We start from the raw sequence: 288,358 nt of genomic DNA on the forward strand, positions 1-288,358 counted from the left end.
ATCGTGATGCAATCTAGTTTGACATAGAAAAACTAGAACTATACACAATATTCCAAATGTGGTTGCCAAGTTTCAGCTTATATTTATATCAAGGCACTATGATAATTCCCATTACATTTTCATTGTCTTTCCCAAACAGCTCGAAGAGGAAATTTATCTTTTTCAGCATTGCCACATGTTGGGTTGAAGTTTGCACAAGCACAAGATTCTGCCCCTGTAAATCATTTAATCATTACCAGTTGTGACCTATCAGGGCACACATGATGCTACAATGTGTTTATTTCTTGCTCCAACATGCACCATTTCTATTTTTATGCTTACTTACATTCAACCTCTTTTGCAATTTTATTGCCCATTGACCCAGGTTAGAATGACCATTTCAGACCTCTGCAATCCCTTTCAGTTTTTACTGTCCTATGCAATTTGAGATCATCCACAAATGTAGCTACCACATTGTTCACCCCTGACTCCAGATCTTTTATGAATGCATAATCAGCCCTTTCCTACTAATTGATTAGAAAGACTTGGCCCTAGGGCTGCTTGAGAAATTTGTTGTTTTCCAGTATGAACTAACTGCTCAGCACCTCTTGAGACAAAGTGCAGTTTGGAACACAAGCTGTCTCTTGGATTCGCCTGAATCCAAAAACAGTATTTTAGGAGTAAATACACCTTATGCATACTTATCTGGGACTAAGACCTATTGAACTTATACAGGCGTACTTCTGATCACAGAGGTGAAGGACTGCACTGTTTGAATGTGTAATCTAAGAGAGTAAAAGGGTTGGATGTAGGATCTGCCTTCCTCAAAAGCATGGAATAATTGATTACCTTCTGAGATCCCACACCTATGCAAGGGCCAACTGATCACAGCTCCTGGAGTTGCTGCCCCATTTATTTATTTATTTATTTATTTATTTATGCTCTCCCCAATAGCTGAGACTTTCTCAGTGGTTTGCAAATGTTAAAAACACACAAACAACAAAAGTCATCATAAAACAAGAAAAGCACAGCAACCGCATAGCAGTGGTACAGGATGAGATGCACTATTAAAACTAAAGTTAAGAAGTTAAAGTGTTAAATTGATGGGGGGAAAGTCTGTTTTTCCACCAGCTACTAAAAAGAATATGCAGTAGGCACAAGGAACACCTCTTTGGGGATCTCATTCCACAGCCAAGGTGCTACAACTGGAAGGCCTCACTCCCTTTGGAGGGGGCTTCTGAAGAAGAACCACTAAAGAGGACATCAGAATCTTGGTAGGTACATGTAAGATGAGACAATACTTCAGATACCCTGTCCCCAAGTGGTTTAGGGATTTTAATGCTAGTACTAACACTTTAAATCTGGCTCAGACTTCAAGCAGCCAACCTGCATTCTCATCCACCTCTCATTTTGTCTGCGGAAATTGTTGTTGTGAGTCGCAAAGTTGTGCCCAACCTATCACAACCCTATGGACAACATTCTTCCAGGCTTCCCTGTCCTCTGCCATCCCTCAGACTCCACCCAAACTCACATGCACTGACCCAGTGACTCCATCTAGCCACCTCATCCTCTGCTTTCCCCTTCTTCTTTTGCCATCAATCGTTCCCAGCATCAGGCTCTTCTCCAGGGAGTCCCTCCTTCTCATTAGGTGGCCAAAGTATTTGAGTTTCATCTTCAGTATCTGGTCTTCTAAAGAGCAGTCAGGGTTGATTTCCTTTAAGATTGACTGATTTGATCTGTTTGCAGTCCAAGGGACTCTAAGGAGTCTTCTCCAGCACCACAATTCAAAGGCTTCAGTTCTTTGGCACTCAGGCTTCCTTATGGTCTACATAAATCCCAGTGCTAAAAGGATGCACAGTAGATGCCACTGCAACAAAGGGATCTCTCTTTGTTGAGCAAGCGAGTTGCAGCAAGTCATACCAGTGATGATAAAAAGTACAAGAAGCTACTGGTAGCACTTGTGGCCATTATGTAGACTCAAGGGGAATTATCACTGAAAACCAGGAACTATCACTGACCCAGAGGGAGGGCACTGCTCATCAAAGTTCCTGCCACCCAAGGTTGTGGAATCCTGGCTCCTTCCCATACCCGAACCCACCCCTTTCAGCAGGAGATAATTCTTGCAGATCTCCTGAATTTTTGTGTAGTATTTCAGGGTTTTGGAGGGATTGCTGTGGGAAAGAAGAGATGGACAAGTTTACTTCAGGGAACACAGTTGATACAGCTAAGATATGTCATTTGCTAAAATATATGTTCAGAATGTGTATTTTGTGAGAAGATGAAGTCAAATTCCATGTTTACACCAGCATTTACATACATTTTTGTGCAGATAGTGTTTTAAATTGCATATGAATTCAGATATGAGACAGATCAGAATTATGAAGCCACACATGGAAAGCTGATTCAGACTGGGTGCAGTCCGATCCATATCTACTTAGGATGACATCCATAAAGACCCTCTTTTATATACATCAAACCTGGTGATTTTATTCTATGTTACTTCAAAACAGTGCCTGTTTTAGGAACTTCAAATCTTCAGCTAGTGAGAAATGTAGAATAAATAAAATATTTATATCACCTTTCCCCCAGTAATTTCAGAACAGTTTATGGGATAATAAATCCAAAGGAACAACCATTTATAACTATTAACATAAAAATAAACATACCACCAAAGGCATACACAGCAAGTAGAAACACATCACTGGGAGGAACGAAAGAGAACTATTGCAAAAGTTATTGGAACAGAAGGATCTTAAACTGTTCCTGGTAAGCCAGAATGAATAGCCCATGGAAATACATTCCGTTCTTAAAAAGGTTCTCCTTCTTGTGATAATTAACTTGGCTGCTTAGTAAGATGTCAAATGAAATAGAGCATCCTCAACTATTGAAGGTCACAGGGAGGTTCACTGGGGAACAGAAACTTCCTGAAATACCTGGTCCCAGGCCATTTGGGGCCCTCCAAGTGAAAGCCATCATCCTGGACTGGGTTTGGAAACACACTTGCAGTCTGCTGTTTCAACACTGGAATAATATGGGGCACACTGACCCATACTGAGTGCTGTCATTGAGCCACAGATGGCAGTAGTGAGGCCTCTGTTCATACCATCCAAAGGAACTCCTGACTAGGGATATGTGAGGAATCCATTTTGGGGTAGAAATCCATCAGATTCCCTGGGCTTGACTCCCTGGATTCTGGTCTGCTCTACTGTGGCAATGAGTCTGAGTTTCTGATGTTCTGGTGGTCTCCACCACTGGAATTAGACCCTGTGAGAATGTTGCACAAGCTTTGTCCCTCTTCCACATCATGTTCAGCAGCTTTTGGTAATGCTGCATATGACATGGAAGGTTTCTGGCTATAGAACGTGTATTCCACAAGTGGCCCCAGGCTTCCTTTTGGAAATCTGCCTTCTAAGACAGGACTGAGCATGAGACGAAGTCCATGAGCACTAGAGAGATGTACTAGAGGAAGTATTCTTAGCCTTTGAATTGTTCAGGTAAGACAATAACACATAAATGTATTTGGAATGTTAAAGGTATTGTTACTATTTGTTACATTTATAATTACCCTGCATTTTTATTCCTTCCTTCTTGTGAAGAACGAGGGTGGCTTATATAACCCTAATCCTCTTCCACCCCATTTTATCCTCACAGCAACATGTAAGTCACCCCAAAGCTTCATGGTCAAATGGGGACAAGAGCCTGGATCTCCCATGTCCTCAAGTCCAACAATGTAACCTTTAGGACAAGCTGGCTCTCTGGAGCTTTATGTGTTATTACAGCTACAGGGGATGAATCTAAATTTAGATTAGAGAATTTAAACCTAAACTTACAGTGTGCAGCATGCAATCATTCCTGTGGAAATAAGAGCATGATCTGAATCCAGTTGCATGTAACACTTCATAGAATGTCCTTGTAATTTAAAAAAAAATATTTATTACATTTGTAGAGCATTCAACTGTCAAAACTGTCTAGAGAGTTCACAAAGTTTGCAATCCTAACACACAACAGCATAAAACATAATATAACTCCTTCAAAAGTTTAAACCAGAATAAAGCCAAACTAAAAAAGCAGACTAAAAATTATCTTCAGGCAAAACAATGACACTTTAAAAGCGAAAGTCGAGGACTAAGTTGCCTGGGAAATTTTTAAAAAGCTCTTTGCCCAGGTTGTACCTTAGCACTTCCAGTGCAGATTGATAGTTATGACATCAAAACCAGTTGTTAATGTTCCTTCCTTCTGGTCTGAACTGTGTCAAGTTTATCTTACATCTTGTCTTCTGCAAAACTTCTGGTATGTCCATTTTGAATCCATCATTGCAAAACTGTGCAATAGCTCAGCACGCTGAGACTTTGTGTTTTAAAAATCTTGACACAGCGGAACTCCTGTTTTGCATGCTGCTTAGCAGCCAAAGATTGGTTGTTTCTGTCGGATCCTCATGGAAATAGCTGGAGTCAACTCAATAAAAATCTCTGCTGAGTGCAGCAGGATTCAGATCATGCTCTTATTTCCACAGGAATGATTGTGTTTTGCAGCCTTGTTCCTTAGGACCATTCAGAAACTGGGCAGCAAAAGGCTAGCACATGCCATTAAGATGGGAAAAATAACTTCTAATATGTTTACTATTTAAGGACACAGCCCTATACAGGTTTAAGCAAGAAAAAAAAATTCTGCAAGTCCCTGTGCTGCACCAGGCAGCAAAGCTGGTCTTTTTTTCCGTCTAAAATTCCATAGGATTGCATGTCAAGAGTCACTCTTCACAATTAAGTAAATCATATTACTGTACAAGTATCATTACCTACAGCACAATATAGCAGAATGGAACTAGGGACACTTTAACATGTTACACAGAAACTCCAAGGAACAGATTAATCTAACAATAACCAGCTACAGCACTTTTTGAAATCAGCCTATTCATTTGGAACAGCTGGCAAATTAGGATTGTTTCAAAAGGTGTTAGGGGACATCACTCTGTTGACAGTTTCAATATGGAATAAACTTTCATTTAAGTGGCTGGGGAGTTTGCAAAGTATTCAAGTTAGCTATGCACAATCTATCAAAGACAAAGCATTTTTCCTTCCCTGCTTCCACGCATTTCAAACAATCCCTAAATGCAGTTTTGGAATCAAATATGAATCCTTCTTAACTGCTTTGGTTTTTTAACCCATCCGCTACCCAAATCAACATCCCAGGAAGACAAATCCTTTCAAATTAGTACTGAAGATCTCCCAGAATTCACTATATTTAATACATCTTAATAAGCAAAATGCTTATACTGTAGCTAGTTAGGGACTAATTAAACTGGTATATATCATTACAGAGACAGTGAGTTATAGTGGTTAAATGTAGGACTAGGGCTAGGATTATGGAGATCCTGGTTCTCATTTACACTCTGTCTTAAAGTTCACTGAATGACTTAGGACCACTTGCACCCTAACCGACTGCATTGGGTTGTTGTGAAGATAAAATGGAGAAAGGTTAGATTAAGTACACCTCTTTTAAGGGAGATAAATGTAACAAACAAATGCACAATAAACCAAATAATACTTGGTTGTGTTCAGTTTATCTCCTGTGCTGACAAACACACCACAGATTGTATTGGGGTTATCCCGGAACGGACAGAAGGTTCATTGATGCAGAGAAGGTTCCATGAGCACAATGGAGAGGGGTGATTTTAACTGATCCCACATCCTTAACATAGCTCCCTAAATCTGCTGCAGAAACATGTTGCAGGAGGGCTCTTGGAGGAGGGCATAGTATCACCGAAAAAAGAGTTAAATAGAAAAGAGGAGAAGGTTGTGCATGATATTTGGACATGCTGTTTCATATATAATTTGGAAACAGTTATGATTTAAATAAATACAAGGCATCTCAGCACACTGGGGACTGAGTATGACTAAGTAACCTCTAATGCCAGCTCAGTTTGCTCACCAGGTACCGTAACCTCAAGGCCCCTTCTGTCCCTTTTCAGAAGTCCATATATTTAAACTGGGGACTGGACAATTCTCAAATAAAGAACACCTTCAAATCGAGGACTGCCCTCTGACAACCCTCCCAACGAATAGCCACTCTCTGTAAAGGAGCACACGAAGCATCTTAATACAAATACAAGGGATTTGTTCCAACAGCCCTCCGACTGCATCTTTAAGGGATTCTCATCTTAGCCCACAGAATTGTCTGCAAGCCCTTGGCTTAGAATGCACATTTCATTAATACATTTAAAATCTATGAATGCTTTAGGTCATTTAGCCAAGCATTTTCTGGGAGAAAAATATGACCGGGACTGGCAATGATGTTCCTTTAATTTTCAAATTGATGGGTATGAATAATAGTCAAGCTAGGGCTTGACCACTTCAGAATGTGGAGAGGCAGCATGTATTTAAATGATTCCTTGTATTAACATGTCTGCCCTTCATTTAGAAAAGTGAAAAGTAGCTTAACAAGGACATTCTTAGAAAAAGGATTGTTTTTACATGAAGGAACATCATGTAAAACCATTAAACATTTTTCCTTAGCCACAGTCTGCCATGGAATTGCCTCAAAATGGTTGTAGCATCTGAATGTTCCATAGTATTCAGTCCTGCTCTAATTTTTTGAATACTGATAAGTATGTTTGTTCCCCTTTGCCCTGTCAGATAAGGTGCCGCTCTGTTGACACGATGTTCAGTGAAGTGACTGGAAGAAGGCACAGGCAACTGCATGCATTGCGTTGCTCTAACCCTAACGTGGTCATTCAACTTACTCCAGAACTGTAATTATTCAGGCATCTAGATAAACATTTTGACAATTTTAATGAGCTGTCTCTGTACGCCTGCAGCTCATTAACTTATGCTGGAGTGCCAACAGAACCGCTTGTCTTTCATATATTTAAATAACCATCCAGTTATTCTATACCCACCCCCATTTTAAGCAGGAAACATGTTTACTAGAGAAACTAATATTTACAAGCCTCTCTCTCTCATTCTTTCTGTGTGCATGTGCATACACGCATATAAGTAGGAATGGACCAACATTTATAATGATTCTATTTTAAAAACAAACAAAACCACAAAAAGATATCTGTAATTTATTAGGAATTATGTTTTGTTTACATAACTGCCAACCTTTAGAGGGGAGTATCTGCTTTCAGGCACTCCATCTGTGTTCCCATAGAAAAGCTCTTAATTACTTATTCTCTGGCTGTCAGATCTCCAGTATCAGCACCGGTAAAAGTGGAGGTGGATAAGAGGGAAGCAAATCAAGTGCATGGGAGGACAATAAGGGAAGGCTTCGAATCTATGGGATAGAATGATGTCCCAGTTCTCAATTGTACCCCCAATAAGGAAGAAAGCTACATCTGCTCTGCAGCTGCAGTGGAGGAGGAGGAAGCAGGAGAGGCAGACCCTTTCTCTGTAGAACACCCTGCTCTAAGTTCCATCCTGCAGGAGTGAGCCAAGTGGATTTAGAATATTTCAGGAGCTCCTGTGCAGTAATGCACCAAATCTAAGGATGGACTGTTCCGTTAATCAGTAACTAGCCATATTTAATCATTAATCTACCTGGCAAAATACAATTAGTTTCTGAGATTCTATAAAAAGTTGAAGCAATGAGATGGATACAAAGCTACTCTTGAAATGAAGTGAAGATAACGAAAGATCTGCAGGTCTGAAGGTTAGTAAATGCTGTTAGTGGTTTAAATGGCATGAAAATGCACATGGGTAGATAAAATTCACTCTTAAAAAGCAGAGGAAAGAACACTGCAATTATTATTCAAATGCCTTAATTGACTCTAAATCCATTATCTTGGCTAATGAAAGCCTCTTAGGTAACATGGTAGGCCGTTCAATGAAGATATCAGTTCAATGTTTAGTTGTGGTTAAACTGGAAAATAGTATTAAGTGCACCTAAAATTGAGAAAGAGAATAATTAAATGCAATATCATAATCTTTCAATGTGAGAAAATATTGTAACTGATGTTGGATGTTGCACATGAAAACAATTGGAGTGTCCACTGATGGAGAAACTGAAAGCTGCATAGCAAGAAACCAGTATTCTTGGCCTCCTGCCTTCACCTGTTTGTCAGATTTTTCTCTAAATCTTACAAGAAGACTGCAGAGAAAATGGCAGTAGGCAAAAACTGCAGGAAGCATTCTTTGTTTTTATGGCTGCTTTTCTTGGATGGTAGAGATTTTAGTAGTTTCATGGCATCATTTCCATTTGTTTTAAAGTTATTTCTACTTCTAGAAGGCAAGGAGGGGAGAAGGGAAGGGAAGCTAAGGGGGGTGAAGCGAAAGAAAGAATCCTAGGAGAATAGGAGAAATACTGGAATAGCCGGTTAGTGCCTCACAGTATTCTGAAACAGAACTGAAGGGGTTTTCATGTTTAATTCTGTTTTAAAGAAGAAGGTGGGAACAAAAGATGGTCTTTCAGTTTTCTACTGCCTGGCTAAGTGAGGAGGTGAAACGGGCACTCAAGAATAATGACAAGAGGGAGTTTCATGCAACCTTCTCATCTCAACCTTCATTAAAAGTGCAAAGAACAAGTCCTCTTCCCAACCTAGCAAAGAAACACATGCTCCTTTTGATTTCTTCTAACATTTCTGTTGCTCTTTTCCTCTTCAAGAAGTTCCCTCTCCTCAAGGTCAGGTCATACTGACCATACTGTCCAGACACAAAGCTAATGTCCATTTATTTGTCTCAATGCCATTTTTTTCTGTCAGAATGGCTACAGAATGGAAAGACTGCATTTCCTGTTTGCAAATATCTCTGCATTATTTTGGGGGTATTCAATAGGATGATGTCTGTCAACAGATTCTCATTCAAAATGGCAGTGGGGAAACATTGCTGCCAATGTGAACACAGCATGGCTTAAGTCATTAGTCTTTCAAGACTGACAAAAAAAATTTTGTCTAATATGGAAAGTACCTATTGTTACCTGCGTATATTGCTCTGGTCCCACTACCATAACTACCATGTTGATGTTTATGCATAACACAGAAGACAGAGGAAACAGTTAGCTTCATATTCTTCCAGACCTAGTTTAAACTCTGGTTTGGATCCAACATAGATGTTTACAAGTGGCTTGGCAGAAGCAACATTTCTCATCCCTCCCTTCTCCTTGCAGCAGCCCCCAGTGGGCCTTGCAGCTCCTTGAAAATGCTACGTAAATTTTTGCAGATAGAACTCAGTGGAGCAAATTGTGGAGTGTGAGGAATAGGATCACCGAAAAAGGTGTGAAACACCTTCAGTAGATACACTCTTCCATTCATGCACCCAACATTTTGGACTCCTGTGTTTCCCAATTTTGAATATGAATTTGCATGCTGTGACAGTACTGTCTCACGTAAGTATTCCTTTTATACTAAACTCTATTGTAACTAATTTACTACTGTGATTATATTGTAGAGTTTACCACTGTGGTGGGTGGAACCCCTTGATTCTTGTTTGTGGCTATAGAACCATTGATAAAATCTCTGTAGAAGTGGACAAGTTCACCAATATAGAACATTCATTTGTAAGAAAAGCAAAAACAAAAAAATCACGAAAACCTGTACCTATGAGTTGATCAAAGAGCTTGAAAGGAAAATGATCAATTTTTCACTTACTAGAACACATAATATAATTACATTAGGTGAGAAATAACTTTGCTTTATATTTATCCTGTTGTTGTCTGTGCCAATATTTTTCTTTTTCTCAAGACATGTTTGGGTTCTAATGACCAGATGGGTATTCTTACTGAGCATAAGATTATTTAAAGTGGAAATATGAACTTAATAGAGAGCACATACATTATTCAAGGACATTGTGAATACTTTGTAGTTTATGTCAAAAATAAATACCCCTAGGATTTAACAGAGATAAACTCTGTGCTAATACCTAGCCTTTTCTTATCTTTCTGGTACTTCCTTCCTTGTATATCATGCTAGATTCTGCTTGCCTAAATAACAGAAATTGGTCAAGATAAAACACTCTTCCACCACAGTATTGCAGTAAGTAATAGGCTCCGCACTGATATTTTTATTTGTGCATATTATTTCAAGAATGTAATATGTGGGGTTCAGGAGGATATCCCCCTGCCTCCCTGTACCGCCTGAAATCTAACTACATGAACAATATGGCTATCTAGCTGAGACACTTTGAACAGAAGAGCAAGGAGGCCGGAATGCTGTTAGGATATGTGATATCCCGGCCAGTCTCTCCTGCCCTACTCTGAATGTCTTTATCTTTTCTCCAAGGTTACTCTTATGACCTCAGAGAAGCCACTGGCACAGTTTTTCCCACAGCAGCTCGAAAAGGAGAAAAGGGATGTGAGTGGGCATCTTCAGGTCCAAGGCTGCAAAACCAGGAATCTGAAGAATCTTATGCCTTCCTAGATGCTGTCTAGGAGGCCATACGACTGCTTTGCACAGGTCATGCTCCTTTGAATCTTGAGTCTTCTGGAGTTACCCACCACTATTGCACATACAAAGGATTCTCTGTGTGCATCTTTCTCAGACATATTCTAGCAATGGAAGTCTTTCCTTTAGTTGCACATCATCACTTTGACCTTCTTTTAAAAAAAATAAATAGCATCCTAATATGCTGAGAATAGTTTGAAAATGATAGTAGTACTATGAAGAGCATATGAGGTGCTACCCTAGAGCAACCCAAATAAGGGCTACAAATATAGGAGATCATTTCCAGTTCAGCATGGACTAACATGCACAAATGGTCTTATATTTCCTTTTGTTGACAACTAAAGTACTGCAGCAGCATTTTTGCTCCACATACTTTCACCCCGCATATTATAAGAGATAACTGCTTCCTATCATCCAATATGTAACCATCAAAGGCTAGTAGTACCCATGTCATGGATCTTGTTCTTAATAGTCTTTCCTGTCTTGATCCAAAATGTATGCGCCCTGTGCAGTGGTGACCTGCTGAGGTATCATTACTAGGATGTGGCAAAGCTGATATACAGCAAAGTCTTTAGCCAAGCTGCATTTTATTTTTATCTAGTGCAATGACCATTATAACTGCCCTAAGCAATGTGGAAAGTTCACTCATTTGGAGGTGGTTGGGTAAGGAAAATGTCCTTATCTAATTCAGAGGGAATGTATGAACTTAACATTTCTTTTCTGTTTGTTTATTTGTGTGTTAGAAAGGAATGGGTCCTTCCTTCCTTCCTTCCTTCCTTCCTTCCTTCCTTCCTTCCTTCCGCTCTTGATACAAGGGAAAAAAGCTGTTTCGTTCTGAGATCAATGGTAAGAAAGAGGAGCAAAATTAGAAAAGATAATATACATGTTAAATCCAGTTATTTGTGCTCCAGTGAAATCCAGGGGATTAATGTAATGAGCTCGGTGTGGGACTGCCTTTAAGGATGCTTTGAAACCTCAGCTGGTACAGGGCACAGCTGCCTGGATATTGGTGTGGGATGGGTGGCTGGTTTATATGACATCAATACTGGGGGAGTTGCACAGGTTGCCTGTCTGTTTCCAATCCAGGTTTAATGCTGAAAGTTTTGAAGGTTACTTAAACAGCTCCTGTCTGCTGTGCTAGCCTGCCTGCATTCTGAAGTCACCAGCAGAGGTTCATAGAATCATAGAATAGAAGAGTTGGAAGGGGCCATGAAGGCTATTGAGTCCAACCTCCTGCTGTTGCAGGAAGCCAAGTTACACCATCCCACTCAGATGTCTGTCCAGGTTTCTCTCCCTTGTCTGCAATCTATGACAGTGAGTACAAGGGAAAGAGCCTTTTTGGTAGTGTCCCCAGCATATATCTGGAATGAACTTCTACCACATTTACTGAGTCCTCCTTAGTAGGTATTCCAGAAAGCTCTAAAGATCTATCTATTTCCACTAGGTTTTTGCTAATTTCTGGGCTGCTGACTTTGCTTTATGGAAATTTTGTTTCAGGTGATGGGGACACACACATTGCAAGCTGTTCCATAGTAGGGTATGTAATATTTAGTAACAATATATATTACTGGATTATGTTTTATAAAACACTAATGCCATGATAAGCCTCATCTGTATTCACCAAGATTCCTTGGTCAAAGCATGAGGGATGTTGCAGAGATCTGCAACGGAGTCAAAAGAGTTTAAATTTCTAAGAACCTAACACATGGATTTTGCAGTGATCTGACTTCTAGAGTTCTGTGGATTCTGTGGACTTGTTATTTTTTTTAATCCATAGTTTCATAGAATAATATAATCTTAGAATAGCAGGGTTGGAAGGGGCCAGAGGGCCATCAGGTCCAACCTCCTGCTCAGTGCTGGACTCAAGTTAAACATCCCTTTTAGATGATTGTCCAGTTGCATTAACATTAGTTGTGGAAAAAAATGTGGGGAAAATATGCAAAAATGTGCATTTTCCCATATGCTAAAGAGTGCAAATATATAGCTTGAGGGAAAATGTGTATGTTGGGGGAATTTACTCCCCCCCCCCCGAGCACAAATTTCCACAAACAAATGCATACATACAAAATCTAATTTTACCAGGGTGCAGACAACAGAACAAAAGTCAGATGGCAATTGGCAAAATATTGACAGAAAGGATTTTACAATGTCTAGATACCATGTGAGTTTCTGATGCAGATATTTGTTTTCATACTCAGACAACTTATTCAAAACTGCTGTGGCTGAAGAACAATGAAAACACTGACAAACAAGCAAATGAAAGCTTGTTAAAGTGCAATATCTCCATTTTTGTTTTGTTTTGCTTTGTTACTTGTGCTTTTCTTAATCACCTTAAGAATCCCCTTCAAAATAATAATCCCAAATGAACTTTCTTCCATTCTACTGTCATTACACCTGAAATGTAAATGGATGCATATTTTAGAATGGTAGTTAAAGGAGCTTCTAAATCACTGGCAGATTAATGGCAGTGGATTGAATGATAGTTTTACAACTAAGCTTTCATTTGTGTTTGTTACTCAGGAAGTATATATCATGAAGCTTACAGAATTCAAAAGCACAGCACCTGGCAACTGGCAGACCAAAACATTTCTTGTGTCATTCATGAATGAGTGCTGAAGCCACTTCATTCTTCAAATGATATCTAACGAGCTTTTTAATATGTCTTCTCAGAGTGTCAGTGCTCCACATCAAACATGGCAAACTGGAGTTCAAGGCAAGGAATGAAATTGGATTGCTTTTAGCTTTGCCAGCACAGAGGCAATGACTACCATCTGTGAGATGTTCCTACAAGTCACAGTGTGAAACTAAATTTAGCATCACCAGCTGGATTTTCTGCTTAGGGCATAATAGCCTTAAAATCATAATCTTTTTTTTTTAATAGGGGAAATGATCCTGTAACAGCAAGGAGCTGTTCTCTGTTGGGCTGTCGCACTGATGAAAATACTTGGCTTCAGGTGAAAACTGAGCAGCACGATATGCATTTTCATTAGTCACATCATCTGACAAAGAGTATTAACTACAATGACCCCAGAATCTGGTATCCCATCAAAGTTTTGCAGTATCTTTGTGTCTTAGTGCCATAATATGGAGCATATATGGCTGGCCTCAGCGTTAGGCAAAGTGAAGCCAGAGTACCTCAGGCGGCAGATGATCAGAGGTGGCTGCAAAGTGATGGAATAAAGCACTATGTAGAAAACTGTGGATGTGCCAGAATGATTTATGGAAATGGTGGAATGAGATAAAAAAGAAAGAATTACAAAAGGGAAAAGGGAAGTGCTAGCAGGTTTGATGCACGTGGTTTGTGCCTGCAAGCTTCCTTGCCTCTGATTGCCCACCATGGCTTACTTTCCCTCTGTGATGATGCAAACCCACACAATGCCTCATTACTGCCTCTGTAATCTCTGAACAGGTAAAGAGAAGAATTTAGGGGAATACTGTTTTCGCACAGGTTGCTCATCAGCCTGCACGAAGCTCTCCAAGGCTGAGGAGTTCACATCAGCATCACCAGAGAGCTAGGCAAGCATGTGATGAGAAGGTGTTAATGACTGAGAAGGTCATTAGTTCACAGATTATCAGCTGAAGCCAAAACAAGGTCCCAGCAAAGTGGGCAAGATCCCAGAAGAGGGAGTCTTACTTATAGCCAGGCTCTCCTTTGCTTTTCAAATAAGGCTCTCTAATCAGATGGATTGTAGCAGCATTTGGGAGAGCAGCAGCTACAGGTTGCACTAATTGTCCATGCAAACAAAACTGTGCTCAAGGTGCTGAAGCAAAGAAGTTCACCCTTTATGGACTGAGAAATGCCCGGTGTTCAAACCAGATTCCAAAAAGCAAGGGGAACTTGAGAGCATATTGTGAAAATACATTGACTGCTGGATTTCACTGAAGGTTTTCAGATGATCACTAAGTGCCTGATAGATTATAGTAAAGCCTTTGTGTGGATCTCAAGAAACTCTGATGATTCTGGAAGAAATGGTTGTTTCAGAAATCCATTGTCCTGATGAGCTTTCTGTATCATCAACAAAAAGCTACTATAAGGGCAGAATACAAAGAAACAATATAAACAATCATTTCCTTTAGTCAAAGGCACCATACAAGGATCTGTTCAATCTATATGCAGGACATATAAGTAAAACTGTATTAGGGTCAGAAGAAGGAGTGAAAAAAGCAGAAAATACAAAAATACTTTAAGATATGCAGAACAAACTGTATTATTGACAAAAAGCACTATTGGTTGAAATAACACCTGATGAAATTGTGAAAAGAGAGTGAAAAGAAGAACTGCAGCTGAATATTACAAAAATAAGAAGTACATGACTTCAGTGTCAACCATGAAGAAATTGAAATTGTTTCAAAGATTTTGAAACTTTGGCATAATCATCAAGTCAAATGGGGACTGTAGCAAGAAATTAGAAAGGAAAAAAAAACTCCTGAGTCTTTGAAAAGCAGCAATGGAGGAACCAGTAAAGACCATCAAGTGTTTCACTGGAGAACAAGGTCAGGATCATCCATGGTATTTTATTCCTGATTACTATGTATGGGTGTGAAAACTGGAAAGTGAAGAAAGCTGACAGGAAGAATATTGGTGGATTCAAAATATGGTCCTGGAGGAAAGCCTTGCGAATATCCCAGACCAACAGAAAGTCAAACAAGTAGATCCTAGATGAATCCAGGCAGAACTTTCCCTGGAATCAATACTGAGTCAAATGGGGCTGTTGTACTTCAGGCACATCATGAGAAAGCAAGTCTCACTGCAGAAGACAATCATGCAAGGAAAACTTAAAGGCAGATGAAGAAGAGGAAGATCAACTAGGAGATAGTTCAGTCCCATAAAGGAAGTCACAGGCTTGAGCTTACAAGAGCTTAAGCAGGTCTATCAAGATAGAGCAGTTGCAGGGCCTTCATTCATAGGGTTGCACAAGTCAGAGATGAGTCGACAGCACACAACAACACCACCAACAACAAGCCATAGTTAGCTAAGTTCATGACATTTGATAACCAACATTTCAGCAACCACCTGTGGTTCCATGACAACCACACTTAACCATGCTCTGCCTTCATGGATTATCTTGTCTGAAGCCAGTGTCATGCTCTCTGTCTTTCTCCTGTATTCACACACATCTTGATTTTCCTTCATTATTATCTCAATGTATAGAAGAAGAAACTTCATAGATTTCTATCAGTGCACTACACATTTGAGAAGAGAATATGACATGTAACATTTAGCTTCAAGATATCCTGATTGTGGGGATGAGCTTTTCTTTTCAATCCCAAAGACAATTTGGTCTCTTTTTTAAAAATGAGGGGTGATGTCCTATTTGAACACACTCTGTTTTCATGTACATGATGTAAGGACATCATTTAACATTCTAGTTCAGCTTTTTCCTTTGAGACCTTTTCCAAAGGTACGAGATGACGTTTAAAAGGGTCAGTTTTGAAAAGTTTCCTTCCCCTGCCATTAAAATGGCAAAGACACATTCAAGCAAATCAGCTTTGTATGCACGTAACTTCAGAGAGAAGAATGAGAAGTATGGTAATATATTCAAAAAATGGATGTATTCTTGACACCTAAATGATCTAAGCTGCAAAGTGATTTAAATTGCCACTTTTCACTTGGAACCTTTTTCAGAAAGGAGTTGGCGGGACAAAAACACTCAAAAGGAAAACTTCAGCCATTCAGCTTCACCTCACATTATGAATAAAAATAGTCTCCCCATTGGTGGTGGATGCTGTGGGGCAGGGAAAGAAACACTTTCAATGGCATCAGTCTTTCAACAAAAAAATCTTAATATGAAGAAAATCTTTTCTTTGACTGGTAAGGGAGCAGAGATGGTGCTAGTGGAAATACAGAGCTGGTTCCCACAGGGACTGCAAGGATGCAAAACTCAGCCAAGGTTAAACACTTTTAAGCCTACTTTTTGTTCAGTGGCAGCATTTGTTTCATTGTGTGCCCCCCCCCCCTCCAGTGGCAGTGTGTTTCTCAGAGTTTTGGTTTGCTAGTATAAATACAACAGCTTTGCTACATGGAACTGCTTTCGCAAGGTCACTGCAGCACATGAAGACTGAAGAGGGGCAGCTTTGTCCAGCTCAGAAGCTGCTCGTGTGAATTGACTTCAGTCGTTAAGTAACTAAAACCAATATAAATAAGATAGGCGATCATATTCTAGGCAGGGCATGGATTTTCGTCTGTCAAATACTAGACACCCCCACGCCCAGTAGTAACGTGCTAGTAACATATAATGACATCTGTTTCCCATTGTCGTCATATAATGTTCTATGGGATCCTTAACTATGTTGGCATGAGTTGCTTTCAGTGCACCCAAGTGTATGCCTTTCTGCCACACTGCTGTTCTTCATTCAGCTCAGCTTGCAAATCAAATGCCTTGACAATATTTCTGTCTCATCTATCACCCTTCCCAGTCAGGTGGCATGCGTCCAGCCAAGCCAAGCCAAGCCAAGCCAAATCCACAAAACAGAGAGCTGATGTAATGCAGTTGGAGCAGGAGAAAGGGGAAGAAAAAGAACCAATGAGTGAGGGATGTTGAGTGGACAGAGGCTTGATTTTATCTCTGTATAAACCTTGTTCATGTGAGCAAACCCCCATTCTGTGTTATTGAAGCTTTGTAATGGACACTCTTGTTCTTACACTCTTGTTTTAGTGCTTAAACTGTACACTCTTGTTCTGCAGAAATAGCAGCCATGGGTCCTAATCCAGAAAGTGCTCCTAAATTGCCTCAACACCCCATGCAGTCCCCAGATGATAGTTCTCTCTTTCCTGACTACTCCTTGCATACAGACTGCTGCAACATGTAGTTGCCCCCTGCTTATAGTGAGTCGTCAATCCTTCACTCCGCAAGCATACAAGTCCCCACCACCCTACTGGCACTGATCCTCTAAAGTGGCATGATCACGGAACAGCCACACAGTCACTGCAGAGTCAAGACCCAACATTTCTCGGTGAATCAGTCCTTTGAGTAGGTAGGGCTTGGCTCATTAAATAGGCACATTGCACCCATACTCAAGCCACAAGGAGCTTGTGTTGGATTCCAGTTTCTTGGAAAGTCTGTAAGATCTGGGGCTAAGATATTTGAAGGACTCCTTGATCAATGCATGGATTTTTTAGATGTTGTCTCCTAGACTATCTGTGCACCTTGTATTGCTATTATGTATAATTGATGCAGAAAGACACACACCTTTTCTCTCTTTAGGTTTTAATATATTAAATTCCATAGGTGTAGATTTGCAGGAACACCAGGAGAGTCTTGTGGTACCCTAGGTCAGGCACCTTCCACATGGCGCCTACAGGCACTTCCAGTGATCCCCATTAAAGCTCCCAACATGGTACCCAAAGGCACCTGCCAAACTTTCTTAAAAAAACAAAACCCTGTAATCTCACACACACACACACGCGCGCGCGCGCGCGCACACACACACACGTATATATCAATAGCAACAATTACCTATGGACTGCATGCAACTCTCCAGCAACTATACATAGGCTTCAAGAAAAATGGGCCAGCTATCCAAATCTGAATCCATTTGAAGTGGATATCTATATGCCACCTAGTCAATACTGAAAGTTTTATAATGTCCTCAATTCATTGCATTACGTGAGAGGAGTGTTTATCTTTCCAGTGTTGTAATGGCAGTCTTTTAGCTGCCAGAAAGGTGCAGAGAATCCTTTTATGCCAACCATTTCCATGGAGCAGGTGAATAATTTAAAAAGAAAGTAAATATTAATGTTCCCCTACAAAATTTGTGTACTAACTTCCTTCCCAAAAGAAGTGACTATTGAACCCTGCCAAAATATATATTTAGAACAAGCATTAGTTATATATAATAAATAAATAAAACCACATTAGAAATCTCATATTAAAGATATATTGAATTGCCCAATAAACATAAAAACTTTTTTTTCTTAATAAGATGCAGTCTGAAATCCATATTTCAGCTTCGGCTGATACATCAGCTGCGTCCCTTCCTGGGGAACGATTGCCTAGTGACAGTGACACACGTGCTGGTAACTTCCCAATTAGATTTCTGTAACGCGCTCTATGTGGGGCTACCCTTGAAGACGGTCCGGATACGTCAATTGGTGCAGAATAGAGCTGCCAGGTTGCTGACGGGGACTGGGCATTGTTCTCATATAACCCCAGTTCTCCATCAGCTTCACTGGCTCCCAATTGGAAGTCCGGGCCCAATTCAAGGTGTTGGTTATGACCCATAAAGCCCTAAATGGCTTGGGACCTGGATATCTAAAGGAACGCTTGCACCCATATATGCCCTCCCGCCCCTTGAGATCAGCAACACATGCCCTTCTCCGGGAACCCTCTGTGAATGATTTTAGGAGGGTGAGTACCCGGAGGAGGGCTTTCTCTGTGGTGGCGCCCCATCTATGGAATGCACTCCCCAGAGAGGTCCGCCTGGCGCCGTTGTTATTGTTTTTTGGCGCCAGGCTAAGACCTTTTTATTTAAAACTTATTTTAATTGTTAAATTATTGAATTAATTAGGATTTTAAAATTTTTAGCCAAGAATGCCCCGGGGTTTTTAAATGATTTTTTTAATTGTTATATTATTATTATTATTATTATTATTATTATTATTATTATTATTATTATAACATTTCTATGTATGTATTCTTTGTGAGCCATCCTGAGGCTTTGTTGCGATGGGGGTGGCATAGAAATGTTTTAAATAAATAAAAAAATAAATAAATGCGAAAGGGAGACACCACAGTGGTGATCCACTCATTTGGTTTTTTAAGGTGGTACTCTAAGGACTTTTGCAAATGTGCCCATGGGTCCAAAAAGGTTGGGGACTCCTGCCTTAGACTAATAAATTTAGTTTTGAATATGTTTGCATAGGCCACAGGTCACATTGTCAGATGCATGAAGTGTTGTTTTGATGTTGCTAGATTATAAGCAGTGCAAAAAGTGAGACCAGCTTTTCACTGAACAGTTTCTGGGTGATAGTGCAGACCTCATGATACATATTCGAGAGAGCTTGTTTGTTTATCCACTGAGAATGCCCACTATGGCCAAAAAAGACTTTGCAATTTGAAGTTTAAAAATGGCAGCTCCGACGCAAGCTTTCTCTCTGCAACCTAAGGTGAGGGTGCATCATCTTGCTATGCAGCCATGCTGCTGTGACCCTTTCCTCCAACAACTGCGATGTGGTCCTTCCTGGCTGTGGTGCTCTTGTCAGATCACACCCAAACTCTTGTGGGGTGATGCTGAGTTCTCGTGGAAGCGCGCCTAAACCCATGCAGAACCTGGCCAGTTTCTTGTGAGCCCCATGGCTCTTACAAGGGGAAATGGTGGGCATGCTGCAGGCCACCTTGGCTGCTGCGTGCCCAGGAAGCCTGGCCAGCTTTCTTGCTCTGGAAACTGTCATGACCAAAGCTCTTCAGATCACCCACTTGAGGCAGTGGTGGCTCTTCCTCAAAGGGAATGGGAACCACAAGCCACTCACCTACTTTAGTGCCTGATGCAAAGCAGCCCTGAAAAATAGGAAATCCTGGGTTCAGAGTCTGCAGGAGACTTCTCATCTAGCAGATTAATTTGTGTCAGCAGAATGAGGAAGGAAAAGATCTTCCCTGATCCCTCCCTTTCTTTGCACTCTCCTCTTTTCCCTCTGAAAATCTGCTCTGGGGCACTGGAATGTTCCTCAGAAAGGTCAGAGAGCTGGCACTAGAAGCTTCAGAGGAAGAGAAGTGGGAGGATTCAGTGGGAGGATTCAGAGTGGGATGCCACTCAAGAAAGCTAATTCCAATGCATCGTGTACCCTTCCTTCCAAAAACAATGCAAGAGAAGCTAGGAACCCAGCTCCATTTTTTAATTCTCTCTTCATTTTTTAATCTGAAAGCCAAACTGGTCCAGTGCTCCTGCTTTCCTTTCAGCTAATATTTAAATCTATCAATATTTATTGAAAGGAAAGGCAATAGAGAGGGAATAGGCTTCAGACGGAGAGAAGCCACTTTAGTTCACTATTCCACTCCCTGAGCACTAGTGTAAAAATGTAGCTTGCACTTTCCTATTGGTCTTCAACTCTGATTCTTTTGAATGCTTCTCTCTTTTATAATAGCTAAAATACTTTCCCAGGTCTTTTAAGAAATTAAATTAGAACAACCAAAAGTGAAACTATAAACATTCTTGAGTTATGCTTAAATTCTAGCTGAAGCAAAATCTAACACAAGTTTGGAGATTGCTCCTGAGACAAAATGCACAGGGAATAACAAAGGAAGCCAAAAGTGTTTGGAGAACAATACTGCCAATATTTCTCAAAACGGTATGGAGCTGCTGGAATTTACAACTTCCATTCATTTGTGGATCAGATTTGAATGTCCCTGCTTCGTTCCCATGCATTCCATTTCCAAAATATCTGGTATCCATCCTATGCATGCCTTCAACAGTGTAGTAACATTATTTCCAGAGAAAATTAGCATCTGTAATTCTTGCTTGGGGACAGAAACGGAGCGATTTGTTTCCTTACCAGCTATCATTACATCTCCATTCCAGAAAAAAATAGGACATGTTGAATCCCTTCTTGTCCCATAGCTCTTTAAGGCATGGAACTCAAGCCAGGAATAGGGTGACAATTTCTACCCACTTGACTTCTTTTACATTACATTGCTACAGCATTTTGGCTTATGCTTCTGGCTTTGAAACACTCCAGTGATTTAAATTAGGATAATAAACCTTGTGAAATGCCAGAGAACTTTGAGAAAAAACAAAACTAAACAAACAAAAAAGCAAAAAAAAAAAAAGGCATCTATTTCTAGTGAAGTGGAAAAATATACACCTCTTTCAGAAACACCCAAATTTTAAAGGAAAAACTAATTCCTTGGAACCCAATTCAACTTTCTTCTAAAATTATGCAGAAAAATGTTATATTTAGTACACATCAGAATTTCCACTACTTTGAAACTAGATGTTTGGCAGTTCTGTAGCATCTTCCTGTACACTATTCTGACATTAGTCATCAAGCACCCAGAAAGTAATTGTGTTTGATGATCTGTTAAACCTATAATATTTTATGAGCCCTTTGTCTGAAAGGCTTAAATTGCCTGTTCCAAAACTGAATCTCCTGAAAAACAGGTGAAAGGAAGCTATTTCTGAGCACTCTTCCCACCTGTCAAAGCAAAACCTCAGTTGAGCCATGCAACATAGCACTCACAATTTGTCTGGGGGTGGGAAATCACAATTTGGTAAAGTAACATGGGAAATGGGATCACCTGGATTTCATCCTAGTGAGGGGTACATTTCTGTGACCCTTGGAAGAACATCCCTAGGCCCATATAATGATGCAGATTTCTTTCTTCACAGTGGAATGGTAGGCCTGTGGATGGAGACGAGGATCTGCCTTCACAAGCCCCTGTTTTGCCAGGTGCAGAAACTTCTGCTGCACTTTCCTTTCGATGGTCCAATAGCAAAAATGGGTGCCAAGACATTGTGGAGCTCTCTGCAAGATGCCAGCCTGTAAGAGAGCTCCAGCCAGCTCCTACATCTGAGGACAGGGCTTAGAACCACTCCAGATCCCCGTCCTTGAATGTAGAAGCCCCAGACGATCACAGGTGAAGGTGGAAGACTGCACTCCCTGCCCCCTACCATCTGATCAATGCTATGTCCCTTCCTTTTTTCCAACACTTACAATCCTCCTCCTCCTCCTCCTCCTCCTCTTTCTAGTCTCTGTTTTCTCTGCTGCTTACAAAGCCAAATCCCTTATTTCTCACTTCATGCCTTGTTCTCCTAGCCTGCCTTTACCCAGTCCAAACCAGGGCTGACCCAAGATATTTTGCTACCTTTAACATCTGCTGCTTGAGGCTGCTGTCTCATTGTTGGTAAATCCCTGGTCGAACTATGTTGTAAACTGTCCCAAGACATCTAAGTATGGGACAGTATAGAAAAGCTTTAAATAACTTAAGTAAGTAAGTAAATAAATTAATAAATAACTGTTTGCCAGCTAGCATGAGAAGGGAACCAGATTGTGTCTCTGTCTCTTGGGCTCATCCGAGGATGGTTCCAGAGTTTGCCAGGGCAGAGATGAGGAAGTTTTGAATGAGCCAAATCCCTGCAGCATGCCTTTAGAAGAATGAGGAAGATATGCTATTCTTGGAGGTGGCATGCTTGTTTCCCCACCTGTTTTCCCCTATTCACATATATCCTTTGGAATTTAGGGATTCCTTGTCTATAGAATTTCCTTCCTTGGACCAGTAGAACGGCTAGGCTTGAGAGACCTGAAGAAGAGGCTAGATGAAGATACTGAGACATCTTCCCTGTCCATTCCCCACCCATTTCTGATGTGAAAATGAATATCCTTATTTAAGAAATATGAGTGCATGTGCTTTTTGTCTCTTTCAGAAGAAAAATACAACCTGTGCTGTGATGAATTTTTCCTTACTTGTTTTAGAACATTCTGCAAGAGCAAAAAAGGATATTAAGCACCAGACATTGTTCTCTCTTGTCTCTCTTGAAGACAGATGAAGAGATAGACAGGAAAGTGAGATTAAAGGCACCTTTCCACAGGTATATAGGACCCCGTTCAGTCTAGGGACCAGATTCTATTTCAGAAAAATTCCAGGGCCCACATTCCAGTGATGGTTGGACCAAATCCCACCCCCAATATCCGCATGTGTTAAGCAATGTCTGTAAGTGAATAAACCTTAGAGGAAGCATTTCAGCACTTTAGAACAGAATAGGAGGAGGGAAACCCCAAGTAACAGCTAGGAAACTGAAGGCCTGGGAAAATGAGGCAGGACTAGGGAAAGTGCCATGTCTGTCTGGGAACTGGTATTAGAACTGTGGGCAAGCCAGATTTGGCTCATGGGTCACATGGTTCGCAGCCTCTGATCCAGCCAATCCTGTCCCCAGTTTTAGGTAATGGTTCTATGATAGGTGGGCAGAATTTTGACTTACAGGATCAGCCTTCTTGTTTTTCCCGAGAATTGAGGTCCACCTTCCAGATACAGTCACAACATGGCAGCATGTGGGCAATTCTAGATCCAAGACGATGGCCTGGAGAAAAGCATGCCCCCAAATTAGCATATGCTGATCTATGTATATAGGCAAATATAAAACTAATTACTAGAAGAGGCAAGCCAATTAGTTTCCTATCCAAACTTAATCCTCTTCAGTAAATCACAGCTATATAAATTAAATTTGACTTAATGTATTTTTCAAATTATTATCCTACTCAGCAATCCAGCTCATCCATAAATCCATTATTCATGCTGCTCTTGCCCCTCTTCAAATACACTGCAGTCTACTCCTTTCTTCTCTGCCCCATCTTCATAGAAAAGTGTGAAGGAACCCCAGTGTTTATCTCACTGACACACAGCAAGCTCAACACACCCCTCTCCACTCATCTCCACATCAGTACAAACACTGAGGAGAAGAAGGCACCCAAGAGGCAGTGAAGGAAATTTCCATACATGCAACTGAACATAGAAGTAAGATGTCCTGACCACATACACACACACTGATCATACAACACTGCACAGACTGAAACATAGGCACAGAGAAAACTTAACTGTGACAACAGTATGAGAAAGAACTGCAAAATAATTAATGCCATAGATGCAGAGAAAGAGATAATTGATTCATGGACCTGGTAGAAAGGGAGTGGTGTAGGATGAAACACAAAAGAGCTTGAAGTGAAGAGCTTTAATATCTGAGTCTGTTGATCTACTTTACTCTTGTTGCAGGACTGAGATAGAAGCACTCCAGAAAGAGTTCTTATTTTTCTGTTTTTTGAACATAGTCTCTAGGTGGCACTGTACTATAGTGGACTAACATAATCACACAAGTAGGAAGCAGTGTGTGTTTGTGTGTGTATCTTTTAGAAATAATTCGGTGCTTTTCTTGCTCCACAAACAAAACACATAAGTGGAAAAGCACTCTTGAAAAAAAGAAGCAAATCTGGAGGGTCATGATAATGACTAAGAACATTAGGGCAACCTTGAGTAAGGAATGATGAGTGAACAATAAATGCCGTTTATAGAAAAGCTCATTGGCAGAAAGAAAGAAAAAGAAAGAGAGAGAGAGAGAGAGAGAGAGAGAGAGAGAGAGAGAGAGAGAGAGACAGACGGACGCAGTTCCCCAAATGCTCCATGGCATCAGTTCCTGCAGAAGCCATTCAGGCTCTCAGTTTCAGGCCATAAGTAAATGACCTCTCTGGAAAAGCAAAGTGAAAAGTGCTGGAGGATACGTTGAGGCAGAGCCTCTAGTATGGAAGGAAAATATCTATTTAGGTGCCCTTGGGATGCCATTTCATGTGGTGCTTATAACCTTTGGAAGTTTATGGGCATCCTATAGAGCCCTGATTAACATGGAGGCAGGATTGCCTTCATGCTCTCCACACCCTCAAAACATCCAGTCAGCTGTAATTGGCTCTCTGAATGTTTTCCTCATGGTTGTGAGGAGTAGAAGCACCACTTGGATTCACTGCAAAATGGCAGCACCTCACTCTTCTCTTTGTACCCCAGCACACCAATCCAGACCCTGCCCCAGAGATGGTTTTGCATTTTTGGAGGCTCAGCTTGCAGATGAAGAACTGTGCTAGCCGTGAGGGTGGAAGAAAGGCCTTCCGAAAACAGAGTCTCCACTGAGACCTTGGAAGGCTTTTTCAAGACTGCAGTGGGGGCTCCTCTCCACTTTCTATGGCTGTGCAAACAGTGTCTACGGGCTGACAGACTGCAAACTCAGTCCATTTTTCTACCCCCCTCCCCTACACACACTCCTCTACTTGCTATCAATGGCATGATAAAAGTTCTGGGACTTTCTTCTGTCTAAACATGGTTAGGATTGCCCTTAGAGATTTTTTAATAACAAGACCAAGCCCTTCACAGAAGCAAATCATTCTTCTGACCTTTGCTAGCAGGGAAGCAGTACGGAAGTTCTGTCTTCTTTTGATATCGAGGCAATTTCCGGCTGTTCACCAATATTTGACTGAAGGGTAGCTCTAGTTTATATCCATTTTCTTTAGCAAAGCCTTCCTCCACACATAGCTATAAATAATTCCAGACTCTTGCAATTAGTGTTTGTTACAGTGCCTGCACCAATGAAATTGCAATATTCATCACAACATGTACAAAGCCATCTTTGTTTTAGTACAAGGGACCATAAACTTTACGATGCAGAGCTCCTTTCATGTATCCTAATCTAATGGTTTTCAGGTTGGTGAACACCATATTTTACGAAACATTCTCGTGAGTCATTGCCCCAGTTCTTTCCAGTCCATCAACTGAAGGGTCCGGGTATCAGGTCTCTAACCGCTGCATGCATCAGAACTGCCTTCTTCTAAAATACTGGATTTGTTATATTCAGGTTATAACTGGCATTGCTTACATATTTCTTTTCTCTCTGTGAGCTGTACCATTAAGTATTCTATTTACTTTTAAGATAATGCTTGCTCAGAAAATGTCATGCCCAGTGTGCTGTTCTCTGACGTTAATTCTGTTGCTTGCAATTGTTTGCAATTAGCACAACACTATTTGTTTTCTTTGAAATCACACGATGAGTCTTTGATTACAGGTATGCAGGGATTCTTACATTCCTGAGCCATAGCTAGGCAGGGGAGGCTTCATTCCATTTTCAGTTCTGCAATTAGGCTTTGGATAAAAGCTCTCATTGATAGGTATCAATGGGAGCTTTTCCCTCCTAAAATTAGTTGCAGCCCCAGGGACAACTTTCTCAGGATTGTGGTGGGGGAGCGAAGTTTTAATGTGCTCCTGACACATCCTTCATCCACTATAAGATTGGGAAGCAGCCACTGCATCTGTGCTCAGATAAAGACAAACTGGCTGATCACAAGTCCCACAGGGAAGGACGACTTCCATGTGGCCGCCCGTAACCATCCAATTCCAAATGTTAAGGGCATTCACAGTTGCATATGGAAGAAGCACAGAGAAGAGGGTTATCTCAAAGCTCCCCTGACCCTTAAAGACATTTAGACAGCTGGTTTTGGCTATCTAACTAGTTCCCCTTTCCCTGAGGAGGACAGGCTGAGGTACCACCTGGATCTGGAAGAAGCTGACAGCATTTCACTCTTCCCCTTACTGCCTCCCCCACGAATACCACCCAGCACAGTTGACAGTTGTCAACGTTGGGGCCTCACTGAGCACAGAAACAGCTGCTGAATGGATGGAGCAGGTCCTTTGGAAGCTTGTCTAAAGTCTCAGTGGGATTCTGCCTTTTCCTATGACCAGCCAGACAGCACCTAACAGAATTAGGATTGCTATCTTGGTGTCATAGGTGGTTAGACACTAAGAACTTAAGGATTAATGTAGAATACAACATTAACTTGAAAACAAATAGATGTCAATTGTAAAGTAAGCACAGTATACTTAACTGGAAGTAATGATTACTAGAGTAAACTTTTTTGCAACACTACCTTGGGATGTTTGCATCATTTAATGTTGAATTACTGGTCTTAAAATTTCACTTTAATTATGTAGATCATTGATCTGTGAGGGCTCTGGAGATGATAGAGAAAAAAATTGAATGGGACAGCAGGTTTGACATGCTAATATTGATTTGTTCCAGAAGACAAGGAAAATAAACTGGAGGGGTGGGATGATATATAACTCAGGCTAAGTTCAAGTATTGTCCTTCTGCAATCCTGCAATGCAGAATGGGGGTTTAGCTTTAGTCCGCTTTAGCTCTTCAACATGCAAATGCTTTGGGACAGAAAAATTAGGCAGGGAACACAAGGGTATGTTATCTTTAAGAAGTGCAATGTCTACTTGCACCTCATCCCAAAGCAGGACACTGGTACACATAATACACATGTGTCCAAACAAATTTAGAAATGGAAATATAATGCATATTATATGTGGACCTACATGCCTGTCCATGTTGCTGTCCAGGTACTAACTGTTGAAGGCAACTTTAAGGTTCCTGTTCAATCATTTCATGATCCTTTAGGTCAGACAGCCAAGAACATCTTTAAGTCCAGATGTTCTTCAATGCAGAATACCTTGAAATAAATCACTGTCCTATATAAAGTAGGACATTTGGCCTCCATATTAAAAATCCTGATCAAACTCATACCTGGAAAGGGACAAGAAGGAAGAAATAAGTGGGAAGAGGACTGAAGAAAGTGGATAGGAGGGAATGTGAACCAAAACTTAATTCTAGCCAACCCATTCACTCCTTGAGAGAGAATCTGTTTTAAGCTGCATTTATTCCCAAAACAGAGGGAATCATGGGGAATTTAAGATACTATCTGTAAAACAGCAGAAGACTGGTAGGTTGCCTTGGGTGCCATATGGAAGTGTTGGGTTATGGGTAATGGCAGCTAATGGGTTTGTCACTAGCGTTCACAGTTTATGAATGGTTCCTTCATAAACCTTGTTCTTTCCAGACCTCTCAGTTAGCCAGTTCAAAATTTCCCCTGAATAACATTTAGAGCACCTAAACATTTGCAGAGATGTTTGCAAGTTTCTAAGTCTTCTTGTTTTATTTAAGAAAGTGTGTATCAGAGACCAGTCTCCTCCTTCCATTCCCATTTCCTTCCAAGTTGATCAGGACAAGTGTCTTTATTATGTTTAAGCTGCCAGTTAGGCTGGCTTTGTGATTTAAAAGAGGAGTATCACAGAAATCATTAACAGAACACCCACAAAGTTAGAATACTGGCCATTAGGGAAACACAATCTCACTCCGTCCTCCCAGCCAAAAGGAGCTAGCTGCACCCTCAGGGTGATTCCTGCTTCTTGTGGGCTAGATGGCAGCAATGTCAGATATGGCTCACTTGGTTGGCTCTTTTGAACTGATGCAGGACTGTGAGACTGATTGTGTTATATCTGCCTCTTCAATGGCATTTGAAGGAGATGTGGTTTGGGTCTCATAGCCATTTTATTGTTGGGTCTTCTCCCCTTGGCATTTCAGCTGAGTTCTGATTCTACTTCTTTCAGTTTGGATTTGGATTCTGAGGCAACAATCTTGTAAGTGGGACTAGTTCCTTTAAGTTGGGTTACTTACAGGGTCGGCCTAAGATACTTATTCAATCTTTCTTTGATGCTGACAAAAGGAACACATCTGCCACCGTACCCCAAGGCAGGAGGCAAGGTGACATCATGCAGAGAGTCTGTTTCCAAACACCTTGCTGCCATCTCCTAGCAACGGCCTAGCACCCTTGCTTACAGAGGGGCCCTGAGAATGCTAGCTCTTGTGCCTTAGTTCAGAGCCCTCCTGAGTGAGTTCTCTGGGACACATCTCTTAGAGCCAAGGCATGTGAAGCAAACTGGGCAGCTGGGCTTCTTGGAAACACTCAGCAGCCTTTTGGGATCAGTGAGAGCAGAGACTATTGGCTAGTGAGTACCTAAGAGGGCAACTCCTGATGTAGGGAGAATTCAATGGTTAGACATGGTCAGCCCCGGCACACATGGCTTTTCTAAAGCATGTGCAGGGGACATTCTGACTGGGATTGCAGCAGGAGTGAAGGGCTGAGACCCATATCTCCAGGCAACAATCTGATCCAGATCCCCACCACTACCAGCAGTGCTGGCTATTTGTGTTTGAAATGCATGCATGCCAGCACTAACTATGACTAATGTCACTACTAGTTTAGACCAAAAGACTTTCAGATTGGAAGAGGCACCCCTGAAGCCCTTATCAAACTCTCCACTGCAATGAGCCTTCTCTTTATACACCTGTGCTGAAATGTGGGCTTTTTATTCAGTGACACCACCCCCTCCACCTCTGTTCCAATCATTGGAGTGATATCGCTCCATCAGTAATCATTAAATGCCCACTGTGATAGAGGCTTAGGATCAAGAGATATATTGAATAAGGGGTGCACTTATGCCCACAAAATCCCCTTCCCCCACCCTACAGCACCAGACTACTCTTTGACATTTTTGGTACTTTTATTCTCCCGAACTCTCATACAGAGATACAAACACAATCTCATTTCACGTTCCCATTTCAACGTGCTGAAACAATGCATTCCAGTCAGAGCTTGTGTGACTTGAATCATTTAGCAGCCACTCTGAGGAGGAAGGATGAAGATAATTCAAACTGAGAGCTGTCAGAATGAACAGCCGAGTAAGTATGTGTATGGATTTCTTTTCTGCTTGCGAAACATGTGAGCATGCCCGGTTGAAAGTCCTGGATGTCAGTGAGAGCGCGCGACCTCTGAAAATATTCACAGGTGCCACACAGGTGCTCATGCTGCACTCGTTCCTGATTCCTCTTTTAATCTGTGCAAGTTTCTCAGCAGACTGAAGCCGCCCTGCTTTAGTTTATGAAAGAAATGCGTGCAAAGCAGGACGTTTGTGCAAAGCTGGAGATACTTGCGCAGATCTCCAGTTTGATTGCTGCACCATCTGTGCAAAGCAGGTAGCAATCGCAGAGGCAAATCGTGATCAAGGCTGAGGCAAGTGGTGAGCTGTTGTGTGGAAAATCCTAGCAGTCCCACCCATCCATTGCTCAGCCATCTGTACATTAGCACTGATCTCACCGCACTGGTGCAATGCAGAAGGACTTAGAACTGATCCTAGCCCAGAGACCATCTTTCTTGCACATACCTTTCCAAAGTCATAAGCCAACCTGATCATTTTTGTTCCCATCTGAGATGTTTGTTAGAGACTGAGGGCTGTCCACTTTCCCTCATTCTTGTTTCTGCATGCTTTCATTCACATTCACTGCTGCCTCATTTACACTGGAGGATTTGGCATTAACATTTAAAAAACAAGTAGGGCTTCTGTGTCTTTATTTCCAGATAATAATGCTTAGAAGTCAATTTTAATATTCCTGTACAATTAAAATGAAAATTGTGTCTACTTACATACAGCTATCTATATTTTTGTACAAAATTATTTGCTAGGCTTTGCAGAAAGCTTTTTTTAAAAGTCCCTTTTAATTTAAGCATTTGAGATGAGAATCATTTAAAAACAAAAAACTCCCAGATGCAACATTTTTCTTTTGTGCACAGTTCTTTGAACTGAGCCAGCAAGAACTTGAAAAGTATATGCAAGTGTATAATTATTATGCCAACCAAAGGGGAAAATAATAATAATATGTCAAAATACAAAATTACTACCCTAGATACCCACAAGATTTTATCTCTTACATGGGATGTACAAGAATACACATAAATTGTTTAAATACTTGAAGCTGCAAGCCAACTTTTAAGCAGTCAACTTTTGGGATTAACCCTATGATGGGCATGGTCGCTGCTGTTGAGGGGGCATGTCAGAGCATGAGGGCAGCTGCTGGATCAGTGATCATCCGGAAAAGGAAGTGGAGGCTGTAGTGCCTGCTGAATAACAGACTCCCTGCCTGAACTGACAGAGATCGTCTCCGATCTGGTGTTGAGGACCCCCAGGATGTTGGTGCTAGGGGACTTCAATCTCCATGCCGAGACTGGTCTTACCGGGGCGGCTCAGGACCATGGCCTCCATGGTGGCCATGGGGCTGTCTCAACATGTCACAGGCCCGACCCATGAATGTGGACACACTCTGGACCTGGTTTTCTCGACGGGGCAGGAAGAGGGGGATCTGAGGGTGAGGAATTTATGTCTGACACCCCTGTCATGGTCAGATCACTTCCTCATGAGGTTTGTGCCCGAGAGCAGCCTTTCCCTCTGTAAGGGTATGGACCCAATTGTGTGGGTCCGCCCCTGGAGGCTGATCGATCCAGACGGATTCCTGAAGGCCCTGGGGGAGTTTCTGGTTGAAAAGACCGGTGCCCCTGTCAATGCTCTGGTTGAACTATGGAATGGGGAAATGACCAGGGCTATTGACACGATCGCTCCCAAGCATCCTCTCCAGCTGGGCAGAGCCCACTCTTCCCCTTGGTATACACCTGACTTGTGGGTGATGAAGCGGGTTGGGAGACGGCTAGAGCACAGGTGGAGAAAATCACGGGATGAATCTGACTGAACACACTTAAGCCCATTATCAGGCCTATGCTGTGGTGGTGAGAGTGGCGAAAAAGAAATTCTTCTCCGTTTCCATTGCCTCCTCACAATGCCATCCGGAGGAGCTTTTTCGGGTGGTACAAGGGCTGGTTCATCCTGACCCTAAGAAAGATGCGGTACCACCCTCGAAGGCCCACTGTGATGACTTTGCCAACCATTTTAGGGAAAAAATCGCTCAGATTCGTCACGAGCTGGACTCCACTAGTGACCCAGAAGCTTTTGGGGAGATACCAATGTCGCCGTCTGGTCCAAAATTGATGGATGAGTTTCAGTTACTGCGGCCTGATGATGTGGACAAGGTGCTTGGACGAGTACATCACACCACTTGCCTATTGGACCCTTGCCCATCTTGGTTAATAAACAATGCCAAGCACGGGACTGGGACCTGGATCTTGGAAGTGGTTAACGCCTCTCTGAGGGATGGCTGGGTACCTGCCCCTTTTAAGGAGGTGGTAGTCTGACTAGTCCTGAAGAAGGTGTCCCTGGATCCAGAGATGGCCACTAATTATAGTCCAGTGGCCAACATCCCATTTTTGGGCAAGGTGTTGGAGCGGGTGGTGGTGGGACAACTTCAAGCACTCTTGGATAAAACTGATTATCTGCACCCATTTTAGTCCGGCTTCAGACCTGGGTACGGTACTGAATCTGCCTTGGTCACCCTGTACAATGACCTGTGCAGGGAGAAAGACAGGGGGAGTGTGTCCCTGTTGGTTCTCCTGGACATCTCAGTGGCTTTCGATACCATTGACCATGGTATAGGCCAGCAGGATTGGGGGTTGGAGGCCCTGCTTTGCAGGGGTTCCACTCCTATCTCAATGGCCAATTCCAGAAGGTGATGCTGGGAGACTATGGCACTGAGTCATGGCAGCTGTGCCATGGAATACTGCAGGGATCCATTTTGTCCCCTTTGCTATTTAACATCTACATGAAACCGCTGGGAGAGGTCATCAGGAGGTGTGGGCTGCAGAATCATGAGTACGCTGATGATGCCCAGCTCCACCTCTCGTTTTCTACCAATCCAGGTGAGGCAGTGGCTGTACTGAACTGGTGCCTGACTGAGGTAATGGGCTGGATGAGGGCCAATAAACTGAAGCTCAATCCAGACAAGACGGAGGTCTTGTTCGTAGGTGGATCGGGCTTCGGAGAAGGGGACCTTGACCTTGTCCTGAATGGGGTTGCACTCCCTCTTAGGGACAAGCTCCACAGCTTGGGAGTGCTCCTCGACCCAGAGCTTTCACTTGAAGCTCAGGTGACAGCGGTGGTGAGGAGCACTTTCTTTCAGCTTTGGCTGATCCATCAGCTGCATCCCTACCTGGAGAACAACTGCCTGGCAACAGTGACACACGTGTTGGTAACTTCCTGACTAGCAACACACGCGCTACACGTGGGGCTGCCCTTGAAGATGGTCCAGATACTTCAATTGGTTCAAAATAGAGCTGCCAGGCTGCTGACAGGGACTGGGCGTTATGTTCACATGACTCCAGTCCTCCGTCAGCTTCACTGGCTCCCCATTGAAGTCCGGGCCCAATTCAAGGTGTTGGTTATTACCTATAAAGCCCTTAATGGCTTGGGTCCTGGTTATTTATTGATTTTACATCTTTGGCCAGGATGTCTCCAATTATATTGTTTGTATATGGTTATTATGTTATTTATTGTTGTGAGCCGCCCCGAGGCTTTGGCGAATGGGGTGGCATAGAAACTTCCTAAATAAATAAATAAAAATAGCAGGGCCTCATGCAGGTGGCCGATGTCAATAGCCTTGAACCTGCACAAGTAGTAAGGTAAGCAGTGCCTCCATCCTCTTAAAAATAAATCAATAAATGCCTAAGTGTTGACTTCCTTCCAAGAAGAAAAAGGTAGGATACAAATGTAATATAATGTAATACTGATATTGATAATGCTTTCAGTTCGTCTTTGAAATGACATTTCATTTCAGGTTTTTTTTTTGCTTTGATTGTAGTGGAAAAAGATCTTTCAGTGATATATGTATGTATTAGATAGAAGGTTAGACAGATGTGGAGCATCTGATGGCAGATGTATTGCTAAGTTTTGGAGAGTGGGTCTGATCCTCCAATCAGCTGTACTTCAGAGAAGCTTTTGCATGAAGAAAGCCTGTCTATAGGCAAGTAGGTCTCCCTGGGAGCTGGAAACTGACCTGGAGGACTTCATTTCAGCTCCGAGGGAAACCAATGTGTGCAGAACAAATGCAAATATGTAATCTCCCTGATACCAGGGTTATAGAAAGCTATGCAGCTTCAAGGGTGAGACCGCTGGAGCATTGTCCCACTTGCCTGTAGTCAAAGAAAAACCATTTCATGCATATAATGTATGAAGGAACTCCCATTGCAATAAGTCTTATAGATTTAAGATCTATAAGATCTTAAGATCACTCCACAGTGATAGGGATGCATGAGAAAATCATTTCATTTCCTTTTTGGTGGAAAAATGTGAATTTCTTAAAAATGCACACAAATGTGCTTTGATCAATGGGAGAAGAATGAGTACCTTTCAAGGGTATGCACAACTGAGATGCACCTTTGGATAAAATACACAGAACACATGGATTTTCATGCAGAGAGAGAGAGAGAGAGAGACAGAGAGAGAGACAGCCCTAAATCTTTTGTAGTCATGAGTTGGACCAAGTTCTGTTGGACCAAGTTCTGTTGAAGATAGAATTTGGAATACTTTGGCAAGTTTCAGTTTTGCTGATTCGTACATCTCAATGTATGATGGGTGAGTTATGTTTCCAACCACAACTATCCCCACCCATGCCATTAAATGTAGAATGCTTTTGGGAAAAATAATTGTGCTCTGTGCGAGTTGATGGAATCAGGTCACTTCAATTATACGCCCATCCCAAATCGAGCTATCTGACTTGTTATCTCCAGTATGCTGGAGTCTTTCTCCCTAAAACTTCCAAGCAGTTCTCCACTGATCAGAATCTACATTTTCTCCAAACCTTTCTATGATCTTATTCTATGTCAGGGCTAGTGCTGAGACCAGCAGAAGCACTATTGAGGATCTATGGAAGCTACATTCCTTACTGTTCCTGAGGCCATGGGGTTCTCCATCATCACTGCCAACCAGTAACTTGCGGGCAGGAGACAAAGGTGACAAGAGATAGTGGGGCTCAACTTAAGTAGATGTCTTGTGGTAGGGATTGGAGATGAAACTATCCAATGTTATTTTTATGTATCTGATGCTATAATTGGGAATGTAGTTCATTCAGTTCTTGGAATGAACTCATAACTAAAATGTAAGTCATGATGCAAGGATTTTTTTAAAATTGCTGCCTGCCACTTGCATTGTCATAAAGGGAAGGGGCAGTAGCTGCAGGGAAGACTTAAAAAGTGGGGAAAGAATTTAGAAGTATACCCTAAACTTAACTGAATTTACACTCAATTTGGAATAGGCTTCAGGGATTTGAACTTGAGGAGTGTATCACTGGGCCCTGGACCCGATTATAAATTTTACTGCCAGTACTACACAGCATTTATACTATGGGTATGTTACCACATTAATTCTGAAAAGAGAATCCCGTGAACTATTTTTGGAAAGAAATGAAAGCAATTCTCCCAGAAGCATGGATGTGTTTGCGTGTCTAGCTGAAGGAATGTTGAAAGTACATAACTGGAGTTAAACACTCTGCCTTTATGGTCTTCCTTATAGCCTCATGGCCACATATGTCTTCCAAAGTTGGTATTAATGCAAAAGATGGTGTTTTGAATACATATACTTATGAATACTTCATAAAAATATAATTGTATGACATATAGTCCATATTACTCCATAGTTAAAGAGGACACTAAATGGGTAGTCCTATGGAGAAAGCCTATGGCCAGAAGAAGCACATCCTATAGGACCCCATGTGCATCCTATGCTGGACAAAAGCAGCACAGAGGTAGAAGTTGCCTTTGCAAAGCACTTGCATGGCCAGTTGGGGGCTTTATAATTGTGGTTCTTCAGAGCAGGAGGGAAGGAGGCTGAGGTACCCACAGGATACATCATATCTTGGTAGCACTGGTCTCCCTACTCCCTGCCCCACATGACCCCCAAAAGCCCTTCGTCAAGGCCATCCTTAAAACCCCAAAGAAGAGCTGGCACATTGTATGTGTGTGGCATCCAAAGGTGGTTCACCAGCTCTCATATCAGAGCCATCTTCTAAAGCTGCAGGTGAGAATCCAAAAATCCCTGTGGTGGTCCAAACACTGTCTAGTGGTGACGGGCTTGCCCTGCAAGGCTGCAGTCCCAGATGCACTTACCTGTGAATAAGTCCCACTGCATCCCACTTACAGCATTGTGCTGTAAGTCAAACCTAGCTTTTCTCTGCCTAAAGATAGGTCTGTCCCAAAGTATTCAGAGTGGGATTTAGTAATCATGGGAGCAATTCCATGTAGATGCACATGGATGCCTCTGAACCTGGAGACTTACAGGCATCTGATGCATGGAGCAAGGCATGGCAGCAGAAATCTCCGCCCTGCGTTGTGCTACTTTATTTAGATGGTTATTTTAGTCATTCGGATGAAGTTCAGGAGGGGGAGGTGCCTGGGCCACTGATAGGAATCAGTGGAAGCTATCAGCTCCAGGCTTCTGCCCTCCATGTCCCTGGAGCCCCATTTTTGTTCTCTCTGAGACCCCCAGGGAGGCAGCTGGACTGGTTCTTTCTATGCCAGCTGTGAAGGGGCAGGGCGATATCAAAAAGCCTCTAGACTGTGCCCTGATTGTGCTTAATTTAAGTCCTATTCACTTATAGACTTATGAATTGGTCTGAAAGAACTGAAGTATCTACTTTATCTGAATATATTAGATACCAAAATCTTTCAGATAAGTTGTCTGGATGAGAGAGATTGCCACTTACATAGAACTGTATTTGGAACAATATGAACATTAAACAGCACTTGACAATCAGACAGTTGAGACGACTGAGTGTTGAACCATGGCTGTCTTAATGCGTCTGGTGGAATTTCTGTGCATCAAGAATCACTGAGCTTAGTATGTGCAATAACGATACTTATGAAACAGGATTGGTTAATAAAATAAAAATTCTTAATAGCATTTCTTTACAAAACAGAGTGATTTATAATAAGCAAGTTACAGATCAGGGCAGAATAATATTTCAAAAAACTGGACTGTATTACAAAGCGTTTTCTTTTTCAAACATCCATTTCTCTTGGATTATTGCTAAAAGATACTAATCAATCTATTTTAGAAATTTCTAGTCTAATTTACAAACATCCATAAAATAGTGGAAAAATGCATGCTTTAGAAATCTGATACAGTTTCATGCCTCTGGACTAAAAAGATGAAGACGATTGCAAATGAATGCTCTAAAGATAGCTGGATGATATTTACAGAGGCTTTTCCTTGATTTTGGTCAACTCATCAGGGTTGTTTTCTTTTCTCTCTGCTGACTTTTTCATTTCTGGTTTGATCCATGGAGGACTGTGTGACTTCTGGTAATAGAAGGAGAAAAAACAATTACAATATTATATATGTGGCTTGCAACAAGGTCTTGCTGTGGATCTCCAGGCTTGGGCACCAAGGAAGTATATTTTCCTTCCTCTAAGCCAGAAAAAGAGTAGTGAACTCAGCACTGGTAAGAAACAGGCTCCCTTGCAAGGTAGACATTGGACTTTACACCTTGGAAGACTCTTGGGACCTGGGTACCAGCAAGGGAGATTTTCCTGTTCTTCTGTGAATCAGGAGAACAGCACAACACGTAGTTTACTGCTGCAAAGTCTCAGTCATGCAAATATGACTAAGAACTCACAAACTCTGTCTCTCCCTCTCTGACTAAAAAACAGTGATGCTGACTGGCTGTGATGATCACTGACTCAGCTGAAGCAATACTGAAACTCTGCCTCTTCTTCAAATAAGCAGGCTGGTGGAAGGAGGAAGAAATGGATTGTAACAATGGCTCTGTATTGCCCCACCTTGACCACAGAACAGGACAACTGCTAATGGTGGTAGAAAATAAGGAAGGCTTGTCTACTTTACAGCAACATGAGGCCAAGATCACAGAATCATAGCATCATGCAGTTAGAAGGGGCCTCCAACATTTCACTATGGCTTGTTTCTGTGCCTGAAACAAGAAACTGTCTTTCCATGGTTTTCATGGTGTTATCACAGAGTTCTGTGGAAGAAGTGGCCATGGCTGCAGGGGATGCTCCTGCCTCATTCATTGTTGCAAAAATATACATAGCAACTACTGAGCTATAGACAGCAGTGCTGTGATTGGATGCTCCTTTCTGCCTTGCTAGCATGTGGCTTTCAGGTACCACATGGCATGGTTTAGCCTTATGTGTGAATGTACCCACAGAGTCAGTCCAGAAGCCTACTATGGTCAATGGTACCAGCAGCTGAAGAAACATCAAGCAGAATAACATGCTTGCAACCTTCTTGTTTCTTTCCCGATAAAGGTCATCTACTGGGGTAAACAAGACCGATTAGTTCCTATAATCAGGTCAAAACCCAGAATGGAATGATTGAGATAATCACTGTGCTGCAAGAGTGCCTACAGTTGCTCTACCATCATCTTCTCAAGTATCTTCTCAAAGAAAGGGGTACTTGTGATTCATGGTAGTTATCAAAACCAGAGGATCCATAACAGGATTCTTCCAGCATGGTTGTAGTACTACCTCCTTAAGGACAACAGGAATCACCCCTTTTCAAAAAGATGCATTTCCCAGTCCCTGTAAACCCACACCTCCCACAAATCATAGCCTTTATTAGCTTTTATTAGCCAGGTGGAGCAAGAATGGGGACCACAAATGGTCAGTTGAAGTGCTACAAGCACTTCGTATAGGCAACATGTATTGAAATTGATCCTACAAAATCAGGTACATCATGGCATCAGATATCCTGCTGCATGAGCAACAGTGTCAAGTTTATTGCAGGGATGTGCAGTTTTGTCCTCTACATGTGATGCACAACAGTCACAGTGAGTTCTTGAGGGGATCAGGGCAAAGTTGCTGGGAAGTGTTAGCCCAACCTCACCCCAGACTACCCAAAAGAGGTCCACTGGACAGCTTTCAAAGATGCAGTGGGAACAGCAAAGTAAGCCTTTAGTACTATACCACCACTTACAGATCCATCAGAAAAAGAAAGCCATTGAGGAAATTGAAATTCGAAAATTTAGTAATCAGGTCAGAAAGTGTAAGAATGATGGGGGCGGTACCTGCAAAATGGGGTCTGTTTCCGTCACTTTTAGCTGAAGGGAGGTCGAATTGTTTTTGTTGCCTAAACAAGTCTTGCCAACCTGGAAAGAGAAAGATTAGTATTATACAATGGCTAAATTAAGAATTGCGTGTTACAGAAAAGGATTTCTAAAGCATGCCCACTCCATCTTTTCTGAAGTAAAGAACACAAGACATATCTCAGGAAGATACAACTGGATTCCAAAGCATGGGGCCATCATTTCCTGTAAAGTGGCCCTAACTTCTAACATATCATTATTTCAGAATTAGAATAATGGAAATTATCTGTTGCAAACGAAGAGGAAATATCTCGGAGAAAAGTGTACTTTTTATCTTTTTTTAAAAATGTATCTGTACAAATTACATTATACATTCTCTGAGACAAAGATCATTAACTGGTAACTGACTGTGAAAGCTCAAACTTCTGTTGGAACTGCAGGATGCTGGAGTGTTTTACAAATATTTTTCTGAAATAGGCTGAGCATCTTCCCATGGGAAGTGATTTGAATTTGAAATACACCTTTAAGGGTTTTTGAATGTTTACCTAGAATATATACAAATATCAATAATTAATGACAAATAAGCAGCAACTGCCAAAATGTTTTGTATCAGCAAATCTTGTGATTTGTCTTCAAAGATATGGGACTATTTCATATCCACATGTCACCTATTTAGCAATAAAAATACATTCCATATATTCTTTATATCAATATTCTAAACACTTCCCAAGGTATAATGACCAGATTACTTTTATCAAAATTTAAGCAGTGCAATTACAGCATATGTTTACAAGCTAAATTGTTAAGGCCACAAACTGATGCTGGCTGAGGAATGCTTGGAGTTGTAGGACTTGTTCTGTCCAAATATGTATAAAACTGTGACCAGTTAACTCATGGCCCTGCTACACGATGTGACATTAGTCACTTGCTTAAAAGGGGATCAGACCAAATCCATGAAAGATGACTCTATCAATGGCTGCTAGCCATGATTCCTATATGAAATATCTAACTTCAGAGTTCAGTATACTATTGGCTTGATTCATTCTTTCCGCATTAATACATGGATCCAAAAAGTTATCACTCTGTTTCTGTACTTCTCAGAATTTTGTAATGCAGTTCTTGATTCAGAATATGCTTCAGCATGGGTATCAATCTATGTACTTTATAATTCATACCAAATGATGTTTAAGGATAAAAATGCATACTTAGGATAAATATGCATACAAAATGCAAATTTTCTAAAGTAAAATGGGAGAGGCCATGCATAAACATAAAGTTCGCTGGACTCACTACTTCATCTGAAAGTAAATACAGCATTACCAAGCAAGGGAGTAGCCAGCTATCATATGCATCTGATGAGCCCAAGCCATGGAGGGGAAAATATAATTTGAAGGAAGGAAGGAAGGAAGGAAGGAAGGAAGGAAGGAAGGAAGGAAGAAAGGAAGAAAGGAAGGGGAAGTGGAAAGAATAAAAGACAAGGATAGTTGTGAGCCAAGCCATAGAATAGGCAGGCAAGTTTTGTTTTTAATGGTGTAAGATGTGATCAGTATTAGTGATGGACTCATAATTGAACCTGAAACTATAAATGAGAAAGGCTTCAGCCTCTATGATAAGCCAGCTGTCTCTTGTTCACAGCCAAGCTAGAAAATATGTAGTGTTCTCAAAGAGTTTAAAAAGTCTAATGTAACTTAGAGGAATTATCTTTGATTGGTTATCACAAAAATACCTTTTAAACAGTAAGATATTTTGTAGCTTTGTTTTTTAAACAGATCAATGTGGAAATAAAGGGAATGAAAATGTGAGGAAATGAACAGAAAACTACTATGAGGTATAAACAGAAAGGTCTGTCCACGTCTAGCCACTACCAGCTGATGAAATGAACAGCAACAGACCTGTTTTACTTTCATGTCCTTCTTGCTGGTTTATCTAAAGCATCAGCCTGGCAATTGCAGAAACAGGATGCTAGACTGGATGGACCATTGACCTGGACCAGTGGTGCTTTTCTTGTGTGCTCATACTGAAGTTTAGCAACTGGTGCCCCTTAGACCAAATGCTAAATCTTGCCCAGCTGGGCAGCTGCCAACTTACTATCCCAAAAGCAAAAGAGCATAGAACAAGACTCCTGTCTCCTTTAATCATTGGCATGAGTGATCTTAGGGAGAAGGAATTCCCTTTTTCCCGAAATGTTTTCAAGATGTCTGGTTATGACTTGCAGAATCGTGCCAGAGGTATGTTGATGGAGTCTCTCTGAGCTGCTGAAATACACAGCAATTTATTCACAGTGTGCTCATATAGCATGTCTGCTCAGTTCCATAACATTCAGGGAATCTTCCTCCTAGGTAAGTGTAACCTTATTTGATTTTTGTATTTGGAGGTAGCACAAAACAAAAACAGAACAAAAAAAAACACCCTGCACTTTGGTGCATAAGCTCTGCATTCCCTTGGATATCTGTCTTTTTATACTTTGCAGATGAGCCAATGGTAGTTTTAGGGATTATAATTTGTGTATTTACAAAATTAGTGTAAATACACTAATCTTAGTGTATTTCACAAGTCTTAGTGAAGATTAAAATGCATGGCAATGTGGCATACAAATTTGTTTATGCATACAGTGTAAGCCACAATATTTTACATAAATGGTTGGAAGTGAGTATGGTACCACATCAACATCCATCATGTGTTTATTTGGACATTGTTTCACCATGTGATTGTCCCCTTTGGGACTGGTTAGTGCAAAGAGATACTGTTGTAAATCTACTTCAGTTCTTAATTCACCGTTTCTTAATCTCTTACTGTAACATCACTAAATACAGACAACCTGTCAGACACAACAGCAGTTTTTATAGGTAACAACCAGGAGACGCTGAGGACTCCTCTGTTATCTCTGCAACCATCACAGCTTTTATTTTCATCTTTATATAATCTATTCACAGTGCTCCAGGTCGGTTAACTTATGTTGGGAATGGAGTTCAGCACAAAGGAGAGGTCTTATAAAGCTTCAATGGATGAGGGTTTCCACTGACACGAGAATCATAAGCCTCCCTTGTTAACAATGAAAACAGGGCCTACCAGGGTCAATCCGCAGAGAAGAATAAACCTAATGTCAAGCCACAGTCTACTGGTTTGTAAGAATGCGATATTTTTCTCAGTGGTGAAGTGAGATGCACAGGTGTTTGTGTATCAGCTGTGCAGTGAGCAATGCAGCTTCTCACAGAGCTACATATGGATGCATATTGATGATAAGCATTCTTTTCCTTTATGAAGACCCAACTTCTGTGAAGCAGGCTTTGCTTTCATCCCTGTGAACTGAACTGAACTCTCATCACTAGAGGACAAGTACATTACAATAATTTATTCAGTTTTCATATGAAAAAACTTACAGCAGCTTGTCCTTCCAGATATGTAATGACCTCTTTTGTACATCACAACAATCAGAGATGTTGGAAGATGTAGACCAAAATATGTGGATGTATGCAAGTTGACTCACATCTGAACTAAACCATGATTTATCATGTTGTCCAAGAAGGCCTGGTGAGGTTGTCCAGTCATTTCCATAATTCCATAATTTGGAGCGACTTGATCCCATGGCTAGATGTACTTTCAGAACATTCTAAATTAAGTCAATGTATCCCTTTGACATGGTTAAATAACAATATGGTAACAGCAGGTACATTCACATGTGGATACAATGCACAGCTGGAATACAATAGGGTAAGTCACCTTACATCTGTTGTAAAAGATTTGGCAGGCAATATGGTTTACAGTTCATGCAATATTGCTCTAAAATGTACTTTAAGTCAGGACCCATCATCCTGGTTGGATTCTAGTAATTTCCATCAGAAACTCATTTTCAAAATGCGGCCATGCAATGCACATAGTAGTACTTCCGTATTATAACCAAGGAATATGTACAACTCGAAATACATGTATGAATGGCTCAGTTTTTAACAAACTATCAAGAGTTAGGACCAGGGAAAGCAAAACTGCTGCTGTTTCTGTTAGAACTCTTATTTAATTTTAACACTTTTATTGCAACATCCTATTTCATGTGGATACGTAGGTGTATATTATAGTAATTCACAGAATGAGTAAGTTAAGTTTCTAACAGAGGAGAAACATGTTTAATTACTATTGTGTGGTCTTTCAAAATTGATTGAACAAAAAAGCAGTCTATAAATTGCCATGGCTCAACAAGAGATTTTAAAGACATTTTTCTGAAGTATTATTCATTTCTTTGGTGGGGTCAGCTATACCATTGGAAGCTTAAATGGAAGAAAGTATTAATAAATGTGTCTCTATATAATTAACCCAAGAGTGGAAGGAACAAGGAGTGCTTTTGCAAATCTAGGAAGGTCTATTTGACAAAACTATCAAATTGTTTTAATAAAAGGAAGTTTATTTATTTATTTATTTAAAACATTTTTATGCCGCCCCCATCGCAACAAAGCCTCGTTTTTACATGCTTATTGTACAGACGACATCCCCTCATCTATAATTATGCACTGCTACTTTATTTAGTATAAATTAATGGGCATGTTCAACTAATCTCGGCAGCCCATCATAGCTTATTTGCGCCACAGTGGGCTGTAGCACATGCTGGCAGTTGTGGGAACCCAGGTTCTTTTATCTTTGCTGGGCTGTGTACTTCCCACTGTGATTCAAAGGCATTGCCAGCATATTCATCTTTTCCCATCAATCATTTGCAAGAAACAGCATTTCTATCATTTCCTGCAACAAGTATACCTTTCAAAGAAAGGTTGCAGACCCATGGGCACAGCAGACTGTATTATTGGAGATATGATTAGGAGGATGATCAAGTGTCACAGTAAGAGCCCTCTTCCATGCACCGCAACATCCTGCTGCCATTGATGTTGATCCACACCAGTCCAAAGGCTTCTCACCACTTTTCCCCATGTGGCTTCCCCTCAGTTCAAAGAAAATCATTTTTGATTTGAGGCTGGGAAACAACAGCCCTGACTGCACCGAGATCGCAGGGCGGAGTGAGCAAGCAGCAAATCCTCTTCAGGATCACTATCTTGTCACTGGGAATAGCAGTGCTTCCTCCACACGTCAGCAATTATGGACCACATGGGGAGCGGCAGAAGGCCACTTGCAGGCTGAGCTGATCTAATAATAATAAAAAAACAAAGTAGACGGTGTGATTTCTTCTTAATAAGTATCTCCCCTCCCCTGCATCACAGCACTGGCTACGTGGAGATGAGAAAATGGTGATGTCACATCATGTATTGTTTATCTTTGTTGCTATAACACCGAGAAAGTAAGAGGAAACTGAGTGGAAGCAGCTCTATACTCTTCTAATATCAACCTTTATGAAACAGTGTTAGACCATATGAACACTTGGTGTGATCCAGCTTGTCTCCTCTTACGTTCTTTTGTAATTTTAGTCTGTTCAGGCCTTATATCTTTGATTGGGACATTGAGGGTTGAAGAAAAAATATAGGTTTAAAATTTAATTACAACACTTTTTGTGTAAGAACACTCTTCAGGATTTACAGGGTGAATTCGCTGTTTTCTAAAATAGACGTTTAATTTGGGCTTTCAATCTGTATAGTGTCATGAAGAAGAAGATGAAGAAAAAGAAAGAAATTTTTCAAGACAGTTTGCAGAAATAAGGTGAACATTCCAAGATAATGCTTTCACTTAATATGGGCTTGTAAGCCTGAGGAGCTCAGCAAACGTTGTAGGGTCAATGTCAAAAACAGGCCTATCTGTTTCATGTGGCTGTTCTTATTAGCTCTCCTTGGAGTGACAGACAAATAAAGCAGGTGAATGTAAGGGCACAGTGGGCAGGGGAGATGGATGAGGCTGTCTACCCGAAAGACTGTTGCATTACGCAAGGAGGACACAATTCAGTGGAGATGCAGTGGTAGGCATGAAAATACCTTTGGAGTGTGTCTTCTGGAGAAGGAGAAATATGGTCAAATAATGAGGGAAGAATTGCATGAGACTTCCACTCAGGGAGAGAGAAAAATATTAAGGCACTTAGTTAGGATAATTTAAAGTACAGCACAAGGCAATGTGAAAACAAGCCATTCTTTTCTACAGTGGCAAGCACAGCAGTTATAAGTCTGAGCTGTAGCACAAGATAGATTACAGTGACAAGACAAATGTACACAATATTGTCAGAAGGTTCTTCCCAAAACAAATATATTATTGGGTCCCCAAAGAAGCACAGTTTTTAAAAAAGGATAAAATACTTTTATAATTAGTAACAGCACTTTTCAGTTTTAACTTACATTGACAACATCACACTACAAATAAGACTATTAAATACACACATGCAGGGAGTGTGTCTTTAGTGTTTAGGGCGGGGGCTATTGAGTATGTGACATGGAGTGCCACATATATGACTATATGCCACTTGGCCAGAAGTCATATGTGTGTTCTTGGTGTAATGAGTTCCTGGCTCTCTGGGAACAAATTTGTTCGCCTGAATACAAGTTTGGGAAAAAGCAAGAGAGACAAAGAGGTTGGCGGGTGAGTCCTTCAGGAATCAAATAGCAGTATCACAATCCGGAGACAGTTCCTTTGCTGCCATGGAGAATGGCAGGGGCAGGGTTGTGGGAAGAAGAAAATACCTTAGACAATATCTCTTCCCTGGAAGATGAGCAAGTATCTTCTCATGTTGAGGATGTGTCTCCCAGAGACTTGTGGAAGTAGAAGGTTTGGTACTAGGTACATAGCCAGTTGGGTCTGTGATGGGTGTGAAGACCACATGGCAAACTGTCTGCCTGGTATAAAGCTTGCCAGTATCATATGTCATCCAGATAGCTTATAGATAGTGCTAGGGTGGAGTCAGTGGTCATGGTCCATGTTCTGAGGAAGTGTGATCATGCAATACTGGAAGCTAAAATTAGGTTGCTAGGTGGAAGGATGGAAACTAGGACCACTAAAGTGGCTTTTTTCTGAAATGCCATATTTCATGTTCCACAATATTTCCATATTTATATTTCAAATTCCATATTCTTATATTCTATAAGTAGGGCCACCTAAAGAGCAAAGCTAAAGCCTCAGTGGTGGTGCAGTTTGGGGGGATTCAGAGTAGTTCTGCTGCTCCACACTAAGAAAGGATGTATTGACAGTTTAGGGGCACCTGAGGTTTTTTCCCCTCTTCCTTCAGTTTTATGATTTGTTTAGGTTCATGGCTGAATGAACTACTGGGTTCACTACCTTCCTGTATAAGGGAGATTATGAAAAGTCACGCTTCCTTAAGGTAACTTAATTTAACTGTAGAATTTCAGAAGGAGCTTGAATATTTCTTTTAAAAATCACTTTTTGGTACCCTAAGCAAATGTTATTAGAAAAAGGCCACTGTGAGAATGTATTTTCCATTGTGGTTCTGCTTCTTTGAAACAGAGTAATTGGACTTCCAAATGTTTGACCAATTAGCTAATAAGTATTATTAAACTGAGTGCAGATAGCTAGATTTTTAAAAACTCTGATTTTAATTAACTGACTTTTAGAATATCTCTAACTGCTGCATTGCAAGTCCAAGGGCAGCCTAAAATGATAAGATTGCTTACGCTTTATGGGTTGAGATAATTGGTTGTTTATTTTCACAAAGTCATGTCCCTTCAAGTACTTTCACTATTCATATCTATAAGACTTCTTCTGAGAAAAACAAAATAATGAATACCGTATTCATCAGGGACAAATAATAGATTACATTAAACAGTGACTGCTTCCCACCTCCCATCTGTAATGTCCAGAAGCGTGTACCTTTACTGTGCCATTGCAGTCACTTCTCCTTTGTCCTTGTCCTCACAGGGGATGGGATAGATAAAGGAAAATGGAAGTGCTACCATTTGTAGTACAGTGAACAGTGTCTATTAGGATCTAAGGCAGCGGTCCTCAAACTTTTTCAATAGGGGGCCAGTTGAAAGGCTGCGGTGACCGTCGCAGGCCAGTGAGGTGGGGGTGCCTGGGGGCGCGGGCCGGTGAAGTGCCATCAGGCATGCGCTGGGAGATCTCCCAGGGAGTCCAAAACCATCTCAGAGTGAGCAAGCCACCGCCCGCCCATGCGGCGAGCACGTGCACAGGTGGCGAGTGGTGGTGCGGGCCAGCTGGATGGCCATGGCGGGCCGGATCTGTCCTGTGGGCTGTAGTTTGAGGACCCATGATCTAAGGCCACAATTCTAAGTTTGCCGGGCCATTTCACACATTCTGCAGTAGGTTGCCAATGAGGGAAACATGCACCATCAGATGAACTGATCCAGCTTGGAAGCAGATGGCCCTTTTTCCTCTTGTCCACTAACTTAACTGCATGCACAATGGGACCTCCATCACTTATTCTCTCGTAGCCTCTAGAACAGACTTGGTGATGGGAGGAATGTAGCAGGTTGAAGGTGGGTGTGGACATCTCTTTTCCATTATGTTGGAAGATGGACACAGCTAAATATGCCCTAGAGTGAATTCCAGATACACACACACACACACGAGCCATGGGTTTGCAAACATATGGTTGAAACACTGATACTTTGCATGCAGACTTTGTCATCTTGGGTGCGTACTTAGAGGATCTAAGTCTAATTAAGTGTCCCAGGTAAAATGGTCAAGGAGAATCATAATGCAGTTGTATTTATTTTTGTGAGGTGATAAAGTCCAGTCTTGAATAGCGACACAAGAAAAGCTTACATGGCAAGGTATTTATTTGATAATTGTGTTTATATCTGCGTAAAGTGGTATCTTTGTTTCCAAATTTTTAAAGGAATGCATATTTCTGATACTATTATTATTCTCTTTGTATAAACACCAGAAAGAGAAGGAATTTGGAGATAGTTTAATGACTGATTTTACAATCTGGGACAAACAGAAGCATGGCTTATGTCTTCAAACATTATTCTTTCTTGATCAGTTTAGCATGCTGTTTGATCAGAAAAAGTACCTAGGTGTGAAAACTCAAGTGATGAAATATGCAGCTTGATCAGTAAAGTATGTAAAAATTAAGTAGTTCCAGTAGGTAGTTCTGCCAGTGAATTATACACCAAAGCTAGAGAAGTACACAGCCAGGAGCATAAATTATGGAAGTGGGTGAGTCAAGTATGCATCTTTATTAAAAGGATTTAGTAGTGGAAAAATAAAATAGTAAAATTCAGCCACTGGATCTTCAAATAGCAACAATGGGACTACAAAAGCATTCAGCTGAACCAATGAAGCAAGATACTAGTTTAAAAAACAGTACAATGAAGATCAGTGTACACCTACACCATTTTTTATCAAGGTGGGTGGAAATGAAAGGCACCTGAACTATGAGAATTTTATGAGCTCATTAGTAGTATGAAAGAAAAGAAAAAGGAGAGGAGAGGAGAAGAGAAGAGAGTATCTTTGCACAAATACATTTTAGTCAATGGGAACATAATGCTTATATTTCAAAGATGCATAAACCTAAAGCATGCACACTCACACACACACACAATCTGATACGGACTTGAGCCAGAACAGGCTTTGAGAGGGAATTAGTGGAAGGCTGGAATTTCCTCCAAGATCTTGATGTTTTAAATTATCTGAGGTGTGTCTGGATGGAGGGGTTGAAGTGCCACTGACACATTGCTCTTCCATGGTAAGTTAGAAGCAGAACTCCAATGGACTTTTCAGACTATCAGAGTTGTGGGCTTTTAAAAAGTATTTATTTATACTTTATATTTCTGTACTGCCTATTAGCCAAAGCTCACTTTTCCCATCCTGCTGTGCTCCATCCACACTATTTTGCATAATATAGCTGTGTAGGACTGTACAGAGGAGAAAGGACCAGTTGTCCCCATCTGTTTTACCTTTTCTCCTTTCCCAACATCAAAATAAATAAATTCCTTTTGTTACAAGATGGTGTTTGAGTATTTCGGTGACATTTCAGGACACAAATGGTCCTCTGGTGGCACCGCCTTTTATTCCTCCCAAAAGGGAAGTGCCAATGGAGCACTTGCATAGTTTTGCAAAGTCCATCTGCAGGTCTCTGGAGAAAAAGATTAAGGAAGAGAAGGAGGCAGCAGTCACCTCCGGCACCTACTTCCTGGGAAATTATGGAAGCCTGCCAAGACTGCTCTTAACTCAAGGGACAACCCAGAAGAGCTGCCTCTTAAAGGTAGCTAGTTCTTCTTGTCTTCTTCAGAGTCAAGCAGTGAAATTTGGTGAGCTTCCAGAATTGCAAACACAAGAGGAGCCATGAAGCCCCTTCTCTTCATGAACATGCTAAGTTCACCTCCACTGCTTAATAATGACTGAGTCACTGCTGCCCTGCACTTTTCTCCTGCAGCATCCCTGATCACCTGGAATTATTGAAGAAGATACGAAGAGGGAGAGGAATGTGGGTAGAAAAGGTGACTTCACCTTCATAAGATGACACCTTGAATTTAAACACTAATAAGAAGTTGTTAAAAATGGTGTAGCCCAGGTTTACACACACTCTCACAGTCACACACACACATGACAAGAGAAACTCTCTAATTAGAAGATGAATTAAAATAGCAGCAGCTGAAAGAGGAAGGAATTAACCAGCAGCCATTTCTTTCCTAGCTGAAAAACAAGAATGAGTTCCTGCTACATGGAACAACACAAAAGGTTAGAAACATAGCAAAGAGCCCTCCAACCCCATCATCTTGCTCTTCTGTGCATTTGTTCAATTAGAAATGTACTAGATGCATTTTTCTTTGTCAGAAAATTAAATAAAAATAATATGGAATGTTGAAACACATAATTAAATTGACAGTTTCAGTGCCGGACTTGAGGAAAACTTGTTGCAAGAAGAAGCAATGTACAATGTTTCACCAATATTCATGTGTACTTCTGTGCATCAAAGAAATGTCTTGCTTCCCAGAACCAATCCTGATCTGACTGTACATAGGAAGGCATCACAATTCTTTTTGCATACCATTTTACCAACTTCTATACAGGAACATAATTAAAAATTGCATTTTTTCTAATACGACATCAGTGTGTGCAAGCATGCACACTGAGGCAAACTGTAAAATGATGGAATAGTTTGAGAAAATCCACTAGTTAAACTAGAAATCAGGAGAAGTGGGATTCAGTGTGGAGAAAACTAGTGGGCAACATCCTGTAATCATTTCTAATGGACATAGGTAATCTATATGAATTTTAAACCCTGGGAATTCACTCTCTTGGAAGAGATAATTCCCTGTGATTACTCTCTAGGGGCACAAGCCAATGAGCCACGAATGCTAATGTAATTACACTGCACTAAAGGACTACTACTGCAATGCCAATAGCATTCACTGGTACCATAGGTTTGCTGGGGAATTCTGTCATGAAAGCTCATGCTATTGGTCTGGTGCTAGAAGTGACTTAGGAGATGTATTTGCTGTATCATGGAGAAAATCATACAAATATTTGAATGCATGATTTTCCGTAAGTTCCCATTCAAGCATCCCTGGAAGTTATTCTTACTTCTACTGGGAATGAATCAATCCATGTATTTGAGGCTTTGTTTTGTTGCTCATTCCTGAGTTGCTCATTCATCTAACCAGAACATCCTACACTGGAGTACGGAGGAGAATAAATTGGTAAAGATAACTGATCGTTGGTTTGGTAGTGAGAAATTAGGTATGTTCGCATTGAGATACGAAACAATTTTCTCTCCATCTGTATTTATTTATTTAAAACTTCTCTATACCGTCCCATCACAGACATCTCAGGATGGTTCACAACAACATTTCTTACTGCCTTGGTATCAACTAAAGCAAACTTATTTTATTCTTGTTGGTGCTTTTAAAGAACTGTGGGACAATTAAAGTTGTGACAATAACGTTTACCCACTCTCGACCGCAATGCTAAGCTAAATGAAAAAAAGCAGAAGTCTGCAGAAAGGGCCTCTTGAAATTCTCCATCTTACTTGTGAAATTGGTGGAGGAGAAAATTTCATTAAATTTTGCCAGTGAAAGGACAGGTTCTCTGAAAATTCCACACACATAGGGTTCACTGCTGGCAAGAGCTATAGGTTCTTTCTTTTCTTCCTAAGGGCTCCTGTCTTTTTTCCTTTTCTTTTTTCCTTCCAACTGCAAGTGGAAACAGCACCCATGATTGTTAGAAGCCTGACCTCCATTTTATTCCATATTTAATTTTACTCTACTCTGTGGTGATCGGAAGGGTAGGCAGAACTCAACAAAATTGTGGAAGAAATTTGGAAAATTCTGCCAGGTGCCCTCTTATTTCTAGCAGTGAAAAAAACTGAAAAATCTCAGGATTTTTCTCAGAAAAAGTCAGAAAAATATTTGAGCCATTTTGGCTGAATTCTAGTTGTCATTCTTCAGGGTTCAGCATCTTCTCCAGAATCTTCCAGATGTTGAATTATTGAGTATACATACTGTTTCTAATCCAGTTGCATGGAGATGTTTATACAGCAAGACAGGATACTAATCCACACTGCCTTGGTTACCATATATGTAAGAGAAGCACAAGAATCAAACTCACGAGAAATTTCCTGAACTTCCTTTTGAATTTCTGTTCAAAAGCAATTTATTTTCAGCCAGATTGGGTGAGAATGGTAAAAATAAGGAAATACATTTTTGGCCCAGTACTAACAAATAGTGAGTGATGAAACTGTGTAGTTAAAAGCTGTGGTTGCTTAGGAATATGTATGTCATCTGGTCAGATGCTTAGTGCCCTTAACCACAAAATGATTAACATTTTCAAAGGAAATGTTTACTGCAGAGATACAATGTAAATGCTTTAAGGGTTGTTGACTTTTCTCTTTTGGAAAAAAAAATGTTTCCAAGTGAAAAGAACTAGAACTCTGACACAAATGGGAAAAGGTGAAAAATAAATATTTCTTTTTTTTTATAAAATTCTTGATTATGATACTTTGTAGCAATGTAGAAATCAGAGATTAATATGTTCTTGGCCATGATTTGATTATTTTTATGAGCCACATTATCACTGAATGAATTCTATTCAGATTAATAACAGGTTTGTCTGTCTGTAGTGACAGCAAGGGACTTTGATAAAAGTTGTCTTGCTTTTCATTATGGACCAGTTGCCTAGCACAGGTCAGGAATTAAAATGAGGTCAGGTATTAAAATGTCTAGTGGACTTTTGAAGACTTCTTATAAAGGTTGCTTTACTTTGCAATTCAGAATTATATTCTCACCCTCTTCACGTTTTTCATATAACCAGTGTGAATAAAACTACAAATGTAGTTTCAGATCCAACAGATTTACAGAGAATTTGGGGAATGCAATTCTTTCAGTCTCCATTTTCAGGCCATAAAATCTATGCCTGGAAGGGATCATGGATGTTGTAAAGAGGAATATAAGAAACACCTTAGGAAATGCTATTAAAAAATGAAAATGTGTTTGATGAGAAGGCCCGTGTTGGTGAGCATGCTGAGACACATCGTGAGAAGTTGGGATAAAGCTTGCAATGCCTCATGGGCAAAAAACCCATAGCATTGGCTTGGGGAAACCCCTTGCCCTTGAGCAGACTTTGCTATCAGAATTCTAAATTATATACTTGGTTGGAGCCAGATTAGTTGGATTAGTCATGTTTTGAAATTGTCCATTGAAATCAATGGGACTCATGTTAATCATGAGGAAGTGGTCCCATTGATTTTAATTCAGCTACTCTAAGCTTTAGTAACATTGCAATCGTATCAATGATTACTTAGAGATCAGTTGTACTGAGCCTATCACATTTACTCCTAGGTAACTGTGTTTAAGATTGCAGGCTAAGTCTGAATCCAGCCCATTATGCTTTCTATGTATAAAAAGCAAGAACTTCCCAATATGCAGTATACTTTATCTGTTAAATGTGTTTCATAGAGATAAATACTATATTCACAGATTTAAATCCTCCAGACATTTTTTTGGCATTGTGCAAACCTTAATTTCCCATTAACTAGAAACAAACTTTAAAAGTTGCTGTACTTAGCAAAACCGTATGCTCAATATTTAGATAGCAAATAAATTCAACATACATTCAGAGGCATAAAATATATACTGAAGCAAAGCTTGTTTCTGTACATAGTTTTCCATCCAGCAACCAATGTAATCAAACAATGAACCATAAATTTTCAATGGAGTACAATTTAATATAGTTTGGCCTCATTAATTACATATTGTTCCTTTCCCCTTTCTACGTAGTTTCTTATGGATCATTATCAGAAGCAGAAGCTTAATGAGAAATGCTAGCCCTTACAGTGTAGTAATTTATCTTCAGATCTAACTACATGGAACCTAATTCTATTATTCAATCTTGAATGTGGTACTTAGTTTCTGTTCCTTTCTTTGGAATGACATGAGAATTGGAGGAAAACACAGTTAAGGTTTTGTTTGTGTTAAAGTGGGAAAATGCAGTACAACTTATCAAGGTAATGAACTAGCTTGCTTCCATCACACTGACTGTCTTCCTGAATTGGAACACAGAATCATATTATTCTAGTCCATTTAGAGTTGTTTTATGGTGCCGAGCATATGCTACTGAGCATTAAAAATATATGCATTTCTAACCATTCAGTGTTTCTAGTTTTAAGTCAAATAAGCAACCTCCCAAATTGTCAAAAGGAAAAGCAAGCCAAACCAGTTTAAGTACTTCACCAGTATTGCAGGTCACTGGTTATTCCATCTCAGATTTCCCTCTAGACATTTGATGAAAGGTCCCACAAACAATTCCAAAAATCTATTTGCATGCCCCTCTTGTAGTGGCTTATTTGGACCTGGCACATTCAGACAAAGGAAGCAGACAGGTATTCCAAGGTAAGTCAGGATGTAATACACACTTGTCTGGTAAATTCATATGTGAATTGGCCAGAGTATTACAACTAATGAATGAATAAATCATGTCTTTTTCTCAAAAATTTTGCAAATACTATTAATTATTTTCTTAAGCAACGCCTGGGAGAACAGACGTTAACATCAAAAGGCAGCTGCTTTGCAGCACCTGAATTTAAAATTAACATACTCCTCTTATATAGTCCTATATGCCATATTCTGATTACTGTAACTAAATAAAAATGCATCTACTGGCTTTAAGGTTTTCATGCACTGTGCATTAAGTCTTGACTTCTGAAAGGTTTAAACTTACATCCTGCGAATTGCATTCCCAGGTGCTTTGATTATTATCCTCTTTTCTTGACAAAACATGAAGAGTCTCTTTGTCTGCAGTTGCTCTTTGCTTGAAGATAAGAAAGATCATGGGGAAAAATCTACTGTGTAGGTATGCATCAATCAGATATGTAAAAGCCCATTAACTTTCTTTCAAACAAGAGTTGTAAACAATTACTACCTTGAAATCAAAGATCTGTTTTAAAGCTCTGTAATGAAAACAATCAGGAATTCAACTATAAAAAGATCATGCATTGGATCCCCAGTTTCCCTCCAAGTGGAAGGAAGCTGGAGAAATGGCCATCTGGCCAAGAATATCCACTCCTGAGAGACTGCAGTGGGATAGGAGAAGCTCTGCAACTTGGACAGAGGCGCTAAAAGCACCTTCTCTGGTACCTAGGATGGGGCGGGGTGAAGTTAATCCAGTTCACATTTTAATGTTAACTCACCTAATTTTGCACTTCTGGACCACTCAGTTATCCACAGTTATCCACATAAGTTGAATTTGTCTAGATTTTGCAACAGCCTTCTCTCTCTCTCTCTCTCTCTCTCTCTCTCTCTCTCTCTCTCTCTCTCTTTAAAGCACACAAAATGCAGATTACTGGGCAAAGAACTTTCAAAGTGGCATTATATTATGGTGATTGCTTGGAAAAATGCAAAGGCTAGGAAAAATGCATATCAAAAATGTATCTATCCCCACATTGTGTGTGTGTGTGGGGAAAAAAACCCTTACACATTTTCATACAAACCTCAAAAAATGGAGGGAATATAAAAAGACGAGTTGAGAAATTCTCCAAAAAAAAAATAAAAATTGGAGGCTCCAGTCCAACGCATCGGCAGTTTCTATAGCTAGAATCTGATCAAAATTGAACTGGAAGCACTTAGGACTATTCTGCCTTAGGATGACATAATCAGTGTTAGAGCTATTAGAGCAGTGGGCTATTGGGTGGCACAGAAATTAAATAATCAGTGTACTCAGACAAAAGCAGGTGTACTTAAGTTACTCCCATCCAGCTGCTAGATTTGACTTTGGCAGCCTCTTTTTGATAACAGACTCCAACGTTTAAAAGCATCTTACACATTGGAGCATCAACTCAGTAGAGCCAAATGGAGAAACCATATTTGGCCAGCAGCCTCACTGATGTTCTAAACCCTTATCAGTTAGTTGTTCATGAGGAAGGCTATCTCAGCCACATCTTCACTTTTCAACCAATGCCAAAACTAGGAGTCTTTTCTAAGGACACTGTCATCTTTCCTGCCCCAGATCTTTACTATCCTTTGCACCATGTGAACCTTGAGATACTTTTCACATGGGGTCTCCAACTAATTTGGATTTGTGTCTCTTTGAACTTTATATTGTTAAGCACCTGCTATGAAAAGCATTGCTATACTTAGGACAGCCATGAATTCTTGTTTGCTATACATTTGGTCTCGTTTAACCAAGGAATACCAAATAGAAGTTTTAGCTATTGAAATTTCTACATGAGTGGGATTACTTGGGACTTGCTCTTGAACCTATTTCATCTTAGATTTGATAGCTTTATTCTATATAGTGTGAAGTTTCCAACATTTCAAGATTCAGTTAAATATCTGTGTGGATTATGCCAAGAATCTCCCAAGTTTCTTCTCTTACATTCTGAATTATAAAGATTGTAATGTATAAATTATTTAGATCTCTGACACAGTTATAATAGCTTCAAATTGTTCTGAAATTACATATGAAGCCTGTAGCTAATTGTAATTAGCTATATGATTTCATTAAAGACTAAATATTAAGTTTTTACTGTTGCATTTATGTTGCTTCTGTGTTTCCAGTGAGCAACTGGTTGGCCACTGTATGAGCAGAACGCCAGACTAAACAGATCTGGGACTGATCCAGGATGACTTCTATTATGTTCTTATACTAGAAGGACAGGGACCATGACACACAGGCAGAGATGAGCCAGATTTGAGACTGGATAAGTTAGAAAGCAGAAACTTAAATATCAGATTCATCCTTTGTGAGATACTAACCTACTGGCCAGTTCTCTTCTCCAGCATAGGGATGTTCCCTATTACATCCCATTCATTAAAAAAAGAAGGGACAGCAGTCTCTACTGACTTTTTAATTTCTTTTGTAACCCCCCTCCTTTTTGTGGTGTGAACTTCTCTCTCTCTCTCTCTCTCTCTCTCTCTCTCTCTCTCTCTCTCTCTCTGTGTGTGTGTGTGTGTCTGTGTCTGTGTCTGTGTCTGTGTCTGTGTCTGTGTGTTTAATTTCAGGATTGAACAAGTAGGGAGGGAAGATTAAGCATCTCCTTCCCAGAGCACCATGGTCCAGGCCTGTGATTACCTATCTTAGAATACAGAGACCTTTCATACTTATCTTCATAGTGATTAGAAAGTTTCATTTGGAACTGTCACTCTGTCCTCATGAAACTGGCTTAGAGAAAGAGAGAGATTGAGAGAAAGAATAAATAAGCCAGAGACATGAACCCTCCCCAGTAGTGCAGGAGAACAAAAGAGGACATATTGTCCAAACCACTCTGTTTTCTTTTCAAACTATGTTTACATCTTCTCTGTCGAGAGCAGGCTCCCCCCCCCCCCACCACCCCCGGCCCTCTTTTCTGCTCCAGCAGACTCAGGTGACACTTTAGAAGCATGGACTTTTCATTAAACCTTAACAGGTTAAAGAAGACTATCAATCAAAGTAGCCTTCTCCTTGGGATGTGGGAGAAGCATTTGCCCATGTAAACAGCTGAATCCAAACTGAAATTTTCCTTCCTTCCCAGATGATGGGAATACTGGGCACTTTATACTTGATCCTCTCATTTCTCCTGTCATCTCTTGAGTGGGTCAAAGAACTCCCCCCATATTGCCTCCCCTCCCACTCTGAAATATCTCCCTCCTTATCCAAGGTGGGCTGGTTTTCATGCTCTGCCTGAAAATCTTCACTAGGTAACCGTGAGATTGTTAAGCCATCTATGCACCATCTCCTCCTCAGAGTCTACTTGAACACACTGCAACGTTTTTGAGTTGGATCCCTTCCCTACATTTCCCAGGAGTAGCTTCATTTTAACAAATATGAAGAAAGATGTTGGCTCAGATCAAAAATTTCTTTCAGATGAGGGGTAAATTGGGGAATGAGACAGGCCTACCACTGTCACAGTTTCTCTTGTTAAAACTTTTCAACATTTAAATAACAAGTCTAGCCTTTTTGCTCCTGATGGGGCTGAAATGGTAGTTAGTCTTGCATTCCTAGTAGAGCAACAGATCATTTAATTACATAAAAGGAATATTGGGTGGAAACATACCTGCTGCAGAAGCAGCATTTTTAAAAAGAAAGAAAAAACCTAAAATACTGTATGATGTAATCCATTTCCAATGGGATGTTTGTGACCTATTAAATGTGTGCTATGCAAAAGTTCAATAGTTAACAAAACTCTTCATACACACATTCAGGGTAATAGCTGATCCACAGTAAGCATGAGAATATATAATACTTCCCTAACTAGTCTGTGATAAGTTGTAATGCATGAATTTTGCTGTGATAAGGGCAAGTATACAGTATTTAATTATACCCCCCACACACACATTTGTCATGCTTTTAATTATATGGACATTTTTCTAAAATGGTGTTAGTTCAGATTCTACTTAACACAGCAGGGATGGGTAACTGGAAAGTACAATGTGTAAATTACAGTTACACAGGCAAAAGGCCTGTTTGACAACATATCCTGATAAGCAACAGGGAGAGGAAGCATCTCTGGATTGGTTGTTTGCTCACTGACTATGTTAGTCCCGAAAGAGGATCAGGTACTCTGTGGCTTGCCATGGTTTTTTCTCATTCATTCATTCATTCATTCATTCATTTAAAACATTTATATGCCGTCCTTCACTATCGCGTCTCAGGACGGCTTACAAGATTAAAACCAATAGTCATAAAAACAATCAATAAAACAGTACAATAAAATTACTATAAACCAATACAGATAAATCAAAGCAAAAATGACTGTGAACCACTAAAAATGCTAATTTTTAAAATAACTATTAAATAAAAAGGTTTTGGCCTGGTGCCAAAAAGAGTATAAAGGTAGTTTTCCCACCTTCTTCTCCCAGCACACATCACTGGGGCCTTCTTTGCCAAACTCCTCATTTTGCAGGTTCTGCCTCTTGCTGGAAACTTTTCACCACTCCCACTCTGCTTACCATCTTTCCTACACCTCGAAATGAGTGAACTTCCTGCTTGAAAGCTCTTTCAGCTGCTACTTTATGCTCCCTGGCACCTATCCAATTTGCATAAATCAGCATCGCAGAAACTCAGCATCCTTCAACCCACCCCAAAACTCTTCCTCCTTCACCCAGCACCGTCCCACAGCTTTGTTTTGCTAGGCTTAAAATCTTCCGTGGCTGTTGTGAAAGTCTGCATGTCCACCGGTTAGGAGGTAATTGATGAAGACACTGACAAGATGATATACCGTCTTCAGTCTCAAGTCAGCATGTGAGGGAGGTCATTCATAAGGAATCTGAGATAACCAGTCTCAAGTGGGAAGTGACAAGCTGAGGGATGGGGAGAGTTGATGGAAGCAGTGGCAAAAGGACCCTTTACTTACTTTGGGGACAGCTGTGATTATCTCAGGAATGTGTGAAACATGTACAGAATAGTAGTAACAAAAGCAACTGAAGCAGTCATTTGGACCTGCGACTGGCATGAATACAGCAGAAGATGCTGAAGATGCTGAAGATGCTGCTGCTGCGAATAGGGAAAGGGCTAATGTGGAAAGAGTCATTCCCAACACACGAGAAATAGAGGAGGAGAGATATTGATCTGCTGGGCTACAAGAGCTTTACTATTAGGTCAAATTTAGGCAATTCTGCACTTACAAAGGAGAGCAAAGGCATGGTAAAAGGCAGTGTCCTTAGCAATATATTAATGGAAGCACAAGGGCATTGATAATACAGGAAGGAAGTGATGCAGCTCTAGCAAGTCTGATGCTTCACTGCTCTTGCTTGGTGGCTCCATAGGCCTCTTCAAATAGCCACTCACAAGCCACTCTGCCAGGCCCCAGCCACACAACAAGTGATGCTGAGAGTAAGGAGCCCTATGACTAGCCATGTGTTTCAGCATGACTTGGTGGATAACAGACCAGGCTGAAATTGAAGCTCTGGGTTCACATGATCCAACAAGCCATGCTAGACAGGCAATCCTGGCTCAGTATCTACTGTGGCTTATTGTGCCATGTAAACAAGGGCAATAGCTTTTGTATGTTTAAGACAGAGATCAAATAAGATGTTAAACAGTTAAACCAGGGGTCCTCAAACTTTTTCAACAGGGGGCCAGTTGAAAGGTGCAGGTGGTGGGTGTGGGCTGCCAAGGCGGTCCCGGTGGGGGGAGGGGGCCCAGGCCGGTGAGGGGGTGTGGGTGCGCACGCATGTGCATGGCAAGGCAGGGGGCATACGTGGGGTGAGACAGCAGCTTGCTTGCGCAGAGATAGTTTTCTCTGAGCATGAGCAAGCTGCTGCCTCACTCGCCGCAGTCCAAAACATCTGAGGCGGGCCAGATAAATGGGCATGGCAGGCCAGATCCAGCCCACGGGCCATAGTTTGAGGACCCATGAGTTAAACCATACACTATTGGGTTATTATTATTTATCTGGGTGATCGATTCAGTGGATATACATCTGTAGGACAAATGTTATGATCATGGCAGGGAGCTCCATGAAATCCCATCAGAATGTACAACAAGGATCTCTAGTAGACATCAGCCTCTTCGTTGAGTTCTCAGAACTGTAAGTAAAATCTGTTACTGATTGTTTCTTTCTGTGTTTAAATCTCAGGATATCACTGAAACATATTTGTCCCAATTATGAATTTAGCATAATTCTTTTTTACAAGGACATAATTGTTCAAAAAGTAAAAACAGACAGGTTTTTACTGTTGGAACAATAAAAGGTGTATCACCTTGATGGATTTTTAGTAAATAGGGCTGAATCCATACATGAATAATACATTTAAAACACATTTGTGAAATGCTCATATCTGTGAAAGAAGACCTTTGAGTTTCATAAAAAGGTCAGGTAGAGTTTACATTCAATCATGCAAAGTCATTCCGCTTCTCTGCAAGAGTGAGCATATCATAAGTCTGTCAAACATAGAGGAGAATATATGTTTCAATACCTTGAATTTCTTCAGGCATGGAAGCAATTCTGGACTCATGTAGATTCTATAGATCCACTATGAATCCCAAGTTTCCTTGGTTCTCAGGAGAAAATTAGGAAATCCAGCATGGAACATGGACTTTGAAGAGCAGGTGTAACAGAAGAAACATTTCAAAATGGGCCAATTTCAAAGCATCGCAAACCTATTAGCAGGTTGGCCTACTCAGATGCTTTTGCCTACATGTCCTATCACCCTTAACCATTGGGCATGCTGGAAATGCCTTAAATTGGGTGGTATCCCATTGCATCCACCCACTGGCAGAATGAAAGTTTTATGACAGGGTGAGAAAGTCCCAATCTGGAAGGAGAAGTCTTCTCATGCAAACTGGATGTCACCTTTTATAATTTCAAAGGGCTTTGTAAGGTTTTGGTGCTATGCTTTACTTTGCCTTTTAGAGGCTGCTGCCTTGAATCTTGAGTACTTACATCTCCATACAATAGTGAGATATATAATTGCTAATAATAAATATCTAATGACAATAAAAATCTAGTTAACCATCTATTTACTCACTCAAATAGCTGTGCATTTATTTATTTATTTGTTTATTAAGACATTTTTATGCCACCCCATTCGCCGAAGCCTCGGGGCGGCTTACAACATTAAGTTAAAATACAAATACATTACGTTAAAATACAAACATTAAGTTATAACCTTAAATTAAAATGTTTGTAAAGTGCAGACATAAAGTTAAAACACAAAAATAACAATATAAAATAAAATATATTCAGGGGTGGGATATTGTGGAAATTGCTTCTAGAACTTTATTCAATTTGTCTTAACATTTCCAAAGACTCCTGAAGGTTTTTCTATTTCAGGATTGTGACTGTGATATTTACAGACTTCTGAATTCAGCATTACTTTCACAAATTGCAGAGATTTACAGGTGAGACTTTTTCATGCTTGACCAAAAATCAAGTTTCAAATTTCAGGCACTTAAGAATTAAGTAAAGCTGTTTGCAGCCTATTTAGCTATGCAGGGACTTGCTGATAAAAGTAAAATCCATGTATGTTTGCACAGCTTTTCGTTAAAAACAGACACATCCAGCTTACTTGGAACAGAGAGTCAAGCCAAACTCATTATTTCCCTGAGCTGCTTTCCAGATTTTGTGCTGGAATAAATGATACATTCCTGTTCCAGTCTGTGACTCCTAATTTTTTCTCACTTGTGCCTATACATTTCTCCTTTCATTATAAACTACTTAGCATTTCTTTTTGTTGTATTATTATAATCTTTCTGGTCTTTCATTATCTCTTCACTACCTAATGCTGCTACAGTGCTCTCTTATCAGAATGCTTTGTATTAGTGACTTTTTGACATTAGCCAGCCATTTCACAGTTTTCTCACCAAAGTTAATTTTCAGCTTCTTGGATTGCTTCTTATTCACAACATCTTCCAAATCTTATGGCAATGCCTTTGTATACTTAAGAACTTATCCATTGGTGTATCATTATGAAGAGAGCAGGGATACTGCCTCTATCATTAAGAACAACAACAAAAAAATCTCAGAGATAAATGTTTGGTTCTCAGCAATCTACTTTGACTTCCTGAGTCATCTTTGAGCAGGAGCTTAACACTGGAATGCCACACTAATTTACTGCCCTTAGAGTCAGACATGACTCTATGGGGCAAACTTCCAGCTATACATAATAAGCTGTAACACTCTCTTTAGGTTGGATATCATGATAACCAAAATTTTATTCCTTCTAAATGGATGCTTCTAGTATCTTCATCATGGCCTGCTAGAGGATGACTTTGGAAGTGGGGAAGGGGATTACACAAAATGAAACTTTTCCACACCAACTCCTTGTAAGCCGTCCTGAGGCATTTTTTTTTTTTTTTTGCAAAGGGCGGGATATAAATGGTTTAAACAAACAAACAAACAAACAACTGTAGAGCTGGACTATAGTTTAATGTCCTGTTCAAGCTAACATTTTATATCTGTTTTCTTAGCTTTGCCCTGATTTACCAAAGTTAACACTTTCATGTGTAAGGTAGAAGAGCAAACTTCCTTCCTTCCTTCCTTCCTTCCTTCCTTCCTTCCTTCCTTCCTTCCTTCTATTATGCAAACAAACGTAGTGTGATACTGGTTCTCTGTGCAAACACTGGATTACACAAGGTCTGGTTTGCATGATCTTCCCCCTTTCTATTTAACCCAGATGTTTATGCAACTATAACCTGAATGTTTGTGCAATTGGTTGTTTCATTTGAATGGTGAAGGGAGAAAGCAAGTGCTTTGCTGAAGATCTGATTTTCCAACTGTGTTTTAAGCCACCCAGATTCAATAAATACTATATCACAAATAAGTTTTCTTCTGCATGATTATTTCTTCATCTCAGCTATTTAAAATAATCTGAGCAGCACAATATCTCATGGACTATATTGATTTAACAAAGGATGCATGGAGGGACTGTTAACTCAGAGGAAAAGTGCAATGGGAATCAGGTATGTGGGACAAATTAATAAAATAAGAATTGACATTTTTTTTGGTTTGGTTTGGTTCGGTTTGTTTTTTTTATAAACACTCCCCACCATTATACCAAGCAGTGATGCCAATGGGGAAAAATCAGTTGAACTGAAGATATGGCCTATTAATCCAATTACCATGGCAGACTTGAAATATATGACTTTACCCTGAGGCATTAATATTCACTTGGGTTTTATCTTATACTTAGATACAAATGCTACTAAATCAGGCAAGGATTTCCCCCTTTGCCTTGGAGGTATGGCAACTCAAACGTAAAACATTGTGACACTTCCATCACAATGCCCACTTTAATAACGTTCTCATCTTATGATTCCAATCTGGCCAGCTGAAGCCTGTTGACACCAGCCCAGTTAACTCCCGGTGTGGCCGTGATCATGACAGATGAGCAGCCAGGCAGATGGCATCTAATCGGCCAGGATGAGCCCCACACTTGGCAAGGTCCTGTGTGCAGTTGGATATAGATTTTCTCCCACTAACTTTTTATCTCTCTCTCAAAGCCTGCCTGGAAGTTCTGTTGTCTGATGTTTGAGACAGAGATATTTGAGCATTTTTCAGAAAGGGAGCATTTCTCACAGATAGCCGGAGCAGCTTGCAGGGATAAACTGGGAAAAACATTCTGGGCTTGAACTTAACATCACCCTTACATGATCTGCAGCACCTGATAGGAACAAAAGCATATGGCCCGTGGCTTCGAAAAGACCTGTAGAATTCTTTGGCTCTAACGTATTACACTGGGGGTTCCCATCAATAAAAATGCTTATGCTACAGGTTTACAACTTCAGTGGGTATCACAACCATCTAGGGGACCCTTGTTCAGAGTCAAGCCATTTCATCCACCAGCGCTTTCACAAGTCTCCCTAGACAATTTAAGCAGTCAGAAATCCTAGTCTGTGGAAAGGAAATCTTTTATTTCATCCCTTTCATTTGTTTGATTGATGATGACAACAATCCAAATCAGAGTGACTGAGCAGACCTGTTGTGTGATACTTATAAACCCTGTCCATGGTTACTCACAGATACAATGACAACAACAAAAGCCTTGCATCAGAAATGGCTTAACTCCATGTTCTAGCGTAAGTTTCACTCCACAGCACAGGCACAATCCGACCATGTTGGCATTTGACCACAGTTTTCCTGCCATTCAAAAATGCATTATTACAATCTGATTTTTAAAAGTCAACCCATGCTTTCTTTTCCATCTACTCATGTTAAAAAAAGGGGGTAAAAAGCAGCAGTGAAGCACGAAGGTGGTGGTGGGAACAGTGGAACAACTCAGTATGCTTCCAAACTGCAGAATATCAGTAGGAGGAGAATTATTGGCCTTGGTAGGGGAGAGATTTTTTTCTGTCTTTTGCCACTAGAATATTCAAGTCCTTAGTCTTTAAGCACTAAATGCTTTCAGCTGAGAAGTTTGGAAATTGACTAGAACTGAGTACCATCAGGTGAATAGAACTGATGGGATCATCAGGCACCTTGGGTAGAGAGAAAGCAGGAGCCAGTCATTGGCAAAGAGCTGTTGTAATCTTGGTCTCTTGCCTTCCTAAAGACAGTTCCATCTGGACTCAAACTATTTTATCTGTTGACATGAGTGGAGGTACCGCCTCACACCAAATCACATTCCAGAGAACCAAGAGATGCCAGGAGCTTGTTTCCTTCCATTCACAGAGCCAGAAAATAGGGCTTTACTGCTTTGACTGTCCCCACCAAATCAGCTTCGAAATTGGGAGGGGGGGTATTAGGTATTTACTTGAGGCAGTGAATGGGTTTGTACCCCACCCTAAGCTTCTCTGTGAATGAACCATCATGGGTTGGCGCATTGAACAACACAGAATATTCCTGACAAACATCAGACTTATCATGGCTTGTTCTCCCCTTCAAGTCCTTAATCCTTCTGCTGGCTCTCAAGAGATGTCTCGGGTACTTTTGCAGCAGAACGCCTCTTTCTGACAAAAGTCTGGGTCCCATTAAAGAGTGACTTCTGACTGGGACATATGGTTATATGTGTCCTAATCAAGCCCACCATGCCCTGTTAATCCCCCACCCCATTTTTCAGCAGACCCAGACTTTTGACAACAATCTTTCAAAACCATTTTCTCTAGAAAAGTGAATGCACTTTCCTGATCTCAGAGAGAAGTGTAAAATCCACATAATCCTGAGCACAGTCGGGTGGGGAGAATGTGCAATTCTGTACAAAGGGAGTATAAATCCTATCACACTTTTCATGTGTGATTGAGCCTGGGTTGTAGGTTGACTATTAGTTGCATATGGGGAAAAGGAAAGAGATCTCAAGGTTCCAAATAACAAGCTTTACTGTTTACTGAAGGAAAAATGTCCTCAGGGAAATGTTTACAGGTCTGAAAAGGTACGTGCACACAACACTAACAAGCCTTGGAAACAAAGCAGCTAGGCATTTATGCATTCCCTTAGAAAGTTCTTAAACTGTTCTGTATATACCACTGTCCTCATGCAGTGGATAATAAAAGAAAGGAAGGAATCAAAACACAGAATTACAATATTCAAGAATGGATTACATTAGCTAAAACTTCAGCTGGTCAGTCAAAGAATGTTTTTTTAATCTTTTATAATCTTTTTTTTTTTTTTTTGGTAGTAAGCACTGAAAATAAAGCAATGTCAACATCTGCCTGACTTCAATAGGCAGGGAGTTCCACAGAAAGGGAGCCACTGCACTAAAGGACCTACTCCACAAGCCCAAACAGACCACAGCTCCATATGGAACCAACCAAAGCTGTCCACGTAATGCTGAGTGGGGACTGGACAGACTGGTCAGTGAGAAGCCATTCAACTATCCCAGTCTCAAGTTGTGTAGAACTTTATAAAAGGAAGATGAAACCTTCAATCTGACTCAGTAGGAATTAAATTTTGAAGAGAGGCAGCTCTGGACAGCAGCTGAGCTGCTGCATTTTGCAGTAAGTACACCTTCTGGGCCAACATTATGACCAGTCCCACAAACAGTACATTGCAGCACCATCATACAAACATACAAAGTTGCCTTACCAGGCTATATAATCCTGTTTGCAAGTAATATATCTATATAACAAAGCAATGGTTCACTGTCTTGATCCACCTCTCCCAATCCATTATCCAGTTTCAGCAGCTCATATTCCTGTAGAAATATGGTTTGTTTCTTTCCTGTTCTCTCTCTCTCCCTCCCTGCTATGATCTGTTGATTCAGCTCTCTTATGCCAACCAACCAAGAGGTTAGTTTCTTGTAAATGTCTGCCAAGTTAGTTTTTGTTTCCTGAGTTACATCACCCAGGCTTTATATTCTAATTAAACTTTTGACCTCTTAACTACAGAGCTTTTGGTTGAAACTAATGAGAGAGGGAGAGAAAGAGAGAGGGAGAGAAGTTTGACCATTTCTATAAAAGGCAGAAGTCAAGTTCTGTTAACCCTGCAACCTAAAACAAAGCAAAACTATAGTATACTATATAATATAATACAGTTGTATTGCTATGAACATTTATTTCAATATATCTGTGGCACCATTTTTTACCCAGTGTCACCATTTGCAAAAAGCCAACAACAACAGCAGCAACACAAGCAGCATATGGCCTGGATGTTCAAACTCCAAATAAATAACAAGGGGCTTGTACTACTCTATACCGGCCCTGCCCCTTGTCTCCCATCATACATCCATAACCGATGCTTCCAGAACGAAAACATAACTTATATAGGAACTTGGATGTATCTATCAAGATATTGTACAGAAAGCACAGAACAGTCATTACTTATGAATAGTTCTTAAGAGTATTGCCAAATATGTCAAGACAAAAGTGTTCATATTTCAGTATCAGACTCCCTTCCCACCCAATTTTCCTGAGATAAAATGCAATCGGTTGTATAATTTTCATTCAGGGATGGATGATTGCTCACTTGTTTTCACTTGAAAGTTGAAATATTTTCATAGCATTTTCAACATATGTCATAGTAGTAGTATACTTTTTTGTGTAAGATGCCATATACCTTCCCCAAATGATAAGTTTCCTTCCATACAATCATTCATTGCATTACTTTTATATGCTACCTAATGGCAAAACTTGGTATGGAATGCACCAAGGCAGAGTTGTGGATCCTCCTGGAGGGCAAGCAGTTGTGCAGATTATTTCTTTAAGTCCTCCTTTAATTTCCATTTCCCACCTCCCACATCATCCTGGAGAGGCTCCATCCCAACAAGAAATCCTTTCCGTCACTGCATGGGGAAGAAACAATCAAAGAAAAAATCATACATCGTCTTTCTCCCCGTCTTCCCCTGTGAACATCCTGTGAGCTGATTTTTAGTCACAGAAACTTTAAATCCAACTCTTACATTTTTATTACTGTGAAATTTGTCTGTCTCCTTGTTTTAAAATATTCTCTGCCAGTAAACTAAAAGACATACCTTTGTCAGAACCTATTGGCAAAAACATGGAAAGGTATCCTTCCATTTTCAAAGGCTATGGTTTTCTGAACTGCATAACTCTTTCCTCCAGAATAATGGGGCAAACCAGTTGCCACCTAACAGTTTAAAGGAACTCTAGTGAGATCAATCTACTAAAGGAACAGGAATCTTTAAAGAGATACAACAAAGCATGCCATGGGATTTCTACTGCTGGGGAAAATACCATTCTTTTCTCAAAATTCTAAGACACCAGACTTACAGATAATTGACTACAAGAAGTGCTCACTTACAGGAGGGGGTGAATAGTCCATGATTCTTTAATTGACAGCCCCTGAGAAACTATGGTTTTCAGAAAATACATTTAAGATTGTTCTCTACTTTGTCATATAGATGGATAGATTTAGAATTTAGATTGTAAATGCCTTGATGTTAGGGACATGTGCCTTTTAGTTATGTTATTTTGTGAAGCGGCTAAATGAATAATAAATGAAAACAGTATTTCAGTCTTTAGAAAAAATACAGACAAAATAACGAGTTCATTAGTCTTTAAGGTGGCAGAAAACTCTCCCATGCTTAAAAGAAGAAATAAGCAGTTTGTGTACTGAAAATATCATTTTTATGTATTCTGAAGATAGGATTTTCATATTGTAAACTTAGGATGAATACCTCTGTTCATCTATTTGGAAAAGTCTCACAAGTAGAGTCTACTTTTGTATAGGAATGCATAAGATAGTGATTTCTCTCTCTCTCTCTCTCTCTCTCTCTCTCTCTCTCTCTCTCTCTCTAATTTAGTTAAATTCAAACCAATAAATATCATTCCAACAGCCAGTTTGCTTTGGATTAAAAACTACAGCATTTTCTTCTGTGAATTTTATCATGGTCTTGGCTCAAGCCTCCTGAATGTAGACTATGGCTGGGTGCTTGACTAAAAACCTAATTCCAATTAAGCGCTTTGCTAGTATGCATTGGAGGAAAAGTATGATTGATCTTGAAATGAAATTGATGTAAAACTCCAACTATGCTGGTAACACTGTTGCCATTTGTTCAACAAAACAAAACCTCCCCACTTCCCAGCTATTGGGCATTTACAAGATAAGCCTGAAGCCACTCAATTTGTTTAAGACCTGATCAGTTTAATGGAAGTGCTCCTTCACTCTTTTAGAAAATAGACTGCACTTTGATTTCATGAGTTCTTCCAGAGAAAAAAATACCCTGAAGATAGACGTGTTTCCTTGTTTGGTGCTAATTGAGTAGAGGGAGCCAAAGAGAGATGAATGGACAGATGGACAACTGAGAGATCGTATCAGTATGTAGCCCATTGTTCCCACAGTTATCCGATTTGTTCTAAGTCTTGAGCTCTGCCATGCCAGCCTCCTCACACTTCAATTTACATCTCACTTTAAAGTTCTGATGACTGTGAAACAGACTTATCGGTAGAACAGCCCCACAGAGTAACAGCTGCCGTGCCAGCTGGAGATCAAGCGCTATAGGTATTCCTACAGATGCTTTGAGATTTCTGGCAAGTCTCAAAAGGCTGTGTTGGCACTGCCCTCTTCACAGCCAGAGTTGCCACTGAATCGCTTGCTTTCCCATTCTAGAGGCATGCTACACGAGATCACTTCAACACTGATACCTTGTAAGCGTGTGGGTTTCATTTTTTATTTTAGAATCCTTATATTTATTTATTAATTTATTATGATCCTTATTAAGTTATGTCAGACCAATGAAAGAGTGGAATGGAACTCTCTGCAGTGGAGAAGTAGCATTGCTTAGTGATTGAAAGGATGTCACTTGCTAACTTCTTCTATGAAGTTCCTAGGCAAGTTGAGCCAAGCGGTATCAGGAAACCAACAATATTTTGAAAAATATGTTAATGCATTTTGAACCCTAATGGCCCTTTGTTAGAGAATGTCATAAGGACATTTTAAAATTGTATATGCTGGTTCTTCTGCACTTCCCTCACTCATGACATTGTTCCATGACATTCTGATAGGCACATTGGCAACAAGTGGACTAGATAGAAAAACCCTAAATCCCGTCAGACTAATTTAATCTCATGTTTGGACTGGGTAACCTCCCAAATGGACAGAGAAAACACTGTGGACATAATCTACCTAGACTTTAGCAAAGCTTTTGACACAGTGCCCCATGGCATTCTGATAGGCAAATTAGAAAAAGTGGACTAGATAGAAAAACTATTAGGTAGATCCAAAATCGTGTCTGCTAAATTGGACACAGACTGGACACATCAGTGGCACCTTCTCAAACTGGAGTAAGGTAACTGGTGGTGTGCTGCAGGGTTCAGTTCTGGGCTCAGTGCTCTTCCAAATTTTTTTTATTAATGATTTAGATGAGGAAGTGCAAGAAAAGATAATCAGATTACAGATAATACAAATCTGGGTGGAATAGTGAACACTCTAGAAGACAGAATGAAGATCCAGGGCAATCTTGATAAACTTGAATACTGGGCTGAAAGCAACAGAATAAGATTCAGTAGGTACAAATGCCAAGTCCTCCACCTAGGAAAAAGAAACCAAATGCACTGATAGAACTGAAAAAGAAAAGATCTAGGAATAGTTGTGGACAATAGGCTAAATATGAGCAAACAATGCAATGCAGCTGCAAAAAAGGGCCAAAATGCTATTTTGGAATACATTAATAGAAGTATTACATCCAAATCATGAGAAGTAGTAGTTCCCCTATGCTCCTCACTAGTCAGACCTCATCTGGAATATTGTGTCCAGTTCTGGGCATCAAGATTTGTGAAAGATGCAGAAAAAATAGAACGGGTCCAGAGGAAGGCAACAATAATGATCCAGGGTTTGGAGACACTGCCCTAAGAGGAGAGACTGAGAGAACTGGACATGTTCAGCCTTGACAAAAGAAAACTGAGCAGGGACATGATATCCTTCTATAAGTACCCCAAAGGCTGTCACAAAGATGAAGGTCAAGATCTCTTCTTGCTGATCCCAGAATGTAGGATACGGAATAATCAGTTCAATAATTAGTGATAACCAGATTCATGCTAGAAATCAGGAAAAGTTTTCTCACTGTCAAAGCAATATGATGGTGGAACCAGCTGCCTAGAGAGGTGGTGGGCTCTCCCACACTACAGACATCCAAAAAGAAACTGTGCAGCCTTCTGAGTGCAATGGTGGAACTTGGTGTCCTGCAACAGCAGGGGGTTGGACCCTTCCATCTCTGCTATTCTATGATTCTATAATGAAGGACCATTAGAGTGGCCCTGCAGCAGGTGTGTGTAAGCGGACAAACTCAAAGGCTTCTGAGCCTGCAATGGCAGGCAAGAGCTGCAGTGGTGCTAATGGTTGCTGCTGCATCTCATACCCAGTTTTCATCCAAGTGGCCATTTTTGGCCATGGGAGGTGGAAGGAGGCTGAGGTGCTGATAGGAACCATGTGCCCCACTTGGTTTCGGGCATGTGACACATAAAACAAGAGATGGGCAATATGGAAAGACAATGCAGGACATGTGTTTCTAATAGATCCATTCAATCCAAGCAAAGTTGTCCTTCTTTACAGAAACATGCAAAAGACCCCATATATTATTACAGCTATAGCGTGGCTTCTACAGAAGGGTTGTTTTCTATCATCCTGATTTCATAGTGGATATTTGTCTGCTGTGCATTTTCTAAAAGCATAAAGTATACTATTTGCATGGACTTATAATGAGCAGTGGTCTAGTTCAACTGTAATAATTTATTAGACCAATATGGCTTATGTTACCCTTCTGCCCTTCCTCCTGAATTCTTTTATGAACCATGATAGAAGATTTCCTACATTTATTAAACCACAGCTTCCCACTACATCCGAACCAAGAAACTGATGTTGAATCTCTGTTAATAAACAAGGATGAGAATCCTGGTTTAGAAATAATTCAAAAAACTACAACAAAAGCAGTGAAACAGGGGCATAGGAGAAAGGCTAGGATGGTGCATGTAGCCAGAAGGTTTGGTTCTCAGCTTCATAAATCATGGGTTATTAGACCAAGATCATTATATTTGAACCAGGCTGCTTAGTCTCATTTTTAAGGTGCATCTGAGATGTTTTTTGCCATGACATTTTATTGTTTTATTAGTTGTTCTGTTGTTTTTCTGAAGGTATTGAATTTGTAATTTAGTAATGGCATTTCAGTGAGTGTTTTATGAGGTATTTTAGAAGAAAACTGCCTTTCATTAAAAACAAAACATATACATGTGAAGATTTGGAACAAGAACATAAGAGCAGCCATGCTGGATCAGATTAAATGTCTAGTGAGCCTAGATTTCAAACCCACCCACCTCTGTGGAATTCTCAAGCAGAGGATGAGTACAGCGGTACCCTCCCTGCTTGCATTCTCCAGCAAATGGTACTGAGATGAGTACTGCTTCTGTGATCAGGCATACCCATGGCATGGAGGGTATGCCAGGTGAAGCAGAGGATGCATGTGATTGGCCCATCTGGGCAGCCGTTCTGGCAAACTGCTGCACGTTTCAGCATCCTTCACATGGTAGCCACAATATAGAGCAGCCCTGGGCTGCAAAATCTAGTGTATTCTCTGACTATCCTGAAGACAAACCAGGAATACCTGACACTGTCAGGAACATGATGCTGGATTAGGACTGTCCTTGTGTGTGCTTGCTCCAATTATGAAGTGATTTGTTTAGAACCAAGAGCACCTTGAGTTCCAAGCGCTTGCATAAATGAGAAGGAAAAATACAGTTAAATAAGGAGCAGAAGCTCATGAAGAATGAAATCAAAGATATAAATGCTGTCAAAACCTGAATGCCATGCAGCACTGCTGCATTATTTTACATGACAGAATCCACAATATTAACACATTACCTCCATCACAACTGGGCAAACAACCCAGCAGAGGGTCATTGAACAGAGTGAATTCTCCAAATAGCTCCCAATTACAGAAACACCTGTGCCCATAATTTTATGCTAATCCAATGCAAAATACAATGTTCAGCACAACAAATCTACATAATTTCTCATTTATTACCTGTAGGGTGTTAGCTCATTGTTTGCAGTTTTTGTGCACTCAGAGGACATGACTCCAAGGATAGTGGAAAGGACATGCTTTAAGCCCTTGTACCCACTGGTTTATTGATAGCCAATCCTTCTATATCTGCACTGGAAAATTTTACTGAAAAGCATAATGTTGACATAAAAGCAAGGATATGAACATTTATGAAAACAAATTCCCAAGCTTGATGGAGTACATCACTTGTAATAATATACAATGCTGCCTTTGAGCACAGTTATTGTGAAGTATTAACAGCTGTATTTTGCAAAGACAGTGACAATGGTAAAATAATTGCTTCATGGTATCTGTGGGAATTTTGACTCTAACAGGGTGGGTGTTTCCACACTTGCCCTCAGCTTCTGTCACTTCTTAGCTTTTTGGCTGGAGTCTAAGCAACGGCTTCACATGAAGGGGAGGAAGGAAAACAGAAGGAGAGCTGCTCTTTCAATTTTGCAACCATATTTGTATGCAAAACCCTTGGGTGGAAAGGAACAAGGTTAACAAGTTCGTTGATAACCTAAGAAGAAAATAAGTCTCATTAACTGGCACTTGCTTTGCTATGCATCTTGCTTTTATCCCTGTTGGATTTTGAAGGGGAGGCAAATGTTCTCCTGTCATGTAATTGTGTTTCTTTAAAGCCAATTTAGCTAATGATTCCAGCACTTTCCTAAGGACAGTGCCATCTGTGATGATACAATGCATAGAGAAGGGGAGGCTGATTGAGTCTGAAATATACTGGATTAATGAAGACTATAAACATTGGTTCTGCTTACAGGGCAGGCTCATGGTGTCACAGTGCAAACCCGAGTTCAAAAAGCTCTTGATTAGAAGAGCCCAAGAAGGTCAAAAGCTCACATGGGCATAAACCTGTGACTATCCTGGGAATCAATTTAGAATATCTTCCTAGCATGCCCTTACTAAAGAAGAGGCACACTTATATCCATGGTCAACGACAAGAATATCTTCCTTTCCAGCCATCTCAGATACCCCTTTTTTCAGAATTCCTCAGAAGTTCCAGAATGCTGCATTCATCACTATGTTACACTGGAGTCACCAGTAAATAAGTTAAGACACACTGCTTGGTAATAGCAGCAGCAGTTACATTTTTACTCTCGTCCTCCCTTTACATCCCTAGTTGTGTGGGGCTGCACAAAGTAGCTCCTGGTCTGCAGAATGCTCCAGTTCCTGCTTAGCATGCCCCCCAAACCACCTAGTCACCATCATCGGAAAAAAGCAGTAGCTTGACAGCCATCAAAGAAGAAAAAAGACAGACAGACAGACAGACAGACAGACAGACAGAGGCAGAGGGGAATTAAAACAGTGAGACAAGAAAATGCTTAACAAAGGCTTTGAAAAATGCCAATAAAATGGTAGACAAGTACTCCAACCTCTTCCACTGTTCCCAGTAACCCAGTTTTGTCATGGAATGTGCTCAGTGATTCTAACCTGCATCCCTTCCCCCCATATTTGCATATTTCTGCAGGGGACGTTTTAGGAATGGGGTGTCTGAGACAGGAACACTGGTCCCCCTGGACCAGTGTTCTCACCACAAGAGGTATTCCAAACCAGAGGAGGGGGAGTTGTGGGCGAATGAGCAATAGAGGAAATAAAAACAGAAGGGAAATGATTAGGAATGGAGGTTTCAATAAAATCAGACAAAAACAGGGGAGAATTGAGAGCATGAGATGAGAAGTAAGGGGTGTGGGCATGTGTGTGTTTGTGTCCCTGAAATCCCCCCTCCCTTTTTTTTACCATTCTCATTCAATGTGATCGAAAAGAAATGCCTTTGGAAAAGGAATCCAGTAGTGGAAAAAAATCAGAGAAATGTTCAATTTGGACACTAAGTTTCTCATATTTGCCTAATTTACGAAGTGGAGGAATGTGCACAAGTTTTCTGCTTTTGATTGTACACTCATCTCTTTCATAGACTGTAGTCTCCTTGACTTTCTTGGTTGCAATCAAATAGGGGAACACAGAACTTAAGAACTTCCTAAATTAAGGATAACATGGGCAAATTGTCTTCTTTACTCCATGCAGGAAAAGAGATGTCCATAGTTGTTTCAAAAGGAGGAGATCAATTTGGGAAATAATAGAAACCAGTCATACACATTGCAGAGTAGCTACAGAGTCATAGTCACAGGGATGAAAGGGGCCTAGTAGGCCATCAGGTCCAACCACCTGCTTAATGCAGGACTCAAGCGTTACCTGACCCATCCAGATTTCAACGCAGCCCGACTCTGCTTAGCTTCCAAGATTGGGCAGGATCAGGCACTTCAAGTATATGAAAGCTGCTAGGTTACATGGTTGTTTGTTAACCAACTGATGTTTTCAAGATGCAAGATTGCTACTGACTTATTACTAGGGATATGAGCATCAGCAAAACAATGTTAGAAACATAGAAACCTAGCAAGTCGGAAGGGGCCTCCCGGGCCATCTAGTCTGACCTCCGGCACTAGCCGGCTCCGCTCACGACATGGCAACCATGTGGACGTCCCGCCTATCCTTGAACATCCACACTGATGGGGCCTCAACGACCTCTCGTGGAAGCCCATTCCACACCCTCGGGGTCCTGACTGTCAGGAAGTGCTTCCTGGCATCCAAATTATTATTATTATTATTATTATTATTATTATTATTATTAAACATTTCTATGCCGCCCCTTGCCGAAACCTCGGGGCGGCTTACAACATGATAAAATACATTGAAATACAATAGTACATAATAAATTACTATTAAATATAAAAATACAAAAAATACATTGATTTACAAATACAAAATTAAAATTATCAGTATAAAATAAAAATATAGGAGGAGAAAGAGAAGGAAGAAGAAGTTGCCCAGGCCAGATCATATGTTTTAACAATTGAAATGATGTTTAAATAAAAAGGTTTTTACCTGGCGCCGAAAAACCAGTAACGACGGTGCCAGGCGGACCTCTTTGGGGAGTGAATTCCATAGGTTGGGCGCCACCGCAGAGAAAGCCCTCCTCCGGGTACTTACTCTCCTAATTTCTTTCATGGAGGGTTCCCGGAGAAGGGACTCTCCTGCAGATCTCAAAGGGCGGTCGGGCATATACGGACGTAAGCGCTCGTTCAGGTAGCCAGGACCGAAGCCGTTTAGGGCTTTGTAGGTCATAATCAACACCTTGAATTGGGCCCGGGCTTCAATGGGAAGCCAGTGAAGCTGAGCTTTGCTCCATTGGATCGTGTCCTGTCTTCCTCTGCAGGAGAGAACAGGTCTCTACCCATCTCCATGTGACATCCCCTCACATACCTGTATGTCGCCAACATATCCCCTCTAAGTCTTCTCTTCTCCAGGATGAAGAGACCCAGTTCCCTCAGACTCGCCTCATACGGCATCCCCTGCAAACCGGCCACCAACCTTTTGGGCCTACGCTGCACTGACTCCAACCTGGCTATATCCTTTCGGTAATGAGGGGTCCAAAAGTGAACACAATACTCCAATTGCAGGTGCACCAGAGTCATGTAGAGTGGTAGTAATACCTCTTTTGATCTAGAAGCCACACTTCTGGCTATGTAACCAAGGGTGGCGTTCGCCCTCTTGACCACCGCATCACACTGCTGACTCATGTTTAGCCTGCAGTCAACCGGTACCCCGAGGTCCCTTTCACAAGTGCTGCTCTTGAGCCACTTGTCACCTAATCTGTACTTATGACACCTATTCCTATGCTCCAAGTGCAAGACCTTGCACTTATCCACATTGAATGCCATCCTGTTGTCTCCTGCCCACTTCCATAGTCTGTCCAGATCCTTTTGGATCTGGAGTACCTGCTCCTCAGTTGTGGCCACTGCTCCAGTTTTAGCGTCGTTTGCGAATTTGATCAGCAGACTGTTCACCCCTTCTTCCATGTTGTTAATGAAAAGATTAAACAGGATCGGTCCCAGGACAGAGCCCTGGGGGACCTCGCTTGTTACTGGCCGCCATCCCGATGATTCCTTGCTAATGGTTACCTTCTGCTTTCGGTCAGTCAACCATGCCCTAATCCACCGGACAGTGCTTTGGTGTATCCCAAAACTCCTCAGTTTCTCCACCAGGATATCATGGGGCACTTTGTCAAAGGCCTTGCTGAAATCCAGGTATACCACATCCACTGCATCCCCTCCATCTAGCCATCTCGAAACCTTGTCATAGAATTCCACAAGGTTTGTCTGGCAGGACCTGTTTTTGCAGAAGCCGTGTTGTGTGGCTGTCAGCCTCCCTTCCCTATCTAGCATCACTAGATCTCTCTCTATTATGAGCCTTTCCATTGTTTTTCCTCCAATGGACGTAAGGCTAACCGGTCTATAATCCCCCATGTCCTTTCTACTACCCTTTTTGAAAATAGGGACCACTGATGCCACCCTCCAGTCCTCTGGAACTTCACCTGTTCTCCACAAGGTCTCAAAAATGGAGGCCAGCGGGCATGAGAGAACCCCTGCCAACTCTCTAAGTACTCGCGGGTGTAACCTGTCAGGGCCTGGCGCCTTTGTAATGTCCAATCCCCTGAGAAGCCCCTCGACTTCTAGGGGGGTGACTCTAATCTGTGCCCCTAAGTCCCCAGCCTCATCTAATCTCCCATGCGGATACCCCCATCCTGCTTTGGGGAGAACACAGAGGCAAAATAGTCATTTAGCATCTGTGCCTGTTCCCTCATATCAGTCACTGGATCTCCTTCCTCCTTATTTAGTGGTCCCACCACTTGTCTTCCCTTCCTCTTCCTATTTACATGCTGAAAGAAGCCCTTTTTGTTGCTCTTGATATTCTTGGCAAGTCTCAGCTCGTAATCAGCCTTAGCTTTGCGAAGAATCCTTCTGCAATGGGCTTCCTTCTTCCGGTATACCCTTTTGTCTATTTGCCCCAGTGCCCATTTCCTACGGAGGTTCCTCTTTCGTCTAATCCCTCTAACCACCTCCTTTCGCATCCATGGGGGCACTCTCCTCCACCTCCCCACCTTACTAACTAGAGGTATAGTCAAGGCTTGCGCCTCCAAAACCTCCCTTTTGAGTGCTATCCACCCCTCCTCAACTCGCTTACCTTCCAGTAACCTATCCCAGGAGACTTTCCCCAGTCTGGCCTTCAGTTGGCCGAAGTTGGCCCTCTTGAAGTCCCAGCTTCTAGTGCTCGACCTGCTGCACGTCCCCAGTCCCCTGATCTCAAAGCAAAGGATGGAGTGATCACTCGCATCCAGAGCTCCCCTGATCTGTACCTCATCTATCAGCTCCTCCCTATTGGTCAAGACCAAGTCAAGGATGTTTCCCCCCCTTATCGCCTCTTGGACCCTCTGTGTGAAAAACCCTCCCTCTACAGCTTCTAGGAAGCGACGTGACCTGGCTGTCACCGCCGAGTGAGTCTCCCAAGTAATAGCCAGAAGATTGAAATCTCCCATAATTACTGGGTCTCTCCCCAGAGATATCCTTAGAATCTGGTCTGTCAGGACATCATCAAGGGTCTCAAGTTGACCTGGAGGGCGATAACATATCCCCACTGTCAGGTCTCTTTCCCTGTCAAAACCTCTAAGTTTCACCCAGACTGCCTCTACCGAATCCCCATCTGTGCTGCATTCTATCTCACTGCATCCTATCCCTTCCCTGACGTATAAAGTCACGCCCCCACCTCTCTTTCCCTTCCTGTCCTTTCTAAAAAGGATAGGATACCCTTCTATGTTCACATTTCAGACTTGCCTTTCATCCCACCAAGTTTCTATGATTCCCACCAGATCATACCCTCCTATTCCCCCTATGTTCATCATGATATTGCACCTAGAAGCTTGTTCTGACTTACGGCTACAAAAGATTGTCAGCTCCTCACAGCACACTTTTCTTTAAAACATCATGGGTATTTCCCTCAATGTATGCATCAATTACACACGTTCTTGAAATGTACTTTTTTTCTACCATTGATGGAAGTGTGTGCATGCAAATTTGTTAAATTGCACTTTTAAAATTCAGTGACTCATATTGCAATCTTGGAAATGTACAAACCTCAACCTCAGATTGTGTTCAGGTCCACTTTGGGTCTGCAATGTGCAAATTAGCCTAATTTTGATCAACACTGAAATGAAGCAAATGGCCTACTTTTTACAACTGCTTTGTGAGTGATTTGATGAACCAATATTTTTAAGAGTGCACCTTTCTGACGGTGTCTTTAAAATTCACTGATTGCATTGAAAGTTCAATGTTTTTGGAACAATTGGTTTCTCATAAATGGAACACATTGATGCAAAACTAATTTTGCACAGTGCAAGTGCCAAACTCAAATAATTTACCATCCTCATATTATTCGGTCACGTAGTAATTCTACTAAGCACAGCTGTGTAATGAAATCCTATCTGTGAGAGACTTTGGTGGACAGCTACGAGCTCACTGGGACATGCATCTATGCACATATAAGATCTATGTAAAGGAAATGCACCGGCTGCTTATTAGCTACTGAGCTGTGTACAATATTATGTTGCTGTCGTATGAAGCCTTAAACAACTTGAGACCAAGATACCTAGTGGATGGCCTTCCCTGTTTATCAAAGGAGGCTCTGTAGTCATGCAGCACCTCAGTGATGGGCCTTCTCCATAGCAAGACATTTGCTCCATGTGCTGAAATGCAGAATATGGGACATGGTTCAAATGCCTCTGGAAAATTCAGTTTGTTCACCTGGGCTATCCCTGGCTTATAAGTAAATGAATTCTGTGCCTCACCTTTACATGTATCCTGCTGTGCTTTTGTAATTGCAATTAATTGTAATGGTAATTCTAATGTGCTTGCAATGTTTGTACACCTACGGCTTTGAACTGTTCAGGGATTGTATTGTGTTTAAGTGGTATATAAGTATAAAACAGTGTGTCAATTGAACCTTTGTGATTTGATTCCTAAGATTCAGTTGCAGTTGGCAAGCATTTTATATGACTTCAACATGTTTGTATCACTATCCATGTGAAAAAATCACTTAGTACAATGCTCACCAGTGTAGCAATATGCCTGCTCAACAGACACATGGTAAATAATCAGATTTTCGTAAAGCTGTCTAAAGGTTCAATCCTTTGTCTAGATGGCCATAGGAAAATTTGGAGGCCCAGTTCTGACCTTGGAAAAGCACTCCAAGGTTGGGGCTGGTGTTTGGAATTCAACACACCCTCTCCGTACCTTCACAGCTCTTCTTCCCATGCCAGCTGAAGCTCTTAATTGATAAGAACAGAGCTGGCATTTGGGGAGGTAAGGAATGAGGCTCTGCCAGGATACAAGGAATCCTGGCGGTGCTCCAGCTCCTCCTTCTTGGAAGCTGATGTAAAACACTTAGTAATTGGCTGTCTCTGTCTTTCACTGGGCAGGAGAAGTTTGAGGTCAACCCTTCCAGTCTCCATTGGATGACCATAATCTTTTGAGAGCAGAGGGTCACAGGCAGTCCCACTGGATAGCACCTTTGGTGCTGTGAACCCGTGCACTCTTCCCAGAATATAAATTCCAAAGAAATCAATGAGAATGCGTTTGATTAAATCATTTGAACCGTGCTATACCTCCCATAACTATGACTATCCTGAGTTTTACAAGACTTTAGTGAGAGAAACAACCTGATATGTGCTATCATTGAGACCACTTCTATATGTCATTCTTTCATAGACATGGCTGTCTGTGGAGTAAGTATCATAAAATGCCTGCTTAATGGCAAAAATGGCAAGAATTATTGCCATTACCTATAGTGCTATCCCAGCAGTTCTCTGAAACTGTAAAAATATAACTACATAAAAGGAAAGAAAAATATGGACAGCAGAGGAATTATCAATGGGATCTGTATAATATTTTTCATTCCGATTGTAAATCTGATCGGATTTGTTACCTAATGTATCAGCCAATCTGATGATGTATTATACAGTTAAAGAGTATCTTATTACCCTACAGACATTTCAGCCATTAAAGATTTGCCCTGTTTCCACGTTAATCTGACATTCAAGCTGTATAAATCGTATGTGTAATGAAATATATCCAAAGGAATGTCTAGATTTACTTTGACTGTAGCTGTTGTTAGCTTCAAAGAATGCAGGAGATATGGTGCTGCATATACACATCACAAGCCCTCATATCAATGATTTTATGAAGAACTTTTCAAAAAGAGTGATGTGTGCTACACTTCCAGAAATGATGCAGTACCAGTTCTGTTGGTGTCTGATGAGTTGGATGGAGATGAAATCAATGGGGGAAGCTCTGCAGGCAACTTTGCAGCAGTTTCACGATGGGAAATGTTGGGACTTAGAAGCCCTTAATCATCTTCAGATCTCAAAGGTTCTACAGAAAGACTTGGAGGCTGCAATTTCTATTTTATGAGGTACCTAGCTTGTTCTCTCCACCAGCCTTACACAGACAAGAGCATCCTGCAATTGATTAAATGTTGAATTCAAAGGTTTCTATGGGAACTATGGTTATGTGAGAAATCTTATGAAGGGGGGAATCTAGCAGATTTAGCTTGGCTCAGTCCCCTAGATTCCAGCCCATCTATCCAGCACTGGTCCAATGTGGTTAGCATGAGGTCTTCCACTTTTACAGTAGGTTGCAATTGGCTTTTAAAAGGCAAAGCCAAGCAGAACAAACATAGAAGAAGGGAAATGTGCATACAATGCAGCTGCATTTTGTGCTATTTGCACAACAGACACAATTTGGATGTTCAGCAATAAGTGCAAGGAAAGAAGTGAGGATGCCATCGTGTAAATGGTACAACAAAAACTGCATTGAAAATTGGCTCAGAGCCTGTGCAGAAAGAAGCACATCAGTCACAGCTCTTAAGTCATAACCTGGCCTTAGTGGTGGGAAAAAGGTACATGCAAGAGCAAGAGGGAAAGAGGCTGGAGCCATGGACCTGCTGATTCCTATTGGCTCACAGCTTCCTCCTCTTGCCGTCCCCAAGACTTTATCTAAAAGGCTGGAAATGACCATGGAGATAAAATACCCAGTGTGAGATGTAGCAGTGGTGAGTTTTACCATCCTGCATCATTTTATTTATTTATTTATTAAAACATTTTTAATAAATAATTTTGATAATTTAATTAAAATAATTTAATTTTGACCTTGGGATGAACATAAGATTCCATGTTGAGACACTTAGCTTTATCAAGGGCACAGGATTATGCCCTGGATGACAAATCTGTCAAGAGCATGGAGCTTAACAGTTGCCATTTTCCAATATTTTGGAGCTTGTGTTAACATGGAATCCCTTAACATAACACAAATTCAGCTCAAAGATTGTTTGTTAAGTCAATATAACAAATGCCCAACCACGAAGTAACAGTTTAAGGAAGAAGGATCACATTGATTTTAAAAAGTAGCATAAGCATCATTTCCCCATGCTTAGTAAATTATAACCTAGCCTTCTATTTCAGATCAAACAAAATCTCCTTTGATGTATCTGTGCTGCTAAAAAAATACAAAAAACCCCTTCACAACAACTCATTTTTCCATTAAAAGAAGGGCGGTGTGGGGGGGGGGGGGAGAGCTGCAAAGAATATAAAACAGCAACAGCTTTAATATGGTCACATTGTACTTTACGTGACAATACTAAAATTAGGATAAACTTCAGATGATAGATTTTCAGTGCTTCATTTCATTTTCACAAAAGGGAGGTATGTTTTCCCTTCAGGCTGAAATACTAAATGGGAAGATGCTAATAAGGTTCTATGGGGCTTAACTACTTAAATGTGCACCTTGTTTTTAAAAGCTTGCATTTGTCCATTCCCAAAGAAAGTCCTTTTCTACTTTCAAGCAAGCTGAAAAAAAAATGTTTTGTGAATAGCATAGTTTGCAGCCACATCAGATTTTGGGTTTTTTGTTTTGTTTTGTATTTCGGTTACTTACAAATTATGTAATTCTAGATGCACGTTCATAAGGATTGCTGAATGTGGGGAAAGATTCCCCGGCTGTGATCCTAACAAAAATCGCTCCCATATTGCAATGAATGATGGGGGAGGGGTGTTGATCCCCTCTCTTTCTATTGCTGATTGCAATGTTGGGTGGATTTTTGTTGGCAATATGGCTAGTAACTGAAGGCTATTCCTCCCTATCTATCATAGCCTTGTTGGAAATCTCCTGCTTGCACATCTTTGAGTGCAAGAAGGCTAAGATCATAGGATACAAGCCATGGTCTTTATACTAATGCGTTGCCAGTCTAGTGAAAGACAAAAAATCAAGAAATATCCATTATTTGTGACCTATACCTTTTATCATCTGTAATACCAAATATAGGATTTGGTGCAAACAACACTGCGCCAATGGTGCCACAACCTGGGTTGCCATGTTGGGTTGTTAATAGAAGCTGACTGAAGACATTGCTCCAGTTAAATTATGTAGATGAACACTATTGAGCTCATAATCTTCCCTCTACAGCACACCTGGTACCAAATGTATCATCTTTTCAGTGCCAGGTTAAGACAGCCCTCTTCTGTGAGGCCTTTAAAGACTTCCCTGCCAACCCACGGGCTTGAGGTTGGGTATCCATCTCAGGTGTTCTGCAAAGTCATTCTTTGCTATTGTCTGTCTTCTGCTGTTTTAAACTTTTCAATGGTTTTTTTCCTGATTTTATTATGTTTCATTGCATTTTTGTCAGTTTTTATGGATTGTTGTAAAGTGCCCAGAGAGCTTTGGCTGTGAGCTCATATAGACCTGAAATAAATAAATGCATAAATAAAAAAATTGTGTTGGGAGCAAATACAGCCCCAGAAAACAAACAAACAACAAACAAACCCACACACATACATAGTATGGCACAGATATGAGATATGTGGCAATGCGGCAAGGGAACATAAAAATACAACTCACATTACATTCTCAAGATTTGTCAGCCACCAGATATTATACTGAGAAATGACTGTAGAGGACTAAAACAAATATTGCAGGACAAAATTACTTCGTCTATGAAGAACCAGAACTTGCTGTAGCTGTGTCAGCTGATAAGACAGCTGTTGCATAATTTGCAACAAAAGAGCTCTTGAAAATGGATGTAAAATTCACTTCCCCAAACCCATTAACGACTAAGCCTACATTGCACTGATTCCAAAGTACCATGCATCTAGTTCTATGTTTCCAAGGGGGGCTTTCAGAATACGTTACTCCAACAACATTTGACTAAGCCACATGGCAAAACCATTTTTAAACTCAGAGGACTTCTAAAAATAAGGATAGTGGATCAGTCTATTTTCAGCCTCTGACACTTTCACATGTTTTCACCCATAAATCCATTCTGTTCTGTTTCCTTATTAATCTGCCCTTTTCTAAACAAAGAAAGAAGAGCTGTTTGATCATTTGCATTAAAAGATGAATTTCTAATGTATATTATTTCAAGTTAAACATTTTAAAATACATTTTGTTACATTTAAACTGCTGAGATTTGCAACACAGTATTTGGAGATATGCATAATATTGATGGATGCTTAAGTTCATGGCCACACATTATTCTGACGGGTGCAGATCAGTTCAGTTTGTACTAGAATTCTCTTAAGATTAAATTCCTTGAGCATCACTATTTAAGAACAGCTACTGCTATACAAAAGAAAAGTCTGCTCTACGAAGATGTTACAAGAATCGCCCAAAGTCTTTTGATACATCTAAAGATATTCTTGGATCTCAGTTTTTACTAAATAATGAAGAATAAGCAGGACCCACTCAAGACATTTTTCTGCTGCCGCCACCTCCATTTCTCATTAAGCAGCTGTCTAGACAGCAAGTGGATCTTACTTTGGTACAGGTAATGGGCAGCATCTTCCACTACACCTGAGACTGGCGGGGCAGCATCGGAGAGACTGCCTGGAACCTACAGCTTTTTACTCCAATGGAACAGAAAATCCAAGGCACCACCACTATCGCGCCTCCACACTACCCAGCATCTGCCACCTGTGTCCACTGCCTCCTTCTGGCTAAGGGTAGGGCTGGCTGTGGGAGTCAGGCATGGTTTCCTCTGCCTGTACTACTTCCCCAGAATTCAAGCTCATAATTGCTTCTATTGGATAAAAGTCATTTAACTGATTTATTAGGTACTCATAGCATTTTTTAGTATAAAGGCCTTTCTTTTTAATAAGTTGTGCATGTGTGTGTGCGCTTCTGCGTATTTACTGTCCATGAATAGCTGTGATATTTATATTTATCAATGTGTGCATCATGAAGGCCTTGCAAATTACTTCACAAGGGTGATGTTTTTGCTGACACTTCAGAATCTGACCTTTGTTCTTACCTCAGTGCATATTCAAACAAACAACTAGAATAAGTGGGTGAAAGACAAGTGGTCAGACATTAAAAACAGAATTAAAATAGAACAAGAAATAATCAGGCCTAATCATGATGGAATCCTGAGCAAATAAATAATAATTAAAATCTCAAACTTGCCGTTAAAATGGAAATTTTGCTTTTGCTGTATCTGTCAAAACCTAACTGCAGTAAAATGACAGTTTCTTCGAACAAAAAACAAACAAACAAAATAATTCATTTGTGAAGTTGTTTGGGTGGCTTCAGTCATTTTATGGATACCATGGAATAATTGCACAAACCTACTACCCCACTTCCAATGTAACCAAAATAATTTGAAAAGAGAGAATGCACAGCTTAAAGGTAGCAATACGTGAACTGCTTACCATAGTATGTTCATATCAGTAAGCAATGCTGGCTGTTGGCTCTCTTCCTCCTACTCCCAAATCCATGCAGAGCATCATGCACACCATTTCCTAAGGAAGAAGTTCCCCGCTTGGTTTCAGCTGCACAGCTCAGAGGAATGCGCTTCTTCATTCAGAAACTTTGAGTGCTACCACAATAAAGTGGTCAGTGGGAGTGTTTAGTTGAAGAAGAACTATGTGACATGGGTAAACTTAGCATTTCTATACTCCCACCTCCTGCTGCAGTTCCTTGGCTATCATTTATGGAGGGCAGGCAAATGCTGAATTGTGTGACACCATGTCACAAGTCTTCATTAACTAAATGCTGCTGGAGAGAGATGGGGGCAAGCATCTGATGCAGGTCAGTGGTGCTGTCAGAGCTTTAATTGGAATGTGTGCTTTGGACACAAGAGAAGGGTGTGCAGTCAGATACCATGTCTTCAAAAGAAAGTTAACAACTGGTATAGCCTTTGTGTTAAGTGCAAGAATCTTGGAATCTTATTTTCTTACCAAGCTGCTATCACAACATGGGCACTGGCTTTAGTAAAATGCACAGATCGCTTTCCAGTAGAGTCCAAGAAAAAGCACCTCCCCTCCCCACCCCTAATTCTCAGGAAATAAAACTAAGAAAATTAGAGAAACCTCATGCAATGATGTTTTCTTTTGGCAGCAACCATAATAATAATAATGTAATTAGCTACAGGCTAATAAGCATTTCTTTATGCGCGATGTTCCACGGAATGCATCTGTCACACGGAACACCACACTGTGCTCCACAAGCACTTACCATCAGCAAAGAAAATAATAAACATGAGAAGGCCAGGTAGGCAATCAAAGCAGAAGTAGTACTTGTAAGTGAGAGTGAGACAAGAGGCACAAAGAGAAATGGATCATAGAGAAAACTGCAACTGCCTGAAGGGATGAAGCAGGGTCACCATGAAAGGGAAGATGCAAGAATACAGAGATAATGAGGTCACAAGTCATGAGAATTTTAGACATGTTTCCTTAAGTGAAGAATGGAAACTACACATTTCATTATTTTTGTATCAGTTCTTCATATTACATGTAGATAAAATGAGGAAACGTTTTAGAATGTGTTTTAGGAAGCCTGAACAGATCTCTCTGCTAAGAGTTGGAAGCTGCTATCTCTTTTTTAGGGGAATCCCTGACGCCTTGGGCAAACAGCACACAAAATATGACCCATTTCACAGCTAAACTAGCTTTGCTTCCCTCTCTTCATTTCAAAGTTCGATGATGGCCTAGTTAAAGACTAGTTCTTAGGATGAGATAGCCACCGTGGTGTAGTGGATAGAGTGCTGGGTTGGAGATCTACTGTGCTCTAGTGGATAGAGTGTTGGATTTCAGGAGATCCAGTTCTAGCCCACTTGGCCATAAAGCTTGCTGGGTGATTTTGGATTAGTCAATGACTCTCAGTTTGGCCTGTCTCACAGGGACATTGTGAAGATAAAATGGACAGAATGAGGAAAAAAAATATGTAAGCCACCTGGGCTTCCTTGCAAGACAAATATATGCTCAATCAGTCAGTTATAGATGCACCAATGGAATATTCTTTCCATGAAGAATTATCAGTACCATCTGTTTCAGCCACCATATCAGCAACATAACCATCTGAATTTATACACCACTTTTCTATGAAAATGAGGATCGTTGAGCCCTTTGATGATTCCTTTGTATGTGGGCGTCATGCCACCATATGATTGCAGAAGTATTGTTTCCTAGTAAACATATACAGAGGATGATAGCTTTTTTAATGGACCCCACCTACCATTTTAAGAACAGCATACAAAAGATCATAAAGCCATTTGGGATGACAAATATTTGCTGCTAATTTTTGAAATGTGCTTAACTTCATGAACTCTTAACAGGATACCTCCTATTTAAGAACTAGTAAATAAAGGTGTGCCTGTGCGTGCATGCATGTGTGTATGTGCTTGTGTGCATGCATGCATGTGCATGATTTCCCTTTCCAATACATTTTCTTTCATTAGCCTTTCAAGGTTAGCTTTTCAAACACTGGACAATAAGACTTAATACATTAGCTCTCCACTGAAGGTCAGACAGGTCCACATTTCTGTTAAGGTTTTTGAAACAGGAAAATCAAAAATAAGTTCCACTGGGAGTTGCCAGAATTCTGGGTTATATCCACAGACCATTTCTTAAATCATTCAGGACAAAATAAATTGAATTCCTGAACTGTTGACGGCCAACTTTCTCTGCATTTTTATGGCCAATGATTCAGTACATTTCAGTTAAAAGAATGAGATGTAGAATCTGTGCTTGCATTGTAAAGGTCAATTTGCATGATTCATTGCAGACAATTAGTGCTCTTTTCTAGGGAGTGTTTTCTAAATGATATCCTTGCCAAGAAACCGATAAAAGAGGAACAATTTGCCACGAGTCACCTTTCCTACTGATATTTCTCTATATGCTAGAATTCAGCTTTATAACCCTGGATTAATAATACATGCATCATATAGAAACAGTGCATTTAATACTCATTATATAAAACATTAACAATTACTTTATCACATTTCATTTCTCATAGAATCTCCTGGCAATTACACCATGCCTTTAGCAGGATTTACACATAATTCCTGCTTTTAGCATTATATGAATCTAGTAGAAAAAATGTTTCAATAATCTTTGCACAGACATTCCAACAAGTCATATAGATCTAGATAATATGTCCAAAGGCTTGCCATTAGCTGTGATTTCATCAGTCTGAGATCATTTACTGAATATATGAATGAGAATGTAAAATGCAGCATGCTCTAGGCAAAATCAAGCATTGTAAAATCCCATTCATTTCCAAAGGAAATAGCTCACACATGCTTAATTGACCCGTGTTTTCTATGCTTAAGGGATGGAGACAAGTAAGGACATGGTTGTTAATTCTCTGGGTTGCTCATCAGTATTATCATAGAATAGCAGAATTGGAAGAGACTATTAGGCCATCAGGACCAGCCCCTTTCTATTGCAGGACACTGAGTTACTTCATCCCATTCAGATGACTGTCCAGATGCTTTTTGAGTGTCTCCAGTGAGGGAGAGCCCACAACTTTTCCAAGTAATATGTTCCATTGTCGTGCTGCTCTGACAGTGATGAAACTTTTCCTGGTGTCTAGTCTAAATCTGGTTTATTAAGAAGTTACTTAATAAAGGTTTGAAACGAGAAAAAATAAATTACAAACAACTGTTTGTCTCAGTGACTAAGCCAAATTTAGTTATGAAATCCCTTTTTGTAGTAGTGCTCAGAAAGCTTACCAAAATTGCGGAATATATTCTCTTGATATTTTTAACATGAATAAGAAGCTGGAGAGCATAGCAAAGCTGAAAACTTTTCTCCTAAGTTCACCTTCATAAACTTTTTTACAGATATTGCAGTCCTAATCAACTGCCTCCTTAGTGCCATTTCATTCTTTTCTTCCTGCTAATCATTACATAAGCATCATATCGTCAGTCAGACTCGTCTATATGACAAAGTCAGTAAGGACAAACAGAATGTTCTTCGAACTAACTATATTTGCCCCCAGTGATGTTCACACACTGCCACATTTGTTCTCCATTAGGAACACAGTCCTTACCAAAACAGTACCATCCAGATGCACTAGACTACATTCCTCATAATATTGAACTTGGGGATGATGAGAACTATAGTCCAACATATCTGGTCTGGCAAGTGCCAGGTTAGGGAAGACTGATATGACTGATCACAAATTTGGGATTGCAGAAGAGTCTTGATGCTAAATAGTACACACTAGGAACTATGAGAGCTTTCAAGTTATGTCTGCACAATTTTCCAGTTGACCAGGAGAGTCTACTGTGAGCAGGCCTGACCTAGCATAGGACTGCTTTAACTCTATTAAGACAGAAAATAAGATTCAGCCAGACTTCCAGTATGACTAATAAAAAGATTAAAGCAGTTAAGTCAGAGGGTCTTTTAAATATATGAAACTATCTGTGATATATCATGACATGATCTAAGGGAATTCAAATATACTGTTTTACTTGGTGTGTTGCTACAATCCGGTACATTTTAATGGATTCCAAAAATTATAATGCAGGATGTGGATCTAATGTGATATAGAAAAACTGTTAAAATTAGAAATAAAATCATGTTTCATATTAAAGTTTAATGGGCACTAGTGTTCCTGCATATAATGACAGTTTCCCCGAAATTCTTCACTATGGATTAAGGTAAAATCCTGCTTCTTGTTAAAGGATCTTTTCCAGATGTACATAAAAGGAGCTTGTCAATATTGCGGCATCATTCAAAATCAACATAGAATCAGGGTTTTTTTGTTTTGTTTTGTTTTTTTTAAGGAAAGAGTAATTACACTTTTCTTATGGTCTTTCTAAAGAGTAGTTAGACATTTCTTAATGGTCCTTCAAAAAGGAAAGCATCATATTGTATACTGCACACACCTAATTTAGAACTCAATAGGAATACGAGTGCACAGGCCTGAAAAGGTACAGAAAGGATCAGAACATGCAGTAATCAGAATAGCATTTAGACTCAAGTTAGGTAAATGCTTCTCTACATGGCTTTTACGTTTTTAACTCTGCAGATAAGGATTTCAAGAAGAAAACTGGTGACATTTAAATGCATGCTGCCAAGCGTTGTCAATGAGCTTGGCAAAGCTGACTATGTAGAAAACAGATGGTTTTAAGTAAAGGTCAATTATTCTCTTCTTGAATGATTTCTATACTAAAGCTGCATCTGCTGTCAGCCTTAGGAATTCATAGGCTGCAAGCCCAAGTCTTGCAGGAAGGGTGATTTCCTAGGTCACCACTGACCTAAGAAAAAGGTCTGTCTGGGGGCACAGGGTTATATTTCTGGAAGGCAAAATGTTGCATTCTCCATTCCATATTGCATCAGGGCATTTTTGTCTGTTTTTCGCGTAAGAGTGCAAGACTCCATGCTTGATTTCTTTTATCAATAGGAAACATTTGTTTTATTTTGTGGTAAGAGACAAGTTTCAAGGAATTCAGGATGTAACCATTTTCATGCACAATTGTTCAGTGTTATTAACACAGTATAATTTATCTTGCTAAGTGCAAAAGAAAAGCTCAAGCATATTCATTCCTGTGATATTTGCTTTAAACTGTACAAGTTCCATGGAACCATTCTGAGACCAGGCTTACACACTTAAACATCCAGAAACATGAGGCCATTTTGAACTCATAGTTGTGCCTCTGAGTGGGCCTGTTAATTTTAAGATTGCATGGAAGGAAATCCTATGGAAATCAGTTAATGGCTTTCACTTCCAAAATGACACATCTAAGGACAGTCTGTAAAGTCAGAACTTCACATCATCGCACCTGGCAGTAAACAGAAACAGCCAAAGCAACAGAAGAGAAGAAACTAAATAGCTCACACGCAGAACACACGATTCTTGCTGCATTAGGACCCTTCAGTGCCATCCAGTGACATTATTCTATGTAGAAAATCAATGCTGCATAAAGTTAAAATAATCCAGAGATGAGACAGTGATGAACAGGAAGAAAATCATGGGAAGCCACAAACATCGAAGAGGTAAGCATGGCAGAGAAAAGCTGGTGTTGCAATTACAGAGCTGCATCATGTGTTGCATTTCTTTGGTGCACATGTAAGAGTGTTTAAAGCCTTATATGGCATCATGCAGTCACAGGATGAGGGGCAAGTGGGGCTCTGCTTGCCAGTCCCACCCATTCATTGCATCTCTACCACTAGGCTCTCCTCTCCTCCATCGGTCGGAGTGGAAGGTGTGAAGGAAAACTACTTAAAAGCACTCCACAGGCTCTGGACCCCTGTGCAGTGAGGAATCTGAACGAAATGTGAGCACAACCGCACCTCCCATTCAGATCCTCCCCCTCCAATGCATGGAAGGTGGCCGCAGGAGCACAAGAAAGGGCAGGAGCCCGTGAGCACAGTGCCATTTTTATTATTTATTTATTCAGGAAGCTTCTATGCCACCCCATTCGCCAAAGCCTCGGGGCGGCTCACAACGATAAATAAATAATCATAATATAAAAACGATATAATTTGAGATGACCTGGCCAGAGATATAAAATAAATAAATAAATAATATTAACAATTAAAATGACGTTTAAATAAAAAGGATTTATTTTCCCCCTTGTTAGAACTGAGTAGCATCCCATTCTGTCCCACTGAACTTGACTCTGCACTGACTTTATAGTAAATGTTTTGTTTTTATTATGTATGTTAAAATATATATACGTACACACACATATATATAGTATGTCCCTATCCGTCTGCTGATCAAGAGGTGCTTCTTAAGGGGCCATCCCTTAGGCAGGTGAGAGAGATGGTGGCTAGAAGAACGGCCTTCTTGGTGGCTGTGCCCCACCTCTGGAATAAACTCCCTAAAGAGGTGTGCCTGGTGCCATCACTGTTACCATTTTGGTGTCATATCTCTTCTCTGGCTATTTTAATTGTTGATTCTAGTGATAACTTGATTTTAATTGATTCCTATCCTGGTTTATAGTTGCTTTTAGTTTAAATGGTTTTATTTAAAAATTTAATGTAATATTTTTGCCTTGTTTTACTATGTTTTGATATTTTGGATACGCTGCTATTGATTTTGTGTTATTGATCTTAGAATGTTACACTGTTTTAATTGTTGTAAGCCACATAGAGAGCCCAAGTATTAATATAAATTGAAATACTAAATAAATAAATATTGGCTGCTCTGAGAAACTTGAGTTGAACTGAACATGTGAAGTTCTGCTTAATTAAAAATGGGGAGGAAGTGGGGGAAAGGAAAGAAGGGTAAATAAAAAGGATAGCCAGTCTTAACCTACTCTGAACGTTCACTTTCTGTGAGATAAGGCACATGTTGATCTGGTATGGACAATCTCTGCAGCCCACTATGACTTCTTTAAGCAGAGATAAACACATTATGATATATGGGAGCAGACCTTTCTACAGTTCATTCAATGGCTGGTGGTCACCATGGCTTATGATATTTGACGACAGTGAAGAGGAGCTGTTGACATGATTCACAAGTCACCCACAACCCCAAAACAGCACATAGGTTATGGGTGGTTTATTCACAATGCCAACCACCCACCCTTGCTGCTTGCAGATGATACCTTAAACCGTGGCACCTACTTGGTACAGCTTAAGAAGTCAAAATGGCTCCTAGAAGCAAGACAACCCACAGGCTTTAGCCATAGTGGACTATGACAATCATATGAACAGGCGCAAGGTGTCTATGGGGCTAAAATTCATTTTAAAAGCCATGTCTGTTAAATGACATAGATATTAGGCATATAAAACAAGTCTATAGCAAATAGGATATTTCTGAGGTTTTGCTGGCAGAGTGTCATAGCAACAGCTTGAAATTATTGCTCAAGAGAAATATATCTTTTTGAAATGAGGAACTTTGACATGTTTTGATAAGAAAGGCCATGTGGAGGGTTTTTTATTTTTTGCATGTTAGGCAAGCTTTTGAGAAAAGAAATCATGTGATTAAATTTATATTGTCTTATATGCTCTTTAAGAAGAATGTTTTGTGAAAAAGGTCAAAACCTGAATTTAAATAGGGATATAATGATAAATGAAATTATCAGCTTTGGTTCCATTTTTAGAAAACAAAAATGATTTCCTTAAAAATAAGCTCTAATTTGAGACTCGTTCTTGGCTTCTTCTCAAAAAAGGAAATGGAGATTATCATCTCTGTCTTTTCTGTAAGAGGTAATGGGAACAGAATCTAGGCCACATTCCAACAGAAGATAGATCTGTTGGAAGACACAGATAACCATGGCCATACATGGACTGAACCTCTTCTTTTGTTTTCAGTAGATTCCGATTAGTGCTGTGCTGCTAACTACATTCATTTAAATAGTGTCTGTGCAGGGAAATACATCTACCGTATTTTTCGCTCTATAAGACACACTTTTTCCCCCTCAAAAGTAAGGGGAAATGTCTGTACATCTTATAGAGCGAATGTGTGTGTGCCCGACGCCCAGGATGCTGCCGGCCCGCCTGCACCACGTGGCACCACCTGGCCGGTACGCGCTCAGTGCGCCCTGCTCCACCGCCTCCTCCGGCGCAGGTGAGAGCTGTGCCGCTCAGGGGAAGGCGTGCAGAGGAGGAGGAGCCATGGGCTTTAACCCGCCAGCCGCATGGAGAGACGGACTGCTCACCCCCACCACCCGGGAACTGCTCACCCCCACCGCCTGGGAAGACCTGCCACCGCGCCGCCTGGAAGACCTTCACCGGCACGCTGCTGGCCCCACGTGGCACCACCTGGCCGGCACGCGCTCGGCGTGCCCTGCTCCACTCCCCTCCTCCGGCGCAGGTGAGAGCTGTTAATCACAGGTCGCTGTGTGTTTTCAAATGGCAACCCGTCTTTTAATGAAGTCCATGGGGAAGTGATGGGGAATGTGCCTGTGATTATCAGGAAGCTTTCCATGGATCAGTTCTGTTAGTTGATCAGATACATTTTTTTAGGATCAGTGGATATTTGAACAGCATTACCTTCGTGTATGAAGTTTATTCTTCAAAGGCTACTTAGTCCGCTGTGTGTTTGATTTACCGTACAATATCTCATCTTTTGTCAGAAGTTTTTTTCTATTATTTACTAGTAGGGCAGCGTGGACATTACTGGCTTTTTTTTAGATTTGTTACTGAATTGTCTGCAGCAGCTCTTGTATAACTGGTGTAGATTGTGGATTCCTTCAATAATTCCACTACTGACTAAGAAAGTGATGTCAGTGATTGTGAGCAACAGAGCTTCATAAATTCTGACTCTAGTGATGATGAGGTCTATGGGTTCAACGAAAACTAGAAGAGTACTCGAACTTTAAAGTCTCTCTTTTGTTAATGACAGTGATGATGGTTCTTAATGCCACTGTTGACTGCTGTTCACTTTACAAGGTTGAAATACGGTATTACTGTATTCTGTTATAGTTTATTAAATAGTTTAGTAAACCATTTGATTCAGAATATTTTTTTTCTTGTTTTCCTCCTCTAAAAACTAGGTGTGTCTTATGGTCAGGTACGTCTTATAGAGCGAAAAATACAGCACTTTCTGGATCTAAACCACAGGGAACTTCGCTTTATTTCAAAGATCTCAAGTTGATACATTGAATGATAAGGCTCATCAGATTGTTCCAGGCATCTCTCGTTCATATGAAGTTCTGCACTAAGATCAGATGTATGTATTGGGTTGATGTTTTTCTTGTATAACTTGTATTCACAAAAGGAATTGCCATGTTTGGAAAGTCTGGTGATGTTTTATTTTAAGGCTCTAAACTGCATGGCAGAGATCCCTGTAATACATGTGCTTATGCTTTGAAATGCATGGTAAGAGAGAGGGCCCATTTTTATTGTCTAAGGAAAAAATATACCATATATATTTGAGCAATACTTCAAAGAATTATGAAAAATTTTGGCCTGTATTAAAGCCTGGATACTGAAAGAATTCTGTAGAGTTTACACTACCCGCTTAACAAAGTAGACTGCTTGAGACTCTTTATCAAACAAGTTTTGCAACAGCAAACTTGCATTTTCTCAAAAAAAAAAAAAAATCACTTACTGGAATCTATTCCAGTAAGATAAACATAGTTTATCAGCTTTTTACTCATAATATCATTCTTCTTTCAGAAATCATTTGCTTGCAAGGTTAGATGTTTGTTATGGTTAACCACTCTATTGAGCTTTGGGTTTTGGTTTGGTTTGGTTTGGTTTTATGAAAAAGATTTGCCATGAGCTCTTTACTTTTGAACAAAGTATAACTACTTATACGAGCGTATATGACCCATTTTCCTAGTCACCCACCATTGGCTAGGGCCATTGTTGGCTGACTCGCCATTTTTGAATTAAACAGAAACTATTAGTAATGTGTAATGGTGGCAATATATATACAGCCTTAGAACCAGCTTCTAAGCCAGAAATAGTTTGTGGAGCTGCTTGCTGATTGAGAGTGCTTTGAGTTGAGCTTTCCACTTCTATAAAGAAAATGAGCAGCAAGCCTGCAATCTTTAAAGGCAACACTCTAGGCATATGACTGGGCAGTAAGAAATTGTGAGGTATGCAGGATTTTATGATGGTGGGAAAAGAAATAAGTTGGAGATAGTGTCCCTTCTTCCTGTGGCAATGAACCTCTTCTAGTTAAGCAAGCCTGATAAGATAGCTGTTACCTGTTGCCATAAATCTGTTCTCTTCTTATGCATATTTCTAAGGGAAACCCGCACTGATGCCTCCACAGGGTTACCCATAGTTAATTCAAGATGCTTTTCAACCTATAAATGATATGTTAATTCGACACTGAGAAAAGCTCATCATTTGTAAACTGGGTGAATCCTCTGAAGACAGGATACTTACAAGGCAAGACGGCCCTTGAAAGATAAGCTACTGCTTATCAGAAGTGACAGGATTTATGAGCCCTGTGCTTCTGATGGTCCCTGCCATATTTTGAAAAGCACTTAAAGAAAAACCAAAACAAAAAATGGAATAGCCTAAATAGAAGGAAGGATCAATCATGAAATCAGAGTTGGACTTAGCTATCTTTTAAGACAAAGTCAAGGGCTACATAGACCATCTGTGAACATTCAGTTCCAGTGGACCAAATCATGATTCCCCAGCAATGTATTTCACTGTAACAGATTATGCAATAACAGATTATGTACAGTTTTCCAGTAATGAGGTGTCCATCAGTGGAACAGCCAGATTATGATCCAGTATTTTCCTTGGATACATTCATGGCAAAAAGCAAGTATGCATAGTATCTCTGAAAGAGGTAATATTTCTTAGTGAAGGCTACTGGATATGCTTGTAGAGTATATTAAAATTTATCTGTTACTGATTGGTAACCCTGGAGAGAGAACTGACAAGGATCTGTTCCAGAAAGTTTGCCTAAGAAGACATTTGAAATGAATTGAGGATGCTCTCCTTAAGCAAGGCCTAATATGAGCCATTATCTTGGGATAACAAGCCCTTAATTCATTCAGTCTCTAATATTATTACTTGAGGAAATGAATCATTTTGGCTAGAAAGGATGAAATAAAAAGGTCAACAAACCCGAAAAAATGTGCTCACCTTAATGTTAGTAGTACATTCTCAAGGTGTGTACTACCAACGAATATATGGTAGTTAATATATGGTATTAAATATGTATGGTATTAATGCCCACTGACTCTGGCCATATCCACTGACAGCTGCATGTTCAGTGTTAGTGTTGTGGGAGGACTATGCAGGTACATATGTAGAATGGGGTACATATATGGTAAAGGGATCCTGCTTTGGCTAGCATTCCTGATCATGTGGATGAGTCCCATGAGTATAGCCCTCCTAGTCACTACTGGCAAGTATGTAGATATGGACAGTGCATTAATTACTATCTGGGGTGTTGACTAATAGCTTCAATCCAGTTCACTCAATGCAATGTGAACGGGTCCTTGCGCATATGTATGGTCAAATGTGGACAAAACAAGATGGTACACAGAGGTTTGTACATGTGTGCGCAAAGCACTCTGGAATTCCTGAATTGTCTAGGCAATAATCCAAACTATTATTTGGATCTAGCTGCTCACAATCAAGTTGAGAAAAATGTAGTGGATAAAACTATCCTAAAAGAGCCTTATAGAGCAGCACTGCAATTCCTTGGGCAATGCAGGATTGTTTTTATAAAAATGGCTGCTAGTCTGGCCTATAGAATGGTGCAGATATTGGGCCTAATCTTCTTACAAAGAAGCCAAAACTGTTGTGGCTTCTTTGTAGTCAAATAAGAAGTAGTCCCTTCTTATCTGAGTCAAATAGTTTTGACTCAGATAAGAAGTGATTAAAATCTACAGCTCACATGCCAAGTCCAGTGGACCTGGAGATAAGCTAGGCAGTTTCTGAGGATCAGACATTCCAAATACTGTGGGAAAGTGTGGTGAACATGCTGGTGTGGATGGGGTCTAACCCAGAATCATTAATTCCAGGGTGTGGGATCAAGTTAAGAGGGTTAACCAGTTGAGAAGTATCAGACCCTTCAAGTGACTTGCCCTTAAGCAAGATGATCCACCCTGAATGTGCAGGTTGCTAATTTAATTGGGAAAGGAATCAACTTCCTATGGTTAAAACATTTTTCTTCTAATGATCAATATTCTAATTTGCTTGTTTCTTTTAAAATTGAATTCTCCAATACCCTTCATTTGCAGGTTAAAGCTAGCCTAACTGGTCAACTATAACACAATGAAGACATCTAATTGGAAATTCTTTGTCCTGGTTGGCTTGGAAGGATGGGAAGAACAGCCACAATGATTGGATGCTCCTGTGTACTGTTGTGAAGGGGTGTGAAATGATGCTCAGTTCTCCGTAGTGCCACAATATAGGATATTTATTGTTTCAACAAACCTGACATTTTCATTACAAACAAGCCCTGCTGAAAGCAATAGAATATGATAGTATAGGCATGGCCAACTTATTTCACTGAGATCAACTGTACTTAATCAGAGTCCTCCCTTGGTTGCAGAATCAGTAAATCCGTTGACTGTACATGAATTATACTGACAGTATCTGTACATAGAATGAGGATTGATTATGTTTTGTAACAGTACATCAACTTTCACATGGACTATGCAGATGAGACCTATATGAGACCTTCAGTAGGAAGAAAAATAAGCTCTTTTCCAAGTTTTAAAAAAATAACTCCAGTGTCAGCAAAGGTAGGCTTAGTGTTACCTTCAAAATTCATCCTAATCTTTCAATGAATTTTAAATCCTTCTTAGTTCCAGTTTGATGGACTTTCAGGACAAACTTACATTTTTCTAAGAGAAGAAAAAAGATACCTTGGAATTTGTCACTTGAAATGGACCTTTTGAACCATTTCTAACCAGAGAAGTCTGTCTCTCAACTGGCCTTGGAGGAATTAGATTTGTAGTGGGAGGTTGATTGTGCAAAACTGAAGACAAGCAGAGTTGTACGGTCTCCTTCAGAGCTTTAAGCTGTGATTCCTGAGGGAGGAAATGTCAACAAATTTTAATGAAAGATTACATAGGGTGATACATTGAGTTATAGATAACTTTACATTAATGAAAAACTTACATGAGTTGCTGCTGCTCCACTAGCTGTTCCCCAGCTGTTAGAAAGACAATTAGAACAGCTAATACAAGCAACTCATTGCCTAAGGAAGTTGTATTGACTTCTGCAATGCCTTATAGATTGACTTCCATAACATCTTGTGCAAACAGAACTGAAATATTGGATTTGGCTTGTATAAAGATGAAAATGGGGTTTCCTCAAGATGTAGAAGCTTAGTGTTACTGCAATGACACCACTGGATGCAATTCTTTTCTCTGAACTTTCTACTTTCATGATTTGTTAAAACAACTTTTGCCAGCTAAAACAACAATATGAATGATTGGGTGCACAAATGACAATAGTAAATAGGTATGTGGCATGTCTCAAAGCACCATTTCTCAACAGTTTGGGGATTCCTGGCTTACTTAATTCCTCAGCTGTCCAGTGCTCATACACTGGGAAAAGGTACAGGACATCACTGGTTTGTCTACCTGTCCAGGATTTGGTGCCTGCCCTTTGACCATGACAGTTTCATATAAAACACAACCAATTGAGATACCCAATAACTTGGTGTGGTCCTAACAGCACTCTGTCCTACATTGGTGCTGGTATGACATACATCAAGCAGTGCAGCTGCCATGAAGTAGAAGCAGGGGTTTCACAAAAGGACATGCTTTGTCTTTCCATTTAGTGTTTCTAGGGATGGATGGATGTCAACCTCCATCTTTTCCTTCTTAACTATGGGTCATCTCAAGGTCTGATATACGAGCGTATCTATATATATGTCTATGTGTGTATGTGTGTGTTAAAATTGATAAGCTTGCTGTATACACTTCTCTGAATAAGTGCATTTTGTCTAGTATACACATTCAGACAAGCAATGTTCCCCATACAATGTACTTTTGAATGATACCAACGATGAATGATATTTTGAATAGATGACTTTTTCCATGCAGCTTTTGTTTGAAGAATGCCATTGAAAATTCAGAGAAGTGCAAACTGGAAAGGATAACTATGATTCCATTTGCACTGAGGTTCAAAAGTGGAAAATTCTGCTTTGCCTTTTTTTTTTTTGCTGTTGTAGCATTTTTTCCCACTGAACTGTCAGATGACTGTTGATGCTGACCCATCAGATTGCCTTGATCTGCTTTCTGTTCTTCCCTTGCATGTGATCTGTCTTCGACCAAAAAGTTATTTTTATTACATTTATCTGCTGCATCCAAATGTAAATTTTTCTAGGTGGCTTACAGGAAAAAACAACATTAAAGAGATTTAAATAAAAAATATAACTTTGAAAGAAACAGTTTAAGATACAATACAGCAAAGTTTACACTGAAAGGTTTGGACCACATGATTCAAAAGGCCAAGATGAACAAAAAAATCACCAAAAACAAAGCACAACCACCAAAACCTGAGCCAAACTAAAACCCCTGGATGCTCTCTGAGAAGGCTGTTACTGCTGTGCACTGTCCCTTTCTCTCTCTTCCTCTTCACGGGGGCACTGAGGTTAGGACCTTGAAAAGTAAGTTTTCAGTAGGTCCATATGGAAAAATGGTCTTTCAGGTGCAAAGACATTTGTGCCTTGAAAAGGTATGTCACTCACTTTCAACCAACCCTAGAAGGCAATTGGGAGGCAACACAGGTGATGGACAGGTATACTATGGTTAAGCTACCCAGTTCAAGTTAGTACAAAATGAATCCACTGGATTGGTAAATGCAGTTTTTGAACTGTTTTTAAAAGCAGCCCTATGAATGACACACTGCAATGGTCTACATTTTTTTCTTCACCTGGATACTATCACGATTGTGCTGTTTTCTGATAAGTCTCTGCATTGGCTTATCAGGCATCAGTGATAATAGTATAATAGTATCTTTCTGATACACACCTGTGTGGCATATGAACTAAATTAGTCATCCACCCATCCATTGATTGGCACCTTCCATATGGAAGCATGAACCATTATAGCAAGAAACTTCATTGGTGGCAGTTTGTTATGAGAGACTGCTGGTGTTGGAACATTTGCGATTATTGTGGTGTTGCCTCTGCTACTGGCTGAATATAGAATTGCACCTATATGTCATTGACATCAGCCAGAATAGCCACCCAGCCTTTACATTTTTCAAACAGGGTTGGGTATCATAGTGTCCTCCAGATGTTTGAGATGAAGACCCCCATAATTCCCTATCACTGGCCATGTTGGTTTGGATGCTGTCTAAACATCTGGAAAGCAGCAGAATATCCACCCTGTTTTAAAGTGCACCCCAAATTCTCAATCAATTTTTTGCATAGGACGCACTTCTTGGGGTGGGAAAATGATCTTTATTATTAATGCTAAGACTGAAATGTGACGCTGGATCACTCTTATGTCATCTGCATTCTGACATCTGAGGCTATAAAAGTCATAGCCATGCTGAGCATGATAAGATGAGTGGAAAGAGTGATGCCCTCCTTGATCATCCTCAGAACACAGATGCTGGTGTTCAAACTGTCACAGAGCTATGCCTTCACTCCCTTTCAGTGGGGATGCTTATTATGCATTCAATCAAAGATATGTCTACCTTTTTACAAGAAGATGATCCTCTGTTATCGTATCAGGCTGCACAATAGCTGCCTATTAATAGATCCAAAGATGTGCTCAAGAAGGTTCTTACTTTGTCAAGAGCTGCTTTTTCCAGTTCTTCTTTAGCAATTGCTAGTTTCTGTTCCAAGTCTGTAAGCTGCTGTGCCTGTGGGAAATTTAAAAACAAATTAGCTAGTATAAATTATAACCCCATTTTGCCCACTAAACTCATCAAACGTATCTGCAAGAAAAATAAAGATTTTACGTAGGAAGACTAAAAAAAAGATCATTTTTTAAAAGACCAAATTATTGTCAATGTTACAGATTTCTCCAAGCAATGTTATGGCTGTTGGGTGGAGAGAGCGTAGAGGTAGGTAGACCTAAGAAGGGAACAATTTTTATTACAGTATCTAAATCTAGCAGCTTTGCCTTGATGAACATTTTGCAATTGATTTAAAGAGAACTGAAAAATCCCCATTTTGCATTAAAATTTTAAAGTTACACTTTATTGCAGTGTTTCCATACCCTTGAAAATTTGGAAAACATGCTGTCATATGTTTATATGAAACTCAAGGTGAACAAAAATGAAAATAATTCTTTTATAGGAAAAAAAGAAAAAATGGAAAGGGAGTAATCATATTCATATTTAGATAAAACAGCTGTACAACTCCTTTGCTGGCTGAGGAATGCAGGAAGTTGTAGGATTTTTTTTTTTTTTTTGTCTCAGTATGCACAAGTTTGTACTCCAATTTATTTAAATCAGAAAAGCCACAGGAAACTTTTGTTTGCTCAGAACATTCCACACTTGCCACTTCTCTGTGAAAACTGTCACCCCGCTCCCTTAGCTGTTTGTTTGTTTCATTTTGTTTTTTGTCCACATGTTGGAACCTGTGGAGTGAAAGCAACTTGAGAAAAGGATTAGAAGCAGAGAATTCAGGAGCAGAGAAAGGAATTAACATCTCTCATGTGACTTCTCTGTTTTGAGTTGCTCCTTCCCAGAGATGCTTTTTACTTCTAAGATGCTGTGCAAACTATTGGAGAGAAATAATAAATACTCCATATATTTTTGTTCATCTTAGATTTTTCTAACTCATTCAAGGGAGAGGTGGTATATTTTAGGTATTCCTTGTCTTGACAACTTTGGTAACAAGTTCTGTTTCTCATAGATCTTGAAATACTTATCTACAAGGTGTGTGTGTGTGTGTGTGTAAGCGGGTGAGGGGGGGAGGGAGATTTTAAATGCTGCCTGGTCTCTGAGATGCCTGGATAATATTACATTTATTCAGGCAGGGGGACAACAGACAAGGAGTAAGTTTAGTCTCTCTTGGCATGGAGCTCCGGAGCTTCTGAAGGTACACTGAGAAGGACTCCTACTGCACTCATATCAGTGCCACCTGGCTTGATACAAGCATCCTGTTGGCATGCCAGAAATTCAAAATGGTGGGAGAGTGCAGGACTTGGAATACTTTGCCACATCCTAATAGCACTAACCAATCTGATATTGATTGAACATTAATTCTGTCCTTCACTGCACTGGAAGTACTTCCTACTAGGACAATGTGATACAACAAACAAAAGAATTATTAGCACGATTGACTTATTTGCAAATTTAAATAGCTTTGTGCTTATGCTGGGTATTTATATATGAGAAGGTGGGGTGAGGGAGGGAAGAGAAGGACATTGTACCAGATGGTTAGCTCTGCTATAAGAAATTTTATGAGGCATTGAACATTTTTAGCATATGAATTGCTCTGCAAGGTTTTAAGTCGTAAGTCATAAAGGACACTGTATTCAGGACTCTTGGCTAAACATTTCCAAACATGCAATTGCTAGAGCTTATTGCTAATTTTTCCCAAAGTTGCCACAATCCAGATGTCTGACATTCACATTTCCTTTACAGAACTATAGGAAAAAGACAGTTTCATTCTTTTAGTCATTACTGTGTAGGTTTGACAGGCTGGGAGGTGGCATGAAATTCAAGACACTGAAATGGCATACAGTGAATTAAGGAATTGTGTTGAATATAGAACTGCCAAAACAAATTAACAATAGCCATTCAAAACAAAATTAATATTAAAGTTAATTGGGATTCTTTCATTGGTGTGAAAAGTGAATTAAGAAGGGTATGTTGCTGTCTGCTGCAACCTGGTGCATCGAGATGCCCTGGCCTTCTTTCAGGCCCAGCCAGCTTGGGCATGGAATCCCAAAAATCAAGGAACATCTGTAGGACATCAGGACTAGGGGGGTGTAAAACAATTGTATGTTGAAGTGTAAACCAGGCAGAGACCAAAGTTTAGCCTCACTCACTGTCCTGAAACAAGCAAAATATGCCCACATAGACCACATCTTTGGGGTGATAGTTCTGCAATTTTTCCAACACTGTGAAGTGCCTTGTTGTGGGGTATAACAAAACAAAACAAGATTTACAAATGCTCATGGAAATTTGCAAGGAAAGCATAAAATCTAAAGGGAAACTAAAGCAAAACTGAACACACACACTACTATAAAAAGATAAATATTCAAAAATAATTAAAAATAATTAATTATGCTGTGCACCATGGAACAGCGTAGGTTTTTTTTCCAAAGGACAATAACAAGGAAGCCAAGCTAACATCTCTGGGGAGAAAGTTCTACAACCTAGGCATTGCAACACAGAAGCCCTTGTGTATATCTTCTAATATAGGTGTGCTCCTTTTAAAATTAAAACTAAGAAGCAGGGTCCATGTGGGAGGAAGAGTTTTCAAAGAGGATAATCCATAGAAGCTGAAGTTCAGAAAGCCTAAATTGAGGCCTGGCAATTTTATAGTGAGTCGTAACGGAAAGTCTAGAAATGTCTCTGTGCAATATTAGCTCCAGTGGACAATACAGGCTGAAGAAATGGGATGCTTATCTGAATAATATCATCCTCATCATCACTACCACCACCACCACAATTTTTATTATTGCTCACAACATATCCCATGCATAAATGCGAATAGGCAGTCACAGTTCACATGGCTATTATCCAGGATCACTAGGATCTTAACATAAGATATTTATTACTTATCTTGTGGGAGCAATACATTGTGATCCTAGGAACTCAGTAAATTCCTCGAGTCCCCTGACAGATTGTCTCCTTTTCCTGAAACTCTCTCAGCATAGGAAATAATAACAATTTCCTAGGCGGCTCAACTTGTTCCAATGTGCCATTAAGGTTTTACAACTGCACTATCTAAATCTAACTTCGTGTAATTTAAACTGAGTTTAATCCTCTCTATTTCTGTGAAATGAAGAAGTGCAGTCTGAACTAATGTATAACCACAAATGTTTTCTCATTGACCATCACTTCTGACTGTCAGTTGCAGTCTTTCTATGATACAAGTAACAAGTTTCATAGAACATTAACATTTTATTTATAGAAAGTACTGTAAATACATTTGTAGTTTAGACAATGTGGCCGGCTGGCTTGCTTTCTTTCAGTGCTGCCCTATGATCTATCACTGAATTCCATTTCATTTGTTGGCTATTAACCCAGCTGTTCTAATTTAATTTGAGTATATATATTTTAAGCAGCAATTTGGTTAACTGATTGACTCTAATGTCTGAATCTAACACACAAATCCTTTTTCATTCATAGTCTATTGAATCAAAAGGCTGGGAATATCAATCCTCCTGCCACTTAACTTGTATTACACCCTTGTAGTAGAAAGCTATTTGGTTGAACAGATTGGTCATTTGGAAGCAGATTATGCTGAAAGACACCCCCCCCCCCCGCCACCAGCTTTCTTGCATTTTTAATCATTTTATTATAGCAACACTTATTCCTGAATTCTTTCTCAAGGATGTTGAGTTATGAAAAATATGTTTATAGCTTATCATTTTGATGAATTATGATGCACAATGATGTGCACCCTAGTACAGTGAGCAAAGCTCAGATTTGGCCTGTGAGCCTGTTGATTCTAAAATCGACAATGGATTGTCTGACCTTAAGTCAGTCACTATTTAGATGGGGATCACCAGAGTTGCTGATCTGATAACTTTGCAAGAAACAAAATTGTGTAAAAGTGGTAATATTAAATACAGGGTTGGTTTTGGGATGACACCACAGCCAATCTGGTCTAACTGCATCATTCGTCAGCATTATCACAAGAATGAAATAAATACCACTGAAACTAAGCCTGTCAGCCTCTAAGATACAGCTGGGACTTAGCCAAGTACACATCCTAGAACTGGTGGTGCCTAAGAACTAGGATGTGCACCATAAACCTCTGCAATGGCAGACTGCTATGAAGTGTTGATTGGTGAGGTCAGATGTAAACAGGGGAAGTGGTCTTCTGTCCTTGCCTAATCCACAGAGCTGTATCACCTGCTACTGCACATCCACCAAAAGTGGTGTCCATTCTAAACATGAACTGACTATAGGTTGTCCCATCTGGATTTTGGAACAGCAGAACAGATATTTTGGGCCAATAGTTAGACAGAATGGAGGTAGACTTGTAAGACGACACTTCTGCTTTGATAAACCTAAGCAGAATGCTAGATAGTAATGAACTTCAGTGTATCGACCATGGTAGCAGAACCTCCTAATTCAGAGATGATGTGCTTCAAAGATCCAGATGCTGAAGGCAAACAACAGAAGAAAGCTGCCACCCTTTTGTCCTGTGTATGAGCTTTCTACAGTACTTTGGCTGGCTATGTTTGGATACAGAAAGTTGAACTACATGAATCTTGATATGATTGAATATATGGATCTTAAGCTGTTAGAACTTATACTTAAATTTATACTTACGGTTATCCAATAGCCGGGAAGGATCTTTATGTCTGAAATAGTAATACTGTGTGCTTTGAATTAAGTAATGTGTCTAACAGATCAAACCAATGAAGAATAAATTATCCATATGCATATGTGTGCTTGCACATGCACACAGATATATATTTTGATTTATATGAAGGAGGTGCTACACTTAAATGACCTTAAATGAAGTACAGCATCATCATGCTTCAGTCAGATGGCACTCAGATACTAACTATCCAGTTTGCCCATTTTCTTGTAGGTCTGTTAGATGTTATAGGAATGCATTCTTGCTGTTGATAACATCTCTCCCAGTTTTCTCCCATGCAACTAGTGTTGGGAACATATGATGTGACAGCATGGCGCATTTCTCTCTTTTTTAAAAAGATCTTACAGAGGGTTTCAGAATAAAAATAAAACTTAGAAAAAATCTTTTCAGCCTACCTGAAGAAAGATATGAGGGTTTCTGAGGAAGGGAAAACATTGTTTATCCATGTTGCAAGCCAAAGTTCCTCCTTTGACTAAACACCAGCCTCAGTTAATTTATCTTACATTCTTTATTATTTCCAGTACAAGTCACCCAGAAAGTCTCTGAGCATACACAGAGCAGTTTGTTGAACCCAATCTGGTGATTACTTCCAGGAATGCTCAACCCTTGGGGAGGGTCTCTCTGAAAGCGGGTGCGCCTCCGTTCCAAACGCTGTTCGTCTAACTGGGCCCTCACCTCTGCTGGCGCCTAGCCATAGAGTCCAGCTCAGAAGCTCCTCGCCCTCCGCGGCCCCTCCTGCTGGCTGTGAGCCCAAGCCATCCCCATTCACTCTGCCTTTGAGCGAATCTCCTCCCACTTCTCCCCCTGGTGCATCTGAGGACCTTGAGCAAAGCCATGCTGCTCAACCTCACTGAAATAGCCCTCATTCTCAAAATCATAATCAGCAATTGTGATGTGGTTGGAATCCGGTGGGAACATTTGCCAAAGCCTGCCACCCTGCTTGCTCTCAACATGCAAAATACATTAGGAAAAACAAATGTTTTTCTTCAGCCACTTCAGCCACTTCAGCTGTCTGTCTGTCTGCCTGTCTTTTCTTTCTTTCTTTCTTTCTTTCTTTCTTTCTTTCTTTCTTTCTTTCTTTCTTTCTTTCTTTTCTTTCCTTCCTTCCTTCCTTCCTTCCTTCCTTCCTTCCTTCTTTCCTTCCTTCCTTCTTTCCTTCCTTCCTTCCTTCCTTCCTTCCTTCCTTCCTTCCTTCCTTCCTTCCTTCTTTCTTTCTTTCTTTCTTTCTTTCTTTCTTTCTTTCTGGTATAGTGTTCAGAACTACATTGGTCCCTCTTGTCTATCATATTTTTGGACCCACAGAGATAACAAACTCACATGTCATCTAATCCACTCATCCAAATAATGTTTTGCAGTTCAAATGGAGTGACATGACTTTGCATTAGTGCCCATTTCACTACCACACATTCCTCTTCATTGGCCATTGATTGCACAAGTATGAAAACTCCTTTCCACATATATCTCCCTCTATCTTGCCCCCACAATTTTTCATTGGTAATCATTTCACAATGTATAATTCTAATCTTAGTGGTATTAACTTAATGCAAAATATCATTTAAGTTGCCCATAAGCTTATGTCAGAATTAATCTGTGAGTCTTTCGGTGCCACATCACGCATTGCTTTGTGTTGCGTTGCGTTGCTTTGCTGTAAAAGGCTGCCTCAGTTAGCATCTGGAAATCATTATAGAGTAAAGTAAGCTAGCTTTGTAGAACAGTCCTTACTTACAAGCAAGTCCCACTGTATTCAGTGGAGCATTTTGCAAGAGAAGCGTGGGCAGGAATTAGCCACAATTGCATTTATAAACATGTGAGATCTCAGCCTTAATTATTCTCTGTATTCACTATAGTGAAATATTATATAAATATAAGAAGGGTCACTTAATATTATTTCGTGTAGAATACATAAAATGAAACTGTGATTTTGTAAATAGTTACGTAAGTTCATGTCCCATTAACAGCATGTCAAACAGGAGGAAACTTTTTTCCGAAGACTGCAGTGGGCCATGTAAATGTGTGTGATTGCAGTCCAAGCCTCATAAATAGACCAAATTCTATGGTATTTATAGTATTTATCCATTCCATCCAGTTCTTTCCAAAAAAGAGAAATATCTTTAAACTAATAATACTAATCATTTTGTGATGAATGTTGCTTTGTCAGACTACTATGATATTAAAGAAAGTTCTAGACATGTATTCAAGGCAGAAAATTCTACTTTCAAAATGTATCCTGGAGAATACATTCCTTCTTTCATCCCACCAATACTCTTTTTTTCCTCTGAAGTTATTACATCACCCAGAAACTAATACAAATAATGGAGGTTCATGGCAGATTCAGTAAAATTTATTTAAACAATAAATTCCTGTTGTTTTTTATCATGACATTTTAGGTTCCACTAAGCTCACTCAAATTCAGTAAAATCATTTTTAATACCAGTTATATGAATGTGAGGATTTTTTATCCATTTATACATTTATAACAGCAATACAAGCAGCTTAAGGCTCCACTTTTGTCTGGAAGTGAGTTTCACTAAGCCTCATGGGATTTGCTCATGAGAAAATATACACAAGATGGATTGTAAGAATACAAGCTCAAAGCCCAATTTGGAATCCCAGACATAATTCCCTGGATAATTTATTACTTTAATTATAATTCATTAGGAATTAATTTTGTGAGTATAGTTCCTTTAATACAGTAAGTGCATTATAATGATTAACCATATGGAAGAGGCAGTGTGGTGTAGTGGTTAGCATGTTGAACTAACACTGGGGACACCCATTTAACCTCTGACCGGCTGCAATCTCTTGGCCTAACCTACCTCATGAGTTTGCTCTAAGGCTAAAATGAGATGATGACAAAGGGTCTGAAAGCCATTCCCCCCACCACCCAACAACCTCATAAGGTCTTTATGGTTGATTTTACTGCATTTGTGTTGGCTCTTAGATCTTATATACTGGTGTTTAATGGCTTGATTTTAATTATTGTTTTATTGTTGTTTGGGGGCTGTTGAATTTTTCTAAGCTCCCTGGGAGAAAGTATCCTTTTTAAAGATGAGTGAAAAACCATTTACATAAATAAAACAGGGAACTTATTGGGATGCATATATCTTTCTGGAGGTCTATCTTCCCCCTTTTAATGTAATGCATCTCTATTTTTTCATCTAAAATGTTCTTGGTCTGTATTAATAGAAATGGTAACTCAGAGAGCCACTTCAGCTGCATCTTAAAGCAAGAGTGGCTTGTAAGGTGCAATATCTTAAAACCTCACTCTTCTGCATCAGTCCTTGGCCTTTTTGGCTTGCCATTCACACCTTTGTGTCCCTGTACCTACTGGGTCATTCTCCTCCAATGAGAACAAGAGCCAAACATGATGTTCTGAAGACACAGACCATTCCCACTTAAATTCAGGGAATCTGTCCCTTTAAGAAACAAATACAGCCATCCATCCCAAGAGGTGGTTGTTCCACTGAGGATTTTCATCCCTAAAACAAACATATTTGGCTGAGCCATTTCTGCCAGAGCTGACTCCCTATGCTTGGGCACCCTCACATTTATTCATAAAATCCAAAGGATCAGCACACTTGCAACGATGGGCATTATATCAAGTATGTTCAGTTTAGCAAGGATCACTTTTAATTTTCCTGTTCCTTGGTCATGCTTTAATTTTCCCTTAGGCTCATCTATAACTGTGCTGCATAACATTTATTTCCATTTGAACTTTTAATTTATATTTATTTTCTTCAGCCATTTTCTAGTCACATCAACTTAATAAATGTAGGCTTTTACATCACAGCTGATGGGGTTTATTGCATGGAAAATACTAGCCCTATATGATCCAGAATGGTTTTGTTGGTCTTTAAAAGGACAAATTAAGAACAAGTTAACAGCCCCAGAAATTCAATATCTTCAGTGTTTAGTAGTATTTTGTTTTTGTTTTTTACTTTTTGAGTGAACTCGATCCACAAAATTTTCTCCAAAATGTTATAGTACTGTGGAATATGTAGATTCTTGCTCCTTCACCCTTTTCTTAGCCAAATGATGACCAGTTTTGATTTGTCTTATATTGCATCACAGCTGGGTATTCCCCTTTCCTTTCAAGCTCCATTTGGCCTAAAGCTTAGGACAGTTTAAAACTTCACTACTCACTCTGAAGATGTTCAGCATCTTAATTATCTCTGGTGCATCTCCTCAGGGTATCTTCAAGGTTCCGATCAGAGCAAAGGCAACACATAGCAAGTCATAAGTTTTTTTTGGAGACAACTGCAAGCCAGCTGTGTCTTTTTCAGTCATAGCAGTGGCTAGGTAATCAGCTTGAAGGACTCTCCTTGTTATGTTTGAGGAGCAGTTCAAAGTGGCTCCAAAACTGGGTCTGCTCAGACAAAATTTATCTGCCTATCCTTGTCATGCAGAATAACTCAAGGTAGGTATTAAGGGTACCATTAACTTCAAATGTAAGCCCAGATCTTTAAGGCTACCTCAGGGGCTTGAGAAAGTTCCTCAACTGGATTTTTTTCAGTTCATTAAAGATGTAATGACCTTCTTAATGCATTAGACCACATACAAAGATGCTACGGAACAATAAATAAGACTAGTTCTAATGTGCTAAAGATGAAAAGAGCTCCTGTTTTCCTAACAGGTTTGTACAAAAATCAAGGGGTTCCTCATGTAAGGATATGGTCCTTTGATTCATTGCAACCTTTATTCCTTGGTATGGATTAATGGTGGTCCTTGAAACCATTAACCTAGTTCCTGTATATGTTTCTAGTTACTGTACAAGTAATGATCAATCTATATGTGATATCAGTTATATGTCTCCTACCTCCTTTTTTTCAGAATGCCTCCCTTAATTTGCATTTCAGATTAGGAATTTACAGAATGTACACCTTCCTTACTTACCCTTATAAATGTAGTACAGTTACTTTTATATAGATTACACACAATTTAAAAAAGGGGGAAAAAGTAGCTTCCAAACTTTCTACAGAGAAACCTTGTTTCCCGTCCCATCTCTTCCCAGCAACACACTTTGTGAGGAATCCCTGTGCTATTCTTATACCCTCATCCACCCAGGGAACACTAGTCCTTAAGAAGTTCTGAGAACAGAATGAAGCTTCTAGCATATACAGAGAAAAGGCATTTTTCTCCTTTCTGCTGTCTGTCCTGGAGACCTTGGCATAAGTGAGGATGGGAATTAGTCAAGGACAACCCCAACCATGTTGCTGGCTGACTGATTTCCTCAGACAGGCTGTACAGAATCCACCTGAATTGGCAGGTGAATCAAAGCAACTTTGGTGAAAGGAAAGTGTCCTGCACCACACACAAAAAAGTTGCAGGACAGCTCATACTATAGACATATAGCTTTGTGTTTCGATATCTCACCACTACTTTGCAGCTTCCACCTGAGAGAACCATCTCACTTGGCCTAATGGTAGGGCTGACCCTGGGATTAAAATAGCACCTGGCTACATTAGAACTCTGGCTAACACCTGTATTCCTAGATAGAAATTCTTTACTTCAAACAGAGAAAGCTAAAATGAAATCAACCGCATAGCCAATGTGACCTATCAAGTTTGTACTGTCTTCCTCTGAATGCAAGAAAGTGAATTTTGGCTTCCTCAATTTTCACAGGGAGCTGCAACCAAGTGGGTGAAATATTTTCTCACCATGAAAAATCTGTAGTTCTCTTCATTTTCTTTCTGAGAGGCTATGTAGTATTTCACTATCTCACATATCTCTGACCTGGACCCTTCAAGCACAACAAGGAGCCAACAGCTAAGTGAGCTATTTTTGAGAAACCAAAAAGGAAAGCACCACTTGGGATAAAATTTGCATTGCCTGAAGATAGATACAGATTGAAATCTAGAAATGCTTCATACAATTTAAGTAGAAGTACACCTCTCACCATAGTGGGGAAGATGGTTGCCAGGTGCCTACCTGTGCAGCCTGCCCAGTTTGCTGTCCATGGGCTGTTGATGGGAAATGTCAAGGCCTAGCTCTTCCTGCTGATGCCAGAATTGGGCAGAACAATTCTCCCAGTATGGGATGCATTCAAAATAGAGCACACTCCTCTAGAAGCCCTTGTAACAAAGACTGACCAAAGAGATAGGGCTACCCTTACAACAGCATCATGTACACAAATCTGCGCTGCCTGATAGTTTCATCAATTAACTTCCAAGAAGACTTAGTGCACAGTGATGCTATAAGCAATGTAGAATTACAGTTTCTTTCCTCCCTTTTCCATAAATGTTTTATCTCTTCATATGTGTGAAGCTAGAACATCTGTTTATGTCACTTGTAGGCCAACAAAACTGAGCAGTGGCAAAAATTGGAATGAAAAGAAGTGGGATGGTTAGACCAAAATGATGTCCCCCCACAACAAACAACAAGATGGTTATAGGTCCCCTTGACAGGAAGTGAAAAGGCATCCTACTTCATTCAACCATTGAAGCTATCACAAGGTTTGACCCATCTTCAAATGCTTTGGGGACATGATAATCAAGGGAAAGGGAATCTTGAAACATGGTAATAACAAATCAGCCTGGTGCTTATACACACTGTTAAGTATTTCTGTTGCCAAGAAAGCACAGTGAGAGTGCTTAGGGAATAAATTGCCATATCACTTCTAAGAGTCCTTCAGATCCATATGCTAGCTCTTTCCAGGTCAACAATAAGATTAAAATTTCTGGGGCTTTCTGTGCAGAATCTAGACATACCGTTTGCTTTGATTTCTATTGCCTGTGAGAAAACACATCATCATGGTGCTTTGCGTCTGCTTTAGAGGAGAGCCAGTGCAGAAATAGAATGAGAAATGGAATGAGATATCAGTTCTTTATACAGCAATATTAGGATTCAGGTTCCTGAGCTACATCATGACTCATGTAGATTCAATTATGCTAAAATGAAGTTTCTTGACAAATATTGTCGTATACTCAGCCAGCTTCCCTCACTGCCCTCCAAATGGCTTTCCACATCTCTCTGTACCCAAACTAGAACTGCAACACAATGATGGAGAAATAAATTGAAGACGCACTGTGAAATGATGGGGGAGAGGGAGACAAATCACAATTGTAGTAAGCAAGTATAATGCCTTGGGCTTTTTTGTTTATAATGGAAAGGCAGAAAGCAAGTATTTATAGTTAATGAATTAATTAATTAAGCATAGTCTCCTCAGGCTGAAGCATTTGGATTAAGGGATGCACACTGTAGTTGAGATTGTAGCTTTACCAGAAAATCAGATAAATATTAGAATAAGAGCATGCTAGAAGAATTAGTAACTAAGAATTGATATTTTAATGCAATGAAAATACTTCTGGTGGTCTCCACAATAAATGCAAAGTAAGTTACATGTTCAAAACAAATACTGATTTTAGAAAGAAACTCTAAACTTCATTTAAAATATACACCATACAAACATTAGTACATGTTAATGTAAGCCAGTTAATATAAATTTGGAAATTAAAAAAAGGGGGGGAGTTAATGGACTGCATTCAAAACATCCTCTTCTAATCAGAATACGTTTGATGTTCATGGAAATTGTATACCTTACACCTGAATACTATGTAATAATTATGAAATTAACAGCACAATCCTTTGGCCACTAGGCAGAATCTAAAGGACCAAAGGATTTTTCAGAGATTATGAGGCTGGAAAAGTGCTCCATCTTCACAGTCTCTGAGCATGGAGTACCCTTCTGCTCTTCCTGTACCAAGTATGGAAAAAACTATCATACAATTTTCCTTAGATTTGTGTTGAAGGTTTTTCATGGACAACATTTGACAGAAGCTTTTGGAATCTGACCACCAGGAACTCCACATGTATTAAAACTTCAGTTCTTAGATGTGTATCAAAACCTAAGGGACGAAAGATCCTAAGCAGAGTTCCTTGTCCATGACAGCTAATACTTTACACAGAAGAAACCAAGACTAGCAATTTAGAAGAACTGAAGCATCCCTGGTCCCAGAGTTACCATAACTTGTAACAGAAAGTAAAAATAATCCTGTAATGAATTGATGCCAGAATTTATTTTGTGCCACATCTTTGTGAAACTCATCATCATACTCATCATCATCATCATCATCATCATCATCATCATCATCATCATCAAATACTTCCAGCTGCTTAATGCCAAAAGCTTAAATCACACACAGAGACACTATTAAGGGAAGGCATAACACATCCGAGATGGAAAAAGTGTGTTTCCTGTTGAAAATAATGTCATGTAATTAGATACTGACATCCACAGATGGATAAAGATCCTGAAGTTTGTGCATATTCAATTGATGCAATTCCAGATCCCACATGCTAAATGTGTGCAAAAGCCAGTTTTTGCATGTAGAACTCTTTAGTCAAAGTGGATTAGGAACACTGTGTATGTGCAACTATGCACAAAGCTATATCAAAGAAATATATTTTCCTGTGCTGTGAAGAACTTGGAATTAATGAAGCTCACTGTGCATAATGAGCATGCAAAGAAAACCCACAAGGAAAGAATCCCCAAAGTATTTGAAACTATTGCTCACCCCAGGCTACAGTAGCATCAAAACAGACTTTACTGCAGCCCATTAAGCATGCAGTAAAGCTTCTGGAGTCATTAATTTGCTTTTCAAGACAAGATCTGAAACAATAGTCTTTTTAAAAGCCTAACTCACAGCTGGTAAATGTATTGTACACAGCTGTTTGATGTGCTAAAATGTTACTAGCCTATTCACAATCTACCTGAAGAGAGTAAATTTATTTGATTTAGGAAGTAAGCTAACTCTGTATATTGAATAGCTACCTTATCTATTCCTTCCGACAAAAGCTTTGGTGCAACGTGAAAGCACCACAACTACTATTCTTAGTATTAATATTAGCACTATCTCACTATGAAGGGTACTTTCAGGGAAGATACCAGGTTGTATCCAGTTCATTTCCTGGCTCTTTGTTCTAGCAAGCTCTTCCACCTGCAGTGATGAAGACATTTTTAATATGTTTATCCCCTGCCCTGTTGCCCCCTGTGCCCCCAACATTTTCTTCGGAAGGTTGAGACAGCATGTGAGAGAGACTGGGGAATTGTGGAAATCATATCTCCCTCACCCAGCCATGATCTACTCAGATAATATGCCAAACTGCTGTGGCCTTCCTCTGAGCTCTAGTTCCAAGTGAAGCTTGGAGGATGGCTTTCTCCGTGGTGGAACAACCTCCTGACTGCCCACCTGCTTGGTGCCAAACATGCCATATTATGCCTAGACTTTGGAAGACTTATTTGCAAACCCAGGGGCTTATTATTTATTTATTTAAAGATTTTCTATCCCATCCTCTACAAATGTCTCAGGACAGCTTATGATAAATGAGTAGAATGAACAAACCCCACAGCATCTGACCATTAATATACTAAAACCCCACTTAAAATCAATTAACATTAAAATAGCAAGAAAATAAAAAGGGGTTTTCCTGATGCTGAAAAGAATATAATATCAGTGCCAGGCGAAACTCTCTGGGAAGCATATTCCAGAGTTGGGGTGCCACCACAGAGAAGGCCCCCCCTCCAGGTACTCTCCCTCCTAATCTTCAAGGAGGGCTCCTGGAGCAGGGCCTCTGCCTCAGATCTTAAGGGGAGGAGGCTACATAGGGAAGAAGGCACTACTTCAGGTATTCTGGACCCAAGCCATTTAGGGCTTTATAGGTCATCACCAGCACCTTAAATTGGGCCCAGACTGCAATTGGTAGCCAGTGAAACTGGTAGAGGACCAGCATTCTATGGGCCCTGTTAACATCCTGGCTGCTCTATTCTGAACCAATTGAAGTATCCCAACCATCTTCAAGGGCAGCCCCACGTATAGCATGTTACAGTTATCCAGCCAGGAAGTTACCAGAGCGTAGGTCATTGCTCTGAAGGGACTGAAGGGATTACCTACCTCAGGTGCTTTTTCAGAGTCATTTAGGTTGTTTATTTTATCTGTTTTAAACCTTTAATGGGTCTCTGATTTCATGATATTTAATGGAATTTCATTATCCTATTTTATGGATTGTTGTAAACTGCCCAGAGAGCTTTGGGTATGGGGCTGTATAGAAATGAGATAAACAAACAACAAGCAAACTTCCTCCACTGATGGAAATCCCTGCTGGGTCACTTTTTATCTTCAGCAGGATATTGGAGAAGCCATTATTTGGTTTAATCATTTGTTCATGTATATTTCGATCAGATAACTTGTTTATTTCACAGTGGATGTGCTGTGCCATAAAGAAATTGCTAAAAAATGTCTAAATAACACGGGCACAACAGTGTTCCACCTTGTCACCACTGCTCTGTGGTATGCATTCCCTATTTTATTGTTCAGGCCAGGAAGCAAAATGACACACCCCAGGCCTAGGCAGGGTTCTGCTATAGCTCTGCCACACAGCAAAGCTGGTCCACCCAGTAGCTAGGAAGCTCCAGCCGCCTCTTTGGCCAAGATGATGCTGGGGATGTACCCGTGGCCTCTGTGGCCGGGGTGTGACCATTCCCCCCTGACAGCGGCAAAGGACTAGGGGGAATTCATCACAGAGTGTTCCCCACCTCTGTTTTAGGGGATTTCTAGAAAGTATTAATTGAGGTTGCCCTTGGACATGCACAGTGTACAAGTTGGGCCCAGCAGTGACATCATTCCATATAGTCCAAAGTCGTGATCCTGCCTAATCTTGGAAGCTAAGCTGGGTCTGACCTGGTCAGAATCTGGATGGGAGACGAGTCTTGCACTGAGCAGGAGGTTGGACCTGATGGCCTTTTAGACCCCTTCCAACTGTATGAATCTATGGCTCTTCCAGCAGGAGGTGTCATCTTATTGACTCCAGTCTATCATGACCCATTGCTTTTCCTACCCCCAGTTCTCTTCTCATTATTTTCCCAGTAGCCTTCTGCATTACTTACAGGGCTCGCAAGTGCCTTAGACCCGGCTTCAGAGGAATCTACTCCAGTGAAATGCTTGGCTCCTCTAAAATAGAACAGTTTCAGTTTCATGTGCCATTACTGAAAAAGCTTCACCTACTAGAACTGATTCTTCTCCATACCTGTTAAGAGTAATGGAGTGTTGTGTCCCTTTCATATGAACACCAGTATATAATAAGGAACCACGGCACCTCGTTCCAGGTTATCAATAGGCACTGAGATAGACAATGAATCCTAAATGCAGCGATGATTTCATCTGACCCACAATTAAATTGAACAAAATCACAGGAATGGATAAAATGTGGCTGAGTATGGTGCTTAAAAACTCCATTGTGAGCAGCCTAAAATGTATGTTAGCATGCTTCACCATGGATTTCAAGAATTGTTTTGATTTCCCCTTTTTATTTTAAAGAAATTAGTATTTTGATCCCAGCTTGAAGAAAGAGGCATTTTTAATGACTGATTACTGGTTTCAATTTATGAAATTATGAGGCCATGGGTTATTTTTTTCTCCTACATAAATCATTCTCGGTGCAGAGTAGGTTTTGTAAAAGTACATTGATCATGACTTGGTGTGTTTATTTTCTTGTTTGTTTGCTCCCAAAAAGCAACTTCCAGTTTTGAAGTCCTTAGTGTACCCGTCCAGAATTAAATAGGCTCAGTAGTTATTTCTGCAAACAATATGCTAACAGCAGTTCAGCAATAAAAATATAATATCCTTCTGATCCTTGTCTCCAGGCTTACGTCTCCTGTTATTAAGATAACATATTGGATTTAGCTGGGAGTTTCTAGCTCTATTTCTCATCTTTAACAAAGTCACCACTGTGAAATTTCTATCACTAGGGGAAAAGATCCACTTTTTCGTCTCCATATCCAAAAGCTGCTATAAATTCCTTAAACAGTGTTCGTGCAGTGAGCTGACATAATAACCCCATTTCATTTTCATGAATTGTTCACAGACAGTATGAGTGGATGTGTGTGCAGTGAGAGATATTATTCTCTTTTTGGTGTATTGAAGATGATGCCCAACACTTCCTAGACAAAATTCATGTGTCACACACACATCCTGCAGACTAGACTAGAACCAGTGGCTTTTGCAGTATCAAAGACACATCTAGCATTATTTCTATTTTGAAATGTTTAAACAATGTACCAGACATGTTTAAGAATCATGTAAGTAACAAGCATAGGTAATATGCTTAATATTCACAATAGAGGGAACAGAGGAGAAACATGGGGAAGCAAAAATAACAAGGGTTGAATCCAAAGATAAATTAGAGTTATTTCTGATATTACTCTGGAAGCCACTGTCAAAGTCCCAAATGCTCTCCTCTAATTTATCTTAGCCATGCATTTTGAAGTCAGCACATAAGTCAGGAGTGGGCAGTCTTCAAATATTAATGGAAATTAATGATACTGATTGGAATTACACCTGCCATAATTCCAGAAAATTGATCATGCTGTCTGAGGATGATTGGAGCTGTAGTCTAAAGCATATTGAGGGCACCAAGATGCCCAACCTTGATAGAAAAGAGAAGTGAGCTTTGGCCCTTTTTATTCTAGATAAGAGAAGAATGAAAAGAGAAAGATGATAGCAACAAACATATCAAAAGATTAATTTCAGAGGGGCTGCAGTTTTGTGTTTGGATAGATAAAAAATGCTAAGATTTGAAAAGCAAAGCACCACATAAAAATAAAATGAAGAAAGTAATTTTGATTCATTGTAGTTTTGGTTAGAAATGAAGCATCTAGTCAGTTGACATGAAATTGTAGGAATGGTATATGGAAGACTAAAGCAGAGGCAGAAGTGCTGAATTCCTACTTTGGCTCAGTCTTCTCCCAAAAGAAGGTCTGTGTCCTCTCTAATAAAGGTCAAGTGCAATCTGGAGGGGAAGGATTGCAACTGGAGATTAATCGGCAAACAGCCAAGGAATAGCTCCAGGGCCTGATGAACTGCATCCTAGAATAATAAAGGAACTTGAAGAAAAATTCTCAGAATCACTGTCTGTTAACTTTGAAAATCATGGAGGGAGAAGTGCCAGATGATTGGAGAAGGGCTAATGTTGTCCCCACCTTCAAGAAGGGAAAAAAGGAATAACCTGGGAACTACAGACCAGTCAGCCTGACAGCAATTCCTGGGAAAATTCTGGAGCATGTTATAAAGCAGAAGATCTGCAAACACCTTGAAAACCATGCAAGGAGTACTAAAAGCCACCATGGATTTGTCAAGGCTAATACCTGTCAGATTAACCTCGTCTCTCATTCTCTCTTCTTTTGATTGGGCAACCTCCTTTGTGGACTGTAGGAGTAATGTGGACATAATGTATCTTGACTTTTGATAAAAGGGCCCTTTGATATCCTGATTAGTAAACTAGCTAAATGTGTTCAAGATGGACAGCTACTAGGTGGATTCACAGCTGGCTACAAAGCTGGCTTCTCAAACTAGGTAGAGGTAATTATTGGGTGCTACAACATTCTGTCCTGGGCCCAGTACTCTGCAACATTTTTCATTAATGATTTGGATGAGAAGGTACAGATTATGCTTATTAAATTTGCAGATGTGACAAAATTAGGTGGGATACCGGATACACCAGAAGACAAACAAAATTCAGGGTGATCTTAATGGGTTGGACCACTTGCCTGCAAACAAGAGAATGAATTTAATAGGGTCACATGCCAAGTTCTGTAGCTAGTAAAAAGAAACCAAATGCACAGTACAATATGAGGTATGCTTGGCTGAACAATACTACAAGCAAGAAGGATCTCAGAATTGCTGCAGGTCACAAGTTGTATATGAGTCAACAATGTGATATGACTGCAACAAAGCAGCTGTTACTTTGGGGCTGCATTCATTGAATACTACTTCCAAATCGTGTGAAGTACTAGTTCCCCTTTAATCAGAACCAGTTAGGCCTCATCTTGAATACAGAGTCTACTTCAGGCACCACAGTTTAAGAAAGATACAGACAAACTGGTAAAGTTTGGAGGGCAATAAAGATAATCAGGGAACTGAAACCAAAGTTCTATGAGGAAACACTGGAAGAGTTGGGTATGTTTAGCCTTGAAAAGACTGATAGTGCTCTTCAAATACTTGAAAGATGGTCACACAGAGATCCAGAATTTCCTCTTGTTAATCTCAGAGTGCAGGACATGGAATAATAGCCTCAAGTTATAGGAAGCTAGATTCTAGGAGAACATCAGGGAGAATTTTCAATACAACAATGGAACCAATTACCAAGTGAGGCCATAGGCTTTCCCACGCTTGGGAATTGGTGGCATTCAATATACAGCTGGACAGCCATGTGTTAAGGATTCCTGTTTAATGCAAGAATCCAACTCTACTATTCTTTGATTCAACCCCAATGGCAATGTACATTATGAACATCCATAGCCTCAATTTTGAGAATTAAAATTTGGAAACCTGAATTCATCTGACCTACAAATGAAACTGGTATGGGACCCAGTGGTATGCAACAGGTGCTGGATCTTATTGACTTCTATTTGGGGCAGTAACCATTGGGATACTTATACTGCTGCTGATTCTGTGCTGCCTCTTTGATTTCATTGCACAAGTTGTGGGGCCTGTTGACTTCCTTGTGCTAGCAGGATCAGCCTCATACACACTGAACATTTAACACTCCATAATTAGAAGTTCATTATGGTCAGTGACCAGATTGTCTTTAAAAATATTACAAAATGAGACCATAAGTTATAATATTCCAACTACTAAAAGACAAAATAACAGCAAACAAATGATATCAAATTGATTAAAATTGCCTATTACAATTTTTGATTAAAATTTTAAAACACTGCATACAATATCTTTGTGGATTTTGCAGGCAGCTATAAAGAACCTAGCACAGCAAACTGTGAGCTGGGTATTGGTGCCTATAAGAAGCTTCCTGGCAATCTCTTGAAAAGATGGGTAATAAACCTGGTGCTTATTTCTAGATAAAACCTGCAGTAAAAAATGTGTTCAATTATTTCAGGTACTTCAGTACCACAAGGGCAAACCCTCTTCCCCATTGTCATCTTCCAATATTTCCCCTCCAAGACTGCAGAGAGGAGTACTTGTCATCTTGCTAGAGAGATGGTCCTTTGAAGAGTAGGGGACTCCCCTAAGGAAAGAACACCAAAAGTGGAAAGACTAATTTCTAGAAGAGGACAAGCTGGCAGTACTCCCATATACACCAGTTGTTAGGTACACAGGAGGAAGGGCGTTATTGCCCTCATGTTTCCTTGTGGTATCTTGTAGTCACATGCTGGGTCATCATGTCCAGAGAATGCTGAACTAGAGGGACCATTGGTCTAATCCACCAGGCCTCTTCTTATGTTCTTAGATCTAGTGAAGGCACAGAGGCAATATAAGAGAAATGCTTCTGAGTGACCTGAACTGTGCTTACACAGAACAAGGCATTGGCAGATTAATGGTACTGTAAAATGCATTTCATGGGGCTCTCAATTTAAGAAAATAAAAGCACTTTATGTTTTACTAGTGGAAGACATCTCTTTGTGATATGTGTATCACTTTTACTCTCCTTTTACTAATGGGAAGGAAAATCTTGTCCTTTCTTCCACAGTCTTATTACATGACTCCTGGAAATCGGCTTTGGTACTGTACATAGTTAGTTACCTTTCTTAAGGAGAGAACAATCCAACAGGACAGACTCTTCCATGAATTTTACTCTGTGGAAGGATACAATGCAGAACTGCTGATAAAGATAACTGTGCTTTCAGGTTAAATTTAGATTGCCTGATTTTGTATAAACAAACCCTTTTGTTAAGGATCGACAGAACCTAGCAACAGTGATCCATACCTCTTGTTTGGATTATTGTAATGCACTCTACATGGGGCTGCCTCTGAAGATGGTCCAGAAACTTCAGTTGGTTCAAATTAGGTCAACAAGACAGCTGACAGGAACTGGCAGGTATGAACATATTATGCTAGTCCTCCGCCAGCTCCAGTGGCTACCAACTGGAGTCCTGGCCCATTTCAAATTGCTAATACCAATATTCAAAACCATAAATGGCTTGGGGCCACGGTATCTAAAGGAACACATTCTCCCACATGTGCCACTCAGACCCTGAGATCATCATCAGTGGTTCCTCTCAGAGAGCCCCCTCTTAAGGAAATGAAGAGGGTGGCAGCTAGGGGAAGGCACTTTTCATCTGTGGCATGGATTGTCGAATCAGCTCCCCAAAGAGGTACATCTGGCATTTACTCTCCAGTCTTTTTGGAGTCAGGCAAAAACATTTTTCTATTTGCCCAACATTTTAGTTGAATAATTTTAATTCTTTTAAAACCATTTTACTCTGTGTTTATGCTGTATTTATTGTTCTACTGCTGTACCTTTGGACTAACATATTGATTTTTAAAATTTGGTATTCTGTTTTACGTTGCTGGTTATTTTGTCTATGTAAACCACCCAGAGAGCAGTTTTGGGGGCTTATGGGTGGTATAAAAATAAATAAATAAAATAAGCAGCAAAGGGAAATAGGTGGTGCAATCCAATGGGGATGCCCATAGCTCTCCAAACTGGGAGGATTGTGGGTCTCCTGGGCAGAGTGGGAACAGCGCAGAGGCAAAAGTTGCTTCTGCATTCATCCTACTCTGCAAAGCACTTCAGAGAGAGACACCACCAGTACATGCTCTACACCCTGCTCTTCTCAGCTTCCTGTCCCTTGCAAGTCCATCAGAATCTCCTTGTTTGCAGTCATTGTTGTACCTTGGAAAAGCAACTAGTACAGCTTTTTCTGTATCTGCTGCAAATGGGAAAGGAACCAGCATGTGGAATTCCACATCCAAGGTCAGAGTTCTTTTCTGACACTAGTTCTGAGAATCTAAAGAATCATATGGACCTCTAGATACTGTCTAGGAACGACAAGATTGCTTTGCCCAAGCGCACTCCTATCCATGTCTACTTTGAATTAAGTCCTATTGAATTCAGTGGGTTTTATTACCAGGTAAGCCTGGTAATAAAGTCCAATTGAACTCAATTGAGTTTACCTCTGGATAGGCATGGATAGACTCAGCATTGTTTACTCAACGATGTTTATACTATATTCTAAATTCTAAAAGTTAATATGAGAAACTGAAAAACTATGGCATACCTTAATTACATTATTTCATATCTGTAGATCAAATCTCTAAATTTTGGGGCTTGTAGAGAACCAAGGGCAAAAGCAGACATTATGTTAAAGATGTCTGCACCTAGAAATATACAATAGGTTTCTTTATGTCCACAGATCATATGAACAAGTCCAATCTACAGTCCCAAATGCGAGGAGCAACAGTTTTTGTTTGCTTGTCAAAAAACTTTTAGAAGTTGTCAGTTCTCCTCCGGAGTGCCCTCCGATCCTCATGAATATTTTTGTGAGGAATACAGGAGGAGCTTCAGTGGCAGAGACTATTCATTTCCTAGGACATATCATTCTGTCAGCTAAATGGCACGGTGGTATTTTGGCAATCAGTTATTTTGTATTATTAGTACTATTAATTATTGTTATTCACAACAGCATTATTATTCACTGCAAGAGTATTTGAATAGTAATGCATAAACAAGTCAGCAATTTAAAAAATCAGTTAAATGAACACATCAAATATAAAATCAATAAACTGACCTAAGTTTTTCCTGAATAAAAAAACAGAATTACATTACAGTAAGGGAAATGCTACAAATTTTTAGAAAATCTCTGGGCAGCATCCAACAGAGCCATTCTGGAAACTCAAAAAGTGCTAGTGGAGATCTGCTGAATCTTTCCACTCTACAGGTGCTTGTCCGTTGCACTTGGGCAGCCTCTTGTGCAACCACTCAAACAATCGTTTGGTGCAAAAGTAATACATAACCTGTTGTTGAATCAATTACGTAAACATAACTGTACGCTTGCACAATCCCTTGGATGGACTATTCATTGTACAAGAATATTGTACGACCTGTTGTAGAATGGTTTGTACAAGCATTATGCACCATTACTTGCCTGTTTGCACGAATGAGGCTTTATCTGAATTCTTCTACACATTGTTTAGGACCTTAGCTAAAGCAACTGGAATGACATAGTTGGATGCTGCCCCATGACTGGAAGGCTCTGATACAACATGCTAGGCATGTGCTTCATAGATGAATCTCTGCAAGAGAAAGTGGAATTACACCAATCCATTATTCATTTAGTCCCCGTTCCCTCCTGAACTGCTGAGTTGTGCCCTTTCACCTTCCATGCATGGAATCCTAGTTGCCAGATCAAGCTGGATAATTGCATGTGGAGGTCCCATTTGTACTTGTGATTCCCTTATCTTGCTAGGGATATGCATTGGAAGCCCATTCTACATACGTATGAACTCTAACTAGGATAAAAGACAACTGTGATACCTTCTGGCAACAATGTAATTTTTCCAAATTACTCATTCTTCTTTCCTTTAGTTGTAGTTTCCAAAAATTTCAATGAATAATTTGCTCTTAGGTTACTAACTTTCCCATAGTATAAGGTGTCTCTGTGCGCAGGCAGTCTGCCTTTACATTTTTCAGTGAAACACTAAGCACACAGACCTAGAAGTATAAATCAGAAAAGCAGGTTAAAAAAAGAACAAAAATTTCCTTCAAAACATGTATTTAATAATGAACAATGAATTGTTCCCCCTTTATATAAATTGCAGTTAATACTTGGTAAGATGAAGGATTCCAAGACTAAATAGGATTTGCATTTGAAAGGATAATTACTGCAATTATTGCATGTTTCTTTAGCTAGCCTCTCTGTATAGTCAATGTTTGTATTATGTGCCTTTTGCTTTTTATTGCAATAAAAATTAATTCAAATTCCATTTTAATATGCAATTAGTTCTGGTATAATATATGCACAACATATTGGAAAAAACAGTCTGTCACTTGACAGAATTCAGAGGTATCCCTTGGAATAAACAATAATTTCTGGTTTGTTTAGTCACAAAGTCATGCCCGACCCATCACGACCCCATAGACAACATTCCTCCAGGCTCTAATTTCCTCCACCATCCTTCAGATACCACCTAAGCTCACACCCACTGCCCCAGTTACTCCATCTAGCCACCTCATCCTCTGCCATCCCCTTCTTCTTTTGCTGTCAATCGTTCCCAGCATCAGGGTATTTTCCAGTGAGTTGTTCCTTCTCATTAGGTGGCCAAAGTATTTGAGTTGCATCTTCAGTATCTGGCCTTCTAAAGAGCAGTCAGTGTTGATCTCCTCTAAGACTGACTGGTTTGATCTCTGCAGTCCAAGGAACTCTCAGGGGTCTACTCCTGCACCACAGTTCAAAGGCCTCAATTCTTCAGCACTCAGCCTTCCTTATGATCCAACTCTCACAGTCATACATTGCAACTGGTAAAACCATAGCTTTGACTATATGAACTTTGGTAGCAGGTTGATGTTTGTGCTTTTTAGTATGCTGTCTAGATTTGCCATAGCTTTCCTCCCAAGGAGCAAGCGTCTTTTAATTTCTTGGTTGCAGTCCCCATCTGTGGTTATCTTGGAGCCCAGGAAAATAAAACCTGTCACTACCTCCATGTCTTCCCCATCTATTTGCCAGGAAGTGATAGGACTGGATGCCATGCACAGGCAATATTCAAGGATGCCCATCGAGAGTGTTCAGAAATGTTAAATGGAGAGTCAGAAGGCCTGTGGAGGTGTCTGCCATGGATGCAGCACAAAATATGGCTCTGCCCAGATACCTCTTCCTTCTCAGTCACCCCATTACAACAAACTTCCCTATATACCAAGTGTAGCACTGATGCCCTCTTAAATATAGTTTGGTAAACTGGAGGGGCTGCCATGAAGAGAGATGGGGGGAGGGGGAGGGAGTAAGCTTTCCCAGCCCCATTGCACCTGCCTAAATCTTTAACCTACCTACAAGGGACAGGTCAGAAGGCAGTTGGAGTAAGCCTGCTGGCTGTATAAAGCCCACAGGCCGGAAGTGCGGAAGTGCGTGATGTCTGATTAGATAACAGCTTGAGGGGATGGGGTTTTAATATCTGGTCCCAATAGTTCCCTGGAATTAAAATCTCCTCTAATGAAATTAAGTTTGCCCTACGCAGTCAGGATCTTTTATTGTTACTAGCTAAGACAATAACTTGCACCGGAGCCTTGAGCAAGTCACTCTACCTATCTGTCACATTTGCTGATTTCACAGACTGTGCTTTCATAAGACACATACCAGTAATGAATACTAATGTTTATAAGATACTGTGAACACTATGAAAGGAACCAGAGGTACTAAGCATGGTCACATCTTTACACATTATTTAATATACCTTGAAAAGGTATTATTGCAGGAACAGGAAGCACAATGGCATATTGTTATGATTATTTCATTAAGATCAAGGCTTGTATCTGATACTATCCTTCTGCCAACGAAATAGCAAGTGTCAGCTGAATGGATTCTTCCTCCATCCTCATGCGCCAAAGGACCCTTTGAAACAAATATGAGGGTGCAGGAAGAGATGTGTTGTTGTGTGAGCTATACCCTTGTAATGCTGGATATACATATTTTCTTTTGTTTTCTTGCCTAAGAGAGGGGAAAGGTTGACATTCTGGTTTCTTGGTCTAGATCTAGTTAACTGCTTTCTAATGGAAGCCAGACTGCCAGTTCTCAATTTAATACAGAGGCTACTATAAGGTGAGGAAGAAGCTGGCATAAAATTTATCCTTCCATCTTGTTCTAACCATCCCTCATAAATTCTCCATCAGCCATGCTTTCTAAGTTTCTTTAATTGTAGATGTCACAAACTGAACTGTGTTCAGGCAAAGCTGCAGAGCAATGGGTCCTCCCCTCTCTCAATTTATAAAAAATGGATCATAAGCCAAATATTTGTCTCACGTGTCACTGAACATATGAAAATGGTTATACTAAACTAGTGGTTTCAAATATGGATGTTGAGAACAAGACTCCTCAGTATGGAGTTGTCTGAATTAGGGTTCGGCTTCTAACGAAGTTTGTCCTGCCAGTATTTCTTGTCAATTCTATCTTCAAACAAATAAACCCTTTTGAAGGGATGTAAGTAGAAGTAGGAGATAGGAGTCCTCTCCACTGCAGATAGGAGAGGACTTTTCAATTTCTTCTTAAGTGATGTGGATACTTCTGAGCCTCAGATCTTCATTGCTTGTATTTATATTTATGCTTCAAGGCAAAATTTCCTGTCAGGGTTAAATGGGAATTTTTATGGAGAAGTCTTAGAGGGCTTCCTGCTTCCATTTCTTTATCACAAAGCTAAATAGCTTTGTTGGAAGTAACAGTATGGATAGATGGGAGTGATCTCTTCTATGTTTGGTTGTCTGATTTGTTCTTCACCCCCTCAGAAAAAGCTCTACTTTGGTACAGCTGAGGACTGTGCTGTGCTAAGGTGAAGAAGGTGTTCTTCCCATGACAATTTTCTAAAGGTACTCTGGGAAATCCTGGAGATTTCTCAATGAAATCACTGGAAATGGCAGAGCACCTTCTGTGAAAGTCACCCTACCTAATATTACCAGCCTTCATGGGCAGGAGATCATTTATCTGTTGAAGGGTTCACACAGTTCATTCATGTCATTGACTGCAAGATTCATTCTAAATCCAGATTTTGTGATTTGGAAGACACCCTTATTTATCCCAGTCATGTATGAATGGAGCATGAACCTTAGAATATCTTCTATAGAATTCAGTAGCAACTGTAAGACAACTCGATGCAGAAAAAGATTCCTTAGAAGAGAAGATTTGGAAACCACTGTAGTTGAGAACTGTGTGCCAAGATTTTCACAACTGGTTCTTACAAACAGTAGATGCAATTGATATGCTAAGATTTGGAGTTTTCATTTGTATTAGAAATTATTTGCCTCTTTCTCTTTTAGTTCTGTGCCTATTGTTCCCAAGGCTGAACTGTTTGTGCCACACTGCTCCACTTTTTACATGTTCTTTATGATGATTGCCTTAAGATCTCTTTTTCTGCTTCCCAGTTCCAGCCCCCAATAATTTTTCTCACATTTCTTTGGATGCCAGATATGGTCTTCATTTCTAGTTTCCTGTAGAATATGCAGCTTATTAGAAGATGCTTAGTTAAAAAAAATGGTTCCCAGACTAATGATCACCTCTAAATGTAGCAGGAAGCAGATGATCGGTTAAAAAAAGAGCTTTGCCTGTCTCAAATTAATGATCAGCTCTAAATGTCTGTACTGATCATTCATCCTGAAGTGTATAGTTAATATATGTACTTTAAAAGCCTTTTGTTACCAGTAAAATGTATTTACGCATCATGACAATCTCCCACAGATTAACCTTATGCATTTTAAACTACAAGTACATCATGAGTTCAAACAAAGAGTTTAAATATACACAAATCCAGAAGATGAGCCCAGCTGCAGATTACATGCTCCATCACATATGTGAAACACACAATCAAGGATTTGAGAAGGTATTTATCCATCTTATAGATTCTAAACTTGAAACTGAGTGCCTGGCTAGATGTTCCCTTGATACATAGAATGTGGTTATGTATCTAGATTACAGGAAGTTGGGAAGAGGCAGCTGTTATCTGGGAATCAGTTTGTGGGAAGATTTTTCTTTCGTCAGCTCAACACAATCAAAACCAAAATTGGCCTCTGTGGTGCAGATGGAATGCTTAGAAAAAACTTCCCCCTGATATGAATGGGAAGCTTTTTCCTAGGCATTCCAACTGTACCAGGTAAGGGTACACCTAGAACTTTTTCCCAGGCACACTAGATTACCTCTTGGGATTATGAACTCAATGTGCTTGCAATTTGTAAAACTAAAACACTTCCTAGAGCCTTGCTTCTCCCTATTTCCAGCAGTATTAGCCTCACCAGCACTTCTTTGCCAAAAGTCATTATTATTACACACAAGTCTCTGAGCATACAAAAAGCAAAAAGCAGAGAGAACCCTCTCTGACATTCTTTACCCAAAATTTTATGAACCCTTCTGCATCTGTCTCTGGGGATGGACACTGTGAGCACGTCTTTGCTGCTCTTGCTGTGTCCCCAGTTGGGCTACCCTGAGACGGTGATGTCTAACAATCAGGTCTACCTCATCAGGGAGTAACGCATCCAAATTGCTGCCCATTTCCAAAAGTTTTCCCTCAAGATGCTGCAGCTCATCCCATTCCCATAGCTGAAAACACTGGTCCCCTCACCTGCCATTGGGTTAATCTCTCCTATAGCTGGACCCATTTCAACAACCATCTCAGTATCAGAGTCTGAGTAGTCAGTCCCACCAGGATAGGTAGCCTCCCATGCATTTATCTTATCGTCAAAATCTGAACTGTCAGCCCTGCCTAACCAGGTAGCCTCTCATGTGCATGCCTGTGATCTGACAGGACACATGTGCACAACAGCAACATAGCTATTTATTGTGCCTTTATCACTCGTAATATTGCATTTGTTTCATGTCCTAAAAAGTGCCCCAAAATATTATAAATAATGAATAAATAAACTGGATGATGAGGTGCAGCTACATGCTCTGCATTAAGTGTAATGTGTAGTTTGGCCTGAGTGTCTCAAGTGCACAATGGAATCAGTGAATATATGGCACAGACCACAGAATTCATCACTTTAAGGAATAAGTCAAGCCAAAGATCTTGTATGTGGCTCATATCAGGGGTGACCTTAGGACTTTAATTAACTTTAAGATTAATTTAGCCTGCCAATGGCCATGCCTACATTTCTTTCCCTTAACTAATGAGAGTTTGGTTCCAGCCTCAGTGCTATTTTTCTCCATTCTAACAGGATGGGATGTATTTCTTCAGGGTTAGTTATTGTTAAAAGAGCTTTAAGGTAAAATGCACTGGCATTTTGGTGTTTCAGCCTTCCTCTTTCTGGCATCGGTTCTGGCACTATGGCCTCTGTCCCCACATGCCCTGGAATGCAACTCCTGAGTAGAGATCTGTGACGAATCTATTTGGGGGGGGGGGGTGGAAAGCTGTAGAATTTCTCCAGTTTGTGGCCTCAATTGTGGTTCACTTCTTGTGTGCTGGCTCTACTTTGATGCAGCTTGAGCTGAGCAAAATTGCAGACTTCCATGTGCAACATAGATTGATGTGCATTAAAAATTGAATTTATGGAAACAATTGCTGGATAAAATGTATAATTTTAATGGGATTTATATGTTCCTGAACTATGTAGAATTTTAGTTCTCTTTTTGCGAAAACACAGAGAGTGTGTTTGTTTTGTGCCCATTTCTGTGTTGTGCCCATTTTTGCACAACACAGAACCTTACGAACAAACAAACCATAAGCTCTACAGGTGCTGCACTATGTAAATATGGTCATTCCCACTCAATGCTGTACCTGGAAAGCATGTCAGTTAGTGAAATTTGTGAAAATTCACAAACGAAATGGAATAGAAATGGTCTAAATAAATAAATAAATAAAAATATAATCAAGCCATGTGCTTCTGAGTGACATTTTGTTCCAAAACTGGAAAACATATGACTTGCACAAATTATGCATATCTCATTGGAACCATGGGTTTTCCCAGTACTGATTTCCAGAAAATCAATTGGTGGCCTTTTTTGGGTGTGGGTGAATATGGTCATTTTCTTGCAGGAGGTCTCAGAGAATCCTGCCAGAGTGTACACAGGTAGACATCTATGTTATGAACCTCAGCACTTTTATTGGTTAGAACATCCATGAAAAACCTCTCTGCGGAGGCAAACCTAGAACAGCGCTGCCGGGTAAAAGTGCACAAACCAACTACAAATTTCAAGAACATATACAGAGTGTTTTATAGGTTTCTAGTCACATACAAGGAACAGAGAGGCTGATATGGGAAGAATGGGCACACGCCAGAAGATAATTTATTCACGAACAGAACGATATGAGAAAACAGCAGATGGGACATGACATAAAATTACAGTAAATATCAGTGATGAATAGAGTATTGACATGGCTAATGGAGAAGTATGTGAGTCACAACCGATCCTGGGAGTGGGTTTTGACATGCAAGAGCACTAGTCAGGGCTGTTTTTTGCAGCCCAGCAAATAACAGGATAAAAGCCTCAATGCAGAGAAACGCTGGAGCTAACAATGTCACGTGTTTAACTTCGCAACTAAACGTAGCAGCCACCTCAGGCCAGCGGAGAGTCTCACTTTCTTAAAGAAACAGATGAATAATAAAGCCTCAGGGAAAAAGCATCCTGGCTGAGAGTTCTGGGCAAGAGGAGCAGGGACACTAAGGGATTGATTTTATATCACAAAGTCACATATAAGCAACTTTTCTCTATAAAGATTTATTTGGATTTTACCAACAGAGGAAATCCATTCAAAAACAAACAAACCCTTGACTTGTGCTGCTTCTGATGCATTGGCTTGGCAGTGGGCAGGAAACCTGGCAAGTTCAAGCAAGCTAGAAAGCTCTGCTTTTGGTACATTTCTATCCGGACAGCTCCTCCAAAAGTGCACTTGGGCCTTGGATTCTATTACCTAAAGTTCAGGAATGATTTGATCCATGTGGATTCACCCTAAAACAGACAGGCAGTGTCCCTCCACAAATCTACCTGCTTGCCTGTCTGTCTTTTACATGCTAACACACGCGCAGGCACACACACGCACACGCACACAAGTAGTATTTTCAGGGTCTCCTTGTGAGTGTTCTGATGCAGAGCAGTTGCCCAAGGCAGAGACCACTTTAATATATTTCTGTTGACAGAATACGAACACAGAGGCTTACAGATCAGATTAACACTGCCCTTTTCTGGAGTCTTTGGCTACAGCTGCTCACTAGCACACATTCTGCAGTGGATTTTCTACCTTATCTATGAAAGCACACCCAATGAGTATCCAGTTTGAACAATGTCAACTGCAAAGTATAATTTAGTTTGGATTTTTGCTTTGGTTTTACTGGCTAAAATGGCAAGAAACCAAAGAACCTCATCATTCTCATTCCCAGCTCTGAAGTTTTGTAAGCCACTCTCTTGTTTTTGTTCTTAAACTCATTGCCTGTGTAAACCACATGAAACAGAGCTCAATTTCATTATGATAGGGCAATTTACCTTGTATGGATTTTATGAAGAATATAATGTTCATGTTTTAAGATGGCAGCATGCTAGAAAATTGTCACACCTTAACCAGAAGCCCACTGCATTGACTGTATAATCTGAACACTTGCAGATGAGTGGGAAAAAGTGAGAAATGAGAATCACAATAACTGGAAATACATTCTGACTTTGCTAGATGTGTCAAAAGTATACGTGTGAAATAAATGTTATCACACAGAAGCAGATGTTATAAAGTTGTACAATTACTTTCCTTGCTTAGGAAATCTTTCCCCTTTAAAACATTTTCACAATGAAGAACCACTAAAATCCAGGACAGTTTGGACAATGCATCTCAGAAATCAAATTTGCTCTTCATTTTTTCTTTCAAATCCTTTTGAATATGTATGTTGACAGTTAGTGATTTCGTTTTCAATCGGGAGCAAAACCATTTGGTCAGATCGCTTTAATGTCATACTGCCTATAAGCAAATACCTTTGCCAGCTCAAGTGACAAACTCACCTTAAAAATCAAATCCTTTTTCCCATAGCGAAGCTCCTTCAGTTGGGCTTGGATCTTTTTTGACTGCAAGCAGAGGATAATACATTAATCTTTTAAGTAATTTATATTAAAGAATCAGCAGAGGAACAGATATTAAAGTTCAGGCAATAGGAAAGTCTATCCTGGGGTGTTTTTGGGTGGTGGTTTCTGGTTTATTTGTTTTTGCAAAATCATGTCTACTGATGAAATTTATCCTGTTTGCTGCAGCTACACTGATGATCTCTGCAGTAAAATGTGAAGTGAAGGGCAGAAACTCATCCCTGCACATGTAGTGACATGGCAAACTGAGCTGCCACATAGATTGTGAAGCAGCTGTCAGAAGCTGAGTAGATTTTTGGCTTGGATGCAAAGTAATGTGTGTGAAAGTAAACTTATACAAGGAGACTTTCCTATCCTCTTATCTGTCCTCCATCTCCCTGCAGCCAAAAAATGTCTCTCTGGAAGGTCAAGGAACTCTTCTGAATAGTAGGAATGGGAAAGGAATGGGAGCAGAATGACTGGTCAGTAGTGCCAGTAGGGTTAAATTTGGGTTCCCTCTCCATAATATAAGCATGAAGACCTATAAAATGTAGCAGGGCTGGCTTACAGAAGAATTAAAGCAATGTACTTTACTATCAAAAGATGACACTTTCATTCCATGAAACTATTATGTCCCATTCCTAAAATGGCCTAATTACACCACTGTAGCTGAGAAAGGGGTGATTGAGTCTTAAAATGTGGGTGGAAATAACTTGCCCAAGTTCTTCTTAGCTTGCTGAAGGTGGCTGTACTCAAAATTAAACACAAAATGCAAAATACAAACAGGCAAAGACTTGAAAGGCTAGCAGAATATAAAAGTTTCTGCATTTTTATCGCTCTCTGCCAATTCATTCCCTGCCGTATTTGCACCCCTTTGCCTGCTTTCTCATTCTGCTCAGCAGTTCCTCCAGTCTTCCAGGGATATTTTCACAGGTGCTGAAGGGTGAACAGGAAAGTGCCCTTGTGGAATCTTAAACCTACTGACAATACTTGGGATCCAAGCCTTTCTGTTTGCATTCCCAAATCAATGGAGGCAATCTGGTAAAATAACACAATTTAGGATTTGGAGCCATCTAAGCACTATGTGGTTTTCTAACCAAACTTTCCACAAACTCTAGCTCCAAATGTGTTAGAAAAAGAAACTGTACAGGTAAGGTTTTGTACCTTATGTTTTTTTTAATCTTTTCACTCCTGCAAATCAACATACAAGATTGGATTGTAGGGCAACTATGCACACCTTAAGTAAATGAGAATATGTATTTTGGGGTATTTCTTTTCATTAGCAAGATTCACACATGCAAAAACAGCAGTATACACTGCTTCCTACAATACAGTCCATCAACCCACATGCAAACAGCAGTGTGGTGACTGCTTATAATAGAACCATGTGAAGACTATTCCTGGTTGCAGCTCTTGCTACTAAGTGGCTCCAGCTATGTCCATCATAAACCAGATGGTTGCAAACCATGCTGGCTAAAGCTGAGGGTGCCAGGTGAAGGCTGATTAGGTGCTCATATAGTAACAGAAGGTTCTGAAGTTACACAATACACAGCAAATGGATTTCTCCTAACTTTTCAAGATTTGCTAAACCACTTTGGAGTAAAGTACTGTGAGTGTTTAAGTTGAACTTCTAAGTTGTTCCTTTACATTATCATACAAGAGAACTTAAAAATACAGGGGAGGGATTTTAGAAAGGACTTCTTACAGCCTTGTCTAACCTGATTCCTCTAGATCTTTTAGCCTATAATTTCCTTCGAGGCAGCCTGTATGGCCAATGGCCAAGTAGGATGAGAGTTGTGGTACAAAGAGGCCACCAAGCTGGCACAGAAACTCAGTGAGTCAAACCACTGGAGCATCTGCTCTATTGGTCTGACTAGTAAAGTCATGCAGAGATATTTCCAAGCTTTTCTGCATGAACTTAAAAGATCTTATACAGGATATCACATAATTGACGACTGAGCTATTAGCCTTCACTACATGTATTGTTTTGGATATAGTATCAACTTTCATACCCAATGTTTGCAGATAAAAACCTTGAACTTGATTTGAGTGAACTGTTTCTATTTGACCAGTGGAGAGATTCCAGGCTTGACACATTCCATCACAAGATATACTGAACATTTTTGCCTTTGGAATTATGTTTTAGACACTGATTTAGTCTATAACCATCTATATGCTTACCTGAGAATAAGTCCAATTGACCCCAATGGGATTTACTTTTGAGTAGGCATGTATAGAGTTGCATCATTAGTCTTCTGGAGAGAATGAAATCAAGCTTCCAAGAAAAAATTGTTCATTGACAGCTGCATGGCCATAGATCATTTCCTGCTGGCATAAAAGCCCCACTAAGGCAGGATTGACATTTATTAATGAGGACAGCTTTGATTATGTCCATGCAGCTATCTGTACTACTCACTAGCTGGCCTTGCTTTGATCATTAAAAAAAAAGAAAGAAAACTAGAAGCAATACTAGAAATCTCTCACAAACCTCCTGTATCTGATTTTTCACATCATTAACTTGCTAATGTTCAGGGTAGCATGGCTCATCCTAATTTTGAAACTGATGACAAATTATCTATGTTTTCATTTTTAGAATAACTTTGCTACTTATTTTCACTTCAATACTGTTGAAGGTATAGGAGGCTTTCTACTGAGTGGAACATAGAAAGCTGCCTTAAAGCATTTGCTCGTGTACCAGTATTGTCTATTCTGACCTGCTCTTTCAAAGGTATTTTTCACACTACCTGCTACCTAATCCTCCCAACTGGAGAGGTCTGGGGTTAAGCCTATGACCTGTTGATTGCCAAGCATGTGATCTGCCACTATGCTACAGTATCTGTGGTTCTGGGGATTCCTAAGATGTGACTTTTGTAGTTCCTAGGATTCTGCACTCTTCTCGCATCTGTGGTGCTCCAGATGTTTTAGACTAAAACTGACAGCCTTCCTTTCCAAAGCCAAAAATCAACTATAGGTCACCAGGCTGGAGAAGACTGCTATCATTTCTCTAGTCTATGACCATCAGCCACAATGGTATGCAGCTCTCAGTTTCCCAAGTCATGGGCAGAGACCAGTGGAGATTGATGACTTCAAGGTATCCACTATATGCTTTGGTCTGAACTTAAAAGGAGCTGTCCATGTTACTGAGACCTACCTCCTAGCTTCAAAATAGATTCAGAATGATGGACAGCTCCTTAAAAATCTTGGCTGTAGCCTGAAGTGGAGGAGATGTCTTCTACTTAAGTTACACAAAGCTACCTAACTGCATTCGGTAAAGATAAAAACCAAAGACTCATATATGCAGAGAATACACTCTGTTGGTGAGATAACCATTCATAGATATTTGTGCCTGAACTCTTACACAAATTCAAGACTGGAGAGTCCCAGTATTACATAATTAGGCCAAAAAATAATAAATATTTTGGCTCATCATCCAAATTTCAGATTTGTGTTATTATATCAAACTTACTGTAACAATCTGGTCCAAATATGTAATTGGTAAAGAAAGATTATTTGCTGTATTACTGAGATTCTATGTGTATATGTTACAGCAATCTCCTTCACTGAAGACTCTCTTACAACTTTTGCTATATCAAGTAAACCCATAGCTTGCCTACCTGCCTGCCTGCCTGCCTTTCCATCTTTTTAACACTGTATATCATTTGGAAGATGCTCAGTGAGTAGTTCTTGGAAACTGTTACCTCAACTCTTCACTGAGAAGCAAAGATCTATAAGCATGGAATAATCAAGGGCAAGGTTGAATGTCAAGCACTGGAAAGTTAAATTGCTTGTTTTCCATTTAAATTCAAATGCTCATGTTAGGTTATTCACAGTTATGCTGTCAATATTGGAATGTATATAAATAGCATGCGAAAGAAACAAGGAAGGGAAAAAGTAATAGCAAAGATGGTGCTTCTAGAGAAGAGAAGCAATAAAGGCACTGAAGCAAACCACCAGCATCCAGACCAGTACATGCTTGTATTTGTGTGTATTGATACCATATTACTATTGATATCATATAACTATAAGTGGGGAGGTGTAATTCAGAAAATACATAATTTAAAATTAATCAGCCAAAGACAAGATGATGAGGATGAGGATGATGAGGATGATGATGGGTAAAAGGAATTCTTTCCTGCTACATCAGGTGTAGGAATGATAGATTGACTCCTTGAATGCTTGAACAGAGTTTGAATGAATGTTCTGTTCATATCTGGGGAACCAGCATGGTTTGGCCTAACCACAGATTCTGTGACACAGAGTATATACTCTCATTTTTAATTTACAATGGTTTTCTTTAAAAATGACTGCTTTAACTTTGAAACCGTTACCGTGGGCTATGAAGGGACATGTGATTGAATAGGGAGGTGGCTATGAACAAGCACAAGGGTCACCCCCAGTGCCAGAGAAGGGACAGCTTTCTGGCCACACATGGACAATTCTTACTTTAGCGTTCTGGGCAAGATTTTCAGTTGTGGGAAGGGAAGAAAACATTCTCTTAAGGCCAACAGCCAAAGAAAAAGTGAAATTTCACCCAAAGTGTCTTTGGATCAGTTCTGCTTTTATCCAATATGATGAGGAAAAAATCCTCGGAGTTCAAGGTGCCTGTCGAATGGGTGTGTTTATGCATGCACAGGCTGCACTTTTCTTGAATGTTGGTTACAGCCCCTTCATCGAGAATGTAGCAACCCTATAGAGCTGCTTGTAAAGAGGTATGGAATACATCTAAAGTGAACAGTCGCAAACATTTTATATTCACTTAATTTTCCAGTCCTACCTCTGAAGATTCAAAGGAGAAATTTCAAGTTCAGCATCTCCATTTACTTTTTGTATATAAAACTAAATGAGAGCATGAACATATGAATATCTTATTTATATCTCTTTGGCTTTGAATCCAACATGTCAACTACTAACTACAATTGCATATTATTCAAAATATTTTCACCTAAATTTTCCTCATATGTTGACTCTCGAATACTGCAGAATATTAAATACAGGGGTGGTTCTGGGGTTATGTGGCATTATATGGCATTAAGCACCCAAACCAGGCTGTGGAGCAGCAAGACTGTAGCCTCAAACCACTCCAAGCATGCCACGAGCACCTGCCAGTGCCTCCCCATCCCTTCCAAGGAGTGATCCACCAGCCACTCTCATGATCTGGCAGTTGCTACAACAAGGGGACAGCTGGCAAGACAGAGCAAACTCGAGCAAACTGCCAGGTGCCCTGCCTGCTGCCACTTCTCAACACGGAAAATGGAAGAGTTCCATCTCACCCATCTACCTGCCTACTTTGCTGGCAGCTGCTTTCTCACGTCCTCGGCCAGCTGGCCACTCAGCCACCCTGCTTGCTACGGACCTTCTGCAAGAGGTCACCTGACCTCTTATGAGAGCCCTGAAGCTGGAGAATAAGGCGGGGCAAGTGACTGGGCGTGCAGGTGGCTCAGCTGAGCAAGTGAGGAAAGGCTGGTCAGCTGGCCAAGTGAGGAAGTGGGCAGTTCTGTGTGGCTGGCTGGGTGGACACTGGCGGCAACCGCACCACTTTACCTCAGGCAGTGGGGCTGGGCTTGATTAAGTGCTGCCGCTTACCTACCATGGAACCTAGTAAACCATTTTCCACAAATGTGCTTCAAAATGCCTTCTAGGTACCCTTTAATTCTTCAGACACTTTCCAGTAGTTCCTCAAAGTAATAATCAGCATGGGCAGGTAAACAGTTCCAGAAGGAAGCTTGCTCATGGCTTCTGGTTTTTTTCTACAGTGCACCATGTCAGGGTATGGGATGATCTCTAGGGAACTTTCTCAATTCTGATGGGTGGTTGCCAGGCCCATCAGGGTCCTACATGAACTGTGTGGACCCTAAAACATGCCCTAGAATCTTTATGAGGACACATGTAGATGCAGACCAGTTCCTTGGCAATTAATCAAAGCGAAAAGTGTTCCCTGAAGCTAGAAAAACTGAAATGCACTGATACAGATAAGAAAATGTCAATTGACTGAACTGAATGTCATTGGATATGGAATAGAGGCATCAGACATACCAAGAACACCCAGCACACATCTGAGCGTTCAGTAAATAAACTGCTTTGCTATTAGAATTTGCTAAGGAGAATTTTGAAGAGAATTTCTGAAAGCAATGTTGGTGCTGTCATCACCAAGAACAGTTTCAGAATAACCACCACCACTTCAGATTGCCTTTAAATTTTGAGCTTTGAAGACTAATTTCATTCCTTTTAATATTTTGGAAGTAGTGGGATAGAAGCAGACCTAATGAAATCGGCAATATTAATTGTAGAAGTAGTATTAGAAAGTGGAGCAGACAGAGTCAAATGCAGCAACCAAAATAAAGGTTTCTGAGATGAGAAAAAAAAAAAGATTTCTGGTCCCTTCATAAGCACAGTCTCTGCATTCAGTGCCACATCAACCATGTGCTTAATATTGGTCTGATGTGTTTAAAAATGGAAATTAGCAGTTTATGGTGTACTTAAAGGCAGTCCCCTCACAAAAGTGCAAGAGTATAATAGGAATACGCTTGGAGGAACTAGTAGTTAGATAACTGCACAATGAAAATCAGGAAATTCACACAGATACCTCAACCACCTCCTAAGTAAGGTAGGCATAAGAAACTACCTATCAAAATTCCCCTGAAATTCTGTTCTTGTAGGAACATTTGTTTTAGAAAGCAGTGACCTTTCCATCAAATTGAATGAAAATGTACAAAATGCTGAAGAAATAATTGATTAGGGTCACTAGGGAACTAGGGAAAGGACTCTCTGGAATGTTGTGTGAGGGTTCACAGGAGAACATAAGGGGCTATCCTGGAACAGGGAACTAGGAGAATTTTGTGGCATACAAGAATAAATGCCTTCTACTCAGGAAAAGCTTCTTTAGATTTGTTCCTCTATTTTTTATTTTTGGTATTTCTTTTCCTTAAAACTCAGTCAAAAAACCTTGTGAAATTTGTAAGTAACTCTACAAATGGCTTCAAGCCTTGGGTACATCTTGGGACCATTTTTTCTTTCTCTGTGAATATGGACCAGATTATTGGAAGTAAGAACACAATTTGGTACACAGTGTGAATAAAATTGTGGCAAGCTTCATTGAGAAGGCATTTCCCTATTGGGCCTGCTTGGGTCAGAACTGAACAAAATTTTACTCACCTCTTCTGCATGAATGCCGCAAAGTTTGCTTCCAGACAGGAGCTTATTTTTCAGGCTTTTGTTCTAAGGGAGTGGAAGAAATACATTTTTAATATGAACATGTACTAAAATATTAAGAAACCATTTAAATATTTTAGCATGGTATACTAAAATATTATGATCAGGAAGACAGTGAGGGCAAAATACATTCACAATGAAAATAAATATGTAATTGTACAAGAAGCAGTCATGCTTTTCAAATTCTCTGACTAGCAGTGTTCTCCATGGCAGTGTGAATGTACCTAGCGCATGTAAGGCCTACATTTGTAAGGCTTCTCCACAAAAAAAGGGATCATGGGCCAATTGGGTTTCTCTCTGGAGAATCCCTACATGTGTGTCCTTATGCACATATTGGGTGTGTTCCAGTGTTATATCTGCAGAGGAAACTGCTTTCCTTCAAGGAGCTGGAAAGGAGCCATTTCTTTACTCGCTGAATCTCCCTGCATACTCTCAAAATATGATCCAGAGGGCTGAATGACCTTCCAGAGCAGAGGTGTTCAAAGTGTGCAGATGCAGAGAGGAAACATCCTGACGTACATGGAGATTTCTGCTTGTTCAACTTGAGCTGCTGTCCGCGGTTACTTCACAGTGGCTGTTCATGGGTGGTGCAGGTGGAGAAGCCATTTTCCCACCTGCAATCTACCAAGCACAGACCATATGATTTACATCATCCAAACCCAGTAAGGTTTGCAGTGGGGGTGGCTTCAAAACCACCCCGGAACCCATACCTACACACCATGAGGGTAATTAGGCAATCAGGCAGAATGTGACCAGCATGTAAAATTGGAGGAGGGTACTGTGGCTTCTCCACCTTCCCCCTGCCCCAACATGCAAACCTGCCCCATGCCTCAGGAAATTAAATGTGGAAAGAAAAAGCAAACTGGAGAGCATGTATGCCCTTGGATGGGACAGAGGCCATGAAGTGTTTCCAGCACAAGCAGAAATCTGCATGAAGGCAGCCGATGTCTTCACACGTGAATGCTATGAGCTCACAAGGAGAAATAAAATTGGCACGGGGAGTTATCATATACAATACGCTTCCCATATGGTTGCTGCAGTTCAAGGCATGGCTGGAAATGCACCACAAGTTTTCTGCAAAGAGCATTCAAACAATATTTGAATTGTCCTGCTGTTGTGTGGTCAATAGGTAATTTCATTACCTTCACAGATGCTTCACTTACTATATAACTATGCAGATCAAATCTATTTTAATTCCATTAATCTTCATGTTAAGAATACTGTGAGCCAAGCCATATATAAACTCGCCGTAAGTTTTAATTTATTATTATCAAACATATGAAACGAAAATATACTTTGTAACAAAGGCTGTACTGTTTCCTTTATTTTTAGCCCACCTACATCATATGTCCTCATTATAATTTGCTACATTTGCAATATTAAGAAGTGTCATGAAAATGCTACAGTGATTTCTAAAGGATCCTCATTTTTTCTTTAACAACATGATACTCCAATACAGGAAAGATTTATTAAATAATGCTACATTTTTAAGGCATTATAAGCATTAATAACATTGAAAAGGTGGCACATGTTCCAGATACAGGACAATCTGTTAAAGGGGGAAGCAGTACTTTTCTGCTATTTCCTATTCCTATCTTCTCAGGAACAAGTGCACTGATATCAATACTAATACTTCTACTAGTGCCAGAGGAACACTCATTTATAGAGTCAAATAAAGATAAGGAACCATTGTTCTCAACCCAAGATGACCACAGGTGGTCTTGAGTAGAGAATATTTATTTTTTATTTATTTTATTTATTTATTAAGACATTTTTATGCCGCTCAATTCGCCGAAGCCTCGGGGCAGCTTACAACAATAAGTTAAAATACAAATACATTAAGTTAAAATACAAACATTAAATTATAACCTTAAATTAAGATGTTTGTAAAGTGTAGACATAAAGTTAAAACACAAAAATAACAATATAAAATAAGTCGCCCTGGCCAGATAAAATCCAATAATATTAACAATTAAAATGACACTTAAATAAAAAGGTCTTTGCCTGGCGCCGAAAAACAAATAATGACGGCGCCAGGCGGACCTCTCTGGGGAGCGCATTCCATAGATTAGGCGCCACCGCAGAGAAAGCCCTCCTCCGAGTCCCCACCCTCCTGATTTCTTTCATGGAGGGTTCCCGGAGAAGGGCCTCTCCCGCAGATCTCAAGGGGCGGGTGAGCATATGTGGATGTAAGCGCTGCTTCAGGTAACCAGGACCCAAGCCGTTTAGGGCTTTATAGGTCATCACCAACACCTTGAATTGGGCCCGGACTTCAATGGGAAGCCAGTGAAGCTGACAGAGAACTGGAGTCAGGTGAACATAACATCCAGTCCCTGTCAGCAGCCTGGCAGCTCTATTTTGAACCAATTGAAGTATCCGGACCGTCTTCAAGGGTAGCCCCACGTAGAGCACGTTGCAGAAGTCAAGGCGGGAAGTCACCAGTGCGTGTGTCACTGTCGCCAGACAGTCGTACTCCAGATAGGGGCACAGCTGATGAATCAGCCGAAGCTGAAGGAAAGCGCTCCTCGCCACTGCTGTTACCTGAGCTTCCAATGAAAGCTCTGGGTCAAGGAGCACTCCCAGGCTGTGGACCTTGTCCCTAAGAGGGAGTGCAACCCCATTCAGGACTAGGTTCAATTCACCCTCCCCGAAGCCCAATCCGCCAACCAACAGGACCTCCGTCTTGTCTGGATTGAGCTTCAGTTTATTGGTCCTCATCCAGCCCATTACCTCAGCCAGCCACCAGTTCAGCACAGCCACTGCCTCACCCGGATTGGTGGAAAACGAGAGGTAGAGCTGGGCATCATCAGCGTACTGATGATTCCGCAGCCCACACCTCCTGATGACCTCTCCCAGCGGTTTCATGTAAATGTTGAACAGCAAAGGGGACAGAATGGACCCCTGCGGTACTCCGTGGCATAGCTGCCATGGTGCAGAGCCATAGTCCCCCAGCACCACCTTCTGGAACCGGCCATTGAGATAGGAGCGGAACCACTGCAAAGCAGTGCCTCCGACCCCCAATCCCGGTAGCCTGTCCAGAAGGATACCATGGTCGATGGTATTGAAAGCCGCTGAGAGGTCCAGGAGAACCAACAGGGATGCACTCCCCCTGTCCTTCTCCCTGCACAGGTCATCGTACAGGGCGACCAAGGCATATTCAGTACCGTACCCGGGTCTGAAGCCGGACTGAAATGGGTCCAGATAATCAGTTTCATCCAAGAGTGCTTGGAGTTGTCCCGCCACCACCCGCTCTAACACCTTGCCCAGAAACGGGATGTTGGCCACTGGTCTATAGTTAGTGGCCATCTCTGGATCCAGTGACACCTTCTTCAGGACTGGTCGGACTACCGCCTCCTTTAAAGGGACAGGCACCCAGCCATCCCTCAGAGAGGCGTTAACCACTTCCAAGATCCAGGTCCCTATCCCGTGCTTGGAATTATTTATTAACCAAGACGGGCAAGGGTCCAATAGGCAAGTGGTGGGACGTACTCGTCCAAGCACCTTGTCCACATCATTGGGCTGCAGTAACTGAAATTCATCCAATAATTCTGGACCAGACAGCAGCATTGGTGTCTCCCCAAAAACCTCTGATTCACTAGTGGTGTCCAGCTCGTGACGAATCTGAGCGATTTTCTCCCTGAAATGCCTGGCAAAGTCGTCACAGCGGGCCTTTGAGGGTGGAACCAGGTCTTCCTTAGGACCTGGACGAACCAGGCCTTGCACCACTTGAAAAAGCTCCGCCGGACGGCATTGTGAGGAGGCAATGGAAGCGGAAAAAAACTTCTTTTTCGCCGCCCTCACCACCACAGCATAGGCCCGATAGTGGGCTCTCAAGTGTGTTCGGTCAGATTCATTCCGTGATTTCCTCCACCTACGCTCTAGCCATCTCCCAACCTGCTTCATAGCCCTCAATTCAGGTGTATACCAAGGGGAAGAGTGGGCTCTGCCCAGTGGGAGAGGACGCTTAGGAGCGATCGTGTCCACAGCCCTGGTCATCTCCCCATTCCACAGTTCGACCAGAGCCTCGACAGGAGCACCTGTTTTGTCAGCCGGAAACTCCCCCAGGGCCTTCAGGAATCCATCCGGATCCATCCGGCTCCGGGGGCGGACCCACACAATCGGGTCCGCACTCTTATAGAGGGAGAGGCCGCTCTCAAGCACAAACCTCACCAGGAAGTGATCTGACCATGACAGGGGAGTTAGACGTAAGTTCTTCACCCTCAGAACACCCTCTTCCTGCCCCATTGAGAAAACCAGGTCCAGAGTGTATCCACGTTCATGGGTCGGGCCGGTGACATGTTGAGACAGCCCCATGGCCGTCATGGAGACCATGAAGTCCTGAGCCGCCCCGGTCAGACCAGTCTCGGCATGGAGATTGAAGTCCCCCAGGACCAGCATCCGAGATGGTCTCCGTCAGCTCAGGCAGGGAGACTGTTGGGCAGAAGGGTGCACGGTACACCAACAGAATCCCCAATCTGTCTCGGTCGCCCAACACCAAGTAGAGGCACTCCAGCCCTGGTCTCGAAGGGACAGGAAGTCCTGTGAGAGAGATGGAGGTTTGGTAAACCAAAGCGACCCCCCCTCCCCTCCCCTCCCCTCCCCTCCGGACGTGAACAATGCTGAACCAGATACCTGGGCGGGCACAGCTGGGAGAGGGCAACATCCCCCCCTTCTCCTGCCCAGGGTTCCGTGATGCAAGCCAGGTCGGCCCCCTCATCCACAATCAAGTCATGGATGAGGGAAGATTTATTATTGACCGACCTGGCATTGAGCAACAGCACCGTCAGGCCCGAGGGGCGGTTGACAAGACTACCTGGCACCCTCTGGCTGGGGGCAAAACCAGAAGTAGGGACAGGTGTCAACCATCTGTCCCTTCTTCTTCTATGCGGAATAGCAAGAGAGACACCTACTAAGTAGATTTTCCTCCCAAAGGGAGACAAACACTTATTTGTAGGGATAGAGAAAACCGTCTGTTGTAGGAACAAATTAGCAAGAAGAGGAGAATTTGAAGTGGCAAAGATGAAAAGGTTTAAGCACTTTATACATAATTTCATCAGTAAAATGAAACAATAATTAGTTCAGTGTCTTAGTTTTATCTTCATACAGTCCTCAGCATGGTATCTTTCTTTGCACCATGCCAAAAGCAGAGAACTGGGATCACATTACATAAACACACAAATAAAAAAAATCCTGCACACCCCTTCTGCACGTCTGTTACTTTCTTCCAGAATGCTTTTCTTGAAGAAAATGGAAATCAGTAAAAGTACACATTTCTGTATAGCAAATATTCAGTCCTTTGTCTTAGATTATATGGGTAAAGTAACAATGGATCAGGAGCCCAACCTTACTGGACCTATTAGGCACCTTAGGAATTTGGAAAAGTACCATGGGAACCACCACAAAATGGCACACACATGGAGGATGTGGCTTACCATGTAATGGCAGCTGTCAGAACTTGGTTAAGAAGCATAAACTTAAGTCTCTCTGCCTCTCTGTGTATATTTGTGCATGAAGGAAGGGAAGGAAGTGAAGCTAGAGAATGAAAAGGAAAATAAAAACAGCAAGGCAAAGGAGGAGAAGAGAAAGAAAATGTAAGTCTTTAGGGTGGGAGTGGAAAGAAACAACAAATAAAGAGGTGGGAGCTGGAATGAGGGGAAACAACTAAGCTGGGAGCTGGAATGAGGGGAAAACAACAAGGCAAAGTGATAAAGAAAGAGCAAGGCTAGGAGGGAAATAAACAGTGAGCTGAAGAGATGTGGGGAACGGAATGGAAAATAACAAGGCGAGTAGAGGGTAAAGGGGCTAGAAAGAGTGAGTCTAGATGAGAGAAAGGGAAAGAAAGAAGGATAACTTTTCATGATTTATCATAAACAAACAGCCTCCTTTTATGTGAAAAAGCAGGAGGTAGGGGATTTCTGTGCTCTATTGAAAATGCATAAAGACAACACTTTGCTATTAATTTATTTAATTATATAACTATAACATGCAATAGATCTCATAGGGCCTTCTGTCACGAACAATCCATAGCTTGTTTGTACAGCCAATTTTCATACTGGACAAGGAACAAAGCTGGACCATCATACCCTTTGGGAGAAGAAGGCAAAAAGTCTTCTAGAAATTCTCTCTGTAGGAGCACTTTCTTATGAATAGTTGGGGAGCCAGCTGTCTAACAAGAGTGGAGCTGTGCAGCTTAGGAGCTTTTAATAAGTAGCAGCTAAAGGAAAGGCCCACTGTTCTATATCAGGCAGGAAGGGCTGCATAGTAAGTCAAAGGAACTTTAAATGGGAAGCTACATAATTGACAGAGGACTAAGGAACAGAGGGGTATGTATAATAGGCAGCTTAACAAGCCATCGTTCTAAGCAGAATAAATGACATGGTCTCCAGGAGCTCAAGGATATGTATTGTACACATGAACTAGGGAAACAGTGGAGCCCAAACTAATTACATCTGGTGTTACTTGGATGCTACCTCTGAACCATCACAGTATAAAAAGGTAAGGAAGTCTTTTATATAAACAAGGTAGAAGCATAATGGGCCATTATTATACAGAAGCTTAATAGGCCATTTTATGTGAAACAGCTGAAACAGATGGTCCATAAAATCAACCACTGAGAAGAACCTGGACAATAAGAATATTAATAAATGTTGGGGGCTTGCTTGTTTTTAAAAACCACCGCAAGGGAAACTTTAGTAATAGTCAGACTATTCAACAGAGTATGAAACAGAGTGAGCATGCTCAGTGGAAAAAGAATGGTTTAGCTTTCTTTCTGAACATCTTTCAGAAGATTTCTTTTTCCCTGTTGGCCTCTTTACACTCTGACAATCTGCCTAACCCACTTGGGTTACTGTGGAACCTTTTCAGAATGGAACAAAGCCTTCCATTCAAAAACAAGCAAACAAGCAAACTTCCTGCTACATCAGAATTCTCAGAGTCTCTTATCAGTCATGCACCTTCAGGTTAAAAGAAATGGGCCAGGTGGGGAAGAAAGAACTCTTTGGAAAAACAGAAAAGAGGAACTTTTGGAAATGGTAACAGGCAAGTCACTCACATGGTATCCTGAGGTGCTGCAAACACATCACAGTTGTACAAACAAGAAAAAAATTGAAATACCATGTGATATACAGAATGAGAGCTCTGTATCTGTTGATTGCACATTCACTTGAGCACTATTAATGACTCTGTTCTGCACAATAGTTGAAATAATTTATTCTTTGAGAAGAATGCCTGAAAATAATTAAGAATTTGTTAAAATTAATTCTAATCTTATAGTGGTCTTTTGCCTTCACAGAATTGAAGGCATCTGTAGAATTTAAGAATGTCAGAAGGAGTTTCCCACTCTGTCTCTGCGCCACAGTAAACTGCCCCAGGGAGCAATCCTATGCATGTGTAAACAGGAGATAGTCCTGTGACGCTTACATTGTTCAGCCAACATAGCATAACTGGCTAGGAAATACTGGGAGTTATTCTTATAACGTAGAATAACTCAATGCATTCTTGATGATTTAGAGAACAGCTCCTATCAGCCCAGCCAGCAATGCCAGGGATGCTGGGAACTGTTTTTATCCTCAGTCGTGTGTCATTATGATATATTTATTAGGTGTTGTATACTGTAAGCCATCCAATGATGAACTGTAGTGGACCGGATAGAAATACCCTAATAAATAAATGAATATTCCAAAATATCTAGAGGGGACCAGTTGGGAAAGGCTGTTACAGAGCTTCTTTTCACATCCGTTGACATTTACTTAAGCTTCCCTAAACGGCAAAAGAAATTCTAAGTTCTTCTTCAGTGTCAGCAACCACATCACTAAACCATTTCGAGGGAAGAAGATTCATAATAGCAGACCTGGAGAAGTTCTACTTTCAGTGGTAGTAACGATATGATTTCGCTGACGTGTGCTGTCAACACTTTCACACATTATCGCTGCTACATGGTGCCTAATCAAGGGAAAGTGATTTTTTGACAGCTACCACATTGCATGAGTGACATTTTCCCCCCATCCCAGGTCTTAGATTTAAAAAAAAAATCAAAACATCAAAGCTTGGTTGGTTGCTTTTTCTGTAGTGAAAACAATGGTTCTTGAGGAAGTGGATATTCAATATTTTCCTTGAGAAAGAAAATCTAGAACATCTCTCTTGGAAGAATTTTGGTGGTAGGGGAGATGGTGGCGATCTATTAATTTTCACACTGAAGCATGCAGAACCTAGAAATCTCTGTCCAAACTTATTTTAAAAAATGAAATATATGAACTTTTTCATTGAAAATCAGCTGTAAAGGATATGGAGCTCCAAGGGCGATGCATTTTATGCTTTCTGGTAAGTACACAGCAGTAGCAATGCAAATTTATGACTCACTAGTAATAGCATTTGCTAAAATTATGCATGGGAAACATGTTGCCAATTGAAACAGGATATTAATTGAGTTCCATGCATCCAGCTAGATTTAGGTCCTCATCCTAATAGAAATGCTGAAAGTTTGATTTATAAATTAGACACTAGTTCTTATTTGAATAAAAGTGCTTACAAAGGCCAATGCACAAGGAATTCCCATGCATCATTTACATCTGAATTCCCTCGTGTGTCATTTGCACAATTTCTGGGTAATGACAGCATACAGCATCTTGTTTCACACACATTTTAACTTGTTCCCGTCTATTACCCACTGAAAGTGGGTCCTTCTGTGATGATAAATCACCTCAAGCTGCTTGATGCAGGTGTTTGTGGTACTGTGAGGCAATGAAGAGCAGCTACGCTATGCTTATTGCCCCAAGAACTCGGAATCCAGGCCTTCAGTATGTCTCCCTGTTTCATTTTATGAAGCATCTACATAAACCCAGCCACCAGCACAAATGGGAAAAGATTAAGGGCTATTCTGCAATGTGTTACTTTTCCCCAATGAATGTCCCATGGTCGTTCACTTTCCCAGGCAGATTCCACACTGCTACTAAGCACAGTCTAGGTGGCTCTTTATGCCAGAGCTGAGTTAGCAGATGCCACTGCTAGTCTACTTAATCCCAGCTAAGTCTTATGCTCTGCCAAGGATATTTTTGTTACAGGCTCTAGGGATGAGGGACGCATTTGTTCTGTTTACAGTATAAAGTGTACTTGCTGAATTTCACAATCTCAGACCAGTACACAGACCAAACTACAGCCACCATTCAAATTCACACCCCTCTGAATGTTGCAGTGGAGTTCTCTGATCAAAAGTTGCATACAAAATGTGTTCATCTTCAATTAAACTAACATGTAAAATGCATTCTGTTAGGAACACTGCTTGCCAAACATGGATAAGGCAAAAACTTCTCACTCTATGATCACTAATACTGATGCAATGAAAGCGAATGCCAACATTCTACTTTTGAAGGTGATATGGCTGGACAGGTGGTGATATCCAGTCCCTTTCAGTTCACAAATGCTTGCAATAGTACCCAGCTCCACAACCCAGCATATGCACCCACTGCAGGCAGTTGTGATTAAACAACCGACAAAGTATTTATTGCAGGACTCCTGTTTTGAGCCTACAAACATAACTGCTTTGCCTCAGTTCCTCCATTTCCAGTTAAATGTACAAGTACTGATGTGAGAAAGTAGGAAGGGCCCATGTAGAATATCCTTAATGTACATCCCAAATAGAAGGCATGCTGGTATCTATAGGAAAACAGGAAGCTGCCCATCAGCCCTAGCTAGAAGAGCCAGGTGAACCCTCCAGATATTCTGGCCTACAAGCTGCCTGCCCATGAACTACTGGTTTATCTGACTGGCAACTGCTCTCTTTACACTTGCTGAGAGACAAGCACTTTTGATTAAACACTGAATTTTCCTGAGCAGTCTTACTCCAAAGAACAGAACCATTCTGTAGAGGGAACTTCACTTCATGTTCATCCCTAAGGCACTACTGTACAAGTGATCACAGCAGAAGCTTGTTGACAGCATGATGAATAATGATGTCATCTTTACTTATTAAAACTACACTCCACAAACCTCACCAGATGACAAGTTAAATTCATCAAGGGCACCCAGGGAACCTGTTCTGAGGAGCAAAAGAACACTCTTGTTTATAGTGGGAGTGCCATTTTGGTGTTCCTGAGCTCTGACCACTCGGCACTGCCAGACAATGTTTTGCATCCTGATTAATACTGATAACTTGTCCTCTTTTGCAACATCTGAAGTACAGTTAACCTGTGTTCAGGTTAGGGAAATAGCCCAGTTGTGCAAATAGTAACCAGACTGTACTTACTCCAGAGTGATAATGATGCCAAAAGAGGTTACACTACTGCTTTTAAAACTATAATTTCTTTTCTCATTCCAGTACTCATGCCTATTACTTCATACTTAAAATTGAGTTTATCCTCAAGGCTCAGTGATCACACATTGGAATGCCATGTGCACTTACCCCCAATAGCTACTCTAATGCCCTTCTCCCATGGTGGTTTTTCTGGGCTTGGAGAAATTGATTGTGCTTAAGAGTTTCCCTGAATAAAGTTTTATATTCAAAACATGATAGATTATTGACCAGTCTTTAGTGTGCATGGGTGTCCTTCCCTGGGTGAAGTTGGGGATAGAGTTTGTCTATGAAAGGAGAATCACATTCTCTTTCATAAAATTATTTCCCACAATCAGTGTCAAGCTACAGATTTTACCCAGTGTATAGTAGACATTATTTGTTTTTACCAAGGTAAGTTTGAGTCTGCTTCCTCTTAATGAAAGAGCAAATTGAAGTTTATAGAACCCATCTTCAGGATATTTTATATAGGAACCATTTCATTCGCAACACTGCATTGCGCTTCTCATGGAGTTGACAGCACTGATTGCCAAAATGAGCTATTTCCCATTTTGTATTAAATGATGGCTGTTTACAGGGATTTGATGACACAAGAGAAAAATAAAATAAACACACATACAACACTGAAAGGCAAATAAATATCCTTAACATGAACATGCCATGTTTTGTCCCCCCTCCCCCTGCAAGTATTTTGAGCTATGTAATTTATTTTGCAGCAGGGGGAGGGCCTGATTTATATATCATGAAAAGATGAATATGCTTTAATCCCATGAGGGTTGTTCAACCCTTCAGTTGTACTAGAGACAAGTAAATGGACTGTCATGCAGATGCTACATGTACTCTAACGTTAAAAAGAAAGAAAAGACCCTTCAGACAACACCTTGTAGAAACAAGAACACATGGAAAAGGATGAGTGGCTTTGTGAGGGAAGTGGCCATCAGAAAGCACATGTTCCGTGAGTGATCCTCAGAATCTCCAAACTTACACAATGGATGATCTTTTAATCTGCTACGCATTCTTCAATGGTGGGAGGAAGGGATCAGAGAACATGTGTTCCTTTCAGCTTAACGATCACTCCAAGCCAGCCATGAGATCAAGCCCTGGAAACGTCTCTTGCACCCTATGAAGAATGCTGTACAGAGTCTTCCAATTCTGATGGTACTTGGGTTGAATCAGGGGTCAACCTCTACGCTCAATATTTTTAATGCAGTTTGGAGACCTCTCTTTGAGGGCCAAGCAGACATTCTCTTAATGGCATGAATGCAGTTTTCTATTATATAAATAGCAACTGTGGAGCAGCCTGAAGAAGAGGAATTTTGTAGGAGGGGAATTTTAACTTTTTTCCTCCCTAACAATTGCCTGTAGTCTCTTGTGATGTGTTGTTCCTCAAAAGCTGCTATTTGTATTCCAAGGGGACTTCCCCTAATGTCCACTCTTAATTGGTCCTTTCTCTGACTTCTCCCTGTTTGGCTTCTCACCTGTCAGCTCACAACATACTACAAGGCAGACAGAAAGATGACAGAATGTTTTAGTAAAGGAAAGGGGCAAAAAAGGCAATTTATACTCTGGTAAGAGAGTGCTGGTGAGGAAACAGGAATGCAGAAATGTCTAACACAAAAAGTTGCTATGAACTTGAATATGCTGACAAGGGTGGACTTGCATCTGGCCATTCTAAGCCCTCCTCCAGTTAGAGATTTGGATGTTCCAGAACTGGTTTTAATGCACATCAGGGAGCCTGACAGAATCTTGGTCCCTCCTTTCCAGACCTTTGCTGGACATTACTTGTCAGTGCAGCGTAGGGCCACAAGGTTGGTGGCCGGTTTGCAGGGGAAGCCATATGAGGCGAGACTGAGGGAACTGGGTCTCTTCAGCCTGGAGAAGAGGAGACTCAGAGGGGCTATGTTGGTGACATACAGGTATGTGAGGGGATGTCACATGGAGATGGGTAGAGACCTGTTCTCCCCTGCAGAGGAAGGCAGGATGTGCTCCAACGGAGCAAAGCTCAGGGAGCCAAGGTACCATTTGGATGCCAGGAAGCACTTCCTGACAGTCAGGACCCCGAGGGTGTGGATTGGGCTTCCACAAGAAGTCGTTGAGGCCCCATCGGTGTGGGTGTTCAAGGACAGGCTGGACGTGCACATGGTGGGCATGTCGTGAGTGGAGCCGGTTAGTGCCGGCGGTCAGACTAGATGGCCCAGGAGGCCCCTTCTGACTCGCTCTGTTTCTATGTTTCTTCAATGGGGTCTTGGCAGGAGAGATTCATGAGTGTTAGGAAAGGCTCTCAGTAAAACCTTTGATTAAACTAAAAATCAGTCTACATCAAGTCGGCTGCTCAAAAGTACATTCACTTAATTATTCTATCCAGATAGCAAGTATTTCTAATTAAAACTAAGCAGGGAATCCCATTTTACAGTCTTTGATTCCAAGATGTAGGTCAAATATTCATGTGAAGTAGGATTCTCTAGTGAAGCAGCCTGGTGATTCTTTCCTCTTTCACTCCCAATGGGGTGATTGGGAGGTTGTGGGAACCATTTGTAAGATGCAGTCAAAACAGAGCACAATTTTAGAAATATGTCAGCCCACAGCAGCATCTTCCCATTTATTTGAGAAATGGCACAGAAGCATCTGACCTCCTCAGGCTGAAGACTGGATTGTAAAAGTCCATTACTGTGAATTGACAGCACCACCAGAGGCGAGCTGATAAAAATGAAATGAGTAGCACCCTGAAGCCATGTATGCAAATAAAAGAATCTAAATATCAAATATATTCTCCCTCACTTCCAAACACACACACACTGGGTTGAACAAGTACAGGTGGAAGCAGAGCATTACTATTTAACTCGATGTCTATTAGCTCTCTTTGCCAGGCATCGATTGTATAATGCTGACTTCAGTTTAAGCAGATGAGTAAACTAGGGATGTGTGAGGAATCTGACAGTGGGGTGCAAAGCAAACAGATTTTCATAATTTGGTTCCCTAGATTCTGGTTTGCCATCCCTCCACTGGTGCTGGCTTTCTACACTGTGAGTTGAGCTGACTCACAGATTTCTATCTGCAAGATGGACCTAGTTTTATTTAATACAAAACAGAACACAACAGAACAACACAACAGACGCTAAAGAAATTTTCGCAGAGAGTATCATTTGAGTAATTTGTGTAACTTTAGGGAAATTGGATATATCATGGCATTTTGCATGTTTTATGCAAATCAGCATCCAAAAATATGTGTGTGTGAGAGAGAGGGAGAGAGGGAGAGAGTGAGGGAGAGAATGATATTGATATCTTGATCTTCTAGTGCAATGTCAGTGATATTTGCTGGTGCAATGGATTTTCTCGGGAAACCTGTTGCACCAGCAAATGCTATGAATGTTTCATTAGAGGCATATTACTCTAATGCAACAATTTTCATTAGCAGGTTGACAAACTGGATACTGTCATTGGATGCTGACAAGGTGCTTTTAATATCCCTAATGCCTATAGTGCTTGGTAATGTTTCACAGGAGTACAGTCATGCTCTGCTGATTGAATCTAGAATATCCTTTAAATGGAAGAGTGTGCATGTGCACATGTGTTTGTGTGTGTGCAAGAGGGAAAGATGGAGAACATACTGGTTTTAATTTTCTAGTTAAAAGTTAAGCCAGCTGTAGAACTAACTGGCAGAGGGATCTCAAATCACTTACTGTCACGAGCCAAGGTTCCTCTTTTGAGCACTCAAAGCTACAGACTCTTTTCCTTGCACAGCGTTCTTTATTGTTTCCAATTACAAATCACCCAGAATGCACCTCTGAGCATGCACAGAACAGTTTGTTGAACCCAATCTACTGAGGTCTCCTTATGAACATGCTGTGCCCCATGCCCTCTGTGAAGGTGGGCACACCTCCTCTCTGCCTGCTGCTCATTCAATTGGGCCCCCTATCTTTGCTGACACCTTGCCTTGGGCTTGGAGCGGGGTGACCTGGTCTATGTCTGAGAATTCCTCATCCTCAGAGATCCCCCCGCCCCACTAGCTGAACATTTTGTTCATTCTCAGGAAATGCCTAGCTCTGCTAAATGTCTGCCCTTGAGATAATCACCTTCTCTTTCTCCTGTATCTCAGCAACTTTCCCTAGCCTATCCTCCCAGTCTCACTGAAACAGGTTTCATTTTCCAATTCTGAATCAGTGTCTGGAATGCAGTCAGCAGTCAGTGGGAATGATTGCCCGAGGCCCCATCCTTCTTACTCCCAACACTTACTGTCAACTTAGCTCACCTGACAATAAGCTCACCTTAGCTTGTCAACTTAGCTCAGATCAGACAATACACGAAAACACACCTTTGCAGACACAAGCTGGTAGCTCAGCTCATTGCTCAGGGTAAGTGTCTAGCTCACCTATCAAGCCTTGGATTTATCTCACCATAAAATTCAGTGTTCAATGAAGACAGTGAAATTTCAGCATGGGCCCAGATAGCAAGAGTGGTTGCATGCCAAAAGACCTCTGGGCCATTGCAGTTCAACAGGATGGTTAGCTAGAATGTGGAGAGGATGGCAGGAAAAGGGAAGCAGTAGAGAGATCAGAGTATGGGAAAACAGCAACTAGGTATCCCAGGAAGGGGTTCATCAGGATCCCCATTAAATTAGACAGCTTGGGGGTCTGCCATCTTAAAGTCTACAAATGTGTTCAAGTCCACCTAAATCTGAACAGATATTAAAATTGTGAAATGCAACATCATTTATGAACAATGTTGCTAAGTCTCAAATTCTTTGACAATGAAAGTCAAGTCTCGGTAGGTTATGATGCTGGGCTGCAGTACAAGGGAAGCTTTAACACCCTGAAAACTCTTCTCTTATCCAGAATGAATCTGGTAAAGTGAATTTCTGCACATGCATCATGAGAGCTTTATATTTAAATCCTCTTTTAACTGAAGTTCTGGACGTGACTTAGTTCTCACACTGAGCTCAATAAAAACTTGAAAAGGGAATGCAATTTGGTTTGAAAACATAGGAAGCTGGAAGTAAGTAATTTGTCAAATTTTATTTCTAGAGTCTTACTAAACAAAAGCACATGGGTCTGGGAACTAGCTGGCAGTGTAGCAAAACTGTCTCAGGCCATGAAATTGCCTTAGGAAGATTCACAGGGCTTGGTTAAATATGGGCTGGAGTTACATGGTTTCTTTTTCCTATGTACTTGACTTGACTTCTGAAGTATGTGAAAAAAAGTACAGCCACTCAGACAAAAATTTAGCTGTCATAGTGCCATGGTTGCTTCACTTTTCACAGCCTAGAAGCTGAATCTACATTCTTGGACAATTTGAAGGAACTGCTGCTGGTATCTGGTAAAAGCATATTCATTCATTCATTCATTCATTCATTCATTCATTTATTAAAGGCTAGGGGCCTTGATTACTCTCTTTTTTCTAGTTTTTCTCCCTTCCTTCCTTCCTTCCACTCATCCATCCATTCTTCATTTTTTAAGTGCACAATTTTATTTGCTTGTTTAGTTTGCCTGTTACACCAGGTAGGATCTCACATATAGCATGGCTCATGGAAAAACTGCAGCTCTTAAGCAATATTTTCTAGTTCTATTCGTATCCCAGCCACTAATGCAAATGTATATTTACTAGAGAAATTTACTATATAGCATTTTATATCTGCCCATAAAAAGTAGCCTTGAAATCAATGAGGCTCAACCAATCCATAGCAGCAGAACAGATTAACTCACACTATGTGTCTTTTGCAACCTCTTGTTGCGGTTGCTCTATGATTCAGTATGCATGTACAGACAGAGTAAAATCCATTCTGTATGGTGCCTTTCAATCCTTTGTCTGCTTATTGACGGAATCAGATTGTGCACAAATACATTTGCATAAATTCACACTTGCACAAATTTGCACTCCAAAAATGCACAAAATCTCCCCCAAATATGCAAATCTTTCTCTCACAGATAGGTAGGTAGGTAAAGCACATTTTATGGAAGAAATGCACATTTAGTGTTGAAGCATTTTATTTTTCTATGACCACATTTGCATAAAAACACAGCCCATTTAAAGAAATGGTCCTGTGTAGCTTGGAAAAAGCTGGTTTGCTGTAAAATCTCTGACTTGGATTCTTAGGAATTTGAACTCATTTGATTCCACTGGTGGTTTTGCTGTTATCCTTATGACTGAGTTAAGCCATGCCAAATTACTGTGTGCTGTTAATACTAGATTTCTCCATTCACCTGGAGTAATTGTTGGCAGGAATCATCTGTAGGTGTTCATTTAATCTGAGGGTAGTTTAACACATAATCAATAGTCTGGCTCAGTCTGACTTGGGTTTTCACACAACATGATGAACTAGCAAAAGCACTCCTGAAAAATATCCAACAGTTTTGAAGTAATTTATTAGCTACTTTCCCCAACTATGCAAGCAATACAATTTAAACATGACAAAGATCACCCATGACTATTCCATGTTGCTTAATGTGAATTTATTTGATTCCATTCTCTCTCTCATTCTCTGTCTAAGCTGACTGCTTAATGCTCCTACGAAAAAAGAGAAAAGAACGGTAATAGCTCTGCTAAGACCAAAGCAGAGTGCCACCCACAAGAACAGATGCTTATGTAGCAGGGCTTGAAATGAGTGGAACTGCTTAGTTCAGAAATGGGGAAGGTCAGCAGAGCAGGTTGTTTTATTCCTCTTTCCCCTTTTCAAAAATCCTTGATTTTTTATAGAAATGGCGATTGTGTTTTCTGGTTGATTTTTTTTTTGGAGGGGGCTGCCCCCCCCCTTTTACAGGCCTTCACATCTTTAATAGTTGCCATATGTCAGAAACCTTAAGTCATACTCTATGGGATGGGTAAGACAACAGTCTTATACACCCAGCTATCATTTCCTCCTAGAAAGGTCATTTCTAGGCAGTTATGTGTCATCTTGTAGGAGAGAACTGTTTATACCAAGGGTCTCAAACTCGCGGCCCAGGGGCCAATTGCCGGGACGGGCGGGGCACGGGGGAAGGGCCCTGCGGCCTTCAAAGCACCGGCGGCGCCCGGGCCGGCTGCGGGATGAGCGGCCCACCACCACCGCGGTGGGGGAATCCTTGATGCGGCCCAGCCTCACCCAGACTCTACTTCCAGCGGCCCCCAGGTCAGTTGGGCTTGAGACCCCTGGTTTATACATACACCTCCACACACACAAATGCACGATCCTATAAGAAAAATGTAATAAAAAAAACCTTGGAAGAATTTATTTTCATTACAATATATACCTTTCAAATGAGACAGTTAAGAGAAACAGAATAAACAGATGACATGCTTAGAAACAGCTCGTATTAATTTCGTTTGAGAGCTGGTTCCTACTTTTACCATTAAGAGTAAAACAATCCTTATAAAAAAGAAGAAAAAATACCAAGGATTGTATACAAAAGTTTATATACAAGAAATTGGACCCACCATCTGAGTGGGATGGTGTAAATAGGTGCTTTGCAACAGACCCTATGGCCTGCATGGCCCCTCCAACTATACTATTCTATGATTCTATGAGCATTAACTCCCGTTCTTTATGCTAGAAAGGGCTAATATTTGATGGAACCCCAAGAGAATACATTGAAAAAGTATATTCAAATATTCCTAATCTTAAGAATCTTAGACGAGACATGGACCTGCAAAGAATTTTCCTTGTAGGTCTTCAGAAAGCCCTTTCCTGAAGTACCACCCACTTTTGCTGGTCTTTCCTTATACTAGGGCCATTATGTTTTATTGGTTATTTTAGTTTTTAATTACTTCAGTTGCCATTTCATGTTTTTATAGCTTTTATCAAAGCATGTTTTTATGGCCTTTTATTGTATCTACTTTGCATGCATCCACTGATATGCAGGCAATGCAATGTGTATAATACAGTACTTTAAGCAAAACAAACACCGCCCCCCCCCAGCAAACCTGCTTCCAATTTTTTAGTTTTAAAATGTAAAATCTTTTAAAAACTTTTTATTAAAAAACATAAAATTTAACATTTTAAATACTAAAACATCAGCATCTTAAAATATGGAATGTTTTGATATAAAACAATAGCTTCAGTCACAAATAGGTGTATGTCGCATTTAAAAGCGGAGGCAGGACCAGTCAGGCATAGGGCAAACTTCAGTATGGAAACATCAGTTAACAATAAATACCTGTATCTTACCACCAATCAGGCTGCATTGATAAACATCATGGCTTCTTATTTTATGTTGCTACTGAATTTCAGCTGATCATTAAACATTGCCTTCTTAAGACAATGAAAACCAGTATCAGTGTGGTTCACTGGATAGAGTATTGGAATAAGATGGGGAGACCTGGATTCAAATCTCTATTTATTCAAGAAGCTCATTGGATGACTCCAGACCAGTCACAGACTCTCCTATTGCACAGGGTTCTTCTGAAGATCATGAGAGGATCGTGTATACCACCTTAGGCTCTTTAGAGGAACAAGTGGACAATAAATGTAACTAGGAATTAAATAACTATAAATAGGCTGGCATATACTATTGTTTAAACTTGAATGCATAAATAATAGAAGAGGAAGAAGCATCAAGATGGCTTCTGCAAAAGGAAATGCCACATTTAGAATATATTTAGCATGTCAACAAATGTGTTGAGAAGGATTGCCAGAAGATATTCTGCACTCAATACTTCTAAACAGTGTCTGAAAAAGTTGCTTCCCAATGTCTCCTGGGTAAACTTAGCAGTCATCAGAAAAGAGGACTCTGTGTTTATGTGTGTCTTTAACTTGATCAATATCTAGTTAGAATCCTTGAAGAGGAAGGTATGGAGAAACAATGTTCCCAATGAAGGTATAATGCACCTTGGAGATCAATGAACTTAGGAGCCAGCAGTTGATTTTTAGGCTTAATTATCTTCAAGTAATATAAACCAGGGAAATCCCAAAGCATTGCAACACAAAAGAGTGCTTGTACTTAGTAGATGGATCAAAACATGAGGAAACACTCGAGTTAAAATCCGGGTGTTTAAAGCACAACAAATCTAAAATTGGTTTCGATAAAGTAAGTTCCAATATTTCTGAAGAAGTTTTATTGCAAGTTTCTCAGCCTACAGGAGCTTGAATCACGTAATTACTTTGCATCATGAAACAGGCTTGCTGAGAGAGTGCTATTTTTATGCAAACATTTATGTTATGAAGTCTACTTTGAATCCTTTTAGAACTGTGATGATATTTGGAAGAAACAGGCATCTGGACTTGCCAAATGGCTACCCCATACTCAAGCAAAAGCATATGCTTCTTTTCTCTGTCAGTCTCTTATTATCCATGGACTTCGCATTCCTACATTTACTTTTAAGCAATCAGATTTTTAGCAAAGTATTTCTCCCCTTGAAGCAGAACACAGATATGTTGCCATCATTACAGGGATTTTCCCCTCCATGAAAACCTCTTCCATTATTAATTCCTTGTATCAGTGCATTTGCCCACACTCTAGATGCCATCTATCATCATAGCATTTCTTTCAACAGTGGCAGCAGTACTTGCGAAAAGCACCTCATGCAAGAATGACTAAAACAGACAGGTTGATGCTGTTTAAGATTATGCAAGTTGGCTGGGTGGGAAGGAGGGGCTGTCAAACTCTTTTCCATACACTCACCTGCAGTTCTACGACATTCTTGAAACTGTTTCAGAATAAGAAATACCACATGGTTGTGAGCATCCCACATCAAAAGCTACTTTGTTTTCATTGACTTACCTACTGATCAAATAAAACATATGTAGTAAAAATTATGGCTTTGATCATCAGCAGTTCTATTCACAAATGAATCACACTAATCATCTTAGTTAAATAATTTTAGCACGTCAGCAAATGTGTAGACAAGGATTGCCAGAAAATATTCTACACTCAGTACTTCCAAAGAGCTTTTGACAAAGTTCTGCACTTTTGACAAATTTCCTAGGCAATTATCGCAGAAGACAATGTGTGTCTTTAAGATGATCAATATCTAGTTAAAATGCTTGTAGAGGAAGGCATGAGAGAAGAATTTTCACAATAGAGCTACGATGCAGCTTGCAGATAAAGGGTATCAGAAGAGCTATCCTGGATCATAGCAAGGATTTGTTTAGAGCAGGATTTTGTTCATACTGGGGCCAACAATCCACCCACAGGAAACCCACAAGCAGCACATGAGAGCAACTTCACCCTTCCACCCATGTTACCCAGCAACTGCTGTACTTAGGCATACTGCCTCTGATACTGGAGGTATCATGTAGCCTAGTAGGACCAGTGTTCTGATCCTTGATCATTTTTGTCATTTGTTCTTGCAATTTTTCAATATCTTTTGAGGGGTAGTAACCAGAAATTGACACTATATTCTATGTGTGGTAGCACCATAAATTTGTGTCAAGTATGTATGATATTGGCAGGTTTCTTTCAATTTATTTCCTACAAACAAGGAGTTTTCCTTTTTTACAACAGCCACTTGACATTTTCACTGGGTTCAGTTGACATTTTTACTGAGCTTTCCTCAGAACCCCAAGATCTCGGTCATTGCTACTTTGGATCCCATCAGCTCAAACTCAAAGTTGGGATTTTCTTTTGTACCTTCCTTACATTTAATCATATTTGCCATTTTGAGGTCCATTCTTTTAAGTCTGGAGAGAGCCTTTTGGATCTTCTCACGTCTCACTCCTGTTTTGTATTAAAAGCCCTAAATAATTTGGTGTTTTCGGCAAATGCAGCTACTTCACTGCTGACCCCTAATTGCAGAATAAGGTGGGACTCCAACCTTTACATCCCTTTACTGGGAGAATTTACCATTTATTCCTCCTCTGTTTCCTGTTCTTTAGTCAGTTACTGTTCCATAGTAGGACTTCCCCTTGTATTCCATGACTGCTAAATTTGCTCAGGAACATTTGGTGAGGGACTTTGTGAAAACCCTTTGGCAAGTAAGTCCAAGTAAACAAGTTCTACCAGATCACCACTCTTCACAAGTTTCCTGACACTCTCAAAGTTAAAAAGATAGTGAGAAAGGACCCATCTTTGTGGAAACCAAGTTGAATGTTCTAATTTGTTTTTTAATGTGCTTTCAAGTACTTTATCTGGAACAGATGTTAAGCTAACCAGCCTGTGACATCCTTGATTGTCCCAGCATCCCTGTTTAAAAATTGGTCTTACATTGGCCATTCTCCAGTCCTCTAGTGCAGAGGCTGATATGAGACATGCTACATATTTCTGTTAGAAGATTCAAATTCTGCATTTGAGTTTCTTAAGATTAAAAAATGCACACCATCTGGGCTTGATATATGCACTTTCTATTTGCCAAGAAGCTGAGAACATCATCTTTTGTCAGCACTGTTTGTTGCAGTTCATCAGAAATGGAAAGCACCGGTTCAGGCACCAGCTCTCCGTCTTTGGCAGTTAAGACAGATGAAAAGCATTCAGCTTCCCTGCAATCTACATACTATCTTTAGTACTCCTTCAACTCTGTTTATCATCCAAGTGTCAAACCACCTCCCAAGCTGGTTTCTGACTTTTGCTACACTGAAAGGATTCTTTATTGTTATCCTTGACTATGAGAATACACTTGTATTCCTGCTTTTGAGAATGCTCTCTGTCTTTGTCTCTCTCTTGGGGAGCACTATCATCTATGTGAGATCTCAAATACTTTGGATCTGTCCATCTTTGAAACCGGCAAAAGGAAACACTGCTCTAAGCACCGATTTTCATATGGGTAAAATTGCAAGAACTTACTGGAAATAACCCAAAGTTAGGCAGTAGCCATATCTTTCACTACCATATAGTTTCATCAACTTTTATATGTTTTCCTGCAGTAAAGATTTCCAAAAGATTAATTTTGCTCATTCATAAAACATAGCTGCATGGTTGTCGTCTGATCTTCATTATGGCACATCTTTCTGTGTGTGTTTTAAGAAGCAGAAATATGGGTTGACAAGCACTTAAATATTGCTACCTTTACTTCCAAATTAACATCAGTTGGAAGTGTGCATTTGAGGGTTAGGTGCTGAATTACCAACAGATTAAAATCTATTCTGTCACTGTCTCGTGTTGGGGCTTGAAAACCTGAGAGAACTGAGAACATGAGAGGCCTGAGAAGAAACGGCGAGGAAATGTGCCTGTGTTGTTTTGATTTACACCTTTCTTCACAGTTACTGTCTCTAAAGCTAAACAAGAAATGAAGCCAAATTGTTACCAAGCTAACAGAGCAATTTCCTCTCCATGAAGATGGAATGTTTAAAGAAAAAGAACAAGAGAATAGAAGTAATGTTGTGATCCAGAAACCTGAGACAAGAGAAGAAATAGCATGATGGAACAATTGCTAGGACAGACAGAAAACCATTTTAGAGTCTGCCAGGCTTTTCCCATATACATAAAATACATCAACTAGATGAAAAAAAACCTGATCAGTAGCATAATCTCTTTCAGTCCTAGGGCCAATTTCTACTTCAGAAAAGATGTCAGTAATTGTAGTTGTGGGTGGGCTGAATACAAAAGGATCAGAACCCCAATCACCAAAAGTAATCAAAATACCAGCGCATTTTAGCCAAAACTTTGTTCCACTGGTACCTAACCGCAGGAAACATGTTTCAGTAGGGCAAAGCTGCATGGAAACTTGCATTGATGTGTGGGAAACTACCATGACAGGGAAGCTAGGAAACTATCATGGCAGGAGAGGTGGTATGGTCCTCAAGGGAACCCAAGAGACAGTAAGACAGCGATGCCAAGATGAGTGGACTTGGCTCTCGGCACTCCCATTCTTCTCTCTTGCCCTACAGGGATGCTTGCATTGAGGATTAAATTTATTTTCAATTATCAGAAAACTGATGTCACTGTAGTCAGAAAAGTGGACTGTGTCGAGGGCTCTTCTGGAGTCTGTCCCAGGCCTTAAAGAGCATTACATGAATTTTGAGAACATGTGAATTCTCAGTAATGGTCACTTAAAAGAAAAGGTATTTGGATCTCTACCAAATATGCTAGCTAGGAAAAGATGAGTGTTTTCCTTCTACACTTGCACAATAAAGCAATTGTTCCTTATCTGCAGTTAAAACTGTTGTGGTGCCACAGTCCCTGCTAAGGTTTAAAAGTCTTCTTTCTTTTCTGGGACAGCATGATTTTGTATGGATAAATTAACCAGGAATCACAATGCTGATTTGAGTATTGATTTAATTTGATTTTGCCTACACCCCTTAAAATAAAAGAATGGTGGGTATATTTTAAAGACATAGTATAACCTTTTCCAACCTGGTGCCCTCCAGATAATGACACAAGAAAAGTCAGACTGGATCAGATCTAGAGTTCATCTAGTCCAACTTGAAGATGTTTAACTTCACTTCCTATCATCCCAGCCAAGATGGCCAAAGGCCAGGAATGCTTGAACTTGTCTTCTAAAACCTCTGAAGGTAACTTACTAGTTGGGCCTAGTAAGTTCACCAAATATGTGGAAAATTCTAGAAAGTGATGGAGCTCCATAATTTTGTAGAATGCATCTATACAGCATAAATCATGAACAACTTCAGCACAGCACCAAGAAACAAAACCCAGTAGCCTTTCATGCTGCTTTTGCAGAATGACAATGATTTATGAGAAGACCAGATCCTGTTATAGTCACTGCCTATTTTGTACGCATTCACAATGTTTTAAATAGGTTTAGAATCCCTTTCTGATACATTATCTACCCCACACACATGGGTTTCATTCCATTGCTTGATAAATAGTTTGACTGAAACATGCCGAATTGGGTTTCTATATGTATAAGAAAAGTAGGATATATTTAATACTGGACACATCCATTATCAAACTACAAACCCTTTTTTTTATTAACCCCCCTCCAGTTGATTCCTATCTGGCTGATCATAACAAATAAATCATAGCAACAGCTATTATTCTGGAACCAATTTAGCTGTGTGATCTATAATTTTGCGACTGCAGTGGTTGAAGTCATCCTATGGCAATTCAAGAAGTTAACAAAGCCTTTTTTTGGGTAAGCAAAGCAATAAGTGAGCTTGTTCTGGAATGCTTCTTGTAAGGTTTAAACCAGAAAGATTTCAAGATGATATAATGCAGTGGCTAAGGCTGGAAAATCCCTAAATGAAATCTGATTTCAGCCCCAAATGTCTGCCGGTAGTCCTAGGCAATTGCCTCAGCTTCCATCTGCAACATGGGTATAATAATACTAGTCTATCATATCAGGATATTCTGAGGATCACTGAGATATATTTGCATTGCTTACAACACTTTAAGATGTGATATAGAATGCTAAATATTATTATTAGTAAATGCCTAATATTAGAGTGCAGCCTTTTCTTTCCTGGGCTCCAAGATCACTGCAGATGGAGACTGCAGCCAAGAAATTAAAAGACGCTTGCTCCTGGGGAGGAAAGCTATGGCAGATCTAGACAGCATACTAAAAAGCAGAGACATCACCCTGCCAGCAAAAGTGCGTATAGTCAAGGGTATGGTTTTCCCAGTTGCAACGTATGGTTGTGAAAGCTGGACCATAAGGAAGGCTGAGCACCAAAGGACTGAAGCCTTTGAATTGTGGTGCTGGAAGAAACTCCTGCAACTCCCTTGGACTGCAAGGAGATCAAACCGGTCAGTCCTAGAGGAGATCAACTCTGACTGCTCTTTAGAAGGCCAGATCCTGAAGATGAAACTCAAATACTTTGTCCACCTAATGAGAAGGAAGGACTCCCTGGAGCAGAGTCTAATGCTGGGAACAATAGATGGCAAAAGAAGAAGGGGATGACAGAGGATGAGGTGGCTAGATGGAGTCACTGAAGCAGTTGGCGTGAGCTTGAGTGGACTCCGGGGGACAGTGGAGGACAGGAAGGCCTGGAGGAATGTTGTCCATGGGGTCGCGATGGGTCGGACATGACTTCGCGACTAACAACAACAATGCAGCCAAATGTCTAGAATCTAGATGATGATGATGATGGTGATGATTGCATTGCTTCATGGTATGGGGAAAGACAAGGTTTCTGCAGATTGCAAAGCCAACAGACTCAATGGGAAATGTTTACATCCTGTTGACTCACTTTACAGAGTACTGTACATTCATAGCACAACAGAAGCGAATGGAGACAGCTATATTCAGAAGTGTAATTCCACTTAGTACTTAAGCATTAGTAATACATGGATGCTAGTAGTGCAAGAGTAGGCAACATAGTGTCCTTGAGAACCAAAGTGTTCCCCAGGAAGCTTTCTTGGCATCCACCAAGGTGCCCTACCTCTCCCAGTTTTTAAAACAAGAATTAAGACATGGTGTTTTTTGCAGTTGTTGTGAAACAGATTCTTTTTGGAGTTCAAAGCAATGAGTTCAAGGGATTAATTAGTAGGTTGGGGCTCAGACCCCATTTCTGTATTTTACTCAGTCTTTCAGGCAAGTTAGTTGTCCTTGGTCACACATCCCATGGCATCCTATTGTGGCGATATCTAGGACAGTTTCCCAAATCAATGAATGTGTCACAGCCCAACATGGGCTACCGAATGTGGAAACCCCATTTTTAGACTTGGACAAGTATCAAATGCAAGACTTTGATTCCTTGCATAAGGAACTGTGCAAACCTTTGCACAGGGCATTTTGCCAATCATTCCAGAAGGCAATGCCCAAGAAGTTCTGCTACTCCTTATGGCTTCATTGGGTTTGGTGTTGCCTGTGTGAGTTCATCAGTTGCTGCTGGTGCAACCATTAGTGAAATAATGCTGAGTCTAGTGGTTTTTTTCCTGCCAATGCAACAATGCATATAACATTCTAGCTCTATTCGGGCAGTCCTCTTATAATTTGTGAAGAAAGGAACTGCTCCCTGCCACCTTCTATTGCTGCATTATCACCATATAGTTCTGAAGGCAACTGTCTAAAGAGGAGGTTTCCCTGTAACCAATCAGCACATGATTAAGAACCAAGAAAATCAGAGCCTCCCGAGGTGCAGAAGTTTCTTTTGTTCAGACATTCATCCTCCACAAGTACTGGATTCCAAGAGTGACAACAGAGGGAAAGGAGAGAGCACACTCCTTCTACTCTTGTGTTTGAACAACACCCTTAAGAGGATGCCTGCATGGCGCTATTGTCATCCTCTCCTTCAGCGTGATCAGAAAAACAGTATTTCCCCCTGCTGTGTATTCCTCATTTGTGCTGGTTTTAAATGGCTCTCTCAAGTCAGCATTTAAGTGTACTGATAAAAGCCACAATCCAAAGAAACTATACACACAGTGGGGGGCATATTCCTCCGGCTCTTTGATATTTTTGCGGCAAGCAGCTTCTACCACGGAAAAATGAAGCTACCGTTCAAATTTGAGGGGAGATATAGCTTGCTTCTTCATCAGTGAAACTGCTGTGGCACCAAAAGAAAACAAAATTACAAGGAGTACAATGAAAAGTATAAAAACCACCCTTAATTAAAATAATGTATATTAAGTTACAATTTCTCTATACATTTGGTTATCTAAACTTACTAAAGTATCCTCCTCTTGGATGCACACCTGAACTGGGTGAGGGGCATTGATCTTGTCCCAGAAGATGGGAGCAATGAGACTCTCTCACTACTCTGGTTTTCTGGCAGGATTATCCAAGGTAGAATGGTAAAATCTGAGACAGCAGACTAAGATGCATCTACCCTCTTCAGAAGGAATGGGGGTATCAGCAGAACATGATGGATATCTCTGATAGTGATGCAGAAGGAGAAGCTCCTGAAGAGCAGCTACCAGGCAAATACAGCAGCAGAAAGCAACACTAATGGAGAATCTTGTACAGCCAAGAGCATGGACTTGCAAGCGAACTCTGGTTAGTGCTGCAAGAAGGCGGCAATGGTAAACCACGTCTGAATATTTATTATCTTGGAAACCCTATAATGAAACAGTCCAAAATGAAACAAGAGGTATGGCCAGAAGAAGAAACTCCCAGCTTAGAAGGCACTCTAAGGGAAAAAGCTAAGGACAAGTACGAATAGCATTGTCACTGATTATGCAGCTAGACCAGAGGTGAAAGGAAGCTAGTGGCTGACGTGCACAGAAGAGAAAGGCAAGACTGATACTAAACAATGCATCCAGTTGGAACATGGAATATGATAAATATGTATCAAGGCAAACTGAAATCCTAAAGCAGGAAATGCAATAGGTAAATATCTCAGTACATGGAGTGAACATACTACTGTGCACTGCAATGGGATGTGTTAGCCAAACAAATACAGTGTTTTCCTTTAGAAATGACAAACTTGGATGGACGAAAGGGAGTGACTAATATTGATGAAAGACATAGCAGTGAGGGCCTATAATGAAAAGTTCTATTGAATCATATCTGAGAAGAAAAGGAAGACAAATGATGAAATGGATTGCTTCCATAAAGGAAGACACAGCCTTGAGATTGCAAGAGCTGAGCAGGGTTGTGAAGGTGGGGACATTTTGAGTGGGGGGTATTCATACTGTTGTCATAAGTAAGATATGACCAGACAACACATAACCTTCATAGGTCGCCTTCACACTGATGCATGGTATGCATATTGGGTACAGCTGGTATTGTTAACCCATGAATTCTGGATAGTGCTTTCATGGAATCAGTATTTAGAGATATCAAATACCTGAACAGGCTTCAGGTAATTGCAGCAAACTACCATGCAAGCAAAGAGCTTACCCAGGGAGAGAGTCAAGGACCATCACTTACCCCTTCTCTTGAACCACACCTTCAAGGACATCTCCCTGTATCACTCCATCCAGAATCCCAGAGCTAGTTGAGGCAGGTTAGCGCCAAAGGCAAAGCACATGTTTCAATGTTTCCCACAGCCTCAAGCCTTGTCTGTCACTGAAATGGTGCCTTGTATGGTCACAACATCTCTATCTGCCATTTTCTGGCATCTCCTTGTCATGTAGCTGAATCAGTCAACTTGTCCCTATAACACTGTTGTCCTTCACAAAGGAAGTGCAGTGTAAAAACTTGCCTATGGGGCAAGCTTTGGCTAAGGAAAAGTGCCTTTCCTGCCCTGCCAATGAACTTTCATTGAGATCGGTGTGGGACCTGGAAGTGAAAGAGGCCTGAAGATGAGTGGAGCTGGCTTATGTGATGCAGCCTTAGCTCTGCTCTTTTCGCAGTGCGTGTGTGGATGGATGCACACAAACAAGGGCTTGCCCCTTTCTCAGGTCACATTTGTGTCCTCCACCCTGTTTAGCCATCTCAGCCAGACAGGGCCTGGAATTCTTGCAATGATGGTGATGTTATTTTATTTATCTATTTAAACCTTTCCTGTTCCATTACAAAAAGTCTCAGGACATTCATAAAATCAAAATCACACCTTTACATTCTCCAATTAAAATAGCAATTAAACCTTAAAATACTGGGAAAATTAAAAGGGTTTGGGCTGGTGCTGAAAAGAATAAAGTGTTGGTGCCAGGCACACCTCTCTGGGGAGTGCATTCCATAACTGGGGCATCAACCAGAGCTGGTGTGGTATACAGTGGAGTTCTCTGGGCCATGGATCAGCTGAGTTAGCTTTGGGTAACTCAAAACACAGCTTCTGAATGGATCTGCAGTTGTTTCCTTGGAGCAGCTGCTACTATATCACAATGGCAGTGGAAAGCCAGTTACTAACTCTGGGGGTTCAAGTCCAAGGCTACCTGGCAGAAGTGCAATCTTACCTTCATTATTTCGTAGTCATCTATAGTCAATACCATTTCCTTGTTCACACTTTTAAAACTTTTTGATAGTAGAAAACTACAGCATTTTATCTGAAATACAAATCCTACATTTGAACCAGCTTTACATTTTTGAGTTGATATATTTGCATATGCTAACAGTGGGGGAGAAGATTTAGTCTGTCATCAGGAGTAATTGAACATTTGGCTGCCACTTCCAGCTGCTGGAACTTTAATATTACATAGAGGCAGCAGTCGTAAAGCAAAATTCTTAAATCCAGGATTAACTTTTAGCATATGAGTAAGTCAAAGAAGTCAGTTCAACTAATATTGTAGATGTGCCACATCTGTAGTCTTTACTGAACACATGCATAGAATGCACAATGTGTTTTCAAAGTTAAAGCCTTTCTATACTGCATCATACTGTGACAGAAAGAACGGCTGGCTGGCTGAATCTATGAAGAGGAGCATTTCTGCTAGAAGCTTAGAATGCTCCATTAATATTTTTTGCAGATCCAAAATATATCATTTGATGGCAACTCTGAATGAATGTCAGCTTTAGTCAAGACAGTTTACATATTCAACTGAGAGCCATCAAATTATAAGTCATTAAGGACTGAGATGTGTTCGTGCTAATATAAATCAACCCACAAGCAATGAGAACCTCTTCATATTGGTTTATTTTGGTATTTATTTATTTGAAAAGCCTCATCAAGTAGTATCATTCTGCATCAGTACGATTTTGGCCAACTTATTTGATCTTTAATACTGATTTAAGAATACCTACTTTCTACTCAAGGGAAGGGACACCATGCCTGTAGATGATATATGTTTTTTTTCTCCTTGATCATAACTTCCCAAGATTTGTCTCCAGGCTCTGGATCTTTAACATCCAAAACAAAGCACAGTACAGTACTGAAAGAAAGAAGGGCACGAAAGGTTCAAGAAACAAAAGTGAGATCTGCTTTCTAGAAATAACCCTTCTCCGGGAACCCTCCATGAAAGAAATTAGGAGAGTAAGTACTCGGAGGAGGGCTTTCTCTGCGGTGGCGCCCAACCTATGGAATTCACTCCCCAAAGAGGTCCGCCAGGCACCGTCGTTACTGGTTTTTCGGCGCCAGGTAAAGACCTTTTTATTTAAACATCATTTTAATTGTTAAAATATATGATCTGGCCAGGGCAACTTTCTTCTTCCTTCTCTTTTCTCGTCCTAGCTCAATTGTTCTACTTCAGCTCCTTCATTCTTCAACTCCATATCTCCCCATGTTTACCTCAAGTCTTTCCATATCAGTCCATATGACCAGTACCATGACCAGTCTCTTTTACTACCCATCATAGGACATGCCCCATCTTCTTAATCATGGTGAAGTTCCTTTTCCTTCCTACTCTCCCCATTCAAGTTCCTCTTTTTACATTTATTGCCTATGTTGTACCTTCCTTTCAGCTTCCTTGTCTAGTGCCCCTATCCTTATATTTCCCAAGGGCAAGTAATTGTTTTCTGAGAATCTCTTTCAAGTCCTCAGACACTGTGTGTGGGAGGGGTGTTAATCCTTACCAAACGTATACTTTTACATTGGTTTTGTTCCTTGAGTACCTTAATAGGACACCAGAGAAGTTCAATCAGTGTCAGAGACTTCATTGCTGCAAACAAGGATGCATAAGAAATTTATTTGATTTTTATTTCAATATGCAAACTCATTCCTTGAAACATGCACTTCTCACAATCAAAAATATACAATATTAAGTAAAGATGCATACCAATACACATATATTAGTGTAAATATCCCTAAAATGTTAGGAAATTTAGGATCTGGGATGGAGGCCCTTCTTTGGGTTGGAGATCCTTGTCTAGGAGCCCTCCCTGAAGGAGATTGGGAGGGTGGCTACCTGGAGAACGGCCTTCTCTGCGGTGGTGCCCTGGTTATGGAATGCACTCCCCAGAGAGGTTCTCCTGGCACCGACACGTTATTCTTTTCAGTGCAAGGCCAAACACCTTTTATTTTCCCAGTATTTTAAGGTTTAGATTGTTATTTTGATTGGGGTTTTATTGTACAGAATTGATCCTGTGCTTTATTTTGTTTTGTTGTAAGACCATACTGAGACTATGTGGTAGTGGACAGTATAGAACATTTTTAAATTGGTTGCAAGGAATGTGTATATTAAACATAAATACTAATTTTTTAGTATTCATATTAGGAGAAATGTGTCCCAAAATGTGCACAAATTTCATGCAACCCTTTAAAAAATAAAACAGAATTTAATATTGGAAATTGAAACTGAAATCAATATATCTATCCATCTATCCATCTGTACCATGAATTCAATGTAAGAGAGATGGAATTAGTTATATATATCCATAATGATGGCAAACCCATAATTTGGGTTTTAATGAACTATGAACTATGCTAGATGTTTTCTCACCTCAAAACATCTAGCATATTGATCAATTCAAAGATTAAATCGGTATAACCAAGAAATTGGCAAGATGTGGCAAAAGCCAGCACTTGGAGTGGGGTCCATATGGCTTGTACATTGAATATTCCTGGTTCATCCTCTGGAATCTTCAAATACCTTATGGAATGGACTGGGAAAGATTTCTGCTTGCCACCTGAGAGAAATTCTGTCAGTTTGAGTAGTCCTAGGTAAACCAAACATGCATGGGAAGGTGGAGGAAGGCAGAGCAGCAGGACTCATGTAGATCCAGCTGGTTCAATGCATGCATCTATACATAAATCAACGGTTTATGTACAATTCAGGGTACACAGACCAGTGACCCAGTTTTTGGAAGAATGGCCAGACTCAGTATATACTGTACCTTTGATCAACACATCTCCTAGCACCAAAGGTAGCACTCTTGATTAAGTATTTCTGGTTAGACTAAAAATATAATTAGACACAGTCCAAACTGATCACAATAAGAATTGTTTGTAAACAGGAACAGCAGCCTATGCAAAAGAAGAGGGTCCTTATAGTGTAATCAAATTACAAGAGTAATGGAACAGATCTACTAAATGGAGTTGTTTTTCATGGGGAAACTTAACAAATGAGCTTGAGTATTGAACTGCACTACTAGGATACTTGGAGCGGTCAAAGAAAACCTGCATTTTTGAGGGATAGCCCAGATTTAAATTCCCATGTTTAAGATCACTATGGCCCTTAATGGTAATATACTGAAACGCCATCCTCAAATGTTACACTTAACCATTACAGACAAACTATATCATATTATTCCTTATACTACCACTATGATCTACCTGGGACAATCTGGCTCAGGGAATCTTAATTGGCTAATGTAGTGGGATAAAAGCAATCAATCAATCAGATAAATAAATGTTACATCACTGTAAGATTTTTAGCCCAGCCTCAAATCTGTGCCAAGACAAAGACAATCAAATTAAAGTATTCCACTTTTAAGCAAAGGGGAAATGAAAGCCACTTAACATAGCTAGGCTAGTTTAAAAACGCATTTATTGGTAACTGAACTGGTCACATTTTCCCAAGGAAATTCACTATAAATTGTCTTTAGAATTAGCCAGGACTCTAAGCGCATATGCCAGGCGAGCAGGGAAAGGCATTTAAGGCTTTCCTTCACATTAATACCCTTATAACAATCCAAGCTGGCAGTCATTATTTTGGCAAAAATCACATGTGATGCATAATTGTTGTAAACAAGGGAAGCATGGAGGTGGCCAAGAATGAGCTTTTAAAAATATTTCTGAGTCCTACTTAAATATTTAATGACCACCAGCACAGATGTGGGCATTCGGCCACTCAGCAGTCAGCACCCTGTGTGGGAATCAATTACCAGAAGATGAAGTATTAAGTGAGAACTGTTCCAGTGTTCAGTAAAGGCACTGGGAAGAGACTTGCTGGATTTAATTGCTGTGAGAAAATTGTAGGGTCTCAATGAAATTACCAAGCACTGTATGTTCCCTGCTTCATCCTTGAGATAAGGATGCTTGCACACCCTCTTGTTGAGGTTAATTGAGGCCTTCTCTCACCCTCCCTTCCTCATCTCCCAGGAAGTGGGCGGGGGGGGGTAGTTTGCATATACTGACAGCCTCTGAAGCAGAGGGAGAAAGAATGGGGCAAAATCCATAGGAAGGGGCATTGTTCTTTGGATTTCCATTTGGAACCAGGGACATGCATCTACCTAGAGGCCCAGGAACAATGTTTGCCACATCAGGAATCCTTGTGACTAGAAGGATGTGTGTCTGCTTTTTTCTGCTTGTTTATTAATTTGAATCCATATTTAATTCCTCTCTATATGCACTAAATTGTATAGCATCTTTGACACAGATGTTTTTTGCTTCTTCCTAAGTATCCTCAGATCCAAAGTTAGGTGCCTTGGCTATACCAGGCCACTGGGGCTAAGACACCCACTGGCTAAACAAGTCAGAAGTACCTGAATAATTCAGGCAGGGCAAAGTTCAAGAAGGATGACCTGCAATTGCTGTTATCCCATACCAAAATGTAGGAATGAATTCTGTCACATTATCTTTTTGTGCTTCACTAGCTTTACTCATGCAACACTGCAAAACCCATCTGGCCAGCACTGAAAGGTCGTTAATGAAGCATTGAAGATTGCTGTGCTAATGCCAATGTTTCAGATGAAGTGCAAATTCTGCAACACAAGCTATATGCATATTTTAAAAACAATTTTGCATTATAATAGAACTTTGTGGAGTGGCAAAGTGCACTTAAGAAATAATTGAAGGATACGAAGAGAATGAAAAATACTGGTGATAGTATCATTTACTTTAACACCTGTACATATTAGAAAATAAGAAGAAGAGGGCAAAATCTTTCCACTTCCATTTGGATTACTTGAAAGAAGAAAGGTGGGGTATAGATGTAATAGTAACAACAACAAGAACAACAACAGCAATACTAATACAAGCAGTAGGCTAACTCATTGGGAAAGATGGTTAGCACAGATTAGAACAGCTTCTGATTGATCTGCTATCTGTTTGAATATATTTTATAATATTTTTACCATTTACCCACCAATCAACTCTCTGAAATGGTTGACTATAAATTAAAACTACAAAAACCCTTAATCCCAAGCACGAAACGTACATATAAGCCAAACACAACATTTAAAACATAGCCCCAACAATAAACCCAACAGAACACCACACATAATTTTTAACAAGCCTCTACAATAAATCAAGCCAGGAGCAACCAGCAGTCCAATATAAAATGGCATATAAAACATAATACACAGTATAAAACTCAGCTATTAAAATATTGGGAAAATAAAACGGGTTTTGCCTGCTTTGAAAAGAATCAAGAATCAAGGTGCACTTCTTTGGGGAGTTGGTTCCATAAACAGGGTGCCACAACAGAAAAGGTTCTTCCCCTTATGCACACCCTCCTTAAATCTCACAGAGGGGGCTCACAGAGAAGGACTTCTGATAGTGATCTTGGGGCACAGGTAGGCATATATGGAAGGAGGTGTCTGTGTCTATGACTTTATGCCACTACCCCATGTTTCAGGAGAGCACCCTGACTGTATCCATGAAGATGTGTACATGCATACGTATCAGTTTATAAGTTTGTCATCTCACCCAGTCTGTGGGAACAGTGAACACACAAGTCCATGATCTACATATCAGGTTTAATACATATGTTGGTTTCAATTCACACCAAGCCTATCTTAGCTGTCATCATACTTATTCAAGTCATTGCCTGCTGCCATGCTCTTGTGAACTGTTGGAAATTCTTTTGATATCATACTATTTCTTCTATTGTTGTACCCGAATTGAATTCAGATAACCCTGATTTCACCTTGATAGTGGTCTATTGTTTCATTTTAGTCTTAAGTGACAAGACAGCATGGATTGCAGAAAACAACCCATTCCTGAACTGCTCTGCCCTATGACTCTGGAAAATATTAAATAGTGTTTCATCTTGAGCACAGACTCAATGGAAGGGCAAAATAAATATTATTATTTTAGAAATATTGGTCTTATCTTCCTCATATTTCCCTTTTAAATGTTCTAGGCAATGTCAGTACCTTTCATCTGTGGAGTGTTCTGCTCCCTTTCCTGCCTTCCCCTCCTTCCCCTCCCCTTGTCCCAGCAAAATGAGCACAAAAATATCTGTGCAGTATAATTTGCATTGACTCCCAGTAAATTTCTGTATTGTTGTCAAAATCCCATTCACACCATAAAACTCTTTGTGGTTTGTCTTTAACTTATTTTGTGTACAAAAAATGTATTACTGCTTTTTCATTATGATCTTTTTATAGAAGCAAACCCAAAAAATGTATTGAAATATAATTGAATACGAAGCTATTGTTTGATATAACTCCAACCATATTCTGTGGGAGCTGGCTACTTTGACAGAGGAATACAAGGACTTAAATATGTCTACCAGACTTATAGGCAGGGTTAAACTGGACTTAACCCATCCTAGCCTCAATCCATCTTTTAATGTAAGAGCTTAATTGGGTTCAGGAAACTGACTTCCTTTTATTCAAGAGAATGAATGACTCTACTTTTACAGAATTATTGGTATTGCATTTAAATTTGTCTCTAAACTTGAGACAAGGCAAGAGAGAGAGAGTGAGAGAGAGACTTTAAATGCTGTCTGGTCTCTAAGATGCCTGGATGAGATAGACTTTTAAGTCACCTTTCCCCAGTGGAGATTCCTGAAGAAGTTTTGGACTACCAATTCCAATAGCCTGACCTAGCCTAGACAACAGTAGGGATAATAGGAGGTATAGTTCAAAGCATCAGAAAATACCCCTAATGCTTTAAATGCATCTGTAAACTTGAAAGAAATTTACTCTGTTGATTCAATTATTGTTGCCGTGAGGCAGTTTTCCTCCCATGTAAACACACTGCTCCCGAGTTTCTTTTCACAAAGCTTTATTGTTCCATGTGCCTATTGCTGCACATATTTGATTTCACCCAGACTGAAGTGTTTTGCTCTCCCTAATGCCTCTCAGTCTCCACCCAGCTTATATGCTTTGTTCCTGTCAACCTCTCCTCTTCCTGTGTTATGGTCCCTTTCCCACAGCCTGGCTCGCCATCACCTCCACCCACCTGGGCAAGTCCCCCAGCCACTCCCTGGCCTTCTGGTTTCCTGACATTCCAGAACCCCTTCATCTGTGCTGTCTGAACTTAAATTCCCATCAAAGACTGGTTGCACATGTTCTTCTTCCCTGTGCGCATGTACAATTGTTGTCATTTGGCCTGAAGGGAAGAATAGTATGAAATACCAGAGGAAAATTAAAAGTATCCTAGTACAATTAAGGGAAGAAATATACAGTGATACAGTAACAACAATGAGCACACTGAAGCAATGGGGACAGAGAGCCTTCAGAGATTCCCTGATTCCCCAGCCATCTGGGCAAAATCCCCTGCCCAGAAACTCCCTTGTCCCAGAGCCCTGGACCAGCTACTAGATTCAGTACACAGCAAATAAAGCTTGGGGGAAAATACAAGCTTATTAAAAGGTTAAAATATAGGGGTGGAGGATCTAAAGCACATAATCTAAAAGCAGGGAAAAGTGGGGAAGGGAAGGGGAAAGGGGGTTAGCAAGAACACAAGTTACAGCCAACATAGAACTATAATGAGTCAGAAGGAGTCTCTCAGGTCATCTTGTCTGAACCCCAGCTCCTTGTTGGCCCACTTGGACAGAAAATAACAAACTAGTTTTATCCAAGCCTATACAGAGTAACTCTTCTACCAGCACAGGATACATAGGATGCCACAGTGCTCTTCGGCAAGGAGAATCAGCAGCAGACAGGACCTCACAAGAGAGGAACAAAAGGCTTCTCAGTTCTTCAGGCTTTACCTGCTCCCCAGCCTGGGTCAGCTGATCTGTGAGGTGATGGTCCATCTGCCAGTGCCTGGGCTCACCAGTTACTCCAGTTTCACTCATTAGCAAGTCACTGCTGTTATCTCTGGTGCCCTTGACACAAAGGGAGGATGATGTCTCCCTGAGACTTTGGGCACCTGTTTCTTCTAGATTCCCACTAGGCTGGCACCTAGTTTTTCTAGCATTTTGTCAGTTCCAGGATTAACACTTCCCCTGCCCTTTGGAACCTCCAAAACTGGTTCATGTTACAGCAGCTGTCATGTTTGTATCTCTGCTAGGCAAGGAACTATATAGAAATTCCTTGTAACATGGGATTTGCCCTGCATTTCTAGTTATAGTTCTTTTTATGGTTCAAAAAAGAAAAACAAATCTAATGCTAATGCAAATCATTCCATGGGTCAAAACACATAATAAAGATGTAGCAAGTTGCCAATTTTTCATTTCTACTTTAAAGGAAGCACAAGGGGACCCAATCCAAATCCAAATCAAATTAAGAGTAGGGGCCAGAACTGTGGTTCCAGTCCATATCAGGCCCCAGTTCATGCAATTTATAGTGCAAACTATAGTGCAATTAAAGCAAACAAATCACTATTTGGCAATATAAATTGCAGATGGAGGGCAATTTGGATTGAGACCACAGTGTGGGGAAGGATTAACTCTGCAGACCACAGTGAACGGTCCCAGTTGGGCACATGCTAAATTGATTTAAAAGACATAACCACTTGTTACACCTGTAAAGTAACAAGGGTTTTGGGTGTAAGAGTGAAGAAATTCATTCTTCTTCCTGTTATTTAGCCTCCTGTATGGTTCCACTGAATTGAACTGACTCCTGATGCAATTGAAAGAAGAAAGTGACAAAATATGATTGTAGCTGAACATGAAGAAAACAAAAATCATGCCTGCAGATGAATTATACAACTTTGTCAACTATGAAGAAATTGAAATTTGAAAGACTGTGTGCACCTTAACTCATTAATTCAAGGAGAGAATGCAGCCAAGAAATTAGAAGACTGAAACTTGGAAGGATAGCAATGAAAAGATCCAGAACAGATCATCAAGTGTAGGTATGTTTCACTAGAGACCAAGGCTAAGTTCATCCACACTATTATATTTCTAATCAGTATTTATGGGTATGAAAGCTGGACAGTGAAGAAGAATAGCAGAAAAACAATTAATGTGTTCAAATTATGATGCAGGAAGGGAACTTTTCAAATACTGTGGGATGACAGAAAGACGAAAAAGTGGGTCCTATATCAAATTGGAACAGAACTTTCCTTAAAAATAAAAATGATGCACCTCAGGTTGTTGTGCTTTGGGCACCTCATAAGAAGGCTGGACTCACTGGAAAAGACAATCATGATAGGGAAATAGGCAAGACCAACTATGAGATGGATCGATTCCATAAAGCCAGTGTGGTGTAGTGGTTAAGAGCATGGGACTGGGACTCAGAGGGTCTGGGTTCTAGTCCCCGCTCAGCCATGAAGCCCACTGGGTGACTTTGGGCCAGTCACAGACTCTCAGCCCAACCTACCTCGCAGGGTTGTTGTTGTGGGGATAAGGTGGAGGAGGAGAATGATGTAAGCTGCCTTGAGCCCTTTGTAGGAAAAAGGCAGGATATAAATCGAAAAATAAATAAATAAATAAAATAAAAAAGCCACAGACTTGAGTTTGCAAGAACTGGGCGAGGCTGTCAAGGAAAAGGTCATCATAAGTTGGGGATGATGTGATTTACAACAAAAATTTACAACAAAAATTGTGATTGGCTAATATGGATCATCTCAGATTTGCTAAAGGTGTGTGTTTGTAGGAGAGGCACCTTGGTCATTGGTTTTGTTTGGCCTTTTGCATAGACTGCTTTTGATTGCTGGCTTCCTGGAATCCTATTCTATAGAAATGCATGATATTGCTACTTATAAACAGGTTAAATCCATTTTGTTATTTGTACTGCTCCCAAACCTTTCCCTGGTTCTCATCCCCTTTCTCCTTCTCATAAGTAAATTTAGCAACTCTCTTGATTAAATGTGTATGCATCCTTCCCATAAAGCCTTCATATTAAGTCCAGAGCTTTCTTCTTGGGTATTGCTACTGTATAAGGATTCAGAATTGGGGCTTTGAAATAGAAGATGCTGGCTTGGTCCAGTTAAAGTCCTGTAAAATCTGAGAGTCCTTTGCCTCAGGCTAAGTTGGACAAAAGGGGTGATTGCTAGGTTGGTGTTCAGTCTAAGTAGCCTTTTGTCTTTGTCTGCCCTGCCAGGAGTAAGGGTATTTCCCTTCCTGATAATGAATAATCTTTGGAGGTCAGGAAAACATCTGGAAAAGAACTGACACCTACTAGCTTAGCGGCATCTTCAGTATGTTGGATTACAAGGGATGGAAATAAAGCTGGTGAAATAAGTAAGCATTCCAGGGACATCTCTGCAGCAATCAATAGGATTAAGCAGTCACTGTCCAAACCGATGTTCTGCCTCACAGGTGACAGGACCTTTGTGCAACACGCATAGGATGTCAGATAATATCAGGCTCCATTTTCATCACACTTTCTGTGCCCATGCTGTAAGCTAATGCAATACAAAATAAAGGACTAATAGAAAGTGACAGTGTCACTAGGAGCCTATGTTGTACTGGCTTCCTGGAAATATGGCTATTTGAAGCCGATGATCAAAAGTGCTTTTCTGTCCCTCTAGCCATTTGCAAATGGAAGGCCAGTTAGGTTTTAACTGGTCAACATACTTTAATACTGGCTGGTTTAGATACTGAATACAGAAATATAGGAAACAGACTATGGTCCATATAGAGCCAGGGATACTCTGTATGCAAAGATGTATTCTGCCACTGAGCTATAGACCTTCTGTGATGGTGTTTTATCCCCACTTCACTGTCAAAACAGCGTATGAACTGAAAAATCATAGTGATGTTCCCCAAAGGCATGCAAAATATGCCATATATCATGTTCAAGCATTATTTAATAGCAGTGCTTACAAGCACAAGGACCGTTCACGCACACACAGTTCTGCTTACCCATTTTAAGACTGCAATCCTAGGCATAATTATATGGAAGTCAGTTGCACTAAAATATGTGGAAGTCCTTCAGTGTAAATGTTATCAGGATTGTATTATAAAAGTTAAATATGCCTGTCTGCATAGCTGTACCTCAAGCTAGCATGTTGAGTAACTTTTGCTAAGCTGGAAAGGTATGGGTGACCACAGTGGAAGTAGAGCAGGAGGTTGGACTTGATGGCCTTCTAGGCCCCTTCCAACTCTACTACTATTTTCTTCTATTCATATTTGGGAGGACTCTTCCCAGTCACAACTAGATCTATGAGGAGAAAGAGGAAATCAGGGAGGTCGGAGAAATGGCTATGAGGCACCTACAGAGTAAGACTTCAGATATCTATCACCTGAAATTTCCACCTGCAAGTTGGAATTTATCTTCTTCTTTTATGATGCTTGAAAATGTGAGGCAAGACCAGAATATGTAAGGGTCCAGTTTCTGGATTCTCCATCTATCAGGTGGAAAGTAGGTAGGCAATGCATCCCATTCAGTCAAGCAAAGTAATTCATTAGACTCAGACTGGTTGTTCTTTAGAGATGCAAATGGTTTTAAAGGTTATCCCTGATTGTTTTTTGGTCTAGGAACAAACCAACAAACCCCTCCCAGACATATACCTCTGAATCTACATATTCATATAGATGAATCTGACAGTTTAACTAAATACAAGGTTTATCCATATTTAAGTACTAAAAAGAAACAAATGAAAAATCACCTATCCTTAAGAATAAAGGAAAAGGACAGTTTATGAGGTACATCTGGAATGTCACATCAAAAGGAAGGGTTAAAATCACCTCTTCCACAGTATTTGCAAAAGATAGTATATTATACCATGTTCCCTTGAATAAACTTGTGTCCTTCATTCATCAATTAGCCCTGTTTAATTCCAGCTGCTGTATTCTAAATTCTTTATTTCTTTCCCTACCCTCACCTCCCAAGAAATAATATCACATCAAATCTGCCATCTAACTTACTTGGCAGTAATGCACTGTGGAAGTTACACCGGAATCGATACATAGGACTGCCCTGTGAGGAATTCAGACATGTATGCTAAAGTATGGTGATATTAAATGCAGGAAAAGCAAGGGTAATTTATTATTTTAAGAAGGTAACATAAAAATATATAGCAAATATGTTATGTTCCAGAATCATTGTTATCAAGAAACAACAATGGGATTGAGAACATGAATTTTCATCCAAGAGATAGTTTATAACAATGAAATAATGCCTGTGATGTTCAATTATTTTCACAAGCAGAGCTCAGATGCAAGCCATGGCTTTTATACTGAAGCCAGGTATAAGCTCTAGATTGTGGCACAAAGATGCAATGTGAGCACAGTGAGCTTGTCCTAACCTGTACCATTAATTAATGAAGGAAGGAAGGCTGAATACATAGACACAGAATTCTCCCATGCATTGATTTGATCTGGGTAGCCTAAACAACCTGGAATTATACATAAATTATAGATATAGAAGTGCAATGTGGTGGCACTAGCAATAAAGGTAATTAATAATTGTTGCAGTAAGAAGAGAAAATGGACCAGTGAATCGCCTTAGGGACATCAAAGACAATATAAAAGGACAAGTTCACCTAACTGAATGTAGCATCACTACGTAGAAACAAATATTACACTGCCAAAGAGGGAACTGGGTTATTGGAGCATAGCCAATGAGGCTAGCTTTGCAAAAGGAAATAAAGGGAAAAAAGAGAAGTGAGAAGAACATCATAATGAAGAAATATATAGAGAAAAAGCTTTCAGAAAACTGAAAAACAAAGTTCTTTTTTCTAAGGAAGGAAAAAATATAAATTATCTGAGATCGTATTTCCCACTGAGATAAGAGAACAGATTATCAATATGAGCAAAGCCAGAGAGAAAATATAGAAATGACCTTGTACTAAAATTATAAGAAAAGTTTATAGAAGCATGATGCTATATCAACTACGACAGAAACTGTGTGCTGCAGAAAAGGTCATTTGCTGACAAAGCAGCATAAAAAGAATTATTTTAAGAGCCACTAAAGTAGGCCATTCATGAAAAGGAAGATGGTATTGAAAAGCTCCAAAGAACCTGATAGTAAATAAAGACAGTGGAATTTACAATTGATGAATTTTACAAAGTGAAAATGCAGCAGCATAGACCAAGGAGGTCTAACTTCCGGAGTTCAGGAAACTAATCCCTTTGCCCCCAGCAACCAGTCCTGCCCAGTGAAAATCGAAGTCACAGCAGCAGTAAAGAAAAGAAACTGTTGAAATGAGTGTCTGCCTTGTTTTGAAAGAGAAATGGCTGCTTTTTTGCTGCTGCCAAATGTTGGCAGCAAATTCAGCAGCGCAGTAACAGCAGGTGGGGCATGTAGCTGGTGGGACATGCTGGGAAATGTAGGCCTTTTTCTCACTAAACTTGCCGAGAATTGAATCTTTAATCTACTGAAATTCTCCTTGAGCCATTTGGTGGAAGTGATGGCAATTTCACTTCTCAGATCATCATTTGCTTTTCCTGAGCTATTGAAATGCCTCTGAGATTTAAAGACGAGTGACTAATTATCCAAACTATCAAGTATTTCAACAGTACTGATTTTTTAATTGCAGTTTCTATAAGCAAATATGATGTTCTAAGGTTTAGTTACTCAGTGGCAGAGCCACATAATCAGGGTGGAGTGAAAAGTTTCCTATCATGAGCATGACACGTCACCATCCCGTCTGAAATGTCTCCTTGATCTTGTGTCCCCTCACACTCAGTTTGCTTAACTTGGTCGCATTACAACATGTTCCTTAGTTGGCTGTAATTGCCCTTGTAAGGAAAAACAACCTGAAGAGAAAAGGTGTGAAAACAGCAAAGAGCACAAGCCATGGCAGAAAGCAGCAGATAATTAAAAAGGTTAAAAATACACTAAGCATACTTTGAGTAACTATTCTCCATAAAATGTTAATGGGGAAAGTTTAGAGTAACTCAGAGTATGTTAGGTTTACAGTTCCAGTCTTCATCAGAATTCAGAGATTATGAGAAAAGAGATTCATTTGTTGATAACTGGTATTAGAAAAAGCAATAAAGATGGGAATATAAATTGATGCAAGTGCTATGATTTGTTTTATAATGTGAATGATTTGGCTGTCAGTGATGAAAAACATAAAGTAAAGAAAATGTTGGCAAGATTGGAAATAACTGATTAAAAAATTGAAATATTCATTAATCAGGCTGGATAAGGTTTTATATGGGTAAAATTGAAGGTACTTGAAATGTAAATTAATTTGAGCTGCATAATTATACATGCTAAATAGGCAGTTTTAGGCTTCATAATATGTTCATATTTGGGACTAATGAACTGTAAAATGATGATCAAGGAGGAATTCAAATAAATGTAGATCTACAAGTTCTCTGTTCTTACTGAAATCTAAACATATTTATAGGTTTTTAAATGTTGCAATGCATGCTGTAATTATGAGGCAGTCTTTACATGTTATCTGTTTAACTTGGACAATAATTATCAATAGTGTGGTCTTTATAAGCAGAATTCATAAGTGCTTAATATCATCTTCAGTAAATAAGACCATCCATAGCTTTAAATAAAAACTGCAGTCCTCCATCAAAACTATTTTACACCAGAAAATATTGGCATTAGCCCCAGTTAGTCTCATGCCTCTTTCTATAAGAGAATACGATGTAAGATTAAACATACATCCAAAGGAAGATAATAGTAATGAGCAAACTAACCCCACATGAATGTGTTATCTTCATGAAAAATAGCAAACTTCTCCATGCAAGCTCAGGTGAGGGTTGCCCTTTAATATAAATAATTTTCCTCCCATGCACACAATCAAAGTGGATCTTGGAAGCTGTAGATTGGAATTAAGTACCCACTTCCTGAACAGTTGTCATCATGTGGCCATCACTGATCATGGAGATGAAGAAGAGAACTGTCCTTGAAAAATCATAGAGAAAGTTTTAAAAGTTTTGAAAGATACCAGAAAACAGGAGTATGATGTGTCTATCACATCTACACCTGAGACCAGTTGAAATGATGTTGTGTCAGTGGGAAATGGTGAGAAACAAAATGGAGGGTAGTGAAAGAGAAGGAACTGATCTCGGCAGGCCCCTGATAGGTTATAGTCACTATCACGGAAGGGGAAATTCGAATTCAGCATGACGGAGGGGATGCATTTCCCATTTCCAGGGCCATGAGCCTGATGTCTTCCTGGTTTAAAAAGACTCATCTAGGAGGCTGAATCCCTCTAGCACTTGCAGAGTGGGGAGAGGCCAGGGTGAAAGAAATACCCTTCCCCATGCAGGCCTTTGCAGCACCACAAAGATCCTATGCGTGTGTATGTGTGGTGTGTGTGTGTGTGTGTATGAATAGTACTCTCAGAAAAGAATGCAACTTATTTTTCTTTCTGCTTGGATTATTTGTCTAACGTTGAAGCACTGAAGACATTAAGATTCACTAGCCATATATGAGCGTCAACCATTGGAAAACAAAATGGATCTGTTTGTGCTCTCCTGTTTCTTACTAGACTGCAGAAATTCATTCTCAGTGACATTTCTGCTCCATGTGTATATGTAGCAAGAAAGCACTCGAAATCCATTCTAGTAGCTGTGTTTCATCAAACTGAAGCTGTCTACATGAGGCATTTATGGTGTATCTGACATCCCTCAATCCCAAAGGTTTGCAGGTCTTTTTCACTATGTTGTCATCTTCCAAGTTCTCTCCTCTTTTTCCAGCAAATCTTCTGTCTCCACCTGCTTTTTGAGCAAGGAAACTCAAATGTTAAATATGCAATATGGAACAGATCCGAATGAAAGTTTCCTGTATTATCACAATTCTGCTACACTGCAGTTTCACAATAATGGTTAATGGAACATATGGAAAGGCAGGAAAAAATAAAACCCTAGAAAAAGTCCCATGTAGAGGACCCATTCCTACTTCTGCAAAGTAAATGGAATAAGCCTCAGTTAAACAGCGGGTTACATTCCTCATGTATAGAAGCCCTAAGCTGCCATTTTAATTGCGGTGAGTGCAAATAATCCCCATTGATTTTACCAGGTCTCACATTCAATTACAGATATTTGCAACTAGGCTGTAAGTTGACTTATTCCTTTGAATTACTGCGTAAAATTCAGTCCCTTGGTCCATTTCCTTGTGCCTTTGGTTCTTTGGTCCCTCAAAACATTTGCTTCATTCCAGAACATGAATATGTGGATGGTTACTCTGCTGAAAGGACCTTCTATACTCCTAACCACAGGGGCACTTGAATATAAAATATTTGAATGCCACACACAAAGGTTTTGCAGATGCAAAACAGGATTTCATACACAGTCAAAAACAAATGCTGTTTATATCATATATGTTAGAAAATCCAATTATTAATGCAAATAACTGTTGCTTTTATACCATCTTTGTGGGATAATCCAGACAAGACGGAGGTTCAATCCAGACAAGATGGAGGTCCTGTTGGTTGGTGGATTGGGCTTCGGAGAGGGTGGATTTGACCTGGTCCTGAATGGGGTTGCACTCCCTAAACGGCTTGGGTCCTGGTTACCTGAAGGAGCGCTTACATCCATATATGCCCGACCGCCCCTTGAGATCTGCGGGAGAGGCCCTTCTCCGGGAACCCTCCATGAAAGAAATTAGGAGGGTAGGTACTCGGAGGAGGGCTTTCTCTGCGGTGGCGCCCAATCTATGGAATGTGCTCCCCAGAGAGGTCCGCCTGGCGCCGTCGTTATTTGTTTTTTGGCGCCAGGTGAAGACCTTTTTATTTAAACATCATTTTAATTGTTAACAATATTTGCTTATTTATCTGGACAGGGCAACTTCTTTTATATTTTTTATTTATTTTATATTGTTAATTTTAATTTTATATTGTTATTTTGTATTTTATTGTATTGTAAGCCGCCCTGAGGCTTCGGCAAGGGGCGGCATAGAAAAGTTCTAATAAATAAATAAATAAAATATAAAGAGAAAATGCATCTGTATTGATAGATGAAATGTCAGGGCTTCTTTTAATTCATCCTTCAGAAGTTACATGTTGCCTTTGTTCTGCTTAAACTATGCGGCTGCACCATCCACAACACTACCTTTCTGAATGCATCTATCCTTTTATCACTTGTCCCATTATGTAGCGCATGAAATATTCCCACAGCTTTCAAACAGCTTCTCTACCTCTGATCTATGTTATATTGTCTTTCTTCATTGATGTACTTCAGACGTAGTTTGTTAAAAAAGAGTCCACACTTTAAAAGGTATGTGTACTGGGGGAAATTGGGAGAGTTGGGATAATGCCCTCTTCCTAATTATACACTTGGCATGATAATAAACCCCAGTTTCCTATCTTCTACCTGTGTTATCACCCTGTAGGTAACTGGCAAGTGCTAGCCATGGACATCAGTTCTGGGTTGTTCATCTCCCAACAACCCAGAATTCTTGGTTCATGTGTCACGGATAACCAGCTGGGCATCCCCAGCTTATTTAGTTCTTCCAAGCTGCAGTACAACTGATCCAATGTGGAAGATCCAGCACTCTTGTTCACTCACTCCCACTGTGTTCACAACAGCTCATGGTTTAAACAAACAATAGGGTTGCTTTGATGTATGGACCATGTCTTGGTGTCTTTATAGTAATATAATAAAGAAAGAAATAATTTTCCCTTTTAGAATGTGTGCTTGTGCGTGTTCTGAAAGTATATTGACATTGGTGATGCACATGCTTTAGGATTAAGATATATTTTAATTTCATTCTGGATGTGTCTTCTCAGAAGTAAATCCTACTGGATTCAGTGAGATTACTTTCAGCTAAGGAGGTATAGGATGTAATCTAAAAACATGTTTCTAATCACTTCTGTGCAGATGCCTGATGAAGTTCAGTGAAATCTACTCCTAAGAAACTCTGCAAAGGATGGCAGTTTTAGTGGATTTGTATTTTTTAGCAGTAATATATATCCCATTCTAAATGGAATCAGTAAGATCAGATACACAAAGAATACTGGTCTAAAATATAAAGTGCATTTAATAATAAATTAATATAATTTTGGTATACATAAAGTAGCTCACAGCACAATCCTGTGTGTGCCTACGTAGAAGCAAGTCCTACTGAGTTCAGTGGAGATACTCCCAGGAGTCTGTGCATAGGATTACTGACGCAACTACTTCTGTTTTTAAACGTTTTGGCCACTGGCACTTATTATTTATTTATTTATTTATTTATTAAAACATTTTTATGCCGCCCCATTCGCCGAAGCCTCGGGGCAGCTTACAACAATAAATTAAATAATTATAATCATAAATTAAAAATGTAAACATTAGAATAAAATACAAACATACAGTATAAAATAAGCCGCCCTGGCCAGATAAAATTCAATAATATTGATATTTAAAATGCCGCTTAAATAAAAAGGTCTTTGCCTGGCGCCGAAAAACAAATAACGACGGCGCCAGGCGGACCTCTCTGGGGAGCGCATTCCATAGATTGGGCGCCACCGCAGAGAAAGCCCTCCTCCGAGTACCCACCCTCCTAATTTCTTTCACGGAGGGTTCCCGGAGAAGGGCCTCTCCCGCAGATCTCAGGGGGTGGCCGGGCATATACGGATGTAAGCGCTCCTTCAGGTAACCAGGACCCAAGCCATTTAGGGCTTTATAGGTCATCACCAACACCTTGAATTGGGCCTGGACTTCAATGGGAAGCCAGTGAAGCTGACGGAGAACTGGAGTCATGTGAACATAACGCCCAGTCCCTGTCAGCAGCCTGGCAGCTCTATTTTGAACCAATTGAAGTATCCGGACCATCTTCAAGGGTAGCCCCACGTAGAGTGCATTACAGAAGTCCAGACGGGAAGTCACCAGCACATGTGTTATTAGGCTAGCAACTGTCCTGCACAAAAACTTCAGAATAAAGTAGGATGGGAGGCAGAAATAAATGATGAGTCCAACAAATGTGAAAAAAGCCCTTGAAAGACTGACATCTAGTGTATAATACAAAGTTTAGGAAACCAAATATTTAGGCCCCCATTCATCACATTCCTATAGTCCACATAACAAAACAGTTGGATGAGATGATTCTTTAGAGCCTGTGTGGAACTTGGAAAATTATTCATGTTACGAGCAATGATTTTGACATACAGGTAGTCCCTAGGCTAAGAACGAGTTCCGTTCCTTAAGATCAATTTGTATGTAAGTTGAATCACATGATTAAGCCAAATGTTTACATTAGTGTAAGTATATATTTTAGATTTCTATGCATATGAAACACTTAAGAAACACTTCCGTATTCACCAAAACATCTTAAACACAATACAACATCGTAAGAATGACAATAATACATTAATAATAAAGTAACTACTAGCACTGGAGAGAGAAAGAATCTGTATATATGTGTGTAGGTATACAGTATTGAAAAAAACAAATAAAAGAAACAATTCTTAAAACAGTTTAGAACATTCTTGGGGTAACATTAAGCCTAGCATTAACTAATAATGATGGAGACGGACCTGGTGCAGGAGAGTTGTGAAGGGAAGGGTTTAACCCTGGAGTCTCTTTCTTGAAGCAGGTCTCAAGGGTTTTTTGTATAGCCATTTTCTTTTTCTCATAATAAATTGCCTTGTAACAGGTGAGGGCCTCAGTAACTGCACGATAAACCTTTGTGAACCTCTCTAAAACACATGCCCAAAACACACTGGCTTGGGTATGCTTGAGTCAATGCTGCAGAACAAAACTTTATCAGTACTGCATCTCTAGGGAACTATGCAGCCACTGATGATGTGTTGCCAAATGTGTTGCATAGTTCCTTAGAGATATTTACTGCTTTTCCCTAGAATATTCATATAGGCTTTATGGCAGTCCACACATTCAGGTTGTTCATAACTAGGAAGTTAGTAATCTTGGGACTACCTGTATTACCTACCTACAGGGTGAAAAGCCATATTTAAAATGAAGGGAATATTGTATTCAGCATTCTTTGAATATAAAAAGTGGGGAGGAGAAGGGAAGGATAAGGGGGTGAGAGTTTTCTTCCTTTTTATTTTCAATGGCATGTTTCTTTGTTCCAACCCAGATACGGCAAGCTGTAAAAACAGGTTTCCAACTCCTTATCTGAATCAATAGCAAGCATATTGTGCAACCAAATGAACACGTAAATTAATGTGACAAGTCACACTAAATTACTTTCAACAAAAATGCATATTTAAAGGGATCCAGTGCATATAGTCTTCATATATGCATTTTTGAAAAATCAAAATTAATTTTATGGCATATCTTGGAATCTTCAAAGTATAGGTTCCAGATCTATCCTTAGCTTCTTGTATTTCATAGAATAACTGCACAGAAAACTATTACTTCACAAATAAAGGCAAGGGTTTCATTTGTGCCACTTAGACATTGCTTATAATATACTGTTGGTTGATTCTCAGCATTTATATGTAACTCTCTGGTCTTTAAAGCTGCCACCAGTACTTGACACATGCTAGTATATAAAAGCATGTCTCCTTGTTCAGTCATACATGCTCATACGTTACTGAGAACAGTCCTCTGAAAGGCTGAGAGGTCCTCTGTTTGAAGAGCTTCCCAATCCAAGCCCAGCTTAAAGATGAAGAAAATGCATGCACAGGGTGAGTGAAGGACTTGAATTTACCCATCAGCACTGAGCACACAGGCAGCAGGTTGAAAGGCAAAGAGATCCTTTTATATGGAAAATGCATTGCATTTCTATTAAATTATAATCATTATATATATAATCTGTACATAATTTAGTGTATGCAAATTTTATTTTGTCCTTTTCTGGGGTGATGCATAATACTCTGAGCAGGGCTTCCTTTTTCTCTCCCAGAAGATTAAGACAGAAAGTGACTATCTAGAGTCTTTTATTATGTTAAAGCTGGCCCCAGAGGAATGCTTTGTGATGAAAAGATGGTAAGGTAAATGTAGTTAGAAAGAAGCACCCATCAAGTTAATGAGCTGACTCACTGGGGATGGAGCACTGTGGATAGAAGCAAATTCCAAGCAGATCTTTGATTCCAAGTTATCTTGAACTGACAAATGGACAAGTGGTATGAACAAGTTGTCATCCTTGTCCCCTGACCCTCCTGTTCTACAGTCTCTGCAAACCACAGGGGCTATGCTTCTCACCAGCTATTGGCTTATCTCACTGGACTGGCATTCTGACTCCACCTCTTCTTCCAGATTCAGATTCAGGTATCTGTCTTGGAATGCTGTATTTTGAGAGAAGTAGGACTAGTGCCTACACATTAGTGGCCATCCCACCTCCTTCAGCTTTCCTGTTTGGGGAATTGAATATTCATCTATACTGTACCCTGATAAATGCACCCAAGGATCTCACAGGTCTATGCAATGAGTACCAATAAGGCCATGATGGGTCACGTCAAGAAAGGGGTCCTTTTCCACAATAATCCTTTCCCGAAAAATGAGTTGCATGCCCAGTTCCATGATGGGCATTGCTGCTGCACATGTGAGCCACTGTTGTGTGCTGAGGTTATTGGACTGGCTTATGAATGCCATTGTGAGAAGGACTCAGAATTGTGTTTGACAGTTGCTTGATCATTTCAGCATATGGGAACAATGGGCCCACTGGCATGAATTTAACATGCCAATGATGTTCTTGTGACTTTGTCCTTGGCCATCTTTTTTCCAGGCTCTTTTTATTTACCTCCATAAACATGGTACCTGTGAAGAAATAGGGACTTTTGCAACAATTTTTCCTAGCTTTCCATGCAGTTAGAAAAATAAATAGTATTTTAACTAAACATTACAAGACAGGGAGGCAATGTCACTGTGTGTTGGTCTGCAGCTCAACTTATCATTGACTATTTGACTGTGGGGATTGGGGAGGCCTATTATGAAAATATCAAATCATATATTAACTAAAAGTTACAAAGAAGAGGCTAAAAGTTACATAAAGTAGTCTAGTCACAAAGTCCACTTAATTGTTTCTGAGTTCAATGCTGTCAAAAATTCAAGACAAATTGTCAGACTTTTCGAAAGATGTGCTTATGCCTTGAATCTTGAGTGGCTTAAAGACGGCATTGTGTCTTAAATCATAGTAAGGTCAATTGAAAATTAGTTGGACAATTTGAGTAACAGGTATAGAAATGTCTTCCTATTATTGAGCTCTTTTGTCAAGCTTACAAAGAGCCACTCACTCACCTGGGTGATTAATGATGTCATATAGGCAACCAGGCAGGGAAGCCATTCTCTTTTGAGTTACTCACTTGTTTCACAATCCTAGCTAGCCATGAGTACTGAAGGCTGGCCTAAGGAATATAAAAGAGGTGCACCTGTGCACCCTTTTTATCCCATTCCCACTTGCTATTCAGTCCTCTCTAGGCAGTGGGTTGCTGACACCTGTCTTCTTCCTCTGCCACCACCTGTCTTCCACTGTTCTGCAGAAGAGGGATGAGAGTTTTCCCAGTCCATGCTGAGTCAAGCTAAAGTAGCTGCCAGCCGTTCTAGGAACTATCCTGCCCATCTTGCATCAGACATTTAGAACTGTTCCTGGCTCCTTTCACTCACAACCTCAACTGGGATACCTCTTTGATCTTCCTGGTGCTTAGCTGGGACAACTGCTATCATGCTGGGGAGAAACTCCTCACAGATTTCCTGAGTGACCAAGATCTGAGATCTTTAGAGTGAAGTTAATTTAATATTTTTGTGGTACTAAGGCTGTTAAGAGGAAGTTTCACATTCAGAAGACATCCTGATTTATTTGCCAGGTTGCATGGATAAAGAGGCTCTTGTTATGGTCAGCCTGGGGTGGCCACTCAGCCAGACTGTACTGATTCCATCTTGCCTGTGACCAAGACAAAGAAACCTTTCTTTTGCAACTAGCTACAGGTTTCTGCTTAAATGAAAGGCCAGGTTATTTGACACTGGCACTGCAATGCAATGCAGATGACCTGGCAGAAGTCCTCTGCTGGCCAATAGCTCCCACCTAGCCAATGCATTCAGCAGCAAACTGTTTAGGTGCCTGAACCATCAGAATCTCATGGACTCCATCTCAGATCTGGGAATGACCTATTCCCAGCCACTGGACAGCCACTTGACCGAGGAAGAAGAGATGCCTCTGAAAACTCCATCCAAGTAAGGGAATTCTCCGAAAAAGGAAGTGAAGGAACTGCAAGAGGTCTTTCTCTTCCAGCACAGGTGCTAGGAACAAGTCTCTCAGGAGGTAAGTGAACCTCAGTCAGGCCCATAGAAAGATTGTGTGAGGTTTCTCTGGTATGGGTGCTCAGGTGTAATTTTTCCCCAAACAACGGGAAGTGGCTGACCTGACATAGGCAGGAGACAACTTTGCCATGGACATAGTGCATCTTCAAGAGGCATCTTAGTGTAGGGCTGTGCTCACTAAGCTGCATTTTCTTATTGTTATTCATTGCCACCAATCTGCTGCCCCACACCTCTGTCCATTGGCAAATACTCATCCATACTCCTGTATTGAAGTCAAGACATGATCAAACGCATGTAGTAAATGTCTTTCTTACTTTATGGCTCAAATCTTTGCACCAGTAGACACTGAGATGGTATCAGACAACCTTGAAGGGTACAGCTAAGCAACCAACTCATTAACCCATCAAATCTCCACCTGAGAATTAAAGCAGTATTTCCATCCATTGTGAATAATCATATATACAGCTTTTCATGCCTCTTTGAGGCTGAAAGTGGAAAAAGATAACAGAAAAGCACGAACAAGCAACGCACCCAGGCAGCAAAGATGTTTACAATAAAAATTCATGTTTTGCATTTTTGCTTGGTGCAACACAGTGCTGAAAGCACCACTAAATTTTAATCTAATTTAAGGAATATCATTCATTGGAATTCATTAGGCACCAGTAAGCATTTCATTGAACTGATGCAGGCAGTCCCTAAGCAGCCCTAAGCTCCCATTTCATACTTTTTCTTTTTATGTGTCCTTTAAAGCAATTTATGTGAAAGGAGAACATAGATATTGTATGACTCCCTGAGAGACATTTTAACACAATTTCCATCCCAAAGAGGTTTGTGAGAGTGCAGATGGAAAATGAAATGGTCTCGCAGGAACTTGTGGGTGACAATGTTTCAGCCAAACTGCTATATAAGATAAAGTGGCAGAGGATCAAAGCTTTTTATGCCACCCAGGATCAAATACTTGTTTAAACTGAAGAGCTACAAATGCCCCAAATGTGCTAAAATGGTATGGAAGGTTTTAAGAATCCCCTAATTAGGTTGATTCCTTAATGTCAACTTCATTCAACATATACTTCAAGATAACAGCAGCAGCAGCATCAACAACATAAAGGTTTTGCTGCAAAATATATGGCTACTTCTCTGGGGAGCAGGGAAATACGTATCTTTGGTGGATGCTATTAATTAGGTTCTAGATATTTTACCATAGGCCTTCTTGCAGATCACTTATTTAGACCCATTGCTTCAAGCTTCAGAAATATAATTTTAAAACTTTTCAGTTTAAAGGTTTTGGCTCCTGTCCAATTCCCAGAATTTAATGTACAATTATGCTACTTTTTAGTTAGGCTACAATCCTATGTATTTTTAGACAAGGAAAACAAAAGAGGAATTCTATAACTTCCAGCATTCCTCATCTGGGAGTTATATACAGGGGAATTGATTTTAGTTTATGATAACACTATTTTTGTTTAACCATTGTTCTTGGTTTTTATTTTTATCAATTTATCAAGTTTGTGAATCACTTTGATGGTCTTATCTGTAGTTAAAAATGGTATATCTATATCTACACACAAACACACACACACATATATATCAGCAAAACACAGCCCCTCACTTCTAAGAAAAATGTTTTACTAGCTCGTTTTTCACTCCTGAGCTCAGTTTTCACTCATTTCATACAATTCAAACACCTCTGAGCTTCTTATGACACAGCCATCGCAGAGCTCATAAATCTATTCTTCTTAGAGTTCAAATTAGAAAAACACAATCCACTCATACAATTAAGAACTGGGAATCTGAGGCTGCAATCACATATTCACTTACCTAGCAGTAATTCTCACTGATCACAATGAGTCGACATTTTTAGGATTGCGTGGTGACTTCAGCACAGCAACTAGATGTAACATCGATTAAAGTGGATTCTTCTCCAAATGTCTTAACAGCTTTTTGCAAGATAACAGGTGGTGTTTGCCAAAATGCATGCATCAGGACTTTGCACAGAGTTTCAGGCTTGTTCAGAATTTTACAGAATTATCTTTCAGGCTAATACAGAAGTTCAAAGCCTTTCTTTCTTCTGATTTTCAAAAGTATAGTTAGACTGCAATCCTATACATTCTTACTTGAGGGTAAGACTACTGAACACAATGGGATGTACTTCTGAAGACACATGCATAACACTATGCTGGTAATAGCTAATGATGCTACATTTGTTGCTACAGTGTCAGTGTAAAGAAAACATTATTTTGAATGTATTATCAGCATTCCCCTTCAATGTTAGTAAAGATAAACTAACATTGAATGAGGTTCTGTGATCTGACAAGCATAGCAACCCTCCAAATATGACATCAAGGTTCTTCTAAGTCTTTTAAATTGGACCAAGTATTGCTTTTGAGAACTTCTACATGTATACCCTGTAGAGGACCACTGAGCTGGGTCCTTCCATTGACCATATGCTGACATCTGAAGGAGCCAAAAGGAATATGTCCAACTCCATGTGCAGCTGGCTCTGGAAACAAGCATGCACATGAGGGATAAAAGCACATGGAGAAGAAGCTTGATCCTACTTTCCTCCACCAGGAGTTTTTCTTCTGTTTCTAACTGGTACATGGAGTAGGGCAGAAACATATTTTTAGTTTTGACATCCCAGAAGAATTAAACTGCTCCTTCCCATGTACTCTGGTCTTGATCTTGATACCCTGTGTGTGTTGCCAAGAGACAGTGGTTCTCAGAATTCAGAATACAGTGAACACCATACCAGGAAAGGGCTAAAGATTTTATAGCAAAGCACCGTAATGCGATGATTGGAGAGAGCAGCGAAAGAGCAAAATTCTATACTTATGACCCTATTGCTATTGAGAAGCCATTTGGAATCAGTGGAAAACATGATTCCGAATGGCCTGATTGCATGCAATTCCTTTCTTGATTGTCTTGTGTCAAAAATCTAAATTGGGAGGGTTCCTAAGACACATACACTGTCCCAGTAATGCATTCTGTTCTGGCAACAGAGCTACAAATCTGTTCTTGGGCTTTTTAATTAATGTTAGCATTCAAAGATCAGTCTATTTGTTGTCTAGTTGTTTTGGCATGTGCTGACCCCCAGAAGGAGTGGAAGAATATGACTGTTTCCATGTGTGCTCTGTGACTTGGACTTTGCATTTGCTTAGAAAATGTTGACACACTCTTGCAAAGTGAAAAGTTCTGCCTAACAAGTGGCAGAGAGTCAGATCCAGCTATTCTCATAACAAGTGCCTAACCTTGAGATCTTGCCAGAGGCCACCAGCTCCTTTGCTGTACAATCAGAAACTAGTAATTGAATCTGGGAAATAACAAGAAGAGCTTACTATGAAAAGCAACAGACCCAACTGGAAGTCTTGACATAAGGAGCAATTTTGCACCACTAACTCCTGAAATGTCAATGGTCTTTCACAGTTCTACAGCATCATACTTTTAATGTAAAAAAAGAAAACACTTCACATAATACTTCAAGTTCATCTATTCTGTAATGTGACCCCAAGAATTTAGAAAAGAGAACCAGAAAAAGCAGGTTCAATAAAACAGGCAGCCAAAAGCCTGTAAGGGGCAGGTAATCAAACCCTAGGAAATGCAACACTTCAGAAAGCGGTCAGAAGCCTTTGGGCTGAGCTAGCTTTAAGAATATAGATTCCAACTCAGTGATGACAAAATAAGGGATTAGCTGGTCAGTAAGCAAGGATCAAGAGGTCAATGCAGAATATTTTCCTGGGATGAGGTGAGGTTGCTTAAAGGAACTACATGTAAGAATCAGAGACACCAGAAAGGTACTTGGCTACAAGAACAAGCATTTGGGACAAGCACATAGTTTGCACTTCTAAAGTCAACATGACCAAAAGAATCCTGCCTCTTTTATGGTCTGAATAAGCAAACAAACCACATTCTGTCCTGCCAGCTGGGTGTAATAGAGTAATCCTTCACATGTCAAGAACTGCAAATGTCTGCATTAAAATTGGCAAATGCCTTTACTGTATGTTCAGAGCTACGGGACATGATCAAAGCACTGGATGTTGTGTGAAGTACAAAATCTGTTTCAGGAGCCCTTAGAAGTAGATCCATGGTGAACAGCACAATATCTTCACGTTGGATTAGCATGAGCAACACTGCCAGGTGATTTCAAAAAGGGGAGGGGAAAGTTCCCCTCCCTTGTTGAGGGATACTTATTTGGTGTACATTTTGGCTTAATGATTTTTAAATGTCTATTTCAATACATGTTCTTGTAGAATTACATGTAGAATTATGACAGTAATGATTCTTGTTGCTGACAGGATACAAGATGATTTCAAATTTATATTTCAGATTATATTCTTAATTTATTGGTTGAAATTCTACAGTAACATATGAATCCCTATGTATTACAAATGCATGTTCTTACAATTGCAACAATAAAGCGTTAAATAAAACTCCATTTCACCTTTATGGTTCCACACACTCACTGAGTAATGTAATAATGTGAACATTCCTTGCCATTTTTTTTATTTCCATGGAAACAAATGCAGACATATTTTATGTAAATTATATATCATTATTTCTAATACTTTATCTATTTTTAAAAATCTGTTTCTGACAACTGACAGTCATCTTACCTCATTTTGGAGATCTCTGATCATTTTGCTTTTCCTCTCCATTTCAGTCTTCAAAAAATTAATCTGGAAACACAGATTAACAATTTAATACATCTGCATAAATCTACCAACAGGCAAGATGGCTAGAACAAAATCATTCCCAAGAGAGAAGTATTTTTCACTTTTGATTGTATAGGTTTTTGCTTGGAATTATTCCTCAAAACAAACAAGATTCTCTTCTATCACCATTATATTTGTTACAAAAGGCAGATGATGGTGCTCTATGAGAACTGTGCTACTCTGGTGGAGTGGGGAGAGAAACAGAGGGGGAAAATGGGATGCCAGACCTATTTTGAAGCAAAATTTCTCTTTATATAAGGAAAACTAGGAGATCAAAGAGAAGGCTAATCTAGAACATTTTCCCCTGCTACCTGGAGTTTTTCCATTTACTCTCACCTCCTAGTCTACAGCATGGAAATAGGATGGCAAGTTATAAGTTTCTCTAGAAAATTGTACTCTTGCTTGTGTTCATGTTCAGGGTGAGCAACAGAGAAAATCTGAAGTAAAAAATGAACTCAAATGAAATTCTCATACATCCTTATTCCTGCTATTATATTTGTTGCTTTTTGCACCTTCTGGTATTCTAGACCTCCCTATAAAGAGAATGTGCACATTCTGAATGGAAAATTATTGGTGGTGAGAGATATGAGAAAAGAGCAGATGTAAATGATATCTCTATTTCTTCACCTTAGTTTGTTCATCTCCACAGAAAAGAAAAGAAAAGAAAAGAAAAGAAAAGAAAAATTATTGCTGTGTACACAGAGCTAATGAAGGTCAAGGCATTTAGCTAAGTTTATTTGCTCAGTAATAGGGTGGATTCCTATACTGAAATTTTTATTCACATGTATAGAAGAAACAGTATAATAAAAGTATTTGCTAATATTCCATACCCTATGCAGACATTTTTGTACCCTGTATGTATCAGGATGACACTGCCCATTCCCATCTGATATTTGCATGCAGTATTTCCAGATTGTAAACCAGTTATTGAAATGGAATATTTTATATGAATTTTGGCTTCACTGTAGGATTCCTTTAAGTATTCTCCTTAAGCAGTAGCAAATGTCCAACCTCTAAAAATACTCCTGAATTATCTGTACAGGATCTATGGCAGCAATTTATAATAGAATAGATTTCTCTCACACACATTTATCTCACTAGAAATGTATTATTGTACTGTCAACCAGCTTAATTCCAGGAATAACATTCCTGTTTATAGCCTTCTTAAGCTTCTAAGCAGAAAGCCTCTTGACGTTTGCACCTGGCTTCCAATAATTCTCAAGAACCTGATGAAATACAGGCCAAGTAAATTAATTTCATACGTTTTTCATAAGTAATTCTGATAGCTCTGAAGTAGGATCTAAACCATCTTACTGGATCTTCTCTACTAATTCTGCTTCCAATTGCACTAATTTTTCTCACCTTTTTGAGAAGAGCACTGACAATGATTCTGTCACATATTTATGTGTGGAAGACTGAAAAGGGGCATTCTAAGTCCTGGAAAGGTTGGCAGGAACAAAAAGTTCCTTTGACTGAATACCAGACAGCAAGGTAGGAGGTCACACTCCTTGTATCCAAGTCAGCCTGACTTTCAGACTGTGCAAAGCACCCCTAAGGCTTATGAAGCAAGGATCCAAGATGGCACCTTTGTTTCCAAGCCTTTGGCTGGAAAACATAAACAATAGCAATAATTAGGAAGAAAACTCAGGATATAGTACTGAGGTTTAACTACAAGGATGCATACACATTTAATCAAAATAGATGGTGGATTTATTTACAGAAGCGGAAGAAGATACCCTACCAAACAGAACAATCTTTAGAAAACATATTTACAGAGAAAAAGCAGTCAAACTGACTAAGCCTTCCTATCTTTACCAGTGGCATGGATCTTTGATAGAACTTCAGAAAGGCCACAATCCAAATTTGGTAATTGAATGATATATTTATTAAAGGGTTATTTATTTATTTAATGAAACCAAAGACCAAGAAAGGAAGGAAGGAAGGAAGGAAGGAAGGAAGGAAGGAAGGAAGGAAGAAAGAAAGACCCCAGCCCTTGACCATGAATTTTACACCCAAAGCCCCTTAGCAAGGCCATTGTGATTCTAATTAGCCAATCACAAGTAACCTAAAATGGTCTTCCCAGGTGTTTTGAGGTAGGCAGGTAAAAAGTTCCCATCCACACACCACTGAATCTGCTCAACTCAGAGAGAGTTGTATTCTGATCATGAAACCATGAATAACAGTGATTTGTTCAAGTCCTTTACTCCAAGTCTCAAGTCATGTCTGAAGTCTCCAGAGCCAACTTTAACAGAAAAAGGGGGAGATGGTGGTGGGGTGTGGAGGGAGTCGGTGGGAGAATGGAAAACCTTCCCCCACAATGCTCCCATCTGCACTTCTCTCAGTGATGCCTTGAAGTCCTTTACTTCAACCACAACTTGAAGCAAAAGCTCCCTCCCTCCCACAGTCTCTGCTGTTTTCATCCCTGCCTGTGCCTTCCTGGATATCCTGCTCTGTGGTAGACCCTCAGCTGTAAAAATGACAGACTGCAACTCAGTGGTAAAATCGGTGGTAAATCTCGAGTCAAATCACTGGCTTGTTGCTACCAAGTCAAGTCCAAGTTGAGTTTCTCACATGACTTAAGACAGACTTGGGAGTGAGTTGTCCCCAGCACTGATGTATAGTATCAGATGGCACTCACACAGTATATACCAGCCCAACCTCGCATTATGGAAATTTTACAGGCTGCTAAGACAGAATGTAAAACCTCCATACTGCGAGGCTGGGCTGGTATATACTCGGAAGTTTTACAGGCTGCTAAGACAGAATGTATGCCAGCAAACTTGGAAAACTCAATAGTGGCCACAGGATTGGAAAAGGTCAGTTTACATTCCCATCCCAAAGAAGGGAAATGCCAAAGAATGTTCAAACTACTGCACCATTCACTCATTTCACGTGCTAGCAAAGTTATGCTCAAAATCCTACAAGCTAGGCTCCAGCAGTATGTGGACCGAGAACTACCAGAAGTACAGGCAGGATTTCGAAGAGGGAGAGGAACTAGAGATCAAATTGCCAACATACGCTGGATCATGGAGAAAGCTAGGGAGTTCCAGAAAAACATCTACTTCTTAATTGACTATGCTAAAGCCTTTGATTGTGTGGATCACAACCAATTGTGGCAAGTTCTTAAAGAGATGGGAGTACCAGACCATCTTATTTGTCTCTTGAGAAACATATATGCGGGTCAAGAAGCAACAGTAAGAACTGGACACGGAACCACTGATTGGTTCAAAATTGAGAAAGGAGTTCAGCAAGGCTGTATACTGTCACCCTGCCTATTTAACTTATATGCAGAGCACATCATGAGAAAGGTGGGAATAGATGAATCACCAGTTGGAATTAAGATTGCCAGGAGAAATGTCAACAACCTCAGATATGCAGATGATACCACTCTCATGGCAGAAAGTGAAGAGGAACTGAAGAGCCTCTTGATGCAGGTGAAGGAGGAGAGTGAAGGAGGAAAGTTGGCTTGAAACTCAACATTAAGAAAACTAAGATCATGGCATCCAGTCCTCTCACTTTCTGGCAAATAGATGGGGAAGAAATGGAGGCAGTGACAGGTTTTATTTTCCTGGGCTCCAAGATCACCACAGGTGGGGACTTCAGCTAAGAAATTAAAAGACGCTTGCTCCAGGGGAGGAAAGCTATGACAAATCTAGACAGCATACTAAAAAGCAGAGACATCACCCTGCCAACAAAAGTGTGTATAGTCAAGGCTATGGTTTTCCCAGTTGCAATGTACGGCTGTGAAAGTTGGACCATAAGGAAGGCTAAGCGCCAAAGGATTGAGGCCTTTGAATTGTGGTGCTGGAAGAAACTCCTGCAACTCCCTTGGACTGCAAGGCGATCAAACTGGTCAGTCCTAGAGGAGCTCAACCCTGACTGCTCTTTAGAAGGCCAGATACTGAAGATGAAACTCAAATACTTTGGCCTCCTAATGAGAAGGAAGGACTCCCTGGAGAAGAGCCTAATGCTGGGGAAAATAGATGGCAAAAGAAGAAGGGGATGGCAGAGGATGAGGTGGCTAGATGGAGTCACTGAAGCAGTTTGTGTGAGCTTAAGTGGACTCCAGGGGATGGTGGAGGACAGTAAGGCCTGGAGGAACGTTGTCCATGAGGTCGCGATAGGTCGGACACGACTTTGCAACTAACAACAAGAAGACGACAGAATGAACAAAGGAAGTTTCTCACCATGATTTTTTTTCCTGTATCTTCTGGGAAACATTTCAAGTCCTTTGGGTAAGCTCCTCCCACTGGATAACAGGCATGGTTCATTAAAAACATCCTCTCCAGGAAGAGGAGTGACCCAAGCTTCCTAGATTTCTTCCTAGGAGTAATCCAACCTTCCTATCCACTTCATCTTCAAAAGAAACCATGACACCTAGAACTATGCCCCCAAAATGAAGAGATCACCAACCCAATCCAAACTAGCAGAACACAGAAGTGCAATGGCTTACAATATTTCTGCAGTACCTGTACAAGGCAGCATCCTCTGGAGAGAAGACATTAGTCTTTGGTGAAGATATGCAGATAAGCTTAATAGCGACTCTGCATATTTTGTCTTTGAATGGCAGTCTTGTGCCCTGCTCACTAAGGGAATGTACAATAATGGGGGACATTCCCAGTGAAATGTGTCTGAAATCTCTAGCATCAACACCCAATGACAGCAAATGTGGATGTGTTGATGGGAGCCAATCCACTTGGGTATTTTCTGGCATTGCAAAAAGACCTGTTTTCAGCTGCCTGAAATGTGATGTCAGCTGCTAAAACATCCAAGAACGAAGCCTCCACTCTGTGTCCAGTAATGTTTGAATGCTGAACCAGGTGGCGATGCTGTTGTCCACTCTGGATAGATGAACAGCTGCATAGAAAGGAGGTTCCAGTACAGGATCTCTACTGCTTCTTCCTTTAAGATTCCTGATTTTGCATGCTCTCATTTGCTTACATATGCCTTGTCTGATACACTGTCTGTCAGCGCAAGCAAGTGGCTGTCCTTGAACTGACTGGGGAAGCTATAAAGTGCCAGTTTGCTTGCTCCTGATTAGCCCCAGGAAGTTAGAACTGCAACCCTGGGCCCTGAGCTGAGCCCCACAGCTCATCCGGCTTCTGCACCTGGCCTGCCAGGGATAGCCAGACTGAGTGGAAGAGCCCTCAGGAACCCAGTGACCAAGATCAAAAACTTAGAAACTTCAAGGGAAAGAAGTTGCCTTGTTCTTGCTTGTTAGTAAGTTGGTACCATGCCCACTCCTAGCTATTACCTGGAAACACAAAGCGAATGAAGGAAATATGGAAAGGAAATAATGCATTCGAAAATAGTCCAAAACTACTGGTGAGCTCAGGGAAGACCATGAAGTCCCATGTCCAGGCTGGGCCAGTCTGAAAAGACTGCTCCTCTTTTTCTTTTTTCTTTTTTGCAGTCTGGCTGCCATTCCCTGAGGGGCCATGAGATACAGGAGATGCAGGAGCTTTTGATTTTTTGCAGCCCACAACATTATTTATATGATCTGTCTGTTCATGCATTTCAAGATACTTATCCCTTTCCTCTTAAATCATTTGGACAAAATTTGGATTACGAATTAATGTTGTTTTAAATTATAATCATGAATAATACAATATAAGGCATAAGTATTCATCTCCCTATACTATGGTAGAAAAATCTTACTGCATGGATCTACTGTGATTCATTGTCCTCCCTCTTTTTTGGTACCCAGAAATGAACTTTGCTTTCCTCAAAGCTAAAGAAGTATTGGTAAAGATGTTTGTACGAGTAGTAAAGAGCACAGTCTGACAGCAAAAGTTGCAGCCACCTGTTGAAACTGAACAGATTTGGTCAGTGTCTTGATGGAGTACCATCTATGTTGTCTTGAATTTGAGGACAGAAGCATCCTAAACTAATGCAAACAAATGACCTAAATAAATTCATTCACTGTCCTGTCAGTTCATTACCATACTACTCTTTAAATGAATATGTGGCACTTAAGATGACCTGGAAGCTTCAATTGGTCCTAAATGTGGCTACCAGTTTTGCCCATTCAGACACTGCACCAATGTTCTGCCTCATCCAGCCACTCAGTTTGGTGACACTTGTCACACATACCTCCAGTGAAAGAGGCTGTTGTTTCTCTGCCTCTTTCTTCATGTAGGCAGGACAAATTTCTCAGATATTTCGTCTTTTGGTGCCAGGTGGGATACTGTGGTCCTTCACAGTAACAGTATGGATGGTGGACTGGTGTGGGTTTTCTTTCCTAAAGAAAAATATCATATGATGTTTCCTACCTTGCGTCACTTCCTGGAATACCTTGGAATGTTACCCTCCCTTTTCTTGTGAATGCTGCGTTATAATGCTAAATCATCACTTTGCTCCCTTTACATCATTTTACTTTACACCCTTGGTAATTATCAGAAGGCTAACTTAGATTGGTTTGCTCTGGGATCCCCAACATACTTTACAGCACACTGGGTCTCAGTCCCAGTTATTAGTAGGCATAGATGCAAGATTTTAATTTATTGTGGCCTTAGTAATAACAAAAAGGGGAAAACACCTGCAGATAATCAGAGCAAACTGACCGATATTGCTTCACTTCTGAAGTTCACACAGATCCATGCAATCAGGGTGTTTTTACTTTTGCCTTCTCTACTGCCAGAGGGTAGCCGCATCAAGATGCTTTATGATGTTCTGTATCTGGTTAATGGAAGGCTATGTGGAATTGTGTATGGCTTGAGAACACGCAAAGTTTTACTATCCCGTTCTTGGACATTTAATAATGATACATGAGTCTAGCCTTTATTGGATGGAATTGCTTTACTTTAGGCTTCTACCCACTAGTGAACTTTTTAGCATAAATGTAAACAAATGTCTGTTTGGCCTCAAATGACCATTTGTGCATCTTTGAAATTGTGGAAATCTCAGAATAACACAGGCACTTTTCAGCCACTTAGCCATCATTTCTTTTTTCAGCTACTGGCTGCAAACCAGTGCAGGTTTCATGCTGCCTTGCACAAATTAAAGAAAATGTGTCTGCTACTGTACACATGGTGTGAAAATGTGTTTTACTGACCGAATCGTGTCTATCAATGGCAATGGAAGGGGGAGAACTTCGCTCCCTCTGCAACCACCAGCACATCTTCAAAATCTATTCCCCAAACCTTGGAGACTCTCCGGAGAACATTTGTGGAGGTGCAGAAGAAATGCATAACTGGACTTCCAGAGTACATAGAGGTTTTTGTGGAGGAAAATGGGCCTTTGAGTAGGTGTCTCCTCGTGGGCAATGCAGAGGGACTTCCATGATGTCCTAACCACATTCAATCAGCAGATATGGAAAGGAAGACTGAACTGTAATTCTTTAGCTCTATTACTCTCATTAGCAATCTGGTGTTTCTAAGGCAAAACATCTGTAGCAATCTCAAGTGTACTTAAAAGCTTTTTTTTTTATCAAATTAGTTGCATTATCTCAGGAACATTTCATGTTTCTGTACTTTAAAAAATGTAAAAGCACATTTAAGCATTTCAGTTATGAACCTGGAAATATGGCTGATTATTTGTTACATTTTTCCACTTTATCCAAGGACAAAGACATTTTGTCTCTAGGAGATAAGCACTCAATGCCACAAAAACTGTATGTGTGTTTCCAACCTTATTATACTTATTAAATGGAATGGGAGTTATTTTTCATTTCCTAACTTTCATTGCAGCAGGATTTTGACCTTGAACATTTTCAAATTAAACCCTCCACCACTGAAATATAGACTAGTAGCTGCTAGTGATGATTTAATTCCAGGAGTCATACAACATTTCCTTATTAAACACAGAGGAACTATATTAAGTTTGTTGCATGATTAAAACTTAAAGTTGTAAATTAAGCTCCTTTATAACTTTTTATGTGCCACGCATGTAAATCATTCAGTGCTACCTTGTCTTGTGCATCAACATAAAAAGTATGCTTTAAAATAACTACATTTGCGCATATCAACAAAGCAGAACTTTTCCCCTTGGGATGCTATTTTCATGTGTGTGGTGATTCATATTCTGCTTCACATTTCCTACAGACTCCTGACATTCTGTTGCTTAGAATCTGTTTATATATGATTGCTACACCGATCACAGTACACAATGTGTATTATTCCCTATTGTCCTCACCTTCTCACCCATTTAGAAGCTCATTACTGCCCTGAAACTGCGTATGTGACCCACAACTAATACATACTCTGCATATGCTCTGGAAACCCATAGCCAGTTCACTGTACTGGACACCTGAGAACGCTGTTGCTGTTTTTTTCTGTTAGAGAGGGATTCTTGGGGTGTCCTGCCAAGAAACCACTGGAACTGAATGTAGCAACTTCCATCTGAATCCAAATGTACATTTCCCTGATCCTCCCATTCCAAGATTACCTGACAATGGTAATATGTTGAGCAAGGGGAAACAAATTTTATGGAATCTGGGCACATTTTGCAATTTTAGAAACTGTCTGGAAAATCCTGATCCAACAGACTAAACAACTCGTTTGAATGCAGTTTTCAACAGCAAGAGAAGCCTCTTTTACAGCAGTGCCACTGGCCAGTAATGAATTCATTTAAAGACTAGTGACTGGAGTCAGACATTTTGTAGGCTCCAGAAAAGGTGCCTGAGGGCATGATGTAGAGCTTTGGAATGCAACCTTCCTACTCTGCATTTCCTGAATTTATTTGTGAACCAAAATATAGTTAACCTTCCATGTGTGCCATTCTCTGAATTTTACAATGCAATTGTCCAATTAAAAAAATCTGAGAACCAAAATGTGCTCATTATTAAAAATGTTAGGCACAAAAATGATAGAGAAATTGATGTGAGAAATATATCACATTAAAGGAAAGAAGAAACATGAATATATTTCACAAAAGAGTGCACAGGAGAAATACATAGGAAAATCCATACAATTTTTGTGCAGACTTTTGTTTTAAAGCCCTGTCCTAGAAATATAACAAACTTGGGAAAAAAGGAGAAAACTGAAATTGACAGATTTCTCCAACTGTACCTGTGCTATCATTTTTTTTTAAAGGGAATCATGTTTCTAGGTAAACACAGAAGAATATGTGGTTTACATGCTTATCCCGAGCACATTAATGAAGATTCATGTTTTCTTTTCAAACATTTCATTTGGGTAAACAAAGGGTGATCACCTGTTGATTTATTTATGGCATTGCTATACAGTTTGCTTAGAGAAGCTAGTAGCACCTAGTGCTATATAAGTTCCAAAGTGAGCCTTATAGAGGCCTTGAGCCCTTTGCAGAGATGTCCTTTTCGAATTACTTGTTAGATTGACAGCATCATTCCAGGGATGTCAACTCAGACATAAGTCACATTGACTTCAGGTGTGCGCATAGCTGGCAGCCACATCTGCCCAGAGAGGCAGCTTTATGATGGTTAGAGCAATAAAGAGCCTGCTTTTAAACTCTTCCCGGTAACTAATGGGGAGAAGCAGGAGGTATGCACATGTACCAGCTCTTTTTACCACCCCACTTTGCAGCACCTCCCATGACATTAATGCGAAAGTGAAGATCTGATTTAGGACAGATGGTGATCTACTTAACCTTCAAAAGCTCCAGACTATAAAAGGATGGGGCCTGAAGAAATGGATCAGGAACTAGAGTTTGTAGAGGACTGTGTCCTAGCAACTAATTCCTGAAAAGCAAGCAGCTAATCATTGATTGCTTATCAGCAGCATGTACACATTTCAGGCTCATTATTGGTTCAAATAAGATGGGAGTTTTATATCAACTATTCTGAAAAAGATTTATACTCCACCAAAAAATACTATTGGCAATCATGTCTTATAGTGCGGGGGGGGGGGGAGATTACACCTTGGGCAGTTCCCTGACTGCTGAATCAAAGCTTCAGTGATGAAATTGCAAAGTGAACACAGCTTATAGAGCATTTCACAAGCACCTATGCCAGAAGTGTGGGGAGAGGGGGGTAGAAACCTTCAGTTCTAACTGGGCAATGTACAGCTGTGTAGTGAAACAAATGGTACATGTTGGTCCCGGGTTGCTATGTCAAGTTGCTTGATCTCAATGAGCAGCATGTTTGAAGTCTACCTTTATTCGCCAGTATTATTAATGCCTTCATTAACCAAATTTGGGTATTGCTGAGAGGTGATAACTAAAGGCTGTAAAGTGGCATTCCCATAATACTTTCCTGGGAATAAGGATCAATGAATATCATAGGATTTAAGTCAATATGCATAGGACTGAGCAGCAAATTCCTTTCAACCTATTCTGTAGGAGGCTGTCCTATTTCCCCTTATCCTAGGTTTCTTCTTTAGGATTACCTCTGGATGTGACTGGCTCCCAATTGCAAATGTGGGATAAAATAAAGCATCCTATTTTGTATTATTTTGCATTTATTTATAAATATATGTAAGAAAGTGATTCAGAGGATTAACTCTAACAAATATCCCAAAGTCCATCACTTTTCCATCAGATTTTTAGAAAGAAGGGACTACCACTCTTTTCTTCACAAATGTTGTTAGCTTCCAGAGACTAAACACCAATTCTACATGTATTTCTTTCAGACTAATTCCCCAGATTCTCTGTTGTCACCTGCTTCCACCCAGGCCTGATTCTAAAAGCTTCTACTGTTCAGTGCAGAGAAAGGAAGGAAGGATGAGTCACCCATTCCCTTTGCAGTCTTAGGCCATTTTATGACAAACCACTTGAATGTAACCTGCTGTTAATATTCCTTTTTTAGGGCTTTGGAAAGACTTTTTCAGTGCACCCAGACTGATAGGTTTATATACAGAAATCTTGAATCAGAATTCCATAAGTCAAAGGGAACAAAGGACATCCAGATCAACACCCAAATGCACAACTATAATTAGAACATGAATGGGTTTTCTTTTCTTCTCATTCTCATGGTGGTAAATGACTATTATTAATTCCAGAAATTCTCCCCCTTCTAATCACCCAAGCTGGATTTTTAAAATTGAAAAATCTGTTTAACTTCAATGGGTTCATCTTTATAGTAAAACTACAAAACACAGAGGAGTTAGATTTTACAAGCTCCTAAGCTTAAATAGGTAAGTAAAAGGAGAATGCATAATTCAAGTACTTGATAAAAGTCATACTTCCTAGATAGCTGGCTTCAGCATGGGGTCCTCCCATAACAATGCTTATTTGGGATGATAGGCATTATAGTCTAACATGGCCAAGGGTACCAGATTGAAGCAGACTGTCCTGTATGGTTAAAAAAGTGGAGTTTAGAATTGAAGTTAGTTCCTTTTTTAAAACAGCTTTTAGATCATGGCTGAAAATGCCTAATAGTGTGGTACCCATATTTTTTAAAAAAATTCCCCACATTGATCGAGTGAAGTGACTTAAGTGGCTAGTGCCCATTTCTACAAGTAAATATCTTAGGTGAACGGAAGCAAATAATCTTTTATTTATTTTTATTTATTTAGAAAGCTTCTATGCTGCCCCATTCACCGAAGCCTCGGGGCAGCTTACAACAATAAATAAATAGTAACAATATAAAACAATATAATTGGAGACGTCCTGGCCATAAAAATAAAATAAATAAATAATATTAACAATTAAAATGGTGTTTAAATAAAAAGGTCTTCATCTGGCATTGAAAAACAAATAACAACGGCGCCAGGCGGAGCTCTCTGGGGAGCGCATTCCATAGATTGGGCGCCACCACAGAGAAAGCCCTCCTCCGAGTACATACCCTCCTAATATCCTTCACGGAGGGTTCCCGGAGAAGGGCCTCTCCCACTGATATCAAGGGGCGGGTGGGCACACATGGACGTAAGCGCTCCTTCAGGTAACCAGGACCCAAGCCGTTAAGGGCTTTATAGGTCATCACCAACACCTTGAATTGGGCCCGGACTTCAATGGGGAGCCAGTGAAGCTGACGGAGAACTGGAGTTATGTGAACATAACATCCAGTCCCCATCAGCAGCCTGGAAGCTCTATTTTGAACCAATTGAAGTATCCGGACCGTCTTCAAGGGCAGCCCCACGTAGAGCGCGTTACAGAAGTCAAGTTGGGAAGTGACCAATGCGTGTGTCACTGTCGCCAGGCAGTCGTTCTCCGTTCTTAATCTTGACTCAGGACCAATCATATTAGACTTCAGACTGGGGGCAGGTGGGGGATACCCAGGAGTAGCTGTAGCTCAGCAGTCCAGGGTTGCTTTTTCTTGCAGGAGTCGCAGCTTCAAACCCCAGCACTGTTGGATAGAACTAGGAAAAAAACCTGGAGAGTTGCTCCAGTCAGTGCCAACAATATTGGGTTAGATGGAACTGTGCCCTGACATGGTTGGTCAGCTTCCCATGCTCCTGTGTATTAGCTTATTGCAGCAAAAACAACAACAGGACTTCTGTATGCTAAATATCAATACATTTCTAAACAAAACACTGGTTTGGAAGTGTGATGGAACACAGCAATGGAAGTGAAAAGCTATAAAGTGCAGACACAACTGTGCCTTTAGAGAAGCTATGAAAATCTTATTATCAGAAACAGCTTGAATGATCCAGTACTGTGGCTTTCATTTGGACAACACATTGCACGGCTTTTCAAGCAAGAATCAGATTAAGGATTATTAGACATTCAGTGTGCTACACCATGCAGGAAGATGGATGCAAGACTGTCAGGTTATTACAAATATTAGACAGGTGATGAATTTGCTTGGGTGCTCCCTATTCTGAACATGATCCAGCACCAGGGGTGGCTCAGTTGCAATCTTTTGTGGTCCTCTGTTTGAAGAGCCATCCTGTCCAATTCCAGTTTAAAGATAATAAACTATAACAACTGTTTTCATCAGTGGTTAGCATTTAAGCCAGCAGAATGATCAAGGAGGTTCATGGATCACCTAGTCATAGTTTTCTACAGTATTTCTACTTAAAATACAGTGATAATTTCTCAATATAATATACAAATGTAATTCAAATCAGCATTTTCTTCAGCAGAGGATACCCTACTACTAATGGAGCCTGAGAAAAGCTAGAAATCCTAGCATACCCTGTACTGGCATAAGGACTCCTTATAACCTTTTCCGGGGATCTGAGATTAACCAGGTTGCATCCTGGAGGCTAGAATTAAACATGCAGAGGTTGGAAGTTACATGTAAGGCAGACGGATTCCCTGGGAATGGCAATGAAACACATACACGGGCTACCTATGGTATATGACATCGATGGCGAAACTTTTAGAGAACAAGTGCCCAAACTGCAAACCAAAACCCAAGTGCCTCATTTTTCTAGCCCAACCCTACACCGGTGCACACCCCTAAAGCTAATATAGAGTGAAAGTTTCAGTGAAAAGAGGGCGATTTTGAAAAACCCTTTGCTGAGCAGCATTTTCTGCACAGCTCATCATTTTGGCCATTTCTAAACACTTTCCAACCATGAAAAACATCCCAGGACACCTCGTTTTTCTAACCCTAACCCTACCCTGGTGCACACCCATAACATTAATATATGCTGAAAGTTCCATTCAAAGGAGCGAGATTATGAAAAAAGCTTTCCTTCAGTAGTTTTTTCTGCAAAACTCATCCTTCCAGCCCATTCTAAACACATTCTGACCATCATAATCAGGCAACAACACCGCATTTTTCTAACCCTAACCATACTCTGGCGCACACCCCTAACCCTAATATAGGGTGAAAGTTCCATTAAAAAGAGGGCGACTTTGAAAAAGCCTTCCTTGAGCAGCATTTTCTGCACAGCTCATCATTTCTGCCACTTCTAAACATTTTCCAACCATGAAAATCATTCCAGGGCACCTCATTTTTCTAACCCTAACCCTACCCGGGTGCACACCCCTAACCCTAATATGGGGTGAAAGTTGCAGGGAAAAGAGGGAGATTTTGAAAAAGCCTTGAGTAACTTTTTCTGCACAGCTCATCACTCCAGCCCATTCTAAACACATTCCGACCATCAAAATCATTCCAGAACAGGTTGTATCTCAAACCCTAACCCTACCCCAGTTCACACATTAACCCTAATATAGAAGTAAAGTTCTATTCAAAAGAGGGCAATTCTAAAAAAGCTTTCCTTGAGCAGCTTTCTTCCCACTACTCATCATTTCTGACACAACTAAATACATTGAAACCATCAAAATCATACCAAGACACCTCGTTTTTTTAACCCTAACCCTACGCTTAACCCTAATATAGCATGGAATAGAAAAGAGGGTGATTTTGAAAAAGCCTTCCTCAAGTAGCTTTTTCTGCAAAACTCATCCTTCCAGCCCATTCTAAAACCATTCCAACCATCATAATCGAGCAATGACACCTTGTTTTTCTAACCCTACCTCTATGCCGGTGCACACCCTTAACCCTAATATTTGGTGAAAATTCCAGTGAGAAGAGGGAAATTTTGAAAAACCTTGGTTGAGCAATGTTTCCTGCACTACTCATCATTTCTGCCACTTCTAAACACATTGCAACCATCAAAATCATTCCAGAACACCTCATTTTTCTAAGCCTAACCCTATCATTGTGCACACTCTGAACCCTAATATTCGGTGAAAGTCCCAGTGAAAAGAGGGAGATTTTGAAAAAGCCTTCCTTGAGTAGCCTTTTCTTCACAGCTGATCATTCCAGCCCATTCTAAACACATTCCAATCATCAAAGTCATACCATGACACATTGTTTTTCTAACCCAACCCTTCCCTGGTGCAGAGTCCTAACCCTAATATAGGGTGAAAGTTCCAGTAAAAAGAGATTTTGAAAAAGCCTTCATTGAGCAGCGTTTTCTGCACAGCTCATAATTTTGGCACTTGTAAACACTTTCCACCAATCAAAATCATTCCAGGACATGTTGTTTTGCTAACCCTAACCCTACCCCGATGCACACCCCTAACCCTAATATAGGGGTACAGTTCCATTGAAAAGAGGGAGATTTTGAAAAAGCTTTGCTTGAGTAGCTTTTTCGGCACAGCTCATTATGTCATCCCATTCTAAAGACATTCCAACCACCAAAATAATGCTAGGACACCTCATTTTTCCAACCCTATCCCTACCTGTTGAATAACTTTAACCCTAATATAGAGGTAAAGCTCCACTGAAAAGAGGGCGATTTTGAAGAAGCCTTCCTTGAGTAGCTTTTTCTACTCAGCCGAATATTTCTGCCCATTCTAAACATATAGCAACCATCAAAATCATACAAGGACAGCTCATTTTTCTAACCCTAACCCTACCCTGGTGTACACCCCTAAGCCTAACATGGGGTGAAAATTGCAGGGAAAAGAGGGAGATTTTGAAAAAGCCTTCCTTGAGTAACTTTTTCTGCATAGCTCATCTCTCCAGTCCATTCGAAACACATTCCAACCATCAAAATTATTTTATTTATTTATTTAAAACATTTTTATGCCGCCCCCATCGCAACAAAGCCTCGGGGTGGCTCACAACAAAAACAAAATATACAAATATAACAATTATTCAACAAAAATATTAAAACCCGGTGCATCTCGGCTTAAAAGATTTAAAATCCTATAAATACCAATAAATTATCAATTAAAATAAGTTTGAAATAAAAAGGTCTTAGCCTGGCGCCGAAAAACAAATAACGACGGCGCCAGGCGGACCTCTCTGGGGATCGCATTCCATAGGTGGGGTGCCACCGCAGAGAAAGCCCTCCTCCGGGTACTCACCCTCCTAATATCATTCACGGAGGGTTCCCGGAGAAGTGCATCTGTTGCTGATCTCAAGGGGTGGGAGGGCATATATGGACGCAAGCGTTCCTTTAGATACCAAGGACCCAAGCTGTTGAGGGCTTTATAGGTCATAACCAACACCTTGAATTGGGCCCGGACTTCAATCAGGAGCCAGTGGAGCTGACGGAGAACTGGGGTTATATGAGACAACGCCCAGTCCCCATCAGCAGCCTGGCAGCTCTATTCTGCACCAACTGAAGTATCTGGACCGTCTTCAAGGGTAGCCCCACATAGAGTGCATTACAGAAATCTAATTGGGAAGTAACCAACGCGTGTGTCACGGTCGCCAGGCAGTCGTTCTCCAGGAAGGACCGCAGCTGATGGATCAGCCGAAGCTGAAGGAAAGCACTCCTCGCCACCGCCGTCACCTGAGCTTCTAGAGACAGCTCAGGGTCAAGGAGCACCCCTAAGCTGCGAACTCTGTCCCTCAGAGGGAGTGCAACCCCATTTAGAACAAGGCCCAAGTCCCCCATCCCGAGGCCCGAGCCACCCACCAACAGGACCTCCGTCTTGTCTGGATTGAGCTTCAGTTTATTGGCCTCATCCAGCCCATTACCTCGGCCAGGCACTGGTTCAGCACAGCCACTGCCTCATCTGGATTGGTGGAAAATGAGAGGTAGAGCTGCGTATCATCAGCGTACTGATGATTCCGCAGCCCACACCTCCTGAAGACCTCTCCCAGCGGTTTCGTGTAGATGTTGAATAGCAAGGGGGACAAGATGGACCCCTGTGGAACTCCATGGCATAACTGCCATGGTGCAGAGCCATAGTCCCCCAGCACCACCTTCTGAAGTCGGCCATTGAGATAGAGTGGAACCACCGCCACGCGGTACCTCCAACTTCCAATCCCACTAGCCTATTCAGAAGGATACCATGGTTGATGGTATCGAAAGCCGCTGAGAGGTCCAGGAGAACTAACAGGGATGCACTCCCCCTGTCTCTCTCCCTGCACAGGTCATCGTACAGGGTGACCAAGGCAGATTCAGTACCGTACCCGGGTCTGAACCGAGACTGAAATGGGTCCAGATAATCAGTTTCATCCAAGAGTGCTTGGAATTGTCCCGCCACTACCCGCTCTAGCACCTTGCCCAGGAACGGGATGTTGGCCACTGGTCTATAATTGGCGGCCACCTCTGGATCCAGGTATGCCTTCTTTAGGACTGGCCGGACTACTGCCTCTGCTAGGACACCTCATTTTTCTAACCCTAACCTACCCTGTTGCACACCCCTAACCCTAATATATGGTTAAAATGCCTTTGAAAAGCCTTTTCTGTACTTCTCATCATTTCTGCCCATTCTAAACACATTCCAACCATCAACATCATTACAGGTGACCTGTCTTTTCTAACCCTAACCCAGTGTTGGTGAACTGTTTAGAGAATGAGTGCCCAAACTGCAACCCAATACCCACTTATTTATCACAGAGTGCCAACAGTGCAATCTAACCTGAATACTGAGGTTTTTAGTTTAGAAAAAACAACTCACAGCCAATTCAGGCAAATATATATACATCCTTGGGAGCCACTGACCAAAGATGGAAAGGCTCGGATGAGTTATGTCTGAGTTGTGGCTTTTGACCTCTTTGCCTGGCACCACTACGCCTTTCCGAGCATGCTCATGGCTCCTGTGTTCCCTGTTATCTGATGCTCAGCTGCTTGAGCAATGCTGGGCCAACTTGGCTTGCGTGCCAACAGAGACGGCTCAGCGTGCCCACTGTGGCACACATGCCATAGGTTTGCCACCACTGGTATATGACCTTGCACACCTCCGTGTCTCACCCTGCATAAAGTCATATTATGCCTTATCTGCTTAATATAATAAACTGAATTTTATCTTTGTCATAATAGAATATATTGCAGTATTTAAGAACTCGTGCATATGGGACTTCTAACAGAATTACAAGCTACAATTTGACATAGATTGGATCTAGTCCCTAGGTTTTCTGTTCACTTTTCTTCACAGTGGACATATATGTGCCCCAGTGGAAAACCCATCAGCAGGACGTAACACCCTCCCACTCATGTTCACTAGAAACCAGGATATCAAAGAATATTCTCCCCATTACTGGAGTTAATATAGAACCATCATGACTGCTAGTCATTTAAGCTTTCTCATCCATGAATCTATCTAATCCCTTTCGAAAGCAATGTTTGGCAGTTTATCGCTACAGTTTGTGATAGTAGTGAATTCCACAGTTTTATGGATTTGCATCGTACCACATGAGAAAGTACTTCCTTTTATCTGTCCTGAAACTTCATGGGTAGCATGAAAGCATCTGGTTCCAGCATTATGAGAGAAGCAGAATAATGTCTCCTATCCACTTTGTCCACACCATGTACACCTTTTGCACTCCTCTACCATGTCTCCCCTTTCTCCCCTCCTCTTTATGCTAAACAGTCCCAGTTGTTGCATCCTTTCCTCTTAGGGGAAGTTCTGCAGCCCCTTGACCATTTTGCTTGCCCTGTTCTGCCCCTTTTCCTACTCCACCGTAATCATATTTTTGAATTGTGCTGATCAGGACCATACACAATATCCCAAGAATGGTGACATCCCAGATTTGTGTAAGGGCAGTAAAATATTGGCAGCTCCTTTTTCTGATACTTTAAAAAATTATGCTCCTTGTGGAATTTTGCCTCTTTCACTGAACTATTTATCATGACCTCCCCACTCAGGTGCTGTCAGAGCACATGTGAAGTTGAAATTTTGTATCTCAATGTACATTATTTTTACATATTTCTAAAAACTTATGCTGAGGCACACAAAACAGTTTTTTTTTTAAAAAAAAAAGCCAATTTCATTTCTTGACATAATAGATTAGGTTTGTAATCTATGCTCTTCAACCACAGATATGAAAGTGGATAACAAGTGTAATCTATACTGTTTATTTCCATAACCTGAAAGAAGTTACTTCAGATTTTTGATATTCAAAAATACAAAACATATGATAAACTGCATATAGCTTCTTATACATTCACCAAAGCTCTGGGGAAATCCAACACTGTATTCTGTAACAAGAGAAAAATGCCTATTTATCTTTCTTTTTGCCAATATTTCATAAATTTTCATTTTTCTTATTATCTTAAGGGCATTTCTTATTGTACCTTTAGTGATTGAATGTATTTTGACTTGCCTGCTTTGGGATTCATTTAGGCTATTTTCTTTATCTCATGTTTGTACTGAACATGAAAAATCAGCAGAAAGATTCTATCTCAGAATAGTATAGCTAGCTAAGGTAGGAAAAGTGGCATTAACTATCCAGCTCAGAAATTACAAGTAGAACAATCTTTGGGAAGAACAATAAATCTGGATGCTGCAACAAATTTATAATCTACTAAGGATGTAATAAGGTAAACTTTTTTCCTATGTTTATCCATAAAATCCCTGAGGTTTATTCATGGAGTCTGTTTTTCCAAACAACACAGATATTGTTCCACATATGTGTGATATTCTCAATCTCCAAATCAGTGTTTTGCATTGCAGTTGCAAATCACATATGCACTTAGCTTATGGTACAATTTTGCATGTATCCACCAAGCAACGAATCCCATTGAGTTCAATGATGCCGTCGCTTTGCAGCCTCAGTTTCACAGACTGAGCCCCATTGCAGCAGAAGCACCACAGTTCTGTGGCTCTTTACGGAGTGACCAATTTATCCTGGCATAAGGTTTCATGGACTTCCCTCACTGGACAGAGCACATGAAAGCTTATGCCATGACAAATGTGTTAGTTTATAAGGCACTACAAAGCTCTTTGTTCTTCCCTCTGCAACAGGGAGCATATCCAAGGGACAAGAAAAGAATAGCTATCACTTTTCTCCAACAAAACATCGCTTCTGTGAATCTTTTGGGACTGGTCGTGTCATGGAACTCTACATACAACGACCTATGAACTTTTCAAAATTCCTGCAAGGTAAATGCGATCTGGCAGTCTCAGAATTCATGGCACATTGTATCCATGCTGATGAGCTTATTTAGTCCTAAACGGAGGACCTGAGTCCCATTTGAGAAATACAGCCAGCAGAAGTTGCTGGAGGAAACTGGCACACAGGGCTTGGGACCTAAATATATGAAGGAATCAGGTGAAATGAGCTCATCCATATTGCTACAATGTGCAGTGAACTCTATGACCTCTACATAGCATTGACTTTGCAGAAATATTGATAAGTTCTTCCTTCCTCTGGCAGTGAAAATACAGCAATAATAAATTAAATATTTAACAAGCTGGAAGAAGTTGCTGGGGAAAAATGGCAGGTAAGGGAAACATAAAAGCCCTACTCTCACCCTTCTCTGCCACTTGTTCCTTCTTCCCTGCAAATGGGCCTTCCTTTATACTTTACTGAAGCAGAAGATGGGGTTTTGGAAAGCAAAATTGGTGCATAACATGAAGTTAATTTCTTATTAGAGGTTATCTTGAGCTTGTAAGTCATGGCTAATGTGAAATTGAATAGATAATTCAATAAATATGATGGATTTTCTTCCACTGTGCTAAGACACACCCTTTTAATATTTTATTTTTGTTGGGGATTGATTCGTTTAATTGTTTGGGGATTTTCAGTGTACTGCTCTTCTGCCCTCTAATTCTGGAAACATGCACTAGGCAGCTGCTACCTGTTTTCTTAAAATACTCTGTGTTAATGTATCTATGTAACATACAGTAAGATGCTGATTGATTGCATTATAGCTAATTAGCTAAGAAAATAAAAGAGCCTATCAGTCTTGTTTTCATAAGAGTTGTCACATCACACTAGCTTTCCTCAAATTCACACCAACAGCAAGTCTGTGCTTCAAAAATGAACTAAGTGATTGCAAAACCAGTTAAAGGCAGATATGACTACATCCATGAGGTGCAAAGAAAGATTAAACCCTGCTTATTCAAATGACAAAGAAATTATACAGACTCTTTTCAGCAGCAGGCCAGTTACTGACAGTAATAACACGCCTTCCCATTTCTACTGTACCTTCCCTGCTCTTATTTTTGACGGCATTCATGCCCCACATTCAGCTTCTCATTCTAATAACTGTACTGAAATCGCACAGACAAGCTATTCTATAGGCAATGCAGCTAAAAGTTAGTATTGTGACAAAGAGTTTATCCATAGAGAAATCAGTTTATGCAGAAGGATGATGAGTGGATTTTCCCATGGTGACCCTCTTATCAGACCACGGAGCTAGGTGGATAGAGAAGTGATGGGACCCACTAAGATTAGATTCAGGTGTGGGGATTAGATAGGGAAATGGTGTAGGGAAAAGTGCTTAGCTCACCTTCCCATAGTGCTGCAGCCTGGGTCAAAACTGGGCTCTATGGAGTCTCCCAGATGTCCATGTCTACTATTTTACTCTTGATGACCAATCATTCAGTTGTTTCCCAGTTTTTGTGTTGTTTTTCCTGACTTTAAAAGGTCAAAGACCCTCTCTTCTTCTGCCTTTAGCACTGCTGAGCACTGGAACACAGCCACTAAAGAGGATCCTTTCACTCCTTGCCAAAGCACACCTGTTAGCAGCAAATTTGGCACATAGCCCCTTCCCTGTACAATTTTCCTGTATTAATCACTCTCTCAGCTGCTACTCGCCCTGTTCTGGAAAATATAAAAATAACTTTTAAGCCCTTGCTGCTGCTGTTTTAAACAAGGTGTACTATTAGCCTGGCAGGGGGAAGATTTCACATGGAAAATAGCATTTCCCCCAATACAGGGTACCTGAGCCAGGGGCAACTAGCAGTTTACTTGAAAAAAGAGAGAGAGGTGGAAGATCCAATCACATGAATGACACACAGCCAGCCTAGCTTACGCTCAGCATGATGTAAGAACATTAGAATCTGTTCAGGCATTATGCTTCAACAAGTAATTCTAACCTATGAGCCAGCTCCATTTCCAGTGGGCACATGTGCATCCACTTTGCTGCTTCTGTGGCCAACCTTCCTGTACTGAATGCAGTGGTCTGATGGGAGTGTCTATGTCCACTTAACTGAAGCAGAAAACCAATAACACACTTTCTCTTTATCAGGAGCACTGCTAAAGCAGAATTCCCAGTCCCAGTGGTGCTTAGACACATACCCATATTTGGCTCAAAGGACAACAAAACCTCCTTCAGAGCTTCCCGTTCCATGCTGAAAAGTAGGAATGGACCTGGCAGGATTGTTGGGTCCAAGGGTGACTGATGTCCTACACAGATGTCCCATGCTTAGCCAGTGTGCCAGAGCAGGTCTACGATCTTCATGTATTCAGGCTCCTGTTACCAGAGGAGTCCAGCCAGCATCAGCTGTGCTTGTTCCCTGTCCCCAGAAACTTATGTAGGTCTTCTGACATGGAAGTTCAATTTGAGCTCTTCAACATTCTCATCTTCCATGCTAAGGCTCATTCCATGTCTTGACCATACCCATCTACAAACTCTTTACTTCCCTTTTGATCAAAAAGTGTGCATATCACCATGAATCTATTTCTAAAAATATAGCCGTACATGCCCTGCTATTAAAAGACTGTATTCATTTTTCAAAAGTAGGCATGTTTATGAATATTTTTCCAATGTACACCTGATACTGAACACTTGGCAGGAGAGCCAATGAATCATAGGAACCGAGTGAGTCAGAAGGGGTCTCCTGGGCCATCTAGTCTGAACCCCGGATCCAGCCGGCTCCACTCATGACATGCCTACCATGTGCATGTCTAGCCTATCCTTGAACACCCTCACCAATGGGGCCCCAACCACCTCCAGTGGAAGCCCATTCCATACCCTCGGGGCCCTAACTGTCAGGAAGTACTTCCTGGCATCCAAATTGAACCTTGGTTCCTTGAGCTTGGCTCCATTGGAGCAAATCCTGCCTTCCTCTGCAGGGGAGAACAGGTGTCCACCCAATCATGCAGGTTTGTGAATCACCCTGAAAACCCCCAAATGCATGGACTTCAGTGGCAGATGGTGTTGTGTCCTAACAGTGAAAAGTGGGTAAATCCTGACCAAAACCAAACTGAATCACATTTCTAGTTGACCCCTTATGATATCTAACCTCTATTGCTAGATCTTAGCATTACTGACCATTGCCATGCTACCAGGGACTTCTGGGACTTGAATTCCAAAGCATCCTGAGACATCTATTCTGCCCACCCTCACCTAGAATATCCTATAGAACATTGGGTTCCTTGCAGGAAAAAAGTCAGGGTATAAATATAATACTAAATTATAAAACATGATTTCTAAAAACAGTCTTCTCTACCCTGGTGCTTTCCAGGTTTTGAAGTACCACTTCTTTCACCATTGGCCATACCGACTGAAGCTGATGGGAACTGAAATCCAAAATATCTGGAGGCATCAAGCTGGAGGAAGCTGCCATATAGTGTACACATCAATAATCCTCTTAATTCAAATATACTCTTGCTATGGAAGTATTTATAAAGGATCAAGAATGAAAAGGTAGAGCACAATAATAACTAGAAAGGATAGAGACACTCACTGTGGCCTGTTGTTTTTCTGCCTTCTCAGCAGCCTCATTAAGCTGTTTTTGAAAGGCCTCCTGGAGCGATTTCATTTCTTCCCTAGTTGGTTGAAGAGACAAAACACAAACTTCACGTCTATTGTCCATTAGCACAAAACACGTTATGTTTACTCTTGTTTCATGACAAGGGACTTTTAATTACACAGTATAGGCACTGCTTGTGCTTTGTTGAGGTGGCTTATTAATTAACCCAGTGCACACCAGTGAAGTTCCTGACAAAAAATTTAGAAAGAGGAAATTGCCTCCCTTTTGTATCTGTTGTCTTGCCCGCTGTGCAAAGTATTGCCAATTGTATTATTCCTGCTGAAAAATGTGCACTAACCATATGCAAAGAAAAGCTAAACATGATGAAAGACAAATTGAACCAGAATAATTATATTGTTGTGAACAGGAACTCATCTGCATTTGCTTTCAAACCAGTAAACAAAACAAAAAAGAAGTTTTGAATGTTAAATCTAATTCATCAACCCAAAGCAAACTGCATCCTTGGATTTTCCACCTCCATTCAGGGAGCAGCTATTGTTTAGAGAGAATCATTTTTTAAAAGTGTGTTGCCAGTAAATGTACCATTACACTGGCCATTATACTGGAGTTACAGAATTGTGAGACAGTGGGAACAAATATCTTTAGAAAATCAGCAGCACCAAATCATATCTACAACTACGTGTAGACGCATTGCAGCTCTGACAGTGTTACTGATGAGTGAAGATAGGCTGATTCACAGCAGCTGAGAATAGGTGGTGTTAGAGAGGGTTGGAGGCTTGTGCCCCAGAGTTTCTGAGCTGGGTGCCAAATTGTTAAAGCTGTGCCAGTCGCCAGCCTCTTTCCCCTGATCTCAAGAGCCGTGCCATTACTAGGAGTCCTCAAAATTCACTCTGTTAGAAGATCAATAGGCAGTGTACCGCGATGGTGCCAGCCCTGTAAACTGGAGGGGAAATGACCACCTTTCGTTCCACAGTATTTTCATGAAGTCCAGGCTCCAAAATTGCCTAACAGCTCCATGATTATCTTGCTTTCTCAGACTGTGCCTGAATCTGCAGACAGCTGCCTACCCAACTGCTACTGGGCTATCACCCTCGTCCCCTGGGACATGGTAGACAGCCAAGATGGAGAGCAGGTACTTTGGCTGCTCACCTATTCATGCAGTGTCAGAGACCTTCCTTATCTGGTGCTCCTTCCAAGTTGGCTCAGGTCCATAAACTTGGGGAAACAGAAGGTTTGTTTGTGAAAAGCGTTGGAATGAGCAGCAATATCTGAATCTGGGGCAAGTTAATGTATGATTATATGGCTTTCCCTACTTGCTTCAGTGTGTCTTGAGTTCTGCAATCATCTTTCTGGACTGCACCTGGTTTTTGCATGATCCATGGGGCTAGCTTTGGGTGGATGCACAGTCTGGGGTGTTTGTACTAGGCTGGAGAAAGGTGAATACACATGGGAAGAAGAAAGGTCTTCTTGCTATTTTCTACCTGAAATTCACAATGCCTTGTTATGCAAATGCACAGGTGTACTGTGGCATAATAAGCTTTGATGGACTGGCATTCACTATAGGAAAAGTTATTTTGAAAGATGTTGCTTTTCAGTTAATTGGAGAAAAATGGCACTTTCTGAAAAAAAGGTGTAGCAGCTCTCATGATCTTTGCTCCACCAGATCCTCCTGAGCAAGCTGACTTTTTGCCCATGTGTGTTTCTACCCTGTTCCTTGAACGTTTCATCCTGAGGCTTTTTTTTTATTTTATTTTATTTTGGAAACCAAATGCCCATTCTTCCCATTTTTCCATCTCTTTTTACACAGGTGGTGTCCTTTGGAAACAGGGTTGTTTAAGCACACACACACATTTTAGAGCCCAAGACATCAGCTCCAGGCAGCTGATTTGGGACAGCATGAAAAAGCAGCAAACATTCAATATTTAAGGTACTATTGTTGCATTTTCATTGCCAGCTAGGAGAGAAGCACCTGTAAGATTATTTTGCCTCAGGGGCTAAAACAACTTGGCCAGCTTTGAGTACCACTATTAACATTGGCTGGGGTGCCATTTAGAAACATAAAAACATAGAAACAGAGCGAGTCAGAAGGGGCCTCCTGGGCCATCTAGTTTGCCCCTCAGCTCCAGCCGGCTCCACTCGTGACATGCCTACCATGTGCATGTCAATTTTTCACATAACCTGCTGCTCTGGCTCAGGGAGGTAAAGGTTCTGTACTAAAAGCAAGTGAGTAATTAGCTTGCCTTGGATTAAGTTTATATCTCATAGCAATTATTTTAAAATTATGATCATATATTCACATATGTAAGTAAGATATGCAAAACTGTGCATTTTTTGCCCTATGAGCAAATTTTCCAGACCTTCTAGGTTCCTAGAATCTTCCTTGGCTGGTGCAATCCTTGGCTGGTGCAACATAAGCAAGACTATAAACTAGAGATGAAGTGCTGGTTTCTACCAAAGCAAAAGCTCATGGTGTTAATAGAGACATCCAGCAATAAGTGACAGGCCCAGACAGAACACACTGTTTTGATTGGAGCAGTCCTGTATCAAACAAAAGAGCAGCTGTTTATCCTGCCTATTAGGGTCAGCGCAGGGCTTCCTGACAGCTAAATAAAATATAGCCCTTCAATAGCTAAATGGGAGAGCCCCTCCCCTTTGTTTTGGAAGATTTATCGCAGAGTATTCAAGGCAATGTTTCAGGACTGAGATACTGTGTATCTGACAGGAAGTGCTTGATGTGTTGTTTGATCTAAATTCCTCAGGAGCCAAACATACAATAGATGCAGAGCATCTCTTGCATTAATTACAGACCAGTTGTCATGCCTTGGCATTTTATCAATAGCAGCATCTAGAAATGTGTGCTTCCATAACCACAATGGGACCCAAATCCAGGGAGTCTGTAATTATTATTAATTGTTATATTACCCACAGAAGTCGTTTCCATAGTTTTTGTTCAGACTGTCAGAAGAAAAACCATAGGGAAAAAAAGAAAGAAAAGAAAACAAGGCATTTTTCCCAACAAACTGCACACACAGTGCGGTCTGTCTCTGGTAATCAGCACAGTGAAGTCAAATTCTCTATTTGTTTCTTCTGGAAACAATCTTCATGCATTTCAGATGGGTCGCAGCAACTTTGAGATGGCACATTGCTTTGCAAAAGGGAAATGCTATCTGTTTATAGTATCTCTTGGGTATAACATGTGCTTTATATACTGAAGTCAGACAAGTATCCAGAAAGGAACATGACCAATCTAGAAAGAGCCAACTTTGGGTAGAGAAAACTTGGGTGGAAAACCCAGATTTGAGTTTTGGGAGTATTCCTGGACGCCACATTGCTTCTGGACATCCAGGTAATGGCTGTGGCCATGCTTTTATGTACAGCCATATGTACATATGTACATGCTTTTATGTACAGCACCCCCCCCCCAAATCAGCACAATCAAGTTAAGCTCTGCATTTGTTTCCCTTGGAAACAATTTTCATGCCTTTCACATGAATCATGATAACTTTGGCTGATGCTTTGCTTTAGAAAAGGAAAATGATGCAATGTCCTTTTAAAGAACGTGGCCTTTCTCCAAACGCTCAGAAAAAAGGCTGGGGGGAACCAAAAGGATGAAATCTATATTTTCCAGTTACTTAACATCCCTCATTATGTGATTAAAGTATTTTAAAATGTATTCTGTAGAAACAAGTGCAGGTTTCAACAGTTGAACACAGAAACTGAATAACTGTTGGAGACAAAGTGTTGTTTTTTAATCATTCAAGCTTAATAGAAATTGATATAACGAGGTGGGATTAAGAAATTCTTAAACATATAGGCCACAGTGCTATGTACTCTTCATTTCATTTAATGTGACTTAGTTCAATTAAGCATGGATAAGACTCCAGTGTCACAGAGCGTCCCTACTGGACATAGCATGGAAATTGTGTCCAAATTCTTCACATTTTAACTGGGAGGAAAATGGTTTAGCTGGCCGGCTGGAGGTCTGTCATTGTTGCAGGGAAATCAGGAGGAAGTGGATTCCCTCTGCTGTCACAGTCTCAGCATGACCCCTCTTCATTTCTGTGATGTTGGTCCAGCATGAGGCACAAACCAGCCAAGTAGGTTTCCTTGGCAGCAAGGAGCAGGGGTTCGAGATCAGGTCTCATCCAGGGGGATCTGCCAGATCCTGTCACCCATGAGGGAAGCTTTGTTTTATTTGTGCATTTAAAAATTAAACTGATATTAGGTCAGTTTGTTACTTCTGTGTTGTTCTTTTCTGCCAGGACTGTTCTGTTGTGCTTCCTGGCTCAACATGATGCACATTCATAGCCGGTGCCAAGATGCATAAGTAAAGCAAAAATTAAAGCAAATAAAAGCTGAAGCATACCTTTGTTTCTGGCCTAATTCCAGGAGTTTCTCTACATCACTTTTAGCAGACGCCTCATCATTTTTCAAAGACTGATGGCAAAGGGAAGAAACAATGTGTTACCAAGGAGCTCTTTAACATTTTTCAACAGTAAAACTATTAACGCTGACCCCTTTGATCAAATGGGTTTCTGGAAATAGGAACATTTAGGACTGGGTAGAGGAGGAAGGGGAAGAACAGAAAAAGAAGGCAATTTATTCCTTTGCTGCAGACACTTTCAGCTATAAATCTATAAGTAGGGATGGTGGTAAAGGTCACATAAATTCAGCATGTCCATACAGCACTTTAATTATGCCACAAAGGATTACCTGACCTCCTGTCATTACAATATTAAGATAGATGGTAAGTTCACATGTAATTGTGCTTTTTTGTGGGACTGGTCTGCCTTCTCTGTCAGAATATTAATACCTTGTAGCCAGTAAAGATAAGCAAATCATTCTGTTTCCAGCCCATGCCACTGGACAGTTATTTTAAGTATGAATCATCATGTATTTTCTTCATCATCATCATCACCACCATCATGATCATCATTGCCACCACCATGCTGCATGTATATCCTACTTTTTTTCCTTGTGAGCTTACATAGCCCTGTTTTATCATAACAACAACCCTTTGAGGTAGGTTGGGCTGAGACTCTGTGACTAGCACAAAGTCACCCTTTACAGCCAAGTAGAGACTAGAATCCAGATCTCCTGGTTTTCAGTCCAATGCTATGACCACTGGCTCTTATGACACTGGATATTTCATTTTTCCAATTGGATTGGTGGCACAAAACCTGGGATTTGTAGCGGAACACACACACACAACTTTGTCATAGGTTTGGAGGAAAATATGACTATGTTAGAGGAAAGGTCAAATATGAAACTGCATTTTGTGTATCATTTTCACCCTTGTGACTGGCAGTGCAAACCTCAAAGTTTGTAGTACAATACTGGCTCAAAATGTGTATGGCATATGTGTAGAAGATATATCAGATTTAGAGGTTTATAGTTAATATAGCTTCATTTTATCATGTGTTTACTCTTAAGCTCATTCTCTCAGTTTTTAAAACTTGCATGAGAATTCACATTTACATAGACATTATAAACATAGGATCTCTCAGTATAGATTTTTTTAAAGTGTGCTTTCCTATCATACATTTTAAATGGTTTCCCTCCATCAAACAAGATCTTCAAACACATTTTGAAGTGTTTTTAACCCAAGCACTGTGTTGGAGCAGTCAAGAAGTATAAAATCTGAATTACTAAGTTCTGAATCAGAGTTTAGTCCCTGGAGCCATTTGTACATGAGGGGTTCAGCCTATCACTTTACCAAGGCTTTTGCTGCCAGATTCTCAGAGGGATTAAGATAAGCTGCTTTATGTTTTGTTTTGCTTTTCCCCTGGGTTTTGCTTTCTTTGCCTTTGGCCATATTCTTTGCAAAAGCACTGGGTGGGCTGTTGAATAAGAGAATTACACAAACACAGCAGTGGGCCTCATGCCACCCTTCTTGGAAGTAGTACACTTTCCTCAGTCAAAGGCATGGAAATGGTTTCAAAGAACAACTTTCAGAGGACCTGAAAGTTGATGGCATCGGGTAAAGTACCCATAAGCTACCAGGAGTGAGGAATCCTGAGCATGCAATAAATGTCTCATGGGGAAAGGCTCTAGATAAGGTCAATTCATATCAAAATTTACCATTTCCACAAGCATCCTGAAAAGCCACAGCCAAATATGTGGAGCGGGCAATATGTCAAGGCCTAAACTTCGCAGGGGACAGGTAGTAAGGTATTTCTGATACTTCATCCTCTGATGTTCCAGCTTTGGGATGAGAGAAGGGATTTCTCTTTTGAGTGGAAAGTCATTCATCGTGTATTATGAGACATTTAATGCACATAATTTGTGTGTGCATGTGGTGTAAAAACAAATCAAAGTATTTCTGATGCTTTCATACCCCATCATTACTGAGCAGCTGGGATTTGGGGTGTAAAGAAAACATTCGTTCTCCAACTCAAACACTCCTCTATCACCCAAAAAAGTGGAGGCTCAAAAGATGTACACATTTTAGTATACGCATTGCTTCGCTCGTAGATTGAGCCTTTTCTCTCTGTGCTATGGAAACCCCAACTTGTTGCCTTTCACACACCATCAAATCCATCACCATGAGCTTAGGAAGGCCCATGGCAGCCTTCTCCAAATTCTGCCTGCTCTGTGTTCACTAGAATGGAAAATTCATTCCAGTGGAGATAGAAGCTTTACTGGTGAGTAGGGCAAGTTGGGAATAAGTAGGTGAATTCAACAGAAGTGGAAAACTCTTATGCGGTGAGGAATCCCAACAATGCATAGACTCCTAGTTACATTTAAGTGAGCACAAGTTGAAGTAACTTTCAGGTCATCCCCTTCAACAGCAGGAGACGTTGGCAAGCACACAAGCCCACCAATATGCCTATGCCTGCCCCACTTGCTTGGTCTCTGACCTCCTTGCAAGTTTTAATCAGCTTGTGAGCAGGCTGAGCACCTGCACAGGGCTAATGATATGCCCATGTCAAAGAAAGGAGGGAAGAAAAATCTGACCTGGAGGTTTACTTTAATGCCTTCAAGTTCCTTGGATGTCTTTGACAGCTGGCGAAGAATGTTGCTTCTTTCCTTAAAGACTTCTTTAAGCTGTCTTTCCATCTCTTCATAGCCCTGTCTAACACAGAAAAAGCATTGGTAAGAGTTTCTTAAAATAACTTCAACAAACCAACCTTGAAAACAAAGTTCTGGTTTATATTTACAGAAGTAGGATCCTGTTCCATATTGATATTAAAGAACTAATTGCTGTCTTCCTTGTTGCCTTCACCATGACAGTAACTTGTCAAATTCACTCATGCTTAGAAAATGAATAGCTTCCCTCGATTTTGCAAAGGTTAGTTCAGTTGATTCTTAATATGTTGTTGCAATCAAGTGGGAATGCCATATGACCTCATTTTCTATGCTTTTCTCAGATTTGGGCATGTTATCAAGTAACTTTTGGGACAATGATGACAACAGGAAGAAGGTAGATGCAACTTCCTAGATTGTGTAGAATCAATCACTGGAGTCAAAATGGACTGCAAGTATTCTGCCCAATCATTTAGGGAAAAATTACCCCAATGGTCTCACCTTTCATTGCTATTACCAGTGAAGGAAGTTAGCACTGATGTGTCTGAAAAATAATGATATCTGTAATAAGAGGAGATTCGGGATGAATCACAGCTCAATTGTCTACAGAAAAAATCTCCGAGTCACTTTTGAAGTTAGAGGAAAGGTAAGGGTCTTCCACCGAAAAGGAAGGATAAATCCAGGTCTTTAGGATGGCTGTAATTGGGCAGCAGGATGTTCCAAGTTGAGCAAACAAAAGAGAGCAGCCAAAGCCTTTGTGTGCTTTATACCCCAGGTCTTAATTCAGGTGGACCATATGACTGTTGGCATTTTAGTTATTAACAATTGTGCTGTCAAATGCTGTGAAAACCCCCAAGTTTACAGTCCTGCACCAGATCTTTTGCTTTCTAACCAATCCTGCATCTCTAGCTGTTTCTCTGATATTACTGCTTAGATGTTTCAAAGTCAGTATGCCCAGGAGGGAACTTCACATCTTTCTTCTCATCTTCTCAATCATTCCGTGACAATATCCCCATTCACCTACTGATTATGCATGAAGCCTTGGTTCATATTTTCATAGTCCTATGTATATTCAGTCCATTGCCTAAACAAGTCACTTCTCCTTTACAATTTTTTAATCACTTCTTCAGTGAACATTTCTGGTCATGCCTCACCTTATGAGAGTTGCTGCGAATTTTCTCTCTCTGGTCTTCCACTGTTCCACCTTCATCTGCTCAGATCCACCCAGGACCCCGTGTCCAAAATAATTCTCCCCACTCTGTCTTCTGACCATGTGATGCCATGCCTCAAATCCTTTCAGTGGCTTTCTGACCATGCCTGAGTCCTACACAAACCTTTTCTTTATTACCTTCAAAGGCCTTTTCCTTCTTTCCCTGTCTGCACATTCCTTCCTCTGGCCTTCACTCATCCAACTCCACCCATCTCCCCTGCCCATTTTCTTTGCCAACTTTTATGCCTGGATCACATTCCCAGACTTCTCCCAGATCGCCTTTCTAGACCACGGATCCATGCAACCATTTCCCTTTCTGGATCATTTCTCTGGCCTTCCTGCCTTTTTGCAGGTAAGAAAGTCAAGGTATATGCAAGTGAAATAAGTACATTTTCTTACCCTGATTACCATGGCCCTGCCTCCCTTCCTCCTCTGTCATTTCTCTGTATTGACTTCCCTTGGAGTCCTATCTTTGTAAGCTATCATGTGCACAGATAGGGGTATATAAGTATTAAAATAATTGTAATATATTTATATATTTATTTATAATATTTATGTAGTACTACTATGTTACAAAATGTCTAAGCATGGGCACACACACAAATCACATTCCAAGTTTCAACTTTAAAGGCACATTTAAGATACAATTTTAAAAACAGTTCCAATCACAGTAATAATGATTTAGAGCAGTGCAGGGGCAGTAAAATGAAATGTCATGGTTAATGTAATTTACAATCCAAGAAAATCCTGGATGAGCAAGTGCATTTCAAGAGGCATTGCAAGATGCCACATGTTTTGCCTCCCAAAATGCACAAGGAATGGTTTTCCACAGGGTGAGTGCTGCTCCTGAGCTAAATCTGCCACCAAGGTATTACATGGTGACATTCCAGTAATTTTGGAATGATCAGCAAACTTTCCTGGAATGACATTAATTAGAAAAGGCAGTCCAAAATTGTTGAATACCTTATATGTCAGCAACTTAATCTCGAACATGGTTTGGTAGCTAATGGTCAGCCAGTGCACTTCTTTTAACACAGCTCATTTCTTCCATCTTCCAGATCATGGAGGCAGTCCAGGAACATACTTACAGCAGTGGCCCCAAAAGCCACTGAGAAATCATGATTACAGTCATTTCCCCCACCACTTTCTCCCAAGCAAGGTCTCCATCAAGGCAACTAAGGTCAATTCCATCACAACCTGGGCCTGAACAGAGACTGGAATGGATCCAGATAAAAATGGATCAGTTTTACTGAAGAGCGTCTCTAACAAAAATGCCACTCTCCTCAGCCACAATGGGATGTTACTGACCAGCTGGCATAGCTATCTGAATCCAGAGGAATTTTTCCAGGCAGTCGAGTCCACACCATCACACACTGTTTCCACTTCTTCCCTGGTCTATTTGGTAAATGGCCTGAAGCTAGCTCAACCTATAACTTACAATAGGGTCGAGAGAGCATGCATTCGGCCCACATCTTCAAGCTTCAAACAATGAAACTGATGCCACAAAACGGGATAAGACAGAACCAAACATAATGTGTCATGATCCACAAAGTCAGAGGCTTTGCTATAGTTTATCAAACACAGACTGATCTTCTACTGAAATTCTTTGGTGTGCTCGAGGAGCCAATGTATATTTACAATATGATCTTGAGTGCCCCTTCATTTTTAGATTTCAGCCTGAATGTCAAGCATTTCTTGGTCCATAAGGTAAAGGTAAAATCCTTTGTTGCAACACCTTAAGTATGACCTTGCTTGCTTGGGAAATTAGTGTGATGGTGTTATAATTGCATTTACTTTCCTAGAAATTGAAATGTATAGTTAATGTTTCCAGTTTATGTCTTCCAAGTGCTTTCAGAGCAGATTTCACTTCACTTTCTAATATTGCAGGCTCTTCCACATAGGATTACTCTTCATAAGAGCCTGTCATCCTTTCATCTCTTCTGTATAGTTCTTTTTCCATATTGATTCCACCGTCTTTGTATTTTATCCAAGTTCGATAGCATGTTCCCCTGTTGGTATTTCAGCATTCTTAATCCAGGTTTGAATTTCCCTTTGATTTCTTGTATCTTTTGGAAGAGGTCTCTTGTTTTTATCTCTTGTGTTCTTCTATCGCTTTCCACTAGTTATTACAATATTGTGGCTATGAGATACTCATTACAAAATTGCATGAGTTTTGTATGAGTGAGATGAGGACAGGTGAGTCATATTTTGATACTCACCTGTCCTTAACAATTGTGGGAATTTATTTCCTTCCTTCCTTCTTCCTTGATCTTTTTGTTACAGGAATTGCCTTTTTGCATTTCTCTGGTTTCAGTCCACAGTTCTTCTAGCTCATGTTCAATTGAGTTCAGTAATACAAATCTGTTGTTTGTGTAAGTACAGACTCATACTTTCAGTCTCTGTGTATGTGTGTACACACAAGCAAATACATCTAGATTAAATTTTAACTCAAGGAACTCTACTTTCTCTACCAGGTCTAAGCAGGAAATATCTGTGGAAGTATCTTTTAAATCCACATTACATGAACTTCTCTAGTGACTTCAACTCTGAAAATAAATAAGCAGGTCAAAATTAAATAAAATACTGCAGCTGGTTTTGAACATCAGCATCCTATTGTTAATTGAGTTAATTAATGTTTCAAACACTGGTCTCCTACTTGCGTTCTGGAATAGTTACATGGCAACAATAAAAGTATCTTTCATTTTCAAAAAGAAAAATGTGTGTTCAAAGGTGGGGCAGGACAGAATCAGGACAATATTCTTCCCAGTCTGAACCAGTGTCCATGTGCATAGCAGAAAAATAAAGCAAATTATTGTTGAAGGGCATAAAAGAAAACCCCACAAAAATGGTGATAGATCTATCTAGCATGGATACCTTTTGTACTACAGATCAATAGCCACTTCCTCTAACATTGTTGTTCATGTAAAAGGTGCCTAATGATGCCATTTCAAGCAAATCTTCACTAAAGGAAGAACAGTGTGTCCACACAGTCCATGTTCTGTATGGATTCCATAGAACTTTATAAATATATAGGCCACTAGTGCCTATGTCCTGATGCAGCCAGGAGAGGAAAAAAAGTCCTGCAAACTTGAGCTCTGCTTTGGCAATATCAAGATACTGTCATCTCTGCATTTCATCTTAAGGACTATCAACACTGAACAAACGGAATTGTGTAGGAGGGCTGAATTTGTTCCTTCAAGATTGTTCTTACTGCAACACTGGAGATAGGATACAGGTTGTCCTTGTTTGCTCCCAAGCTTACTGCTCAGTAGGAAAAAAGAAATGGGCAAAGCCATACTTGTGACAATATCATTTTGTTTCCTTGGTTTTTTCTATGTTTTTGTAATAATTGTGAATATGTAGATATACAGATACACACACACACATGAAATATGACCATAGAACACTTCTTCAGGACTTTTTAGGATAGGACCCTTGCTTGTTTCAGTTGGGACATTTATAAATGTCAAAAGTGTACTTGAAATCTAAGTGCTAATTCCTAATAGGGAAGTATCACAAAGATGTAGCTGTGCCAACTGTTGTGCTTTGATACTAAAGCAGAAAGATGGAGATTAAAAAAGAACTCATCTCACACCCTTGCCCTGTATAGACTGGCAATGAAAAGGTTGTGTACAAATGCAAAGAAATCCACCAAGAACTTTTATTGAAGGCTATCATAAAGGGTTTTTTTCCCAGAATAAATTGGACAGCTAGTGCATTTGCACGGCTGCTTCCATCACAAGGCTGGTTGTTGTTTATGCCCCAGAGAGCATCAATAATCAAGCATTAAATGTGACTGCACTTTGAAGCACAGAGTCTTCTTCAAAGTGTGACCTATAATGAAGGCTTCTAAGTGATCATCTCAATTTCAAGCGGCCCTATTAGGAGGAACTCTCTGAACTCCACTTTCTGAACCATTACGGGATTGTTCATTATTTGTTGAAAGACATCAACAGAAGGATAGAATTTTCTCTGAATATTTCCCAGCATTCCCCACCACACATACCATACACTCTATAAATAATGCAGTGGAACAGCACTAAGCTCAGCTCTGGGAAAGACGCAAAATGCTTACAATGCTCCTGGTTCACTTGCTGCAGCTGCTGCCATTGCTAATGGCAATTTTCCCACCACAGCACTGTTGACGAATTTCCCTCTTCCAGAGTAAATCTGATCCCTCCAAATTTCTCTACCTGTGAATGGGGCTAGAATTGCAAGAAACCTTTTGCTCTCTGCTCTAAAGTCATTCCCCAAGCAAAACCACAAAACCACTGTCCCCCAAGTGTGCCCAAAATGTAATTTTCCCATGACAGATTTGCAATCTCTACTATCTCTCAGTAGTGGAGCTTATGAACTGCAGGACAAAGGTCCTACGGTTTAATCCTTGGTATCTTGAGTTAAAAGGTTCAAGTTGCAAGTAATGGGAACGGGCACTGCCTGAGGGCTGCTATTCTGAGAAGACCAGGTAGGCAGCTTTTGGGGCCATGGTTGGTTTCATGGGCACAGTCATGTAGGATTTTGAGAAATTTAAGCTCTGTGTCAGAATCAGAACATATATTTATCCAGTCAATGTATGAGTAGTTGAAATTACCCATTATTACAGCAGACTATCAAACGGATTTGAATTTTGGTACACTGCATTTTAAAAATATGAAGTGAAACAAAATATAGCCCATTCCTATATTAAAATGGAATATAGGTCAGTGTAACCAAATGTAAAGAGTTGCAAACTGGGGCCAAAAATCCTTACTGTGAATAAACACCAGTGAGATTTGAAGTAGGTGTGATTGTCGTGCATGAAACTCCGACAGAAACAGTGACTCACGAGGAGACCTTACACTTGGCACCCAGTGCCCAAGAGTCGACCCACAACCCAATGCAGGGACGGCTGAGCCAGCTACTGTGTCTTCCTCTGAGCCCCAGCACATTGAGCAAACGCCTGGACCTTTATCAGAGACAGAGAGTCATGAGAAAGAGGAAGCTGCAAGTTCTACTCAGAAGGAGGCAGAGCAAACGGCCTCTTCTCCCCCTGATGCTGACCTCCCTGAGCCAGAAACAGAAGACACAATAGGTGTCGTGGATTTTTCAAGAGCCCAGAACAGACGTATTTTATGCCGATTTGAACAGCTCCAAAGTAGACTGCGTAAGAGGGAGGAAAGGCGTGACTTGGGAGAATGATCCCACGTGGGCTCAGGAAGAGAAGCCATTACAGGGCTAACATCTGCTTAGGGACCGCTATTAGGGAACTTATCTATAGAATTGTAAATCTTGTAGACAATTAGCATTAAAGGACTTTAGTTTTATTGCTCTAGAATGCGTGGAATGTTTACATACCAGGCTGCACCTCAGGGCAGTGAGGGACCAGGAAAGGGATTCTGTGGTTGTGATGTACAGCTTGATGAAAGCACTGAATTGACCTGGACCAGTGTTCATTCATGCGCAATTCTGTTACCTATTCTGTATCCACCCAAGTATTTCATGCCTAAGGAGCAATTGTATACTTTGCCTGGAAAGGAACAAAAGGTGCATCTACACATCAGTTTTATACCATTTTGTTCCTTTTCCCTTCTTCAAAGGGAAAAGGTTATCTATTTTTCTGGGAATACATGATCTGCTTAGAATTCCCGATCAGAGATTTTCCCACTCCTATGTCTTCAGAACAGGAATTTCCATGATTACTGAGAAGTGGAAATGTCTCTAAATCTCTAGATGAGGATAATAGTAGAGGCAAGGATGCAGCTATGACGAAAGGAAAATAAGGCGACTGAAATCCAGGGAAGAGATGGATATTTAATGAAACAGATGGATCCACAGTAGTGAAAAGTGAGTTTCCTCATATCTTGCCCAATCTGGAATGGGCTATACAAAGGCAAATTATTTTCCAAATCATTTTACAAAGGAGAACATTACAAGGTCTGAGCCCCGTCCCATCCATAATGATGCCTTTGGATAGGCAGTGCTGTCTATAGGCTCTTTTGAGAATTCTGCCTCCGTACCATTCCCAGCCTCACTCTTATGTGTTGGTTCACTGTTCCTCTCCCTTTGGCCTTATGTTTTTATCTCTTAAAACTTTTTTTAATGTCTCCAATTCCAGGCAACCTTAACTGGGCATTTCCTCATTGTCAACTAAGTTTCTATTTACTAAGGGATTTTGCTTTTCCTTTGATATGTCTCTTCACCTGACCTTTTGTTAAATGTTATAACGTCCCAGCTCCTGGTAAAACTTATTGGCCTATCTATTTTAACTAAATGTTTGACCTCGAAACTATTAACCTTTTGGCTTGAACTGAACAGCAGACACAAAAGATTTAATTCTCTAATATGTTAGAGGCAAACTGATCACAGAAATGGAAGATGCTTCTGCTCCTTTAGAGTTGGAATAGTTGTGTGGGCTGTCATATGGAAAAGCCAAGAAATTTTATACATCCCATTTCTTCAAATAGAAACTGAGTACTCCCTGTCATCACAACCCCTGAAAAAAACACTCCAAGAGCTTGTTTTCTGGAGAAGTGGCTAACTGCAAGACACAGACAGCAGGAAAAGCAAAAGAAGAAGTCACTCCCTGGAAACCTTTAGTTAGAAACAACTCATTCTTCTTCAGTGAGAATATATTGAAATGGAGAGAGAGAGAGAGACTGAAGCTTAGGTCAGGTATGCATATGAACATACATTTTATGAAACCATTGAAAGTTTAGTCACATACATTTTAGTTATACACAACTTAAAAAAAACTGTTCAAAACTGTCATATACACTAACAGCATGATCCAGCTGCCCATAAGAACCTTAACGCAGAAGATGATGGGCATCCATTGGAGGGCAGGGGGAATATGGACATAAAGATTGTCTCCAATCTTCCCTGACCATCAAGACACTTGGATACTTTTAGTTGTCTAAGTGTTTTATACTAACTTTCCAGGAGCAGCTGGTAGCCCTGTCAGGATTCCTGAGAGAACAGAGGTAACTTTTTCTTCCCTTCCATACATCCCACTGCTGACTCCAATGTTGCTCTTCTGACTGCAGCAGTGTAGAAAGCTACAAAGTTAGACTGAAGGTGTGCCAAAGTTAGAGTAGCAACTCCAACCTTGGAAAGTTTCTCTGGGGTTAAAGCTAGTACTCTGACTTTTCCTATGGCCTTTTAAACAGCATCTGACAGTCATAGGATTGCACTAGATTAGTGCTGTAATGACTTAGTGCTATGCCTTCTCACCATCAGAGACTGTAGCAGCAGGGGAATAACTTAGCAGGTTCTTTAGCATTGCCTTTGCGCTAAAGAACCAAGTGGATCTTTGGTTCAGTTTATTAATGCATTTTACAGTATGCCATTGTTTTAGCCAGATACCAAAACGCTAACACTAGTACAGGACATTTCAAAGTGTAGATTATTTTTCATGGTTTATTTGGCAAAAGTTGACAGCTCACACCATGCTGGGTTTTTTATTTTACTTTTTGCAAAGTCATTTTGGCACTGCATTTTGCTCTCTAAAACCCATTAAATCCATTGAAAGATGTTTAGAAACACCATCAGTCAGGTTTCACACATTTTTATTTATTTATTGCCCTCACTCTGGGGAGTTAAGGATGGCTGCACATTGGTTAAACAATGCGAAGAAGTACCAGCTCTCTTGCTAATCAACTATAGAAAAAATATGTTTCAAAAGTATATAAAAAGCTGTCTTTTAAAAGGAAAGTTAATGACATAATTGCTACATTTTTATTAACGATATTGTCTTAAGCTAGGTAAAGCATTAGGGAGCTTTTTCTATAATTGGAAGCCCAGGAAAGCAGGTGGAGAGAGATGTAACACACCCACACTCACACCCACACACGCAATTTTAACAAGCCTCTACAGTCATTACAGACAGTAGGTGCTCTTTAGTTTTCTTTTATCTGATGATCACCCGATATTTCGCCAGAGCATTTGGTTCCTGTAGAACAGCTGTAACTGTTCCCTTTCTTGCACTGGAATGATATTCCCATTAAATACATTAGCTGCCATTGCTTGTCTATTTTTAGAAACCTGGGGCATGATTATAAACTATTTGTATGTAGTTATACAAATAGTTTTTAAGCATGCCACTTAATTGGCATGTGCATTCTGCAGGACAGAAGGGTGAATAGTTACATTTTCTTGCATTAATGGTGAGAACTTGGCATAATTTTTACTCGTCTGTTCGTTTGACAGCACAAGTCTTACATGCATATTCAGAAGTATTCAACTCCCAGATAAACATTTTGCATCCTAAGATTTTTTAAATTTCACATCAAGGCAACTTGCGTACAAGAAATTATAAAGCATGATGCAGTAAAAACCAAATCATGAAAGCTAAACACAATGTTAAAATAATCGAGAGTCTGAATATCTATATTAAAAAGCACAGTAAATTACACTAAAACATCAGCCCAGCCACCAATCCTAATTATTCCAAAACTACAACAACAATCACAGGCAGATTAAAACAAAAAAGGAAACTCTGTCTTTTCAAGGAAGGACTTCCATACATAATGTGCCAAAGAGCACCAAAACAGCATCCTTGCCGCACTAGCCATCGTAGAGGGAACTAGTCTAGGACTTAGAACAGGGCTCCCATAGCCAGTCTCAAGACTTAGGAAGCCTTATATGTTTCTTGTCACACCATCAGGTAAACTGGTCCTAAACTGATCAGGGTTTCAAAGATCAAAGACAGGGTTTTAAATTAGGATCGTGGTGAGCAGACCGTCAGTGCAATTGGAATAAAAATGGAGTGACATGCATCTAGGCAGTGACATTTTGTACCACCTGAACCTCTGAACCATTTTCAAAGGTAATCCCTTGTAAAGTACACTGCATTACTCTAGTCTGGACAGGATCAACTCATGACTAACCATGGAAAGATCTGCCAAGCTCAGATAGGATCACAGCTGATATATCAACCTCTAGTCCCTGTCATAATTGCTGCTTCCACAAATGGGAATGCATGCAGAACTACTCCCAGGCTGCATACTTGTTCCTTCATAGGGAGTACAGGTTCATCAAGAACTACTAAGTTTGTTTCCACACACACCCACAGTATCTCCATCTTATCTGGATTATATTTCAACCTTCATTCATTCCAAAATCACCTTCATGCATGCCAAGAAGTTCCACAGACTCCCTGAAATGTGTTGACAGAAGCAAGAGATAGACCTGTGTCCTCTGTGTACTTTACTTTAAAGTCACTTTCACTCAAACCTTTGTTTGGTTTCCACCAACGGCTTCATGTAAAAGCAGTGAGGACATGATGGCACTCCAAAAGCTGAAGGACATGAGGTAGAATGGAAGTTTCCCAATATTACCAGTATAAGTTTGTCATACCAGGAAGGATTAGAGCTTCCATAACAGCATACCTTCAAAACTCATTCCATCTAGGTAAACCAAAATGGTTGATGGTATGGATCCTAATTATTAGTCCAATTAAAAACCCTCCACTGGCTGCTAAGAAGGTGCAAGGAATCCTGTTCAGGGGTCAAAACCCAGCAGAATGGCCCAGCTTAACCCACCAGACTCTGGCCTACTAACCCAGTGCTAATAGCAACCAAATCTGACCTGGATTTAACCAAAACAGTCTTCTGCTTTTGTGTATTTTTTAAGCCAGGGAAATTTGCATAAGTCCCAGCTATAATTATAGCAAGATTTTATGCAAATTTGCTTTTTAAAGCAAATTGTGGCTCATTTGAAAAGTGGAAGTTGTGAAAAAGAAAACCCAACTTGGGCTGTTTTTGGTTCTTGAATCAGCATAATGCTGGAAGTCTGTCAGGCACAAGCGGTTTGAATTTCTCAGTGTGTCCATTTCTGCCACCTTCTGCTCTCTAAACATAAGTGGAACCCCAGGAAGAAAACTGTCTTCTCATTTCACCCCTACTCCTATATGAATCCCCAGAAATAGCAGGCTGAAATTTTTCAACACAGAACTAGTATCAACTATTTCCAAAGTCCAGACACTGGACACTAACCCAACTCCATCAACTTTTAGTTATTGTCATAGCAAACAGGTGATACACTACAAGCTTCCATATAGTTTGCCAGCATCCTCAGGCTTCACAAGCCAAATGCTAAATAGCCAAAGAAGGCAGTGTTCCTGCTACAAATGTGAGTGATTTAACCAATGCAAACTGGTTACAGCAGGACTTTAAGGGTCCAATCAGCCACCCCTAAAACCTCTTTGCTAAAGGCCACACATCACTTGAAAGAAATCTGCTGGCTGACAACTCTTCAGACATGATGGTGATGAAGAAGGGAGATTTCTTAAGTCCTGCAATGATTTTTTTGCCTGTTCTGTCAAGCTCATTATGAGCCTTTTGCCTACTGTGCTCTTGTGTTCTAGCTGTTGACCCATTTCGTCACCTGCAGCTCCAAGGCCTTGATTTAATACATTGCCAGAATTTCTGTGCTGTCAGCTGCTGGGTAGGAAGATGGAAAACTTTTCTACATGAGGCATTCATTGTGCACTTGCCATTCCCTGCTCATGGCCAATTGTGAAAGCAAAAGAGAACGTTTTTTCCACTTGTGTAAGGATATTCCACTATTAGTGATGCATCACTTAGATAAACCAAAAGGAAACAGAGCTGACTATCAGTCTTGTATAAAAAGTGCGCAAGCCTCACAAGGCACCCTTCTTTCAGCATCCCCCACATCACACCTTATGCTAGGCTGGTGTTACACTTGATACCTTGGGGGTCATATCTCTCCAATCTTTGCCCAGTTTTGGCCTTAGGTGAGCATTTTAGCAATGCTAAACAGTCAGAGCATTTCCCTGATTTCTTAGCAAGTGTTCTCTCCCTTAAATTACTTACATTTTATCACTCATCCTTTTCCTCTATCGCCCTCAGTGATTTCATCACATGGCTAAATCTAATTAAATAGGTAAAAGCTATGTTGTCATCCTGCTGATTGTGCAATCTCTGATAGGTTAGGTTCCCTGAATGTGATTAATTCAGTAAGGGAAAAGCAGCAGCTGCCAAATCAAACATAGCCCTCCAGCTCCACTCCCCCTCAAACCCCAGCAGTTCTGGAAATAACAATGGGAGAAACTTTCAAAAATTGTTTTCATGCAAAAAAGTCACCTAAAGGAACAAAAATCCACTTTACCAAAATGAGAATTAATGTTAAAACTTGAAAACTGAAACATGTTCAGATCTCCTCTAAATCCTAACTTAATGCCATGTCTTTCTGGTGCAGTTGGCATAGTTATTGAAAATGAGACTAGGGAGGTCAGAAACTGCACGTATTTGTTTTTCATTGTTCAACCACCAATATTGTACTGGGAAATCAAGAAAGGTGGAGTACTCTTTCTTTATCTGAGCAATTGTTTTCATAGTAAGAAGGCTTTATACTCAGAATGTTTTTACAGTATTTTATTTCTTGGTTTTCTGTTTCAGCTTTCTTAGGTGTTCTGACTTCCATGGGAAAGAGAACTTCTTTGAAAGCCCACTTCTTCAGCTTAGCAAGCTGCTATTGCTGTTCGCTTAAAACTCAAACATTTCTGCTTTATCTTACAAAGAGGTCATCTGGGCTCCTGTAAAATCTGTATTGCTGTTCAATAATTCAAAAGTTAGTGTAATAAAATGTTGGTGTTAACTGAATAGTGGATTTCTGCTTGGAAAAGAAGATCGTCCCAGGCCTTTCCAAGTTGCATTGCCCCTTCGTTCATTATTAATGTGATCAGTATTAATACAGCATTTTAATGCTCACACACCATCTCACTTTTCAGCCTCACTTTCCACACTGACTGGCCTCAGCATATCAGCTGTATTACTCCACAGGCTGCAGAGGAGTCTGCACATGCAGTTCATAAGGGATATTGGCCAAAACAGTTGCATCTCTGTACTTTACACTGATAGAAAAAAATCTGTTTCAGTTGCCTGCCTGCCTGCCTTCAACCAGGATTTACTCAGTTCACACCTTCTGGACCAAACATGGACTCGGATGCAATCTGTGATAGAAACTCCTATATTTTCAAATTGCAGCATGATTTGCAGACCTCCCAAAAAGCATTTGACAACATGCATGAATTTGAAAAGTGCACATTTCAAAAATGTGCACAAATACACTTTATTGACTGAGAGTTGGATATGTATCTTGCAAAGATGCATGCAACTGATATGTACACCTGGGAAAATCTACATTAAAATATTTTCATGTGAGGAAAAGAAAGCAAGCAAGCAAGCAAGCAAGCAAGCTCACAATTTGATATGAATTCAAGACAAAAGTGGAATTTGATGAACTTCGGTGAGTTTGATTTTTTTCTGCACATCCAACCAAAAGCATAAAGGAAGATGTACAATAGTGGATGCAATGTATTTAAGGATCCATCATTATTTGTTTAACTATATATAAGCTAGTTTTGCTCTCCAGGAGTCACTCAAAGCAGATTACTAAAATTATAAAGCATTTCAAAAAACTAAAAATAAAACACACTTACAGCAAGCAAGCAGCTGTAGTAGCAAAGACTGAAATGCCAATAAACCAAACTAGCACTAGTAAACATAAGGAAACAACAGGGCCATTGAGGAGCTAGAGGAAGCTCTGGGGTATTCCTACTCCTCCACCTCTTTCTTCTGGGATCCTGGTTGATCACCCTAGTGGAGTGGGGAAGACACAAAGAGCAGGGGCAGAACCAGATTCTCTTAGCCTGGTTTTATGGCTAACAAAACTACAACTTCAACAGGTGATAGCATCGGAGTTTGAGGTTATGTCTCCAATGTAACCCTCTGTTCTCAAAACCAAAGCCAGATTGAAAGACTAGCACATTAAGAAGTGTCAGGTAACCAACATTTAGCTATTATGTTTCAGGAACAAAGAAGTATTCCTAGCACTGACCACAAGGGATAAGTCGTAGAATGGAGTTGCACAGTCAAAACAGAGCACAGTACCCATAATATGCTTTGACCCAGCTATCCATGTGCACTGAAGCCTGAAAATGCAAGGAAATCTATAGCAATGCAAGCTGCAAGTTTATGACACAAAATCAATCAGCCTATGCAAACCAAAGACCAGAAAGAGTCTAAAGAGTGAGTGCAAAGTTCCCGCATTGTATCTTACATATGAGTTCACTGCTGTGAGTGCCAATTTTAACCACTGCAGCATGAACCTCAAGCACTTTCATGAGAACCCTAGAAATGTACTTTATTTTCTCCAATAATATGAATTCTCCAGGTGAACTATATTTCCTGTACATGTGATTTCTGTAGGTTACAACACCTGAGAAGAGGCATTGCACTGTTGCCATATGCAATCTTTTTATTAGGTTTTGGGTTGTTATCAGACTTTGCAAGCATTGTTTATTTATTTATTTAGACAGCTTATATGCCGCCCCCATTGCATAAGCCTCGGGGCAGCTTACAATCATTAAAATCCCGCATATAATTTTTTTTAAAAAAATCATAGAATAAATAAAATAAATAAAATAGTGGAAACAGCCTGGTCAGTTTAAAATCGACAAATAAACCTTAACAATTAAAATAGCGTTTAAATAAAAAGGTCTTGGCCTGGTGCCGAAAAGCAAATAACGACGGCGCCAGGCGGACCTTTCTGGGGAGCACATTCCATAGACGGGGCGCCACCGCAGAGAAAGCATTCCTCTGAGTACTCACCCTCCTAATATCCTTCACGGAGGGTTCCCGGAGAAGGGCCTCTGCCGCCAATCTCAATGGGTGGGAGGGCATGTATGGACACAGGCGCTCCTTTAGGTATCCAGGACCTAAGCTGTTCAGGGTTTTGTAGGTGATAACCAGCACCGTGAATTGGGTCCGGACTTCAATGGGGAGCCAGTGGAGCTGGTGGAGGACTGGGATTATATGAGAACAACACCCAGTCCCCAGCAGCAGCATCCTGGCAGCTCTATTTTGCACCAATTAAAGTATCCAGACCATCTTCAAGGGCAGCCCCACATAGAGCGCATTACAGAAGTCTAATCAGGAAGTGACCAATGCATGTGTCACTGTTGCCAGGCAGTCGTTCTCCAGGTAGGGACGCAGCTGATGGATCAGCTGAAGCTGAAGGAAAGAGCTCCTCACCACCGCTGTCACTTGAGCTTCCAACGATAGCTCTGGGTCGAGGAGCACTCCCAAGCTGCGGACCCTGTGCTTAAGAGGGAGTGCAACTCCATTCAGGACAAGGTCAAAGTCCCCCATCCCAAAGCCCAATCCACCTACCAACAGGACCTCTGTCTTGTCTGGATTGTTGAAGTTGTTTACAGTATCTGTGGCACATGCTTGATGCCAAGGATGTCTGTTTCTAGATCAGATTATGCTTTCCAGAATGGGTATTTATCCACTGTTAGAGGACAAGAAAGCAATACAATTTGACTTTTTCTGATTCCATAACCATTAAAAATATTGCACTTGTAAAATTTAATTAGATGAGATGATAATTCCTTTCATTTCTCTGTTGACCAGTTTCTGAAGCACTCTGAGTAGTTACTGGAATTCACAATATGTGTATATGATGATAAAAATAATGATGATAATAAAATACCAATAAAAATATACAGCAAAACAGAGCGTAAAATTACAATATACACAATTGAAAACATTTTAAACAACTTGCAACAATTTCAGTAAAGACTGCACATGCTATAACTGCTGACATTTCCCATCATATGCTATTCAATGCCGGGAAGTGGAGGGTAATCTTAATCTGCTGCCAAAGGATGACAAAGCTGGTGCCAGGCTGGTGTCAGTAGGGCAAGTTTTCCAGAATCAGGGGGCCAAAACTGAGAAGAGTGGCAAATGTTGTTGCCACTCTCCAAGCTCTCCTTGGAGGTAACACTCAAAGGAAGCCATCAGATGTTGATTGTGATGCCCAGGTGGATACAAGTTGGGAGAGGCATTCTGTCAGGTACTGCGGTCCCAAGTTGTGCAAGCTTCATAGACTAAAACCAGTACTCTGAATGGGGTTGAAAGCATTCAGACAGCCAGTAAAGGAGGCCTAGAATTGGTCATATATGTTCAGACTCTCTTGTCACTATTATTAATCTGGCTGCCAGATTACTGAAACCAGATGAGCTGTGTCCATCTAGGGGCATTGCTGGGCAACCAGCTGAAGATATTCCACGTCACTGAGGCCTCCTGGCTCAAGATAGACCCCACGCTATGAACCCAATTTTTCAGATGGAGTGTAAGCCCATTTGTACAGGCTCAACACCCTTCCACTGATCAAAAGAACTGCAGGCCACAAGCATCTGACAGATCCAGATCTACTCTCTTTACTCTCCAGTGAACAAAGTTGTTTCCATGCCAATTAATTCAGATCATCAATCTCATCCAAGAATGCCTGGAGTTGGTTGGCCACCACCCTCCCGAGAAATAAATAATTGTCCCTGGCCTGAAGTTAAGAACTTCAGGAGTGGTCCCACCACCAGCTCTTTGTGACCATTTTCTTTCACAAGGTGGAATTAATCACTTGCCTGGTTCAGTGAATTCTCTCTGTCAGTTTTCTCTGTCCCAGAGCACCTGCCTTAGATTAACTTGTAGCAGCTCATTTACCAAATGTTCTAGAATCTGACTTGTCTTGACTTGAATGGGAGTGGATCTTTTATAACATAGAGGCAAAAATCACGTACTACACCACTTTCCTTGAACTAGCTAATTCTCCACTCTTCTGTCTGTAATTTTTTTTGGTAACAGATTTTGCAGCAGAACATTTTCCTCTGTATTTGACAGCTGTTTCTAAACTCTGTAGGTCTTATTGGAAGGAGTAGATTCCCTCCCATTTTTTCCTGGAATGTATGGAATGTATTTTCTTGGAAGCTGACTTGCACTATTTCTGTTTCATCTTTTACGATCCATATATTACTCTGAATTTAGAAGTGATTGGATGCACAAGGATCTATCACAAGGCCATTCATCACAATGCCATGTGTCTGTATCAAAGTCAGAGCAGAGGCAACACTCCCACCAAATAATACCGCTGCCCCATATACACACCAATAATTGCCAAAAGTGGAGCAAGGTTACAGCTGAAAATTTCTAATTTCTCCCAATGAAGAGATGTCACTAGAGCAGCACCACTGGGTTCTATATTAGGACATATGCTTTGCAACCTATTCATAAATCCTCTGGAATTAGGAGTAAGTAATGAGGTGGCTGTGCTTCCTGATGAAATTAAACTTCTTTGGGTAATTCAAAACAAGACGGACAGTGTGGAGCTCCAAATGGATGACTCCAAGCTGGGAAAATGGGCATCAAAATGGCAAAAGAAGTTCAGTATAAGCAAGTATCGAGCAATGTATGTTGGGGCAAAAAAACAAATCCCAGTTTTAAGTACACCCCAATGGGGTTTGACCTAGCAGTGACTGAGCAAGAAAGGGATCTTGAGGCAGTGGTGGACAGCTCAATGAAAATGTTGGCCCAGTATTCAGCCGCTGTGAAGAAGGCAGACTCCACGCTAGGCATCCTTAGGAATAGAATAGAGAATAGAACTGCCAAAATCTTATTTCCCTTATACAAATCCTTGCTGTGACCATACTTGGAATATTTTGTTCAGTTCTGGTCACCTTATCAGAAAAAGGACATTATTGATCTGGAAAAAGGACAAAGAAGTGCAACAAAAATGACCAGGGGGGCGGGAGCAGTTCCCCTATGAGAAGTGGGTACAACAACTGGTCATGTTTAGTTTAGGAGAAAAGTGAGTTAGGGAAGACATGATAGAGGTGTTTAAAATAATGTATGGTGTGGAGAAAGTAGAGAAGGAAACATTGTTCTTCCTCTTTCGTAACACCGAAAGCGGGGTCATCCCATGAAGCTGATTGGTGGGGGGTTTAGGAAAGATAAAAGGAAATATTTCTTCACTCAATGTATAAACTGTGGAATACGCTGCCACAGGAAGTGGTGATGGACACCTATCTGGGTGGCTTTAAAAAGGGCTTGGGCATTTTTATGAAGGAGGAGTTATCAGCGGCTACTAGCCTTTCCCAGAGGTGGCATGGCTGCATACACCAGTTGCCGAGGAGCTGGGCAAGAGGAACTCTTGAACCCATTCTGCTTGAGGTCACCTATGGACAGCTGGTTTGCCTCCATGTGGACAGAAAGCTTGACTGGGTGGACCTTTGGTCTCATCTATGATGGCCTTTCTTATGTTCCTATGACAAAACTTTTGGTGAACGGCTCTAGACTTTCTTTGGAGCACCAATAACAATACAACTGCAAGGAAAGCTGGGTATTGGTTAATATGCAGCAAACATTTTCCAAAAAGAGTGCAAAGGTTTAAAAAGTTGCTTTTAAAAGCAACACACTTGATGGATTATCTTTTCGTAGATTTTGTTCTTAAGGCCCTATATGCCAATTTATTCTAAACAAAGTATTCTAAGTAAAGCATTATTGCATAGAATGCATGCTTGAGGGCCAACTATTCCCTGAATAATAGATAATTTATGAATATATATCAGTACTTGGTCTTCTTATAACACCTATTCTTTCAAATGGTACCATCATCCAAACAAGTAGTCAGGACATCTTGTTCCGATGATGTATTACTTTCAAATACTACTGCAAATGGAGAGATGGATGGATGATCTATTTTGTTGATGTATCACTACAGAAAACTGTCATTCTTGTCATATATTAGCAAAATAAATCACAGAGGTACTATTCTTCTCAAGAGATAGAATTACCTTGTGACAAGGGGATGCCATAATGCTCCTAATTTTTAGATTGCATCAGATGAAAAGGGGATTTTTAAAAAGTATGAAAACAGGCTGACAACCATTATTTCAGTTGATTAATTTTATGACTTTAATCCAAGTACTCAATTAAGTAATTGATTAAATTTAAATACATTTTATATTACCAAATTCTCAACAGAGTTGTCTTTTTATGAGAGCTACAGCAATGTATGATGCACCATAATAAACATAAAAATCCCTCTCATTGTTAGAAGAAAAGGTCATAGCTAATATTTCCTTTTGCATTACTGATTGCAGATTGAAGTAAATCAAGCAGAATTAAAATAGCCTTTAAAGAACTCAGAATGTTCAGTTGCTTTCACCACTTCATGAAATACTGCTTTGGTTAGATAATCTTCCAGGTAAAGCTTCCAGCCTTCCAAATTATCATCCCAATAATTATTTCCCTGCATACAGAGCTGTGCATAGAAAGCAATGCCCCACTAGCATGGAGGCCCTCTAAGCTCCTTCCCCTACTTTCAGGTGGCCGCTTGCACACAGAGCTAATTGCTCTGCATCCCATGCAGCCTACAATAGACTGACTCAGCCATCTTGCAGCTCCTCAGAACTGTATGCACAAGCTACTTGTGCCGGAAGCTTGGATAACCATTGTTTCCGAAGCCCTGCAGAGCAAGACGTTAGGGTCATCACTACGAGTACAGAGTGCACCCAGGCTTCCCCTTTCTGAATAATGGTCAGGTATTTTGCAGTAGCCTTACAATGAGGTGCACCTGTGTAAAGGCTAACAAGGAAGGAAGAGGTATAAGGCTCCACCATTATAGGTGAGCATGTTGGATTACACAAATCATGCCCTAAATCTCTCGGATCTTCTGGATGCCTGTGGGGACCTCCATTGATGCCTGCCAGGCTCTCTGCTTCTTCTGATTGTTCTTCCATTTCTTGAGATATTTAATTAGTAAAAAATAACTGGAAGGCCAGAATGCTGAAAATGAGTGTGCCTCCAGCACAATCTTTATCTGAGTTCATCAGACTGTTTTAGGGTTTTGGAGCTTAAGTCCCACTTCTGCCTTGTACTTAGCATCTTGCCCAACTTATTTCTCTTAGTTTCATTGGTTTGTGACTAGCCACTGGGAGAGTGTCTATGCCACTGAGTGTACAGAAAGCTAAATATCCTACCCAAATACACACAGACACTCAGCCCTACCCATATGGAGTAATGCATATGTCAAATGCAGCCACTCTGTTCCATGCAGATATGACTGACTGTCTTTCTTGACTGTCTGTGGTCCAATTCCTATCTGGGCATAGATCACTAGGATAGCCTATCAATGTTGGGAACCTTGCTGTTTGCTTTACTGAACAAAGAAAAGGCATTTTTTGTAAATTTGTCAAAGTTAAGTGAAGGAAATTTCACATTAAGTAACAAGAGCCTGCCCCAGTCTCATTATTTTTGTTCAGTCAGAGGATTAATGAAGAGCCTGTCACATTGTGTGAAAGATGCTGGTGCAAAGAGTGACAGTTGTTCATAGTGCATTATTGCAACGCTGCACTTTGACTGATAGAGAGAACACAATTGTTTCAAGACACATCTAAGGAAAGAACAGCTGCTTCCCAATATCTGCACAACTCATGAATGGGAATCACCTCATCAAATTCAGTAAAAAGGTGTTGAAATAGCAATGATCCTGCTACTTAATTAAATATAAACATTAAATTCTAGCCCGTACAAAAACAAAACAAAACAAACAAAAGCAAAAAGTTAACATAAATTGTCCAAGGATAGATATTTAAAGAGAGATGAGCATTGTAATAAAACTATTTAGCACAGAAATGGTACATAAATGGCACTGCAAAATCATTAGATAATTAAGCCTTACAGGAATCCTGTGAGACCACTGAGAAGGATAAATTGAGTTTTCAGCAGCACTGACTCAGCATGTTTTGAGAGCCACTGTTTAAGCTGCCAATAAAATGGGTACCCAAAACCACCATGAAGTATGGGTTCATCCACTGGATCAGAGTATGTCATCACTAGAAGAATGGAATCTTTCAAATTTTGAATAGGAATATCCTTTGTGGTTGTTGCAAAAGCAAGAAAAAACAAGCCTCCAACACCTTTCCCAGCTTTTGTGGACCACTTCCCACATCACACATTCCTGTCCATTATTTGAAAATGCTAGAAGAAACTGTATCTCATAGTAATTGTTTCACCACACACTGTGATCTCAATTTACACTTTCAGTGGGAAAGTTTGGGAATGAATTGTGGGATGGTGGGCCAGAAAACGACAATCTCTGCATGTATATGGTAAATCAATTGGCCAACTTTGCCAGAATGGTATCACATATCATAACAAGAAGTGTTTTCTTTAAAGGGCTGCAACTTTGTTGATTTGCTACCTGCAGCAAGAGATTGTAGCTTGTTACTGGAGAACAAGTCACTGTTCTGAAAGCTTCTAAAGACTAGCAGTTTTTTTCACAACATAATGCATAGAATGGTCATGTACACCACCGTCTCGGATGGGCTTGGAAGGCCGTGTATTGGTAAAGAATTTCAAAATGCAGTTAAGCAGAAAGTCCTGTGTCTATTGATTGAATTACACAAGAATGTAAAAATTGCCTCACCAGCACAGGGAAGATTTGAACTTGTCCAGCATTCTTCCAGTTGCTAAAATCAGCAAGGACAAATATCTTGCTTATCCCCTGCTGTTCATGACCAAATCCAAGTATCTAGATTTGTGCAGGTTCAGTTTAGTTCATGCCTGAATATCCTTTATTTATTGCTCTTCACTACCCTACTGCTCTGAGGGAAGGTTTTCTTTGTTCTAAGTCATCTAAGAAGCTATTTGCCTGTTACACCTAGCATGAAGATATGGCTGAATATAGCTTTTCCATAGCAAGTTCTCCTGTGCCTTGGTGTCTGACAGCATTCCACACATGCCATAAAGTCAAACGATTTTCTGTCCCCACTGTAGGCCATTGGCTACCAGGATGAAAGTGGAGAAATGAGCCATATGATGACTCTATCTCATGTAGTGAATACTTCCAAGACTTTATAATGAAGATAGAGGATGTGTAGCTCATTCTTGAACTGCAGGCTATCAATATGCCTTGTAGGATACAATAAGTGCCAAATTCCCTGTAGCCAAAGAAATTATATTGTTAAAATGTTGCCTTGAACTACTTCTTGTTAGTCAGTCTGAATTCAGTTTTGATGCCCCAAGGAGTCCCTTCATTATGAGAGTGGGAAACATGATCAGAGAAAGTCTGGCCCTCCAGATGTTGTTGAACTATAGCTCCTATCAGCCCCAGCCATCTTAGGCAATGACAAGGACTGATGGAAGTTGCAGTCCAATGACATCTGCACTATATTCTCCAACCTAACTTTAAAACTTGCATACAAAATAATCCTTAGCAACTGTAGATGCACTGGAAGGCTGAGTAATAAACTTCAGTGCACAGCTGATGAACCTGTGGTTCCACAGAAGTTGTATTCCAACTTCCATTAACCCTACTGAGGGATGAAAGAAGTTTCAGCAGTTCAGAAGAAACTGCTGCAGAGCTAAATGTTCCTGATCCATACTTTAGTGGTTTCTTCATGTCCTGATGTCTGAAAAGCTGCAATGAAATTGTATTGTTCTGGTCCTACTGTGATTGAGAACTTGCAAGACAGGTTGATAGGCATCCTTCTGTACAGCAGTGCAAAAATTATTTGATAATTAGTGGCTTTCCTGAAGCTTCCTTCCTTCAGGAAGTTTGTTAATTTCCCTTGTTGCATATTCTTATTGATTTGAAGGTCATAATTTTTACTTTATGATGTGCATCATTTTTACAAGCACTAAAAATATTTCCCTTCCCTTTCTTAGTTTATCCTTCCCTTTCTTTTGTTAATATAGGGTTTTAGGAACATTAGGTTATCATGTTCTAATTTATTTAAACACATTTACATCTCACCTTTCTTGATATGCCAAAGAGATATCCAAGAGATTACGGACATGTAGCCACAAAAATCACCGTTTGCTATATTTGCAGTTTTCAAAGGGGAAAAGCATCCTTCTTAGAGTCACTAATCTGATAATTTAAAGGTTATTTCTAGGAGAACTTCATGGTTTCATTTCTATTTTTAATATAGTTATTAATCTTTTGATTAATGGTAATATATTTTAATAACAAACTATGTGAGATACCTGGATATTGCAGAATTTATGAATAATACATATGAAGTGGGGGGAACCAAATTTAATAACCTGAGTCAGGCAGTGCAGTTTTAAACGTCCTTCTTTATCTGATTTAATGAAAATGAATTATGTTTGTGAGTGATGAGAACAAATCTTTCTGTGCAGAAAATTATTTTTAACACCAAATAGTTTTGGCAAGCTCTGTAATGTATAAATGAAAAAGAGAATAGAAAAAGCACAGAGCTGCTGCTGCTGGTGGTGGTGTAGGGGAGTTTAATAAACAGGCACCTGGGGTTAATTGCTACTTAACGTGTACTGCATTAGTTATGTCACTTTCATCTTCTGTAAATGGAATTAATTTGTTGAAACACATATAATGTGATATATGTGAGATGCATATGATGTGATATATGAACCAAGGACCTTTTCACAGGTGAAAGGATGGCAGCATTTGAATGGTTGCTTCTCATCCCTTTTACCGGCACTGGGGCAAATTGCGAACTAAATAACAACAGATGACATCAGTCAAGCCACCTTAGAGATTACACAGTTATGAATGTGATCCATTATGCCTTATGAATAAAGCATGCTGTTTGCCTCTAACTAGAATAAAAGGAAAATTCAAGGAGAAAGAAACCTGGGCAAGAACAGGCAGCCAGGCTAAAATGATAATGCCAGGTTTTAAGCAAAGGTTTTCCAGATGTCTTGAAGAAAAACAATTCCATTTACTGTTATCCTAAAGAAATAATGTAAACCCAAGCCTTTTTGAAATGCAAATTGATCCTATGCATGCTTATTCAGAACTGTGTTCTGCTGGACATATGTAAGATAGCAAGTGGCCTAAACACACCCGCACTGCAGGGCTCTTTAGCAAAAAAGAAAAGTTTAGAGAAAGACACCCACATATGTAGGCACTGATCTGCACAAGGCCCTGTACATTAACTGGAAATCTTTCCCATCTCTCTCCACCATTTTTTTCCCTTTGTGCCCTTTTCATATTTACTTACAAAATTCAGTTATAATATATACCATCTGTTCATGACCAATAGACCTATTTTAGAGCTAAGCCCAAAAGGACAACTTTTTAATTAATTAAAAACGTTAGCACGCTGCCCAGTTGTGCCACAGCACTTCTGGGCGACTCACAACCATATTAGATTTATATCCTGCTTTTTTTTCTCACAAAGAACTCAGAGTGGCATACTTAATTCTCCTCCTGATGCTTTCAATCTTATCCCCACAACCTTGTGCAACCAAGGGCAAAAAACACCGCCACTGAGAGTGGGAGATGTTTTGGAGGAGAGTTCTGTGACCAGGAGAGGAGTTCTGTGAGAGAAAAGCCCTCACTGTCAATTGGTTTTATGAAACCACAATTTATTTTGGGGTTAATGTGACCTCAACAGTTCTATCGTATTTCAATGTATTTTATTGTGTTGTAAGCCACCCTGAGGCTTCGGCAAGGGGCGGCATAGAAATGTTACAATAACAACAACAACAACAACAGTTAAGGGGCATCACCAGCCATTGTGTGCATTCCCCACGTTGCATAAAAATTGAGCACAAAGACTGCACAAAGTCTGCATCATCTCCAACAAGCCTTGAAGATGAACATATGCTGATTACATACTGCACATTCTCCAAGCGCTCCACATAGTTTTCAACAGTCTTTGAACCCCATGCAACGCTCAATGGTGTGTTCTACATTCTCTGGGCAATATGCATAATCTCTGAAACACTAAAATATACATTTTTAGCATAATATGATCATAATTTTGCAATAAGCATTGTCACCATGAAATATTAGAGAATGTGAAGAAATTATCAATATGAGAAAGGATTTTGTGCAGTTCTCATTTAGTATACATTGTCTGCAAAGGATCCTTGAGGGTGTTTCAATACTGTCCATAGGATTTGTTTATTTAATTAATTAATTTCTGTACCACCCAACAGCTGACACTTTCTAGGAGGTTCACAAAGCACATTTTAAAAGGATAAAAGATACATCATTAAATACATCATATTAAATTAAATATCGTATATATCATTAAAATATATTAAACCTCATTAAAAGTTTACAATATAAAATTAAAACTAAATTTTACACAGATTTACATCTATCTATATATCTAGAGAGAGAGAGAAAAGGAAAAAATCTTCAGATCTGTTTAACAGCTAGCAGGCCCCAGTAAACTACTGGAATGTCCTGCCATGGAGGATGATCTTTACCTGGTGCTGAAAAGATAGTAAAGTTGGTGCCAGACAAGTCTCAGTGGGGAACTCAGTCCATAAACAACCAGTAACTGCAAGGTTAACCTGGTTCATTCCATACGCTGGTGCCATCTTGAAATCAGTTGGACTCTAGAAACATCCAGACTGAAAATAACGTTGATTTCTGGTATTATGGATCTCAACTTTATGGAAATGTTCAAATGGAGCTATCTGAGAGGATTTGTGGTCACTAGTTTTCCCTCTCTTTCTGCCCTCAGTTTATGATATTTTACATAAGCAACAGAAGGTGCAAAAGTCATTGAATCAGCTGACACACTGTACATGGTAGTATACTTTTCATTGGTCACCTGCAGGATAGCCATGTGCAAGTAGAAAAAGCAGGAAACAGGCTGGATTAGACCCCCACATGCACATACACACACCCCACTCTCTCATGGCCTTCCTAGCACTTCGTCCTTTCTCAGGATATTTCAGCACACTCTCTGTGTGTCCATGTACATACTGAAAAAGTTTTACTCTGTCTCTATACTCAAGAAATCTACAGGGCAATTCCCACAATAGAAACACAGAAGCAGAGCGAGTCAGAAGGGGTCTCCTGGACCATCTAGTCTGACCTCCGGCACCAGCCGGCTCCTCTCACGACATGCCCACCATGTGCACGTCCAGCCTATCCTTGAACACCCGCACCGATGGGGCCTCAACGACCTCTTGTGGAAGCCCATTCCACACCCTCGGGGTCCTGACTGTCAGGAAGTGCTTCCTGGCATCCAAATGGAGCCTTGGCTTCCTGAGCTTTGCTCCATTGGATCATGTCCTGCCTTCCTCTGCAGGGGAGAACAGGTCTCTACCCATCTCCATGTGACATCCCCTCACATACCTGTATGTCGCCAACATATCCCCTCTGAGTCTCCTCTTCTCCAGGCTGAAGAGACCCAGTTCCCTCAGTCTTGCCTCATACGGCATCCCCTGCAAACTGGCCACCAACCTTGTGGCCCTACGCTGCACTGACTCCAACCTGGCTATATCCTTTCTGTAATGAGGGGCCCAAATCTGAACACAATACTCCAGTTGCGGGTGCACCAGAGTCGTGTAGAGTGGTAGTAATACCTCTCTTGATCTAGAAGCCACACTTCTGGCTATGCAACCAAGGGTGGCGTTCGCCCTCTTGACCACCACATCACACTGCTGACTCATGTTTAGCCTGCAGTCAACCAGTACCCTGAGGTCCCTTTCACAAGTGCTGCTCTCCAGCCACTTGTCACCTAACCTGTACTTATGACACCTATTTCTACGCCCCAAGTGCAAGACCTTGCACTTATCCACATTGAACGCCATCCTGTTGTCTCCTGCCCACTTCCATAGTCTGCCCAGATCCTTTTGGATGTGGAGTACTTGCTCCTCAGTTGTGGCCACTGCTCCAGTTTTAGTGTCCTCTGCGAATTTGATCAGCAGACTGTTCACCCCTTCTTCCATGTCGTTAATGAAAAGATTAAACAGGATTGGTCCCAGGACAGAGCCCTGGGGAACCCCGCTTGTCACTGGCCGCCATCCCAATGATTCCCCGCTAATGATTACCTTCTGCTTTCGGTCAGTCAACCATGCCCTAATCCACCGGACAGTGCTTTGGTGTATCCCAAAACTCCTCAGTTTCTCCACCAGGATATCATGGGGCACTTTGTCAAAGGCCTTGCTGAAATCCAGGTATACCACATCCACTGCATCCCCTCCATCTAGCCATCTCGAAACCTTGTCATAGAATTCCACAAGGTTTGTCTGGCAGGACCTGTTTTTGCAGAAGCCGTGTTGTGTGGCTGTCAGCCTCCCTTCCCTATCTAGCATCACTAGATGTCTCTCTATTATAAGCCTTTCCATTGTTTTTCCTACAATGGATGTAATGTTAACAGGTCTATAATTCCCCATGTCCCTTCTACTACCCTTTTTGAAAATTAGGACCACTGATGCCACCCTCCAGTCCTCTGGAACTTCACCCGTTCTCCACGAAGTCTCAAAAATGGAGACCAGCGGGCGTGAGACAACCCTTGCCAACTCTCTAAGTACTCTCGGGTGTAAACCATCAGGGCCTGGAGCCTTTGTAATATCCCGAGGAGCCCCTCGACTTCAAGGGGGATGACTCTAATGTGTGCCCCTAAGTCCCCAGCCTCATCTAATCTCCTATGCGGATCTCCCCCATCCTGCTTTGGGGAGAACACAGAGGCAAAATAGTCATTTAGCATCTGTGCCTGTTCCCTCATATCAGTCACTGGATCTCCTTCCTCCTCATTTAGTGGTCCCACCACTTGTCTCCCCTTCCTCTTCCTTTTTACATGCTGAAAGAAGCCCTTTTTGTTGCTCTTGATATTCTTGGCAAGCCTCAGCTCGTAATCAGCCTTAGCCTTGCGAAGAAACCTTCTGCAACGGGCCTCCTCCTCCCGGTATACCCTTTTGTCTATTTCCCCCAGTACCCATTTCCTACGGAGGTTCCTCTTTCGTCTAATCCCTTTAACCACCTCCTTTCGTATCCATGGCAGCACTTTCCTCCGCCTCCCCACCTTAGTGACTAGAGGTATCGTCAAGGCTTGCGCCTCCAAAACCTCCCTTTTGAGTGCTATCCACCCCTCCTCAACTCGCTTACCTTCCAGTAACCTATCCTAGCAGACTTTCCCCAGTCTGGCCTTCAGTTGGCCAAAGTTGGCCCTCTTGAAGTCCCAGCTTCTAGTGCTCGACCTGCTGCACGTCCCCAGTCCCCTGATCATAAAGCAAAGGATGGAGTGATCACTCGCATCCAGAGCTCCCCTGATCTGTACCTCATCTATCAGCTCTTCCCTATTGGTCAAGACCAAGTCAAGGATGTTTCCCCCCCCCCTTGTCGCCTCTCGGACCCTCTGTGTGAAAAACCCTCCCTCTATAGCATCTAGGAAGCAATGTGACCTGGCTGTCACCACCGAGTGAGTCTCCCAAGTAATATCCGGGAGATCGAAATCTCCCATAATTACTGTGTCTCTCCCCCGAGATATCCTTAGAATCTGGTCTGTCAGGACATCATCCAGGGTCTCAAATTGACCTGGAAGGTGATAACATACCCCCACTGTCAGGTCTCTTTCCCTGTCAAAACCTCTAAGTTTCACCCAGACTGCCTCTACCGAATCCCCATCTGTGCTGCATTCTATCTCACTGCATCCTATCCCTTCCCTGACGTATAAAGCCACGCCCCCACCTCTTTTTCCCTTCCTGTCCTTTCTAAAAAGGTGATACAATGCTGGTGGTCATTTTGTCAACTCTAACAAATTAGTTTGCATCCCTGGATACATTCAAATAGTCAACTCATATAGACCAAAGAAGGTGAAGAATGACCAGAAATGACAAGATCCTCTACCAAAGATTTCCTTCAGGTGCCCCCTCAGTTGGGATAAGAGAAGGCCTCTTTCACAGTGGCACCAGAGCATGGAATCCCCTCCCCAGGGAGACTTATCTGGCACCTGCCAGGCAAAAATAGTGTCAATTATGCAAACATTTTAATCTGTGTGAAGTTAATTACTCTGGTTTCTTCTCATTGTTTTATTATTGTGTTTTATTATAAAGCCCCCTTAAATCTGAAAAGGAAGATTGATGCTTTGTGTGTACATGTTCATATGCACATATATGGCTAGAGATAATAGAGATAGAATAAATACATTTTATGAGTCAAGACCTCCATTGACTAGCCAGCATATAGAATCATTGCAAAGGATCATTGTGAAGAAATGACTCACAATTTGACTTTTCCCTGTTCAGCTTGTAATGCCGAGGGCAGGTGAGAAGGAATAATACGAAGGTGGAAGTGTTGATGGCCACAGGATCAAACATTTCCAAAATGTTTACAGAAAGTTGGTCTGCTGCATGTTTATAAAGCAGGAACACAATTCCCTTCCTTTTAAATCCATGGAGAGGCAAATCAGACCTTTGGCTCTGCTTTCATACATCCTTGTAATAAGGTCCTGGTGATGATTTTTGCACAGTGAGGAAATTGCAAGGACCTTCAGTGGCATGGCCAATTATGAGTTGGTCTGTCCATGGAACATGTGGCCAGTGAGAATAACACTTATTTTCTTTCACTTCCATTTAAAGAGTAGATGAAGCTTCATATATACATTAAAGTCTTCCTATTCATGAGGAAATGTGTTCATCATTAAAGCTAAAGCAAAGGATGAATGGCAAATGTGTTTCATTTCACTTTTTACCCAAAGTTACCCAGCTGACAACTAAACGCAGATACAAATGCAACTTGCACTCCAAAATCTGAACATACAATGCAATCTGTGTCAGAAACATTCTATAATCAATAGGAGAGTGATGCATTCATTTCAGAAAGACACACAGCCAGTGTGTATATTTCGAAAACCATGATGAAAACATGCACAAATGTTCATGCTAAAAGAGAAAAGCTAGCAACAAAACTCATATTCTAAGGCAGGCAAGAGTCAGAAGCAGCATGAAGATGAAACTCGGAGAACCCAAGAAGCTCAAACATGATGTTTTGGATATCTCTAGTTAAGGCTGGCCTTGGTCTTGCTAGGAACCATAACATTCCATATAAAATGCTGCAAACTATTCAAAAAGATGGTGGAATATGAGAAAGGGTAAGTATTCTTGACTCATCAAGACATTCCCATGATGCTTGTTTTATACAGATGCTAATCTTTCAAAATGCAGCTTTGATTTTTGCACCACTTTGGACAAAAGAGGGAAGGTCAGACTTTTATTTTGGGCCTTAAGTATACTGTGGCTTTCTAAACTGATGCATATTACAAGGGGTGGCAAACCATGTCACCTGTCCTGATAAGCAGAGAGCATTTGGACAAGTTATCACTTGATAACGTAGTAAATTTGAGGAGTCCTTCCTGCTTTCAAGGTGAATGAAAGAGCCACCGTCAAAGTGAGCAATTGTCAACCTTTTTATGAAGCTGTAAAAGATGGTGCCTGTGTTTACTACTCTAGCCATGAAACCACTTAGAAAACGAAAAAAGGCCAGGTTACCTGGTAGTACTTTAACGGGCTTATTGATTTGCTTCAGAGCTGAACTACGGCCTGCTCTTCTTGAGAGGATGATGATGATGTAAGAACAGTTATAAAAGAAGAGCACCATTTTTATAAGACAGCTCTGTTTTACTGCCTGCACTCGTGCTCCATTTTGACTCCGATACAGATGTGTAAGAAACAGATTCTAAAAAAAAAAAAAAAAAAAGCTCCATACTATCTAGGTCACGGCACTACTAAATGCAAACAAACAAACAAACAAACAAATAAATAGTGTTCACAGGTTTTCAGTGAGCATTTGCAGATACTTTTTTCTGCAACAATACCAGTATTTCTGCTGATTGCTCCTTTTGTGATATTCCCTGGTTTCTTATGAGTCAACAATAGCTGGCTGGTTGCTAAGTGAACTGACTCATTGCAACACACGGTTCTTACTGTGGTGTGTTGTAGGGTTTGGCTCATGATGGGTTGTCAGGCTGTCCGAATGTAGATGACATGACCCAACCTGGGTCAAGAACAGCAAAATCCCATTTGTTGCTCTGGGCAAGATCACCTGTTTGCCTCCCCATGAGATTGTGGAAAGACAACCCTGCCAAGAGTGTGGATGACTGTCCTGCTTTTCTATGTTCCCCCACAGTCATCCTGGCTGAAAAGAGGACCTCTCTACTCAGAGACAACATGGCGGTTCCTTCACACTGCTACTGCCTGGGGTGGGGGCATGGAGCAGGCCAGGCCTTCCGCGCTGTTCGTTGGAGATGGCCTCACTAAGCCTGGAAGTTAACCCCACTGCACTTCAGAGCATGAGTCCCAAATATCCCATTGTGAGGGGAAGCAGAAATATTCCAAAACAGCAAATATCACATATCTCTGCTAGGGCCATGATAACCAATTACATTTCCTAACGTTTTACTACAGTTGTTCCTTGTACTGTACCATTAAAAAGAATACGCTTGGCTTCCTTGGAAGGCTGGACCATTGAAAGATTATTTTCACCAGCTTCTTAGTAATTTTGTAGTGTGAGAAACTGCCTGCTTCTACTGTGAGAGAGCAAAGAGCAAACAGAGAAAAATAACACATTTTCTCATTAGTACAACAAACAAAATAAAATCTCTCTTGCTTGTTCTCCTTCGTTTGCTTCTACAAAAGCACTAAATAGCTTCAAGGGAGATATTTAACATTCTAGAGGGAAAGTCATAGAAATTGCCAGTCAAGGTTATGGCAGCATAAATTAAATGTTAACATGTTAAATATGCCCTGCCTAGTTCCTTCAGTTATCCAAGACTTCTTTATTAATCAATATGTACAAAGGTATAAGAATGCATACTATGGTCTTGGCATGGAAATGTCAGGTGGCCAAGGCAAAGCAATGCACTGATACATTTGTTAATCACCTGACCATGTACAGGGCAACTGAAATAATGCACAGAATGATGGTCATTTTACTTAAATTTCTCAGAATGACCCTCTTGTTATGTTATAACCACGCCATTGACATTTCTCATGATAGATGATCATGAACCATGCCATACTGATCCTGCTAGAGCCCTTAGGACACATGCAGGCAAGATCTGAATTCACCTCAATGTGAATGAATTAGACATTTATCTGTATATTAGATCGCACAAAAGAAAAAAGGACAGGGCACTTGTAATAGTTGCACAGTCCTTTAAAGTTAATTGATTCGACAAGAGCCAGCACTGGAGATGCTCAGAAGAATCATCCCCCTCCCACAGTTCTCTGCCAGCTGCAATTTCCCAGATCCTATACTCATAGAAACAATAAACAAAGAATGAAAGGGGCTTATTCCTTTTCCTTATGTGTGGGAGTTAGAATATCTACAGTAAATAAGGTGAGGTGTGAGTTGTGTAAGAAAAAAGACGGCTGCATGTATGCAAAACAAAAATCCAAAGAGGGAGGATTTGTAATGCAATGATCAGGCTGAATCCAAGCATTGTCTGAACCTCTGGTGTCTTGATGAAGGCAGTCAATAGATCTCATTCCCTCATATGTGTGTGTGTGTTTGTATGTGCTTATAGATATATATGCACTGAGGTAAAATCAATAAAATCAGAATGTTACAGTTGTAAATTCTGACAAATTGGTGTTGTGGTCCACACACACACACACACACACACACAGAGAGACAGAGAGAGCGAGAGAGAGAACAGATTTTTTTCTCTTCTTAGTTGCCACTACTGAATCCTGCTGTTTTGCAAGAGAACATCTGCAGGTGCAGAATCAATTGGGCAGAAGTGTATGCTTATTCTTTCCTTAATAGGAGCTTATTCAACAGAAAGCCAAAACTGTGAGCTGTACTCCATTCCCTCAAGTTCTTTATTTCCGATTTATTTTAATTTGCAAACATGTTCAGTTGTTTTGCGTAGGAGGTCATGACCTTTTCTGGGCAAACAATCAACTATGGGAGAAGACACGTTTTACTGATCAGGACTGATAAGGATTGCTTGTAAAGAACTGATCCCCTGCCATCAGCTCTGGCTTTCCTTCAATGCTAACTTGCAAATGAATGCACTTGAAAAGTTTATTTCTACCACTGCTACATACGTAGATGATAAGTTGGCAATGTCATGTTCATGTCTTGATTCTGAGCTGCTCCAGGACCATATGGATGGTGGCTGCCCTTGTTGGATCGATGGTTTAATCCAGCAAAGACAATGCAATTTTTAAAAATATAATTTAGAATTGCCTGCTCAGAAAAGGCTGGGAATGAATTAGGGAGTAGAGGTAGAAGCAATTGGAAGAAAGAATATTCTCAAGTGATTTTCCTAGTTTAAATCTCTTTCAGCACTTTCAGTCTGCATTTGCCTATTATGACTTCTTTTTCCAGTGATGGATGCTATTGGACTTGGGTGATTTATGGAGAGAATAAATACCTCAGAGTGCACAGGTATTAAATGCCATGTTGTTTTTCCACATGATCATCTTTCATTTTACTACTAAGACTTAGGGGCTTTGATCAAGTTTACACTAAGTAGGCTTTAGTCCCCTACTTTGATTTGGTCTGGATTATGTCCTTAAAAGGTGCAGAGGAAGGTATTTCTCACTCACAATTCTAAAGTGAAATTTTAAAAGTGGCTGAAATGTAAATTTTGAATTCTGAAATGTTGTCAAATTTTGTTTCAGTTTTCCTTCAAACATGTGCACACATTAAATAATTCACCGAGGTTGCAATTATATGCATATTTACCTGGAATAAGTCTCACTGAATTCAATGGAGTTATGCCTGAAGACCAAGTATAAGATTGCATTGCAAATTTAGTAAACTAAATAGCACAGGAACCAAACAGCATATGAAAGATCAAAACTAGTCACATGCTCATATGTGCTCTTTCTGTGCTCCCAGGTAATGTCCAATAAGGTGCCTCACAGTCTCTTCGGTATGTGATCTGCAAGTACGAACGCATGTAGTATGTAGTATTTGCACCTTGCGTTGGGCAAGTGTGACAGATTGGCAATTTTGCTGTTGTACCACCCATCCTACAATCCATCAGGCTTCTTAGGTAAGCTCTCATAGGTGGTCCCATATGTAATGTTGAGAATCCCCAGGTTGATGGTTCTGGAAGATTTCATCCTTCAGGAAGAGGGCATCTTGTCTGGGACAGCTCAAAATTTCAGGGCCTCCATGATAACTATGGTAGTGTCCCAATATGTCTTTACCCAACACAAGAAGTGGACCATACTCTAGAGTTAGTTTTCTTGGCCAGATAAAAGGATGGTACTCAAGAGTGTGGGGAACTTTTAGCTAAGTCATCTGCCATGGTCAGAGCACTACCTGCTGAGATTCAGACTGACAGCAGCTTTCCCCCTGATCTATTAAGGTGGTCCACCTTCAGAAGCTAATGGATCCAGATAGTTTCCAGAATGTTCATAAAATCTTTGGCATTTGAGGCTTGAGTGAGCTCAGTGGCATGGAATCCTTCTACCAGCACTGGCTGATGACCCAACTACACCTCTGTCTGGACAGGGGTAGCCTGGTTTCAGTAATGTATGCTCCAGTATTAGATTACTTCAGTGCAGTTTACATGGGACTGTCCTTGGGGTTAACCCTTGAAGACAGTTCAGAAGCTGCAATTTGTGCAGAATGCAGCAAGTGTGACCCATGGTCCAAACATGTAAGGGCAGTTCAGGCCTGCTTGGATTGCCTGCCTGTATGCTTCCAAGCTGAAATCAAGGTGCTGTGTTAACCTAGAAAGGTTTACAAGCCTTGGGACCACAGTACTTGGCAGAATAGCTCTCTCAGCTAAAATAGTGCATTCAGCATCTGGGGCACTGCTCAGACTGGCAACTCAGAGGGCAGCAACAAGAAGGAGGGCTTTTGAAATCATAGATGGAATGACCTCCCACTGAGACCCACATGGCATCTTGTCATCTTTCGATATCAGGTTAAGATAGCCCTTTATGCCAATGGTTTAAGCCTTCCCATATGTTTATTTTTAAGGCTACTTTTGTTGTTTTAGTGATTTTTATTCTAGGTTTTCTGACTTTCTCAATGCACTAACCAAAGATATACTATTCCAGATGATCTTGTATGGGCCTAAGGAGATAATGCTTAGCTCAGGGAATGGATCGTACAATTCAGACAAATTGCTAGATTGAACTTTAATTTTAATATCTAAACCAGATTCTCAGTAAAACTTAATCCAATTTGATCACTCTAGATCTAACTATTTAGCCAGTATATGCAATTACAAGCTCAGATGGTCCTTCACTGCTTTGTGTTTTCAAACCATGCAAATATCCCTTTTGGCAGGTTGTTGTTCTCACACTCTAATAGAACACTGTGTATGTATTTGTGATTCTCCTGCAGTAGATAACCTTCCATATTATGTGATATCATTTCTGCTATATAGAGCTCCAAGAGATAAACGTTAAGCTGGAATTTTATCTGCCATTGATGCAATATTTGGAATCTGAGAAGATTGTTTTTATGTTGTCAGATAACGATTCTTATATTTCCTGTAATGTGTCTCTGTTTGCTTTGGCATCTATGAAGCTTAGATCAGAGGTGACCTCAAAGGGGTAGCTCATTGATAGTGATTGAACTAGTTTTTATTTTACTTTCATATATTTTTCAATTTTGACATCTGTTATGAAAATTTTTTCCTAATTTTCACTATATCCTTTTCATATTTTGTAATGGCCTATGGTTAAATACAATAAAACTTGACTCAGTTATTTTTATGTTTTGTTTGTTTGTTTTAAAATGTTTGTTCTTTGAAAAATGTTACAGTTTTTAAATAGGTTTTTTAAGAACTCTTGTAAACTGCCCAGAAAGCTTCATTGCGGGGCAGTACAGAAATGAAATGAAATAAATATTATGTGAAGAAAAGTGTAAGCTATACTTTTCAACATCTCTGGTTACTATCCAGAATTTTCCAGCAAAATAATGTTTCGCCCAAAGGAAGTAGTTCTCCAGATTCTCCCATGGGGCATTGTACCTGGAACTGGAAATTAGAAGGTGCTGCTACAGATTAATTCAACATCAGATTCATTGAAAATTAATTTAAGATATTTTAATGCCACTTTTCAAGCCTAAAAACCTTTCTAAAGTGGCTCACACATACAAAAGTAAATATAAAGTAAAACAATAATACTATCAATCTACAACCTTTGACCATTGTTTTTAAATTGTTTGAAATTTCAAAGAGTAAAAGAGGAGCCTAAAAGATACCATCATACTAGCTGGACCTCAAATCAGAACACACCTGCATCAGATATACTCTTGGTGCGGTTGACATCAATGGGATTGTGAAAAATTCTCTCTTAAGCTGCAATAGGAAATCGTGTTTTCTTAGGGCTATGCACTGGAAGTGAATGTGTTTGTACCATGCCTTCAAAAGCAACTGCAGAACTGCTTGTGAGACCTCAGTATATATGTGAGGAATGAGTTTTGCCCCTGGCTTGCAGCTTGATTCTGTCCCTTAAGAGCCAACAGAATAAACCACATTACAGTGACAAGGTAGTAAGTACCAGTTCGGGCTATATCCAAATAATTCAGTTTATACCAACTTTTAGAATTTTCTTAAACGCATGTCTGCAAAAAACAAAGAGCAGCTGAAGTTGAACTTGAGCTGCTAGAAAACTTAACAGTTGCTAAAGAGCAACTGGGCTGATCAAAATCAATAATAATTGCATGGCAAAGATTGCCACTGCAGTGAGCTTCTTTTAAAGATCTGCTCCATAAATCAGCTAGAAAAACAACTGCTCATCAGTCTCCTGCCTATGTGGTCTCCTAGGGGATCTGAGAAAGCTTTTCCGTTAAGAGTTCCACAATGCTGCATTACTGTGAGGGGCTTTTATAGTCTGATTCATTATGATGATGACAGAAAGAATACCTTTCAGTAACCTCCTGCTCCTAAAAGCTAACATAATCCTTATCATGCACTTCCCTTATTAAAATTCCATGAACTTCTTCTGTTCATCTTCTTTCATAGGCATCTCCATTTCAGCCCAATGGAAACAGTAGCTTGGAAATCTTCAGCACAACAATACACTGTTCAATGCAAACAGGAACATTGGCTAATCAGGGTTCCCACTCCACGCACATGGAGGAGTCCTGCCATCCATGGATCAATGTGCATGTAGGATTCCTTCACTCCAATGCCGAGCACATGGCCTTGGGACAAGGGCTGATGTGCTATGGAAGTAAGGAATGGGGTACCCAACACTGAGGAGACGCAGATCAGCTGCTTCACAGACATAAATACAACAGGTAGAGAGAGCACCTGAACCGGTCATAATGGTATCCATCTCCTAGCTATCATGCTCAGGAATATTATGAAGCCATCTAAAAGCATCAAATGCAATTAAGTAGCAAAAGTATCTACTGACTCTTATTCTATCAGTGAATTTCAAGAAAGGCCAAGAGTTCCTTTTGCAATTTAAGCACATTATTTGGGATAGAGGCTCTTTTCCTTTAGCAGCTACATGGCAGAAAAAATCCGCAGGTGAAACTTTCCCCAGACTAGAAATTAGGCTAACGGGTAATGGTCTTGATCTACAACTTTAGGAACAACCTCTGGAAGTCAGGCTGGGCAAGGCAAATTGGTAAAGCACTACAAATTATTTCTGCCTGTCATGCAGCAATTAAATCATAAATTCATAGTCCCGGGCAAGTAGCTCATTTGCAGCCCTTGGCAGTGGGCCATGCTCAGGCTGCTCATTCTGGCTGCAGGGGAAGGATCACTGGCATTAGCAGGAGTGTTTCAGCAACCCAGAGTGGAATCGGGAGTAATTAGAGAGGCAGAGGGTAGAGGTTTTTTCTCAGTGGTATGCAAGGAGCCTCATTCATTTGTCTGCTCAGTGGTTGGAAATAAGAACAATTTAAAAGAAGCTGAACTTTAAATATGCTCTTTAAATCAATTGGTCTTAAGTTAACCATGACTAACTTGCCCAAATGCTTTCAGTGGGCCTGCTATAACTATGACTAAATCTGGATAAAGCAAAGGTAACATTGTAGTCCTTGTTGCATTCTCTTTCACAATAACACTGCTGATTTGGTTATCAATGTTAGTTTTTCAAATCAGAAAACTCATCCAAGATATAAGAAACACCAAACAGTTAGGATCCTAATTTAATGTTCTGTGCCAAAAGCACATAGAAACTGTATAGACTATAGCCAGAATTTCTACTTGCGACACATTTCCATAAGGTGTGCTTTTCAATTAGTGTTTGAATATGCACAAAACCACCACCTTCCATTCGTTTGCACATCTGCTAGTTCAGCAGTATTGTTCCTCTGATGTGGTGCTTTGGGGAGAGAAATGGAACTCATTCTCTTTGTTGAGACAATCAGACTGATGCTCTCTGACATTGGAATGAGCACTGAAATTTACACAGTTCAGAATAGTTTTGCATTTAGATATGACCTCCCTTTGGGCTGAATACAGGTTTCTCCTTCTCATATTTAGCAGTGAATAGAATGCCCTGAATTACATGTGGAAGATCAAACATGCAAGTGCTTGACACAGGCTCGGTAACTACTTCCTTCTATCTTGCATTCTGATAAACCCAATCCCTGCTCAGTAGCATAACTTTCCAACCTGAGCTAAACCACAGAGCATATCAGAACCTACAACTTGAAATGGTATTCATGCAAGTGATACGATCTTGTGTACCTTCAATCATGTAGCAATAAATAAAGTGTCAATGTATTTAACATTCTCAAGAAAGGTAAGATCTCCAACTCAATTTTAAAGCAAAAAGTCGAAGTGGAAGTCTTCTGGAGCCTTTCTTTGTCCAATGAACAGTCAACAACATATGCCTGTATTCCTTAACACACTCATTTCCACTTACAGTACCTACTGAAAAGTACTTATCCTGGTGCCATCCAAATCACATTGAATGGTACCCTATCATAATAGCTTACAGAATGGCATTTGATTGCATGGCAGTGAGGTAGGAGAAACCATTGTCACAAATGCATCAAAGATAAGCTTTGTCTCAAGTGCCAGAATGAAACTGGAGCCATTCATGGCTTGAGATGTTTTATTGGCAGTAAACAAGAGAACTAGGAGTGGCAGAGAACTAATACAGCATTTAGCTCAGAAAGATTTCTGGCAAAATAGGAAGGCATCATTATTAGTATCAAAATGCTGCAGCTTATATAATTGTGTAATGATATGGAGAAAGACAAAAGGATATCCTTATAGAGAGCATCGCATTAAGATTTTATTTATTTAATTTATGGGCAGTACCATCTAAGGGGTTGCTCATAACCCTCTGAACACAGAGGATTGTGGGCATCCAATAGAAAATAGAAGGAGATTGGAGGCAATATTTGCTTCTCTGCAATCCCACTCTGTGAAAGACTTCGCCAGTTTCAACCATCTAAATACTCCCTGGCTTTCTCTGCGGTGGCGCCCAATCTATAGAATGCGCTCCCCAGAGAGGTCCACTGGCGCCATCGTTATTTGTTTTTCAGCGCTAGGCGAAGACCTTTTTATTCAAACATCATTTTAATTGCTAATATTATTTATTTATTTTACATCTGTGGTCTCAAATTATATTGTTTTTATATTGTCTTTATATTATTTATTTATAGTTGTGAGCCGCCCTGAGACTTCGGCGAATGGGGCGGCATAGAAGCTTCCTAAATAAATAAGTAAGTAAGAGGAGAAGATGCAAAGGCATGCCAGTATAAGCTGTATCATTAGCAACAACAATATTGAAAGATCTTACTCCTCCTCTCCCTATTGTCTGGAATACCCACAGACTTCCATTGCTGAGGTTGCTCTTCCAACCTCAGAACCACAGCCAGTGCAAAAGAACTGTAGGCTGGGCTGAAGGAAGATCAGAGTTCCAGCTCCAACTGTGGAGCACATTTCTGAAGTCTAGGTAGGACTCTGAATCTTCCCATTGCTGATTAGACTCTAGCCTACCACAGAATTGTGCTGTTAATTCGTTTAGAGCAATGTATATGCTGCTCACCACATCTACAAATACTCAATGTGGCTTTTTTGAGATAGTGTCTCAAAACCCGTAGTCTCCATGAATGTATATTTTGCTAACACAGGCTTCCACTGAGATATAAATTTGAGTCTTTTTTCCATGCTATTGATTTCTGTGTCATTCCTCCCTTCCATCACCTTTAGAGACTATGATATATTATCTCCACAAAATATTTTTATATGGGTCTTCACAATACTTCTATAAGTACCTCACATATAAAGAGATTATGGCCACCAAGCCATACACGTTCAGATACTGTTGTAAGCCGCCCCGAGGCTTCGGCGAATGGGGCGGCATAAAAATGTTTTAATTAATAAATAAATAAAATAAATACTGAAACCAAATTCAAAGTTCATTATCAAAGCATAATCCAAAATCATAATGACTTATCATTTGAATATGAAGAATACATCAATTTAAAATGGAAAGAAATAAAGTTGGGATGTGATCTTTCTTTCTTTTTTAAACATTTATTGTTTGTTTTGAAGATATATTTGTTTTCTAGCCAGTACTTTGGTTGTTACTGATGTCCATGGATAGAAGTGTAAACTGCTCTTAACCTTTGCTCCTATATTAATTTGTGTCTTATGCATGGTTGCCCTTTGGCAACTATGACTGTTTGTTTAGGATAATGTAAGATTTCAATTAAACCAATGGGAATGTAGCTAATTGAAACTGAAAACTGGAGGGGGGGACACAATCTAGTTTGGCCAGCTTTAATTATTTCACAAATCTTACTAAACTGAGAGTAAGTTGAGGAAATTGCTTTTGTTTAATGAAACAAGTCAAGGACCAAACTCCCTTGGCTCAGTCATAGTTATTTCATTATTTGGAGGCTCATAAAAGAACATCTGTTCTGGCCTTTACTTTCCTTTGCTGTCAATCAAACAAGCAGTACCGTGCCATCAGTTCAAGAAGTTTGAAAGCATTAGAACAGCGTAAACACCTATCCATTCATTTTCAAATTCCAACAGGTCCACAATATACCAACCATCTGTCAAAAAAACATCTAACCCGGAATTCCTGTATCCTCAGAGTTCTTGCAAATTTTCACTGATACTTGGCCAAATCCTAATGCAACTCTTATCAACATCAGCAAAAAGAAAATGTATTCTCAACAATGGACCACATATGCCATATTTATTTATTTATTAAAAGCTTTTGTATTTCGTCCTATTATCTCAGGATGGCTTACAATATTTAAAAAGACAATTAAAACAACAATTTCAATAAATAAAACAGAACAAAACAATAAATCAGAAAACAAACAGAGTGACTAAACTTAAAAACTAATAAATTTTAAAATACTGTTTAAATAAAAAGGTTTTGGCCTGGCACCGAACAGAGTATAAACTTGGCACCAGGCGTACCTCTCTGGGGAGTACATTCCAGAGTCTGGGTGCCACAGCAGAGAAGGCCCTACTCCAAGTTGATGACCTTTTTACCTCTCTTAGAGTGGGTTTCCAGAGCAGGGCTTCTCCCATAGATCTTAAGCGGCATGAGGGCATATACGGAAGGAGACATTCCTTCAGGTATCCTGGTCCCAAGCTGTTTAGGGCTTTATAGGTCAAAACCAGCACCTTGAATTGAGCCCAGACTTCAACTGGAAGCCAGTGGAGCTGGTAGAGAACCAGCGTTATGTGAGAGTAACGGCTCTCACATAACGAGTTCATATGAATGAACTTATGGTAAATTAGAACACTGACCTGTTTAATCCATCTTCTTCCTGCTCTGGATGTGTCTCTCCAAAATTTCAGGCAAAGATCTTTCCTTGCCCTGCTCCTTGAGATTCTCTTAACTGTCAGTGTTGGTAAGACAGCTTTGGACTTGGCAACCTATGTTCTATCATAGCAACTCTATCATATGGATCACAACCCACTGAATTAGAATTCTGGGTGAATGAGCTTTTCACAATCTGTGGTTTAATTACCTAGAAATAGAAGGGCTTCCAGGTAAGCTTTTGCTGGTCAAGCATCAGACCATCTTCCCCCACTTCCCTTCCATTAACATAGCCAAAACATTTTTGTCTTTTACTGTTTGTTGTACAGATCCGTTCCTGTTTTTTTTAATCTTTGCACTACTACTAGCTTTTATTTTTATTTTATACAATAGTTTTACATGTTTAAACTTTTGAATTCTATTTCATAGTTGCATTCTATTATTTTAATAGCTGTGAACTCCCTGCAAAGCTACAGATACCAGGCTGCACATAAATACAATGAATAGATTAATAAATGCATAAATAAGGGCACACTTGTACAAACAATCAACAAGTGAATACAAAGACTGATGTGAAGTTACTTTTAGGGTACTAAGGTCTGGTTTAGGTCGCATTCTAATCCAGAATGTCCTGGTTTTTGTAGGAATTTATGAGTAATTTGATCTTTGGGAATACTGATCCAAAATCACTGGAATAAAAGTGACAAATGTGTGAATCCAAATCTGATGATCAGCCTGTTGCCAAGTATCAGACATGGTTCTCAGCTCACAAAAGTGTATCAGCACACATTTAAGGAGAAACCTTACCAAGAAAGAACCGAGGACATAGTGTCCACCACACCCTAAGCCATTCTAGGTTCATGCCAGCATGGTAGAATGGAAGGAAGAGTGGAGCTTTGCCAATTTCCCGCTCTGCTGGATTGATATTCTGAGAGCATTGAGCAAATCGAACAGTATACAAATACCGTAAATACATGCATGCATGCATGCATACATACTATCACCTCTTGATTTCTTTCACATGGGTTCTGGGGATCTAAGCCATCCCCTGATTCTCCCTGGGAATAGCAAGGGAATGTTCCCTCTCTGATTCTACCAATATCAAGAAGGCAAGGCTTAAAGAACTTTCCATGCCAGCTAGGAGAGATTTTGAAGGCTCAGATGTCCTACTGTAAGGGAAGAACCCTAACCCTGCACTCCCTGGGACTCCCTCCCAAGGATCATAGGACAGCAGCCTTAACGTGCATGTTGAGAATAGAAAAAGATAATATTATTTCACAGAAATAACAGCATTTAAAATACAAATTTAAATGCAACTTTTGGGCCGGTTTGCACCAACAACCATTCTACCACTAAAATAATAGAAGTGAAATGCAGAAACAGGATGGAACACACCTATGAGTGAATACATAAGCGAGCTACTGAAAGCAGACTTATTTGATAGTCCATTGGCTCTTCCATTGCAGCTTTAACTTTCTTCCATTTCCTGTTCTGTTTGCGTGCTTCATCACAATCTTTTTTGCATAATATTCAGCTTGGAAAATATGAAAAATAGTGTGGTTGTGAAATCCTTTTCCTTGCTTTGTTGCTAATTAGACAAGGGAAGCAAGTATGAGCTAACTCCTGAAAGTCTGGGGCACTGCAGTCCCTCAAACGTGGCCATGTTTAATTTGCTGATTTGCGTAGCATATTGTTATCCTGAATGAACACTCCATCTGATAATGTGTTTACATAAAGAAATCTAGCTGGCTGTAAACACACGCATGCACGCATGTGGACTCACACAACCCTTGCATAATTTGCAAGAGAAAAACAAATGTGCAGTGGAAAATTGAAAGCAAGCATAAATTCTGTACAGGAGATCCATGTTACAATGACAGCCAAGAAGCAAGAATGCTGCAGCTAGCCACAGAAAGAACCCTTTTCTTTCCCATTGATGCTAGAACATGAAGTAAATTTGGATATATTATTAGAATAATACTATTCTACTGTAGGCGAAAAAAGGGAGGGCTTGTCCTTGATAGAATTATCATCCTCAGCAGAGGTTGCAAAGGCCTGTTTCAAAAAGCACACATAATTGAGGCATGTAACTACTGATAATAATGCAAAGCCTTCAGGCTAGGTTCTGCTTTTGAAAGGTGCAAATACTGGTGGATTTAGATCACTGGAGGTTCTGGCTTGCCACCCTTCCTCCTGCATCCCACAATGAAATTTGATACATTTAAAATTGATAGAGAACAGTATTGCACTTATCCTTGGCAGTCACGTTTTGTCTACATTTGGTGACATATGTAGAAGTCTTATTGTCTATTTCTTCCAAATCAAAGAATGAGTGTATTTCACACAGAAGGTTACTTGACCCACCTCTAAGGTTCAGAAATGAAAATAGCACACATACATGAATACAAGGAAAGACAACCACGCTGGGGGCTTCCAACATGATATGCTGGACTGGAAAAGAAATGTAATCCATTATGGCCCTCAGACTTCAGCTTTAACACAAAATGGGAATGGGAGTTCTGAAGTATGGGGCAACTACTAAAACTTCCACTGAAAACAGAGGTGAAATAAAAAAGAAAATGTATATATAGACACAATGAATAAGCAACAGGTAACCAAAAGTCCCTGTGTGGGGGGCACAGTTTGTGTGTTCAGTATCATATAATATAATCATTAATTGCTCTGATTTATATAATTCAATTTATTTGTATTGAAAGCTTTTTTGTTCTTTCATTGTTGTTGATATAGTTTTGTATTAAATATTTTTTATTTTTAAAAAAGGAAATGAAAGAGTTCTGAAGTATGGGGCAACCACTACAAATACCCTTCAACATGTTTTAATTTGATTGGTCCACAAGAACCAAGTTGAAGAGGGTTCCATAACTTGGAGATCGTAATTAGTTAAAGGGCAGGGAATAGCCTCTTTAAATGTGACCACAAGCTGCTAATACAGTGGTACCTCGACTCACAAACGCCTTGGTTCACGAACAAATCGGGTCATAAACAAAAATTTCTGAAAAATTTTGACTTGGGTCACAAACACCCCTTTGGGTGGCGACCAAGATCACAGCCATCTCCCCCCCACACACACCAGTGGGGAGATGGTCATGATCTCAGGTGCTTTCGTGCAGGGAAGGAGTGCGTGATCAGAGGCATGCTGCTGGAAAGCCGGGAGCAGCAAAGCAGAGCCGCGGGGGAGACGGACGAGATTGCGCCTGTCTTTCCTGCAGCAGCGTGGCTCTGATCAGGCACGCCTTTCCTGCATGAACGGAACTGCGATTGCAGCCATCTCCCCAACCCCAGCGCACCAGAGTGCCCATCTCTCCCTCCCCCAGTGCGCCCTCAATCATGCCCATCTCTCCCCCCACCCCCCAGTGCACTGGGATGACGGGCGTCTGCCGGGATGATGGGCACGTGCTGGGATGACAAGCGTGACCTCAGTCATGCTGTGGGGGGGGGGGGGAGATGGCCGCACTTGTGCTTGGGGTGGTGGGGGAGATGGCCGCAATCTTTGTTGTTGTCACTTTGCTTCACATTTTTCTGATTTAAAAAATGGTTACAGAACGGATTAACCTTATTTACATTGAACCTTATGGGGAAATTTGACTTGGCTCACGACCAATTTGGGTCATGACCAGAGTCCTGGAACGGATTAAGTTTGTGAGCCAAGGTACTGAAGGAGCCTGATTAGTTTAACTAATGTTATTTGCTTTTAGCCTAACAAACGCCATTTGCTTTCTGTATAGCTGCTTGCTTTGGAGAGGAAAAGGGAGAAGGCAAAGGAATGTTGATAAGCGGCAGTGAGTGAGAGAAGGCCCCCCACGCAAGGACTGGCACGCAGTGATCACGCTCCCCCTGGATGCAGATAAGGGGCCTTCACAGGCCAGGCATGCAGTGGACATGCAGACCCCGCAAGGGGATTGGTTAAAGGGTCAGGCAGACCCTGAGAGGGGATTGGATAAGGGAACAATGGGGGCGAGATTAAGTGAAAAAAGAGAGAAAAAAAGCAGGATTGTGTGTGTGTTGCTGCCGGACTGCGTGTAGGAGCAGACACCCAGTTACTTTGCTCAGCTGAATAAAGAAAACTGTTTGAATCTCAGCTTTACTGAACCTCATCGGCACTTGGTTTAGTGAGCCTGTAAGTCACCTGGCTAGCAGGGACACTGTATCTATGTAAGTCAAATTTGTTGCTGCCTAAAAAAACTCAAAGCTACAGAAAATCTGGTATTGTATATGATGCAGGTATGCAATGAAGGAGTTCTCTGCTATGTAGGATTTCTTGTAGAGCAAATTTATATTTTTCACTTGGGTTCAGAAATATGCATGCTGGAGTATTAATTTTGAATTGCACATGAACATCCAACAGCATAATAAAAAGCACAGAAGCAATGATTTGGAAAGGACTAGGCCTTGATTCTCATGTTTAGGGCATAGCAACCTGATTATTTTAGCTTGCATCCACCATTTATGACACACTGAAATTGTGTCATTTAACAGTGTCATCTGCACATTTTGCTGATTAACTAGGTACTTTACATATCCAACTTTTAAAAAATGATGTGTAAATTGCCACTTACATCTCTACTCATACGTTACCCTTAAATTAGACTCAGCAGTTCCCCTACTTTGTCTGCCTCTGACAGCAAAGGCCAGTTGACCCTTTGATGAAAAATGACCCAGAATTGTTAATCACAAGGTTATCTGCATAATACTGACACTGAACCAATCTGATAATTAGATACCGTTAAAGCATTTATATTTGGCAATTCAAAATTAAAGCACTTAACAGTATTTGAAGCTTTATTATAGATGCCTTTCTCGCCCCCCCCCACCAACCCCCAATCAGAGTTCAAGTGCCTCGCTGCTAAATTAAGCCCTTTTTTAAACTTAGGATTTAGTGGTATTTTTCTCTCTGGCCATCAGCATGAAGAATACTTGCAGCCTTGCTGAGAAGCTGGCCTTTGGAATGATTAGATTCTTTGATTCTTTGAAAGCCATATTCTGTAATGATAGAATTAAATCAAATGCAGTATTTGCCATAGCAATGCATTCTGGAACATGGTGAAGTAGAAACAATTGCATTTTTCTTAGAGATGTATCATCAGGTTTGGGGGAAAAATGGAAAGAACTCAAAGAAGTATACATATAATTATTCCATCTATTTTAGTAACTTTGTATGTCGCACTTCATACTCTCAGGATTGATCAGAAAATGCAAAAACACACTGAGAATCAGATACAACTATGAAACAATAATGGCTAAAAAGTTAAATTAATGGCTGAAATCCTTAGTGTATTTCAAAATAATACATATTCAAATCATTGCAATTTCCTCCTACGTAAACAGGATTACCTAATCAGTCTGCAGCAATCAAGAAATAAACCCTAAGGAGCATAGGTTGCTGTTACTTTAAGGCCAACACAGAGTTCCTCTAGAAAATAAAAGTTAAGTCACAATGCTTGAAACTAAGATGGATCAGGTTGAACCACTGTCACTGTTAGTTACTTGTATGATATATCAGAAAGTAACACAATTGTTTGTTAGCCATTTGTGTATGCTGCTCTTCCCTGATATAAATGGAATGTTGCAGGCTAAGGAATTAGCAAAACTAAGTCATACTGATTTCAATAGGATTTGTTCAATAGCAGAAACATCTATTTCTGAGCTTCTGGGCATAATCTAATACAAAAGCTGTACATACACACAGGTCACAAACATGATGTGGAGAATTAATGACTGTTCGGTTTAGCATTGAGCTTTGGACCTGTGAGCTTTGCCCTACCTCTCTTCCTCTGGTGTGGCCACAATGAAATTGGAAACTTTTGCTTTCATTTCAGCTGATTGTGGTTATGCACTAACCAAGCAAACTGTGATGGTTTAGGGCAGGTGTGCAGAACTTCAAATTAAGCTATGGTTTTGCTTTAAGTTCAGTCTCAGCCAGTTCATCCAGAAGCCAATGGAACTGCATCAAATTATTTCCTGGAATTCTATGAGAAAGCAGCAAGGCAAATGACTTCTTTTCATATCCTGGTAAAATTTACAATTGTCATCAGATCCCCCTTGAATGTTCCACCACCAAGAGAGGCTAGGTTGGTACATTCACAAGGGACTTTTTTTGTAGCAACATCCTGATAGTGGAATTCTCTCCCAAGAGAGTTGAGGTTGGCTCCATCCCTCTTGAGATGAGCAGTAAAATCATACTGGACTTTACAAGGACTTTGCTGGATTTTAATATGTTTTTAGCTTGTTCTAAAGAGATGTTGTTTGGCATGTTTCATTCCTGCTGTATTGCTTTTGTAGCATGTTGCTGTTTTATATTACATACTACTTTGATGGTTACTGTGGGTAGAAAATCAGTTTATAAAATAAATCTGCTAATAAATACATTTGAAAGGAATACATCTCCTTTCCCCACAACACACACATACAGCTGCTAATATTTATCCATACATGAAACATCTGGCCACTTCAAAGAATTCTCTCAAATCTAAAGATTTCCTGTGTAATGCAATCTTTCATTAGCTCTCTCAGATTGTTCTTATTCTTTCTCCAAATGCCCATGGAAATCAGTTAGGATTTCAAACTAAAAATATAATCTTCACAATCCAATCTCACTACTAATTTCTTCAGTAAACTATCTACAGCCATTCCTAGTTTCTTTTTCTAAGCATCCACTGATGAGGGATTCTTATTCTCACAGCATAACTATTTAAATTAGTTATCTTTCACGTGCCAACTTCTTAAAGAAAACTTAAGCATAGCACTTTTGCTCTATTCACCTTAACTATGGATATTAACATGCTGAAAAGATTTTGATGAGGTCTAACATGTTCTAGAATCCAGATATTCAAATTTCAAAAGGTCCAAAGCACAGGTTTGGCTTGTAAAATTAATCTTCTTGCCTATTTAAACTGCCTAGATTCCTGATGCTTGTGAAATTGAGTAGCCAGTCTTTAGAAACAGACCTGCCTGTGATATTTCCCATTCTGGAGTCAGACAAAGATTAAAGTGGAATGACTAATGTTTTGCAGTATTTCAGGACTTTAGAAATGGGTTGCCATTTGCTTTTCAGTGAATACACAACTCTTACTTTTCCAATCCAAGAAGGTTTGAAACACATAAGGCTGTCTCTTAAAAAATTGGCAACAGGAGCCAGTTGAAGTAAAGAAGCTTTAAACATCCTACTGAAATAATACAGTACAAAAAATTACAGCACATGTTCATTGTGCTCCCTTGTGTATTTCCTGTCAATCGGTCTAAATATATCATTAAAGTTCAGATTAAATCTATCTGCTGTTTTAATTGGGCGTTTGTGTCCTAGGTATAGCTTTTTAAGATATTTTTTTTAAATATAAGGTGTCCTAGGAACATTTTTTTCCTTACTGAAGGATGCTTTCTATATTCTCTAAAGGCACAGTCCTATGAGAATGGCCATCACCTCTGAACTTGGAAGATTAAGGGTATCCATTGTAGGGTAGGAGAAGCATACAGGAGATTCCCGCTCTGAAAGATTATTTTGGTTGCCTAACTGTGACACTTTGGACAGGAAGCGAAGGATGCCAAGGTATGACTAGGAAATGCCATAGCTTGGTGGCTCTGGCATCCTCCCCATCTGTCCCTTGCAACACCCACTAAATCCTACTTTTGCTACCTCAGAGAAGCAGCAGAGTTCTTTTCAAAGTGGCTTTGGAGATCCAAGTGTGGATCCTCAGATCCAACATCTGAGCAATGTTTGGATCTTGGAGCTGGAAACTTGAATAATTCTGTGTTCATCTAGATGCTGTCTAGAAGCCATAAGATTGCTCTGTAAATAATCACGTTACAAAATGAATGTGTGACATTATTTCTAGTTCCACTTTTAAAGTAAATTTAATCATGTGCTATCTACCATGGCAAGATGTTGATTTGTCACAATCCTGGCATGTTACTATTTGGAGAAGCTTTATGATGCTCAATGTAGAAATATCTACTGCAGGTATTGCAGTATAGGGCAACATGTGCAGGAATTTCAATGAGAACAGAGAACAAAAAGGACATAAATTGGATGTGAAGAAGGAGGGAAAAGGTTAAAAGATTCCTGTAGGACAGAGTGAAGAACCAAGAAGAGCAGTCGCAAACAGAGAGCTGCCTACACAGAGAGATGGTGGCTCCTGGCATGCATGCCTGAGGCAAGGAGGACTGAGTAGCGAAAGGCCATGAGAATGACCGGAAACAATGCTCATCTTCCAGAATCATTAACCAACCACCAGTCATGTTAACCACCCACCACTGCTTGTTGTGGCATTCAAGCCCACCCTCTGTGAACCTTCTAGAAAGTTGTACTCATTCCATATAATTCCTTGTACATATAAAGAAACAAAAGCATTTGTGTGCCCATGGACAACACGGGGGTCCGCATCACAAGGACCACTGTGGAGTGCCATATTGGACCTACTGCTGCATGGATTCGGACTGGCCCTTTCCAGCCCTATTGCCTGATATCCCTTTAGGTGGAATAAAAGGGACTCAGTCTGGGGCCTACTGTATGTTACAAAAGCTACCACTGAGCACAAGGATCACCATGCATATGGAAATGTGTTTAATTAATTCTGAGAAGGGCTTTTGAAGGCACTTGATGATATTTGTTTTAGTTAATTAGAATAAATTACAATTTTACAAAACAAGGAGATGTGACCTGAAAAATTGCCTATTAATTATATCTTACACTCTTGTTATCTGGTGCGTTTACACTGACATAATTCCTGCCACAGTTGGCATGCTGAATCCCAGGACTAGAAAGGATGGCGCAGCCTGAGGGTCTTGCAAAGGTAGTTTTTTGTAAAAATGCTCAACAGCTCATTGCTCTGCACTGGCATATTTTGAAGTCAAAGCTGTTGTTAAAAAAGAAAGGGAAGACAGGTAGGAATTCTAATCTCTGAATATTACTGTGTGCCTTACCAGTGACAAAACTAAATTGAGAGTTCACACATGAATCTGACATTTTGAAGTTTTTAAATCTTTCGAAATGTGAGATATAAGCAATGCTGATCCAATATGGCCTTTAGAGGGGTCTGAAACTTTATTTCTTTCATTTCAAATTTTGAATCAAAGTTTCTTCATGATTCATATGCCTAGCAAGATTTATCTGTAAATATTACCAGATTAGAAATGAAATAGAAAAGCTCTTGCATTTAGCCTCTTATGCATGTAGATAGAATTTATTTGGACCTTTTTCTTCCGCTTCTGTCTCTGGGTGGATGGAAGGCAAAGCAAATGGTGCCATTAGGGCACTTCTACAAGAAGAAACCCGGGACCCTACGCTGCAGAATAATGGTGAAGGCCCCAAATTCAGCAGAGATGACTTAAACATATAAAATAGATTATGTGATATGGATTTAAATTCTACTGTTTGTACTTGGAAGAAATCCATGCCAGTTTTCAAAGTTGTCTTGCAATCCATGTTACCATCACAACACAAAACTGGTGTTTCAGCAGTTGGGTTGAGGGTTTGTGACTGGCCCAAAGTCACCCAGTGGGCTTCATGGCTGAGCGGGAGCTAGAACTCCAATCACCTGAGCACTAGCCCATGTGAGGAATCCAGCTTCTGTGGAAAATCCTCTGGATTGCCCTGACTCAGCCTCCCAGACTCTGGTCCTCTTTGCAATGGCCCTGCTTCAAGGTCCTCGTGAGTAAACCAACGGTTTGTGGGGCGCTTGCCAGAAATCAAGCTGGCGGTGGTGAGAGGGAAGATGTTTGGCCATTGTTTAACCTGCTTAACACAAAGGACAGCATCAACACCTGATGGCCAGCATTTCAGAAAAAACTTGTGTAAACCTGGCTGCTAAGCTCATTTTGTGAATATTCCTTATTTAATTGCTTTGGCATTTTAGAACGTGCAGGTTTTGCATCCTTCCTCCTTTTTGGTATAGTTTTTGTATCAGCAGAACAGTGTTGCTAGCAAAGAGTATAGACACAGGAAAAAAGACCCATCCACTGAAGAAACAAATGGAGATGAAAGGCAGAAGTTCCGCATGTTACAGGTTCTCCAGTTAACAACTTTACTTGTATGCAAAGGTTTGGTTTTGCTACACATCAGGAGACAATCTAACTTTGAATTGTGCAAGACCAGGTCCCTGTTCCTCTATCTGGTTTGCTTTTACCTGGCCCTGGAAGGTCAGGCCCTGGGAAAGTCCACCTACAGTATAAAGGCTTCCTTCCTGAGGTTGTTTAAACTCCAATAGCAAGGATGGGGCTTCCTTTAGTGTTCATTGTTGAAACTACATTAAGCATTGATAAGTTATTTTGCTGCTTTTGAATCTAAAAGGCAACTGCTGCTGCCTTTAATCTAGACAGCATACTAAAAAGCAGAGACATCACCCTGCCAACAAAAGTGCGTATAGTCAAGGCTATGGTTTTCCCAGTTGCAAAGTATGGCTGTGAAAACTGGACCATAAGGAAGGCTGAGCGCCAAAGGATTGAGGCCTTTGAATTTTGGTGCTGGAGGAGACTCCTGCGAGTCCCTTGGACAGCAAGGCGATCAAACCGGTCAGTCCTAGAGGAGATCAACCCTGACTGCTCTTTAGAAGGCTGGATCCTGAGGATGAAACTCAAATACTTCGGCCACCTAATGAAAAAGAAGAACTCCCTGGAGAATAGCCTTATGCTGATAACAATAGATGGCAAAGAAGAAGGGGACAGCAGAGGATGAGGTGGCTCGATGGAGTCACTGAAGCAGTCGGCATGAGCTTAAGTGGACTCCGGGGGATGGTGGAGGACAGGAAGGCCTGGAGGAATGTTGTTCATGGGATCGCAATGGGTCGGACATGACTTCATGACTAATAACAACAAAGACTGGTAGTTGTCAGTGCTGGCTGTGTTGTCTTCTGACCAAATGCTGTAAATGTATCACAAAAATAGGACCTCTGCTTGTGGAGGGACATATTGATAATCCAGGTTCCTACAAGAGTTTCAGGATACTATTGTATAGCAAAAGATGATGCATCAGAGTTTTCTCCTAAACAGCAATTCCTGTGTGTTTACATTTGTGTACAGAGTTCAACACCATCTGTGAATCTAAGTTGCAAGGTGACACCCAAGCAGATGTTCCACTCTGTAATTCCACTTACACTGAATGATAATCAAATTTGATTTGGTGCTATAATCATTTTGTTGATGGATGCCATAGATATGACACTCCTTATACTCATTACAAGAATCCTAGCATTATATGTGGTAAGTTCAAAATAGGTCAAGACTGTAGCTAGAATACATTGCCTTTTCCCGAAAAATAACTGACTTATTGATCTTCTGTTTCTATCTTATGATGAGTTAAAAGGTTACTTTTCCAATGAGGGCAGGATACCATGAGAAGTATCGATAAGATGTCTAACCAAAATATATGTAATTTGATACCTAGCTGAAATTATTCCTAATATCCACTCTGTAACTTCACAGATGAAAGCTTTTCTGGTGGGTTAAAAGCAAAATTACAACAATGAAACCACAGAGCAAGAGTTTTACCTGATGGCCTTCCAGGTCCCTTCTATGATTCTATAACTTTCTGCTTTGCTAACATTTCATTGTCCACCAGTCGCCTGCACTTAAGAATGTGCAGTTATTCGTAACTGTTCCCACAACCTCAATGAATTTTTTACTTGTTCAACATCCAAGCAGGCACGATCTGGACATGAATGCACTCTTGAGGCCACTTCTCGCATTAATGGATATATGTCTAAATAATTATTTTCTTCTCACATTTTATAGATGGTTTAGGACACCAGGACTCTTGCAACTTTTTCAATTCCTTTCTTTTCTCCATGGAAGTCACAGTGCAATGGAACTGCCCATCTCCCCCATCCCATCCCTTTGAAATATCTGCTTTGCTCTTCCAGGGTTGGTCCTATGACCTTAGGGAATTGGTCAGTATGGGTTTTTTTAAGGCAGTTGTAGGGAGAAGGGGTGCAGTTGTGGGTTTAAGGCTGGATCTCAGTTCTGACCTCAAAACTGGGAATCTGAAGATGGTGGTCCAAGGGTCCAGTAGAATAGTTGCCACTATATAGCAACCATAAAATCACTCTTCTCATGTATTTTATCCCAGATTAATACATATGTATTAATACATATTCCTGGCCTCTAAGATCTGGAGTGGAAGTCCTTCTTCAGGAGCCCTCTTTGAAGAAGATCAGAAGAGGGGCTACCTGGAGAAGGGCCTTCTCTGCAGTGGCTCCCTAGCTATGGAATGGGCTCCCCAGAAAGGTGTGCCTGGCACTGATGCTTTTTTCATTTCAGTGACAGCCCAAAACCTTTTTATTTTCCCAGCATTTTAAAAGTTAGCATTGTTTTAATATTTATTTTATACATTATTTGCCGTGTCTTATTTATTTATGTTATTGCCACCCTGAGACACTGTAAAGGACAGGATACAAAAAATTAAATAATATAATAAACATTATATAATTAAAATAAAATAAAATAAATCAGGGTGTTTTCCTCCTCAGTTTCCTTTTCAGTTTCTTCTAGCTGATGTTGCTTGAAAAACACATAAATTCTTAATTGCTATTCTTCATATTACAAACATAGAGAATAGTCCAAAAGTGTCAGACCAGGGTGTAAATTCTCAGCATTTTTTAAAATTTCACTGTAAAGTACCCACAGAATGTAACTTTGGTGCTTCTGGTATCCAGTGCCCAGTTGTTGCCGTTGTTGCTTCTCAGCGCATCCTGGTTTAGTGTGAGTAGGAGGCTCTGTTTCCTCTCCCAGGTGATATCCATAATGAGCACCTGTCATTCACCACACTTTGTGCCAGGTTATGGATGTAAGTGGGAGAAGAGATGCTCAAAGTCCCTGGCATAAAATAAACCAGTACCCCCTGCTCTGGATCCGTGGTGTCTCAGCCCTCACAGAGTGGGAACCAAGCCTATGTCCTACTGGAGCTGGATGCTATCAATGTGACTTTGTGTCTGTGCTTGTTGTGTGCTCTGATCCTCCCTCCTGGCTGTTTGTCAACACAATCTTTGCTTCCCTGGGGATCTTGAACCTTCCAGGAAGACTCTGTAAGCATTCTCCTGGGGAACCGTTGCAGGCCTGTGCTGTGCAGAGCATTTATTTTTCCTTACCACCCTGGAGACTGCATTTAGTCACTCTCTTGGAACGGCCTGCATGAGGAGATTGTCTCCTTGATTGGATTAGACTCCATTAAATACAGGAGCATAGTGGTAACTCTGAAATGCTGGCACTCATTATGTCAATCCCTGTAGCCCCATATGCAAGCAGAAGCAGGAAGTCCATATCAACAATCGAGCACTAGTAACATGAGTCCTTTGAACAGGTCCTTTGTGAAGCCAAATGGCCCTAATTTGTGTTTAAGACAAAGAAACTCCAAATTACTTAATGTCACAACATGGAACATAGTGTCACTGGAAAATTATTTTTCCTCCAACTAATGATTGTGGAATGCGCTCCCCGGAGAGGTTTGCCTGGTGCCAAGTTTATTTTCTTTTCGACGCCAGGTTAAAACCTTTCTATTTGTTATTTTAAAAACTAATTTTAATGTTCAACAGACATTTTTATTTAACTTATATTATTTGGTTAATTGTTATTTATTATATTGAGATGGTTGTTTTATTGTGTTTTGTTTTAATGATTGTGAGCTGAGATGCCATGTGTAAGGGACAGCATATAAAAGTTTTAAATAAATATATAATGTGAGGATTGTGGCTAAACCCAGAGGGATTAGGGAATACCAGGAGGATGGAACATTTCACCCTTTCCTTACCATCTCCCTGCTGCACTGTGGCGATCAGGCCCAGCTTTTTCACTATGCAGCATTCCCAGCCAGACAGTCCAGGTTTGGAATGTGAGATAAATAGGGAAGAAGAAGAGGCACTGGCAGGTGGTTCAGGCAAGTCAAAACGAACAAGCGAGATTAATCAGCACGGTGGCATCAGGCCAAAGAGGTGCACCAGGCAATCCTAATGTTTGGCCCACAAGCAGCATGAATCATGCTGAGAGGAAAGGCCAGAAAAGACAGAGAGGAAGGGGCTGTTCCAATTTGGAATCAACTCTTCACGTGGGCAGAAGCTATTCCTACATGCAACTTGTTACAGAACTCAGAGAACTCAAGTTAAAATACAGCAAAACCTGTTAAGCTCCAACAAAGATTCTACTTGTAAGCTTTTCTTGTTGATCTGCTAGGAAAAAAGGGTGGCAGCAGAGGGGCAGTGGGGGGAAATGCTAAGAAAAGTTAAGCACTATTGCCTTTGGGACAATTGAGCAAAGAAAAGTGATCCTGCAATTTTGAAAATATATCCATCAGTTACTTAATTTGTGTTCAGCCCTAAGCAAAACACAGAGCTTGTTTGTGGGGGTAGAAAACAAAAGTAGAGATACATGGATGTTATCACAGCAGCAAAACTGGAGATTAATTTTAGCTTGTATTCAAGAAAAATCAAGCTGGGTAACATATTTTGTTTGGAAGGCATGTTACCCACTCCTCCATAGCCCAAGCAAAGCAACTGTACACAGCAGAAATTCATTTTCCTCCAGTTTTAGAATTCTCTTCCTTAATGGCTAAATTCAATATAAAATATGATTTAATTTCTTGTATCTAGTTAATGTCAAGTATTTTAAAATAATTGAATAAAAATCTGAACACATAGGGTATAATGTGCAAACCAAAGCTCAGCAACAAGAACTTTTTCTTTGGTTCTGCACTCCAGGGCTAATCAAGAGAGACACTGTGGCATAGTGCTTGGAGCATTAGACTGGGATTTGAGAGGTCCTAATCCCATTTGCTTCTAACTCCCACTCAGACATGAAGACTAGTCGCTGATTCGCAGCCTAATCTACCTCACAGGGTCGACTATGGATACTGGTCTGGGTTTCTTTCCAGAGGTCAAAAGGTGGCAAATAAATGTAGAGATAGATGGGTAGATAGGAAAGATTCAATGCATCTGTCTGTGATGCCTGTACAGTACAATATTCTTATGTTCAGGGATGGAATGATCTTTGCTCCCATCACTGCTAATCCATCACTGCTAATCCAGAGAGTTGTAGGGCCAGCATGGGTAGACAAACCATGAGCTACCAGAGTGTTCAAATGCCACCAGTTGCTAAAGAATGCTGGAAGCAGCATGTCACAGACTGGCAGGGATTCACGTTGTCCTTCTCAGCTGGAACTGCTGGGAGGGATCTTGCATTTTAGATACATATGAGGAACTGCTCCCATCCTGGTAAATGAATATCCTAAATCTGAATTCATGGAAGTCTGTAACTCTTAGGAAGAAAAATCTGCCTCCTTTCTAATTTTTAAGTAATGTTCAAGCAGAGCAGTCAGTTGTCAGTGAGGTCATCAATGTAAATCCTCTTCATTCCAGTTTTCAATTCAAATGTTTGATTACACGATTCAAATTAGAATACTAGTAGAAATAGGCATTTGCATTAAAATTGAGAAAAGTTTCTAACTAGGCTGACACAGCATGTTCCAAACAAGCTCAGCGCTAATTGAAGAGTGTCCTTAAATGAATGCCTCACATGGGACTCTTTGGGAGGAAGCAGCAGTGGGCCCCGTGGCAAATGAAGATGGAGACAAAAGCATATGCAGAAAGCATCCAGTTATGGTGGCTTCCAGGAAGAACTCAGAGATTGAGCCCATTGTTTACTAGTGTGATACAACTTGCTTCCTCATTTCTACCCATTGCAGCCATAACCTGGAAGTCTCTTTCCAGCCCTCTGGGTCAGATTTTGAGGGCACATATTTACAGAGCTGCTTCCTTCAGTGTAATGACATATTTGGATACAATCATTACTGAAAGATGCAGGCGCTGCCAAGTCCAGATTTCTGAGGGCTCTTGGGCAAAGCATCCTCAATGGGCTTACTTCTTGATTAATGCATCATCAGTAAATCTGTAACTGATCAGTAAGCCTTGCAGTAAATCAGTAAGCCTGATCAGTAAGCCTTACAGTAAATCAGTAAGCCTTGCCTGATGAAAATGCAGTCATCAGTTTCTGCTCCCCATCTTCTTGCTCATTATTGTCACCGCTTGCTTCCATGACAAGCAGAGCCAAGCTCCGTGAAATTTGTCCTTCTTTGGTTCACAAACTTCTTCTCATGTTCAGCCCTGTCTTAGAAAGCGAGCCAGGCTGAGAAGAAGTCCATGAATGCCCACAGAACCCTGGCTGTGCCATTGGCAACGTTCTTCCTCATGTGCAGTGGAAATAAAGGCCACAAATCACATGCTTGGAAGAGAGATATGGCCTGGTCAACCTTCATGTGGGGCTCAATTCCTGGTGAGCACTTCAGAAACAGTCAGCATACTCACAAGGAAGTTGGACTCTTGGGTACGAGAAAGCAGGCTGGAGTCTGGGGAGCTACCTGGGGAATCCAACAGATTCTCACCTCCCAATGGATTCCTCACATATCCTTACAGCCAACAAGCAAGCAGCCAGTGGTATCTATTGCTTCCCCTCAGCACCACTGTTGTTTGTGCCTGAGTGAGAGGAAGGTGAACAAACAGGTTGCAGTGGTGAAGTGGAGGAGCAACTCCGCAGTTTCTTATCATTGGGCTTCTTGTGGGATGTAGGTCCTCATCAGATGCTCAAACACTACCCTTGACACCAGCCCTGAATTGATTAAGCAGGGGATGACTTGGTGGTCAGAGTGACAGAGCTCAAAGATGTTCACAGATGGGAGAACCACTTGTTCTTACAGTGAACATCTGAAGAACTGGCTGTTTAGAACAGCATCCTTCATAGGAGCTAGGGAAAGAGGGACTTGAATCTGGAAGTATTAGGTGACTTTAGTGACTTTTATCTTGGTGGAAAGGTAGAACAAAAAGTCAAATAAATCAATTCTTGGTCATGTTGGTTAGGATGTACTGAAGAAGAAGAAGACATCATCTTGTGTATTCATGCAGAAGCTGTGACCCACAACTTTCCCTTGCTTAGTGGTATAGCAAAGGTGAGTCTATGACAGACAAGATATGCTTATACATGTATGAAAGCAAAGAGTGTTTAAGGAATCACTCATTCCACTATGAGACTTGGCTTCAAGTGACTATTACACCTAGCAGTGGAAGCATCTAACAGCTAAGACCTAAATAACCTTTGTACCCTTAAATTCACAAAGTGTCAATCTCTCTGACTCTAGTGCGCACACACACAAACAGAGATAGTGCATATATAATCTCAGTCTTGTACTAGTTATTCAATAACAATATTATTTTCTTCTTCAATCAAATTTGATTCAGCAACCAAATAAAAATAGAAATAATTCTTTTCAAGCAGAAGAGATCAAAAAGCTTCTTGGAAACCAAGACCCGAGAAACATAAATGAGATGAAGACAAAACAAACTCAGCTTTTGTGATTGGGAGTGTGTCAAAGCCACAAGTTTAGCTAGCTAGACTAAGTTTGCATGCTTCAGTTAGGACCCAATGTAGCAGAACTCCAGGTCACAATGAGGAAAATCAAAACATCATGAACACATCTCAAAATGGCAGCTTAAGTATCCTCTAATGTAGAAACCCGAGATGTGGGTTACTGAACTAATAAACAAATGTATCACTGATTTTTCTTGCTAGAAAATAATTTTCACCTTTGATCTTCTATTTGGATCAACACATACAACACACCCAGATACCCATCTTTCCAAATCAGGAGAAGAGGCACTACACAAAAGATGCCTCCTCAAGCATCTAGTTCTCCCAAATAAATACACAGCAGCCCAGTGGCTATCAATGTCCTCTGCCTCTGATGGAGTGTCAGCCTAGGGGCAGGCATTTTAAGACTCCATCTTACCACTAATGGTACAGTCCAAAGAAATCCTCCATTCACTCATCCAGATTTGATGTCAGGTTTTCATTTCTTTTAGAAATGAACAAAAAGCCTAACCAATGAGCCCCATTTGTTTCAGTTGTGGAAAAAGAAATAGAATGGGAATTCATTATATGTGTCATATAATTTTTCCATTTGGTACTCATTTATTTTTAAATAAATACCTAGCCTACAGTCTGTAAAGGTCAGGAAAAAGTTACAGGGAGCAGGAGAGAAAATAAATGGTCAAATTGACAGATGAGACAGTTCTGCCTGTGGGCCAACGTGGACCCAACTGGGTGACTTTGGACCAATATCACAGCCTCTCAGCCCAACCTACCTTTCAGGGTTGTTGTTGTGGGGAAAAACTGAGGACAGCAGGAGGAGAATGGCATAAGTCATTTGCCATTCATAAGAAAAAAAGGGGAATATAAATCCAATAAATGTGCATGTGTGGTTATGTTTGTTACTACTAGCATTTCCTTATACTTCAGTAAAACTGTATATGCAAGTCTAAATGCTTTGCAGTCCAGTTAGCTATTCCTAACCTAAATGCATCGGTGAATCTCTTGCTCCATTAATCACTACGCATTCTTTTTCTGCTGGAAAGAATAAGGAAGAACAAGAATTGTTCAACATCATATTACTATGACAAAATGATGATGAGAGTGACGGTGATGGTGATGGTGACCTCGATGCCTTTGTTCTCTTTCAAGGAGCCCTCCCACCAAATACAGCCACAGTCCTTGAGCAGAGCCCTTCTGTTCGAAAAATGCAGATGTTACGTCCAACCAAAGGTGTCCAGTTCTTGCTGTAAGAGACCTTGATTTAATATGCCTTGCTGCAATCTTGTACCTACTTATCTGCAATAAACCCCACTGTACACAAAGGGCCTTCCCTTACTTCCAGTGTGGTGTAGCGGTTAAGAGCATGGGACTGGGACTCAGACGATCTGGGTTCTAGTCCCTGCTCAGCCATGGAGCCAACTGGGTGACTTTGGGCCAGTCACAGACTCTCAGCCCAACCTACCTCACAGGGTTGTTGTTGTGGGGATAAGATGATGGAGGAGATGTAAGCTGCCTTGAGCCCTTTGTAGGAAAAAGGCAGGCTATAAATCGCAATATAAATAAATAAATAAATGTGGGAAAATATACTGCTAGTGCCCTAAAGCAAAGGTGGCATTAAGCTAGAGCTAAGAATAAAAAACAAACCAACCCTGGATAGCCTTTACCAAAGCTAGTTCACGTATTTAACCAAGAGAAACTATTTTCATTCATTTTCCTGTACGATACATTCCTCACAATTGTTTTATTTAAGAAATAGAGAAGTAAGCATAACAGCATTGTTCCAAATGCAGGTATATTTTGTTGGCTTATAATAGAATGTAATACTATGAGCACAACACTTGCAGACAGGAAGACATATGGGAGGCCAAAGTACATCCTAATTTAAAAATGACATCAGTTTTTTTTCTTCACAAGAGAAATAAGCCACCTTGTCCCCATAATTATGGGCAGTTATTATCTAGTACGTGCACACTGTGTTTAAACCAATACACTAATTTATTTGATATTCTTCAAAGAATAATGACAGGACCTTTTCTCTATAGTTACAATAGATCCTACTTTACATTTCCATAACTCTTCAAAGAACATGCCATAGCACACTAAATTTTCACCTGTTTAAAATGGATCATTGACTTTTAGAGCACCAGGGACATGATGGATGCTCTAATTGACTTTCTTTACTCCCCAGCTAAGGAGAGCAACAGCTATTCAAAAATAACCTTGGAAGAGAACCTACAGCCTCATTCAAAAAGGCTTCCAGTGTTTTTGTTTTTAAAGAAAACCAAGAGATTTCATTGCAGACAATGTAACTCTTGCCAATATGACAACCGAAGGTAAGCAAAACTCCGTTTCCAGGCATTTTAAGGCAGAGATGTTTTTAAATGACTTTGAAAAGAAACCCTGCATCCTTGGCCTCCCTAAAACTTCAAAAAAATTATTGATTCTATTCTTTGATCAGGAAGCTTTTTGAAATTATAACATAGCTAGTTCATAATTATCTATAGAACAATATGAACAATACATAGAAAATAGATGTATCAAAGCAGACAACCGCCTACAAAATTAAGCACTTTTTTGGCCATTACTGCTCTGATGGCAGTGCCTTGCACTTTTATCCAAACCTGCTTAGAGAATTAAGAGAATACATTTTTGTCCAGTATCGTTTAAAATATGCATACTTACCTAGGAATAAGTTCAAAGGAAGACAAGGAGGTTGACTTTTGTGTATGGATATTTAGGATTGTCTTGTTGTGTTTTACCAGAGTAACTGATTACAAATTTGATAACTATTTTTGTAGGGGCAGTTTAAAGTGCCATAACCATTCTGAGTTGTGATACTTTGAAATGCTTAGACTCTGATCCATACAGCTGATTAGGATGCTGAGTATTCCAACTACCAATACTTCTCCAAGATTTCTGAAAGATATCACTTTCAGCTGCTGCTGCTGCTTCCCCCTCCTCCTCTTCCTCCTCTTCATCTTTGTTCCCACTATATTTCTTGGGTCTGATCTGAACTCCATTTAGCTTTGATGGACACACCACAAAAGAACTTAAGTCACAACATTTCAGACCCTCCAACTTTGTTGAGGTACAGTTAGTCACATTTGGGATATTTCCAATATTCTTGGCCTAAGAGTTCATTGTCCAAGTCCCACTGATCTCTCAACATTACCTGTTGAAAATTGATCTTTTCTGCTGTTTGGATGCAAAAATCATTTATTTTGCATTGTCCTTCCCTTTACTGAGTCATGAGATATGGCGTGCTAGTAAATTGATCATAACAGTTTCAATCACTTTCTTTTTAAACACATCACACATGAATAAAAAGGTTTAATAGTGTATTAGAACAGCTCCATCTCAATGACATTATTTACTGCCTGGAAAGAAAATTATGAAGGAAGAAGGAATGACAAGGAAGTTTATGAACTCTACTGCAAAAGTGTGCATATTAACAATTTAAAACATCTAAAGATATGCCCTAGTTTTTGCTGAAAAGCAAAGTAGAGGCTGTGATTTGCCACAGAATATAAAAGGAAATGTCTTTCTACTGTTAGCTAATGACTGACATGTGCAATAAGAAGGTTTGTGTAAAGCACTCACAACACTTAAGAACATTAAGATGTGCTCTGTATAAGTGCCTGTGGAACTAGTGAACCTGCAAAACCAAAAGTCATTAGAAATTGGCATATTACTTTGAAGAATGTCTTGTCTCATAGACACACATTGACTTTTTGGATATGGATAATCCTAGTCCTTAAAGGCATTTGAATTCTTATTTTTTATATAAGCAGCTATGTACCGAGGCCTGAAAGTATTTCCATTTCTTCATTGTCCTTGTCCTTGTCCTTGCTTAGTAGAAGGCTATAGAAAAAAAAATGCAAGGCCACTTTATGATTGCCAAGAAAAATTTCATTTTAAAAGGCCTTCTAATGGCAGGTGTTCTTCCACTTCCCTAAAAGAACTGTGTTTGGAACTGAACAGTTCAAAAGCAAGTGACGTTTTACTTTTGCTCTAAATTATTATGCTGCAGTTTTGAAAGTTCAGTCAACCTGCTCTCTCTTGCTCTGCTTGCCAAGCTCTATTCTGAAGTCATAAAACAAACAATACAGTGTGTCTAAGAAGGAAGTGGGTGGGGGACATTTATAGAATTGATTCTTAATGGATACAGGAAGCATTACAAAAACTAGGGCTTATGAATCTTGCATGCAAGGATCTTTTGTTTCCTCAAGAGCTTTTAGTTGAAAATGTATTGGTCATAATTCAGGAAACTACTATAATGGTTCCCAAAGACTTCCACCTCTTAGAACCTACCCTCACCCAATGGATTTCTCTTCCTTGGTTCAGCAGCTTCCTGTACTTGATCATAAACTGCATTAGAAGCTACTAGTAGAAAGGAACAGTGAAAATAC

General features: G+C 40.4%; 1 protein-coding gene across 1 annotated transcript; it reads right to left on the minus strand.

Annotated features, from left to right (window-relative positions):
• Positions 1 to 36,617: 36,617 nt before the first annotated feature.
• Positions 36,618 to 233,605, minus strand: LUZP2 (leucine zipper protein 2). Its single transcript, XM_044426109.1, has 13 exons — positions 233,557 to 233,605; positions 232,795 to 232,864; positions 225,069 to 225,186; positions 222,478 to 222,548; positions 218,085 to 218,166; positions 194,856 to 194,918; positions 138,289 to 138,351; positions 131,080 to 131,142; positions 99,947 to 100,021; positions 97,063 to 97,227; positions 53,516 to 53,605; positions 38,447 to 38,527; positions 36,618 to 36,722 (listed from the first exon to the last, which is right to left on the minus strand). The coding sequence occupies exons 1-13, from the start codon at positions 233,603 to 233,605 to the stop codon at positions 36,618 to 36,620; spliced, it is 1,095 nt and encodes a 364-aa protein (XP_044282044.1).
• Positions 233,606 to 288,358: the final 54,753 nt, after the last annotated feature.

The sequence above is a fragment of the Varanus komodoensis genome, unplaced genomic scaffold, assembly GCF_004798865.1.
Source record: "Varanus komodoensis strain SLA01 unplaced genomic scaffold, ASM479886v1 scaffold16, whole genome shotgun sequence".
Classification (NCBI taxonomy): domain Eukaryota; kingdom Metazoa; phylum Chordata; class Lepidosauria; order Squamata; family Varanidae; genus Varanus; species Varanus komodoensis.

Excerpts from the sequence above, each read along its gene's own strand:
- LUZP2 (XM_044426109.1), bottom strand. The coding sequence starts at position 233,605 with ATGCTAAAGAACCTGCTAAGTTATTCCCCTGCTGCTACAGTCTCTGAT. Across the intron at positions 225,187-232,794 it reads GTGATGACAGGGAGTACTCA|ACAGGGCTATGAAGAGATGG; the intron begins GTTTCTATTTGA and ends TTTCTGTGTTAG. Across the intron at positions 138,352-194,855 it reads TCAGAGATCTCCAAAATGAG|AACAAAAGCCTGAAAAATAA; the intron begins GTAAGATGACTG and ends CCACTCCCTTAG.